The sequence below is a fragment of the Dasypus novemcinctus genome, chromosome 3 (genome assembly GCF_030445035.2).
Source record: "Dasypus novemcinctus isolate mDasNov1 chromosome 3, mDasNov1.1.hap2, whole genome shotgun sequence".
Lineage (NCBI taxonomy): Eukaryota > Metazoa > Chordata > Mammalia > Cingulata > Dasypodidae > Dasypus > Dasypus novemcinctus.
The window spans coordinates 154,092,109-154,380,466 of NC_080675.1; the positions used below are offsets into that span (position 1 = coordinate 154,092,109).

At 44.3% G+C, this 288,358-nt stretch overlaps 3 protein-coding genes across 7 annotated transcripts; all 3 read right to left on the minus strand.

Moving 5' to 3' along the window:
* Nucleotides 1-11,534: 11,534 nt before the first annotated feature.
* CTSH (cathepsin H) lies at nucleotides 11,535-31,025 on the minus strand. The gene is made up of 12 exons (XM_004480369.5): nucleotides 30,867-31,025; nucleotides 27,180-27,211; nucleotides 26,398-26,503; nucleotides 25,338-25,408; nucleotides 24,662-24,766; nucleotides 21,810-21,896; nucleotides 21,048-21,103; nucleotides 19,239-19,320; nucleotides 17,825-17,893; nucleotides 15,343-15,449; nucleotides 12,715-12,840; nucleotides 11,535-11,945 (listed from the first exon to the last, which is right to left on the minus strand). The coding sequence occupies exons 1-12, from the start codon at nucleotides 30,955-30,957 to the stop codon at nucleotides 11,870-11,872; spliced, it is 1,008 nt and encodes a 335-aa protein (XP_004480426.1). The 5' UTR covers nucleotides 30,958-31,025; the 3' UTR covers nucleotides 11,535-11,869.
* Nucleotides 31,026-56,692: 25,667 nt separating this feature from the next.
* On the minus strand, nucleotides 56,693-190,503 carry RASGRF1 (Ras protein specific guanine nucleotide releasing factor 1). Of its 5 annotated transcripts, none has more exons than XM_058294607.2 (27): nucleotides 189,387-190,503; nucleotides 167,931-168,037; nucleotides 159,983-160,130; nucleotides 153,016-153,108; nucleotides 150,083-150,336; nucleotides 137,923-138,002; nucleotides 126,905-127,098; nucleotides 126,126-126,235; nucleotides 123,707-123,825; nucleotides 121,543-121,703; nucleotides 118,213-118,276; nucleotides 116,077-116,213; nucleotides 113,731-113,813; nucleotides 96,041-96,289; nucleotides 93,436-93,809; nucleotides 91,132-91,257; nucleotides 87,543-87,713; nucleotides 86,518-86,624; nucleotides 85,894-86,006; nucleotides 83,793-83,853; nucleotides 80,834-80,937; nucleotides 79,197-79,281; nucleotides 74,305-74,502; nucleotides 69,771-69,850; nucleotides 63,846-63,963; nucleotides 62,714-62,782; nucleotides 56,693-58,014 (listed from the first exon to the last, which is right to left on the minus strand). In XM_058294607.2, the coding sequence occupies exons 1-27, from the start codon at nucleotides 189,660-189,662 to the stop codon at nucleotides 57,922-57,924; spliced, it is 3,774 nt and encodes a 1,257-aa protein (XP_058150590.1). In that variant the 5' UTR covers nucleotides 189,663-190,503; the 3' UTR covers nucleotides 56,693-57,921. The 5 variants fall into 5 exon arrangements, 3 of the variants coding, with proteins under 3 accessions (XP_058150590.1, XP_071070424.1, XP_058150592.1); XM_071214323.1 differs by having other exon boundaries at nucleotides 118,213-118,300; nucleotides 189,387-190,311; XR_011648468.1 differs by lacking the exon at nucleotides 69,771-69,850.
* Nucleotides 190,504-250,123: 59,620 nt separating this feature from the next.
* Nucleotides 250,124-252,042, minus strand: LOC101411487 (homeobox protein NANOGP8-like). The gene is made up of 2 exons (XM_004480368.4): nucleotides 252,032-252,042; nucleotides 250,124-251,146 (listed from the first exon to the last, which is right to left on the minus strand). Exons 1-2 carry the CDS (start codon nucleotides 252,040-252,042, stop codon nucleotides 250,207-250,209), a joined length of 951 nt encoding a protein of 316 aa, XP_004480425.3. The 3' UTR covers nucleotides 250,124-250,206.
* Between the last annotated feature and the right edge of the window lie 36,316 nt (nucleotides 252,043-288,358).

Genomic DNA, 288,358 nt, shown 5'->3' on the forward strand with positions numbered 1-288,358 from the left:
CAATACCACTGCTGGGTATATACCCAGCAGAACTGAAAACAAGGACACAAACTGATATATGCACACCAATGTTCATAGCAGCATTGGTCACTATTGCCAAAAGTTGGAATCAACCCAAATGCCCATCAACAGATGAGTGGATCAATAAAATGTGGTATATACATACAATGGAATACTACTCGGCTTTAAGAACAAATACACTACAAACACACGTGATAACATGTATGAATCTTGAGAACCTTATGTTGAGTGAAGCAACCCAGGCATTTAAGGACAAATACTACATGACCTCAATGATATGAAATAAGCAAGCTGCCTCAGAGAGCTAGTGACTGGAAGATAGGCTTACAGGAAATCGGGGGGTAGAGGAAGGATGTAAGCTGATATCTACATGGGTGAAATCTATGATAAGCTGGCAGTAAGTATGTGCACAAGGAAGAGATAAAATGGGGGCATAGGGTTACCTTTGGGTGGGGCTTTGCGGGTTTGAGGGGGGCTAGGGATGGGCGGATGGGTAATATTGCCCAAGAAATTGGGGGGAGGGAGGGGCAACATACGAACTTAGGAGATTGTCAGGTGTTGGTTGAGAGTAAAATGCTGAGAAAACCTTTTCAAAATATAATTAGGAAAGTTACCTGTTTAAGATACTCAAAGGGGATAATCTGATGCAGGACAGACTCCTAGGGAATATCTGAATGCTCATTTTGCCAGAGAGTGTTATACCATTGGGTCGAGACCCATATAATGAGAGTGAAGGTAGACCCACATCCTGGGGAGGACTAATGTCATCAAATGGAGGGAACTGTATCTCTCAAGAGAAATGGTGGCTCCCAGGGCATTAGGGCAGTTGAGCAAGTCAAGCCCTCAACACTGTTGCAAGTATCTCAGAACATGGCTCCTCAAGAAATGAAGATTGACTGTCACTGTGGAGCCCAAGGGGAGGGGGAAATAGATTTTGAATAGATGGAACCAAAGTAAATGTGAGGGCAAAAGAAGTGTTTCACAAGAATACACAAGGATGGATATAAAACATGTAATATTACACCAAAAACATATAAGGGACGACAGACTAATAATGTAAACCATAATGTAAAACATAGGATAACTAAAAAATTTAGAAAACTGTATAGCCTAAAGTATAAACCACAATGTAAACACAAATGTTACCTTGTTTGAAAGCTATTGTCTCAATATCTGTACATCAGTTTCAGTAAATATGATATGAATAAGTTAAAAGATTATCGCTGTGGAAGGGAAAAGGTTTTATAATGGATATATGGGAGTACTGTATATTGTATATATGAATTACTGTGATCTAAGGCTCTTGTGAAGAGAAGCTCAATAATTAGGAAAAAAGAAAAGAAAAAGATAGGATGTAGAATTTTTCCAAATCAATATGTATTCTATATCTAACCTTTAAACTCATCACTATATTCCATTTTACTAGTAAGGGAACCTGACATTATATTGGGCTTCACTTTTCAGGAAGTTTTGGATCACAGAGTGGTTTGACAATGGCAGCGGAGGAATACTGGTATGGGATGTTATTGACAGGCGATATATGGTTGACAGGAAGTTATACAGGGCATGTGTCCAGGGTGCATGGAAATGTTTGGATATAGTCATAGTGGAAACAATTAAAAACAACAGCTGGGGGGGTACTGGGTTCCTGGCCGGGGGGGGGAGGCCTCTGTCGTGGTCCCTAGGGGAGCAGCGGCAGTCCCCCAGGTGCAACAGTAAGGACCAGGAAGGAATGAGGGTCCAACAGTGAGCCCCTGATACTAATGACTATGGTTGTGAGCCTATACACCTGAAATAAGAACAAGGCCTAGAGCAGCACTGTGCCTAAGAGTTCCCTCCTGACAGCCTCCATGTTACTCAAATGCGGCCAGTCTCAAAGCCAAACTCAGCATGTAAATGCAATGCCTTCCCCCTAGCGTGGGACATGACACCCGGGGATGAGCCTCCCTGGCACCAAGGGATCACTACCAAGTACCAGCTGATGACGTAACTAGAAAATGATCTTGAATTAAAGGTTCAACACGGACCAGCAGAATATCCCTGTCTACATATTATAACAGGAGTTAAAAATGCTGTTTGACCTAAAGTAAGGGGGAAATGGAAAGGACAAATGAGTTCATATGGCTATGAGTCTCTAAAAGAGTCTGGAGGTTGTCAGAAGGAATGCCCTTATGCACACTTGAGCAGAGTCTCAGAGACAGATAAAGTAGATACAACCCCAGGTATTGGTCCTTTTGAGGGCTAAAGAGACCCACAGGTTCTATGATCATGGCAGATGGGGTTCACTGCCATGTCAGTTGGCCCTTCTTTGGAGGTGGTGTTTCTGCATGATGGAGCTGGACTCAGATGGGATCTCTTTTCACAAGCCTTTCATGCTACTTTACTGGAATTGTAGTTGGTGCTGGGGTTTAAGATATATCTAGGGGATTTGAATCTCTGGACTGACAATATGATAGCCAGGCCCTGAGCCTCAACAGACTTCAGCTCCTACACTCTGATTTATTGGACTTACCCCACTCAGCTAACATGGAGTTGAAGAATGTCAACCACCACACCATGGAGCCCAGAGTGCCTACAACTGAAAGCAGGAGGAGTGTATCCAGTATCCATGTGGAATCTAAGCCCCCTCTTGACATAGATGTGGAATGGACACAACCAAGCCAAGGTCCACAGGAAGGAGGAATACAGTAAGGATTAGAGTGGACTTAATGATATTCTATTCATGAACTTTAATAATCGAGAAAATGTGGCATTGGTGTGGAAAAAGTGGCCATGGTGGCTGCTGGGTGTGGGGAATGGGAGGAAGAGATGAGATGTGGAGGCATATTCGGGACTTGGAGTTGTCCTGGGTGGTGTTCCAGGAAGAATTGCCAGATATTGCATGTCCTCCCATGGCCCACTGGATGGAATGTGGGAGAGTGTGGGCTATGGTGTGGACCACAGGCCATGGGGTGCAGCGATGCCCAGAGATGTACTCACCAGATGCAATGGATGTGTCATGATGATGGGGGAGAGTGTTATTGTGGGGGTAGTGGTGGGATGGGGGTGGTGGGGGTGAATGGGGACCTCATATTTTTTTAATGTAATATTTTTTAAAAAATGAATAAATTGAGTGGAATTTGGAAAAAAAAAAAAAGAAAGTTAAAATAATAGTATCCTTAAAATATAAACTTAACTGAGTGCGATGACTGTGCCACAATGGTGAGGAAGTTGTTGGTTTGGGAGGAGTGGGGTGAGGGGGCGGGGGGTATATGAGAACCTCATATTTTTTAATATAACATTTTTTGTGATGTATGTATCTTCAAAAATTGTAATATACTAAAATGATGGTGTGGGGAGGTGGGGAGTGGGGTAAATGGGAACCTCTTATGTTTTTTATGTTTTATAATGTAACATTCTTTGTGATCTATTAACTTTAATAAAAAAAAGTGTTAAAAAAAAAAAAAACCTGACATAGGGGGCCTGGAAATAAACAAGCCCTATGTCAGGAGAAAGAGGATTACAGGAGCACTTAAGATGAAGCCTCAAGGTGCTGGGCCCATGGAACCTCAAGAGGAAACTCTAGAATATGAGCAAGAGTGACAGAAATCATCAGTTGTCACCTGTGACTAGGGTTGATGGGTGACTGTAAAGAAATTCCCCAGACATCATACCCTAAAATGTGACTGTAATGGATGTTGCAGGACTCTACATATTTACCAAGCTTATCAAATCAAAACTTTAGAATATGTGACTTTAATTGTATGCAATAAATACCTTTCAATGATATATAAAAAAAAAAATTAAAGGCATCCAAACAGGAAATGAGGAAATATAATTCTCACTATTCATGAATGAAAAGATCATATATTTAGAAAATTCTGAAATATTTACAACAAAGCTACTTGAGCTAATAAATGAGTTCAGCCAACTGGCAAGATATAAGATCAACAGGCATAAATCAGTAATGTGTCTGTACACTAGTATTGAACAATCTGAGGTGGAAATTAGGAAAAAAAATTCCATTCACAATGGCAACAAAAAGATTCAAATACCTAGGAATCAATTTAACCAAAGAAGAACAGAACCTATATGCAGAAAACTACAAAACTACACTAAAAGAAATCAAAGAAGGTAATCAAATTCCATGTTCATGGATTGGAAGACTAAATATTATGAAGATGTCAATCCTCCCAAACTGATGTATAGATTCAACACAATACCAATAAAAACTCCAATGGCCTATTCTACAGAATAGAAAAGGCAATTTCAAATTTGTTTGGAAGAGAAAGTGCGCCCGAATGGTCAAAAGCATTATAAAAAAGAAGAGTGATGTGGGAGGACTTTCATTGCCTGACCCTGAAACATATTACAAAGCTACAGTGGTCAAAACAGGATGGTATTGACATAAAACACAACACATTGATCAGTGGAATAGAATTGAGACTCCAGAAATAAACTCTCACCTCTACAGCCAACTGGTTTTTGACAAACCTGCCAAGTCCACATTACTGGGACAAACAGTCTCTTCAACAAATGGTGCTGGGAGAAGTGGGTATTCATAACCAAAAGAATGAAAGATTACCTCCATCTCACTCCCTATACAAGAATCAACTCAAAATGGATCAAAGACCTAAGTAAAACCAGGACCATAAAACTACTAGAAGAAAATGCAGGGAAACATCTTCAATATCTTATAGTAGGTGGTAGTTTCTTGGATCTTATGCCCAAAGCACAAGCGAAAACAACAACAAAAAAGATAAATGGGACTGCCTCAAAATTAAACACTTTTCAACCTCAAAGGACTTTGTCAAAAGATTGAAAAGGGGAAGTCATGTGGCTCAAGTGATTGGGCTTCTGTCTACCATATGGGAAAACCTGGGTTTGATCCCTGGGGACTCCTGGTTTTAAAAAAAAGCATGCCTGTGCAGCAAGCCAAGTACCCACGTGGCAAGCCAGTGCCTGCGTGGGTGAGTCAGCAGCAAGATGAAGACCCAACAGGGGAGAGATGAAGGGGAGAGTCAAGAAAGGCGCAAGAGAAACCAGGAACAGAGGCGGCACAAGTGACAGGGAACCTCTCTTCAAATCGGAGCTTCCCAGGATCGAATTCTGGTGAATCCTAGAGGAGAGAAAAGATAAGAGAAGACAGGAGGAGAAGTGGATGCAGAGGATCACACAGCAAATGGACACAGACAGCAAAACCAAACCAAACAAAACAAACCAGCAGGGCCAGGGGGAGGGGGAAAGGAAAAAGTGAAAAAAAAAAAAAAAATAGATTGAAAAGGCAACTGACTTAATGGGAGAAAAAATTTAGAAATCACATCTCTGATAAGAGTTTAATATCCATGATACAGAAAGAGATGCTACAACTCAACAATAAAAAGACAAATAGCCCAATTAAAAACACAAAAAAATGTCCAACATCAGTATCAGTTAGGGAAATGCAAATCAAATTTATAATGAGGTATCATTTCACATTTATTAGAATGGCCACTATTAAAGAGAGAAAACTGTAAGTGTTGGAGAGAATGGGATGCTTATTCACTGCTGGTGGAAATGTAGAATGGTATAGCCATTGTGAAGGACTGTTTGGCAGTTCCTAAATTCAGTTCCTGAACTTAGATTTGCCACATGACCCAGCAATACCACTACTGGGTATATACCCAGAACTGACAGCAGTGACATGAACAGACATTTGGACTGATGTTCAAAGCGGCAATATTCACAGTTGCCAAAAGATCGAAACAAGGTGTCCATCAACCGATGGATGGGTAAACAATCTGTGATATATACACATGATGAAATCTTATGCAGTCGTAAGAAGAAATGAAGTCATGAAGCATATGACAATATGGATGAACCTGGAGGACATTATGTTGAGTGAAGTAAGCCAGACACAAAAAGCCAAATACTGTATGCGCTATTATGAACTAAATACATTGTGTGAATTCATGGCATTAATAACTAGAATATAGGTTGACAGAAAATAGAATGAGTTCAGAGAATGGAAAACTGAGGGTTAACCTGTCTAGAATTGGTAAAAAGAGGTTGTTCATCTTTGGAAATGAATAGAAAAGGTGAAAGTGCAACATAGTGTTTGTAACTAGCAGTGCTATTATATGGATATGACAGTGGTTGAAAAGGAAAGTTTAAGGTCATGTACATTACTAGAAGGAAAACTAAAAAATGTAACATTGGACAGTACAGCATAGTAAAACCTCATGTGAAATATGATAATGCATAATATTGCATATATAAGACCGCTTTTCTTTGAAACTGAACAAATATATGTTGATACTACATTAATATCATGCCAAAAAAAAAAACCCAGATACTATGCTAAATGAAAGAAACCAGACACAAAGTACTACATAGTGTATAATTCCATTTATATAAAATGTAAATATAAATCAATTTATATAGATGGACTTAGATTAAAGGTTATGTAGGACTGGGGAAGGACAGAGGGATTGAGAGGTGACAGCTAAGGGATGTGAAGTTTTTCTTTTTGGAGTAATGAAATTGTTCTAAAATTTTTTTGTGGTGATGAATGCACCACACTCTGATCAAACTAAAAGCCACTGATTGTACACTTTGGATAGATTGTATGGCATGTGAATAAATCTCAATAAAACTGCTTTACAACAAGAAATTATGCTTTCATTTCACAATTTTTATAGAAATCTCAAATAGGCAATGCATTTCATATAATTACTATGTCTATTAAGATGGATGCTTTTTCAATGATAGGAGTAGAAGAAACTACAGAGACAGGCAGTCTGGGGTAAAAGCTTGCCAGCTTCAAACATCTGGGAGAAGGAAGTTTGTCCTTTGGGAAAGAGAGGGGACAACCAAACTCCTGTAAACAGGGCAACTCCAAACAACTAATAAGCAAAAGCCCAGGACAAGACAGAGGCCCAGACAGGGAAAACCCTGCACACTGCATTCACCCTGGGCTGAAGCCTAGAACCTCTGTCTTGTCAACAGCTGGGTACAAATCAAGAAACAGATCTCTCAGGGAATAAATCCCAAAGCTAATATTTTAAAATATTAAAATGTGCCACGTAAAACAATAGATTATAAAACAAATCAAAACAAAAAACCAGGAAATGAGGGCCCATCCAAAGGAAGAGGGTAAAAATCCAGAAAACACCAATGAAGAACAGAATATGGAAATACTGAAAGAAGCCTTTAAAAATATGATCTTAAAAATGCTCAAGAAGGGGGGGGGTGAAGGACTTGGCCCAGTGGTTAGGGTGTCCGTCTACCACATGGGAGGTCTGCAGTTCAAACCCTGGGCCTCCTTGACCCATGTGCAGCTGGCCCATGCGCAGTGCTGATGTGCGCAAGTAGTGCTGTGCCACGCAGGGGTGTCCCCCGTGTAGGGGAGCCCCACGTGCAAGGAGTGCGCCCTGTAAGGAGAGCCGCCCAGCGTGAAAGAGAGTGCAGCCTGCCCAGGAATGGTGCCGCCCACACAGAGAGCTGACACAACAAGATGACGCAACAAAAAGAAACAGATTCCTGTGCCGCTGATAACAACAGAAGCGGACAAAGAAGATGCAGCAAACAGACACAGAGAACAGACAATGGGGACAGGTGCTGGGATGGGGGAAAGGGGAGAGCAATGAATAAAAATAAATAAATCTTAAAAAAAAAAAAGCTCAAGAAGATGAAGGAAAAATAGAGAAAGAACTATAGGCTAATAAGGTTGTCAAGCCCACCCAGCTTGGATAGAACAATCTATTCAACAAATGGTGCTGGGAGAACTGTATAGCCATATCCAAAAGAAAGAAAGAGGACCCCTATCTCATATATTATATAAAAATTAACTAAAATGGATAAAGGACTTAAATATAAAAGCTACAACCATAAAAGTCCTAGAAGAAAATGTAGGGAAAGATCTTCAAGATCTTATGTTAGGTGGAAGTTTCTTAAACTTTATACCCAAAGCACAAGCAATGAAAGAAAATAGATAATTGGGAATTCCTCAAAATTAAACACTTTTGTTCTTCAAAAGAACTTATCAAGAAAGTAAAAAGGGAGCCTACTCAATGGGAGAAAATATTTGGAAACCACATATCCAATGAGGGTTTGATATCCATGTGATATAAAGAGATCATATAACTCGATGATAAAAAGGCAAGCACCTCAACTAAAAAATGGGCAAAAGACTTGAATAGACATTTTTCCAAAGAGCAAATGACCAAAAAACACCTGAAAAAATGTTCAACATCACTAGTTACTAGGGAAATGCAGATCAAAACTACAATGAGGGAAGTGGATTTGGCTCAACTGATAGAGTGATCACCTACCATATGGGAGGTCTGGGTTCAAACCCAGGGCCTCCTGACGCGTGTGGAGCTGGCCCATGCACCGTGCTAATGCACACAAGGAGTGCCGTGCCACGCAGGGGTGTCCCCCACATAGGGAAGCCCCACACAGAAGGAGTGCACCCCCAAAAGGAGAGCCACCCCATGCAAAATAGCGCAGCCTGCCCAGGAGTGGCGCCGTACACACAGAGAGCTGACGCAGAAAGATGACGCAACAAAAAAAATTAGTTTCCCGGTGCCACATGACAAGATTGCAAGGGGACACAGAAGAACACACAATGAATGGACACCGAGAGCAGACATGGGGATGGTAAGGCAGGGAAGGGGAGAGAAATAAAAAAAAAACCCTACAATGAGATATCATTATGTACCATATAGAATGGCCATTATTAAAAAACAGAAAACTACAGGTGCTGGAGAGGATGTGAAGAAATAATACTCCTTCACTGTTGGTGGGAATATAGAATGGTGCAGCCTCTGTGGAAGACAGATTGGCAGTACCTCAGGAAGCTGAATACAGATCCAGCAATCCTGTCAGTAGGAATATATTCAGAACAACTTCAAGCAAGGATGTGAACTCTGACATTTGCACCCCGATGTTCATATTATCATTCACAGTTGCTAAAATATGGAACCAGTGCAAGTGTTCAACAAACAATGAACGGATAAACAAAATGTGGTATATATATATAATGGAATACTATTCTGCTGCAAGAAGAAATGAAATCGGGATGCATATGACAACATGGATGAACCTTGAGGATATTATGTTGAGTGAAAAAAGCCAGACATAAAAGGACAAATATTGTATGGTCTCACTAATATGAACTAAATATGAAGAGTAAGCGCATGGAGGTAAACACTAGAGTACGGGTTACTAGGACATAGACCGTGGGTTGAGGATGGGAGCTGATGCTTAATGTACGTAGGATTTTTAATAGGGTTTATTATAAAAGTATGGAAATGAATAGAGTTGATGTAACACATTATAGTGAGTATAACTAACACTGCTGATTTATAAATGTGAAAAAAAAGATGGTTGCTTTTTGTCTTACCAGTTATTGCAGTGATGTCTTATGTTACAACTTTTCTAAATAAATCATCATGGAAATAATTTTTAAAAATTCAAATATTCTCAAATCTTTAGCTCTCCAGTAGGCCCAAATGATTGACATGAAATTTTTTTTTTTTTAAGAATTCTGAATTGTAGAACAGAGAGCAGAGCTGCAACTCATTCTACAGACACTGCCCCCAGACTTCAGAAGCCTCAGAAAGCAACAGCCTTCTAAATGGAGATCAAAAGTTCTCAAAATGGCACTCCTGGGTCCCATCAGCGCTGAAGTTCTCCTGCACCACAGCTCAACTGCTTGCTAGGTGGGTCTAGGATGGTAACTTTTGGAAATGACCAAAGACTTCGCCAAATGTCTTTTGAGCTTGTGACCTGACCATACCTAAATGGCTTGATTCTTGCTTTTTTCCTTATTTTCTGTGTCTGTAGAGTAGGATAGAAGTGTGTGTCCTTAAGGTACAGGGGCATCAGGTGACACTATGTCTGCACACCCGATCTAAGTATACCGTTAATGCTCAGAAGTCTGGCCAGGGCCCAGTATTGTCACAGCTGTAAATGGTAGATGAATTTTTACCTACAGTAATGGCAGCCACCCCTTCAAAAAGGTTACAAGCATCCATCCTGTCATATTTTTCATGGGAAAAGAAAAGATTTGGATGTAGTCAAGGAAAAGAAAAGAAAATGGGAAGAGCTGTTGTGACCAGAGAGGACAGAACTGGGAGAGGTGCTCTTTGGCCAGTTGGGATAAATAACACAACTGATCAGGGGAGAGCAGCTTCGTTTGGGGCCTGTGCCTGCTCATACTACTTGCTTGGGCTCCTTGTCCCCCTGCTTTCCTGGGGCGTGCCTGGACACAGCATGGCCAGGGCCCAGGGCAGGGGCAGATGGCTCTGGACCCCAACCCCAGCTTTTTACCAAGTTCAGCAGAAGGAGAGAGGTAGGCTAGGGCTGACAATGGACAAGTGCTTCAGGAATGCATTTGTCTTTTCATTTATCTTTTCCAAATTCTACAGTTGATCCTGTAAAAAGACTGCTGTTTGCCCCAAACTAAATGCTTTGAGAAACAGAATTAAACGCTGTTTCTGCTCTCTTAGAGGGCTGGATTCACCAAGTCTTTCTCCTCACCGCAACCCAATGACAGTTGTTCCAGTGCTCCAGGAATCTGAGGCTGACTCAATTCTTAAGGTTTCTGGGGAAGTATTCTACCCAAGCCCTTTAAGAACCAAGTTCTTGTTAAAAGACCCGAGAGGGTCTGGCTGGTAATCTCAAAGAAAGTTCTGCCCATCGGGTTTGGGGCTGTCGCACGGCAGTGGCCCAGTCTCTCCAGCTGCCCAGTACTGCCAAGTGGGGAGCAGCTTCCCGCCTGTTCCTCTGCCCCAGGTCCAAGGAGCAGCCCGGCATCTCCGGAGTGACGACAGGTTGCTCCACCTCTTTTCCTCAGAACCCGGTCTTTTTCCTTGGTGGTGAGGTGGGGCCCAACCTCCTCTAAAGTGACTTCGTTTCGCACATTTTTAACTGACCTCAGCGGTGTCGGCGAGGTATAGAGAGGAAGGGATTGAGATGCCAAGGGAGTAGGGCCACGAGGACACGCATGCCCTCCAGCATGGCCTTTGACCCAGATGCCCGGGCGGTGCCTCTCACTCGTTGGTGCCCTTTGCTGCCGTCTCTGTGTTTGAATAAAGTCTGAAATGCTGTGACTTTTTTTTTGTCAATAAAGACAATGAAACAAACAAACAAAAAAAAAGTTCTCAAAATGGAAGAAATGGTATGGAAATGACAAGAGCATCAGGTGTGTTCAAAGAATGGGGCAGGCTGAGAAAAGGGTTGGGAAGAGGCAGTGGGGAAACAGCCCCAGGATAGGGCTGGAGATTGAGAGGGAGAAGGAAGCTGGGACTGGGGGACAGCCCCACCCGTCTCCTCTTCTCCCACCTCCTCACTCGGGTTTGGGACAATCAGGATGTCAGATTAAACCTGCCCCTCCTCCTGGGTACCCTACCCGGCAGGCAGTGATCCCAGCACCCACCCCATCATCCCAGCCAGATGCCTGGGCAGCCCTCGATGCCTCCCGCCCCCGCCAGGCTGCCCAGGTCTGAATTATGGCCGGTCCCCAGCACCAGCACAGGCCTGGCCCAGGGAAGAGCTCACAGCATGTTTATTGAAGAACATAGAAAAGACAGCCTCACCCAGGTACCCTCTCAAATGTGAAAAGCGGCCCCTCGGGAAAGAGAATAGTCTCTGTCCATGAGCTTGGGATCCAGTAAAAACCGCCTAAAGCACACGCTGGTAGGTCTTCTTCGTGCCAGAAGCGATGCGGGTGAGCTTGCTGTTTGGTGGCATTCTTCTTTGGGTTTGCAGGCATGGCACTGGGGCGAGGATGGGAGGCAGGGGGACCCTGCATGGATCATCCCACAACAGGGCAGGACTTTTAGTGAATGGCCCAGGCTGCCCTTCCTTCCCCTTGTGTCCAGGCTCACAGCAGAGGGATGGGGTAGGAGGCGCAGGCGGCCAGGCCGCACATGTTCTTCCCTCGCTCGATGAGGAAGTACCTGGGCAGAGAGAAGGAGAGGGGGCCTGGCTTTCTGCCACAGGCCTTTCTGGCATGTTCTGCTGCCCACAAGATCTGACTCCAGGATCGTGCCCTCCGAATTTATTCATAAAGCACTAGTGTTGGAAATTATTGACTGGACTTTGTGAATGATTTATCCTTTCCTCTCCTTGACTGCCAAATTAACTCTTATTCTATCCATACCCTACTTTCCTCTTGAATTCACTGAGGGCCCTCTTTTAGCCCTGGGTATGTCCTCCATAATCAATCACCTGAATCATTAATTGCTAATGGAGGTAACCATTAAAATCCTCCTGTCGGATGAGTCTGAGGAGATTCAAGGCCCAAAGTCACATCTGAATACGTACCCAGGTCTCCAGATTCCAGCCTCTTTCTCCTCTAAGGAGGGGCTGTCAGGGGTCAGGCATAAACTTGTCAGTTTGATTTATCAAAAACAGACCCTCCTGGAGGCTGGCTTAGTCCCAGCCAGTTTTTGTGCTGTGAGGTGCTTTTCCAGCAGTGGCTACACACCTTCCTGAGCCAAATGGTCTCTTGTTCCCAATCATTAAGACCTGGGGTTCGGGAGAGGGGAGGGGATACTGAGAGGTCCTGGGAGTGCAGAGGTTTCAGTCCCACACCCCCCTTCCCCAGTCTGGTCTGGCTCTGCTGACCAGCTTCTTGGAAGCCTCACCTTGGAGACAGAGGAGCCTTCCTCCAGGGCCTCCATTCCCGCACCCGCCCCAGGCACCTGGGACCTGGGAGCTGCTTACCCATTTATTCCCCAGTGGGGACCCCAAGAGTTTTTCACAATCCAATAGGGTATCCCATTTTTTTCTCCATACCCAACAGCCAGTACTGCATGGTTTACTTTATCTGGAGTTTTATGACAGGAAGTACTGGAAAGCAGAATAAAAACAGTTTAAAAATATAGGAAGGAAAAAAAGCAATGACTCATTCACATTTAGAAAGGGTTCTCTTGAGTGCTCACATTCAGAGCAAGGTTCCGTCAAGGACAGCCTGGGATTCAAGGCATTTAAGGCAGCGTTTAATCCTGGCATAAGAATTATTCTCTTCACCTTGTTCGGTTCTGGTTATTCGAAGGAGACAGTATCAGGGAGGTGCTGGCTCATCTTTAACACCTGACACTTCTTACTTCCTTCCATAACTAGAGAAAACTGCTACTTGCTGCATTGTCTGCAACAGCATCCACTTAGAATTTAACATAGCATGGCTTTGTTGCCATTGCATTTATTTTTAAGGTTACTGTGATGGTTTGAAGCTGTATGTACCCCAGAAACACATGTTCTTAAACCTAATCCATTCCTTTGTGTGTGAACCTGTTGTCAGTAGGACATTTGGATGAGGCTACTGCACTTAAGGCGTGATCCACCTCATTACTGGTCTTAATCCTATTTAATTCTATTACTGGAGTCCTTTATAAGCAGAATGAGAGAATGAGAGAGAGAGAGAGAGAGAGAGAGAGAGAGAGAGAGAGAGAGAGAGAATAAATTCCCATTATTTAATGCTTAGGAAACCTAAGACAGTTACCTTCTTTTCATGGTAAATATATAGGCTTTTCCTTTATCACAGTGAACTAGTTTCCATAGGGAAATTCTAGAGAATAAACTGCAGGGGTCATGTATAAATTCAGCCAATGTGTACTGAGCTATTAGTCTGTGTCAGGCCTGGGGCAAAGTGCCAAGGTATGAACAAACAAAACTGCTGTTCTCACAAAGCTTTGTTTGGCAGGGAGCGGACTGGCAAAGAGGGGACTCTTATATACCCAAGTGAGGGCTGGGTCAGTGGGGAAGATGATGCAAGACCACAAGGGGGAATCCAATCCAGTGGGAAGGGGTATTGGGTGGGGGTCAAGGTAGGCTTCCCTGAGAAGGCAGGATATAAGCATGAAACCACAAACCTTTCACATTGTGGCAGGGGTGGGGGCTGCAGGGTGGGGATGGGTAGGTTTTGAAAGGTGATTATCAGAAAAGACCAGATCATGAGGGTCCTCCCAGTCGTGCTTAGATGCTAGACTTTATCCTTAAGACAATGGGGAGACACAAATGTGGCAAGAGGAACGTTTCAGAAGGTTGACTCTGGGGGAGTAGATGTAACTCGAGTGGTTGAGCACCTGCTTCCCATGTACAAGGTCCAGGATTTGATCCCTGGTACCTCCTAAAAACAAATAAATGAACGAAAAAACCCCAATTCTCACTGGGGAGCAAATGTAGCTCAAGTGGGCGAGTACCTGCTTCCCATGTACTGGGGATTGAAGCCAGGACCTCCTAAAAACAAACGAAAAATCCAATCCTCATTAGGGATCAAATGTAGCTCAGTGGTTGAGTGCTTGCTTACCATGTATGAGGTATTGGGTTCACCAGATACTTCCAAAAAAAAAAAAAAAAGGCTGACTCGACTCTGGTTCCAAATGGAGGTAGATGGGTAGGGGTTGTGGACACAGATAAACCAGTTGGGGTGGCTGCAGGGGAGGGCAGGGGTGGCCTTGGGCAGAGACATGGGCAGAGATGGGAGAGCAAAGATGTGAGCTGTGTTGCAAGGGCAATGCCTACAAGATGTGTGGGTGAAAATGAGGGAGTGAAGGCTTCGGGAATGGCTCTGGTCTTTCGTTTGTGTGGCAGGGACCTGGAGAAGCAAGTCTGGGGTATAGGGAGGAGATATGCAGGATTTCAGGGTTCTATGGGCCTTCCAGGTTGAGATGTCAGGTGGCTCTTGTATGTTCAGAGCTGATACTCAGTAGGGACCAGGTTGGCGGATGGAGCTGGCCACGAAGTTTGAGAGAGACCAGGAAGAGTGCAGCAGTGGGGAGAGGAAAAAGGGCCGAGGACAAAGCCCTGGAGACACCCCACATTTCAGGGGTGCCTAGAAGACAAGTTGACCATGAAGAAGACTCTGGGGGAGAATGCAGGAAGGGGCTGGAGAGACAACACAGCTAGACTCACTCGCTCTACAACACAGATGAGCTAACAGAGGTGTGGGCAAGATAAACGACACAGGCAGTGTGCTAAGGAGCTTGTTTGTTTTTTTTTTAAGAACACTGTGATTCTGATTTTTGAGAACTGGTACTTTCTCTTTCCTGTTTCACATCTTTAAATTTTGGGGCCTGGGTTTCCTTAACTGGAGGTGACTTTTCTGTCTAGGAATGTGGAGCCCTGGGTTCAAATTTTGGTTCTATCGCAGTAGCCTTGGTCTGCCACATCTCTTCTGACCTTCTCTCCTCTGTAAGACAGTGACTGGTTCTTGACTTCTAGGGATGCACAAAAAGTGCCCAATACACATGGTAGGGGTCAAGAAATGGCACGATTGGGTGCCTGGGCAGATTCCCACATGCCCCTGTGTGGAGGCCCATCAGCCCTCCTGCCTCCGGGGTCCCAGCTCACCTGGAGTAGATGCCCTTGCTGTAGCTCAGAAAGTCATCAGTTACCTCAAAGGCAAAGCTCACAGGGTTGTACAGGGCCACGGCCTCCACCATAGCCTCCTCATCGTTCTGTGGACAGAGGGACTAATGCACACACACAGCCTCTGCCACATCATCAACCCACAAAACAGAAGCCCAAAGAGATGTCCAGAAGAGATGGGAGGGAAGAGGAGCCAGGTGGGGGCAGGCTGCCCCTCTGAAGCAGAACCTGGGAGGTGGGAGTGGCCAGGGGCGTGGAGGGCCCCACCCTCTTGTACAACAACGGCCAGGATGTCACTTGGCCCCCTTTTAAAAAATTCTCTTACAGTTCTCTTCTCCCAAACTCAGTCACTCCCCTGTGACCTCTCCCCTTTGCTGAGTTGGCTGTAGGTGGACATCTTCCTGCTCTGTTCCAGGAACTTCCTTTGGAAGAGGGCCCATGGCGCGGTGTGACCCACTCACTCAGTCACTCACAATCATTCACTGAGGGCCTCTCTGTGAGCCAGGTGCCCCGAGGGACTCAGAAATGAATGGGACCCACCCCCAGGACTCCCCAAAAAGCCAGTCTACAAAGCTTTTTTGGGAGAACATGGATAATAAGTACACGAATAAATAGGAAGCAGACTGTGGTGGAAACGAGGAGACTTAGCAAAGGGCTATATGCCTTTTGCATAGGGCCTGCCCCCTTCAGCTGGGGAAGGTATTAGGGAGGAAATCAAGTAGGCTTCCTGGAGGCTGCAGCTTAGGAACTGAGCAAAGACCAGGTGAGAGCAGGTTCTCTCCCTGGAACCCTGGCTTCACATTAGAACCACCTGGGGAGTGTTAAAAAAATCCCGATGCTTGGGTTGCACCCCAGGGGAATGACATCAGAATCTGTGCAGAGGGTCCTGGGCATCAGTATATTTTAAGGCTTCCCATTGGATGGGCCACCCAGCCCTCCCTGAGTCCTACCTCTCTGGAGGGGGTGCAGAGACCCAGCTGCAGAAAGCAAATAGCTGCCTTGTAAGAGGCTTCCTCCCCTGCCTGTTTGAAAGATGCTGTGAGCCCCAGTATGGTCAAAGATCTGAGATAAGGAAGGTGCAGAAGCCTGCCCACCCAGGGGTGGAGCACAGCTGTGGCACCAGCCCTGTTCCCAGAGCCAGTGGCCCTGTCAAAGAGGGCTGAATGCCAGTGCTGACGTGTTCTGCAGGGTACTCCAGGTGTTATCCCCAAGACTCCCCTGGAGGCCAGGCAAAAGGGACTTCTTCCAGCCTCTAATTTGCCTCAGTGGGATGCAACAGCCCAGGGCAGGTCAACCCTAGGTGGGCATGTCTCAGAGAAAACTGGTTATTTTCTGAAGATAAATTTGGGGCAGCCAGTAGCTCCCGTTATTGGGTGTAGGCTGTATTGTTGAGGCAATGAGCCCTGGTTCTGGAAGGACATGGTCTCAGTCCAAATCCAGGCTTCTACTTCCAGGCTTTAAGGCCTTGGGGCCTCTGGTTCCTCATCTATAAAATGAGGATAATAATGACACTTAACTCATGCGGTTATTTTGAGTCTAAAGGAGATAATGGATGTTAAATGGTTGACACCACCTGTAAGCACTCCATAAAATTAAACTACTATTGCAAAGAGTTTGGCACGTGCTTCAATTACACGGTAGCTGCTGTTATTATGCAGGCATGTCTGTGATTTGCACATACATTCTGCAACACACACATGTTCAACCTCATGCTCTCATCTGCACACATCTCACCATTCCCAGGGATATGCTTTTTTTTTTTTTCCTTTTACACACATCCTCCCACATTTGCACACACAGACTGGTTCCATGAGGACTGTTTTAAGTATTCCAGTTCTCCCTCCAAGGAACAGGGTAGGAGTGCCTTTCCCTGTTCACCTGAAGTTAGGTGTGATGGTGTAACTTGTTTTGGCATGGTTTATCATTCTCTCTCCCTCTGCCTGGATCCTGGGGTGAAGCCAACGACACAGATCACAGCCCTGCCTAAACCGATGGTCATGTTGCATAAGTGAGACAAACCTTGGCTGTTTTAAGCCATTCAGATTTTGGGGTTGTTTTTTACTGCAGGATAACCTGATACATATTCACACTCTTCCGCAATCTCTCCTACACATACAAATCCTTACACATAGATGCTCATGTTACACATGCTTGCACCCTGTCTTTTGAAGAAGGGGATTCTTGTTTGTATTTTACAGACAAGAAAACTGAAACTCAAAAATGAAGACTTGCATAGGACTGGTCAGAACCAGAGCATCTGACTACCGGTCCCATGCTCTTTCCTTCCCCCCTTCTACCATGGTGCCACCATGGTGACTGATATTCAGTGACAACACTTTTCTAAGCAAAGTGATGTGTTCTAAGAAAGGCTATCCTGCCTGGCCCAGTGGCCATCTGACAGCTGTGGTGACTGGGTTCCTTATTGGAACACATTCCTCATCTGAGAGAAGGATCCAGTACTCACAAGTGTGATGTTGGCTACATCCTTAACAAAAGCAATGGCCTCTTCTGACTGGAACTTGCAGGTTCCCTCCTGTTCAGGGTGGCAAAGAACAGGGAATACGGGTTAAGGATGCTTGGCCCCAAGCTGAGTCTCCCTTTTACTAAGCAAAAATCATGTCCGGCCTGTGCTGGTGACAAGTCCCTTAAGGCAGGAGTTAGAGACGTCCTTGTTTTCAAGGAGCTGGGTTTAGTGGCAGGAGACAGCCCCGCTGCTGGCTTTGACAGAGGTGAGCACAGCACCTGGTGGGAGCATGAGGGAGGCGCCCAACCAGCCTAAGGAGACCTGCTGAGAAATGGAAGCCAATCAAGAGCCTGCATGGCAAGGGAAAGGGAGGCACACTTTTAGTATTGGGCCCAAGGCTGACAAAAAGTGGGCACAGAGATGGGGTTCCATGGAGGGAAGCACCAGCCCTTCTGAGAGAGTGGCAGGGAGAAGGTCCGGGACAATGAGGCATGACTAGAGGAGAAGGACCTGGGTCTGGGAACCAGCAAGTAGTTTGGCTGGAGCAGAGTACAAGGTCTTGAGTGGGAAAGTAAAGACAGATAAGACTGGAAAGACTGGTTTGGGTGGGGCTGGGGAGGGCCTTGAGTCTGGGACTTTTATCTCGTAGGTCCCAGAGGAGCCTCTGAAGAGCTCTACAAGGCTGGGGTGTGGTCAGAGTTGGGTGGAGAGGCCACTTGAGCACAAAGGGCAGGACCGAGCAAAGGAGCAGCTGTAAGGTCTACTGGGTCAGCAGGCTGCGAGCTGACCAGAAGTGAGGATCTGGGTGGGGAGACAGGGGGACAGGGTGGCCACCAGGTTCTGAGGGAGGTTGGCGCTTCTTATCACCAATGGGGGGGATCTGGAGGAGCCGCATCTTTGGGGAAAAGACGAGCTGCTTGGCTGGGGACAGGCTGGATTGAGGTGGTGGAGGGGAGGCCCTTGGCATGTTTAGCCAGGCAGGAATGGGGCCACGAGAGGACCATCAGCATGAGAGGCTGAAAGCACACAGTACTACTGGCAGGTCCCTGTCAATTGAGGGTGAAGTCAGAGATGGTGTGCAGGTGCCCACCCACAGCGAGAAGAGGAGCCAGGAAGAAGCAGAGCAGGGAGGCGTGAGGCATGGAGAGGCTTTAGGGAGAAGTATGTCTCAGGAAGGAGTGAGAATAAAGAGAAGGGGGGCAATAAGGGGCCCTTGGATTTGAGCGGTGGTTCAGACAAGTAGAAGAAGTTAGAGAATGGTTCTGAAGAGTGTAGGCAGTTCTGAAGATTCTGGCAGGACGGGGCAGTCCAGTTCCCCAAGGAAAGTGAGTGGATGGCCGCTTTTGGAGGCTGGGGAGGAGTGGAGGGCAGAAGCTCTGCAGATCAAGTGGGGGCCAAAGCTGCCCAGAATTACCCAAGCCTTGTAGGGGTAGGTGTCTTCACCCATGATGCCATTGTTGTATCGGATGTACTCGAAGGCCTGGCTGGGGAGACCCCTGCAAGAAGCACACAGACATGAGCCCCCCTGGGACCGGCCCTGATGGAGGGAGCCAGCTCCACCATGGGCGGCGGCTGGAAGGATTGGTCAGGGAGTGCCCGAGAGGTGGAGGAGGTCCCTGTGGGTTTCTGAGGGGCGGGCAATGCTGCACCACTTGTCTGGCCTTGGGATAAAGCTCAATAAACTCAGGCAAGGCCCCCAGAGTCCAAGGATCAGCTACATGTGCTTCAGGGGACGGAGACCTCTGGAAGCCAGGGTCCCTGCTCTCAGGACTGGGAAGTGTCACAGCATGGTATCAGCCCAGCTCACCCTCACTGGCACTGCCATGCCCCCTGGGCACTCGGGCACTGCGCAAACACGGACTGCTTGCTTGTTATATCCACCCGTGTAGTAGGTCCTGTCATTTTTATTTTACTGAAAGAAAGACTAAGGCACAAATAGCGGGGACAACTTGTCTAGGCTCACAGAGCTTAAGTCAAGCCAGGATCTGGTTCCTGAGGTGGATTTTTTCTACATCATCTTGCCTCCCAGAGGCTACACCTCCTCAGCAACCCTGGCCCTGCTTTTTTTTCCCCCATAGCATCACCTGACCTATTACATACTTGTTTCTAATCTGTCTTACCTGGCTAGAATGTCAGACCCCTTTGTTTTGTTTATTCCTGCATCCCTAATGCCTAGATAAATAGCAAGCACTCAGAATTATCTGTTGAGTGAATGAAAAAATTAACTATTGTTCTGAACCAATGCAAATTGATTACTTTGAAAAATGGGGAGGGGGGCAGAGCCTCCTTGTCAGACTCCTATTGATGGTGTTTACAAGTTGCAAAGAGGAAAGAGACCAAAAATGAGGAAGAGATGACTCTGCAGAGGACGGTGGGTCAGCAGGCTGTGCCCTCACCCCTGAGCCCCAAACACTCTCTGCAGAGGCCCTTTCTGTCTTTATAGGACTCCCCACAGGGGAGACAGTGGAGGGACAGAGGAGCTGCGGCCTGGGTGAGGGAGGGGCTGGAGGCAGAGGAGAGTCAGGGATGGAATTTGCTCTAGGGATTACTAAGAGCCCAGCTTGACACATATTGTGTTAGGAAGGCAGGCCCACCCTTGGAAATGTCTCAGAGCCCTGCCGGTATGGAGAGAGGTGAGGGCTAGACATGGTAGACGCACGTGCCGATTCCTAACCACCTGCTTTAAGAATTGCGAAAGATGTGGCCCTCATGCATGAACACTTTTCCATCTCTGTGGAAAGCTCCCTCATAGGGCTTATCCAGCTGGGTGGCTTCAGAGAACATGTTAAAGGCCGATCAGCCATGTGTGTGCATCTTGGCTTTGGAGGATGATGTGTAATTGTTTCTCATTTGATGAATCCTTCTGGCCCCAGACCCAGAGACCTTGGCAGCCTGTGAAGCTGACTGTGCTGTGGAAGGAAAGAAGAGTGGCGCCTTGGAGAAAGGATGGAGTTTGGAGCCAGAGGCTGGGCTTGGATTCCAGCTCTGCCCTGGTCTTGCTGTGGGACCTTGGGCACCCTGGGTGACCTTCCTCCCTGTACAATGGGGAAGATTTTGCCACCCTCGAAGACAATGGATGGGGTGCCATCTGTAGCAGTGCCTGGCACAAACCAGATGCTTTGTAAGTGTTAAATTGCCTTCCTTTCTCAAGAAATCAAAGCTCCAACAGAAGTGATCTACTGGAAATGAGAAGGGGTTTTGGCCCCTCCTGCTGGAGACATACCCTCGGCAGCCGTGATTGTTAAAGTTCCCAGCGCAGTCCACCAGCTGCTGCTCCGCCTAGGAGAACCACACAAACCCAGTGAGCTGAGCCTCCCTTGCAACACACACCTTTGGCCAAATCCACAGTGCCTCAGGGCAGCCTTCTTGGTCTTGGAATGTCCCAAGTGCTGGCCCAGAAGCCGGCTGCACATCAGGAGGGCTCCATGACCACCGGGTGGCCACGCTGATAAGAGGGCGCCAGGGGGCACTGCCTGGTCTGAGCACCTGCCTTGCAGGCACGCACGGACAGTGTGGACTGGGGCTTGCTCATGGAGGGACAGGTCCACCTGATCCCCTGCGCCACATCTCCTCAGCCTGGGGCCCTAGGCTCTGAGAGGCGCTTCTTAGGGAGGCCCTCGCCCTCTCACTCTGGGGGACCAGGGGCATGGATTCCCCTTAAGAAAACAACGGAGGCAGCTTGGGAAGGTGTACAGCTCCCAAAGTGTGCCGGGGCAGGCTCTGCTTTTCTGATCCCCCTCCTTGGTGAGGGCCCCAGCATGAAACACTGAGAAACCCCCAGATTCACCCAGGAATGAGCTCTGGGGCTGTGCCCTCAATAAGCCATTTTCCTTTTTGGGAAAAGCATCAATGGGGATGCTCATTCCCAAAGTCCACAATGCGAAAGCAGCCCTAAGTGATGTGGCTCTGAAAGGCCTTCCCCACCATGCCTTGGGGCAAATCCACGGCTGCCGGGGGAGGGGCCGAAAGGGGGCCAACTTCTTACCAAGGGAAGAAGCTTCCCAGTTGCTATGGCAATCGCAGACTCCAGGGCCCCAGTGGTGGAGAAAGTCCAGCAACTGCCGCAGGAGCCCTAGAGAGGGCACGACGGTAGACGGGGGCAGGGTCAGTAATTAGGATGCCAAGAGACAGCCCTTCTTCCTGCCTTCCTCCATTGACCCCCACGGGAACCCAATGGCTTTTCAAAGCCTTATAGTTTACAAAGTCCTGCTCCTGTCTTGTCCACTCTGACCCTCACAGGTCCTGAGAGGCCGGCATCTTTCTCCCCAAGTTAAAGATGAGGTGGCCAAGACCTGCAGAAGAGCAGGAGCAGCAGGTAGCTCAAGGCAGGGCAGCCTCTGGAACCTGTGGATGCCCAGGCCCGGCCTCTCCTCTAGCAAGTTCCACCACCCTGCCAGGTCCAGGAGTCTCCTGGCCCCATTCTATAGTTTTTGATTCTCCCTGGATTTCTGAATCTTGCTGGCTCCGCTTCTCCTTACTGTTTTGCAGCTGAAAGACTCACCAAAATTCTGCTTCTAGAACCTTCTCTCTTGCCTCTCCATCATCACTCTCATTTCCACCCATGAATTTGTTAAGCAGCTCCTCAAACTCTAGCCCAAGCCCTGACTTCCATCCAGGCCTAGACATGGAACTGACTCCCAGACAGACCCCATGCGAGAACCCAAACACCCCAGGCGTTTGACAGTCATACCCCACATTCTCCTTGCTATCTTCTGCCACAATCATTGCTGCCACCTGGTCTCTTTTTCAGGCTAGCGGTAAGGGTTAGGAGTTGGGTGCCAGAACCTGGCGGCTTGGCTCAAATCAAGCTCTGCCACACACTAGCCATGTGACCCTGTCAAGTCGTTCTCCTTCTCTAAGTCTCAGTTTCATCATTTGTTTAACGGAAATGACAATAGTCCTGACCTTACAGGCTGTTAGGGGGGTTAGAGAAAATCATGCCTGACAGCAGTCTCAGTTTTCTGTTATTATTTTTCTCTCAGGTTCCAAACCTCAAAAATCACATCTTTGCCAATTTTCCTCCCTTGACTGGTTCAATCCTCCATATTCTACCTCTGAAATATCTTTTCTTTTTTTTAAAGATTTATTTATTTATTCTCCTCCCACTTGTTGTTTGTGCTCATGTCTGCTCTTTGTGTCTATTGTGTGCTTCTGTGTCTGCCTGTCTCTTTTTTAGGAGGCACTGGGAACTGAACCTGGGACATCCCATGTGGGAGGGAGGTGCTCAATCACTTGAGCCACATCTGCTCCCTGCTTGTTATGCCTCTCATTGTGTCTCCTTGTTGTGTCATCTCACTGTGTCAGCTTGCTACACCAGCCAGTTGTGTCGGCTTGCTGTCTTGCTCGTCTTCTTTAGGAGACAGTGGGAACTGAACCTGCGACCTCCTGTGTGGTAGACGGGTGCCCAACTGCTTGAGCCACATCTGCTTCCCTCTGAAATGACTCTATAACTCTCCTTCTGCCCTAGTTGAGCCCTCATCACTTGACTCTCTGGGAAGAGCCTTCTTATCTACCTCTCCCTCCTGTCTCTTCCTCTCAAACCTTTCCCTTAGTAGAAAAGGGAAGTACTAGGTCAGGTGGTCTCTCAGGCATCAAGGAGGTGGGCATGGCCATGGTGGTGTGACCACTCAAGCCTAAGGTGGCAGAGCAGGGCTGAGCCTTGAGCACTGGGCTTGGAGTAAGAACCTCATCACTTGCTTACCGTGGACTTTGGGCAAAGCCACCTTTCATCTTTCCTCCTCTGTCAAGTGAGGAACCCTCAGGGTACTGCTGAGTTCATGTTAGATACTGACATTGCTATTTGCACCCACAAAGTGGTGGCAGTGAGATCCCACTCCACCTAGGAGATGAACCATCTTCTTGCTCCTGCCCTTTGGCTCGCTCAGGATGGCCCGGGAGGAGCTAATGTGGGGACTCGAAAGATTCTTGGCATTTCTCCTCTTCCCATGTGCCCAAACAATAAGCAGGGCTTAGGCTTCCACACTTGTCTAAAATCTGCCTGAATCACACGGGCAAAGGCAGGGTTCTTTCTACCAGTCCTGTTCTGGGAGAAGAGATTCATTCTGGCTCCAGGGCTTAAAAGTCCAGAGTCCTTGGCAGCCTCCAGGGATCCAGTGAAACTGGGAGGAGTCAAAGCCGTGCCACATGACTTTTAGGAAAGTGAAAAAAAAAGTTTCTCATGGAGAATTTCCAGGAAGGAAACTTTTTCTTTTTCTTTACTTACTGAGACAATGGCATCCTTCTGAAAAAGGCCAATAGACACCCAGGGGAGGCAAAGTGGACAGCAGGGAGTGGGCTCCAGACCTTCCCAAACACGCCAGAACCCACCCCCACTCCAGAAAACAGCCCAGTCCTCAGCTCTGGAGGCAGGGGAGGTACTACTACTCTCCCTGCCAAGTGCACTGTGCCCTGCGGGAGGCGCGCTTCCCAACAGAGAGGAGAGAGCCGTCCACAGAGGAGACCCCGGACCCAGGGCACGTCTGAAATGCTGGGCTTCATCTGGTCTCTTGACCTCCTGCAACTCCCCAGGGGAAGGTGCCCTGGACGAGGAGGCACCTGACAGAAGGCATCCTTATGAATAACCTCTGCCAGGCCCATGGGATATAATGTTGGGGTGGCCCTACAGGCCAGAATAGAAGGAAGTTTTCATCTTCCAGGACAGCCCATAGAAGAAAGGAGCTCCCTGGCCTCTCAGAAGAAAAGGGCTGGGGAGATGACAGGGAAAAGAGAACTGGGGATTTGCTTGTGGTGGTTTTGTGGTTCTTTTGAGTTTATCTTCCTGATATATTGCCTGAGAACATGGTGATCAGTTAAGAACACATGGGATGCTGTGTGTACCTGATTTTTCACTGGTGTGATAAAATTTCCTTTTTTCCGCCAGTCCACAGAGGGTGGGTAGGGGCCGGTACCCCGAAGGTAGTTACTTCTGGTGGCTGAGCAATTCTGAAACAACCAAACACATTTTTTCAGGGGAAAAAAACCTTTTTGACAAAAACAACAACAACAGGTAATTAAAATGGAATCACTGAGAAAGAGATTATAACTGCCAGAACCATCCCTTCCCCATTTACTGTCCCAAATGCTGACTGACCTGCTCCCTTGAGAGCCCAGGCAGGGCAAGTTAGGGTAGTGTTGCCAGATTTAGTAAATAAAAAAACATTTTGCACAAAGTTGAGAATTTCAGACAATCAGCAAATAATTTTTTACTGTTAGCATATCCCATGCATTATTTGGGCTATACTCATGCTAAAATATTTCTTGGTGTTTATCTGAAATTCAGTTTTAAGTAGGCAACAGTATTTTACCTGGTAACCCTAAGTTAGTGGTCCACATTGCTGTGGCTATGGGCCTGGACTGGGGGACTCTGTTGGGATCCTACACTCCTGTGTCCCCCAAAGAATTTGAGGGACACCTCCAGCTGCTGCTGGGGATGGGACTGAAGCTGGCTGGAAGTAGAGCAGGCTACAAACTTATTACAAAAGTTTGAGTGAAAACTTTTGGTAACAACACTTACCTGAGGCTCAGACCAAAGATATTTTTGCTTAAATTCATCAAAGGTCATATCTGCAAATTGGTTCAATGCCACTGAAAAGAGAAGGGAAAGAAAAAAACTGCCACCAAAGGAGCTTAGCATGTCACTAATAAGCAGAAAAAAGAATGAAACCCCTTGTTCACCCTTGTCCTCTTCATTGCCACTGCAATTTGGCCTCTTTGAATTTTAAAATGGAATATACCAAGGTTCTACAATTTCAGAGTTGACTCATTTGGTGGCTGTCACCCCTGTCTGTGTATCAGAATTGCCTGGGGGATTTTGAAAGAGTATATGTGACTGGGCTGCATCTCAGAGATGCTGATGCAGCTGGTCAGGGATGGGGTTCAATGGATCCCAGGTAGAGAGCCACTCACCTGAGCCAAGTGCTTTCCCACCATACCCCAGTCTCCCTCACAATCCAAAGAAGGGAGCATTGTCATCGCCACTTTTACAACCAAGTCAAGCTTCTCTGAAGGATGACCACCTTGAGGTCACATGTAGTGTGGGGCAGAAAGGAGATTCAAACCCAGGTCTCCTTTCAGCTCACGCTTGTTGTTCTATTACCAACTTAGATGACACTGCAATCATGTCTCAGGACCATCAGCAAATATCTTGGATGTGTGTATTTTAATGAAACATACCGAGTGATGTCCCTAGAGGCTGCTCATCAATGTAGAGCCTGGTCTCTGAAGAGGCACTGCCCCCTGGGACAATACCAGGCAGGCCCAACCTTCGAACTAAGGCTAAACCTTCAGAGAATCGCTCATGGGCTTCTATACAGTCTTGTAAACTTCACAACCACCTAGAATGGCACGAGTGTTGTCCTAAATATACAACCACATGTTACAAAGAGATTAATAGCAGAACCAGGATACTAGGTCAGCCAAGTTCAGCTTCAGAGCCTGGGCTTCTGTTCCCTCCACCCAAGAGCCCTTGGTGGGCCTGCTAATCAGCGGGCATCACTAAAGTTTCTTTCCGGATCTGAGACCTTTCCTCCTTTCAAGGCCCAGAGCAGCCTGGAGGAACAGCATCACCATCATACTTTCAAAAGTGTGGTTCCCAGCATTGTGGGCATTTATCTTCCTCCAGTTGCTGGCAAACGTCTCCTGTCTCAGATGGTACTCAGCTGAGCGGTATTTCTTTTGGTGCTAAAACAAAACACATCAGCGGTAAGTCACAGGAAACAGGATGCAGCTCTTCTGAGGGAAGCTTTTTAAAAAAAAATGCTTTAAGAAGAGGGAGGTAGGTCTTTCTGCCAGGAGTGGAATCTGTGTTACCGACTAGGGCACTGTCCTGGGTCTCCGGTTGTAAAAGGCAGGAAGTTACAAAACAGGCAGGAAGTTACAAAATGAGCCCCTGCCTCCAGGGGCCTGTGGCCAGGAAGAAGACCATGCAGCTGCCTAAAAGCCAGCTGAGGGTCCCAGGGGCCAGCTGAAGGGACCTGCTGAGCACTAAGACCCTCCGACACTATAGCTGGTGCTGGGTCAAGGGTGAGGCAAAAACCACCCTTTTTCAAAAGCAAACACACTGGCATTCTTTGACTGATTTTGTGGCCAGCACACAGTGTGGTTTGAATACAAAATACGGAAATGAATTCCGAGGCTTGAAGGACCACCAGCCAACTTCCATATTTGACCCTGGGACCACTGTTTGGGAGAAGTTTACTTAACTGAATCTATCCCAGTTTGGCTGATTCCCAGTGTGGAAAGACCCAGGGGGTGAGCCAGAAAAATACTTCTTGACTTTCTCAAATCTGGTATGATTTGGTTTGGTAACAGGAAAGTTGTGAAATGAAAACTTCAAAAAGGAGAAGTTCACACTGACCTGAATCAACCATGACTTAAAGTGAAAATTCTCTGCAAAAGAAAAAAAAAAAGATTAGGCCTGTGTTCCTCCTGGTAATAATGAGTCTAGAATCAAGAAGGGCACGTCTGAACTGATTTGCATTTTAGGTAACCAGGCTAAACTTAGAACATCAAAAATGCTGTTATCTGAATGCAGGATGCAGAAAGGAACTTGTGCTTTTTCTCATACCCCAAATTAATTTTGAAAAATCATAAACCATTACTCTGTGGTGTTAAAAGTCAGGATAGTGGTTATCTTCAGATGGGGCACAAAGGGAGCTTCAGGGGTGCTGGGAATATTCTGTTTCTTCATCTAAGTGCTGGTTACATGCTTGTGTTTTGATTGTGAAAATCCATTGAAATACATAGGATTTGTGCATTTTTCTGTATGATGTTCCATATTAACAAGAGTTAATAATGATAATAATAATAAAATAACCATATACCCCAGGGTTCAGCAAACTTTTTCTTAACGAGACAGATAGTAAATATTTTAGGCTTTGCAGTCCATTTGGTTTGTCACAACTCAACTGTGCCAATATACAAAAGCAGCCCCAGACAACCTGAAAACAAATGGGTGTGATTGTGTTCCAAGAAAACTTTTTAATTAAAAACAGGTCAGTCAATGGTTTGCTGATCCTTTATATACCTTGTTATACAATTTTAAGTTAATAGTGACATTTAAAAATAAGACTGTCCCTCCATTCTTTTAAAGCTAGCCAAGGGACTCTAAATGCTGTCATGATGTAACACCCACCATCAGTAACATGCCCTTTCGGCATAGGATAGTCTACATAGTTTCTTTTTCTCCTTGAGCCCCTATCTCCATTCCTTCCTCACGAAATTTTATTCTAAGGGGGTAGATTTTTATACTTGATCACCCTAACACACTTTTCTATACAAAAAAGAAATATATAAGTTTAAAATATTTTTTTAAAGATTTATTCCCCCACTCCCACCCTCACTGCTTGTGCTCGCTGTCTGCTGTCTCCACTCGCTGTGTGTTCTTCTGTGTCTGCTTGTCTTCTCTTTAGGAGGTACTGGAAACTGATCCCAGGACCTTCTGACATGGGAGAAAGGCACTCAGTCACCTGAGCCACCTCAGCTCTCTGGTTTGTTGTGTCTCTCACTGTCTCTCCTGTCTGTTTTTTATTGCTTTATCTTGTTGTGTCAGCTGTCAGCACCAAGCAGGCCTGCTTGCTTCTCACTGGGAGGTCCCGGGAGTCGAATCCAGGACCCTCCATATGGTGGATGGGAGCCCAATTGCTTGAGCGACATGAGCGTCCCTAAATTATTTTTACTTCCTGTGATCCATAAGTCTCTGAACATTCCAAAAATTTATTCTAGACTGAGTAATTATTATAATTATTAGTAGCACATTGTTTCAGTTTCATGGCTGCTAAAACAAATACCAGACAATAGGTTGGTTTCAGAAAAGTATTGGCACAGCTTCAGAGGCAAGAAGGCTTGCTTCCTCTCAGGGATGGCATCTACTGGCTGCCGGCAATCTTGAAGGTTCTTTGGCTTTCCTGCCACATGGCAATGTACGCATAGGTGTCTTCTCCTTACTCTGCTGGGTGCCCTTGACTTTTAGCTTCTGGCTGCTCCCCGTGGCTTCTCTCTCTGTGGCCTTATAGAGAAGGCCAGAAATAGGATTAAGACCCATTCTGATTCAGCTGGGCAATCCCTTAACTGAAGCAACCTCATCAATTACCCATTGTAATAGATTAATGTAATTAATTACATTAATAGATTAATGTAATTAATCTATTACAGTGGGTCCATACCCACAGGACTAGATTAAGAACATGTTTTTCTCGGTATAAAACTCCAAGACGTCACATACATCAATTAATCAACACATTTAAAATTACACATATAATGAAAATTATTAAACATAAAAAGTAAAATTGTATTGAAAATATATCTCTTAATGTGGTAAATAGGATTTACCACCCCTCCCATGAGTTTATGTATTCATGGATAAATATTATCTATCGCTTGAATGAGACAGGATTCAACATTTATTCTGGTCCTATTTATTATTTATATAATGGGCTGAGAAATCCTCTTCAAATGGAAGGCAGTTTGTTTGGAGCAATGTCACCCAATTTCTTGCACTACTTCATATACGCCAAATCACATGGTGCTCAATCAATTATGCCATCAGCTGGTATCTCTGTGCGGTCCTCTTCTCAATTTCAGCTCTGTTGAAGAACTGAAAACACCAGACTTTAAGAAGGATTTGTTACCAATGGTCCTTTTGTTTGTGGTCCCAGATGTTTTTACACCAGGGGCAAAGTCTGTCCAGATTCAAGACAGGAGAGAAAAAAGGGCCTCTCCTGCGTTCAGGACAGGACAGCCTGCATTCAAAGAGGACATTTGGAAGTAAAGGGTCTGGAAACCGATTCTCTTAATCACCAGTATTGTCTGTTTTTGTATATGGCCCATGAGCTAAGAATCATTTTCTTACCTTTAAATGGCTGAAAAAGCCCAAAAGAGCATAATATTTTGTAGCATATGAAAATGATATGGATTTCAAATTTCAGTAAAGGTTTATTGGAACATAGCCATGCCATTCATTTCTGTGTTCTTAGGGCTGCTTTGGTGTTGCAATAGCAGAGATAAGTAATTGCCACAGAGACCCACATATGGCCCACAAAACCTAAAATATTTGCTATCTGGCCCTTTATAGAAAAAGTTCACCAACCCCTGCTCTGGAGTTAAGACAGCCTTTCAAGCTCCAGCTCTCCTGGATGCTGGCTGCAGGGCCAGAGTAAGGCAAAGCCCTCCCTTTGGACTGACCTGGCACTGAGAGTGCTCCTGGTGTACAGGCTTGGGGACTTTATTTTTCAAATGGGTAGGAAGGAATGAGGTAAGACAAGATCAGCCTCAGTGATTCTGCCCCTTCCCCAGGCTGGTACTCTTCTCTATCCCCTGGGTGCAAGGGGCAGGTGGGCTTTGTGAGTGCAGGGCTTGTGGGTGGTGGGCTGTGGCTGGGGAGAGCAACAGAGGGAGGCGGTAGGGGAGAGAAGGCGCAGGCCTTCAGCCTGGGCAGTAGAGGAGGGTGGGAGCAGCATAACGCAGGACCAGTCACAGCTGACCTGGCCTGGAAGGGGGAGTCCTGGGTTGACCTCACCCCTGGGTCCTTTAATGCCCGCGTTATCAGGGGTTACAACCGCTATTGGCCTTCCTGGCCAACACGGGGCGTCACTCCTCCACCAGCCTACAGATGGGCTCTCACGGAGCCTTGTGTGACTAGTCCCGGGGAAGCTGTTAGAAAAACCTGGAAAGTCCCTCTTTGCCTCTGGTGTGGGCAGATCAGGCCTCAAGATGCCCCAAGTTGGGGAGCGGAGGGCAGAAAGGAGTGTGGACTCCCTCTGGGGCCAGCTGGGGAAGTGGGCCCTTGGTACCCGGCCCACCTCCATTTCTGGTCCTGCAAGACCCCCACCCTCCAAACTCCGGTGTTGAGGAACCTCACTTCCCACCCCAAAGAGCGACTTGCGGAGCTCCGGAACCTGGGACCTGGGAACACCCCGCCCCGTTCCTCCCGAGCCCTGGGATCCCTCCTCTCCAAGTTCTTGAGGTCTCGGACCTGGGAGGCCCCGTTCCGTCTGCACCTTCCTAGGAGGCCAACCCGGGTGTCCAAATTACCCACTTCCCGTACCTAAGGAGTTCACGGACAGGGCTGCGGCGCCGCAGGCGGGGATTGCCAGGAGCCAAGCAGCTGCGCCGAGCAGCGGCAGGACGAGCCACATAGCGGCGGCGGCGGCGGCTCGGTGGATGCACTCGGTCGGAAGGCGGCGGCGGCAGCCAAAGCCGCGAGGCGGGAGGCGCGAGGGGCGGGGCGGGCGGCGGGGCGGGGCGTCCGCGGGGCGCCCAACAGTCCCGAGCTCCTGCGCGCGGGCCTGGGGCCCTGCGGCCCCGCGCGAGGAGACTTTGGTTCCGAGTTCGCCGGAGGTGGGGCGACGCCGACCCTCCTGGGTCTCGACCTCGCTCTTCTTCCCGCCCCTCCTCACCGACCCCCTCCCCCCCTGGCCACATCACTCCCCTTTAGCCTTCTCTGCAAGGAAGGGCTTGCTGGGGTCTGCGGGTCTCGCTCTGCCTGGACTGGCGGGGGTGGCGCGGGGGAGCTCGCGGCCTGACCCCTCATCGCGCCACCCGCACCACCCTCAGAACCCCCAGGTCCCTGCCTGGACCCACCCGCACAGCTGCCGTCTCGCTTCCTGTCCCCATTAACCGCGCTCCACTGGCTGTTTCTTTTGCGTGGGATGAATTTACAGCTGGAGGAACTAGACACGTGTATTTGAGGCGGTTTTTGTTTTTTATAACAGGCATTTTGGTCTTTCTGCTGGGAAAGTTACACTGGCAGGTCCAGGGCCATTTTCTTTTGCAAATCTGAGCAAAGGAGGAAGTCCATGTATAAGAGTGTGGGTGTGAGATAAACAGTAGAAAAATGGAGATACCTAACTGAGAAAAAAAATTCATTGAGATTGCATTGGGTGAGAAGGAGAGGGAGATTTCAGGCTATGTGTCAAGCACCCAGTGGAGCCAGGTTCTTCACCTCCATCACCTCTGCAAGGTGGCATGTTGACGACTGCCCATTTCACAGGTGAGGAGACTGAGGCTCCAAGGGTTGATGGTAACTTTCCCACTGTGTGGAGTCAGAACTGAGGTTTGACCTCCAGCGCTCATTTTGTTCTATTGCAGCCCAACCTGAGGCAGATTAGTATAGTGACAGAGGGAAGACCCAGCAGACCTGGCAGAAAATATGACCAAGAGGCACATGGCTGTGAAACCGCTGGAAACCCCCTGAGGGAAAGACCACAGCCAATCCTCCCCAGGTCAAGTGGACGCCGGATACTTTCAGAAGGCCTCACCATGGGCCCTCTGGGAACTAACACGTGGGGTAACCAATCAGAACAGCAACCAGCTGGCTTTCGTAATGTTGGCTCTCCCCAACATTATGAAAAGGGAGGAGGAAGGGTTTTAAAAAGCTTAACCTGGGGCCCCCACTTGCGCAGCTCACCCTGCAGCAGGCCTGAGGTCCATGCCTCTCCGACTGTGCACTTCTCTCATTTTCTGGTCTCTTAATAAACTGTTTACCCCCTTGCCTACCTTATGGTGTGTCCTTAAATTCTTTTGTGCATCATAAGCCAAGAACCTAGAAGCTTAGGACCAGAGTCTATTGCCAGCAAAAGTATTTTGGTGTGGTCAAAGCAAGCCCTGGGAGTTTTGCTTCAACTTCTGCAGTGGGAACTTAGCCCAGCTGAGTTGGCCTCACTCTTGCACCAGGCAGGAATTCAGAGTTATTTCCTCACCAAGTCTTTCTTCAGTCTCCTGTTGTCCACTCCTTTGGCAGTTAAGACCCTCTGTGATATATCCCTATCCTGCTAACAATTGTCCACCAACATTGCACTCCTTGCCAGCCTGCCAGCCTGCCCTTGCCTTCCACATAGCCCATCTCCATCCCTTTACTTCTGTGGTGTCCTCCTCAGTCATGCCTTCCCCAGTTGCATCCCAATTCTACCTCAAATTATCTCCTTCACAGAAATCCCCTCTTCCTGAACTCCTGAAGAGTGCTGTCATGCTTAAACCTTTGTTCCTTTGGAGGGTTTCCTGCAGAGCTGATTTTCAGCCAGTTTGTGTCCATTTGGCATTAGCTCTGTCTGAGCAGTCAGTGCCCATGCTGTATTGGTGGTTAGACATTTGAAATTTTAGTTATTTTTTTAATTAAAAAGTAGGTTATTTGGGGAGTGGATGTAGCTCAAGTGGTTGAGTGCCTGCTTCCCATGTATGAGGTTCCGGGTTCGATCCCAGTTACCTCCTAAAAACAAACAAATGAAAATACCAACTGTCATTGGGGAACGGATGTAGTTCAGTGGTTGAGCACCTGCTTCCCATGTATGAGGTCCTGGGTTTCTGGGTTCAGTCTCCTCCTATACCCTCTTAAAAAAAGGAATCAGGGCAAGGGGGGAGCCTGCACCGTTTTGTCACTTAGATGTCTGGTGCCTTTGCGGGGACTCCCTGGCCATCCACTCAGGGACCCCTGGAGGGGCCTGCATACCCACTGGCCCCACCCACCTGCCCACCTGCCTTGTCTCCTGTCCCCTTGGGCTCCTCACCTATCCCCTCTCAGCCCATCTCTCATACTTTTCCTTATCTGACACCCTTGCCCTCCTCTTCTCACAGCTGGAAATCTGGGGTTCTGTTTCTTCAAAGCCCAATTTCTCTTCCTCTGAGCTCACTTCCTCTGAGCAACTCTGCCTGAGTAGCCCCCTTTCCTGCAGCCCCGTTTTGAATGCAGGGCAACTCCCAAGCATCTTGCGTGGGTTAGGTGTGGTGCTTGGGAGAGGCAGAAGATGCCAGCTGAGTCAGCTTGTGGGCCCACATGGACTTGCGAGGGAGGGGAGCATCTCAGGTCTATGACATGAGACAGAGCCCACTGGGCTGAGATGGGCTCTGAGGAAGCCCTTCACAGGGAAAAATCAGGGAAGACTTTCTGGAGAAAAGGATATTTGAAGGAGGATGGCATTTGGAAAGGCAGAAAAGGGAGACTGAGGATGGGGCTCTAGGTGGAGAGAACAGCGTTATCAAAGGCAGGGAAGTAAGAAAGGGCAAGGAATTGCAGAAGACAGGAAGACCTAAACTCATACCTAGCTCTGACATTTAGCAAGTAAAACTGGGCTGGAGGCTTGCTGTCTTCAGTCTCATGTTCCTCACCTTTAAATGGGCATGATGGTGCCTGCCATGTTGGGATTTATATAGAGGCAGGCACAGGGGTGTTTGTATCAGTTTTCTATTGCTGCTGTAACAAATTATCACAAATTTAGTGGCTTAAAACAACACAAATTTATTATCACACAGTTCTGTAAGTCTGAAGTCCGGGTGGGTTTAGCTGATTCCTCAGCCCTGGTCTCACAAGGTTGAAATCAAAGTGTCAGTACACATGGATGGGATTCCTCTCTTGGTCTAAGGTGATGTCTCCAGATCTCAGCTTCCATGGCTTTCCTCTTAAAGCTGTTTCTCCTTCAATCTCTGCTTTCCATGTCCTTTTTATTCCAGTCTGACAGTGGTTTTGTTCATACAGCACTCTTGGAAAGTCTGTTGGTTTAGCATACAGGAAGCAGGAGACAGGAAGACTTTCCACACGTCCTTCCTAGATAACTGCATCTTCAATCTTTTTTTTAAAGATTTATTTTTTAATTTATTTCTCTCCCCTCTACCCCTCCACCAGTTGTCTGCTCTCTGTGTCCATTCGCTGTGTGTTCTTCTGTGACCGCTTCTATCCTTATCAGTGGCACAGGGAATCTATGTTTCTTTTTGTTGTATCTTCTTGCTGTGTCAGCTCTCCATGTGCACAGCGCCATTCTTGGGCAGGCTGCGCTTTCTTTCGTTCTGGGCAGCTCTCATTATGGGGTGCATTCCTTGCATGTGGGGCTCCCCCACGCGGGGGACACCCCTGAGTGGCAGGGCACTCCTTGTGTGCATCAGCACTGCGCATGGGCCAGCTCCACATGGGTCAAGGAGGCCCGGGGTTTGAACCGCAGACCTCCCGTGTGGTAGGTGGATGCCCTATCCATTGGGCCAAGTCTGCTTCCCTGCATCTTCAATCTTGATTTACCAGTTTCAAGTTTAGTTAAGTCCTCCAATAGGGCACTTTCATCTGGGAGCCTGATTTCCAGAGGCTTGGAATTTTCAGAATCAGTGTCTGTTTACTTTGTGCCCGACAGTTCCATCGTCAGCATCTCTCTCTCCTCTGGCATTTTGCTATAAGCTGCAAGCAGAAGCCAAGCCTCGTTCTTGGGTTTACTTTGGAAATTTCTTCAGCTAAATGGCCAGGCTCACCATTTTCAAATTCTGCCTTCCATAGAATTCTGCTTTCCATAAAACACCAATCTTGCTAAATTCTCTGCAACTTTGAAACACGGATTCCCTTTCCTCCGGTTTCCAATAATAGTTTCATCATTTACTTCTAAGGCATCATAAAAAGTCTCTTTAGCATCCTTATTTTTATCAACAATCTCTTCAAAGCATTCTAGGCCTTTTCCATCAAGCATCTCACAATTCCTCCAAAAAATACCCCTTACCCATTTATAAAACCATTCCAGCATTTCAGTAATTGCAAAAGCACTTCCCTACTCCTAGGTACCAAATTCTGTATTAGTCAGTCAAAGGGGTACTGATGCAAAATACCAGAAATTTGTTGGTTTTTATAAAGGGTGTTTATTTGGGGTAGGAGTTTACAGATACTAAAGCATAAGTTACTTAACTCACCGAAGTCTATTTGGAGCAAGATGGCTGCCAATGTCTGCGAGGGTTCCTATGTTCCTGGGGTTTGATTTTCTCTGGGCTCAAGGTTCCTTTCTTCCTGGGGCTGGTTTCTCTTTCCTCTCTGAGCTGACTTCCCGGGGCTCAAGCTTAAATCTTCAGCATCAAACGCCAACATCAAAACTCCAACATCAGAAAACCTCCAACTCTGTTCTTTGCCATGCCTTTTATCTGTGAGTCCCCACCCACCAAGGGGTGGGGACTGGGTGGGGACTCAATGCCCTAATCATAACTCAGTCATGCCCAGGTACAGATCAGATTACAAGCATAATCCAATATTTCTTTTTGGAATTCATCAATTATATCAAACTGCTACACTTACTGTCACCATTGTTATTCAATATTGTACTTGAAGTTCTAGCTAGAGCAATTAGGCAAGAAAAAAAATTAAAAGCATCCAAATACGAAAAGAGGAAGTCAAACTCACTCTTTGCAGATGGCATGATCCTGTATTTAGAAAATTCTGAAATATCCACAACAAAGCTACTTGAGCTAATAAAAGAGTTCAGCAAAGTGGCATGATAAAAGATCAACACATAAAAATCAGTAATGTTTTTGTACACTAGTACTGAACAGAGGAGGAAATCAGGGGGGAAATTCCATTTACAATAGTAACAGAAAGACTCGAATACCTAGGAATTAATTTAATCAAAGCAGTGTAGGACGTCTATGCAGAAAACTATAAAATAATGTTAAAAGAAATCAGTGAAGACCTAAACAAATGGAAAGACATTCTGTGTTCATGGATTGGAAGACTAAATATCATGAAGATGTTGATCCTACCCAAACTGATTTATAGATTCAATGTAATACCAATCAAAATTCCAACATCCAACTTTTACAGAATTAGAAAGGGCAATTACCAAATTCATTTGGAGGGGAAAGTACATTCAAATAGCCAAAAGCATTCTAAAAAAGAAGAGCAGCATAGGAGGAATTTCAGTCTGAACTTGAAACATATTACAAAGTTCAGTGGTCAAAACAGCATGGTACTGGCATAAAGATAGACACATCAATCAGTGGATTAGAATTGAGGATCCAGAAATAAACCCTCACCTATATGATCAACTGTTTTTTTTAAATTCGCCCCCCCCCTTTGTGGCTAGCTTGCTGTCTGCTGTCTGTGTCCATTTGCTGCTCATTCTCTGTGTCTGCTTGTCTCTCTTTGTTACATCATCTTGCTGTGCCAGTGCTCCATGGGTATGGGCCATCAGCTCTCCTTGGGTGTGGGCCAGCTTGCCTTCACAAGGAGGCCCCGGGAAGCAAATCCAGGGCCTCCCATATGGTAGACAGGAGCCCAATCGGTTGAACTACACCCGCTTCCCTGATCAACTGGTTTTTGACAAACCGACCAAGTCCATGTTAAAGGGACAAAACAGTCTCTTTAACAAATGGTGCTCGGAGAACTGGATATCTATAACCAAAGAAATGAAAGAGGACCCCCATCACACTCCTTTTACAAAATCAACTCAAAATGGATCAAAGACCTAAATATAAAAGCCAAGACCATAAAACTACTAGAAGAAAATATAAGGAAACATCTTCAAGACCTTGTAGTAGGTGGTGGTTTCCTAGATCTTACACCCAAAACACAGACAAGAAAAGAAAAAATAGATAAATAGGACCTCCTCAAAATTAAACACCTTTGTAGCTCACAGGACTTTGTCAAAAGGGTGAAAAGGCAGCTGACTCAATGGGAGAATATATTTGGAAATCACATGTCTGATACGGAATATAATGCAGGTGTAGGAAGAAATAAAATTGTAAAGCATAGGCAACATGGATGAACCTGGAGGACATTATGTTGAGTGAAGCAAGCTGACACAAAATGACAAATACTATATGATTATGTTACTATGAACCAAATATATTGTGTAACATATTGTATGATTAAAAAAATGTATATGTATCCAGGACATTTAATTGAGAAATGTATGTTTTTACTCAACTGTATTTTTAATTTTTAAATTATTGTTTATATTTTTAATTATTAAATGTACAAAATAAAGTTAGCAAACAAAAGAGGAATTGGAGGCATGAGAATGTACAACAGAGATGGTTTCTAGAAAGATTTCTCTTGGGAAGTAGTATCTGAGCTGAGATCTGAAAGACAGGTAATTATTGCCTCAGAGAACAAGAGGGCGTGGCAGGTGGAAAGACCCTGCGATGTGTGATGGTTAATTTTGTGTCAACTTAGCTAGGCTATGATGCCTAATTGTTTGGTCAAGTACCAGTGTAGATGTTGCTGTGCAGATATTTAGTAGATATGATTAGCATCTATAATCAGTTGATGCTAAGTGAAAGGAGATTACCCTTGATAATGTGGGTGGGCCTCATTCAATCACTTGAAGGCCTTCAGAGCAAAAAATGGTTTCTGGGGGAAGAAGAAATTCTGTCTCAAGACTGCAACATCAGCTCCTGCCATGTTTTCAGCCGGCTGGCCTGCCCTGTTGATTTCAGACTTGCCAGTATCCATAACTGTGTGAATCAATTCCTTAAAATAAATAAACTTCCTGCTGTTTCTGTTTCTTTGGAGAACCCTGTCTGACACAGATGGGAAGAAACTTGATGGGAAACATAGAAGGCCAGTGTGGCTGGAGCCCAGGAAGCAAGAAGAAGAGGAGGTAAGCAGAGGAGAGATGGTGTAGGGCTTTGGAGACCACATTGGGCATTTTGACCTTTATCCTGAGAGCAATGGGATGTTTTCAGAGAGTTTTAAGGAGAATAATATGATCAGACAGGGGTTTGAAAAAGATCATTTTGTAGCTAGAAAATGAACTAGAAGTGTGGATAAAGGCCCAAGAGGATGTAGGAGGCTAAGGTAGGGTAAGATGGCTCATTTACTCCTTGTGACAACATTGGGAGGTGGGTATCATTATTGTTTCCATTTTACAGATGGAAAAACTGAGGCATGAAGAGGTTAGGTGACTGGCCAAGGTTAGGCAGCCAGTAAGTAGTCCAGCTGGCTTTTGAACGGGGACCATCTGGCTCTAGTTCAAGCACTATTGACATTTGGGACTGAATAGTTCTTTGTTGGGGTGGGGGGCATCCTGTGCATTGTAGGATGTTTAACAGTTTCCCTTGTCTCTACCCATGAGATGCCAGTAACCTGAGGCAGGTCAGTATAGCAAAAGAGGGAATGCAGCTCAGACCTAGCCTGCAGACAACATGGCCATGAGACCCTGCCTGGAAACCTCCTGAGGGGAAGGCTGCTATTAAAGAATAAAAACCAGAAAGATCCTATGAGACCCTGGTCACAAAATCCCATTTGGAACTTTTTCCAGGGTCAAGGAGAAGCCCCAGATAACTTAAAACAAAAGGCTTTACCATCGGCCCCCTGAGAGCTAACAGGTGGGGCAACCAATAAGAACTGCAAACAGCTGAGGCCCCTCCCCAACATTATAAAGGAGGAGGAAGAAAGACTTTAAAAAGGCCTAACCTGGGGCCACACGTGCATCTCACCCAGCAGCATGCCCACAATCTGTCTCAGATTGTATACTGTTTTTTTTTTTTTCTTGTTTCTTAAACTCTTTATTCCCTTGCCTACCCTATGGCATGTTCTTAAATTCTTTTATGTGACATAAACCAAGAACCTAGAAGCCCCAAACCCAAAGCATTCCACTAGCAAATTTGGTGAGCCAGCCAGGAGACAGGAGGCAAGTAACATTCCCTAACACCCAATGAAGACTGGTGAGTCTAAACTTTTAATTAAAGCCTGTCTGTGGCCTCTTTTGTTATATTAGTGAGGTCCTGAGACTCTCACCCTAGGCTATACCAGGAGATTTGTTCCTTACTCAGCCCCTGGGAGGCTCTGAAGTTCCTCTTAATCCCTTACCTCTGGGGACCCTAAGGCTGTTTGCCTGTAAACCACAGATCAGTCTCTGCTTCTTAATTGCCTCTTTTTAAAAAAACTTTATTTTGTACATTTAATAATTGAAAATATAAACAATTAAAAACAAAAAAGAAAACACAGTTGAATAAAAACATGCATTTCTTAATTAAATGTACTGGGTACACACACACACACGCATATATATACTGAGTCTGACAATATGTTACACAGTATATTTGGTTTATACTAATGCGATCATACAGAATTTGTCCTTTTGGGTCTGGCTTGCTTCCCTCAATGTAATGTCTTCCAGGCTCATCCATGTTGTGATATGCTTTACAACTTCATTTCTTCTTACAGCTGCATAATATGCCATTGTGTAAATATACCAGTTTGTTTATCCATTCATCTTTTGATGGACACCTGGGTTATTTCCAACTTTTGGCAATTGTGAATAATGCCACTATGAACATCAGTGTGCAGATGTCTGTTTGTGTTATTGCTCTCAGTTCTTCTGGCTCTATACCCAGTAGTGGTATTGCAGTCACGTGGTAAGTCTATATTCAACATCTTTAAGAACTGCCAAACAGTCCTCCACAGTGACCATACCATTCTGCATTCCCACCAACAGGGAATAAGTGTTCCTATCTCTCCACAGGTCCTACACTTGTAGTTCTCTGTCTTTTTAATAGTGGCCATTCTGATAGGTGTGAAATGATACCTCATTGTAGTTTTGATTTACATTTCCCTAATCTTTAGTGATGTTGAATATTCATAGTTTTTTGTTTTTTGTTTTTTGCCATTTGTGTTTCTTCTTTGGACAAATGTCTATTCAAATCTTTTACCCATTTTTTACTTGGGTCATTTGTCTTTCTATTGTTGAGTTGTAACCTCTCTTTATATATCCTGGATATTAAACCCTTACTAAATATATGATTTCCAAATATTTTCTCCCATTAAGTTGGCTGTCTTTTCACCCTTTTGACAAAATCCTGTGAAGTACAAAAGTGTTTAATTTTGAGGAGGTCCCATTTATCTATTTTTTGTTGTCTGTGCTTTGGGTGTTAGGTCCAAGAAACCACCACCTACTACAAGGTCTTGAAGATGTTTCCCTACATTTACTTCTAGTAGTTTTATGGTCCTGGCTTTTATATTTAGGTCTTTGATCCATTTTGAGTTGATTCTTGTACAGGGAGTGAGATAGGGGTCCTCTTTCATTCTTTTGGTTATAGATACCCAGTTCTCCCAGCAACATTTGTTGAAGAGATGATTTTGTCCCATTAGCATTAACTTGATAGGTTTGTCAAAAAACCAGTTGACTGTATAGATGAGGGTTTAATTTTGGATTCTCAATTCTATTCCACTTATTTTTTTTTAATTTTTATTCCACTTATTAATATGTCTATCTTTAAGCCAGTACCATGTTGTTTTGACCACCATAGCTTTGTAAAATGTTTCAAGGTCAGGCAATAAAATTCCTCCCATGTCATTCTTTTGTTTTAGAATGTTTTTGGCTATTTGAGTGCACTTTCCCTTCCAAATTAATTTGGTAATTGCCAAAATCCCAATAAGCTGTTGAGATTCTGATTGGTGTAAAATTGCATCTATTAAATATTTATCAATTTGGATAAGATTGACATCTTCACAATATTTATTCTTCCAATCTATGGACATGGGATGTCTTTCCTTTTTTTTTTTTTAGATCTTTTAAAATTTCTTTTAGCATTGTTTTGTAGTTTTCTGCATATAGTGCTTGTACTTCTTTGGTTAAATTAATTCCTAGGTATTTGAGTCTTTTTGTTGTTATTGAAAATAGAATTTGCCCCCTGATTTCCTCCTCAGATTTTTCAGTACTAGTGTACAAAAACATTATTGAATTTTGTGTGTTGATCTTGTATCCTGCCACTTTGCTGAACTCATTTGTTAGCTCAAGTAGCCTTGTTGTGGATACTTTAGAATTTTCTAAGTACAGGATCATGTCATCCACAAACAGTGAGAGTTTTACATCCTCTTTGTCTATTGGGATGCCTTTAATTTTTTTTCTTGTCTAATTGCCCTAGCCAGAACTTCTAGTACAATACTGAACAACAGTTGTGACAGTAGGCACCTTTGTCTTGTTCCCAATCTTAGAGGGAAAGCTTTCAACCTTTCCTCATTGAGTATGATGTTGGAGGTGGGTTTTTCATATATGCCTTTTATCATATTGAGGAATTTTCCTTTTATTCCTATCTTTTGAAGTGTTTTTATCAAAAAAGGATGCTGAATTTTGTTGAATGCCTTTTCTGAGTCAATTGAGATTATCATGTGTTTTTTCCCCCTTCAATTTGTTAATGTAGTATATTACATTGATTGGTTTTCTTACATTGAACTAGCCTTGCATATCAGGAATAAATCCTACTTGGTTGTGATGTTTAAGTCTTTTGATATGCTGTTGGATTTGGTTTGCAAGTATATTCTTGAGAATTTTTGCACCTATGTCCATTAGAGAGATCGGTTGTAATTTTCTTTTCTTGTAATATCTTTATCTGGCTTTGGTATAAGGGTGATGTTGGCTTCATAAAATGTGTTGGATAGTTTTCCCTCCTGTTCAATTTTTTGGAAGAGTTTAAACAGGATTGGTGTTCATTCTTTTTGAAATGCTTGGTAGAATTCACCTGTGAAGCCGTATGGTCCTGGACTTTTCTTTGCTGGGAGATTTTTGATGATGGATTCAATCTCTTTAAATGTTATTGGTTTGTTAAATTCTTGTATTTCTTGTAGCATCATTGTAGGTTGGTTGTGCATTTCTAGGAATTTGTCCATTTCATCCAGGTTGTCTAGTTTGTTGGCATACAGTTTTTCATAATATTCTCTTATGATTCTTTTTATATCTGTGGGATCAGCTGTAACTATTTATTTGTATTTATTTGCATCTTCTCTCTTTGTTTCTTTGTTAATCTAATTAGGGGTTTGTCTATTTTATTGATCTTCTCAAAGAACCACCTTTTGGTTTTGTTGATTTTCTCTATGCCTTTTGTTCTCAATTTCATTTATTTCTGCTCTAATCTTTATTATTTCATTCTGCTTGCTTTGGGATTGGTTTGCTGTTCTTTTTCTAGTTTCTTTAGTTGACCAGTTAAATATTTGAGTTTAGAGATTTCTTCTTTTTTAATATAGACATTTAGGACTATAACTTTCTCTTTCAAGACTGCCTTCACTGTATCCCATAATTTTGATAAGTTGTCTTCTCATTCTCATTTGTCTCAATATACTTATTGATTTCACTTGCAATTTCTTCTTTGACCCAATGTTTATTTAGGAGTGAGTGGTTCTGTCTCCACACATTTACAAATTTACTTTTTCCTGTCTATTATTGATTTCCAGTCATTCCATTATGATCTGAGAAGGTGCTTTGTATAATTTCAGTCTTTTTATATTTATTGAGAGCTGCATTGTGCCCTAACATGTGGTCTATCCTGGAGAAAGACTCATGAGCACTTAGGAAGAATGTATAATCTACTGAATTTGGATGCAGTGCTCTATATATGTCTGTTAGGTTTAATTCTTTTATCATATTGTTTAAGTTCTCTGTTTCCTTGTTGATATTCTGTCTAGTTGTTCTATCTAATGATGTGAGTGGGGTGTTGAAGTCTCCAATGATTACTGTAGAGCTATCTATTTCTCCTTTCAGTTTTGTCAGAGATCGTCTCATGTATTTTAGGGCACCCTGGTTAGGTGCATAGATATTTATGATTGTCCTATCTCCCTGGTGAATAGCCCCTTTTATTAATATATAATGGCCTTCTGTATCTCTTAACTTTTTTGCGTTTAAAGTCTGTTTTGCCTGATATTAGTATAGCTACCCCTGCTCTTTTTTGTCTACTATTCATATGAAGTATTTTTTCCAGTGTTTCACTTTTAGCCATTTTGTGTCCCTGGGTCTAAGGTGAGTTTCTTGTAATCAGCATATGGATGACTCATGTTTTTTAAATCCATTTTGTCAGTTTGCGTCTTTTGATTGGGGAATTTAATCCATTCACATTCAATGATATTACTGTAAATGCATTATTTATTTCCACCATTTTATTCTTTGGTTTTCATAGGTTATATCAAAAATTTGTCTCTTTTTACTCTTTTGGTTATCCTTTCTGCTATTTCTTCTATACTCTTCTCCAAGCCTCTCTCCCTGTCTTTTTCATTCAGGTTCTAAGGCTTCCTTTAATATTTCCTGCAAAGGTGGATTCTTTTTTGCAAACTTTCTTAATTTCTGTTTGTTTTCAAATATTTTATATTCACCTTCATATTTGAAGGATACTTTTGCTGAATAAAGAATTCTTGGCTTGCAGTTTTTCCTCTGTCAGTGTCCTAATTGTATCATACCACTGTTTTCTCACCTTTATGTTATCTGAAGAGAACTCTGTGTGGTCACCCCTCGGACTGAAGTGTGGTCTGCTGGCCTGGCGAGGGGCGGCAGCCGTGGTAGGCCTATTCCAAACCGCTGCCCCCATAATAGGGTGGTTGGTCGGGCCCACCGCCACCCCTGAAGGAAGCTCGGCATGGGCGCAGAGTGCCCTCGGGTCTCCCCTTCTTGGCAGCCATGCTTCCGCGGCCGCCCCTCCTCCCGGATGGCGCCACACGATGCCTTGTGGGGCGGCACTCTTCTTCTTCTTTCTCCCTGCGCAGGCGCAGGGCGGAAAATTCCAGTCTGCCCTTTTCCCCTCCCCCGACAGCAGCAACAGCCAGGCGTGGGCAGAAAAATCCAGTCTGCCCTTTTCCCTTCCCCTGACAGTAGCAACAGCCAGGCGTGGGCGGGAAACTCAAGTCTGCCCTCCACCCCAGCAACAGCAGCCACCAATCCCTAAACCCTGCCCCTTCCCCCAGCAACAGCGACAGCCAATCCCTAACCACCACTCCTCCCCCGTCCAGCACCGCCCACTGACCTTTCGCCGGCAACCAATCAGAACAGGGTGTGGCTTCGGCCAATCAGCCTTCCCCAGCCCCTATAAAACTGTTGCCTCTCCCTCAATAAAGTGGACCTGTGTGTTTACCTCGTCTCCGCGGTAGTTCTTCTGCTGGAGCCCCCGACAAGGGCCTGGCCTCCCTTGTCCCCAGTTCGTCGCCTGCTTCTCCGGGCGACCCCTTCGTCGCCTGCTTCGCCGGGTGACCCCGTCAGCCGAACCGCGCAACCCCTTGTGAGACCGATCCCTCGTCTGCTGCCGGACCGACCCCTCGTCCCAAGTGGGACCGACCCCTCGTCCAGAGCTGGACCGACCCCTCGCCCGCAGCCAGACCCCACCTCTACCGACCGAGCAAACCATCGCACTCTGCACTAAGTCTTACTGGGCATCCCTTGTATGTGATGGTTTGCTTCTCCATTGCTGCTCTGAGAATTTTCTCTTCATCTTTGACATTTGACATTCTGAGTAGTATGTGTCTTAGAGTAGTTTTATCCAGATTTATTCTGATTGGGGTATGGTACCCTTCTTGGAATATAAGTTCATTTCTTTTGTAAGAGTAGGGAAATTTTCAGCTATTATTTCCTCAAATACTCTTTCTGCCCCTTTTCCCTTCTCTTCTCCTTCTGGAACTCCCATGACACATAAGTCATTGTGCTTCTTTGTTGTCATTCAACTCTCTGAGCCCCTGCTCAATTTTTTCCCCCCTATTCTTTCCTCCAGTTTTAGTTCTTCTGTCTTCTATATCACCTATTCTTTCTTCTCTCATTTTGAGTCAGCTGCCATATGCCTCTAATGTGTTGTTTATCTCACCTATTGTGTCTTTCATTCCCATTAGCTCGCTTTTTTTCTGTTCAGGATTTCAAATTCTTCTTTGTACTCACTCAGTGTCTTCTTGATGTCATTTAGCTCTTTAACCATATTGTTTTTCAACTCACTAATTTGATTTTGGAAATTTGTGTGCATCTCGCTGATTAGTTCTCTCAAATTCTGCATCTCTTCTGCAGCTTTGATATATTCCTTTTCTTGGGCCTTGTCTTCTATTTTCTTAGTATGGCTCATAAGTTTTTGCTGATATCTAGGCATCTGATTAAGATGTAGTTTACTCAGATGCTTAATTTCTTTCTCTTTTGTAGGGATTTAGTGGTAGGAGGCTATGTGTTAACACTGGCTCAACCTGGATTGTTAGAATTGTTCTACTGGTTGCTCAAAACTGGCCACTGGGAAGTGGACTTGGCCCAGTGGTTAGGGCGTCCGTCTACCACATGGGAGGTCCATGGTTCAAACCCTGGGCCTCCTTGACCCATGTGGAGCTGGCCCATGCACAGTGCTAATGTGCGCAAGGAGTGCCCTGCCACACAGGGGTGTCCCCTATGTAGGGGAGCCCCATGCGCAAGGAGTGCGCCCCGTAAGGAGAGCCACCCAGTGTGAAAGAAAGTGCAGCCTGCCCAGGAATGGTGCCGCACACATGGAGAGCTGAAACAGCAAGATGACGCAACAAAGAAACACAGATTCCTGTGTCACTGACAACAACAGAGGCGGACAAAAGAAGACTCAGCAAATAGACACAGAGAACAGACAACTGGGGCGGGGGTCGGGGGTGGGGATAGGGGTGGGGAACAAATAAATAAATAAATCTTAAAAACAAAAACCAAAAAACTGGGCACTGGATTCAGTAACTGGTTGTAGACTCACCTCCTAGGCCTTGGGGAGGGAGGCTATAGAGGCTGGAAAAAGCCTTTCCTACTTATTTTTAATTTTCTCACATGCACTTCCTTGGTCTGCCAGCAGATGGTGCTCTTTGGCAGCTCTCAGTTCAATGCCTGGTGGAAGGTATTTGTTGCAACACAGACCTGATCAACATGATAGAGCTTCCTGTCTGGAGGTTAGGAGACTTGTAATTAAAATGTTCTCTGAGACAGTTCTTTAGCCTTTTCTGGCATCTCCCTCCCTTTTTCTGACTGGGATATTTCCACTTGTAAGAAATGGAGATTAGTTTAGTTTTCACATAAAGGAAGAAAATATTAAGTAATGTAACCTTACAAACTAACACCTCAGCCTCCCGCTCCCTGGTTAAGCAGGAACACAGGAAACCAGCTTAAGCCAGTCCTATAGGTAGTAAAAAAGATGCACAAGAAAGAGGTAAATCAATATTAAATTCCATTCCTTATTTGGCAAAAGGAAGCAGGTAAAAATTAAAATTGTTGGAATGTGATGGGGGAAGTAGTTAATCAAAAACTTTTGTGCAGGAAAGTTAGATCTTCTTGGATAGGCTGTAACCTCTGAAGTATCCGATCTATGGCGAAACAGAGGAAGGGCTTGCATGCTAGGCTTAGAGGTATAAATTGTGCCATTTTTCTTTGTTCGGAGCACCAGCCATGTTTTCTGTTTGTGTGCCCCTTCTTGTAAGATTGAGAATAAATTCTTTTCTTCTCCACAATTGGGTGAGCCTTATTTTCTTCCAGAAGATTTCTTTCTTACACACTCCCCTCTGAGTCCTCAACAATTAGTCCCAGTTAGTAGAGAAGGAGATTGGAAGGGTCCTCTATCTTTAGCTTCTTGCAGCTCCAAGGCAAACAGTGGTGCAGCCCCGCCTGGCCTGGAAGGGCTCCTCCTGGGACACAGCAGACCAAATTTGTGAATCAAAAGCTGAATCAGCCTTAGGCTGAGTCCCTCTCTCTCCGGTTTCCTGGGGTGTCCTCAACAAACGGATCCAGCTGAAGATCCAGCTGAAGAGAAGGACATTGTGAGGATCGGATTTCTCTGGTCCTTAACTGACTTCCAGGGCAAATCACCCTGTGGTCCCACCCAGTCTAGAAAGGCTAGTGGGACACAGCAGACCAAATTTGCAGGTCAGACGCTGAGTCATCCTTAGGCTGTGTCCTTCTCTCTCCCTTTTCCTGGAGTGGTAGATCCCAGGCACCCTCTTTGTCTGAAGCAGCAGGCTCAGAGGCCTGAGAATTCTGTAGTGTCTTTAATGTGAGGGATGTTGCTGGTAGCAGCAGCCTCTGGTTTCAACTCACAGTTCTGTCCTTGTGATTTCCCTCCTTTGTCCCTCTCTTCTTTGGCCAGTGTCCAGCCTTCGCCTGGTGTCCTAAACCCTAGGAGATCTTTTTCTAGGCTGTTTCAGCCTGCCCTCTAGCTACTTTTTTGGAGGAGAAGAAAGTCCCATGTCTTTCTAGTCCACCAACTTTCCAGAAGTTAATTGCCTCTTAATGTCTGGCTTAACTGCGAAACTCAGTGTCTGGCAGGGGCCATAAAATGAGCCTTCTCTTATAGTGACTTTCTAAGACTTCTGAAAGAATAGACCAAAAGAAAGCTCCCCAGCCAGTCCCTTTCCAATGGGGAAAGACCAGCTTGGGAGCTTAGGTGTGGGAATTGGACCCAGATGTCTCCCAAGACCTCTAAGGCTCTGGGAACACCCAGAGACATAAGATGCCTGATCCCTGGAACATGGGGATGATGAGCAGAGCTTCCAAACTATAGGATGCTAGCTCAGTGAGCAATCTGTTCAACCAGGTCTAGCAGTGGGATGCCACCAAGACTGATGAAAGTGTTTAACCTCCCCTAGGATAATGGGCAGCTTCTAATTAGGACAGCCTATCTACTGATGGTCTTAAAAGGAAGAGGCTAATCTTTTCCTGCCATACTACATGGCTGCAGTACAGCCAGGAGTGGGCTCTGTATGGGACCCTGAATTCCAGTTGAACATGTGTAAGAGAGAAAGAGAGGAAAGGCACATCTGAGGGCCAGAGACCACATGGTCATATCTTCTTTTTCTTTTTTTTTTAAGATTATATTTTATTTGTTTCTCTCCCCTTCCCCCCTATCCCACACCAGTTGTCTATTCTCTGTGTCCATTTGCTGTATGTTCTTTGGTCTGCTTCTGCTGTTGTCAGCGGCATGGGAATCTGTGTCTCTTTTTGTTGCATCATCTTGCTGCGTCAGCTCTCCGTGTGTGCAGTGTCATTCTTGGGCAGGCTGCACTTTCCTTTGCGCTGGACGGTTCTCTTTATGGGGTGCACTCCTTGTGTGAGGGGCTCCCCTACACGGGGGCACCCCAGCGTGGCAGGGCACTCCTTGTGCGCATCAGCACTGCACATGGGCCAGCTGCACATGGTTCAAGGAGGCCCAGGTTTGAACCGTGGACCTCTCGTGTGGTAAACGGATGCCCTAACCATTGGACCAAGTCCGCTTCCCTCATGTCTTCTTAAAGGGATGAGGACATGTACTACCAAACCGGTCAACTTTAAATAAGGTTGGGAAAGTTACTCAGAGGCAAAACCTAGAAATCCAGCCTTATTTCAAAGAGAGCTGGTAGAGGCAATAAAAATACCCTCCTGTAGATCCTAACTGTAGAGAAGGACAGATCCTCCTGGGAGCTCCAATCTGCCTTAGTATTCATAGAAAGCTGCAGAATTTTCCCTGGGCCCCAACACTTTCATTTCCTCCCTTTTAGAAAGAACCTTCTCAGCTTTCAACAATCAAGACTGAGCTGCCAAGCAGAAGCAGGTGATGAGGGGGCAGGCATAGGGCTCAGAAACAGGCTCACCTTTTAACTGCTGCCATTGAAGTCATGTCACCTCAGGGCCATCTGAATCTAGCTCCAAGTCAGCAGGAACCTGGACCCAAGCTACCTCACCATGCTGATGGAGCTTTGCCCCAGGGGAGGCCAGAAGGGACCTGAAGCCATGCGTGAACCATCAACCAGGAAGAGCCTCTATTAACTGATTTTGACTAGGGTCTTGACTATGCTGCAGAAATGAATTTCAAGAGCACATCGGGTGAGTTAGGCCAGGAATTTATTCAGGTAGATAAGGATAAGAAATGGGAGAAAATAACAGACCAGGGGTCCCAGGTAGAGAGGAAGGGGTTGAAAAGTGATAAAGCAGGCTGATTTACAGACTACAATTCCCCATTATAGATTATAAATGCCCAAATTTTACTTTTGTGGCCACATGGCAGAGGAAAAATGGTGAGAGTGGAGTGCAGAGGGCAGGAACAGGGGCCCATAGTTGAGAGAGCTCATGAGAGAGAGCGAGCTTAGGTCCTGTGCCTGCCTTTTTGAACTGTTAATTATTCCACCCATTTGCTAATGGCAGGGGAAGAGTTCCAGCTGTTTACCATTTTGATTATTTCTCCCATCAATCCCCCATGGAGGCCCACTGATAAAGTCCTTGGGGAATATCCAGGGTTTCTTCTGGCTTCTGGAGAAAGTCTTCCTCTGAGTGGCAGAATCTTGGGGAGGATCTTCCAGCAGCCATCTTGGGAGTTATTGATGTCCATGTGGACACCCTGCCAGGTTCCAGATCTGTCTATTGATTCCCTATTTTACTAGCCTCTTCACCTTGGGTGACCCTTGATATGGTGGGTAAGGTTGTTAATTTCTTAATTAATGTGGGAGCTAATTACTCATTCTTAGCCTGCACTCTGGACCTTTCCAATCTTGGTTGTGCCTAATAAAGGGAGTGAATGGGGGCTCAAGATCTAGGCTGCTTACTGAACCTCTTCTCTACCTCCAGCCCATAATTTAAAAGGTTCCTGGCTATTCCTAGCTCCCTTCCTATTCCCTTGTAACACTCTAGTCCTTCCAGCGATAGGAAGGATTTACCCCTTGTGGCTTTACCTCTTGTGGGAGGTAACTAATGGGATACAGCCCCCAGAGCAGCCCCAATTTGTGTCTTATTGGGACAGGGCTTTTCTGGACCCCTTAGCTCTGGACTTAGCAGCTGCCCAGGGATTTTCCTGGAGGAATGAAGCTGGAGGGTCCCTAATGAGGTGTCTGTCATGAGCCTTGCATTAAGGTAATTCTAAAGCCAGCTCTTTCCCTGAACTAAGTGAGTGTGTAAAATTCTCTCTTCTGTTCTAATCTGTGCTTGCTTTAACTTTGTCAGTCTGCTCATGCCTAGGAACTCATAAATCAGATTTGGGGTTTGCCTATTACAAATTGGGTTACAGTGAAATGTAACCTAAAATGAGTCTTTAATTGGATTTGGTGTATAAAAGAAATCACATGGAATTAGTTCAACTGCTGGAAAAGCAGAAAAACTTAGCAAAGTTGTTACTAATAACATTGTTTTAGTTGCTTAGTTAATACATGAAATTGTCCAAATTGTTTTTAAGTGGAAACTTATTAGAAACTGTAAGTAAGAATTAAGATCATTATATAGATGCCTTTATATTATAAAACAGCTAAAGCTGAAATTGCTACAACTATTTAGCCTAGACCTACCACTGTGATGGTAATCTTGGACAAATTTGCCTTTGTTTATGGTTGCTTCAGGTTTAGCCTCACCCTTGTTTAGGCTTGCTATAGTAATGGTAATTATAAAACTGAATTTACCTTTGTTTGTGGTTACTTCAGGTCTATCCTATGGTAATTCTAAACTGAGTTTGCCTTTGCTTACGGTTATTTCAGGATTGTCCTTACCCTTGGGCGTACTTGGTCACTATTGTGATGGTGACTATTCTCTACTGTTTGTAACTTGGCAACTTCTGCCCTCTAAGGATCAAGGAAAAGCAAATTTGAGACACCCCCGTCTCCCATCTTTCCACTGGGGTTAACAGTCCTACTTTCTCTCAGGATTATCCAGGTGTGGACTAGCTTGCTGCTTGGTGGCATTCTTGACCCTTGGGTTGGATGTCTATTCTTCCAGTCCAGCAGTTGCTGGGGTCTTGTTATCTCTGAGAACTGGGGGCTGGGGGGCCCCCACCTCACGTGTTGAGGTTTCTAAAAGCAGCAGGTCATGAGAAAAACCAGGTTTCCCTGAGACTTCACTGATCTCAATGTATACAGGAATTAGTATTGCTATTCCAGGTCTGTCAAAGACAAAATGGGAAAAAAGCAAAGCTCTGAATAAAGGAAAATGTTGTAAATTGTATTTTAAAGCATTGGGAACAATTTGCTTATAAGCCAATAATTGAAGGAATGAAACTCTTGTGCAAAGCTATATGGTCACAGGGCAGATTAATTAAAAGTAGTCTTCAAAGAGCTCTTTTGACTATAATGCTATTTTACAGTTAAACTTATTTTGTAAGAGAATGAAAATTATAAGTATCGGTGAGTTGTATTTGTGTCTTTCTATTTATATCTGTCTATTTGTTTAGTGTATATCCTCATACATTGGGATGGCAATATCAAATTAACAAATGAAGTCTTAAAATATCTCTATTCAAATTGTTAAAAATTAAACATGTGCTTATATATATATGAATAAATATTCCTGGAGCCCAAATTAGGCCAAGTAGGATGGAAAGGGCATATAGAAATCTGAATATAAAAACTATTGGGAAAAGGAAAAAGATTTTCCTAAGCTCTTTGACCTACCCAGCCCCCAGGGCCTTCTCTTTGCAAGAGCTATGAGAGAAAGGCGGTGTGGTAGATTAAAACTCTATCTTCGGGAAGCGGACTTGGCCCAGTGGTTAGGGTGTCGGTCTACCACATGGGAGGTCCAGGTGTCGGTCTACCACATGGGAGGTCCACGGTTCAAACCCTGGGCCTCCTTGACCCACGTGGAGCTGGCCCATGCACATTGCTGATGTGCGCAAGGAGTGCCCTGCCATGCAGGGGTGTCCCCCGCGTAGGGAAGCCCCATGCACAAGGAGCGCACCCCGTAAGGAGAGCCGCCCAGTGCGAAAGAAAGTGCAGCCTGCCTAAGAATGGCACTGCCCACATGGAGAGCTGATACAACAAGATGACACAACAAAAAGAAACACAGATTCCCATGCTGCTGACAACAACAGAAGTGGACAAAGAAGAAGACACAGCAAATAGACACAGAACAGGGTAGGGGAGGGAAGGGGAGATAGATAAATAAATAAATAAATAAATAAACTAAAAAAAAAGATACTATTAAAAAAACAACTCTATCTTCTAGGCAGAGGATTTAAGAATCATAATTGTCTTGTAATCACCCAATTTAAACCTAACAGCCTTAAAATAAGGGTGGTTAATAATCTTATTACCAATTAGTAAAGAAAAAGTAAAGAAAAAGCCCTTGGAAGCTATGGAAAGATCTTTTCTAAATTACAATAAAAACAAATTGAACAATTATGATATATTCTAGAACCTTGTAGTCAGTATGCTTTTAAAGCTACCCACAGTTTTAGAATTTTATAAAGAAAAGGTTTTAGCCTCCTGTGAAGGAAGGAAAAAGAACATTCCTTATGTAAACTATAATTCTTTCAATTTTACTTAGCTTAGATGTAATATCCCTAATTTTACAAAATGCTAATGAAAGAAATTAGCATTATATATATTAAAACTTTAAGATGATGACAGTTGTATGTTCATGTTTAATGAAATTAAGTTAAAGAAGGAAACACAGATCTGTCCTAAGTGAAATAACTAGTTTTCACAGAACAGAATGAGGAATGTTAGACTTTTAAATGGATAAAGGTAAATGTCATTGATTGCTAATTGTAATTTAATAAACTTATTTAAATGTAAAGTAACTAGTCTATGTGGTTATGGTTAATTATAAGGAATTTGCAAAAGTATCGTCTAAATTGAAGCATTTAAATGGCTAATGCCAGGAAGCTGTTATTAATTAGAAACCTAAATTGATTGATAATAACAAAAATGTAGCGTCATAACAGAAAAAGATGCCAGAGGCCACCTCTATCTGCATAATAAGGTGGTAGTAAAGGAAAGATAACTTTGATTCCATTGGGAATCTTAGGATTTCATAAAATAATAGAGAAAGTAGTTTTTCCCGTACTGCTAAAGTAAAATACCTGTCAATTAACATCATTGTGGTGAAGGTGTAGAAGTAAAAAGCAAAGTAGTAAAATAGTTAAGTTCATTTGATATGTTGTAAATTGCATTGGGAGTGTTTAGAAAGTGTAGAAAAATTAAGCGATAGATTTCAATATTGTCAAACTCTTTTGTGCATTCAAACCAGGCCGAAATCCACTGTATGGTGCCTCTCCATTTGAGTTATTGGCTTAGCTTGGTCACTGATTCCTGAAACAAAAGAATTTACCACATCTGGACATGTTCCTGAAGTGGATGGAGAGTATGTTGCAGTTTCAAATTCCTGCAGCAGCAGGCAATGGCTTGATGTGGCCAGATGTACAATGGACATTGCCTCCAGACTGGTCTGTTTCATAGTGCGGAAGGGCTCAATGCACCAGGCCAGTAAAATACAGGAGCCTACCTTCCTAGCTCCTCTCTAGGATCAATGGTGCTTCATCATGCTGGCTGTGTGAAGGTCATACCAAGTAGAACAATTATTACCAGAGTAATGTGAGTAGAATGTAAACCAACACTGTTGGCATTATGGCTTTCTCCCAAGAAGAGATAACATGTATGGTATTGCAAATCTGGAGCTTAGATTTATTAACTTGTGCATTGATTAGTATTAAGTACTGTACCTATATGTCTCATGAATATGATAATATCTTTTCTATTCTAGATCATATGCAGAAGGATATTGAACATATTAAAAGTCTTGGTAAACTTAATTTATTTTCTGAGTAGTTATTCTACTTATCTTATAGGCATTCTGAACATGGCTATAAGATAAAGGAATGGCTCTCTTAAGTACTATCTTTATTTTTTTGCCGTATGTTTGTCTTGTTGTTGCCTAGACTGTCTTTGTCAGTTTATGCCTAGGGTAGTGCCTCTCCTCACACCTCTGTCCTAGGCATAACCACCACCATGGGAACTGGGGTTGGCAATTTATACCAAACCCAGCAGGTCTACCACACTCTCTCCCTAGAGTTAACCAACAAAATAAAAGAACTCAAGGAAGAATGCTGTTTCCCATCAGCTTTGGGAGGATGCAGCCTCTGAAGGCACCTGGCCTTTCTCACACTCATGGTCCAGTATGTCATGGCTGGCCCCCTTTTTGGGCTCATTTACCACCATATTCCTTATCCTTTTAATAGGATCATGTATCTTCAAAATTCTAACTAGTTTATTTCTTCCAGAATCAATGCCTTCCAGAACAAGGTATTAGTCATGTAGGGATTTCATCCTGTTCCAACCATGGTGCTGGACCCATCTTCCCTCAACCTCAATAGAATAGACACCTTGTCAGGCAGGGCCTATTCCCCCTAACCAGCAGGAAGCAGTTACAGAAAAATGACTACTGCCTTTCAGCTCCCCCTTAAGAATAGGGGTATAAACTCTCTGAGGGGGAGTTGAGGCAGGTTAGTATAGTGAAAGAAGGAAGGTGGTTCAGATCTGGCAGAGAACATGGTTGGCAGACAACACAGCTGTAAGACCCCACCCAGAAACTTCCTGAGGGGAAAGCTGCTACTAAAGAACAAAGTCTGAAAGATCTCACAAGGCCCTGGCCATGAGATCCCATTTAGAACTCTTTCCAGGGTCAAGGGGAAGCCCTGGATACTTTAAAATAAAAGCCTCAACATTGGCCCCCTGAGAGCTAACGGGTGGGGCAACTAATCAGAAGAGCAAACAGCTGAGGCCCCTCCTCAACTTTAGTAAAATGGAGGAGGAAAGCACAAGTCTCACCCTGCAGCATGCCTGCAATCTATGTCTCAGATTGTGTACTGTTTTTCTTTTCTTATTTCTTAATATAACTCTTTACTCCCTTGCCTACCCTATAGTCTGTCCTTAAATTCTTTTACGTGATATAAGCCAAGAACCTAGAAGCCAAGAACCCAGAGCATTCCACTTAACAGTACTCCCCACTCCCCAACTGTGACAACCAAAAATGTCTCGAGGCATGGAGAAATTTCCCCTGGGGACAAAACCATCTCCCATTGAGAACTACTGCTGTAGAGCTTTAATCTGCTACACCAACTGCCTTCCTCTTTTGAATAGATGGAGAAATACATTGAATTCAATCTCTGGGGCAGTCATCTTCTTGGGGTCTGGTCAGGGCAAGGAAGGGGCTAGAGGTCTCCTTCCTGAAAGGCTGGCAGCTGTCTGGGGTTGGGAAGGTCCAGGGCACCAGGGGGTGCCTTTAGCTCTCTTTCTCCAGATCCAAAGAGGATGGAGAGCAAGGCAGGGAACAGCCAGCTCAGCAAATGCCTTGACCTCTGGGCCTTGCCCAGGGGAGTGGCTGACCACTGGCCTGAGGAACCCCAGTGTGATTGCTGATGCTAGGAATAACCATTGAAATGCCTTTGCTTGACAAAGCATCTTACCCCATATTACCTCATTGCACCTCAAAACACCTCCCCACCTTACCATTAACTGACTATTTTGCGCTAAGTACTTTATATGTATTACTACTCTGTGAAGAGGTACTATTTTCATCCCCATTATTCAGATGAGGAAACTGAAGCTCAGCAAGGTTAAGTGACCTGGCTAGGCTCACTTGGTCGGTAAGTGGTGAAGCTGGTAATCGAAACCAGCCCCTCGCACTGCAGAACGCTCCCTCTCTCATTTCCTCTTTTGGGATACAGCGTGGCACAGCACGAGGTTGGAGCTGGGAGAAAAATGCCTGGAGGAAACTTTAAAGTTGTTAAAGTGGCCATGTGGCTGCAGGTCCTAGAGAAGCTGAGCAAGGGGTGACTCCTTAGAGTGGACCTTATATGCTCTGACCCTCCCCACAGGAGGCATCTGCTGTGGACTGGGGGTTGGGATTCCTACTCAAGGGCCCTGGTGGCCACCCAGGCTGCCTTCTCTGGGAGGCAGCACTCAGACCCTTCCTCGTAGTGAGCTTCTGTTCACCCTTTTCTGCCATCCTTGGAGGCTTTGGGTGGTGGCCATCTCTGTAGCCACACAACATCTCCTCAGTCTCAACTGGCTCTGCTCCCTGGGATGCCCTCTCAGGAAACCTTTTTCCCTGGAGTTCTATGGCTTGATTTCTTCCACCCTACCTCCAATCCTTTCCACCAAAACGCACACCCAGCATTCCCTGGACACCCATGTCCTTTCATGTCTCTGGACATTTGCATGCCCTTCCCCATGACTGTGGAGCTTTTCTCAGTTCCCCTCTGTCACCCCACCACACTGGCCTTTCTGTACTACCCTGTGACAGCATGTTTTACATGATCGTGGTCTGTCTCCCTAGTAACTTAAAGAGGACTGCAAATTCTTTGTCCTATTCTCATTCTTGAGGGAGCCTCATTCTCTCCCTCTCATGAGGCTTGTTCAGCTGCTGGCCGACCAGCCAAGTGAGAGCGCCATCTTGGATACCTGAGAAACCCCAAACAAGAACACCCACTGGGCCCAGTATCTATCTGTGGAAGATACTAAACACTGTTGTTTCAAGCTACTAAATTCTGGAGCACTTTGTTTCCGATGCAACAAATCCCTGGAACAGACCCCCTCACCAGTCTGTGATTCCCCAAAAAAGCAGGGATTATGTCCTTGTCACCTCTGGATTGCTGATCCCAGCCCAGGGTGTGGTAAGGAGCAAGTTAAGTGCTCTGCAAATACTCCTTGAATGAATGAATGAAACACACCAAAATGCCCTGTTCACCCTGAGATAGAATAGATTTATTAGCAAGAGGTAATCAGGAAACATATATTTTTACAAAAATGGAAACCTTTTTTTTTTCCAAACAAGCTGTAAGTTGAAATATTTTAGGACTTGAAATAGAATTCTCATACCACTAGGTATTGCTTACAGCAAAAGTTGTCTGTTTGTTTTAAGTGGAGCATGCCTGCCACTTTAGAGTTAACCTGTATTTTCTATACTGTACAATGTAAAAAATACATGTTAATATTCACAGAATAAGCACTACAGTACTATATTCCTGCTAGAAGGCATTTAGACAGGACTACAGTATATGCAATAAAAACACTTGGTTATTGATTTCCTAATTCTACAGTGTGGTACTATTTATCACAAGGTATACAGACTTAGAGCATCTCAACATAAGCTTGTAGTGACCATTAGGTGGTTAAGAGTGTAAGTTACATTTTTGTGTTCCCAACTTCCAGTGAATGCTGGGCAGCAGTTGGCAAAAGTCGATGCGACTGTGTATTGTGACTCCATTTTCCTCTGGAAGTTCCAGAGCCTCGTCTGATTTTACTGAGATGGCTATTCATGCTATCTGATGTTATTCCTAAAGCAGGGAGTGACATGGTACCTGGATGAAACCACAGCGTTGTTGTTGAATGGCATGGTTCTTGGCAGAGAGGACTCCCTTCCGTCCAGTTTACTGGGAGATGGAGAGTTTTGAGACCTGCGATTTTGGCTGAAAAGCTGCTTTGGAAATAGGCATCACCATCAGCGGAAAGATTTGTCAATGACTGGACTTCAGGGTATGGTTTCCCTCTCCTGCCTCCCCCCCCCCCACCCCCACCCAGTTCTAACAACTACATGGAACATGCTGGGAGGATGCCTGGGTGGCCGACTCAACCCAGGGGCCTGGGCTGGGGAAGGATGGGGGCAGGACTGGTGCCTAAGATTCATGTATGCACAGGGGCTGTTTTCCCTTCTGAGAAGACTGAGGGGTCTGGGAAGGACAGACTAAGAGTACAGTTGTTTAAAAAAAACAGGCACTGCAGGAGACAGGGTAGGTGAAGTCTTAGTGCAGAAATTCATATTCCAGTTCTACAGGAATCTAAGAACAAGAATAGATTTGTATTCTTGAAGAAGCACATACTGAAGAAGGAAATCCAGAGAAACCAAACAAATAATATACAATATCATACAGCATGTGTACAGGGGAGCGGCTGCGTCCGGGCTGGTGCAGCTTCAGGTGGGAAGTTTTGGTTCTATTCGGAGAGAAGACTCGTAGAGGCTTTCTTCGTCCATTACAAAGGATTGATCCAGTAAATATTGCGTTACCTGAAAAACAGGAAAAAGAGAAAAAAGAATGGCAGGGTTATGGGACCTCCATATTACAACAACTGTCTCATGGGAATCAGATATCCTTACTTGGGGGTCAGGTCAGTACATAAGGCAAAATCTCTTGAGTTAAGCGGTTGTTTTGTCTTATTATTATTACATCATCTTAACATTTATCTTAATATTAATATTGAAACCACATATAGTAAAAATTACCCTAGACTGCTATTTCTTTGGCTGTGTACTAGATGAAGTGTTTTGGGCCCATATTTCATTAAAAAATGTGTCTAAAAATGTCAGTTGTCAAATTGAGGTTGTGGTGTTCTTTCGGTGTTCACAGTTCTTTCGGTGTTTCTGTATGTTTGAAAAGTTTCATAATAAAATGTTGGGAAAGTATATTTAAACCTTAGGATTATGTAGTACTGTGAGATGTTTACCCCAAGAGAGGCAAATGGGAAATGAGGCTGTTGGACGGAAGGGCCTTCTTATTCCCCCACCCCCTGGCTTACTCGGAGTGGAAAGTCAGGAAGATTCACCTGTGGGACGAAATTATTCTCTTTCTTCCTGCTTCCCTATCCCCTCCTGCTCCCAAGTGGGCTTTGCTGAATTCCTGTGCCTTAACATGTAAGAGGGAGCAGAACTGGCATCTCACAAGCAGATCTCAGCTCCAAAGAGAGGCTTGCCAAGGCTCATTTATTTGTCAGTTGTACTGAGAGTGCATTTTTCCCATAGAAAGCCAGAGCAGAAAGGAAACATTTCTTATTACATGTTTGGGACTTTTCTGATAGTTACTTGAGAAAAATCAAGGTTTTGTGGCATGTGGTCTTGGCTAATTGACTCTCTTTGCTTCTGTGATGGACGGAACCTGCTGTCAAGAATGCTGATTAATAATTGCAGATAAAATGATTATCATATCAGATTAACGGCCCATATCTAGCATCTCTGGGAAGATATCACAGCCTAGTTTAACCCACACGCACTGATAAAGATATCACGATTTTACCTATCATATGAAGTAAACCAGTCTTTTATACCTAGCTAGTAACTTCATGTGAACAGCCTTTCCTAGAGCACAAAACTCTCTACCCAGCCACTCCCCTGGGAATTAGCATAGTGTCACAGTCTCCTTGTTAGTTGCCTCCATAATGAGCATGATGGAGATCAATTGCCTTGAGAAATTTTACTTCAGTGGGAGATGGTTGCAAATATCACCACTACAAAGCTGGTAATGAAAGATTCCAAAGAGCAGTCCTAAATATTTGTATTGCATCAGAGTTTGAAGGAAAGGAAGTAGGTCACTCCTGAGACTTTCCAAGGAGGGACGTGAGCTAGAGAAGCCCATTTGGTCTCTATGGCAAGTCTCCCCAAAAACAAAGCATTCTTCCCAAAACAACAAATACAGTCCCCAAAGTACTGTTGAGTCCTTTTTTTTTTTTTAAAGGAGGTATTGGGGATTGAATCTGGTATTAAAGAGAGGGGGAAATGGTCCTTAATTCATGAATATATGGAAGTGAGCCTATGGATTTATTTTCAGGTGAGAGTGGATATTTGTGGTTGTTTGGAACTCTATGTACCCCAGAAAATCATGATTGTAAATTTAATCCATTCTGCTGGGTGTAAGACTGGAGTCTTTTATAAACAGAATGAATACAGAAAAAAAGAGAAAGCCATGGAAGCAAGAAGCTGAAACCAATCAAACCCGGAAGAGAATGTAAAGACCAGCAGACACTGCCATGTGCCTTGCCCTGTGGTAAGGACCCATGGATCGCGGGTAGCTGGTCTTCTGGAAGAAAGCATTGCCTTGATGATGTTTTGATTTGGACATTTTTCTCAGCCACAAAACTGTAAGCTAATAAACACCATTATTAAAAATCCCCCCTAAATTTTTTACTCATATATTATTTTTAACTACATTTTTAGGTAGTTAAAAAAGTCAAATAGTAGTAGAAGTTTCAAGACAAACAGCAGTCCCTTGTCTCATCCCTCCACAACCTGCAACCTCACCCCCTAGAGACAACCACTGCTGGTTCTTTGAGAGCCTCCCTGTCCAGTACAGAAGCCACCAACCATACTTGAAGTGTGACTAGTCTGAATGGAGCTGTGCAGTGAGTGTAAAATATCCACTGGAGTTTTGAATTTTTAGTATGGCAAAAAAAAAAAAAAAATCTCAAAAGTTTTTACATTAGTTATTTTGAAATGAAAATATTTTGGATATACTGTGTTAAATAAGATATATTAGTACAGTTAATTTCATCTATTTCTTTTTTTTTTTAATGTGGCCACTAAAAATTTAAACTTACATATGTGGCTTGCATATATTTCTAGTGGATAACCCTATTTTAGAGATTTCTTCTGGTAATTATCTCTGTTTTTCTATATTAAGTCTGTTTTTCCACCAACTTTTTATTTAAGAGAAAATATAAAACTTAACAAAAACAACATAAATGCTTGTGTGTGTGTGTGTGTGTGTCTGAACCATTTGAAAGTAAATGGTATTGCACTTGCCCTTATGTTCAGTATGCATCTCCTAAAATTAAGGACATTCTTCTGTATAACCACAACCTCATTGTATCCAAGACATTTAACATTAGTGCAATAATACTATCTGATAGACACATCATATTCAAATTTCTTTTAACAGTCCCCCAAATAACCTCAATAGCTTTTTTTTTTCCTTTCAACTCTAGGATCTAACCCACATATATACATTGCATTTAAGTCATGTCCTCTAGTCTCCTTTAACCTAGAATAGTACACTTTGCATTTTTTTGTCTTGCATGACATTGATATTTTTCAAGAGTATAGCTAGTGGTGTGCTAGAATTGACTCATACCAGCTTGTGAGAGCCAGTTGTTAGTATCTCTTCCCTACTCTGGTTGGTAGTTTGAAATCAGCCCTGCGAGGAGAATTCAAACCATGGAATTTACCGTAAGCTACATATCAGCACACCCTACCCCAAACACACATACACCTTCCCCCAGAGCCAGTTTAACATTCACCAGCACCCTGCTGAGTATCGTATCTTGTTAGGCCCCTTATCGATCACCCAAAATCCCAGGACTCCCTGACCCTGCAACCCCTTAAGGCACTATGGGCCTTGAGCTCTCCCCAACCTCCTATCACCATCTCCTGATTTATTTCCCTTCATGGTTATAATCACCATCTATCAAAGCATATGTTTTACTTATCTGTTCATCTATCTCCCTCTGGAATGCAAACTTTCGAGGACTAGAAGCAGTTTATCTGTTCTGTTCACTGCTGTGCTCCAGCATCTAACATAGCATCTGGAACATTACAGGTGCTCAAAAAATATTTGTTGAAAGAGAGAATGAATGAAGACCAATGCAAAAGTGGCACAATTGGTTAACCCACAGCTTTTTCTTCTCTAATCTGGCTATCAGCTATAAAACAGATGAGTTCATAGAACATGGCAGAAAACAGGTAGATTCCTAAAGGACAAATCTCTCATAAAGGGAAGGGAAAAACAGTGAAAATTTGATTTGCTAGACTGCTTGGGGGTGTATTTAGAGCTGGATATTTTGGTGAACTGCACACTAGAAGGTTAAGATTTTGAATGGCAAGCAGATAGACCTCTGGGCAGAGAAGAAAGGTCATAGGATTGGGAGCAGAAAGGCCTGGATGAGCAAATTTCAGTTATTTTATCTGTAAAATGAGACTAACAGCACTGGGTTCACATAATGAAACGAGACACAGCACAACAAACTTTTAAAAAGGCAAATCCAATGATGTAATCTCCCTTTGGGGCTTCCTACAGTCAAAGTACCAGATCTTTCTAGGAGTCCACTAGTCCTGTCTGGTCCAGGCCTCTCTGAGGCTACTTGGGGATCTCTGTACTTCTTGGATGGGCCCTTTCCACCTATGCAAGGCTGTCTCTTGTGCCCCAAACCCGGATAACTCCTCCAGAAGTCAAAGACTTCTTTCTCCAGCTTAAGCTTCTCTGGACCCTAGATCAGAGCAGGCTGTGGGATTCATGCTTGCAAAGCACTCTCTATTTACTTCCCAGGTATAGATGGTGTTTCTTTGGGGACTTGTTTGTAGCGGCAAGAGGCTGAACTTAAATGTTAGTAAAGAGGATTGGTTAAATAAATGGCTTTCTCTGTACCCATAAGAAAGAATGAGGAAGCTTCTTTCGTTGCAGTAGGGAATGTTCTGCATATATGTTGTTTTGGAAAAACAGAAGGATGCTGGGCAGTGTATAGTACACTCTGCTATAGTATAAAAAGTTTGCTTGTGCTTGCATATACTCAAGAAATTGATGACATTGTTGCCTCTGGGATGGGAGCCAGGTAGATGGTGGACTTTTTGCAGTGCATCCTTTCTATCTGTGGATTTTGTACCCTTTGAATGCATTACCTTTCAAAAACCATGTTAAAACCCCTCTTCCCTAAGAGTTCTCCCTTGCTTTGGGGGAGATCTGACACAATTTTATACTCAACCCTATGGCAGGTAAAATCAGATAGGAGTGGTTTAGCACTAGCCAAGGGTGAAGGAGGGAGACCTCACCTCTAATCCTGGGACAGGGATTAGGGAGGGCTTCCTTAAAGAGGGGGCATCTGAGCTGGGACCAAGAGAATTCAGAAAGGAAAAGTGCTTGGGTGTGGAGGGGAAGAGGAAGGAAGGCGGGGCAGACAGAGCAGTTGTGAAGTCGCAAAAGTGACCCAAAATGCTGCCAGTTTACCTTTGCTTGATGCTCTATTTTGTAGGCAGTTTGTTGAAACTGGCGAATCTCTCGGATAATATGGGATATCTGTGGGAAGGAAAGAGAATTTTAGAGGACAATTTACTCTCTTAGTGCCACCCCCTACTCTGCAGAACAGAAAGTGCATCAACAAGTGCCCCAAGATGGTCTCTTAATTTGTATTTGTTGTCTCCTGGAGAATCCCATTGGGACATCATGGTTTTCTTTAAACCAGCAATCTGCTTCCAAGGGTGATACTTGTCAAGACCCTCTGGGTTAATTATGCTATGTGACTGAGAGAAAAAAATCTCCTTTAATCAGTAGCATAAGGCATCTAACATCACTTAAAAAAACCCCGCTGCCTCCAGCAAAAGCTGGTCACTTTTCTAAACACTTATTAAGTGCAAGACCTGATGCTAAGGTGCTTCCACTAGGAGAGTGCTTCACTTACATTTGACAGGGAAACCTTTTTATCAAAGATTTTATTTTGTGGAAGCTCAACCTGCAAAACAGACACAAGTGCAGTCTCTCTGCTTGAAGTGAGAGGGAGAGAAAGGGATAGCTAGAAAACCCACTCCCTGCTCAGAGGAGTCTCTTTGCCTCCACTCCAGGTCCCAGATTTTTTAAAAGAATATTTAGAAACTATTTGCTTAGGAGGTGCTGCATATGAGCTGGTGATTTTACTTTGGCCACATAAAGCAAGTGTTTATATGAACAAGAGCTGATGGGGAGGAAAGGGCTAAGTTCTCCCCTAGCCTGGTGGCAGCCCTAGTCCAAACCTGGAGGCCAGAGCAAATCAAAGGTTTTAGAGTCAGATGGACAGAGTTCAACACCTGGCTCTGCCCTTTACTTGTGGGGTGACTTTGGGCAGGTTCCTTGACCTCTCCAAGCCTTCCTGTACTCACCTGTAAGGTGAGTACCCCCCTCTCATGTACACATGGCTCAGGGCCTGCCATGTGCTCACTGATGATAGTGATGGCTCATTCTTATTGGAGAAGCTGATTCAGGCTCTCAAATGGGTGCCCCACTCCAGTTGGCTTGGCCTGGCAGGCAGAGCTTGGGTGGGCCCAAAGCTTGAATCTGGGTTTTGATGCCCCCCACCCACATCACCACCCTGCTGTCAGAAACGCACCATTCTCATCTTGGAGAAGTTGACCAGTCCATCCTCTGTGTAATTGGGCGTTCCCTCTTCGATGAAGGCCAGGTCAGTGAGGTACATCCCCAGGTAAGGGACACAGGGTGGGTCACAACTTTAAAGCAAATGGCATCAACACATTTTTTTTTCTCACATAGAAAAACAAGATTCTACTAAGAACAGGACACCCCACTTTGCACTTTTTGCAAAGGGCTTTTGATTCACCAGGAAGAATAGTAAAGTTCTGGGTCTAGGGTCAGTCCTCTGAGGTGGGGGAGTGACATGGTGCTAACTGGGGCCTCACATGGGTGAGGGGTTCTTGGTCAAGTGTCCCTTCCCTCTCTGAGCCAAGAGGCCCTCTTCTACCCCACTGTCCTCCATCCCAGATGGGCCCTTTGGTACTGATCAAGACACGTGCTGCTGCCAGTCTCTTCCCAGCTCATCTTTCCTTTCTCCACTAAAACTCCCATCCAAACCCGACCTCAGAACCACCTACCTGAGGGTTTATCATATTTCCCCCATCCCTGCCAGTTGTCAGCAGCCATCCTCTCCAGCTCCCTTGCCTCTTCCTGCTCCCAGAGACCCTTCCCCTGCTTCCTTCAGTTGGTCTGTTATAAAGTCTCCCTGTGCTTCCCTTCCTGCCTGGTGTCTCCCACCCACCCAGCCTGGGGCCTGGGGCTCCAGAGCAGGAACTCTTGCCCTCTGGGATCACTTTCCTGGAATTGGCTCCTGGGAGGGGGCTTGGATGGAGGCTTCCATAATCGGTGGCTCTTGGGATGGGACCAACCTCTCTGACTAATGGCTTGGAAGCAGGGACTCCTGTTACTGCTCTGTCATGGGTTGGCTGTGCTTGCTCTGGTGCCCCTGGGAGTAGTACGGGGTAAAGAGGTGATTCTGTGGTGGAGCCCAGTGACCCTGTGTTCTGGCCCATCTAGTCCTTCAGGGTCAGGGGGACTCCTTGCATAGTGTTCTGCAGCCTCCTCTCAGCTGAGCACACAGAAGCAGGGTGGAATTGCTGCTTGCGATGCAGGTGGCCCTCATTTCCGCCCATTCCACCTTTGTCTCCTGGTATAACCACTTGGCAATCCTGCCACTACAGAGGAGAGGCAGAGAGGGGTGGGAGAGCAAGGACAGAAACCCAGCTTGCTTGCTCTGTGACCCTGGGCCAGTTCTTCCCTCTCTGTTCTCAAGCTTCCCCTTGCACTAAGACAATTTTAGGTGGTCTGAGGATTGATTTGAGATGATGTACAGACACTATTAAATTACATTGATTTATATGGTGAGAAACATAGTATATTTTCATTTTTTTCCCCTGGTGCTCAATAAGAGAGCCTCAGTTGGTGGTAATATGTGCTTTGACACTTTCTAACACTCACCAAATCTCCTCTGATGTTTTCTTTTCTTTTTAAATAAATAGCAACAGGTCTCAGGATCAGAGTGATGGCAAACATTAGTATTTGGCCAAAATTTAATAACACTGTTTTGTTTTCACTGAATTTATTTTTTTATGATAACCTTGTATTTTTGGCAAATAGGCTGATTTTCCATTTACTGTCATGATATAAAGCTTTCCTTTTGATTTAAATTTATTTTGGGGCAAAGTGAGTTGTTACGGGAGACTATTAAATGAACACAAATACAGCTAGCCCCTGGGTATGCAAAGTCATGAAGAAAGTGGACACCTGTAATTTGGGAAACAGTGGACAAGTGTTTTTCAAACTGTCAGTCTTGAACATTGGGTGTTGGAATCAATTTATTGGGTTTTGTCCAGATTTTAGAAAAACAGGGAAAAAAAAGAAAAGAAATGGATTAGGACAGAAAATACCTGGAATCATTGCACAGAATAAAGGAACAGATTGTTCTATGAACTTTTGTTCCCATTATATATATGTGTATGTTTGTAGTCTGGGTTTTGATGACAAATATATTTCTTACTGTGGGTTGTGATTAAAAAAAAAAAGATTGATTCATACTGGATGCAGGTGGACTTTCCTGGGTCCTTCTGCTCTAACAGTCCGAGATTGTTACACACCCAGTTTTTTATTTTCTCCCCATCATACTTCAGGTCTGAAGCACAAAGCTTGTGGGTCTGATGGAGAGTTAGTCAAAGATCTGGGAGTCTGCTGACTGGTAGGTTCTGAGTGTCACTCCCCACCTTCTCCCTGCTTCCTCGGCTCGGGGTGAGACCAGGTAACTCCAGTGCTTAAGAACCCTCTCTTAGACAGAAGGGAGGGGGCGAGGCCTGACGGCTGCAAACTGCCTGAACATGACTGTACGACCCAGCGTGTTTTGAAGGTTTTACAGGGTGGTCACCCTGACCCATGAAAACCTGAAAGTTGGGCTCAGGATGGGGGTTCTCTGATGATCAAGGTGGATCTCCCTGAGTATCGAGGTTCACCATCCCACCTAGTGGCAAGCCCCAGCCCCCCCCCCCCCCCCCCCCCGCTCACTGCCTTCCTGTGAGGGGCTGTGAAGAAGGGGCACTAGAGAGCTCAGGCCAAGTGGGGAAGTGTCAGGGCCAACAGAGTGGTCAGGACAGGGGACACATGGGGGAGTGGGCTGGCGGAGGGCACTGGAGGACCCTGCTGCCGGGGGCTGAACCACACTGAGCAGCTGAATGCAAAGGGAAATGTGCTGGGGGCTCCGTGCAGGCGTTTGGCTCCCTTGGAACTTCCCACTTAGTCATTCTGGCCTCTCCCAGGGGGACCTGATCTTGCCCTTGCAAGGGCTTTGCCAACAAAGTGCTGCTTTCAGCAGAGCCCTTGACCTGCCTGTGCCTGCTGTTTCAGGGAACAGAGCAAAAGGTGCCCCACCGCCAATTCTGATTTTGTGGGCAGTGGCTAGATGTGACACGTCATTGACTGGCCACACCTAGTCCATGTTCCTCTATACCAAGAAGTTCTATAAGAGGACTTATCTAAGTGGAATCATAGAGATCAAGTGGAACCAGCCGCTGAAAGCAAGACATGCTTCAGGAAACAGGCTGGTGACGAGCATCTGCACTCACTTCCTTCCTCCCTTCTCTGCACTGCCCCACCTGTGGACAGGCCGCTCTCTCTTATGAGTCTCTGCTGGCTCTGGCCAGGGATCTCCTCGCAGAGGGGGTGCCTGGGGCTGGGCTGTGTGGGTTGAACTCCCTGGGGTCATAGTCCAGGGTTCTGGCAGGTGGTACAGGGTGATTAGTACTCAGAAAAAAACACCACAGTGCGGGGAGCAGAGTCCAGTCCTGTTTTCTGCCAGCTGGGTGCTAAGAGCAGCAGGCCAGGCATTTGCTGCATGGTCACAGGCAGGAAAGGACAACTGAAATTGACATTCTGCCCTCTTGGAGCCCCTGCGACTCTGGCACGCCAGAACTTCCTGTGGACTTGTCATATGCAGACAGATGGATCTTTATCCCCCTTGGACCTTGTATGGAAACAGCATGGAGGTCAGCTGGTTACCTAGCTCCCCACAGCTAGTCCGATCCTTGATTTAGGGGAAAAAGGAGGGAAACATTTTATTGCAGCAGTCTGTAATCCATTAGAGCATTTTGCTCCTCTAAATCAAGGACTTCCTATTCAAATTAAAGACCAAGGGTGCAGACATGCAAATGTGTGCTGGGTTGAGATTAGACAGGGCAGGCAAAACTGGAACCAACCCACAAAGAGTTCATGCCCAGATTTGACTGAAATTAAGTTCTCAGCCAAAGTGTGCTACAGGGAAGATGAGAGGAGGGGCATGAGAAGAGGAGAAGGTCATTCCCAGGGTCCCAGGGGAGGGCGCTGGAGGGGCACATACAGCACGGGCTGTAGGGGAGCCAGAGGATAGTTAAGAGAGTGGCTGGGGAAAAGGGATGTAGGATTAGGGGTGAAGTCTTAGCTGGTAAAGGCAGTAAGGCCATTCTTGAGCCTGGGTGCTCAAAATCTAATATTTAAGCGTAAAAGATTTAATATTTTAATGATAGGCTGAAAAAGTTGCCTGGACACCTGAATGGGGTGAGTGCCCACATGCTGAGGCCCATCCCCCACCTCCTTGTTGGCAGACTGCCATCTTGCTCCCCTGCCCATTCTCCCCTATTATTCATGGCAGCATCGCTCCTTGTGAAAATCTTAGAGCCTTAGGAGAAAAGGTACAAACTTTTGCCCCATGCCTCCTCATTCCAGTCTGCATGGTTTGGCCCAAGTCCCCATAAGGCAACAACCTGATTTGCATAAAGGTCTTGACTCCCTGTGCTACAGGGATCAGCGGGGTCTGGGAGAGGTGCTTACACAGCCCAAAGGAAACTTGAAAGAGGAAAGACAGTCAGGATGGGGACTCTGAGACAGAACGGGGTCCCTGGGGCAGTAAGGCGATGGTGGAGCGCAGTGGCTGAAGAAGCCATGAGCAGTAGGTGCGCAGAGCGGTGCCCAGGGGCAGGCAGACAGTTGGTGAATGCACGATGGGGAGCTCCCCACAAGCAGTCCACCAGGACTCCAGGGAGCCTGGGCACAAGAGAGATGCTGGACAGCACAGATGGGTAGGACATCTGTCTGAGGACACAAATAAAGTGGACATGGTCAAGGCAATGGCACATGGAGCTGGCAAAGGACAGACCAAGGACAGCAGGAAGAAAATGAGAACAGGCAGACAAGGCTGGCAGGTTGGGAGTGGGGCACAGTGCAACAAAGCCACTGTCAAGGGCAGGAGGTTCTGACTGGTCCCACTCCCCAGGTTGGTGGGTGTGAACTCCTGTGGAACCCGTATTGACAGTGGGATCCTTCACGGAAGTCTACTGCCTGCACTTGACAGGGACTGGGACTCCCAGGGTTTCTCCAAGGTCAAGTGAGAAGCCAGTCAGGCCAGGAGAGAAAGGGCAGGGTCAGCGCCACGGGCATGTGTTCAGGTGTCCATGGGGCACACAACAGGGCCACTCAATGAGAGCAGGGCAGAAACCTAATGCAGAAGCCTAAGTGAGCATCTCATGGGAGTGATAACAGCAAATCTCACATTTCATGTGAGTGTGTGGCCACGGTGAGTACAAATGGGCTGAGCCATTGTTCCCTGGAAGAGTTCTCCTGGAACCTCATGGGGTCGGGGAGTGGGAGCCCAAGACAAAGCAAGGAGCCTTGGAGGCCAACTGGGGCCAAGTTACTGTGGCCATATGTCCTCAGCTCAGCCACTAGCTCCTTGGCTTCCTCCTTTGGGAAACAGGATGGTTGAATCTGCCTTAGAGCAATAGTTTTCAATGGGATGATTTTGCCCCACCCAGGGGACATTTAAAAATTGTCTAGAGACACTTTTGCTTGTCATGGGGGGTTGGGGGGACTGAGGGAGGGGAGAAATACTTTTAAATATCCTATAATGCACAGGACAGCCACCCCCAGTAAAGAATTATCTGCATCAAACTGACAATAGGGCTGAGGTTGAGAAACTGGCCCTTATGGGGCATATTTATGGGGTTAAATGCACTTAAGGCTAGGAAAGCTATTGGTGAACTATAAGGTGCTATATTGGTAAAACTGTATGTCTTTAATTTCCAAGATGCCATTGTCTGTAAAATGTACTCTTAATTGATAGTTACTCTCATGTAAAAAAGAAAACAAAATCACATTAAGTGAATGCATTGACTTTAAAACAGATCCTGATGTCAGAAATTTGAAATAAAAAAAGAGTGCATTTTAGAATTAAGGAACCTGAGACAACCATTATTCTATTACTGTGCTTGTTGGGTTCCAATGTGTGTGTCCTGTGCCTCGTCAGAGAAAGGCCACCAAAACTGTGGAACTTTTTTAGCAGACAATGGAGGACAAAGCTGACCCACCCTTGGGGTTCAGGATGTCTAGGGGTCTTGTGGATAGACAGACAGACAGACAGAACTGTTTCAGCCAGGTGTGCCATGTGAATGCCTTTGCAATGTGGCTCTATACTTTAAAAAATAACAGCGACAAAACGACACACACTTACTTTTTCAGAGCTTCTCTCAGATTCTTAAATCTGCCCTCTGATGACACAAGTTTTTGGAGCTTATCAATCAAAGCTTTGGTCTAGAAGGAATTAGAAGCATTTACTAACAGACAGCACTCATGGAGGCCCGCGGCTCTGGCCCACACTCCAGCATGCTGCCCTGGCTCTGGTGAAGGGCGTGGATCGTGGGGAGGTGGAATTCAGAGACTTCCTGGATCTGAGAACCTTGCCCCAAACTCCACTGGAGTCTGACACAGATCCTTGTTTGGCGTGCACATGCTCACACAAGCACCTCCTGGAAACACACCAGTGGGGTGCAGGGGACCTGAGCGTTGAGTCTGGCTTTTTGAAAAGTGGTGGGATCCTGAGACCCAGCTTGTCTAGGACATGTTGGGTGACTCTGAGGAGCCTGCAGTTGGCAGGGAATGCTGGGTTTTCATGATCATGATCCTCCTCAGGACACCTACCCAAGGGATATGACACCTTCTCATACCTTCACTCTTACACACCAGGAGAACCACCCAAATATGTGAATCATGAACAAAAGTGGGAAATCCCCGATTGTCAAACAAGCAAAGACCTTGATGGAGAAGAGCAATCTCACGACAAAGGGGTCTGTCTGCTGAATGCCCAGGCCAGGCCCAGCCCACACACGGGGCTGAGGCAAAGTTTCAGGGTCGAAAATCTGTCTATAGACCCGAAGTGTGCCTATGGGAGCACTGGGATGAGTCTGGTTTCACTCTCTGGACCCCAAGGTGGCCTGAGGGAACTCCTATGAATCTGAGATCCTCAGTTCCCTCATTTATAAAATACTGAGATGAATTAGTGACCTCCTTTCCAGGTTTGTTATTCAAAATTCAGAGTGTGGCCGAGAAACTATGCTGGAGAACGGCAGTGCACCTTGTGTCCAGGGGGCTGGCCAGCCCGGAAGGAAGTGCCTTGGGATGCTGGCCACAGGAAGCCAAGCACACAGCTGTTCTTTGGGTCAGATTTTCATCTGAGAAGTCGGCCCACAAAAAGTGACAATCTACCTCTTTATTCTGATTAAAGAAGAGATCAACGTCTATTTTTCAAGGGGAAAGAATGGCAGAATGTACTATTCAGTCCATTATCAGAGAGGAGAAGGAAGTTTGTCATTGGTTTGGACTTAACCTGCTGAAAGCAAAAAAAAAAAAAAAAAAAAAAGATTTTGGAACTGGTAAAGGAGACACAAGCCTGGACAGCACAAACCTTGCTGAGTCAAGGGCAGATGATTCTGTTTTCATTTGAGATACCTGCTTTCACACAACTGGGAAAACCTAGATGCCCAGGTCAACATTCACCCCAGGGTCTCAACTTCTGTCCTCCACTTTCTCTCTTTCTAGAGCTGCTCAAAAAGAGGGGTGGCAAGTCTGTGCTGCACCTGTCTTTCCTCTTCTTTTCCACCTACCTGCAGAGGAATGACCTGTTATGGCTTGAGGCCAGGTGTGGAGATAAATGTTTGGAGACCTAGGGCCTGACTGGGATCTGTCACCTACCCTCGTGTACTCACATGCACATCACTGTCCTTCATTTTGCTGGTCTAAGCTTCTACCTGGGGAAATGGGAGGGAAGGTCCATGTGTTCCCTATGGGCAGTACAGGTTCAGATACTCTGGAATTGTGGGTGACACAGAGGCTAGATTGAGAGGACCTAGTGGCCAGATAACTCTGGGTGAAGTGTCACTGCTTGGAGGTTGTGAAAATGTAGAGGGGATATTCCAAAATGTGGGTTTTTCTGCATACACCTGGGACCAATTTGTGACTCTCAACTGGGCACACCTTGGTTCCTTCCACAGGTCTGTGCCTACTTGCCTTGTGTGTCTGCACCTCTTTGGATTGTCACAGTCTGGTCTGGAAAGGCACAGAATTTTCCCAGCTGCTGCTTAAAAATGTGTTGTACTAGGGAAGGATAGAAGGATTGAGAGGTGACTGCTAAGGGGTATAGAGTTTCTCTCATTGGAGTAATGAAATTGTTCTAAATTTTTTTTGTGGTGATGAATGCACAACCCTGCAATTATACTAAAAGCTATTGATTGTACACTTTGGTTGGATGGTGTGGTATGTGAATATATCTCAATAAAACTGCTTTAAAAAAGTGTTTTGCATTTTGATTCAGTTCCAGCATTTTCTGGCAAGACTAAGAACTACTACCCATTGATGTTCACTGGGGATACCAGGCTCCTGGGATAAGGGGCTTTTCCCTGGAGTATGGACATCAGTGGGCAGAAATGTGGGGACTCTTGGAATATGTCATTGAAGCCAGGGTCCAAGCAAGGAGACTGACTTGGAGGTAGGGTCAGAAAGATGATTATAAGGCCTCCCAAATACCATTCTTTCCTGTTTACCAACAGAAGACTTCAGGATGGCCAAGGCTGCTCCTTTCCAACTTCACAAGGAAGATGAAGGGCATGAAGCCAAAAATATTAACCGAAGAGAGGCTTCTGTTCCTACTAAAACACAACTGTCCCCATGAGCAGTAACACAAAACACTATTAGTCATCTATACCATCCTATGGAGGAGCATCACCAGATCCTTTTCTGAGGGAAAATTTTGTTAGCAGAAGGTGGAGAGGGGTTGGCGGGAGAAGAAAAGGGAAATGGAGAATCGAAGTCCTAAATTAAGCCTGACTACTTAACTAGGTAAACTAGGACATGATACTTTTCTGCATTAATATGCTCAGGCCAGCATATTGAAAACAATGCTAAAACTAGCTGCTAAGGCTGCATTTCAGACCCTCTAAAAAATGTGTCCATTTTGGTGGGTCACAAATGTCCATGGAATACCTGCAGAGAGAGGGAGTGAACAGTCCGTGGCTGGTGCTGAACAGGCTATAGCCATGGCCTCCAGAAGCCCTTGGAGCCAGGCATTGTGTAGATGTATGGCTATAGCTCAAGATGAAGGTCTGGGAGGAGCCAGCAGAGTCTAGCTGCCTTAGTGGGTGGAGATCTGGGTGTGCTGTCAGAGGCATCTTTGATTGTTTCATGTGGCTTCTGCATGACATCATAGAATGCAGGCCAGCTTAGAAGGTTGAAGCCACATGCCCTAGTCTCTAACTGCCTTTGATTCTATTCTCCAAAAAGAACAGAACTTCAGGATGGTATGAAGAAGGCAATGTTAGAGAATGAGACCAAGAAATTCACTGAGCATGGGTACCAGAAAGCCCCCAGGAGATGGGAAAGAAGAGCCCAGCCGGGAGGGCCCCTGGAAAAGATGACACCACCCCACTAGTACAGGGCAGGAACAGCAAGATATTGGCCAGGAATGGGCGTCTCAGACCCTGAGCCCTGCCCGAACCTTGACTGCCCAGATTTGCTGGGATGAGTTCAAGGCTCTGCAGTAGCTCTGACTTCAGAAGTCCACAAGAAAGTGTGCCACATGTAGCTAGATGTGCCTGCAGCCCTGAACTCCTGTGTTCGCAGTCTCTTTTCTTTCCAAGAGCCCACTGACAAGAGTGGCCTCTTCTACTTGTCCTTGCCCTGATCTTGGATCTTTGTGTGCAAAGAAGCAAGAGGCCCAGCTTCACTGGGATGCAAGACCAGAGAAATCAAGGAGGCATCCTTGCAGCACTCTGCAGTCCTATTGTAATCATGGGCTGGAGTGACCGAGAGGCGATAGAAGGGCAGGGGAGATGCCCCATGGCTGTCTTGAGTTTGGCTGCTGGTCGAAGTAGGAAGGATTTATGGACCTCCGCCTGTTTGGTGGATAGGATCATGACCTGCCATTGATATGAGGGGGCTAGTAAGGAGTAGTAATAAAGAGAACAATAAGAAGGACATGTATGCAAATCCAGAGTGGTTCAAATGAGACAGGCCCCTTAGAGGTCCTGGACCCCACCCAGTCCACCTGGATTATCTGTCTTTAGAGGCCTACCCAGTCCACTGGTGGTGCTCATCGAGCCTCCTGCCCCCATGCAACCTGAGGCTGTGGCATCCATCGATTGCACCAAGGAAGTGACCCAAGTGCCCTATCGTGCCCTCTTTCTAAGAATGCTGCCCTCTTCTGACCCCAGGGAAGAATTCATTTTTATGGTTTTCTAGAACCATTTTCAGAATGAATATAGTTAAGATCACCAACTATCCAGTGGGTAGCAGGGACCGGCTAGCTCTCTGGTGGTCAGAAGGGCTGGTGAAATTAGAATCCTGAAAAGGGATTTACAGGATCATCTGATCACTATCTCAGCAACTGTGCAGATCTGGGCTGGGATCCGCATGAAGGCATTTCTCTTTTACCCCAATTCAAGGAGAAAAGTGTTGAGACCAATAATTACTGTCTTACATGTCTCACTTATTCAAGGGCAAATTTATTTTTCAAGTAGGAATTAAGTCCCATAGATCCTGGTGCCAGGTCAGTGGACCTGATATCTGGTCCCTGGTGACAAAAGAGAAGAGATTCTTTGCACTAGGGAGTTTTTGTCCTCAGCCCTGTCCTTTGCCCACTAATGGTTGCCCAGTGGCCCTGGCCCAGCCCCAGCCCAGCCTCCAGGAAGGCAGTGGTGTCTGCCTCCTGCTCCCACCTGCTTAGAGACTTTGAGCCATGTCTTTTTGAGCCGGAAGATTGCACTCCGGTTCATGGACGAGGTGATCTCCAGCACAGCATTGTAGTTGTGTAAGCAGCGGCATATGTCAGCCACAGCCACCCACTTCTCGATGGCGCTCACCCTTGCACTGATGTCTTCATTGCGGATGATTTCTGAAGCGATCAAGTTACTGATCTTTAAGCCAGTGCAGTAAGACAGGAAAAAAGGAAGAGGAATAAGTATTATAAAGATGGTAAATCACCATTATTTGCAGGTATGATTGCACGTTTGAAAAATCCCAAAAGAATGAATTGGCAAACTACTAGAACAAATAAGAACTCATTAGGATGGCTGGATAAAGAATATACAAAAAATGAAAAGGTTTTCACTATATTAGCAGTAACCAATAAGCAAATACAGTGAAAAAAAAAGATTACCTTAAAAATAACAAAGGAACTTTGTACATTACCTGTGAATTTAAGTTGATGAGAGCTATGTGGGGTGCTACATAGAAAATAAAGTTTCCAGAGCATATAAAACCTTGGAAAATGGAGAAAGAGATCAAATTCCCCAAATGGAATTTAAATATGACTCTTATTTTCTCAAAACTAATACATGAGTTTAACACAACCTGATAAAACATACAATGGAAGTTTTCTTAAGAACTTGACAAAAGGACTCTAAATTTCTATCTGGAAGAATAAATAGTCTAAAAGAGCCAGTCTCTGAAGGAATCTCCTGCCATACAACTAGACCTTGGATAGGATGCACACTTTGAGGCTTCATTCATCTTACATATAAGATAGAAGAGTTCTCCAAGAAGTTCATTCCTCCCTTCTCCCCAATATACACAAATAAAATATAGGTTGGATCTGGAGCAGCCAGGAGGGTGGGAAGCTGGGTCAGATCCAACCTACATTTAATTAGGGAATTAGAGTTGCTGGGAGCCAGGGCAGCAGGTAGAGTGGGACCTCCCTCTACATTACTTTGCAACTTCCTGTGAATCTATAATTATTTCAAACTAGAAAGTAAAAAAAAAAAAAAAATATATATATATATGTATACACACACACAGAGACACACACACATTGATATAAAAAAAATGAGGGTGGTAAAGCAACATTTACAGACAACATTTCCACTGAAAGACCTTTTCAAAAAGAATTTCTAAATGTTGCATATCGAGAAGAATGGATTGGAAAACTACTTGAGAATGGTTTAAGACTCAGAAAAGAATAAAACAAAACAGTACACATATTATATTTCTTAAATAATTTAAAGTAGTATTTAAAATTTTTCCCATAAAGAAAACACCAAACTCAAATGGGTTTATTTATGAGTTTTACTAATTTTTTAAGGAACAGGTCAGTGCAAGTCTTATATGAACTTCCAGAGAATAGAGAAAAAAGGAATACGTGCAGTTGTGGCTTGAATTGTGTTCCTCAGAAAAAAACATAGTCTTAATCTTAATCCATTCTGGTGGGTGTGACCCCTTGTAAATAGTACCTTTGGAGGACGTTGTTTTGATTAGGGTGCGATCAGTGGAAACACGATAGGTCTTAATCAGGACTAATGGAGTCCTTTATAAGCAAAGAAATTCAGTGAGAGAGAGAGAGAGAAAGCTACACGGAGGAGCAGAAGCTGGAAGCTGGAACCCGGAAGAGAAAGGTCATTACTATGAAACGGGAAAGCCAAGAAACCTCAAGGACTGTCAGCTGCCTCCCAGCTGACCCTGGGAGGAAGCAAGCCTTCCAGCCTCGTGAGACAACAATGCCCCTTGTTTACACCTACTTGAAGTATCATGTTTGCTTTAGCAGCTGGGAAACTAAGACACCTGCCAAGTTATTCTAAGAGGCTGATATTACCTTGATACCACAGCCAGATAAGGACAATACAAGGAGGGAAAACTATACACTTGTTTCATACTTCATGACCATATTGGGTTTGTTCTTGGAATGCATGGATTGTTGAATATTAGAAAAATCTATAACTGTTATTCAACACATCAACAGATTAAAAATGATAAACCATATGATCATCTCAATAGATACAGAAAAAAACCCCCACATTTGATGGAATTCAATACTAATTCATGGTAAACAAACAAACAGGAATAGAAAGAACTTTCCTTAACTTGATAAAGAAATAAACATCATCCTAATTGAAGAAATGTGAGAAACATTCCTTTCAAAATTAGGACCAAGACTCACTATAAGCAATTCCATTCTACACTCTACTGGAGAGGTTCCAGACTAGGGTGTGGCAAACGAGGCACCCAGGGTGCAAGTGCAGACACCTGTGACTATGTGGCTCTTTCAGTGTTGTGCCCTGGGCCCCTCACTCACCTCTCTTTAGTTTTAACTCCAGTTTGGGAGATCCTAGCTAATTCCATTCAATAAAACAAGGAAATGAAGGTAAAAGGATGGAAAAGAGGCAAAAGACTAGTGCGAGGGAGAGATTAAGAAACTGAGTTTCAGGCCACCATGATAATCACTGTGATGGGGGCACATATATTGTGTATCTGAAAAAAAAAAAGGTAGATTTTAACATAAGAGACCAAATCCCAAGCAGTTACAAGGGGCAGCCTGTGGAAGCAGACTATGTACATTGAAAGCAGGCTCTCCTGCTACAAAAATTTAACCTCCCTGGGCCTCAGTTATTCCATCCATAAATAAAAGGCTACAAAATCTACAGTGCCTGGCATGTGGTAAACATTCAATAAATGCTGACTTCATATTCTAGTCTTACTTACTTGAGTCCTGGGTACATGTAGGACAGGGAATTGAGAGGGACAGTGTTTTGCTGCCTAGTACTCATTTTCAAGTTGTGTGTAAGGTGTGTTGAGATCCAGTCTTCAGGCATCTTTCCCCGGGGCCTTGCCTGGTCTCTGTCACTCATTCTCTCCTGATAGACACGTGGGTTTCCTTTTTGCTGCTCTGGTCACTGTAGGAACTCCTGGGTGCCCAGGGCTGGGAGGCCCCAAAGATCTGCTCCCCTGACTGGATTATCCGGGCTTTCTGTTTCCTCTGGGCTGGGGTGTGTTTGCCAGGGGACTATCCCTGTCCCCTGCTGTAGGTGATTGATGTGTCCCTGACCAGGGGATCAGGGTAAGTGGAATCATGTGCTCCCACCTCCAGCCATCAAAGGTACTTTCCTTGTGTTGATGATTAAACTCAGAGGAATGAAAATGTCAAGTGCAAATTCCCTCAGGGTGGTCATGGGCTGGGAGTGAATGGTCTCTGTGGTTCCCAGGGTCAAAGCCTGGGCAGAGGTGGAGAAGCTGCCAGGAGAGAGATTTTTTACCCCCCAGTCAGGGCTGTGCAGCAATGGAAGGCCATGAGCTCCCATATACTCCCATACACTACCTCAGACATCTGTCCTCCTAGTCCTCCTCCTTCATATATGAAAGGAGAAGAGTCCCATGTTTTAGGGTTGGTGTGAAGCTGTCACAAGTTTATTGTGCACATAAAGCACAGTTCTAGGCTCGGGATAGGAACTCAGTTAAAGAAGTTTGTGAATTTTCCTTGCAGATGTCAGTCATGCCTTAGAAGTGGGGCTGGGCCTGTGGGCCCCAGCTCTCGGCTGCTGTCATGCTTTCCTGAGAAGGGATCCTGGGAGCTAGGGGTAGCGGTGGTCATGTGATGCCTTCCCCCCGCCCCCACCTTAGTGTCCTAATCAACCATTCCAGGCCCTTCCTGCTATATATGCTGGGCTGCTTTGCTGCTCCAGTTTTTGGTCCCATTTCAATAGTTCTTCTAGGAAAGCTGGGGGAGGGAGGTCTAGGAGGAGGGTGATGGAGAAGCCAGATGCTGGGCCTTCCTGATCCGAACCAGGGTCACTCATGAGCCCTTGGCCTAAACACAGCTCTGGTCACTACCCAGCTCTGGGGTCTCCAATCTCTTTACTGTCATCCAGTGGGGTCATCTAATCCAAAACCAAATGTAAGAAGGATTGGTGATTAGAACATTGCTTCTAGTTCAAATTTCAGTAGATTCAGAGGTTTCTGGGTAATGTACATAAAGCACTTGTCATTTTCCAGCCAAATATTGCTTTTCTTCTATCAAGATGAGGTTTTTTTTTAAAAAAAAGCATAGCAAGGAGGTCCTCATTCCTTTCTTTACAAGTTCTCTTCATTAAAGTCTCACCAAAAAGCTGCTTGAGGGAAGTGGACTTGGCCCAATGAATAGGGCATCCATCTACCACATGGGAGGTCGGCAGTTCAAAACCCCAGGCCTCCTTGACCCGTGTGGAGCTGGCCCATGTGCATTGCTGGTGCATGCAGGGAGTGCCATGCTACGCAGGGGTGCCCCCCGTGTAGGGGAGCCCCATGTGCAGAGAGTGCGCCCCGTGGGGAGAGCCGCCCAGGGCGAAAGAAAGTTCAGCCTGCCCAGGAATGGTGCCGCACGCAGAGAGAGCTGATGCAGTAAAATGATGCAACAAAAAGAGACACAGATTCCCATGCCACTGACAACAACAGAAGCGGACAAAGAAGAAGATGCAGCAAATAGACACAAAGAACAGACAACTGGGGTGGGGGTGGGGTGGGGAAGGGGAGAGAAATAAAAAAATAAATCTTAAAAAAAAAAGCTGCTTAAGGAGTAATCACAGGTCCTGAATGAGGCTCATTAAGAGCCAGTGCTGAGCTGAGTGTCTCCACACTATTGTCCAGGTTCATCTTCACATGGCCCTTTGGTGGCCAGCTCTGTTTAACAGGAGAAGAAACTGAGACTTAGGTGATGCCCTGCACATGGCCACAAGGCCCATGGTAGTGGGGCTGGAGAGTACTGCTTCATGGCATCCTGTTTCCAGCCAGGACTGTGGCCTGCTATCTACCCAGCCTCCTGCTGAAGAAAAACTCAAGAGAAAGGTGCTACCCACCCCATACTCACATCATTGAAATGCTTCGTGGTTTTCATGATATAAGGGGTCCTTTCATTCTTTTCCAGTTTCATCCAGCCTTGTCCGAAGAACTCTCTGTGGGAAGTAGGGGGAAAACCTAGATTGGATGAGGTTTGGTTTGCCATGATGATTTCTTTGCTTATAGACTGAGGTTGCCATTTCTGGGGGAGTAGCTTTCTGCAGAGCCTGGTAGGGAGAGGCAGGGACCCTGGGTTCAAGACTAGCTCTGCATGTACCAGCTGTGTGGCTTCAGGCAAGCCTCTAATATCTCAGGGCCTCAGTTTTCTCACCTGTAAAATGGGAATAACAATAACACTTTCCTTATAGGATGAAATGAGATAAGGGATGGGAAGACTCATCATATATGTGAAGTGTGGTGGGCACATCAGGTCTTGTTTTCTGACAGTGAGAACCCACATTTTAGAATCACTTTGCAGGAGCTGATCTGTAGACTTTAGTTTCTAGGAGGCCACAAAAAAGGATCAGATAAAATGATTGATAAAAGAGCCTGCAGGCCAAGCCAGCAGTGGGTTCTGATAACAGCAGCCTTCTGGAAAGCTGGTCTGTGGAAGCTCCCAGTAGAAGCTCCTCCTTTATCAGTGACCTGGAAAATGACCTGGGCAGCATCCTGTGGGCATGAAGGGCCAAGGGGAGGTGATCTGTTTGAAAAAATATACTTCACTGCCTAGAGGGAGCATATCAAGAAAAATGGCTGGTTTTACATTCAGGATATAATGCAGGTTTTCCAAAAGCTGGTACTCTCGCTTTAGGAGAGACAGCATCCAAACTGGTCAGGAGACGGGAGAGGGCCAGGGGAGCTCTCCCTTCTGGAAAGCAGGGCTCAGAGGCCCTAAAGTCATCTACAGACTCAGTTCTGGTGATTTCACTCCTGGGAATCCACTCTAAGGAAGTTTTCAGAAATTCAGAGAAATATTTAGTTACAAGGATGTTTAGCTCAGTTTTGAAAATGAAAGTGAAAATGGAAAACAGTCTAATGCAATATTGGAGACTATTGGGTAATTACTGAAAATGATGTTTACAAATGCCATTTGAGTATACTGTTAGATGAAAAATGAGGGATATGAAATTACTTAAATAGTATAATTACAATGATGCAAAAACAACCTATTAGAAAAAAGTGGGAAAGGAGACATACCAGGGTAATTGACTAGAGGCCAGAGTAGATGACACCAGTTCTTAAGCCTTCCTTAAAGTCCTAACCTGTCCCCAAAGTCTGCTTCTGTGGGTACCCAGATAATGTGCATGCATGTACACACTCCCACACACTCCCACACACTCCCACATACTCCCACTCCCACATGCACACATTTGTTCACATGTACATTCGTGCCATGCATGAACACATAGTCCTTTCCTAGACCTCCAGAATAGGAGCTCAGAGTTGGATGTGTTGTGTGAGCAGCTGACAGGTAAGGAGAGAACTTCAGGGACAGGAAAGGATACAGGGGAGCCTCCCTTATCCCTGCTGACACGTGCACATTTTTGTTTCCAAACTGTGAGGAATCCAGGCAGCTTTGGAAACCTATGGCTTCCCTTCAGGGGTGCTTTCTAAGATGGTGCTTGGAGGAGGAGGTGGAAGGAGGGCACGGATGCAGGAACCACTTACTCGTAGGGAATCTTCTTGAAGACAAGGTGGTCCAGCAGGGTCAGCTGCTCCGCAATCTCTAGGGCCGAGTGGTTTTCAAAGGGCTCAGCCTTCATGCCTTTAGCCTGCGGGCAGCAAAGCCCCGAGCTTGGCCCATGAGAAGCACCCATTGGCTCTTTGGCTGCTTCTCTGTGGGAATCTCAGACAAGACTCCCATGTGGAGTGTGGAGTGATGGGGGTCAGCACCCCCCCCCTCCCCAGAGAACCAGGATGAGGAAGATGGAGGAAAGGGGATGAAGGGAGCGCAGAGCTCCATCTGTTGAGGCCTGTGTATGTGCAGGTCTGTGTGGTAGCTTGTGGGGATGTCCTGTTTCATCCTCACAAGCCTGCAAGGGGACTGTCTTTACCCTAGTGCAAGTCTTCTGGAGACTAAAGACTTGCCCGAGTCACTCTGCCGCAAGCAGGTTGACCAGGATTTGAACCCGGGTCATCTTACTCCCGGGCTGTGCCTTCTCACTCCCTTCAGGTTCTGTCTCGCTCCACCCTGACCTGATAAAATTTTCTTTTAAAATTCACTGGCAGATGTGGACTCACCCAGAGACACCTTTCTGACCTTAGTCCCAGGTTTACTGTGTCCCTGCTCCAAGGGGTCACCATGGGCACCACCTTTGAGGGTATCCACCTCCTGGATCCCCTGGCCAGGGGAAATCCTCAGGACAGTGGTGGCCACAGCAGAGACAGATAAGGGGTGGCCCCAGGAGGCCGGTGTTCCCAGGCACCAAAGGTTGGGGCCAGAAGGAGCTGGAGGGACAATGGTGGCTGGTCCTGGGAGGAGTGGGGATCCCCCTCTCCCTGGAGCCATGCAGGAAGAGAGTGACCAGCCCGCCAGGCAGCACAGGCTGAGAGATCACTGTGGGCCACTTGGGACTTCTGTTCTTTTCTGTTCAGTCTGTCCTGCCCAAAAATCCCAGCAGGCCAGGCTGAGTGCCTGAAAGCAGCCCCTCTGCCCAGCTCCTGCAGGCGAACAAGCCTTCCTTCTCGAGGAAGTGTTTCCCTGCCTCCCATTTTCTCAGCAAATGTTATTTGAGGTCTACACCTGCCAGGCCTTGTGCTGAGTGCAAAGGAGAAAATACAGTCCCCAGCTTTAGGGGGCTGCAGGTTAAGGGCTCCCATCATGTGAACAGAGGAGGGACAGAGAGGGCAGGAAAAGAGAGGAAGGCGCTCCTTCAGCCTCTGTGTGGTGGGGTGCCATAGGGGTGTCAGTGAATCTCTCCTGGCAGCATTACCCTGGCAGGGATCAGTGTGTGCAGATGCCCAGATGCAGGAGGGAGCATGGGGGAAAAGGGAACGGGATAGACACTGCCTTTACTTTCAGGAGTGCAGAGAAGACGTGGGGATGAGGGTGGCAGGGGCCTCCTGTGGGGCTGAGCTGCAGGGCAAGGACCCTGGGGAGGGGCCGACTGTGTGCTCACAGCGAGGGAACCCCTGGGCTATGAAGCAGGTGAAGGCAGGAGGGCAGCCCCATTCACTCCTGAGGGACCTGCCCTGGGGCCTGAGGAGAGGTCTGGGGTGGACCCAGGGCACTGAGCAGCCGAAAGGTCTGCACCAGCCTCCTGGCCAAGAGAAGGCAGGGGCAGGCAGGGGCACTGGGGAAGGAGGGGCAGGCAGGGGCCCTGGCAAGATTGCCATTCTCCATGCTTTTGGTGGGGCCGTGGGGAAGAGGAACTCGCTTGCAAAAGACCTCATGGCAAGAGGCCATGACGGGCCTCCCCATCCTGAATCTGCCCCCCATGGGCTCTCAGTGGACTCTGGACTATGTTCTGAAAAAGCTTCTGACTGTTTACACAGGAACAAGGGGCCCTTGTGCCTTAAGGGGTAAACATTCCAGTCAGGCTCTATTGGGAAACAGGAGCAGAGTGCAGGTCCTTTCCTCTAGGGAGGAGCACAGCGAGAGCATTCTGGCCGCCCCCCCCCCAGAATAAGGAAACACCAGAAGTCTGGAAGAGAGGTGTCCAGGGTTGGGGTACCCGGTGAACTTCCCTGTCGAGGGCATGGGTGGGCTCTCTGGACCCAGGCCTGCAGGGCAGTTCTCAGGAGCTGGAGTGTGGGCAGGGGTCTCCTGGGCAGCCTCACCCATTCTCCAGCACCAGGAGAGCCAGCTTGAGAAGTGGGGAGGGGAAAATGGGCGGGGGGTGAGCAGTGGGCCCAGAGCCCAGAGTCCTAAATCCTCACACTGACTTCTGTTAACGGCCTAGAGATCAAGTCTCCATTTTGGGAAGTGAGCCTGCATGGGGCTGAAGGGCCTGTGCAGTTGTGACCTCTGGGGAGGCCAAAGTGAGCCTGCCTTGATAAACTTTGGCCACCATGATGGCAGGGGCTGAGGGCTCTTGGTGGCTTGTGGTGGCATTCTGGGACTCATGTCACCAACCTGGAAGAAACTGTGGGTCCTAGCCAGGCCTTGGAAGCACACAAGACCATTATTCTCCAGACTGCCTGGATGGCCCCCACTAGCTCCTATTCTTTGTGGTAAGCAAAGTTCTCTCCCTGGCATGTCGTGTGGAATGAGTTCTTGCTTTGAGTCAGCCAGACTTGAATGTGAACGCCAGCTCTGACCCTTACCATGATCTTGGGTAGGCTTAACCTCCCTGTGCCTCAGTTTCTTCATCTGTGAGATAAACTCATGGCCTTGCTGATAAGAGCATCTTGAGTCTTTTAGAGTCATGTACACAGCCAGGCACAAAGGGGACACTCTACTGACCAAAATTCTTACTTCTTACCCTCCCCTCTGCCTTCTAGAGATAGTGTGAAAACAGAGCAAGAGCAGAAGGGGAGAGGGGTGATGGAAGTCAAAGGAAAGTGGTGGTGGTGATTGTAATTGGTCAGGGTCATGGGCATGGGGACCTTGGGAGGAGGTTAGGGCCAGGACAGGGCTGGGGAAAGACAGCCTTGGCCAGGGAGTGAGAGGGCAGGTCTGGCTCACCATCTGTGCGACCTCCTCCAGTGTGATCTGGTTGTCACCTGGATCCTCTTGGGTCAGAGTCCTAGGGGACCAGACAGCCTAGTGAGCCCCAGCAGTGCATGCCCTACTTCCCCCATTGCATGCTCCCTCTCTGCCCCAGCCAGAAGGATTTGCAATTTCCCACCTGTACCTTTGCTCATGCATTCCCTCTGTCGGGACCCCTTTCCCTCATTCTCCTTTGCTGAATTCTTCCTGAGGGTTTGTCCTTCAGGATCCAGCTTCCTGACCCTCCTGGCTGGGTGAGGTCTCCTCCTGGGCTTCTTGCTTTCTTGGCTCTGTCCCAGTACTCTGGATGGCTGCGGTATGCCTGGTCCCACTAGGCGGCCAGGGCTGAGTCTGATTTGTCCCCATAACTGATCCCCAGAACCAAGCTAGGCATACAGTAGGTACTCCTTTGTGCATGTAGAATGATGGAATGATCAAGGGGAAAGGAGCTACAGGCCTGGAGGACCCTTGCAGGCAGGAGGTGCTGGGAGCCTTCCAAGGGTATACATTAGGTCTGGCTTTGAGTAGAATGTAGGGAAAGAGGAGTATGAGGTCAGCAGCTTGGTGGCCAAAGGTGCTGAAGGGGTGGTGGGGGAAGTAAGGAAGGAGGCAGAAAGCAGAGCAGAGTGGGTACCAGGCAGCGGTGGGAAGTAAGTTCACCCTCAAAGTTAGGCTGAAGTGTCGGGACATGCTGTGCTGGAAACCAGGAGCTCCAGTTAGCAGAGGCTGGGGAACAGCTTGTTGGAGGCTGGGGTTGGGGCACAGAGAGCTGGGCCTGCTGAGGGAGGCAGTCAGGAGGCTGTGGGGATGGGCTGACATCAGCCCTGGTGGATGGCTTTATCATGTTATCACATCTATTTTACAGCCAAGAAAATGAACACCCAGAGAAATGTCTCACCCAATGACCCACAGGTGGAACATGCTGGTCTATAATTCAAACCAGGTCTGCCCACCTCCAAAGTCTGCTCTTTCCACTCTGTGTCAAGGCAGCATCCAGAGCAAGCTCCCTAATGGTGGGTGACTTTGATCCATGGGCTCGGGGCTCAGCCCATTCCTACAGGCCTCCCAGAAAGGATGACTGGGAACCCTCCAATGACCTGGGGGCTGACTGTGCCTTCATGTGTGACTTGGTGGGAGGGAGGTTGGGAGGTGTGTAGGGGGTGCATATGGTGATGGGGACCCTGTGGTATGGGGCCTGGGGAGTGGAGAGCAGGGGGAAGAAGCCTGGCAGTGGTGGGAAGCAGGAAGTCTTGAGCAGAACTTGGCTGAAAGTCTGGAGCCAAGACTGTGCCTGGAGGCAGAGAGGGGTAGCTGGAGCCGGGTCAGAAGTGAGGTAGAGAGGCCTTCCCAGAGCCTCGCACCTGGCAGAGCTGGGAGAGGACAGCCTGATTCAGCAGGACAGGGGCATGGGCGCACCTGACACCCACTGGGTGGCCTGCTGAAGCAGCCGCTGGCCAAACATGCCTCAGCCCCGCCTCCCCACAGCCCACCAAGGGGTGCTGTTCAGCCCTATCTTACAGGGAGAAAAATGAGGCTCAAAGAAGGGGCTGGCCCAAGGGTTTCGGGCCAAACCATTTAACTGGATGTAATTCATCAGACATTCCCTGAGCCCCTTCTCACAGCTCTGGCCAGTGCTGTCCCGTAGGACTCTGCCATGAGGGGAATGTTCTATAATGAACTATCCAGGACAGCACCCATCAGCCATGTGTGGTTATAGCAACGTGGCAGTTGTGACTCAGCCACTGAATATTAAATTTTATTTAATTTTAATTAGCATGGCTAGTGCCAACTGTACTGGACATTACAGGCTAGCCTGGTGTAGCCACTGGAAACATGGAGTTCTTGCCTCAAGCAGATGAAGGTCTGTTGGGAGATGAGGGGAGGGGAGGGAAAGGCACATGGGTACCCATTCCAGAGTCTGCCTGTTAAGGGGGAAGCATGGCCCCAGGAAGCCCAAGGTTCCTGGGCTGCCCCTGGCACACCTTCTGCTCTGCTTGGTCCATGGCACCTCCTGCCCTCGGGCCAGCCCGTGTGGAGGCAGAGCGCTGGCCCCATCCCAGCAGGCTGTGGGCACTACCTGATGATGTTGGCAGCGGCCTTCCGCTCCTGGGTCAGGAGCTCTGGGTCATGCATGACCTCCTCGAGGAAGCTGATCACCTTGCATTTGAGCTCATCATTGGTCTCAAAGTCCTGCCAAGAAGATGGGATGGTGGTGGCTCTGGCTACTGTGTCAAGATGCCCTGTGGTGTCCCAGCCCAGGCCAGAGGAAGGGGCTGCAGTTTCTATTTGTGCCCCTGGCAGTCTGCCCTGTCTCCTTTTTCTCTGTCACTGGCTGCGTGGCTGGGCACAGGTAGAGCTTAGGGATTCTTTGGCAAAAGGTACCAGGGCAAGACCAGGGACCATTTCTCCATTGCTGCACCCCCCTAGGCCAGGACCTCAGCAGGTACAGACCTACTTCACACACTTGTTGCAGACAGAGATGCATAGAAAGAGGGCCCTTGAGTCCCTGACTATTCTTGTAGCTTCCTTGGGGATCTGAGCAGGCCGTCCTGACAACATAAGGGTGACATAGCTTCCCCTTCCTCCTGCTGCTCATGGCCATTGGCTCGCTCTGCCAGTAGCTGCCTTCCAAGGGCACCTGTTTCTGGGACAGTGCCTATGGGTCCCTGGCACCCCACCAGGGGAATGCCCCCCCACCCACCTGTGAGTGCTTGGAGACCCAGTGGCGGAGCACGTTCAGGACACGATTGGTGGCTGCTCTGCGGATCACAAACTCCTTGTCGCCATTCCTCTGGTCAGGGGGGAAGCCTGGCAGTGTGCATGGCAGAGGAAGAGAGGGTAAGAGAAGATAGGAAATGGAGCTGGGCTCTAGTCTGGATTCAAATTCAGACTAGGCTGAGGCTGCTCCTCATGGCGTCTGGGTGGAAGGGCTATGGGCAGGGGGAGGGTAATGAAATATTGAACAACTAGCTCAGGTTCTGACCATGAGACAGGTACCATGCCTTCTCTAGTGGATGCAGTCCCTGGACACCCAGACCCTATGGGCCTCCCCATGCTTCCAGGGGCTACTGTGAGAGGAAAGCAACCATCCTAGTCAGGGCCCCTTACTCCAGCCTCTGCTGAAGGACCAATACAGTGGGAGGTACTAGTCCTTCCTGGGAGGGTTGGGTGACAGGTTTCCAAGAGCAATGGGCTTTAGAGTATGAGTAGAAGTAGCAAAGTGGATAGGTGGGAAGGGAGGGGCCTTCGGGGAGGACCAGAGAAGAAAAAATATCTGCTTTGGGGATTATGGCAATTAAAGTGCAAGCTGGAGTGGAGGGTGTGTTCGGGTGGGGCATGCTGGGGTGACTGGGGATATGCTCTCTTTCCCTAGGCATGCCAGGCTGAGTGGTTTGGATTTATCCCATTGCCAATAGGAACTGGGAAGTGAGGGTGCAGGGATAGGTTGTGTCCTAGACATGCAGTGACCCTGGCTCAGGTGGGGGGTTCAGGCCCAGGGAGATGGGGGCTGTGACCTCTATAAGTGGGAAGGAGTTGCGAAAAGTCAAAAGAATGATGGAAGCTTGGCTTAGTGAGAGCAGTTAGTCCAAGCAGGAAGCTCTCTGTGGGTGGGTACTGGCCATGACTGCTAACACCTCCAGGCAGCACCCTGCCTGGGCACTGGCTTCACAGAGTGGTGCTGACCTTGGGGAGGCCTGAGAATGGAGACCCACCTCCTCAACATACCTGCACTTGCTAAGGACATCCTCCGGTACTTCTCCTTGTTTGGGGTGCCCTCGTTGGCTCCTGCAGTTGCTATGGCAAAGGCGGAGGCGGCCGAAAGGGCACTGCGATTATTATCCAGTTCTCGACAGGAGGTCATGACAACTCCATTATTGTAGGAAAAGAGTGGGAATTCTGTACAGGGGACAGATCCAACTCTTACCTTTCCTGGTCTCAGCCCCTGACTGTTAGAAAACCAGGGTTCTGAGGCTAGAGCAGCCTCGAGAATGGGCAGGCTCTGTCTTCACTGCACCCGGGGCTTGTCAGTAGGTGGTGGTGGCTAAAGTCTCTCTGAAGAGTCAGGTGAGGGAATTACCTGGGTCTGTCTGCCGCTGCCCCATGAGGTGCTGGAGGTCCTACTAATCTCTTCTTTGGGCCACACTTGCTGCTGCTGCTGAAGGCCCTCTGACCACCCTCCCCATCTCCCTGCTGCTCCCAATCCCTTTCCCTTTTGGGCCCAGCTGGGTACAGGCCTACTTGAAGATAGCACCATGAGTATTCTTACCCTTTCCAGTCTATTTGGGTTTAGCACATTATTTGTCCAATGCCTGACATCAATAATTCATACTGATGGGCTCATCAGCATGGTATGATGGAAAAAGCACTGGACTTGGAGTAGATTTCACCTGGATTGAAAGGCTATGCCCCAATCCTCCATACTTACTAGCTATGTGATCTTGGGTGAGTTACCTAAACCCTCTGAGCCTCAGTAATTTCTCTGGATAATGGGGATAATAATACCTACTTCAAAAGTTTGATGTAAAGATAACAGATGAAAGTACTTTATATTAGATGAAAAGTTATATAAATGTCATGGAATGTTACTACTATTAATAATAAGAAGACCAAAAACTTTAAAAAATGGTCCTGAATTTACTCAAAGAGGTAAAGGAAACATGGAATGAAAGGGAATAAGGAAACTGGTAGATGAACACAAAGAGAATATCAATAGAGAAAAATTAAGAAAAGGAACCAAACAGAGCTAAAGGCCATAAAAAAAGAAATGAAAATTTTCCTACAGGGGTTCATCAGCAGATTGGAGCTGACAGAAGGAAAAATCAGTGAAGCTGAAGACAACTGAAATCCTACAGCTGAGGAGTGGAAGGAAAAAAGCAGGAAGAAAAGTGAACAGAGCCCAAAGAAACAGTAGGACACCATCGAGCATGTTAATATATGTACTGTGGTAGTCTCAGAAGGAGAAGAGAGAATATTCAAAGAAACAATGGCTGACAACTTCCCAAATTTAACGAAAGACATGCATACATAATACAAGATGCTCAATAAACTCCAAAATGATAAATCCAAGTAGACGATGCCATGGCATATTATAATCAAACTGCTGATGTCAAAGACAAAGATATAATTCTGAAAGCTGAAAGAGAGAATCAGTATGTCAAGTACAAGGGAGCATCAATAAGACTAAGTGCTGATTTCTCAACAGAAACCATGGAGACAAGAAGACAATGAGAAGACATAATTAAAGTACTGAAACCAAAAAACTGTCAACCAAGAATTCTATATCTGGCAAAACTGTCTTTCAAAAATGACAGAGAGATTAAGACATTCGCTGATAAACAAGAGCTGGGGGAGTTCACCACCACTAGGTTGGCCATACAAGAGATGATGAAAGGAGTTCTGCAGGTTGAAAGGAAAGGACAATAGAGAGTACATCGAAACTGTGTAAAGAAATAAAGATCTCCAGTGAGGGTAAGGACAAGGGTAAATAGAAATGCCAGTACTATCGTATTTTTGGTTAGTAACTCCCCATTTTTACTTCTTAAAGGTCTAAAGGGCAAATGCATAAAATGTAATGATACATCAGTAGTTCTGGACTCAATATATAAACAAGTAATTTGTGATAAGAACTCATAAAGTTGGGGGATTGGGGGGCACAGGATCATAGTTGTTTATGCAATTGAAGTTAAGTTGGTATCAAAGCAAATGAGATTCTTGTAGATTTAAGATGTTAAATTTAAGCCCCATATTAACTACAAAGAAAGAATTGGGGAATCTGCAAGCTCATAGAGACAGAAAGTAAAGTATAGGCTGCCAGTGGCAGGGACCAGGGGAAATAGGTATGGGATTTCTGTTTGGGGAAAGTTTTTGCAATGGAAGGTGGTGAGGGTACTGCAATATAATGAACATGATTAGTACTCCTGAATGGTATGCTTGGGAGTGGTTGTATAATTGTTTCTACAATTAAAAAAAAAAAGAAAGAGCAATGTAAGAGAATGACAAGGGCAATACATGATCCTGGATGGGATCTAACAAGGGAGGAGTAAAAGCAATGAAGGACATTATTGGGATATAGGAAGAAATGGAATATAGATACAAACTTTATATCAATGTTAAATTTCTTGAACTTGATAACTGCACTTAAGGTAGATAGAGAAGTGAATATTCCTCTTCTTAGGAAAAGTACATGGCCATAATAAGGGGTCAAGGAATATGATGTGTATAACCTATACTCAAGTGTTGAGAAAATGGATTGATAAATAGACAGACAGTTAGAAAGATGGATACATAGACAGATGCCTGAATAGATGGATGAATAGATAGAATGATATGGCAACTGGGTATCTGGGGTGATAGGGATAGGGGTATGTTGGAGTTCTCTATGGGGTATGTATTATTTTTGCAACTGTTCTATAAACTGGAAAGTGTTTCAAAATAAAAAGTTAAAAATTGAAAAAAAAAAGATGCAAAATAAATTGATGCCCTTACTGGAAATTAAAAACAACAACACTTATTTCTGAAATTTGGATTTTTGGGATCTGTTTTCGTGTGTCTGAGAAGGTGAAGTATGGCTGCTGCAGTGTGTCTAGACAGTTTCTCCCTAAAACTAGGTGACAGTTTCTGAAGCTTTTTTCTGAAGACCTGGATAGCTCAGGAGTTTGGGATTCAGGCTGTACCTTGGATGTGGAAGCAGAGCTCTTGGAAGGCAGCTGTGAGGCAGGAGGTATCTCCCTGGGAGGTGAGGCCCTTCCTGGCTCTCTGCACCTTTGGGGGTCTCACAGACCCCCTGTGTGTGGTGACATGATTTATGGGAACTGGCTCCTCAATCACCCCTTCAGGATTGTAAGGCTAAGATGTAGAGGGGAAGGGGAAAAAGCAGCATCACAGCCTCTTGGAATGTTCCCTTATTTGAAGTGACCACTTGACAAGGCTGTCAAGATGATTAAAAGACCCAGAGCAGAGCCGTAGGGGCAACAGGAACTCCGGAGGTCCCTTCTGAACCTGGAGCTCCCATGAATGGATCCTCAGATGGCCTTCCTGCCCACCTGCTTTGGGTGGGTTAGATGCAGCCTTGTCTGAGGGCAGAGGAATGACTGCATTGAGCTGAGGAGCAGGGTTGGCCAGCTAACGATTTAGCACCCATCTCTCCCCTGGGGGGTGATGAAATATTCCCCCAGCGCCAGGAGGGTCGCTCATAAAACAGAAGGGATGCTGTCTACTCATCTTTACTCTACTTGACCTGCTGCTGCCCTCTCCCAACTGTGACCTTACCCATCCTCTGAGAATCTATTTGCAGTTCCCTGTTGGTGAATCGTACCTGAAGAATTTTTGCTTTTGACTGATTTTGGTGTTGTTGGAGATTTAGTTGGTGATGTCTCATTGTCACCATCATCACTCTGGTTTTGATCAACATCTGATTCTTCTCTCACAGAGACTTCAGAGGCTGGGAGAAAAGAAGGAAATGATTTCACTTTTCTCAATTATTTATCAATTTTTAAATTCATATTTTTAATTTATTGAGGCAAAACACTAAGTATGGGATATGCTAGTTGAACAAAGTTTAATAGCTTTATTTGCCACAGGACTTATCAGAACCTCTTCCAGGCTAAGGTGCATGGTGAATCCCCAAGAAGGGCTTTTGCTCTACCAGCTTCTCAAACCTTAATGTGCACAACTGGGGATCTTGGGGTCTGAGAGTCTGCATTTCTAACAAGCTCCCAGGTGATGCCCTTGCAGCTGGTCCCTGCACACTTTGAGTAGCAAGCTTGCTTTTGTGTGTGTGTGTGAAACATCTCAGTTTGGGTAACCATCTGTTCTGGTTTACCCACGACAATCCTGCTTTACACCTGTTGCCTGTGCTACTGATCACTCTCAAAAGTGTCTGGGTTTGGACAGAAAATTATAGAGCTTCCCTAATCCTGGGAGACTCATGGTCTACACACTTTGTCCAGATCTGGGTCGGTGAGATCTTGGTCAAAAACTCTTTAACTTCTCTGGGCTTAAGTTTCCTCAATTATAAAATGAATAGAGTTATGTCAAGTGAAACAAGCCAGATAGAAAAAGACAAATACTGTATGATTGTGTTACTATGAACCAAATATACTGTGTATCATATTGTATGATTATAAAAATGTATATATGTCAAGTGTATTTGAGACATGTTTTATTTAACTGTGTTTTCTTTTTCTTTTTAAATTGTTTGTATTTTCAATTACTAAATGTACAAAATAAAGTTAAAAAAAAAAAAAAGAGTAGAGTTACACTTGATCCATTTGAGAATCCAAACAAAGCCACAGATCTCTTTAAAAAGAATGCCTTCTCCCCCATACAATTTGTCACACAACTAAACAGGGTTCACAAGCCCTTGATCACTGGTGAAGAAGCCTGGTACCAGGTGATTTCTCAGGACCGTCCTGCAATACATTTTATAACGTGACAGGCTTGAACACATTGAAAGGGAGTCTCTGTGTGTTTATGTCAGATGAAATTATGTCTCCTCCCTTCTCTGGGATCTCTGCATCTGCAGGATGGCATTTGGGGCTCTATGTCAGGCTGTTACTTTGGTTACCGACTTTCAGCTGTGCATGTCACCCATTTATTATTTGGGTCACAGTAAATGTCACTTGGTGATGGAGCCTCTTAGGGGCTTCACCCTCCCCAACTGTGCCCTCTGCTGGGAGTGCCTTCTACCTTCTCTCTTTTCAACTCAGAGGAGAGAAATCCTGACCATCTTGAAAGGTCTCCTCCTCAAAGCCTGGTTCTCTGATCAGCCCAGGATTGTGTGTATGTGTGTGTGCTCTCATGGTGCTAACCAAGACAGAATGTTGGTGGTACCCAGGATATGCCCTGACCTGATGTGAGAACCAGACAAACCACCCAAGCAAATGCCTTTCTAGAATGGGCAGGAGAGGCTCTGGGAGTAGGGAGGTCCCAACCTGTCCCAGCATCATTACCACCTGCTCCCTACATACCCAACATTTCAGGTAAGATGAGTTTTAAGGTGTTCCCTGAACACACAATGATTTTTCTTGCTCCTTAGTCTTGATGTTCCAATTCCTTTCTCTAGAGTGTTCTCCCTTCCTCTTGGTGGAAATCCAGATCCAATGTATCCTTCAGGAAGCCTTCCTAACTCTCCTGATGTGTCCCTTCTTCACCCTCTACACCTCTCCAGCATTGCTGTAACACAGCATATAGCAGTCATCCAAGTTCCAGTGTCTGGTCCGGTCCCTCAGCTAGACTGTGAATCCTGGAGTAAAGGACCTAGGTTTTTGGTTACATCTTTTCCTCCAGGTTTCTAAATGGGGCCTGACCCAGAGTTGGTATGCAGGACCTGTCCACTGCATAGATGGATGAATACAGAGAGGAAGATGAAGCTATCATTAGAGCAGCAGGAGCTGACTCTCAATTCAAGTGTGGAGTTGCCCTGGAATTCCTGCCTGCCTCAGCCTGGCAGCCTGGGTTCCCACTATGGCTCCCCAGCTGCTTCTCTGCACTGCCAGCTTGTCTGACTGGGACCTAGAGCCCTTTCCCCTTCTGCCCCATGAGAGCAGAGAAGAGCAGCCCCAAAGGCTAGCCAGGCTGGGCCAACCTCAGTGGGCCCATGAGCCAGGAGGTCACTCACTCTGCTTGCTGAGTGCCGAGGGCTCTTCAGGCTTCTCAGTGGTTGTATCGCCTTCATCTGGAATCTTGTTGGCAAAACTGCTGGATACGTAAAGCTTGCTGGTGTCCAGCGTGGCCTTGCTGAAGGGCGACATGGCTGAGTACATGCTGGTGTAGCCATTGGAACTGCAGCTGAGTGCGGCCAGGTCCAGGGCTTTGCCGCCCGTGATGATGGGGATGTTGAGGGAGAGCTTCCGCCGGCGGCTGGGTGATGACGTCTTGGTGATGGACAGGGGTGGCGGTGAGGAGAACTTGCGGGTGGCACGCGGGGACTTGGGGGGATCACCATACAGAAGCTTGTTGTTCTGGCCGCTGGCAAACAAGAGCTCCAGTGACCTGGGGGGAGGCAGGGGGCAAAAAGAAATGGTCAGGGTTGGTCTGACTGTCTCAGGTGCCCTTCTGTTTTGGGGGGTGGGGGGAAGCCATCGACCCCTCATTCTCATGATCCCTGAAAGCTGGGCTGACCTGGAGCACATGGTTTTGAACAGGTGAGTAGCCCCAAGGGACCATGATGAAACACCTGTGACCAAAATGTTCATGAACACTAATGTCCTGCTCTTGATGGTCTGGGTAGGGGAGGTGGGGCTTTCGTGATGGGGGTGGGTGTAGCTGATGCTCCCTCTTCTGCCTGTTTGGTTAGCAGCAGCGTCTGACTTGGGGGGCGCTAAGGGACCTCCTGACCCCCAAGCTTCTGTCAAACCTCCTACCATCCCACTCAAGGGCCTGAAGTCTCTTCTACATGCTCTGACCTCATCCTTACAGAGATCCCAAGGGATTAGGAAACTGAGTCTCAGAGACAGGAGATGACATTTAATCCCAGCATCCTTCCCATCGCTGCAGTGCTTGATTGGCCTTAGTTGTAAAATGTGGCTGAAGGGAGCAAAAAGGGAGGTCTCCCAGCAATCCTGGCCACACTGCTGCCATCCCCACAATAGGGCCCAAACAATAGTCTGCATTCATGGAACTGGTCTGCTCTGTGTTTCCTGTTGGATAGACCTTATCTTTTCTAATCCTCGCCATTGTCCTGGGATGTAGGTTTTATTATCCTCATTTCACAGACAGGAAACTGAAGCTCTGAAAGGTTAAGTGACTCAGGCAAGGCTCTTTCCACTGTACCACCTTGCCTGCTGGTACAGGAAGGGCCACCTACCAGGTCCCTGGGAATAATCTCATTTATTCATCAGAGTAACTCTATGCTGTGTGGGATAATTTCTCCTGCTTTCTCATGGCAGTGGGAAGAAGTTCAGTGTAAAGGCAAGTCTGGACCTGCCCTGGTGAACCCTGGCTGAGCTCAGGATGGTCAGTGGACACTGGTGGGGCAGAGAGAGGGAACAGGGGAGGAAGAGGGTAGGCATTCTGGAAAGTTGGCTTGCTGTGTGGGACAGGGTGTGGATGAGGGAGGGGATGGTTAGAGCCTCAGGCCTCCCAGCTCTTTAGTCCAGAGCTTGCATTTGAGATTGGCATGGGTCTCCCAGCAGGACTGGGGGTGGGGGGGGGGTCAGTGTGATTCAGGATCTGAGCTCCTGACAGCTCTAGAGCAGAGGCTCTGGCCTCATGTCTTACCTGGGGGAGTATTTAGAGGGGGACTCTGGAGCTCTGAGGGTTGGGGTGGGCCAGGCAGGGGGCCTCTCAGAAAAGGAAGGCATATGCTGGCCCCTCTCTTTCACTGCCTGGGTTGCTCCAGGAGCAGTGAGGTCCCTCAGGCACCTGGGGCAGGTCCCTGAACCTGACCTACCCTGGTGGCTTTGGGCAAGCGCTTCATCTCTCTGGGCCCCACTTTCCCCTGTTAAATGAATAATAAAAACTTCCTTATGCCTTGCTTGATTTGACACTGACTCCCCAGTGCCTCACTTGGGGCCTGGCCCTATTTGGTGAGGGGGGATGCAATTTTGGTTAAACTAAAATTGTCAGACAGGAGTGGTCACTGGGTGGGCTCACTGAGACCAGGGTCCTGGGTTCAAGTCCCCACTCAGCCTCAGCCTTGCCAGCTGCCTTGGACCCCAGTTTGAGCAGGGCTTATGAAGACTGAAAGATGGCACTGATGTCAAGGCTAAGGTGGTTCACCCCCTCCCTCTTCGTGGTACCACTCCAAATCCATTAGAAAGGGCTCCCCCTATCTTTTCAGAGCAGAGGTGTAGTTTAACCTGAGCCAGGATAAAGTTTTTTCTTCTTTCTTGCTTTAAATGCGGAATGCAGTAATGAGGGGGAGCATCATCCTTTGGAAAGGGGTGGGGCCCTGGGCTTCAAGGAGGGGAGGGACTGGAGAGAAGGAGGGGCCCTAAGAGGGGAGGGCAGAGAGGAGGGAGCACTGTGTATGCCTCCTAGTCCAGGAGCAGGGCAGGGGTGGGAAGTGGGGCCAGTCTGAGCTGTAGCATCAGACAGACCACCCCTCTCTTGCCTCTTTGCAGAGGGCCAGCTTGGCTCCTGGGCAGGGAGTCCCACATCACCCCAGCTCATGTTACAGCCTCTCCTCCAGGGACCAAAGCTCAGTTTCCCTCCCAGGCCTGGGAGATCTGTGATTCCAGGGAAAGGAGGAAACCTGTGGGCCCTGGCCACTGGCTGCCCACCTGGCTGGGATGGCACTGATAGGCTTCTTGTAGATGGTGATGAGCTTGTCCAGAACCACCACAGCGGTGGTGAAGACACGGTAGGAGTGCAGGAAGGTGTTGAGGAAGTCAATGCTCAGGAACCTCAGGTCTGTTAGCCTTTCCAGCAACCGCTCCACACTGGCGTACCGGATCTGCAGCACTTTGCAGGAGTTCATGGTTTTGCTGAAGCGAATGTCAACATCATCACAGTATAAGGAGGTGTCGGACCTGAGGAGGGAGGAAGGATGAAGAGATGACTTGGCTCTGCAGTTGTCTGTGCCCACAACTCTCTCTTCCACTAGGGGGAGCTACCTAGGTGTGGGGCCACGGCCCACCCCTCAGGGTCTCCCCATGCACCAACAGCCAAGGATGGTGTGCTGAAGGACTAGTTTTTCAAAAGAATGAGGGAAGTTTTAGAAGGATGACATTGAAGAAGAGCTTATGGTGTCTTTCCCCCAACAATATCCTAAAAACCATTATAAAACCTCTGAAATAGTGGATAAAATGTTAAACTTTTTTTTCAAATGTATTTTGAGCTCACAAGGTATAAAGGAAATTTGTTCACACAAAAACTTTTACACAGGCGGCAGACTTGGCCCAGTGGATAGGGCATCCGTCTACCACATGGAAGGTCTGCGGTTCAAACTCTGGGCCTCCTTGACCCGTGTGGAGCTGGCCCACACACAGTGCTGATGCGCGCAAGGAGGGCTGTGCCACGCAGGGGTCCCCCGCATAGGGGAGCCCCACGTGCAAGGAGTGTGCCCCGTAAGGAGAGCCGCCCAGTGCGAAAGAAAGTGCAGCCTGCTCAGGAATGGTGCCGCCCACATGGAGAGCTGACACAGCAAGATGATGCAACAAAAAGAAACACAGATTCCCATGCTGCTGACAACAGAAGCAGACAAAGAGGAAGACACAGCAAATAGACAGAGAACAGACAACTGGCGGGGGGTGGGGGGAGGGGAGATAAGTAAGTAAATAAATAAATAAATCTTTAAAAAAAAAACCCAAAACATATCCTTTTAAAAAAAAAAACTTTTACACAAATGTTCATAGCAGCTTTATTCACAATAGCCAAAAAAGTAGATACAACCCAAATGTCCATTAACTGATGAATGGATAAACAAAATGTGGTATATTCATTAAATGGAATATTATTCAACCATATAAAAGGCTGAAGTACTGATTCATACTACAACATGGATATACCTTGAGAACACTATGCTAACTGAAAGAAGCCAAACACAAAAGACCACATATTGTATGATTACATTCATATGAAATGCCCAGAATAGGCAATCCATAGACAAAGAAAGTAGATTATTGAGGATGGGAGCAGCAGAGATTTGTGATTGCTAATAGTTATGGGGTTTCTTCTGGGGGCGAGGGAAATGTTTTAGAATTAGATAGTAGTGATGGTTATACAACATAATAAATATTCTAAAAATCACTGAATTGTATACTTTAAAATCAATTTTGTTGTGTTACTATTTCATTAAGAAAATAAGTAGGAATAAAAAAAGATGGAAGGAAAAATCCCACAGGCCAAAAATGAAGAGAAGTCTGCAAACAAGTTGACACTTTAGCTGTCTTTAGAGCATATGCTACTCTTGGACACCAACTTGGGCTTAATGATATAGGTTATAAAATGATATTGATGTGGGCTAGGGGTGGGAGGCTCTCTGTCTCTTCAGAGATAACCTTAACCTAAGCTGTCTGTCCTAACTTCTGGGTGTGGGATGGTGAGAGGTGCAGCCCTGCCCTTGGTATCCACAGCAACGACTCCAGTCCCAGGAAACAGTTTAACAATGCAAAGTCTATAAACTTTAAATATTCAGGGAAAATGCAAACCAAATGTGTTAAAAGTTTATCTAGAATATATGAAGTCCATGCTAAAAGCTTACCTAGGATGTGGAAGATATATGCTAAATCAAGCCTATTGAGAACTGAAACAAAAGGACCATTTGGCCTTTCCTCTCTGTATAAAAGGGACTCAAAAATCTTGTTCGGGGCTTGGGTTTGAAACAGAAAGCTCCCAAGTCTGGACAGCCATTAATAAACCATTTTTCCTTCTCAAAATCATTCCTGAGTCCTGGCCTTCCTATACGCAAATAATTGAACCTCTCTCAAATTCTACAACAGATTAAGAAAATATAAGTTACAGGAAAATGAATGGGTTTTCTGGTGAAGTTTGGTCTGGGTGTAAAGTTAAACAGTGAAAAGGTTTAGCCAGAGTCTTTTGTTTTGGTGCTGAATTGCAGATGAATTCCCTTTGTAAACAGCCAGGGTAAAGAGAAAATCCTGTTAAATTTTAGTATTGAAAGTTCTCTCTTTCTAAGGTTTTTAATGGTTGCAGGGGCAGCAGTGCCTGGAAAATAGAAATTGTAAGTCAGATTAATAGGCTTTGTGCTTCTGTCTCTGTCCAGTGCTGATGTTAAATTGTGCAATTATGTAAAGTGGTGAACTTGGTTAAGCTGGAACCCTCCCTTGCCATTAGGAAAGGAGTAAAATGATTGTAGCTTATGAGGCAAAACCAGGGAGTCTGAATGTTTGCGCATGCTCTTCTGTCTTGTCTCTGGGTCTGTCCCATTTGCTGGGACTCGGTGGAATGTCCGTGCAGCGCACCCAAGTTTATTGAAATAGGCCCCAGCAGGATGGCTGATGAAACCAGGAACTTAAATCATAGCTCTGCAAGAGCAGGGGGGTCCCCCAGGAAGCGCTGAGACTGGAAGGTTCTTTTTCAAGCCATTTTAGCAGCCTGGAACTTACCACTGCTATCTTCCCCTCCTCCTCCCTTTAGGAAGTTGCATAACAAAAGCTGAGAGCTGAGAAAAGGGGGGAGTGGCTTGCCCCTTTCCAGTGAGTTCCGCCTTCTATTTGTAAACCACATTCCTATCTAATCGCACCCAACTGTCTGGAAGTGGGGAGGTGATGGAGATGAAGAGAAGGATCAGGATAAATGCAGTAAAAATTCCCTCCCAAAGGCATCAAGGGTCAAAAATAAATTTGCATAATTAACTTCTGCCCAGGTTATGCTTTTCTGAATCTCTCTCTTCACAAATCTATGTAAAATGCTTTGAAATGGTTTAAAGCTGTAAAACTGGTAAAGTACCTTTATCTCAAGGAAGGAGACTATTGCTTGAAACAATAAACCTCTAATCACTTGATAGCCCTTTTAATGGATTAACCAAAAAACAAAACAAAACAAAAACTGTCAGCAGTAAGGGTCTTAAAAACTGCAGAAGAAAAAAAAAGAAAACCCAATTCAGCTTGGCAATGTCAGGCTAAATTTAATCAGCCCATCTCCCAATGCCCAGAGATACTAAAGATGATGTGGGCTATGGGTGGGAGCCTCTTTGTCTCTTTGGAGATAACCTTTAACTTAAGCTGTCCGTCCTGAATTGTGGGTGTGGGATGGTGAGAGGCTACAGCCCTGCCCTTGGTAACTATGGCAACAACTCCAGTCCCGTGAAACAGTTTATCAATGCAAACTCTATAAACTTTAAATATTCAGGGAAAATGCAAACCAAATGTGCTAAAGCTTATCTAGAATTGCTGTAGAATTTGAGAGAGGTTTAATTATTTGTGTATAGAACTGTTTCACACCTACAAGTCAAACAGCTTAAGTTATTTTTAAAAAAACAAAAAGCCTTCCACCCATAGCCCACATCAGAATGTATGAAGTCCATGCTAAAAACTTACCTAGAACGTGGAAGATATATACGCTAATTCAAACCTATTGAGCACTGAAACAAAGAATGATTTAGCCCTTCCTCTGTATAAAAGGAACTCAAAATTCTTGTTTGGGGGTAGGTTTTGAAACAGAAAGCTCCCGAGTCCGGCTGCCGGGCCGTAAATAAACCATTTTTCCTTCTCAAAATCATTCCTGAGTCCTGGCCTTTCTATACGCAAATAATTGAACCTCTCTCAAATTCTACAACAAAGATATAGAAGTCTTCTGTTTTAATCTGTGCTTTGAGTTCAACTTTAAAATCTGTGTTTGGCTTTTGTCAGTTTACTTGTACCTAAAAAATCATGGTAAATAACTTAAAAATGAGTCTTTAAATACCAATGCTGTCTTGCTGGTGAATTGAATGCATAGCTTGCAGATAAATTTTTTCAGTTACTAGAAATACAGAGAAGTTTCACAGGATTGTTACTAATAAGGTTCTTGTAACTTCATTAATAAGAGTATCCAATTCATCTTGAAGTAAAAATATACTAAAAACTGTAACTAAGAATTAAAATCATTGTGTAAGTACCTTTATGTATACATAAATTTATAACTAAAGCTATTACAATAGAGTAAATGTGGCCTGGATTTTGGCTATTGTAAGGGTGATATTGAATTAATTTGCCTCTATTTATGGCTACTTTGGGTTTATCTAGTGCTTACTGTGTAGTTATTACTTAAACTTATTCTATGTTATTTTATAACTAATTTCACCCCTGGTCTTCAACTATTGTAATAGTAATTATAAACTGCATTTGCATTTGCCTTTACTTACAGTTCCTGCAGGTCTGGCTCACCCCTTAACAATTCAACTTGATAATTAAACTTTAAAAACTTATAGCTAAATTTTTTTAAAAAGGGGATTTATGCATATCACCTTTGTGCTATTCTAAATATTTTTGGTCTTCTCCTTTCCTCTTTACCCTTTTGAAGGAAAAGCTGCCTTTTTCCTTGACCTTTCCAAATGATATAAATTAATTCTAATTGGCCATTTCCACCAGGAATCAGAAATAACTGTTGCCAGGTTTTCCAAAAGTAAGCAATACTCTTCCCAATGTGCCAGGCCTTACTAAGCAACCACCATTGTTTAGACGGTCTCAGAGAAAAAAAAAATGAGTAAAAGCTACCTGGTTTCTTTCCAGTCTAAACAGAAGCCCAAATGCTTGCCAGGTTCCCTCCAAACAGCAATATAGCCAGGAAAGACAGTGAAGGAACAATATTTTGAATTAACCAGCAAAGAAAAAGGTTTTAAATAACTAAATGGTGTTTCTGTATCAAACTATTCATGTCTGCCTATTTGCTCAAATTACTAAAGTTAAATATGCAGTTATATAAGTAATATTGTTTTAGATATGAGAGAAGTTCAATTATTTGCGTATAGAAAGGCCAGGACTTAGGAATGATTTTGAGAAGGAAAATGGTTTATTGACAGCCGGCCAGACTTGGGAGCTTTCTGTTGCAAACCCGAGCCCCGAACAAGATTTTCAAGTTCCTTTTATACAGGGTGGGGAGTCAAATGGTGCTTTTATCAGAGAAGACTACTTTCTTTGTTAGTTAAGTCTTTGCCTGAGTACCAGGTAGGTTTTGAATTAACATATCGCCCACAGGTGAGCCTGAATTAGCATCTTGCCCACTTTCTGTCTGGATGCAACCTTGAATACACATTCAGTCTTACGTCCTTTCTGAACATTCAAAGCCCATATCACTTAATTGGATTTCTAGAGACTAGGCACACTTGGATACAGAATTAGATGATTTTGAATTTATGCACAGGCTACATTATATTTCCCATTCGAGGCCAAGTCCAAGTTCCCTTAAGTTTTGGCACTGCCACCATTAGAGTTTCCCTGGACTGACTGGTATGTATATAGAGTTTGCATTGCTAAATTGCCTCCTGGGACTGGAGTCGTTGCCATGGTCACCAAGAGCAGGACTGCAACCTCTTACCGTTTTACACCCACAAGTCAGAACAGACAGTTTAGGTTAAGGTTATCTCTGAACAGACAAAGAGCCTCCCACCCATAGCCCACATCAATATATATATTCCTAAAACCCAAATTAAACTAAATGGCATAAAAGTGATTAAAAAATCTAAATACAGAACTGTTAAAAAGCTAGGAACTCCTTATTAAATTATAATTAAAACATGTTAAATAATTGCTTTATATTCCAGAGCCTAAAAGTCAGTATGCTTTTAAAATTATTCACAGTTTTAAAATTAACAAAAACAAAAGTTTTAAGCCCCTGTAAAAAAGTGAAACAACATTCTTTGTTTACTCAATAACAATTTCAACTTGTTTAGCTTAAGTATTATCTCTTGGGTTTATAGAATACCATGTTAATAAGTTAACATATGTGTTAAATCTTTCAAATAATAAAAACTGTAAGCATGTGTTTAATGAAATTAAATTAAATATAGAACTACTCTCTCTTAAATGTGTAAAATACATCCATTAGTCACTAATTATAATCTAAAATAAATTTGCCATTCTATAATTGTGGTCAGTTGTAAAAGGTTTGTAAAAGCATTTTCCAAACTGAAGCATTACGTAAATAGTTCTAGTTCTAAAAAGCAATTATTAACTAAAAAGCTGAATTATTACTAATAACAAGAAGTAACTTCATTGTAATAAAACCTGTCTAAAAGTCATTGCAAGGTGTATATTTAAGTGATGGTAATAAAAAATTACCTTAATTCCATTGGGAATCTTCCATTTTATTTGCAATGAAAAATAATTTTTCCTCTATCACTAAAATAAAATACCTGCTAATGTCTTCACAATAAAATTATAAAGGTAAGCAAAGTACTAAGAAGTTAAGTTCATTTAATATGTAACACACTGCATTAAAAATGTTTAAAAGGTATATATAAAAATCAAAAGATAAACTTTACCATTGTCAAACTCTCTTGTGCATTCAAACCAGGCCTTGAATACATTGCAGGTTGCCTCTCCATATGAATCATTGGCTAGTTTGGTTTCACTGACCTTTAAAACAAAGATCTATGACCTTTCTGGTCGTGCTCCTGAAGTGGATGGAAACTACTTTGCAGTTTCGGGCTCCTGCCGCAGCCAATAATGGCTAAGGACAGCCAAAGGTACAATGAATATTGTCTTCAAACTAGCACTGTTTCATAGTGCCAGAGAGCGCTATGCACCAAGCTGGTGAAATCTACTCCCTAGTTTCTCTCTAGGATCAACGGTACTGCAGCTTCTATGAAGAACATATGAAGTGGAGCAATAAATACCAGAATATTATAAGTAGAACTTAAACACAATTGGCATTATGGCCTGCTTCCATGGAGAGATAACATGTAAAGTATTACAAACCTGAAACTTAAAACAATTAATTGCAACTCAGAATCCTAATGCATTAAATAATACATTAATTAATATTAAATGCTGTACCTTTATCCTGTTCTAAATATATGCCTGATAATTATGTTATCTTTTCTATTCTAAATCATGTACAAAATTCCATTAGACATGTTCAATTCCTGGTAAAGTTCATTTTCTAAATAGTTAATAAACATGCATATAAAATAAAATATCCATCTTAGCTAAAAACAACGGGGCCACGAGTGGCTTACAGGTAACTGGTTAATTAATACCAGGCTCAGCCACCCTACTACTCTACTGTACTCTACTGTGTAGCAAAACAAGGCTTGCTTACTAGCAGTAGGCCCCCTATTAAACAGTCAAAAATACCAGAAGTCATCCAATTAAAACCAAAATATAAAACAATTTATTCTGTAGTTCTGATCACTCCCATAGCTAAAAGAATTTCCAACTTGGTGCACTAATCCTGAGTAAAACCAACTGCCCAAGAAGGTGCCAGTTCACCAGGAACACCTAAAGAAGCACATGAGTGCCAATTATTAAACAGCCTGAAATGTGTCTTCAAAACAAAGCTAAGTACCTAATACTGTTATCAATTACAATATTTCTCTGAACGTAAAATAACTATATATATATATATCTACTGTTCCCCACCAACTTTTTAAAAAAGTACCATCTTTGCAGGCACCTATCTCTATAATCCAGTGTCCTCTTTTAACAAACAGGTATTCCAAAATTCTAATTAAATTTGTTTCTTTCAGAATGGACATCTTATTAGCCATATGCAAACTTCATCCAACTTCATACAGAATGCCAGATCCATCTTCCTCCAGTCAAAATAAACAACAAAGTTTTTACACATTGTTAGGTAAGGGCTACAACCCATGGCCAGCAGGAAGTAGTAACAGAAAAGAGATCATCTCACTTCAGCACCCCTTTAAGATTAAAGGTGTAAACTCTCTACTAATCTTATCTACTAATAAAATTAATAGATGGATCTGGAGCCTGGCAAGAAATCCACGTAAGCACCAGTAACCCTCAGAATGGCTGCTGGGCTGGGGGGCCACCCCCAGGATTATGTTGTCCAGGATGAGAAATTCTTTTGGAAACAGGATAAACCCTAGATGTTACCGAGGATCTTTGTCTTTAGGCCCTCACTCAGAAATTAATAAGTGGGATAATCAATCAAAAAAGCAAAGAGCCACCCACCTCATAACTCCAATGATAACTATGCCAAAGCTTAGAAAGTTAAGCTGACATAAAGGGGGGGAATGATACAGGCTATGGGTGGGGACTGTTCATCTCTTTGTAGATAACCTGAGCTGTGTGAGAGCTGGAGCCCTGCCCTTGGTAACTATGGCAACTACTCCAGTCCTGGAAGAACAATTAAGCAATGTAAACTCTATGAACTTTAAATATTCAGGAAGGATGCAAACCAAATGTGCTAAAAGTTTACATGGAATGTATGAAGTTCATGCTAAAAGCTTACTTAGAATGTATAAAATTCATGCTAAAAGCTTACCTAGAAAGTAGGGGATATGTGTTAATTCAAACTTATTGAGCACTGAAACAAAGGACCATTTAACTCTTCCTCTGTATAAAAAGAACTCAAAAATCTTATCCGGGTCTCGGATTTTGGAAGAAAAGCTCCCCAAGCCCGGCTGGTCATTAAATAAATTCCTTTTCCTTCCCAAAATTATTACTGAGTCCTGACCTTTTCATATGCATATAATTGAACCTCTCTCGACGTCTATAGCATTCATAGTGACAGGAGACAAGGCCTGGGCCTACAGGAAACAGGGAGTAGGAAAGCAACCCCTCTGGAAAGCTGGGACTCTTGAAGTGTTACACCCCCAGTGAAAGATGGCCTGGAAAAATACCTACCCAACTGGAAAAGGAGATTATATGCTTTTCTGCTTTATCCTGGGCTCTGGAGAAAGGCAGGATGGAGCAGTAATCTCTTTTGAGAAAATATTATTTCCCTTATAATCATTTGGAATACAAATAGGCTCTACCTTTGTGGTTTGGGAATCCCAAATGAAGAGTATAAAAAATGGTTGCAGGATGTAATACTCCTGGGGCAACCATGGAAACAAACGTAAAACCTTTTTGGAAGAGTCCCCCTCAACCAGGCACTATACGTTTATTCATAGATAAATTTATTCATAGCTAAATATTACATTTACTCATAGATAAATCCCTACTGAATATGAGCGCACAATCCAAAATTAAGAGTTACATGAGGAATCAAGCCATCATGAGTGAGAGTCAGCAGATAATTGAATTAGAAAACCAATAGCTGAATTAGAGCCTCAAGAGTCTAATTTTTTGTCTAAGTCTGAAAACTCAACTACTTTTTGTTACTAGCCAACCTGCAATTGTTTTTAAAATCTGACCTAGGGAGTACTCAGTGCAGTTAGTCATAGCCCTGTGGACAAGTTTCCTCCTCAAGTTCTGAAAAGCTACTTAGAAAGAAGGTGACTTTGTGATGGCTATTTATTATGCTTGCCAAGGCGGGGCAGACTTCTCACTAGTTTATTCTCTCCAACCTTCTCAGTCTTTGTAGGAGCAGGTCATTCCCTGACCTTATGTTGGCTGCCTATTAAAGCATTAGGTTTAGTCTTTGGTTAACAGTGGATCAACTAGACTTCAGGTATTTGGCTAAAAGCATACCCCTGAGGGTTGGGCATGCTGGGGGTGGGTCTATCCAAATTCTTCACTCTTGGACAATGTGAATGATCCATGGGGTGGGACTCTAATCCAATCAGTCCTTTCCTGCGACTTCCCAAATTGGATCCTGTAGCAGCAAGTCCCACTTTTCTCAGGTTGCTAAGATGTTAGGACAGGTGTCTAATGCAGTCAACCCAAGGACCTGAGGGCTGAACTGGGCCTGAACTTCTCTGGGTCTGTGTTTTTTCAACTGTGTATGAGATGCAGCCAGTGGCCATTACTGGGCATGGTGGGAACCAGCAGCCCTGAATTTCTGGTAAGGTATCCCACAGCACTCCCTGGTGGGTGAACTGCAGCAGATATGTTTTCCCTGTCTCATACCAGACCTGCCATGACTCTTGAGCAATTGTTACTTTTCATTTTCTGGACATTGTGAATCTCTGTAGTCATACCTTCCATTTTTTCTGTCTTCTAAAAAGCTCGAAATCATACCTAGAACACATAAAAAGTGCCCTTAACCTCTCCTAGGCTTCCTTTTATTTTTCCTTCCTTATTTTTTGTATGCTTTATTCTTTAACACACTGATGATTAGATTTGTTTTTATATATATTTATTTGGCTGCCTTAAATATCTTTTGTGCTCTGGTGGGATATGATTAGAAGAATGTGTAAAATGAACAAATAAATATATGGTACTACTGAAAGGATAAGCCTGGATAGCTTATCATAATGAGTTTATAGAGAAAGAAATAGCTAAAGAAATTTATGAATTTAGCCCACAAAGGTTGTTATGACAAGAATAGGTTTAGTAACAGTGGTATAATGGAAAGGATACAAGACTTGGAATCAGAATATATGGGTTCAAATACCAGCTCTAACCCTAATTTTCTTTAGACAAGGTGCTTACTCTCCAGGCCCCAGTTTCCTCATCTGTAAAATGGGAATAATAAGACCTAGACCAGGGTCTGGTGTGCAGCAGATAGTGAATGTTGACTGTGAAGTCACTTACTCTCCTACCTAGATGCCTCCCATCTAAGAGTATAGGCAGTACTTCTCTCATTCATGCAGTTCTTCTTTGAGGAATTTCTTTGGAATGTCTCTGGGATTTGAAATATTAATAAAGAAACAACCTTTATAAATGGGCAGGGCAGTGAGGCTTTCTTTTCAGGATGGAAAAAATATAGAGAAAGCACAGGGCCTATAAAGATACTGCAGCTTCAAAAGAGCCCATCCTGAAGAAACAGAGAAAATGTTTCCTTTCAAATTAGTTTTTCTGCAAGACCCTGAACATTTTAGAAAACTTATGTTTTATGCTTTCATCAAGATTCTGGGTGGCGGACTTGGCCCCAGTGGTTAGGGCGTCCGTCTACCACATGGGAGGTCCGTGGTTCAAACCCCGGGCCTCTTTGACCCGTGTGCAGCTGGCCCACGTGCAATGCTGATACGCATAAGGAGTGCCGTGACACGCAGGAGTGTCCCCCATCGTAGGGGAGCCCCACGTGCAAGGAGTGCGCCCCGTAAGGAGAGCTGCCCAGTGTGAAAGTGCAGCCTGCCCAGGAATGGTGCCGCACACACGGAGAGCTGACACAAGATGACGCAACAAAAAGAACGATTCCCATGCCACTGACAACAACAGAAGCAGACAAAGAAGATGCAGCAAATAGACACAGAGAACAGACAACCAGGGTGGGGAGGGAAGGGGAGAGAAATAAATAAATTAAATAAATCTTAAAAAAAAAAAGATTCTGGAAAACATATTGCATTTATAGACTCACAAGAAGCAAATATGAAGAGGGAATATTCTGAGATCAGGAAAGATTTCCTGAAAATGAGATAAGATTGCTGAATCTAAGGGGGGAATGAATGCATGAATCAGCAGATCAATATCAAATGGGTGACATTCAAAAAATTTGAAAAATTTTCCCAGAACTCAGAAAAGGATAAAGAGGGTAAAATGATGAGAAAAATTGTAAACAGCATGGAGTACACAGATAAGGGTTCCAGCTAGTTTAAACTCAAAGGGAAGAAGATAAGCCATGAAGGAGAAGCAATAAGCAAATAATGGGTAGAAGAAAGTTTCCTGCAGATGGAAAGGGTTCATAAGACAATATTAATAAGAGACATCCACTTTCTTGGCCTTAGAACTATAAGCTTAAAAGCTAATAAATTCCCACTGTAAAAGTGAACCCATTTCTGGTGTACTGCCTTGGCAGCCTTTAGCAAAGTGAAACAGAAATTGGTACCAGGAGAGTGGGCTGCTACTATGCAAATACTGAAAATGTTAAAAGGGCTTTTAAAATGGATAAAGGGAAAAAAGATAAAATGGATAAGGGGAAAATTCTGGAAGAATTAGGAGATCTTTGATAGAAAAGGCCTAGATTGCTTTGAAGAGACTGTTGATAGAAATATGGATGCTAAACATACTTCCTGATGATGTCTTAGACAGAAGTGATAAATGTCTCATTACAAACTGGAAGGAAGGTGATCCTTGTTTTAAAGTGGCAGAGAACTTGGCAAAATTAACTCCTGATATCAGATGAAAGGCAGAGCGTGAAGTGATGAGCTCGGGTATTTAGCTGAGGAGATTTCCAAATTATATGTGGAAAGTGTGGCCTGGCTTCTCCCTGAAGCTTATGGTAAAATGTGAGAGGAAAGGGATAAGTTGAGAACTGAACTCCTGGGCACAAAGAAACCAGAAACTGATGGTCTGGGAAATTCCAGAAAGTGAGTTCCCAGAGAATAGCGCCCAGGTGAGGACTTAACTGAACATGGAACCAGTCAGTCATTTCAGTATAAGTCAGGATTGAAAATGCAGTTATTCAGGAAGTCTTGTCTGACAGCTTGGACCCATTTCCTACATGTGAAATCAGTAAGTTTTTTGTAAGATCTGTGAGACAGTTTGAATTTTGTGAAACCCAAAAAGCAAAAGATGATGTTTTAAACTCATCCATTCCTGTGGGTATGCGACCCATTTGACCGGATTATGTCAATGGGGTGTGATTCATGTCGAGTCTTCACCCCCTTGCTGGGTCTGATATAAACAGAAACAAAGAAACAGAAGAAACGAGATCCGGCATATATTTGATTCTGCAATGTGAGAGAGAGAACTGCAGGAAAACAGAAGCCCCCTGAGAAGCTCAAAGAGGCTGGGCTCACTGAGCAGCTCAAGAGGAGATGGTGAGCCTGGAGGGGAATGCTGAGACCTCCGCAGAGATCGGCAGCCATCTTGCTTTGCCACGCACCTGGAAAAGAGAATCAACCATAGCTAACTTTGGTGAAAAGCTCCTCTTACAATGCCCTGGCTTGGACTTTTTATGGCCTTGGAACAGTAAGCTTTTACCCCAAATAAATCGCCTTTATAAAAGCCAACACATTTCTGGTACTTTGCAAGGGCAGTACTTGGGCAAACTAAAACAATTGGTATGAACAGAACCACTGACAGCCTGATTTAAAAGGGACAGATTGAAGGAAAAATGACTTCAGAAGCAGAACTGCAGAGGCTGAGGTCTGGACTGAAGACATCTTCTTGGGCCAAGAGTGTGAACCCACCCAGGTGTGCAGAACTGGTGAGAATACCTTTGTTCTTGAAGAGGGTGGGTCTTCTGCTCGGTTGCTCAGGGAGAGTGTTGATACCCCAGGATTCAGAGAGGGTGGAGAATGAGTTTGGCAGCCACCTCAGGCTTCAGAGAACTCATTCCTTGGGAAATGGGGAGAGTTTGGCTGTTATAACCCCATGGTTTTAAGAGAGTGGGGACAGTTTGAAGCTGGGTGGAACCCGGAAGATCATGGGTTCTTAGTGTTAATTCAATCCTGTGCATGTAAATCTATTGTTTACATAGGGACTTTTGATTAAATCACTTCAGCTAAGAACATTTGATTAGATTGCTTGACTCAGGGTATGTCAATCCTCTTACTAGAGTCCTTTATAAATAGGAGAAACATGCAGAGACAGAGAGGAAAACTGCTAGCTGAGAGAAAAGGCCCCAGGAGCCAGAAGCTGAAATCAATGGAACACAGAAACTGAGAGGAGGCCACTGAAGCCAGAAGATGAAAGCAACAGAGCCTGGAGGAGAGGGCAGAGACTGACAGACACTGCCACTGTACCTTGCCATGTGCCTATTCACCCACAGCTGCAGTTTGAGAAGAAAGCACATCCTGATGAAGCCTTAATTTGGACATTTTTCTCAACCTTGAAACTGTAAGCTTTTAAATGAATAAATCCCTGTTATAAAAGCCAACCCATTTGTGGTATATTGCCTTGGCAGCCTTTAGTAAACTAAAATAATGAGGAATATGATTATTCAATGAGGTCTTAAATAAGTCACCCTTTTGTGGCACCCATTCTGGTCTCATTTCCTCTGCTGAAAAAAAAAAGGCAGGTAAAACCCATATCTCTTCTTTGAGCAAATTGGTGAGCTAGAGGTTTGGCCAGGCATACTCACCCCAACCTCTCTGACAGAACAAGTGTGTGCCCCTGGCCCCAGTTCCTTCCGTCTGTTGGACCCACTTCATCTAACTTCAACTCTGGTGCTTGTAACCATCAGCAGGGAAGGCTGATGTGAAGGAGAGACAGGGAATATAAACACTGTGTAACCATGATTCCAGTAATGTGGTCCTTCCATATCATGCAGTTTTTCCTAAATTAACTCACTATCCTATCTCTTTCCCAGGCTTCTTGTTATGTGTATTAAGTTGATTCAGTAGACTGTATGATTAAGCATCCTAATTTGGTCTGTGAACTTTTCTGCTCCAAGACCTCTGGGATAGCTTGTCAGGTAGTATACCTGGAGATCACAATTGCATCAAGACTATTTCTTCCATGATACCTCACTTTCCCAACCCTGCTGTCCCATGGAACTCTTGATTATTCTCCAAACACACTTCATACTTTCATGCTTCTGAGTCTTTGTTTATGCTGTTTCCTTTTCCCAGAATGCCCTTTCTGATTCATCATTTAGCAAACTCTAACTCATTTTTTGGTGCTGGCTCTGGTGTCCCCTTCTCTGGGAAGCCTTCCCTAGTTTTGAGGTGTGAGGTGGAATAATCTTGCCTTCTGATCAATCCCAGCACTGAAGAAAACTCTTTTATAGCACTCATTACATTATTTTATTACGATCTTTCTATGTGTCTCTTTCTCTTGCTAAATGGTCAGCTCTCCAAGGACATGGCACCACATCTGATCTGTTCATCTCTGCCCCCCTTTTCCCTCCCCACTGGAGCCTTGCTACTCAGCGACCATCTCAATAGGGAGGCCAGCTAGTTGGAAGCAGATCAGATGGGTCCCCAGAGTTGTAGTGTTGATCATTTAAAATTTTGTATATTCATCGTTTAAAATTTTGCTGTTTTTCTTTCATATATGACTCTACTTAAGTTTCATCTTCCCAGCCTTACTGTCTTAATATATATTCTTTCCAGAAAATGAGTAGGTATACACTATACATTTAACAGTAATTTTGTATGTGATGTTTGTTTGATCACTGAAACAATTCTAGGAGGTAGATTCTTACAAATGTGAAGCCCAAGCTCAAAAGGTTAAGTGACTTGTCCACAATCATACCCAGACCATCCCTCCTGGAGCTCTGCCATCTTGGCTGTTAAACAATGTAGATGTGGAGGGAATAATATCTCAAAAACTCACCAGGGGCTTTAAACGACACACTAAATACAAAACTGCCTAGGCTAAAGTTCTTGGAAAACAGTAGTTTCATCAAATGTTTGCTTTATCAGCCGGGAGCTGATGGTAGTGGTAGGGAACTTTCCCACGTGTGGTGGCTAAATAAACTGATGCCTGCAGTTCCCCATAGCTTGTGCCTGAAGTAGCAAAGGGGCTGTGGTTCCTGTGGGCTCTGGGTACCAGCAATGTGCCCAGGTGGGGCTGCACCTGGTGGGGATTAGCAGGCAGGGAATTCAGAGAGCCAGGGGGTTCCAGAGTGGGGCAGGAAGGAGGGTGGGGGGCAAGAGTTTAGGGGTACAGATCCCTGGAGGAGAACCATGTCTGGCAATCACAGAGGCTCCGAGGACTGTGCTCAGGATGGGCCCCCTCACCTCCAGAGTTACTCAAACAGAACCAAGGGACCTAGACTCTGTATTTTTGACTTTTCTCTGTTTTTGAAGTGTTCTATGTCCTCATTTTGTAATTAGGAAAAGAAAATAGTCACTTAATGAAAGAAAGTATACAAAAAGTTTTATTCCCAATGTTATGTATTTTTAACAGCTTAATGCAAAAAGTCACGTGTTCAAACAAATAATAAAAATGAAGTCAAAACAAGTATCCAGACAGATACTAACAACTCAACAAACATCCCCACAAAATAAAAACCCAAAAGACAAAACCTGACATCTTTTTTAGCACAGTGGCCTGGCTTTCACTGTGTGCTATTACCAAGAAAGTGAAAAGACAAGTTACAAAATGGGAGAAAATATTTGCAAATCACGTGTCTGATAAGGATTTACTACAACTCAAAAACAAAATGGCAAACAATCCAATTAAAAAATGGGCAAAGCCCTAATGTTAACTATGGACTACGGTTAATAGAACAATTACAATCATATTATTTAATCAACTGTAACAAAGTTACCACACTAATGCAAAGTGTAATAGGGAAAACTGTGTGAGGGAGGGTATATGGAACTCTGTATTTTCTGCATGATTTTTCTGTAAACTTTCTTTTCCAATTAAAAAATTACAAAATAAAATATTGTTTATTGGGTTTCACTCTGGTTGTTTGAAAAAATATTTTTAAAAAAAGGCAAAGGGGAGCAGATGTAGCTGAAGCAGTTGAGTACCTGCCTCCTACACGGGAGGTCCTGGGTTCAGTTCCTGGTAAAAAAGACAAACAAACAACCGAGCAGACATCAAGCAAAAACAATGAGCAAACAATGAGCAGATGACGAGCAAAAATAAATGAGCAGGGAGTAGATGTGGCTCAAGCAGTTAAGCACCTGCCTCCCACATGGGAGTTCCTGGGTTTGGTTCTTGGTGCCTCCTAAAGAAAAAAGAAAAGACTACAAGCAAAACCAACAAACAGACAACGAGCACAAACAACGAGCAAACAGACAAAGGAGTCATCTTGGGGTGGGGGGTGCGGATAGACAAAGGACTTGGAAATATATTTCTCCAAATAAAATATACAAATGGCCCATAAGCACTTGAAAAGATAGTCACTAGGAAAATGTAAATCAAAATAATGTAATTCACATCCACTAGAATGGCTATAGTAAAAATGATAATGTTGGTGAGGATATAGAGAAATGGGAACCCTTGTACATTGTTGATGGGAATGAAAAATGGTGCAATTGCTGTGGAAAATAGTAACAGTTCCCCAAAAAGTTAAGAATGGAATTATCATATGACCCAGCAATCCCACTTCTAGGTATTTACCCAAAAGAACTGGAAATGGGGACTTCGGTAGCTATTGAATACAACAATGTTCATAGCAGCATTATTCACAATAGACAAAAGGTGGAAACAACCCAATGTCCATCAATAGAGGAGTGAATAAACAAAATGTGATGTATCTACACAATGGAACATTATTCGGCTATAAGAAGGAATCCATGCTACAACATGGGTGAAACTTGAAGACATCACATTGAGTAAAATAAACCAACACAAAAGGACATATATTATATATATATAATCTAGATATTGTATGAAATATCTAGAATAAGCAAATTTGAAGAAAGTGGAACAGAAGGGCCAGGGGGAGGGGAAAAGGGGAGTTTTAGCTTAGTGGGTACAAAGTTTCTGTTTGGGGTGATGGAAAAGTTCTGGTAATGGATGGTGGTGATGGTAGCACAACACTGTGAATGTGATTAATGCCACTGAGGTATATACTTAAAAATGGCTAAAATGGGAAATTTTGTATTATATGTTACCACAATAAAATAATAAAAACGATCCCCTCCCCCCCCCCCCCAAAAGTCACTTACTTGATCATCTGCGGCACAGTGACCTTTGAATTTTCTTCGAATGCATTCATCATGAGCCCATTGCACCGGATGTTATCCACACACTGGAAGCAGAGAGAGGACCCCAGCATGAAAGCCTCAGTCTTCATCCTGGGACTGGTGCCCACATGAGCTCTGCTATGTGGAGCCCAGCCTCCCCCAACACAGGGGCCTCAAGCCCTGCCACAGGCATTGGGCAGCAGCAACGTAGATCATTCCTTGGACTTTGGTCTGAGGTCAAATCCCAGCTGAGTGACTTCAGGGGATTTACTTGACTTCCTTGGGCCTTAGTTTCCCTATCTGCAATATGGGGTAATGGCTCATGGAGTTGTTTGCAAAATGGATACGTCCAAGCCTCAAGGTTGCGATCTGATCTACAGGGAGTGAAGAGGCTCTGGGTCTTTCCTTCTGCCCTACTGTGAGCAGTGTTATCCTGCTCTGTCCTCGGCCCACCAGAACGCCAATGCTTTGATACTGTGGACAGTCTTAAGCAATAAAGAGCCACATGTGTAGGAGTGCCCCGGGGAGAGGGTATTGCAAGGCCGCTGGCAGTAGGGGAGCAGATGATCGACATTTTATTCATCCTTCAAAAAAATTCAAAATCCCAATTTTGCTTTGAATGAAAAGTACCCACCCAAACAAAATGATAAGATACGTTCCTGGGGTGGGGGACGCTGCCAGCCCCCTCCCCCCCCTCCTCCTATCTTCCCCTATCTTCTCATTTCTGCCAGATTTCTTCCTGGCAGGGCAGGATGGGATGGGTGGGTGGAGTGCCACGGCACAACACAGGATCTTCAGGTTTTTAGGGGGTGGGAATTGGGAAGGGGTTGAAAGGCTGGCACAGGGGTTGTGGATGCCCCTAGACCAAGGCTCCCAGTGAAGGCCAGGCTCCAAAAGAAGGTGCCTCGAAGGCAACTTGCTGAGCAAAATTGCTGCCAACTTGCATTTCCCAGGCCCCATCCTCCAACCCACATTGCTTAGACTCTGCAGCTCGGGTTCTATCCGAGCTTTGTGGAGGCAGCACCAGGCCTGGGGATTGAGTCCAGTGCTGTTAGTGAGGGGGAGTGACACCCAAGGCATCCACAATACCAGTCTGGCGCAGCCTTGGCCTGATGACCACTTTCCAGGCCTGCGACCAGAAGCCTTCGGCAGCAGGAGCTCAAACTGGGAACAGGAAGGAGCCAAGTGCATGCCTGGGGTTTCCTGTTTTCTCCAGGGGAAGGTGGGCTCTTTGAAGACATGTGGGTAAGACTTAGAAAGAGCAGGCACATACTCCTCGCTGTCCCCACCTGGCCTAACTCCTCTGGGACTGTGAGATGGGCAGGCAGGCCAGAAGGGAGGCAGGGAGCAGTCATCCAGGAACCCAGGAAGTGGGGCATAAAACAAGAGGGCAGGGAACGATGGAGGGGGCCATCCTAAAGACACTGTCCTTCCCATTTTCTATGGACACAGACCCCCAGACCACCTGAGCTGTATGAGGAAACCTCAGCCTAGCTCTCCCCTTTCTCCTGCTGTCAGCTGATCTAATATACTCATCCCACAGCAGAGAGGAGGACTCCAGGGAGATGACACAGGAGTGGGTTCTTGTGCTGGGACGGGCTGCTCTGATTCATACCAGGTCCTCCCTGGGCAGAGGAAGAGGCCACCCTGGGCAGAATTCTGGTGCTGCTGACAGCTTTTTTTTTGGGGAGTAAAATCTCTACCCATCCCCTTGCACTTCATGAGCCCAAAGTCCATCTGGGTCTGCTCATGAGTACCTGGGGAATCTGTGCTTCTTAGCTAATGCTCCAAATACGGTGATGGACCTAACACTGCTCCTTTTCCCTCAGGAGTTGGCAAATCACAGGGGCTAAATCATCCCTCTCCGTAGTTAACTCTAGGCTTGCTTCCAGGAGCCTACCCTGACTCACTGGCTTTGCAGAGCCAGTTTTTTTTTCTCCCTTTCTCCAAACTGTACTATAGTTAACATCCACAGTAGAGGTTCTCGAACTTTCTTGTGCACTCTAATGACCTAGGGCATTGAAAATGCAGATTGCCATCCTTGTACCAGAGATGCAGATCTAAGTAGGTCTGGGGTGAAGCCCAGGAATTTGGATTTTTAAAATCACCTTTCTGAGTGATTCAAATGCAAGGAATTCTTAGACCCCACTTTGGGAGTGGCCCAAGGCTCTGCAAATAGAATGGTAACTGACCTCAGCCTTGGGGTTGGTACCTGGAGGATACCTGCATCTTTCCCATTGGAACAGAGGTAATGAAGTTACCTTCATCCCCAAACCAGGTGAGGCATGAAGGGGCCACTTGCTTTCAGAAACAGGTGATGCTGCTCACCTGGCTGATGTCACTGGTCCATGCCGCCTTCTCCTGTCTGGATGAGGCCACAAGGATGACGGTGAAGGGTGGGGAATCCTTTGGCTCCACCCCGATCTTAAAATCCAAGTGGTCTATGTCTTGGTTGGATCCTTTGGCTTCCAGTTGTAAAACATGAAGTTATCAGAATGAGCATGGGGGCCCTTTTGAGTTGAAAACATTTGAACGATACCCTACCAAACCTACTGGGGAAAGCTCTGCATTGGTGGGACACAAGGCCACCTGCTATTTTTGAATCATTTTTTTTCCCTCCTCTAAGGTGGAGAATTCCCATTTCAAGAAGGAAACACTAAGACGTGGAGTGCAGAAGTAGCTTACAATCACACAGGGACAGTTCTGGTTTCAGAGAGCCAGAAGAGACTTTAGGAATCATGGAGTCTGCTCTCTGCCCTCATTTCACCAATGGGGAGACCTGAGCGAATACTTACTCAAGTCTACCCACAGGGCAGCAGCTAAGCCAGGACTGGAATTAGGTCTCATAGCCTGGAGCCTTCTGGAGCCAGATTAAGAACTTTGAGATCTTTAAATTTTATGGAGTAGGCTAGGCATTTAGCTCAGTTTGGAAAGTAAATTCTAAGTATTTTTATTATTGCTCTTAACCTGAAAAGTTCCTTGAATTCTTGTAAGTTGTTTATCTGGGAAGACTAATACCATGTTTTAGGGCTTCCTTTCAATGCACTCACATTAGTTAGGGTAGAAGGTTCTGGAATGTCTGCTAGGGGATCAGAGATAAACAGCATCCACCAGCTCCTGGCAGAGCAGCTGCCATGGGGGAGACTTAGGGGACTGGGCTCCAGTCTGCTCTGCTGCTGGCTGGGTGTGTGCCTTAGAGCCCTCTGCCTCCAGGCTCCAGAGGCCCTCCTGTACAGGGAGAGTGGGGCGTGGTGTCTCTGAGGTTCCTGTCCTCTCAGGCTTTTAGGATTCATTGCTGGGCAAAGAGGAGCCCTTTCCATTTGGTGGCTCAGGGATGGGATTCCCATGGACTTCTCTGAGAAGTGGGGTGTCTGTGTGTGGGTATGTTTCCTATGGAGAAGATTTGGAGAAGCTTGCACTGGGGCCCAGGAGGAAAAAGAGCTTTGGAATATATTTATTCTTCCTTTGGGGAGCCCCTTGGCATCACCCTCAGTAGAGGAGGCCTGAGAAGAGCAGAGCCCAGCTGTAGCTCTGCATGTGCATGTGTGTGTGTGCAAAGTGCCAAGGGTGTGGGCAGACCTGTGCCCATCTCCTCCCCCCAGCAAGCCCCAGGCCGTGCTGAGAACGGGAGGCTGAGGTAGTGTAGACATTGCCCTTTCCAGAGGACCCCCCAGTCTGAGGAGGTCAAGGATGGTGAGTCCTGCTTGTGTACCCACCCCCCAGCACAGTAGATCCAGACTGACATCTTGGAGTGTTGGCTGGGAGCTGGCGAATAAGGTAGATGAGAATAGACTTTGGTCCAATCAAGAGTCTGTAGACTCCACCCTCTAACCTGGAAAAATGACCTCACCCTGCAACCCTGACACCTGGGAAGAGAAATCACACAGAACTCAACACTGGGGCTTTCCAAACAACCAGGCTCTACCACACCCCCACCTCCCCATCCAAACCCTTCTGGTTTGTCAAGGCCCTGCTCAAATGCTCTTTCTCCGAGGTCTTCCCTCTGCTCTCTCAGGATCCCCAGCCCTGAATTCCCTCCATTGCTGACACATGTCCCAGCACCTCCCATCCTTTTCCAATGGAGGTCCTCTGGCCTCCACCACACGGACCAGTGCAGGGTACAGCCCTGAGTCATGCCCAATGAGCTCCTGTGTATGTAATGTGTGGATAACACACCAAGATGCTGTGCCCCCTGAACCCACTGGCACCAACTTGAACAGAGGCCCAATGAGCTTGAAGGACCCAAGTAGGCTGATCACTGCCATTGCCTGCTGGGCCAAGGGGCCCTTTCTCTGAAGACACCAATGCCAGCCTTTCTGTAGTCAGAAGAGGGGCTGCCATGCTTCAGCATCCTCCCTCCCTCCCAACTGACAACACCTGGGCCCATCCTTCTGGTAGGTGTGAGTGCGTGTGTGTGTGTTTCTGTGTGTGCACACACATGCATGAATGCAACTTCACACTCACCTTCCTCCTCTGCACTTTCTGGGTCTTCCAATAAGGTGCAGTCAATAAGGGATATGACTCCATTCTGAAAAAGAGCAGCGGCGACCACCTTGAATCAAGGGGGCAGATATGTGGTTTTAGGAACCCAAGAATGTCAGGCTAGAAGGCCTGTAGAGCATCTACATGTATGCATGTATGTATGTATATATCTCATGCCAAGTGTGTATGTGAATTTAGTTGAAGGACTTTATCTTCATATAAGAAGCCCAAGCATAAAATGGGAGTATCTCAGAGAGATCGTCCCCAAAGGAGGGTTGAGGTTGGGCCGTGGACAGAGGAGCCAACGTGGCCTGCCTGGCTTCTTCTTGCCCCCACAGAAGCATGGAGGCATCACCTTGGAGACTCAAATTTTCAGAAGTTTGAAACCCCCTATTCTCATGTTACAAATAGAGAAAACAAGGCCATTTATGGACCCATCACAGGGTTTACAGATGAAGAAATGAAGTCAGAGAGATTAAATGAATGCCCAAGGTTACTTGGCAGGCTTAGAGAGGGGGACCCTGATCCCAGACCAAGATTAATTACTTGTTTTCAATCATTGGGGATACCTGGAAAAATGCCTCCCATCCTTGAGTGTGTTAGCATCTCTTGGGTGAGAACCCTTCAGGTTGTAATGAGAAAGAATATACACAACTGTAGTTACAAAATCTTGATATTCCTCCCCTCAAAAGGTGGAGCCTGATTTTCCTACTCCTGAGTGTGGGCTGGATTTAGTGATTCCCTTTTTGTTTTAAATCCCCCTCCCCCTCACCTTGCAGCTTTTTGCTTGCTATCTGCTCTCTGTGTCCATTTGCTGGGCACTCTTCTGTGTTTTTTTGCTTGTCTCCCTTTTTGTTGCGTCACCTTGCCAAGTCGGCTCTCTGCAGCGCTTGTGGGTTGGGCGGCACTCTGGCCTCCCATATGGTAGATGGGAACTCAACTGATTGAGCCTAGTGACTCACTTTTAATTAAGAGAATAAAGCAGAAGTGATAGAGATGACTTTGGAGACGAGGTCATAAAAGGCGCCATGGCTTCCTTCTTGTTCTCTTGCTTTCTCTTGGATTGTTTGCTCTGGGAGAAGCCAAATGCCATGTTGTCAGGAGAGGTCAAACAAAGAGGACTGAGGCCTCGAGCCAATAACTGCATGAGTGTGAGTGTGTCATCTTAGAAAAGGGTCATCCAGCCTTACTCAGCCTTCAGATGACTGCAGCCCCAGCGGATATCTTAATTGCAAACCCACAAGAGATCCTGAGTCAGGATCACCCAGGTAAGTCATTCCTTAATTCCTGACCCATAGAAACTGTGAGATAGTAAATGTATCTTGTTCTAAACCACTGTATCTGGGGGTAGTTTGTTACACAGCAGTAGACAGCTAATATAACAAATCATGATAACAATAGAGACCTAGCAATATGGCTTATCTATAAATGAAAGTCCTTGGAGGGCAGGCTACCACTTGGGAGGCAGAGGGGGATTGGAGAGAGCATCAGAGTAGGCCCCCAAATCCTGGGTCTGCTTCTCACTCTGCTTTTTGTGGTTGGGCCTGACAATCTTTAAAGCCCCATCTAGTTCTGACATTCTTACTTTAAGTCCTTAAAAAACTCTTTTGTTTTAAATCTTGCAGATTTGTACATGTCCCCTTCAGAAAGGACTTAATGCATTCTATTCCTATTTGTTGTATTTAAAGAAAAGTGATTTGAATTTTAACTTCTGGCTATTGGCAGCTAGAAAACTTAGTGAGTTAAGAACAGTACTAGAATTTGAGTGAGACTCTGATCCCATGTTTTCACCAGTGTGCTGAGATTTTTAAAACAACAACAAAAACCCAACCCAACCAACCAAACAACCAAAAAATCCAAAATTCATGCACAATAACAAACATAAAAACATGTGTTTTCAGACTTTCAGAGCAGGAAGTTGCCTTAAGGTCTCCAGTACTATCTGCCCCTGCTGACCCCCATCTGTAGGTGGTACCATTCCTCCAGCCCTGGATAGACATCTTCTCAGTAGAAGCTCCAGAGCTAATAAATAATGAAAGCTTTCCTTGATACATGATTTGGTTGACACTGGAGTATTCAATATTAGTAAATTAATTTCCCCTCATGCAGCCAAGCAACTAATTTGTCGACATAAGCATACAGCCGTTGTTTGATCTACTCCCTCTGCAGGCGGTTACCGGCCAGGCATCCCGGGTCTGGAAGGGCTGTTTCTCTGATGCTCTGGCTTAATTAAGGCACCTTCTGGCCTTTCCCAGACCTCAGTGTGTTCAGATGTGAAATCCACTGAAGCTAGCTTCCATAGGCATGGGCATCATGCTGGGGAGACTGTAGCTTCTCAGAAGCAAGTACTCCATAATTTAAGAGCAAATTTACACCCACCACTAGCTTACTGTGTCCTTACAGAGGTTCTGTGAGGATAGTTCTCCCATTTTACAGATGAGGAACTGAGGTACAGAGAGGGACAGGGTATTGTCTAGAGTCACACATGTGTAAATGACAGCATAGAACCAGACCCCAAGCCCAGAGCAATGGGATGAGGAATGGGAGATCCTGTTTGGGGTGTAGGCTTTCCAGTGAGGTGGTGCTTGGGCAGCCCTTGAGGAACATGAGGGAGGTCTGCCAGGGAGGAAAGAAAGCCATGCTGCTGAGCAGGCAGCATGAGCAGAGAGGCCTTAGGATCTGCAAGGAAGCAGAAGGGGTTTGAGATGCTTACTCCCTCCACCCTTTGGGGTGGATGGGCAGATAAGTTGAGTGTGTGGGGTCTCTTGCAGGGCTCTGAGGCCTTGTGGGCAGTCCCTGTGTGTGAGCAACTCAGAGGCCTCCCAGACAGCCTGGCCCAGGGCAGTGCTCCTGTCCTGGCTGACTGAGTGCCTGAAAAGGGTACCAGACAGGCTCTGTCTGAGCACCTTTTGGTTGGAGATAAGAGAGGCTCAGGTTCTCTTTCAGTCCTCAGCCAGGGCCCTCCTCTGCCCTGCCCTTCCCACCTGACCCTGACACATGAACACATATATACACACATCATGGGCCTTTTAAAGCTTCTCCAGGTGCCCAGCTGTGGGGGGAGGCTTTGGGGGCCTTGATATTCACCTTCCTATCTCCCACGATTCCTCCTGTGGAAAATCAGGAGATGGCCTGTTCATTCCAACCAGCCGGTTAAACGAGGGCATGTGTGTTATCTCAGTGTGTGTGTGTGGGTATGCTTCATCTGCTGTCTGGGCCCCTGTCAGGGCCAGCCATAATCCTGTGGTTGGCACAGTGTCTGCCGTGCCTTTGGTCCCCCAACCCCATCAGCTCCTCTCCTGTGGCCCTTACCTTGGTCAGGTGAAGTTTTCCGCCGGAGCCTCTGGTACATATAATTAGATGCTTGGAAAACAGGAAGCATTGTCGCTCACCCTCTTTCTTTAGGGACAGAGACCCTAGGCGCCCTCTGGTGATCTTGCCCTTTTCAGACATGGGCACTTGGATGAGGGAGCCTGTGGATGGAGGAGGAAGTCCCTGAGCCCCTCTCCAGGGATGATCCTCTGCCCTGATTCCGTTTCAAAGCTGATGTGGGGTTGAGATGCCAGCAGCAGTGGCAGCAGAGCAAGGCACTCCTAGTTCCTAGTAGCCAACACCCTCCTTCCAGCTCCTCCTGAGTGATCAGAGAAGTTCCATGCAGGACCCCTTGACCTCCCAGTCAGGGGCCAGGACCCAGTCAAGCAAAAGAGCCCTAAAGGGCCTGGTCTGTGTGGTGAAAATGAGGGTTGAGTCATGCTCTGAGGATGGCAGGTGCTGGCTACAGGCCCAGAAGGATCAGCAAGATATAATGCACATGTGTTGCCACATGCAGCCACTGACAACATCACCAATCAATCCTGGCACTATTTTGCAGAGTGCAGAGAGAGCCTCAGAGTCAGCTGGCACAATAGGTGTCATTTGCTATTTGTGCTCTGGTCTCCCCATCCCTAATACATGTCCAGCAGGACTCATTTCCCCACTTCAAACCCTTCAACAGCTTTTCACTGTCCCTAGGACTCAGGCATTCAAGGAACCTCCCACCTCTTCTTGCCACTGCCACCCTCCTCTGAGTCAAGCCTATTTCTAGGGCAACTGCCCCCTGGCTCCCTGAATGCTGCTTCTTGGCCTGGAAAGCCCTTTCTTCACTCCATCTACCTGGTTAAATCCTACTCATCTTCAGGGCTCAGCTCCAGTGCCACCTCTTTGGAAAGCTTTCCCAATTCTCCCGCTCCAGGCCACCACACCACTCTTGCCTATCTCTGTCACCTGCCCTTGTTCCCTTCATGACAATCTCTTCCACCGCACACTTTGTGCCTGGAGGGAAGGGCTGGGGCTGGTTCTCTGCCATGATGGGGCAGCACCAGTGCTTGTTGCATGACTGAACAAGCTTGATGGTCCTCATCTCCAGGGCCAGTGCAGCCCCTTGACATGTTGGGAATGCTTTGGTTCAGGGTGATGGAGCAAATTCCTGGTCTGTAGGGACAGTTTCCACCTCAGGAGGGGTGATTCTATAGGCCACTTCCAAGCCAACCCTGTTTGGGTATTTTTTTTCCATAGGAGCCTAAACATGCCATGTGGGGACCCATCTATGACAGGCAGGCTCTGGGCTCAGCAGGTAACAGGGCAGGTCTTGGAGAAGGGCACGAGGGTGGTACACAGGGCTTGGAAGAGAACTCCAAGGAGGATTGCCAGGGCAACAGGGGACAGAAGCAGCATCACAGGCCAGTGGGAGGCATTGGGAAGTTTCCATCGACTCTGAGAATCCTGGGTTGGATAGAAGGAACTTTGGGTGTCCATTCTGAGGCTGGCAGTCACTCCTGGGACATTTGAGCAGAAGCTGAGTGTCCCATGGAACAAGATATTTGAATGAGGTGAACTTTAATTACATCCTAGGACTCAAGTCCCAGAATTAGATCCAGTAAACCATAGAGAGCCTTTCCTTGCCTCTCATCACAGGCACTGTGCCTCTCAGACATGCTCCCAAAGTAAGTGGAGGCTGAGGTGTGGGGAAAACCTCACACTCGTGAGAACAGTTGTGAACATGGCCCTCCCCCAAGAGGCAAAGGAAGAGGAATAAAGGACAGAAGGGCCAACCTTACACTGACCTACTGTCGGGCACTGAAAATGCTGTGAGTCACTGTTAGCTAGCCTCATCTTCCATTCCATAATTTCTCCCCAGAAAGGACATGCTCGTGTTTACTATGACATACAATAGACAAATCAGGCCATCTGGGTAGAATTATGTTTACATCTAGAGAGGAGAAAACTGTGAAAACCAATAATATCAGCATCTTTAGGTAGAGATACCGACATCTATATATAGCTATCACGTTCCAACGGCAGCCCCCAAATACTTTGCAGTCACGCTGGCAGGTTTTGGCACGCGGCAGCCAAGCCAACTGGCAGTATCCCGGAGCGCCGCCCCCTCCCTGTGCTGGGACCCACCTGGTGGGGATGGGGGGAGATGCAGAGGCCATACCTTGTCTCACAAAAGTCTGGCTGGTGTCCAGAAGGATCTCACAGCCTTCGATGATCATACGTTCAATGGCCAGGTTTTTCCGGATATTCTCTGTCTCACTTACTTCGTCGTGCATTATCCTGCAGGAACAGGAAAGAACACAGTCAGAGATGGGCTGCCCAGACTTCTCAGGGAAGAGGGATTGCCGGGTTTCTGGCAGACCTGAGTGGAAAGTCGGGCTCCCTGGATCCCTGAGTGGAGCTGTCTTTGTGAAAGGGAAGGGAACATGCATTGTGATTGCCCGCCGTGTGCTGGGTACTTCTCAGGTGTGTTGTTTTATTCTTGCAACAGCTGAAGACACAGGGCTTCTTATATCAGAGCAAAGGAAGTGAAGGTTAGCAGGTAAGAAGCAGATGTGTCTGAATTTAAAGTTTGAACAATGAAGAACAGAGATAGTAGGACTGGCCCCAGCACTGGGTGGGAGAGAGGAGTACAGGAGACATCTTTTGTTTATTACCCTGCCCTCCATCCCACCACTGGCCTATTTCCATACTTAGAAGACAGCAAACCCATCCCTGCCTCAGGACCTTTGCACTGGTTGTTTCTTCTGCCTGGAATGCTCTTTCTGCAGATCTTTATTTGTTTTTTTCTTTATTGTCATTTGGGCCCTGGAATGGCTTATTTTTGGAGCATGTGGCAATCCAGCTGCCTCTGGAGAAGACTGACCTCAGTTTATTTCTGTAGCCTCTGGCTCATTTGGGAGGGAAGCAGGACACAGCCCTACCCCTTGCTCTGAGAATACTAACAATACCCTTTCTTATCTCAAAGGTGGCACCATTTAACTGCTTTTTAAAAACAGTGCTGGTCAGAGAGGGTAGATATAATTTGCCAGTTTTGGAAAGAGCCTTAATGGGTTTCCAGAAGTCTTAGGATGATAGTGATTTTTTTAGGGGGACTCTCTGGAAAAAGTACCTCACTTACTCCAAGCAAATCACAAAACCTCCTATTTGCCTGCTGATGCCTGAAATTCCACAATTAAGACCACCAAGAGGGCTGGTTGTATGTATAGTTTAAGAAGTTCTTTCAGGGGAGCAGGTGTAACTCAGTGGTTGAGTTCACCCCCAGGTATCTCTTAAAAGAAACAGCTATCTCAACAATATTGCTCAATTTAACCCCCAACAATGATGTTAGAGCTGGGTCTGCGATTCATTGAATCAGTGTGATGTTGAGCAAGTTACTTAACCTCTCTGATCTTCACTTCCATCACCTGTAAAATATTGGGGTGAGGATGGAACAATGTATCTCAGGTGCCTGGCCCAGGACTGTTGCTTGAATAAACAGTAGCAATCATAGTTGCTGTTATCATCAGTTGAAAAATATTATTTTTTCTGATTTAGGACATGTGTTCAAGGCTTACGCTCACAAAACTGGCACTTTAATAAATCAGACTGGGGCATCTAGATGGGGTGTCTTCTGGAGGAGCCCCAGTTTCCCCCTTTCCCTCCCTCTCCTCAGAAACCCAGGTCTCTGCCCTCTTCTGGAAAAAAACGCCCGAGAGCAGGCACATTTGGGGTCTATGAATTCATTCATTCGAGATGTCTTCAAAAATTTTGGAAGTAGCCAAAGGTAAACAGAACCACTTCTCTTGATCAGGGTGGGGATTTTGCTGGAGGAGGTGGTATTTGGTGAAATACAAGGGGGTGAATCCAGAATAGTGAAACCAATTTTCCTGTCAGCAGTGTGTAGCCTGCAGCTGCTCAGGATGTGCTCCAACCTCACATTGGGGCTGTGTGGGGGACCGACACCACACACCTGGCGGGTCTCTGGGAAGGCAGCACTGTCTCCAGGGCTTGAGGCTCCTGGACTAACTGGATGTGATGGATTGGGTTACCAGTGACCCCAGGATATGGGGATTCAGGACAGAAAGGCTCCAGGCAGAGTACATCTGAGCTTGGGGGCGTGGGGGTAGGGGGAGAGCGCTGTTATCTGATAGCTTTCTGACAGTTCTGGGGAGTTTTCCTTAGCTCCCCAGGGGTGGGTGTGGGAGGATGACGGCGTTATTGTAAGGGAGGTGAGAAAACCCTCTTCTGTATTGCTAGGGCTGGTTCAGGGCCAGGTACAGGTGGTCAGATGGAACAAAAGAGAAGCCGGCTGTACCCAGGATTCCCAGGGAAAGGTGACTGGGCCCTAAACTGAACACCTTGGCATCCACCTGCCACCAGCAGCCCGGCCTGGCATCAGGATAGGGCATCCAGCACTGATGAGGAGCCCCATTACCTCATGGGAAACTCTCACCACTGTCACTCTGTCTCAAGATGGGGCAGGCTGTGCCTCGCTCAGAATCCCAACCTAAACCTGAGCTTCTATATCATGGCTCAACACTCTATTGGTGAGGGCATCTCCAGTCCTGCCCCGATCACTTGTCTGGGGTGAGGCTCACCTGGACAGCTCCTCCAGTTTGGACTTGGCGTAGTCCAGGCTATTTCGCTCCACGTGCTCATGAGGTGTGTGTGCCAGGAGCTCGTGCAGCGTCAGGATGTACCTGGGGATCTGCAGGGGGCAGGGAGAGGTCAAGAGGTAGGGTCAGAGAGAAAGAGACAGGGAGGGATGGGGACAAAACAGAAAAGAGTCAGGGACAGAGGGTCAGAGAGAGAGACAGGGAGGGACAGAGAAAGACAGAAGCAGGGAGACAGGGAAGTAGGGAGGGACAAGGAGAGACAGAGACCAGAGATGGGGAGAGAGAGCAAGAGCAATGTAGCAAAAAAAAAAAAAAAGAGACACAGCAGTCCGTAGGGGGCAGAAAAAGAGAAAGAGAGAGCGAGGTGGAGAACTGTTGTTTCAGCCCAGAAGACTCCATGGGCAGGACTGAGAGGAAATGGGTTGCCATTTCAATCGCTGAATCTCTGTAATTCAGAGGCTTTTCTAGGGTCTCATAGGGCCTGGGGCAGTGAGGGTGGGGGTAGCTTAGGTAATGGTAGGGAAAGGGTCTCCAGGAGCTGGCACCTCACCTTCCCATGCTGACTGTTCTGTGAACTTGGACAGGCTGGCGGTCACTTGTCCTGCAGCAGCCAGGTGCAGGGGCTGGCCTCCCTCCACTCACCAAGCTGCTCAGAGCAGGGGCTTGTAGCAGGGACTGTGCTCTCCCACCCGAGGCCCTCCCTGCATGGCCCCCCACAAGCCTCCCAGTTGTGCGTCCCAGCTGGTGGACCAGGCAGCCACCTGGAACATGGGGTAGGTGAGGAAGGTCTCCAGCGTCCTCTCCTCACAGTCGGGCTTGGCCTCGTAGTGCTTCAGCAGCTTGTCGAAGTCGCGGTTCTGCTTGCAGTGAGCCAGGATCTGGAGGCTGTACTGGTGGTTGCGCACAAACTCCTGGTAGATGTTGAGCATGGGCAACAGGATGTCAAACAGGTCAGCTGGAAGGAGAGTGGGGGTAAGCAACGGGCCACGGGCACCCTTGGGGGAGACAGACACCCCTCAAGCCTCTGCTCACTGGCCAACTCAATGAGGCTGGGGCCCCTGAGAACTGTCATCATTTGGGCCATAGAGGTGAGCCCTGTTACTTTGACCACATTAGAATCACACATTTTTAGAGACAGGAGACTCTGTCTAGTCTGACAGCTCCTTATTTGAACACCAGAGAGAGGAGATGTAGTGGATGCTGGGGTGTGCCACCTGGGCTCTCCTGCAGGACAATGGCACTCATTTGTTCCCTCAGCTGCTGGGAGTGCTGGTGGTTGGTAGCTCTTAGCTGAGCCCCCCTCTAAGAATTACCATTTGTTGGAGCAAGCTGCTTTGCCCAAGTTACACCCCACCCAAAAATTCATCCATGTGGAGGTATAAAGGTCAGCCCCCCTGCCTCAATTCATGAAATCTCCCTGTGGGGTCGGTTGAGGTCTCTGGGGCAACTGCATCACAGCGCAATGTCTCCCTCTCCCATTTGGCTTCCCCCACACCCTGGCACACCTCCATTCAGAGTCTCCCACCAGCGATGGAAAATGACCCATTGAGCTCACAAGGTGAGTCTGCAGCTTACCTGGAGCCGCATCTGCTGACTTTCCCATTCCTGGGGTTTCCCCACCTGCAACCCCTCCCCCATCCCAATGCTTCTTCATCTGTCTGTCCAAGTCTGACCAGATCGTCCCAGCTCTCTGTTCTTTGATTCAGTTGGGCAGATCCCTACAAGGATTACAAGTGTTGGAGAGGAGGTGGAGGAATGGGAACCCTCATCCACTGCTGGTGGGAATGTAGAATGGCCCAGCCAACTGTGGAGGACAGTTTGGCGGTTCCTCAAAAAACTAACTATGTATCTGTCATATGATCCAGCAATTCCACTGCTGGGTATATACTCAGAAGAACTGAAAGCAAGAACACAAACAGATACATGCCCAACAATGTTCATAGCAGCATTATTCACTATTGCCAAAAGGTGGAATCAAATGAAATGCCCATGAACAGATGAATGGAAAAATAAAATGTGGTATATATATACAATGGAATATTGCTCAGCATTAAGAATGAATACCATACTAACACATGGGATAACACGGATGAATCTTGAGGACCTTATGTTGAGTGAAGTAAGCCAGGCATTGAAGGACAGATATTACATGACATCACTGATGTGAAGTAAGCAAATCAAGCAGACTCAGAGAACTGGAGTCTGGAAGATAGGTTACAGGAAATAGAAAGGGAGAAGTTTGTGAGCTAATGCCCATATGGATGAAATCCATGAAAAGGTGAAAGTGAGTTGTTGTGCAGTGAAGGGATATGACGGGTGTAGTGATACTATTGAGTTGGGTGGTACAAGTTTGACAGGGGGAATAGGGTGGGGAGGGTGGGTTGAACTGTCCATGGAATTGGGGGGAGGATTGGGGGAGGGAGAGGTGAACACTGGGGATTGGTGGGTATGTGGTTGCAACTACAACGTTGGGAAGGCTCTTTTGGCAATATGACAAGGAAGGGTTACTGGTTTAGGGTGTGGGATGGGGGTGGTGGTATTTGGGACAGGGCGCACCTGGGGCAGTCTTCTAGAGAATATGCAAGTAATCATTTTGTCATAGTATGTTGTATCAGTGGGTGCAGACACACATAATGAATAGGCTTACAGGAAATCAGAGGGTAGAGGAAGGACGTAAGCTGACATTTTCATGGGTGAAACCTATGATAAGCTGGAGGTAAGTATGTGTACAAGGAAGGGATAAAATGGGGGCACAGGATTACCTTTGGGTGGGGCTTTGCGGGCTTGAGGGGGATAAGGGATGGGAGGATGGGTAATATTGCCCAAGAAATTGGCGGGAGGGTGGGGCAACATACGAACATAGGAGATTGTCAGGTGTTCGTTGAGAGTGTGATGCTGAGAAAACCTTTTCAAAAATATCTTAAGGAAAGTTACCTGTTTAAGATACTTAAAGGGGATAATCTGATGCAGGACATCCTAGGGAATATGTGAATGCTTATTTTGCCAGAGTGGGTTATATCATTGCATAGAGACCCATATAATGAGAGTGAAGGTATACCCACATCCTGGGGAGAATGGATGCCATCAAATAGAGGGAACTGTATCTCTCAAGATAAATCGTGGCTCCCAGGGCATTAGGGCAGTTGAGCATGTCAAGCCCTCGATACTGTTGCAAGTATCTCTGAACATGGCTCCTCAAGAAATGAAGATTGACTGTCACTGTGGGCCCTAAGGGGAGGGGGATAGAGGTATTGAATAGATGGAACCAATGTAACTGTGTGGGCAATAGAAGTGTTTCACAAGAGTACGCAAGGATGGATATAAGATATGTAAAATTACACCAAAAATATATAGGGGCTGATAGGCTAAAATGTAAATCATGATGTAAAACATAAGATAACTAAAAATTTAGAAAATTGTATAGTCTAAAATATAAACCACAATGTAAACACAAATGTTACCTTGTTTGAAAGCTATTGTCTCAATATCTGTACATCAGTTTCAGTAAATATGGTATGAATATGTTAAAAGATTATTGCTGTGGAAGGGAAAAGGTTTTATATTGGATATGTGGGAATACTGTATATTGTATATATGAATTACTGGGATCTAAAACTCTTGTGAAGATAAGCTTAATAATTAGAAAAAAGAAAAGAAAAAGATAGGATGTAGAATTTTTCCAAATTAATATGTATTCTACATCTAACCTTTAAACTCATAGCTATATTCCATTTTACTATTAAGGGAATGTGGAAATATATTGGGCTTCACCTTTCAGGAGGTTTTGGATCACAGAGAGGTTCAACGATGGCAGTGGAGGAATACTGGTGTGGGATGTTATTGACAGGGACACATGGTTGTCAGAGAGTTCTACAAGGCATATATCCAGGGTACATAAAAATGTTTGGATATTTTCATAGTGGAAACAATTAAAAACAACAACTGAGGGAGTGCTGAGATCCTAGCCAGGGGAGCTCTATCACAGTCCCTAAAGGAACAGCAACAATCCCCCAAGTGCAACAGCAAAGACCAGAAAAGAATGAAGGTCCAACAATAAGCCCCTGATACGAGTGACTATGCTTGTGAGCCTGTGCACCTGAAATAAGAACAAGGCCTAGAGCAGCAGTGTGCCTAAGAGTTACCTTCTGAGAGCCTCCGTGTTGCTCAAATGTGGCCAGTCTCGAAGCCAAACTCAGCATGTAAATGCATTGCCTTCCCCCCAGCATGGGACATGACTCCCTGGGATGAGCTTCCCTGGCACTGAGGGATCACTATCAAGTACCAGCTGATGATGTAACTAGAAAATGACCTTGAATAAAAGGTTCAACTCAGACCAGCAGAATATCTCTGTCTGCATATAATAACAGGAGTTAAAAATGCTTTTTGACCTAAATCAAGAGGGAAATGGAAAGGACAAATGAGTTTATATGGCTATGAGTCTCTGAAAAAGAGCCAGGAGGTTATCAGAGGGGTTGCCCTTATGCACACCTGAGCAGAGTCCCAGAGACAGATAAAGTAGATACAACCCCAGGTATTGGTTCTTCTGAGGACTAAAGAGACCCACAGGTTTTATGGTCATGGCAGATGGAGTTCAGTGCCATGTCAGTGGGCCCTTCTTTGGAGTTGGTGTTTCTCTGTGATGGAGCTGGACTCAGATGTGATCTCTTTTCACAAGCCTTTCCTGTTTCTTTACCAGAATTGTAATTGGTGCTGGAGTTTAATATATACCCAGGGGATCTGAATCTCTGGACTGACCATATGATAGCCAGGCCCTGAGCCTCAACAGACTTCAGCTCCTACACTCTGGTTTATTGGACTTACCCCACTCAGCTAACATGGAGTTGAAGAAGGCCAATCACCACACCATGGTGCCAAGAGAGCCTACAATTGAAAGCAGGAGGATTGCATCCAGCATCCATGTGGAATCTAAGCCCCCTCTAGATATAGATGTGGAGTGGACACAACCATTCCAAGGTCCACAGGATGGAGAAATAGAATATGGATTAGAGTGGACTTACTGATACTCTATTCATGAACTATTGTGATTAGTAATCGAAGAAAATGTGCCATTGGTGTGGAGAAAGTGGCCATGGTGACTGCTGGGTGTGGGGAATGGGAGGAAGAGATGAGATGTGGAGGCATTTTCGGGACTTGGAGTGGTCCTGGGTGGTGCTTCAGGGACAATAACTGGACATTGTAGGTCTTCCCATGGCCCACTGGATGGAACATGGGAGAGTGTGGGCTATGATATGGACCATTGACCATGAGGTGCAGTGATGCTCAGAGATGTATTCACCAAATGCAATGCATGTCTCATGATGATGGAGGAGAATGTTGCTATGGGGGGAGTAGTGGGGTGAGGGGGGTGGGGGGTATATGGGGACCTCATATTTTTTAATGTAATATTAAAAAAATGAATAAAGAAAAAAAAATAAAGAAAAAAAATAATGGGAAGGAGTTGGACTTCTACCCTGGGGAGGTCTGATATGCTCTCAAGCAAAGGGGTGGGTGCCTTTTGAGAGCAGGGCGGTTCCTAATAGGGAAGGATGGACCAGTGTGTCAAGCCTCAGTGTTGTTGCACATAACTATGAATCTTATCCTTCAAGGAGTGAAGCCTGGTGGTTGCTGTGGGCCCTGAGGGAAGGGGAAGGGAGGAATAGATTAGATGGAAGAGGGGGGTATTTAGGGGGCAATGGAAGTTTTATGCATGATCTTGCAGTGATGGATACAGGTCATGTTGAATTTCATAAAAAATTTATAAAAGTGTATGGTCTAGAGTATAGACCATAGTGTAAATCATTGACCATGGTCAGTGGATATGTTTCAATATTTGTACATCAGTTGTAACAAATGTACCATCCACATATAAAAAGGTTATTGATATGGGAAGGGGAAAAGAAGGAGGATGCTGGGTACATGGGAGTTCCCTGTGTTCTGTATGTGACTTTACTGTGATCTAAAACTCTTTTGAAGACAAAATGAAAAAAAGTAAGACACTGGGGAAGAAATGGAAGAAAATGTCACTGTACATACAGGACAACAGATACTACAGTGATGAAAGGCAAAACGTCAAAAAATGTAAAAAAAATATTTTTCATTTTTTAAAATATTCCAGTTTTTAAAAGTTTTAGTTTTTCTAAATTATGTATTTTATTTCATATGTTTAAACTTATCATTATTATTTCATCATCCTATTAATTGTATTTGGTGATATACTTGGCTTCATTTTTGAAGAAGTTTTGGATCACAGAAGGGTTACAACCATGGCAGGGGAGGATCATTTGTGTGGGGTGTCAGTGATGGGATATAAGGGAGGAAGTTCACCTGGGCATACATATAAGGTATATATAAATGTGTTCAAATGTTCCTGGGGCATTGTCACAGTGGGTGGAGAGTTCACGCAATAACCGAAAGAGTTATTGTGGGGAGCTCTCCCACATTCTCTAGTGGAACAGCAACAATCCTCCAAGTGCAGGGGCAACGACTAGTGAAGAAGTATGGTCCATTGATGGGCCCTTGATATTGACAACTATGCTTATGAGCCTTGGCTCTTGAAATTGCAACTTAGCCTAGTGTTGTAGGGTGCCTAAGAGTTACCTTCTCAGAGCCTCCATGTTGATCAAATGTGGCCTCTCTCTAAGCCAAACTTAGTATATAAATGCATTACCTTCCCCGCAGTGTGGGACATGACTCTGGGGGATGAGCCTCCCTGGCACTAACGGATTACTACCAAGCACCAGCTAGCAAAGCAACCGGAAAAAGACCTTGAATTAAGGGAGAAAAAGGTGAAGACAAGTGAGTTTATCTGGCTTAGAGATTTCAAAGTGAGTTGGGAGTTCATCCCAGAGGTTAACGCTTATGCACATCTCAGCAGGATCTCACAGATAGCCAAAGTAGATACTACCCCCAAATAGTGGGATCCTGAAAGCTCTGGAGACACCCAGGTCCTAGGGTCATGGCAGATATCTCCAGAGTTTGGTACCTTGCCAGTGAGCCCTACTTTGGAGTTTGTGCTCCTGAGTGTGACAGAGTTGAACTCAGTTGTTACTTCTCTACACATGCCTCTTCTGTCCTTTCTATTTGAACCTATAATTGGTGCTGGAGTTGGAAGGTATTCACCCAAGAGACTTAAACCTTTGGGCTGTCCATGTGTCAGCTGGGCCCTAAGCCTCAGCAGAATTGCAACACTACTCTCCAGTTCATTGGACTCACCCATGACAACTAACAAGAAGGTTAGGATGGACAACCACGATACCAAGGAAGAGAGAGTCTATAACTGCAAGCAAGAGATTCCCATCCATCAGTTGTATGGGATCGAGGCCCCTTCTCTATTAGAGGTGGAGTGGGCATCACTATCCCAGAATCCTCAGGAATGGGGAATAAAATATGGACTAGAGTAGACTTACTGATATTCTACTAGAGACTTACTGTGATTCTAGCAATGGAAGAAATTATATCATTGATGTGGAGACAGTCGCCACTGGAGGTGCTGAAGGCAGGAAGAGGGAAAAAGAGGTATAATACGGGGGCATTTACGGGACTTGGAATTGTCCTGAATGACACTGCAACAACAGATACAGGCCATTATATATCCTGCCATAACTTACAGAATTGAGTGGGAGAGAATGTAAGCTACAACATAAACTATAATCCATGCTTAGTGGCAATGCTCTAAATGTGTTCATCAATTGCAATGACTGTACTACACTAATGAAAGAAGTTGTCAATGTGGGGAAGGATGGGAGGTGTGGGGAGTGGGGCATATGGGATCCTTTATATTTTTTTGTGTAATCTAAGTATCTTAAAATAGATATATATATTTTAAAAATCAAAACAAAAAACTCAAAACTTCCCCCAAAACAAAGCAAAAAAACCCAAATAAAATACAAAAATAAAAATAAAATAACAAAAAATTTAAAAAAAGATAAAAATAAAAAATAAAGTACATTAAATTCTTTTTCAATGTTTCTTTCATCATGGTAAGATCTGTTATCTTTTATATACAGTGACAATTTCTTTCTTATGTTCCCCCAGTTGTCTTATTTTTTTCTCCCTTTATCTTCACAGAAGCTTAAGGTTACGGAAAGACACATAGAAAATAAAGGGGATTCCAATATACCCAACCCCTTCTCCCTTGTTAATAACATTTTACATGCAGATGATACATTTGTTACACTTGATGTACAAATATTGAAGCACTGCTACTATCCGTGGTCAATGGTTTATATTATGGTTTACATTTTGCATCATTTACTTTTTTTTTTGATACAGCCTTCTCTAGGCAGAGATGCCAATGCTGTTTTATTTATTTATTTATTTATTTCTTAGCAAATTTTTTGCCTTTTTTAAAAAAGATACATAGATCACAGAAAATGGTACATTAAAAAATATGTTTCCCATATACCCCACTCCCCACCCCCCCGCCTATACTTTTATAGGTTTTGACAAAATTAAAAACGGTCTGTATCCATCACTGCATGATCATTGATCATGCAGAACAATTCCAATGTCCTATGTTCCATCTATTCTATTCTTCTCTCCCTCTCCACTCAGAACCTATGGTAACCACGAAGTTTCAATCTTTGAACAATAATGTTCATAGTTACATGCAATAATATTGAGGGCTTGATATATTGGTCTGTTTTCTTTTATTAGGTACTGCCTACGTTCTTGAGAGATTCTTGCTCTTCTAATTGAGAACATAGCAGGATTCCCCAGGATGGGAATTTAATATTTTCTTGTTTATTTTGTGGGTCTCCATCCACTGATATAACACACTATGAGAAGATGAACACTTTTATATTCCACAGACGCATGCCCCAGGTGTGCTCTACACTGCATATCCCCCCACCCCAATGCCCTGCACCAGTAGGCCTCCCCTGCCATATTTGCTGGAAGAGTATTCCCACAATTGTAGTTTTAACCACAGACCTACAAATCCCCAGAGTTCACCTGCTCCTTCCTCCAGCCCTCCCCCTAGTTCCATGGATAGTCCAACTCAACCCCCACCCCCCAACTACTCCCCCTCACATTCCAGCAGCATTGAACCTAATCACTTCACTGTACCACTATTGCAGAAGGGTCACAGCTGTGGCAGGAGAGAATCACTGGTGTGGGGTGTCAGTGATGGGAGGATGTGTGGGGAGGGATGCACCTGAGGCATGCCTCTATGACATATGAATATGTCAAGTGGTTATGGGGTGTTGTCTTTGTAGGTGGAAACCCACACAATAACAAAAGATTATTAAATTCTCATCCTGAGAAGTACTGCTACATTCTCCAATAAAGCAGTAAAAATTCCCCAAGTACATTGGCAGTGCCTAGTGCAGGAGGATAGACCACTATGCTAGGCCCTTGATATTAATCGTTGTACTTACGAACCTTTTCTTGAGAAATTGAAACTTAGCCTAGTATTGTATATTGCTTAAGAGTTACCTCCTGAATACATCCTTGTTGCTCTAAGCCAAACTCAGCATGTAAATACAGGACCCTCCCCCCATGTGGGGCATGACTCCCAGGTATGAGCCCCCTGGCATCCAGGGATTATAATCAAGTATCAACTAGTGATGCATTTGGAAAAAGACCTTGACCAAAAGGGGGACATATTAAACACAATTGAGTTTTTATGGTTAAGAGATTTCAAAGTGAATCAGAAGTTCATTCCAGAGGTTACGCTTATTCACATCTCAGCAGGATCTCATTGACTGCCACAGTAAACGCTGTTTCAAACAGTGGGGTTCCTGAGGGCTCTAGAGACATCTAGACACTATAGGCAGGGCAGACAATCTCAGGAATCTGGCAGCCTGTCAGTGAGTCTTACTTTGAAATATATTCCAAAGTTCTGCCCCTTTTATTTGAACCTATAATTAGCATACTCATTAAATATATGTCCCAGAGACTTAAATCTGTGTTCTGTTCATATGTCGGTTGAACTCTGAATCTCAGCAAGAGTTGCAACAACTACTCTTCAGTTTGTTGGACTCACCCAGGACAACTAACAAAAGGATGATGATGGACAACACCATCCCCAAAAAACAGAGAGTATCTACAACTGCAAGCAAGACCAGTTCCATCCACCTGCCTTATGGGATTTAAGTCCCCTCTCAATTAGAAACAGAATGGGTATCACCATTCCAAAATCCTCAAGATTGAGGAATGAACAAACATAATGGGAGAATGCAACTACAGACTTAAGTAGACTTATGATTTATTCTAGTAATACAGAAGAACTTGTATCATTAATATAAAGGCAGTGGCCACCAGAGGTTCTGAAGGGAGGGAGAGGAAAAATAGGTATAACATGGGGTACTGTGGGGACATTGGAATTGTCCTGTTCAACATTGCAATGATGGATACAGGCCATTATACATTTTGTCAAAACCTATAAAATTGTGTGGTGCAGAGTGTGAACTCTAATGTGAACTATAGACCACAGTTAGCAGCAATGCTTTAATATGTGTTCATCAATTGTAGCAAATGTACCACACTAATGAAAGATGCTGTTAATGGGGAAAGTGTGGGAGGGGGAGGGGGATGGAGTATTTGGGAATCCCCTATATTTTTGATATAACATTTATGTAATCTACAGCTTCTTTTAGAATAAAAAATTAACTGAAATAAATGAAATAAATAAATATATATATTTTAAAAAGGGCATTCGACTACCGGGTGGATGATGTCTTCAACAATGATCCTGCAGAAAATTCCCCTTCTTTCTAGGGCCTCCCCTTATTGTGACCTTGGAGAAAAGCAGGGGCTGTTGTCTTGAGATAAACGAAAATCTCCCCCTTCCACGTGGGAAGCCTCCTTGGCCTAGAGGACAGAGGAGCTCTGGAGAGACCCGTATCTAGGGTCTGGCTCTGTGGTCTCAGCCACCCCTCAGCTCCCCAAGCTTGTCTCCTCATCTCCATGGTAGGAGTGACACCAACATTACTTTGCCCATCAAACGAAGGAAAAACAGGTATCACCCAGTGCCGTGGAGTGAGGTGTTGGCGGAGCTGTTCGTGGCAGTGGAGGGTGGTGCTGCCCTCTGGGAGAGCAATTTGAAACAGGAGCCTTTCACATTAATAAAGCCCTTTTGCTTTATTAATTCTACTTTGGGAAGCCATCTCTAATAAGGAAAACATTTTGTGTGCAGAAATGATTATTCAGAATCACTGAAAGTTGGACACAACCTCAAGAGCTGGATGGGAGCTGGCTAAATTAATGGTGGTACATTTTCTGGGTACTGGAGAATTCTATATATGTATAGTGATCAAAAATGATGCTTTCAGCATGAGAAAGCACTTATGCTACAATGTTAAGTGAAAAAGAAGCAGTAGGATTAAAATTCTATATTCAGTATGTTTGCAATTATGTAAAATGGAAACAAAAAAAAAAAACCTACTGAAAATCCATACATAGAAGAAAAACTGGAGGAAAACAGACCAAAGTGTTTATAGTGGTTATCTTTGGGAAGGAGAACTATGGTTGATATTTTAAAACCTTCTATTTTTCAGGATTTTCAAATGTTCTTAAATGAATACGCATACATTCTTTTTAAAAGGGAAACGCAGATAAGAAATTTTTAAAAAATCACTTATTCTAGAAATAGATTTTCTCCCCAACTTTTTTTCTTTTCCTGTCTGTTTTAAGGGATTCTGTGGACTTTTGAGGGGGCCACTCTATTATGCTCTGGAAGGACAAAACTGCTGCCAGACTTGAGGGTGACAGAGGCCCCTGGAGAGGGACTGCTCCTGAGGCAGGAGCGCTGGGGCCCCTGTGTAGATTAGCTACTCACCCAGGACCAGTGTGGGCCAGCTGGAGATGCGGGCTTTCAGGCCTTGGTAAAAGATCTGATGCAAGAACATGATGGTTTCACTGAAAGAGAAAGCACAGGGTAAGCTCTGGCCAGGGGAGATCCTAGCCTCCAGGGATACCAGGGGTGGGAGTTTGGTGGGCCCTTCTCCCAAACCCAGTAGTGCTGGGGGCCCTGCGGCACAGGGCAGGGGCCCCCACCACCTGTGCAGCAGACCCTTTCTCAAGTGGGGCATTATGTGAGAACCTGGTCAGCAGGACCAGCTACATAATGTGTGGAGCCCACCCCAAAAATGGAAATGTGGGGTCCCTTGTTAAAAAATTAAGAGCTTTGAACCAAGCATGGGCTCTACTAAGAGTGGGGCCCTGTGTGGCTGCGCATGTCACTCGCCCATGAAGGCAGCCCCAATGATGGGTGACAGGGGTGGGGAAAGCTCTTCTGTCTAATGGTCTCTAATGTCCCCTGATCCCTTGAGCCCACACCTGCTGGGGGTGCCCTGAGGTATCCTTGAGGAACCCAGGACTCTAAAGAGCACAGACTAAAAGTCACTGATGATGTGAAAAGAGCCAGGGTTTGGGACCCACATGGAGTGGGGTTCGAATTGCCTTCTGCCCCTTCCCAGCTGTGTGTCCTTGAATGAGATGCTCAGGTCCTTCAGTGTAAAATATGAAGGTGAAATGAGGTAACCTCAGCAATTAAAATGTCCACCTGAGTGCCTGGTGTTCTAGTAGGTATTCAGCAAATGCTAATTTCCCCCAACATCTCCATGACTGTCCCATTTTCTGGGAATATGAGTCCAAGAAGTAAAAAGACCCAAAGTCTCTACTTTGTTACCACCCAATGTGCCTGGGGGACATGCATTCTCATTGGCAGCTTAGTGCCAGGCTGTGTAAATGGCCTCTGAGCACTTCCCAGGCAGCTCTCCTAGGACTCCTTTTTCTCCCACTGAGCTCCAAGCAGCCTTAGAGCAGCCTGTGTCCCTCCTCTCCCAAGACAAGCTGGGAGGGCACCGAGGTACAACAGCAAAGCCAGCTCCTTACTTCCTGCAGCCCCAAGCACTTCTCTTCTCTGCTCCTCACTCTCAGCTCCTACTTCCCTGGAGACCTGGAGGTTTCCCCAAGCTGTCTGGGAACTTGCTTTTGAACCAGACACGGTAAGCTGAAAGGATTTTGTAGTGAATTCCATTTGTGGATAGGAAAACTGAGCCAAGAGGGAGGAGTGAGCCTCCCGGAGTTAGGGGCAGTCCCACACCTCTGAGCCTCTTTCTCCCTAGAATATTCTGTCTTTCTTTGCCTCATCAGATGGCCCCTCTTTGGTTACATCTTCTGTGGACCTCTCTCTGTTCCCTCTCTCCTCGTGCTTTCACAGTGCTTTGTTAGCCTGTTCCAGGCCCCTGCTGTTTTTCACCTTGGGGAGCTGTTCCCACTCCCAAAAGTCTGTGCGCTTTCTGAGGCAACCCCCATCCCTTTTCCATACCCCCATCTGGGTCTCACTGTCTTCCACAACAAGAGCAGGGGATGAGAGGCATTGGCAAGCACATGTCCCTGAGCTGCTGTAGTCTGAGAGGTCATGGGGTGAAGGCATGGTGTCACTGTACAGAGAGGGTCCTGCGAGGCAATGGGCTCTGTGACCCCAAGGGGGTAGAAATACCCTGTGCACCAGCACTCTGCAGTAAGGTGATGGTGAGAGAGAGAAAATAGGCAGGGTGGGGAGAAAGAGGGCAATAGATAGAAGGCGTGGGGGGGGGGGGGGCTGCAGAGTAAGGGGGTGAGGGAGGTGAGAGGGAGAGAAAGGGGCTGCCTCCAGGCCAACCAGAGTAGCAAAACTAGCAATTCCATTATATTCCACAGACTGTACATACTGGATGGAAGATAAACTCCATAAAGATTGAAACTAGTAGGAACTTTCATCTGTCATCACACTAAAGTCCTAAGAGAATGGGCCCCTCTGGTTTTGGCTGCACATTCATCTGTAGACTAGTGGCCTCACCTGATGGCTGAAGTTGCTTTTCAGTTAGCAAGTCCCTTATACAATGATCCTTGAAACCCTGTTTCTCTCTGGTCATGGCCTTTTGAACTAGTTCCTTGAATAACATTTACCAGTTTTAAGAATTTTGGTGTCCCTCATGTAAAGATTCTTTAAAAAGTTTAACTACAAGAGACCAGAGGTGCATGAAAGTACACAGGGGGAAACAGTCTGACCCAGGGAGGGTGGGATGGCACTTGAAGACTTTCAAGGCATTCTTGAGGGAGCTGTTCTCATCCCTCTTAGAGCCAGACCCTGTACACTGCCATAGCAAATGTCAGGGGATCTATTCCCAGGTGGCTTCAGCAAATAACTGTTAAGGATGAACCCTTGAGGAAAGTAAACTTTTTAAATTCCAGTACTGCACAGACTTTCAGTAGCATATCAGGAACACCATAAGCTTGAACTATAAATATGTAGCTGACGAAACCTCCGTTGTTTTTTTTTTTTAAGATTTATTTGTTCCCCCCTTGCAGTTTGTTTTTTTTGCTGTCTGTTCTCTGTGTCCATTTGCTGCATGTTTTTTCTATGTCTTCTTGTCTCCCTTTATAGCGTCATCTTGCTGTGTTAGCTCTCCATGGTGCACCGGCCAGCTTGCCTTCACAAGGAGGCCCTGGGACGTGAACCCAGGGCCTCCCATGTGGTAGATGGGAGCCCAACTGATTGAGCCACAGCTGCTTCCCCGAAACCTCTGTTTTTAAAGAGTAAACTTTGAGGATTTTACCTGTAATCTTATTTCACAGAACTTACCATTGCTACTCACCTCATAAGAAAAACAGTATCTCATTTTGATTTGATTTAATTTAAAAAATCATAGTTAGTGGGTCAGTTGAACATTTTTCTTTTGGGAATTCCCTATTCCTGTTTCCTATTTTCTCTCTTACTAATTTTAAATAACTTTCAATAGTAGTCTGATATATACACTGCAGACATTTTTGCTTAGCTATTTGCCTATTGATTTTGATTTGGGTGTTTTTTGTTACTCCTTTTTTTGCACTGTGGGGCCTAGCAATCATTTTCTTTCTGCTCTCTGCCTTGGGCAGTGTGCATATAATTCATGTATTTTATTATTTCATTTTCATATGAAAATATTTAATACAATTAGAGTTTACTTTGGCATAAGATGCGAATAAAGGATATAAATGTAATCTTTCCCTCACTTTGGTTAACCACTTGTCCAATTCAATTTACTGACTATACCACTTATTTCCCACTGATTGAGAGGCTTTTTTTCTTTTTTTTAAAGAGTTATTTATATTTATTTATTCCTCCCCACTCACTCATTATTTGTACTTGTTTCTGTTCATCTTGTTTCCTTAGGAGGCATGGGGAACTGAACCTGGGACCGCTGGTGTGGGAGGGAGGCACTTAATCACTTGAGCCACCTCTGCTCCCTCTGCTTCTTATATTTACTAAATTTTCATACCTCCTTAAATCTATTTCTGGATTTTTTGTTCCAATGATCTTTTGGTCTGTTCTGGCACCAGTCTCATGTTGTTTTCATTTTTTAATAATATACTTCTTAACCTTTATACTATATTTCTATACTATATATATATTTAAAGAGAGAAAGTTTCATTCTTCCCCCCTCCCAGAACAAATTGTCTATTTGTATGTATTTATTCCTTGGGTCAAACTTTAAACTCACCTTGCTAGGTTACGTTTAAATTGGAATTATATTAAATTTATGGAATATTTCAGGTGAAAATGACATCTTTGCAATGTAGAATCTTTCCCCCAGGATGGCTCTCTACTTCCTTATGTCTGCATTTATTCCCTCATCACATATGCCCTGTGTTCATTTCTAGGTATTCCATGTTTCTGTTGCTCTTGTCAGTGAGATCCAATCCTCATATTAGTTTTCAAAATGGTTATTGTAGATATAGAGGAAAACTGCTGGTTTGGATGATTCATTTCTTAACAACCTGAACTCTTAACAGTTTTAGTCATTTTCTTGTTGATTCTGACTCTGTGGAGTTGCTCCTCCTTTATTGGCTCCTCATCTCATTAAACGGCAGCCAGCTGCTCAGGCAGAACCTCCCCCTCCCTCAACCTGGACATTTGCTCCATCAGACGTGCTGCTGATTCTGCGCTCTTCTTTCTATTGCCCCTGTGTCATGTCTGTCTGGGCTATTGTCAATGGACCCCCCTAGTCCTTGCTTCCACTCTCACTCATAGTCTACCCATTCCCCAGAAGGTCACTAGACTCAACCTTTCAAAATTGAAGTTGATCATGTGGAGTGGGATATGAACCTGCTCCTTAACTTGGCCTTTGAGGCCCAGTAGAAACTGTCCCTGTCCCTCATTTCCCACACCCCTGAACCCTCCCCCTCCCCCTGCACTGCTCTGGTCTTCTTTTTGCTTCTTCAACTCCCTAAGCTCTTCCCTGCCTCGGGACCTTTGCACAGTATGTTCCCTTTGCTGAGAACACCCTTACTCCCACTCTTTGCTGGCATAGATCCCCTGTTAATTAATGAAATGTGGTATGTGTGCACTTGTGCAAATGCACTATTTTTTATCAAGTTTGGCAAAAAGAATTTGGAAGTTTTTCATGTTTTTTCTATGCTCTGTTTAAATATGAATGATGGATTCTCTTAAAATGCTGTGTATGTGACTCTCTAAGGGGGAATGTACCATGCATGCAGCTTTCCTAAATCTACGTGACACTTTGAGGGAGGAATACTACTAACCTATTGTAGAATGAGCATTTTGTTCATTCATAGTTGCTGAGCTCCTACTAGGCGTCAGGCACTTGGTCAGACATTGGTATCTCTATGTCTAACCCCAGAAGTAATAAATAGAAAAGAAATAATCCCCACCAGAGCTCTGGATATTCAGTTCTAGGGGCATCATTCACATTCTAGTCTAAGTCAAGGGTCAGCCAACTAAGGCCCATGGGCCAAATCTGGTCCAACCCCTACTTCTGTATGGCAAGTGAACTTAAAACAGTTTTAAAATGGTTGAAAGAAGAATATTTTCTGACATATGAAAATTACATGAAATTTAAATTTTGGTTGTTTACAATACGGTTTTATTGGCACACAACCACAACCATTCATTTATGTGTTCTCTATGACTGCTTTCCTGCTACACCAGCAGAATTGAGTAGTTGTGACAGACTGTATGGCCCAAAAAGCTTAAAATATTTACTATCTGGTCCTTTACAGGAGTTTGCAGATCCCTGCCTTATATGAATGGTGCCCTCTGAATTTTGCAGTCCACACCTGGTGCAACTGGATTCTATGGCCCTGTCCTTACCCATGGTGAACTTACAGTCTGCTGGGGAATCTAGAAACAAAATAAAGCATTGTTTAAGTGTGATAATGCTACAAAAGGGGCAGCACAGGGGCCCTGGGAACACACAACCAGGGGCATAATGTAAAGGAATGGGAGGGAGGTCAGGTGCATGACATCCCAGGGAAGGTAGTTGAAAAAGTAAGAGGTAGCTGTGAAGCTGCCCGAAGGAGAGGAAGAGAGGGTTTTTCCATGGAGAGGGAGTGGTATATGTGCAGGACATACTTGGGAAGTGCTCATCTTGCCCTGTTCCCTTCCTGAGCCAAGAAAAGGTCAGGCCTTGCCCAACACCAGTCTAAAGCAATAGAAGGCATGGCCAGAGCAGGATGGAAACGAGGTGTCTTCACTCCTGTCAACCTGCCCCCAGCCCTCGGGTGGTTGCGCTTTGCGGTTAGTCGTATGGGTTCAAGGACATGCCCATTCTCACTCCCTGGCCCGTGGCAGACATGACCAATTGTTTGTGGCACTCTCCCCCATGGAGCCTGGTTTGGCCTCATTGTCCTCAATCCAGGGATCTGGGTAGCCACTGCCAATAAATCAGAGCAGCACAGAGATCCAAAGCATCTATCCTCCAGGGCTGGTTGCCTCTCATTAGGGCAACTGCCTGTGGCTCCTAGCACACAGCCTTGGACATGATTTTTATTAAAGGTAAATAGCCACGGTCTATACGCTCATTGTCTCAGCCAAACAAAGCCTGCTGCAGATGTTTAGCTCAAAGATCTTTTTTTCTCTATTTGAAAAACACACAATTAAAACACTCTCCCCAGCTCTGCAACTCCTCAATGAACCTGCCAACCTGGAGGGAGGCCTCTTCTCTTCCCAAGGACCTCTTTTAATGAGAGCTAGTAAATTAAACCACCAAATTCACATTAGGTTTCTAATGTAGCTATACATTTCAGCCTAAAAGGAAATCCACTGGTAAATATTGAACTGCTTTCTAATAAGCAGGCTGGTGGCTGCTGCCCTTGGCTTATGCTACAGACTCTGTGCTGTGGCCCAAGGCAGGGAGATCGATCCTGCTCCCACAGCACTTATGGTAAGTGGGAAGGCTGGGCTCACACACGAAGGAAAGTTTTCTACCATGTAAGAATGAGCATGTGCATTCTGAGACCCATGCTATAATGAGCCACACTCAGGGAATGGGGAAAGGGAGTAGAGGGGATTCCAGCTCATTATTCAGTAAAGCGGCAGGAGAAAGCACAGGCTTTAATACAAAACAGATCTGGCTTAATACCCTAGCCCATCCCTGACTAGCTGGGTGGCCCTCAGCCCTTCTGATCACTTCTCTGAGCCCTGGCTCTGGCTGCATGGGGGCGTTTCCCAGGATGGGAAATCCGGCAGGCCCAGAGCTTACAGAGAAACTGGAACAGACCAGGTACAAGGAAGCGTCACCATCATGTGGTAAGTGGAGCCCGAAGCATTCAATTCTGCAAAATGCTGGATGGGCTGATTTTAAGGTGAATGAAAAAATAATTTCAACATTCTGAATGTTCACAAAAAGCATAATGGTTAAGATAGTGAAGTTTATGCTGTACCCCGATGACCATGTAAGAGATGAGAAGGAGCATGGGGCAGGTATTTGCTAATCCCTTTCTACTTCTAACCTGGGCCCCAGGGAAAGGAAAGAACTTTGGTCTGCTCCTCTTGGAGCAGAGGAGAAAAGCTTCAGATTTCCATGTACGGTATTCATAAGATGATTTGGTTTTTCTTACTTAATCAAGTAAGAAAATACATAAATGACATTGATTTTTTTCAATGTTGAACCAGTCTTGCCTTCCTGGGATGAAACCTGCTTGGACATGATGTATTATCCTTTTTATATGTTGCTGGATTCCATTTGATAATATTTTGCCACTATGCTCATGAGAGATATTGACCTGCCACTTTCTTTTCTTATAATGTCTTTTTCTGGTCTTGGTATTAGAATAATGCTAGCTTTATAAAATGAACCAGGAAGTGTTCCTTCTACATTAGATTTGAATTCTTGCAGGGTGCATTACTGCAAGGTTTTAATATTATAATACTGCCTGACTCTTACAGAGCACTTGGTATGTGCAGGCACTGTGCTAAAATGACTCACCCAGATGTGCTCATTTGATCCTCCAACACCTGTAAGAGGCAGGTACTATCCCTGGGGTAATCATTTCCAATGACTGCTAAGGACCACATTCTGGAGGCCTTCAGAATCAGTCAGGGTGCCACTATTTGAACTGGGATCAATGAAGCTGCTAAGATGGGCAAAAGTCGATCTTAGGCACATCATAGAGAAGGGGAAACAGGCCTTGCCAGGGCCTGGCAGGGCATCAACAGAGAGATGTGCCTGCAGTCCAACAACCCTGTTCTAAGTCTGCCTGTCCCTAAATTCAAGCAGGCCTGAGGCTTTCACTGAGAGGAGTCCTGCATTCAAAGCAAGAGAGTAGCATGCTTGGGATGAAGGAATGGCTGCTTGGGGAGATGGAGAGTTATAAGCTGAGTGCACCAGGCCAGAGGTGTCTGTTCCAGACATGGGCAGGCACTTTCTGGGAGATGAAGAGTGCATGGTGCTATTGACTCAGGGCTGGAAGAGAGCTAAAAGGGCACCTAATTAAATGCCTTCTTTGATGTTTCTACCAAGAGTTACCCCTTTGGGTTCTTCCTGTGATGGGGAGCTCATTACTTCCAGCTCTTTTGTCCCTGGTTCTATGAATTTTTAGTTGACCAATGCCCTTCAAGGCACTAGGGAAGTGTGCTCAGACACATACTGCCTCTGGCCATCTAGGGCAGTATGCTTGCTATGGTCCTGGAGTCGCTTCCTGTTCATCAGCTCCCTCATGGGCCTGCCTGTCTCTGCTTCCGCCTTCTAAGCCCCTTTCACATGGCAGAGGGGCAGAGCCTCCTGAGACAGACTTGACCATGACATTCTCTGCCCGAGATGTCTGATGGCTCCTCCCTGCCTCCACGATTAAGTGCCAGTTCCTTAGCTGGAGGTCTCAGCTCTTGTTGCCCTCCTGAGGGCTTTCCCTTCCCCACCTCTGAGCCTTTGCACATGCTGCTTGCTGTCTGGGAAGCTGTTTCCTCCTCCTCCTCCTGCAAACTCTCTCTTGTCCTTTAAGACCAAGCTCAGATACCACCTTCTCCAGAAGTGTCCTTTGTGGCTCTTGTCACATTTTATGCTAAATATCTGGTGGATCATCTCTCCTCATTGTAGGGCTGGTAATGTCTTGTCTTCACGTCCACAGACCAGACTGCAGCCAGGCACAGCGTCACTTTTCTGTGTTTGTTGAATAAATGGAGTGCTCCTGCCTCAGGTGGGGTCACTGGTTACCAACTCTTTGATCCCATCCATAACATTGCTGGGTCCCCACCCATGGGGCTGGCTTGTGTTGACAACAGGAAGGGGAAAAACAGACCTGGGTAAATCTCTCCATTCACACTGCTGAAGGATTCATGGGTCTATTTAGAAGTCCATCTCCACATTTCTCTCCTTGATGTGGGCTATGGGTGGAAGGCTCTTTGTCTCTTCAGAGATAACTAAGTTGTTTGACTTGTGGGTGTGAAACGGTAAGAGGCTGCAGTCCTGCTCTTAGGGACCAGCAGGCTCCAGTCCCAGGAAATGTTTAACAAAGCAAGGGCTATAAACTTTAAGTATTTAGGGGAAATGCAAAAACCAAGGCTTATCTAAAATGTCTGGAGTCCTTGCTAAAAGCTTACCTAAGATGTGAAAGAGATATATGCTAATTGAAGCCTATTGAGAACTGAAACAAAGGGACCATTTGGCCTTTCCTCTCTGTATAAAAGACGTTTGAAAATCTTGTTCGGGGCTCGGGATTCAAACTGAAAGCTCCCGAGTCCGGCCGGCCGTCAATAAACCATTTTTTCCTTCTCAAAATCATTCCTGAGTCCTGGCCTCTCTATACTCAATTAATTGAACTTCTCTTAAATTCCACAACATCCTGGCCTCCCGGATGCGAGATGGCTCCCTTGTCTGTTTGCACTTTGTTTTTTGCTCATTCTGCTCATTTCTTCTTTAGGAGGCACCAGGAACTGAACTCAGGACCTCTCATGTGGGAGGCAGGTGCCCAACTGCTTGAGCCACATCCAGTGCCTGCTTTTTTTCTGTCTGCTCAGTTGTTTGCTCATGGTCTTGCTCATTGTCCACTCATTGTTTTTGCTCCATGTCTGCTCATTGTTTGTTTTCTTCAGGAGGCACTGGGAACTGAACCCCAACTGCCTGACCCACATCCACTCCCCTCCTCAATTCTTTTTAAAATATTTTTACTCCCCACCAAGATGGCTCCATCATCTGTTTGCTTGTTGTTTTTCACTTCTTGTTTTTGCTTGTTATTTGTGCTTGTTGTCTGCTTGTTGATTTTTTTTTTCTCATTGTCTACTCATTGTTTTTTCTTTAGAAGGCACTAGGAACTGAACCCAGGACCTCTCATGTGGGGAGGTAAGCACTCAACTGCTTAAGCACATCCACTCCCTGCTCATTTGTTTTTGCTTATTGTCTGTTTTTGTTCATTGTTTGTTTGTCTTCTTTAGGAGGCACCAAGAACTGAATCCAGGACCTTCCATGTAGGAGGCAGGCACTCAATCGCTTGAGCCACATTTGCTCCCTCATTTCTTTTTAATGTTAGTGTTGAAAATTATTATCTTTACTTTCTAGTAAAGGCATCCAACCTGATTCATTCATTTCTTAAAAGATAAAAATATCAAATCATATTGTGATTTTTCCAAACGACTTTTGAACAAGTGCTGGGAGCTAGAATGAATACTATTCACCAAAAGAATTCCATGAAAGGACAGTATGGTAGAATGAAATTATGGGAAGATAAGTTTGCAATAATGGCCTAAAGTACAAAAACCTTAAACAATAACAATGCTTCCTAAAGTATCCTGAAGTAAGGAGCCCTGGCTGAGCCTCCAATACGAGTAGTCACCTGTGCATTTCAAAAGCATTTCTAAAGCTGTGTATTTCAACCCCAAGCAAAAGCAGCAGCTATGAACTTGTTAGAAATGCATATCCTCGGGCCCTGTCCCAGACCTACAGATTGAGCACCCTGGGGTCCCATCTGAGAACCTCTGCTCCAAAGTAAGGCCAGAATCTGCAAACCCAGCCCAGCTGCCTAGGGCTGTTTACTCAGAAAGGAATAGGTTTTTCACTCTTTTGGGACCTAAAAGGCCTGGGTCTTTTGGGACTTAAAAGGCCTGGGTCTAAAAGGCCCAGTTGTTTCTGGGGTCAATGTTATCTGATTTCGGAAAAAGAGAATATTCATTTTTTAAATTTTAGCAAATGAATAAAAACATTTATTTGAAGTTTAAACATTGGGTTAAACATGTATATTAAAGGCAATATTAAAAAGCAATAGCATCAAACCCCGTGATTCAGGGCTTCTAGAAGATCTTGTAAGGCCAAAACTGTTTCCCTGACCCCACCTGTTTTTTTTTCTTTCTTGGCGCTCCTCACCACTTCCCTCTGTCTGTGCCCCATCACTACCCCTTCCCTCTGTCTGCCTGCCCCCTACCTCACCTTCTCTGTCTGTCGGTCTATCTACCCCCACCCTCCCATGCCTCATCCACATCTATGGTGTCAGCCCTGTCCCATCCAATGGCTTTCAAGTTTTCCAGCCTGATCTCTCACCTGGGCATCAGATCTCCATCTGATCCCCATCCTCTGCCTCTCCCAGCTCCTTAGGGTGTCTCACAGGCACCTTGAACTCACCACACCACATTGGCAAGGAAAGGGGGAAAAGGAGTCCTAGGTAGGGTGACCCACGGTCATGGACACCCATGCAGGGTGCCTGGGCGAAGAAGGGTCAGGTCTGCTGAAATGAATGAAATGACCAAATGATGGATATTTTAAAAGAAATGCATTTGAATGAATGTTTAGGGGTGCTCCGAGATTTACTCTGATTCCTAGATGAGAATCGTTTGTAAAGAGCACTGTTTATATGTTTTCATTTTTGTGCCTTTTTTTTTTTTAAAGGAGGTTCTGAGGATTGAACCTGGACCTTGTATATGGCAAGCAGGTGCTCAACCATGGAGCTATACCCACTTCCCATTTTTGTGGCTTTTATCTAATTTACTCAATTCTATTACCCACTAAAAATTTCCTTTAAACCATTCCTAAGCAAATCCTTAAAAAGGAGATTGACTGCAGATGAGTAGCCATGATCTCAGATTCTTGAAACATCACAAATCCCATCTTACTGCCCTGAGTCACCAGATTGGAAAATTGATGGCATTTTACAGAGCACGTGGAGAGCATGGTCCAGAGCAGAACCCTCAGGTGTCTAAGGGTTCCAAGTCTGAACCTGGCCTCCAGGTCCTAAGGTGGAAGAACAGAACACATTTTAACATTCTGCAGATTTATTTACAACTTTAAAACATTCACAACAGGATTTCTCAACCTTGGCACTATCAGCATTCTGGATAGTTGTTGTAGGGGTCTGTTCTGTGCAATGTAGGACGTTTAGCAGCATCCCTGGCCTCTACCCACTAGATGCCAGTAGCACCCCCACCCCCAGCTGTGACAACCAAAAACGTCTCCAGACATTGCCAAATGCTCCCTGGGGGTGTGATGGCAAAGTAGCCCTAGTTAGGAGCCACGAGTTTGCACATGAAGTATGTGGCCTCCATTTGCACGCTTGTCCCAGGCCCTATAACGGTTGGGTCAGGCATGCCTAGCCTGTGACCTTGGGCAACCTCCTTCATTTCTGGGCCTCAGTTTCCTTATGAGCCCTTCAGAGGAATTAGATGAGGGCTTGTGCCAAAGCGCAGCGGTTCTTCCCTTTGCCGCGCTTGGCAAGTGCCCTAAGGTAGAGCTAAACGCTAGGGTGCTCACCTGTTCAGGAAGATGCTGCTGACATCGTCGTGCGTGATGGGAGGCTTCTTGGAGCTGGCCGCCATCCGTAGCGGGCGCAGGAAGTTGTTGACGAGGATGTGCAGCTGTTGCACGTACTCGGCCTCGGCCTCCAGCATGCTGAACACCACCTGGTTCCTCTTGCGCATGCTGTCTGCGTGGGGCGACCGGATGTAGTCCTGGATTATAGTCTTCCACTTCCGCCGGCACAGCCAGCCCCGCAGGAAGCTCTGTACCTGGGCGCCAGTCCAGCGGGAGAGTCTCCTGTTAGACTCTGGGCTTGGATCATCCTTCTGGGCTGTGAACTTCCCAAGGGCAGGGACCCAGGCTCTGCCATCCCCCATGCTGGGCAAGCGGAGGACAGCTCAGATATGGACCAGGCTGGCTCTGCTACCTGCCTGCTGCTGGACAAGTTACTTGGTCCCTTTGGGTCTATTTCCCCCTCCGTAAAATGGGTCTAATGAGATGATGTGGTCCGTGGACTTGTCCCATCAACATCTCCTGAGAGGTGTGTTAGAGATGCAGATTCTCAGGACCTGCACCAGACTTATGGGATCAGACTCTGTATTTTAGCCAGATCTCTTGTTGCTTACAGGGGTTCTTAACATTTCTTGTTCCATGGACCCCTTTGCCAGTCAGGTGAAAACCATGGACCTCTTACTAAATCCACATTATACGGTGTACTAGTTAATAAATATATCACACCTGCACCAACATGTCCCTACAAGGATAATGGTTTTTTTGTTTTTTTTTAAAATTTAAATTCAAGCTCATGGACCCCTTGTTAAGAACTCCTGCTTTAGAAGCATTGGCTGAAGGGTTTAAAATGTGGCTCCAAGGCTCCACAATAGGAGGTGGCTTGAGGTTAGGGAGTTGCCAGGCTGTACTGGGCACAGCTCATACCTTATCTGGTCTAAATGACTGCCCTGAAAGCCCAGAAGTTTCAATTAAAGCTTGTCTGGATAGAAGGCAATTATGAAATTGAACAGAACATGGCAAATTAGTTAATCTCATGCTTGGGCTTCATCAACTGCTTCTGAGCACCAGAGCCTCTCTTCCCGCTTCAGTGGGGAAATGAACACAAACACTTAACTCAGTTGTCTTGGAGTCAGGCTGCTTGAAGTGACCTTGTTTTGGCAGGGCCTTGGGGAAGGGCCTTGATTCTCTATCTCTCTCTCTCTCTCTCTCTCTCTCTCTCCCCTTCTCTCTCTCACATACACAGTCAAGGGACACCTAGTTCCCCCCTATCTGACCTCGGAGCTGTGTGGAAGCATGCAGTCCACCCAGGGAGGCCCCAGGGCGACGGGAGCAAGGCTAATAGGAGATGGGATGGGTGGCTGGGGGTCATGCCACGAGGATTGCCTGCTGTGGGACCAGGCCGAGGGATGATCAAAACCTTGTCCATTGAAAGAGGCATTGGCCACTCATGGCAGGTGCAGACCAGCTGACAGGTGGAGAGGAGGGACCTGACCTCAGACCAACAGTTATCTTTGAAGGTAGGAAGGGCTTTTTCAAAGACAGAAGACCTTCCTCTGAGGCTTCAAGAGGATGAAATAAGTGATGGCACATGGATTTCAATGGGTCTTTAACAAAATGTTCCAACCAGATTAGCTGCTAAAGATGGAAAGGTGAGCATCCAGCGGGCCGAAGCAGAGAAGGAAACCCAGGGCATCCCTGCCTGGGTGGGACTTAGTTTAGACATGGTTGACAAATTCAAATACAGGCCCAATAGATGCATGAAGCTGAATGGGTGGTGGCAAAATGAAGGGAGCAGCAGCTCCTTGACTGTGGTTGACTTTTGCCATGGGTAGGTGGTGGCCTGGAGTTGCTGGACCTTCTGTTTTTCCAAGTGGTGGGTAGCCCAGTCATTGAGGATGTGAACTTGAGTGAAGCAGCCAGGGTTTGAATGTGACTGCAAATATGTAGCTGTGTGACCTTGGACAGGTCACTTTGCCTCTTTGTGCTTCAGCTTCCCTATATGTAAAATAGTGATCATCATAAAACCTCAGAGTGTTTTTAAATGAGAATCAAATGAATCCACCTGAAGCTCCTAGAATAGTCTGGCACACAGAAAATGCTTGATGAATGTTATCTCCTATTTCTAAGAAACCCCAAATCCAGATGTTTATATGAAATACTTAGCTTTTAAAGCACTGGCAACAAATTAAAAAGAGAGAAGCACTGTGGGCTAACACTCCCAAACACATTGGAAGGCTGAATTTGACTCATGAGACACCATTTTGCAGGGTCTGGCATTGTGGTCCTTTTGTTCTCATGGAACGGGATTCTCTGGTTTCACTTATTTTTCTTGGGGTGAGTCAGATTCCTGTCCCAAGTCTGGCAAAGCTGCAAACACAAACCATGCTCTTTCTCTTTGCTAGTCCCACTATGGGGTGGTCACTGGCCACTGGGCAGATCCTTTGGTACCTTTTGAGATGTTTTGGTCTCTGTAATGGGGCACAACCACTAAGGCTGACTATGGAGAGTTTATAAAGACTGAGATCCCATGCTGACGTCTGCTGGGGACCCAAGGGAGCAGCTATGAGAGGTGGTGATTGCATGACATTGGAGGGGGGATGCAAGTGAGGGATGGTGGAGAGGTGGTCCTGGGAGTCTTGGTGAGGCTGCACCATGCTGAGAGGAGAACAGCTGTTCTAGCTCCATCTACTACTTTTACTGGAGCCCCAGCTTTTAATCTATAAAATGGTACTGATTCACCCCACCTCACAGGACAAGCAGAAGAAATGCTGTGCAGGGACAGGGGTTTGTTGCTTCTGTCTTTGGAGCAGAGGTTAGTGGGTGGCACCCCTGTGGGCAATGGGAGTAAGTGGCTGCCAGCCTTGAGTTATGCCGGGGTGCTCTCTGGATAGGAGAGGGCTGGGCTGTGTCTGCCAGCCCAGGGGGATGGTACAGACCTTCTTAATCTTCTTGATGTCACTGTCTTCATCATTGGAGGTGACAGTCTGGGTGGACTGGATGCGCTCATTGTCCTTGAGGAGGGATGCGATCTGGAACAGAGACACATGTCAGCTGCTGGTTGAGACCCTGCCCTTGGGCTACCAGCAGGCACACCCCTGGGGAGCCAGCCCCTCTTCTTCCCCAAGCCAGCGATCCCGCAGTCCATGTCTTCTGCTCTGTCTCACTGAACCTGACACATTCCAGACCTCTGTGACACAGTGAGCAATGGGCTGGGACCAGTTCACCTGGATTCTGGGCCTGATGGACTGCCGACTCCCAGAATGATCTTGGTCAAGGCCTTTCCTCTCTCTGGGCTGTAGGCACTGCATTTGTAATCTGAGCACTTTGACCCAAATCTGTGATGATCCTCCCTTCTGCCGTCTCTTTTCCCTTCAATCATTGGTCCCTTTACTTTTTACAAAAAAAAACAAAACAAAACCCAAAAAACAAACAAAAAAACCCCAACCATACCTGGAACCCCAACATATAAATCAGGTAAAGGCACATGGCTCGGAGTTATGTCTGGTCCCCACCCTCACTGGGTACCCACACATGAACTATGAACTAGTTCCCTGAACTAGAGGGCTCTTTGGAGTATAACCTGAAAACTGCAGACCCAGAAAAACTGAGATAACACTTAAAATTAACATTTGAGAGGGACTAAAAATCCCTACTTGCCTAATTTGGGAATCAGAGAGGTTGGCAGAGCTACAAGAACAAAATAAAGGGATGATACCCTGGAGAGGGGGCACCTCCGGCTGCACTATGGCTGGGGCCCTTGGGACTCCTCAGGTAGATGGGCTGGGGAGGTGCCCTCCTGGGCAGGCTCCTTCCACCCATCCCCCATTCTGCAAGTCTTCGTTGGGCCCAGTTTTAGTTTGCTGAAGGCTGCCAACACAAAAATACCAGAAATGCATTGGTTTTTATAATGGGACTTGATTAGGTAAAAGCTTACGGTTCCAAGGCTGTGAAAATGTCCAAATCAAGGCATCATCAGAGATACTGTCTCATCAAAGGTCAGCTGCTGGTAGATCCTGGACTTCTGCCATGTGGCAAGGCAAAATGGTGGCTGGGCCCTTCCTTCTCTTCCAGGTTACTTCCTCCCTGAGCTTAGCTGTGGGTGATCAGGCATATGGCTTGCCTTATGTGGGCTATGCCTGTATCTCTAGCTTTGGGCTGCTGCATTGACTCTAACCTCCAACCTCTCTCTCAGCTTCTCAGGGTTTTTCTGTCTTTCTGCAGAGCTGTAGGCAATCCTGGAGTTCTCTCTTACATGGCTGGGTAGAATGGCAGCTCTCTTTCTCTGTGTCATTCTGCTCTCAGTTCTCCATTTTAAATAAGACTCTTAGCACGGAGGCCAAGACCCACCCTAGGTTATGCCTCACTGAAGTAGTCCAATCTACAGAGGCCCTAAAGTGATCTAATCAAAAGGTTCCTTAACTGATTCTAAACAAAAGGTACCACATAAAATAGGTACATGCACAAGAATGGGTTAGCTTGGGAACATAATTTTCTGGGGTCCACAAAAGACTCAAATCAGACCAGATTCCTTCACAAGGGCTCCCAACAAGTAGCATGGACTTTCCCATTAAAGTGCTAGAATTGCCCATTTACTTTCCCATTTTTGTTGTGAACCCTTTGGGTTTCACTGATGTGTCCTTGTGCCTCACACAGAGCCTGTCACTCCACACATACTTGGTGGATACATGAATAAGTGCATTTAAAAAAACCACAACAGCAGCAGCCCAAGGATCCTCAATCAAAGGAAAACACTGCAATAACCGAGCCCAATGCATCTAAAGATAGGAGCTTGGGAGATTCTACAAACACAGCCTCAAAGCCAGTGTAGTGCGCCTCTCCTCTCCAGGACACACTGGCTTTGTCCCCTCAAGGCCACTTGAACTGAAGAATGAATGGGCTCTCACAATGGAGTGAATTGAGCACTTTGAAAGCAAAATGGAACAGTTACCCGCTCTCCACTCCCTGGATGCTAAAATTACCCTGGTCTAGGCTTGAAGAGTGGCTGAAAATATCTCACTGAGAAATATTCAGTGTGGAGAAGGGATTTTCTTTTTTTCTCTCTCTCTCTTTTCCTTTTTTTTTTTTTTTTTTTTTTTTGACCCTCTGAGAACATTTGCACACTGAAATGAAGACTGAATCTTTGATCTGTAATCTAAAGGGGGGCGCACTCACTCTCAAATGGAGAGTGCAGTGACGGGGTGCCAGTCAACGCCTCTGCCTTTGGCCTGAAGGCTGATTATCACCTCCATGCCAGTTTGCTATTTTTTTTGTGTGTGTGCCAGGTTTGGGATTTGCACATCACACCCTTTTTCTCTTTAGGATAGCAGGGTTTGTGTAGGGGGAGATGGAGGTAGGGAAGGAGTCTGTATTTAAAACTGATGGCACTCTTCTCAGGGAGAGGCATTCCAGGACATGGACTCAGCAGGGACCAGGGAAAAAAATAGATGCAATTAGGTCAGCTGCTTTGCTACATGCACAGGCAGCACCGGCAGCCTTGTAGTCTTTATTTAAAGATCAATCTAGGTGGGGGCAAAGCGCCGGGGAGTTATGCGCTGGGGGTTCCTACTGAGGTCTTGGTCAGTGTAGCCTGCCCAGGGGGCTGAAGGCCCATCCTGCTAGGAGCCAGTAGCAGGATGGCTGTAGGAGCTCCTGCTCATTGGGTTCCTGGGGGCAGCCTTTCCCTAAGTTTGGAATGTCCCCTCTCGGAATGAATTAACTTTGGATCCCAGTGTGGTGGGTGGACGCCTAGGCTCTGCTCAGTTGATCCTTGTCAACGATGGTCATGGGGAGTTGGTCCTTTGCTTCATATCCCAGCCCAAGGGCTGAAGTCCAGATGGGTTTTCGACTCCAAGTCTGGTGGCTCCATGCCCAGCGTCTCAGCTGGTCCCTGCCCACCTGCCACCCCAGATTGGCTTTCCTTCCTTATCAGAGGCAAGCTCCACTTTGTGCCACCCCCTTTGGGCACACACAGTGGCTCCTGTCCCAGCCTGCCTCTCTCTCCAGAGATACTTTCTTTAATCCAGAATGTGTTTACTTGGTGCAGTAGTTGATGGTGGAATTAACCCAGGGTTTTTTCTTTTTGTTAGCAGCCAAGGCTTTGCTAAAGATCTGTGCATTTCTTGCTTTTCAAACAGCTGCCACACAACTCAGCTCTTTCTCCTTTCTTCGTGGTTCCCTCCCTGTGGAACCAAGCAGAGGAGCACCCATCCATGTGTCCCTTTGTACCAACCCCATTAGTGTGCCCTAATGGTGCCTCTGTGCTGGGCATCATCCTGGGCACTGGTAAGACAGAGCTGGAGATGGATAAGTTACATTCATGTCCTGAGGAACTTCCAGCCTAAGAAGAGGGCAGGCATCCACAAACCTGGCCAGATATGCAAGGCAAGTACAGAACAGAGGTGTTCACCCACTGCCCATGGACATGGCAAGGGCTTCCCAGAAAAGGTTTTGAAGGACAAATAGGAGTCCAATGGGTGGTCTATGGATAGGAGGGACTTTGAGTGGAGGGGATGATATGAACAAAGGCACAGTGGTGTGAAACTGTGTTGTGTGATAAGGAAGCAGGTGCACGGGGTATGGGGGTGGTAGGAGGAGAGACTGGAAGCAGGGGCCAAGGCACAGAGGGGGAGCCCTCGTAAGAGATGTAGGGAAGGTGCTCCGTGGGGAACTGACAGGGTCACCATCTCCTAACTGTCCCCAAGCAGTCCCCTGGCTTTCTATTTTCTTGTTTACAAAACAGGTTTCATGGTTAAATGTCTATTTTAAACCCTGAACTAAGATCTCTGCAGTGTCTTCAAGAGTCAATCTTCCAGGAGTCTGCGTGCTTCCAAACCCATAAAATGTTATGACTATCTCTAAACTGCTATCCTGCCCTTTAAGGCCTGCCTTAGTTCTCCAAATATATTTCCAATCATAAATGGGAGAAAAATAGCTCTTAAACAAATGGAATGGTGCCAAACTGAGCATTCTAAGGAAGGGAAGGATTCTTCTCAGAGGCAGATGTTCCTTTTGTTCAAGATGGTTCTGTGATGGATTTTTTGGTTATGAAAGGTGAGACCTGATAGGATTGTTAGATGGGAACAAAAAGACTATGGCAGAGGTGAATTTCTTTGCATAATAAAATGATAGGCATTTTAGCATTATTTCCTATTGCCGATATAGATGGGGGAGGATTACAGGGCTTGGAGGATGGAAAGGGAGGAGAGCAGCGCCGTCTTCATGGGGTGCAAATGGTGCAGCTGCACAGAGCCCCACGTGCAGAAGGGCCCAACACTGGTTCAATGCTCTGCTCTTGCCATCTTGAAACTCTTAAGGGCTCCACATTTTCATTTTGCTCTGGGACCCACAAATTATATAGCTGGCCCTGAAAAGAGACGTAGACAGTGGTGTACTAGTAAAGGCTTAATGACCAACACTCTGAAAAAAAAACAAGAAAAAAAACAAGAAAAAAAACAAAAGACTACCCTGATGTGTAGCATTTGCTGATTTCCATGGTGTAAACACTCCTACCTTGGCCTGTTTCAAGTGACCAAAGATTTAATAACTGGCTTGCAAAATTCTTGAAAATTTGACATTTGACTCTTGCAAGCTGGTATGAACTGGCTCTAGCACCTCTTTAAATGCAGGGCTTGGTAGAGAAAGAGATTATGAACAACAACAAGTGACATGTGGGAGTGTGAGGTGAGGAGGCAGTGAGAAATCCTCATTGCAGGAATGGCCAAGTGACTTGAGGGCAGGGATGTCTTCCATTCATTTTTAAGCTGTTTTCTCTTCTGTGATAAAACATCCCTCCATGACAACCAACCTTTAGGAAAGTCAGTTACATGAAACAGCCTGTGGCATGGGCTTGGGGAAGGAGGGAGGAGCTGCATTTTGATACACACCAGGGCTTTCGCTGACATTCTGGTTCTTCTTGGACACGACGGGATTGTATTTCTCAGACCTCCTGAAGTTGGGCCTTGTTAATAACTTGCTTTATCCAATGAGAAGTGAACAGGCATATCATGTGCCATTTGCACATTCCTTTCCCCTGTCATGCAACTGGTGAATTTCTGATGGTGGAAGCTCCCTGGAATCTGTGTGAGGATGTTGTGGAGCGCAGCCCTCAGCAGAATTCACGATGGAAACAGTATGAGTGACAAATCAACCACTGTTGTTGTCAGTCACCAAGATTTTGCAGCATACTCTAGTCCATCCTGACAGATACATGTAGTAACCACTGAAGGGATAAAGAACAGTACAGACTGAGACAAGGACAGGCTGCAGTGGGAAGTGGTTTGTCAAATTAGAAGAGTAGAATGTAAAAGAAAGAGGTGACCAGAAGAATGTAAGCCCTCTTGTAAATCTTCAGGAATATGTGGGAAGGGGGCTTGAGGGATTTTATTTGGATAGCAGAGGAATGTGGATCACGAGGGCTTGGGACCATCCAGGTGACAATGTCATTCCCTTAACATGCACCCTCTAACTAATTGAGCCAGTCCTCTGGGTGGGTGGGTGGAGAAGGAGCAAGCTGTAGGGTAGGCACAGGCCAAGGGTTTGGAGTCAGGAGATCTGAGTTGGAGCCTGGTGTCCATCACACATGAGCTGAGCAACCCTGGATAAGTCACTTCTTCTCTTGGACCCCAGGATCTTCAGAGCCCTCCCCATTCTGGTGTTCTAAGATTCTCTTTGTCGTTGGGGCCTCTGAAAATTTGCCTGACTCCTTGGTGTTTCTTGTGTACCCAATGGCCTACTTTCTAGGAAATGAGCTCTTTCCACCTTCCTGGAACTCATTTGGAGCAAACAGGTACCCTTTGACCTGCAGGGTATGTGTGTGTGTGATACAGAGAAAGAGGGGAGGGCGCAGGGAGAGACAGTACAGTCAGAAACTTTAGCAAGCTGGTCTGTCTTTAAAAAAATCTTTTGCCTTGGAGGGTAATACACCCAGTGGAAGCATCAGAATCTGTGACAGGTTCTCGGCTGCCTGCTCCCCCTGCCCTGAGCTTCCCCCAGTCTCCCCCACCCTGCCGCCCCCATGCCCTTCACTGCTCTTTGTCCGAAGTGACAACCTGGTTGAGTCAGCGGAGGGACACCATGTTCCACTGTCACTCTCTGCCCTCGGCAGGGGCCTCAGGACAGGGGCCAAGAGGGTTAGGTTGGGTGTGCACCCTATGGGCTCAGGACAGGGTGAGGTGGGGGCTACAAATGATGGAGCCAGCCCTGACCCCAGGAATCTGTGTCTTCACTTGCCCCTCCTCAGTTTAGAGTCCCTGGTACTTGCATGGTGTGGCCAGGTGGCTCTGAGCAGGGTGGTGAGGTTAGGGTGAGGGTGTTGAGAGGTGTGGGTGGTGGGGGGTGGGTACAGCTGGCAGGGGCATTAAAGGGACAGACCAGGGCTTCTTAGGCTTTCATGTAAATGGAATCTCCTGGGATGTTGTTAAACTGCAGATTCCAATTCAAAAGGTCTGGAGTGGGGCCCAAAATGCTGTACCTCTAACCAGCTCCTGAAACCACACTCCATGGACAGCACTTTGCGTAGTGAAGCTCTAGAAGGCTTAAACTAGCAGCAGCAGGACCTCCAGACAGCTGCCTGGAACATCCCGGCAGGAATTTTCCTCATGGCAGGCAGAGGGAAAGGGTGCCTTGGAGCTGAGCTGGGAGCCTACAGTGTAATGGCCCACCCCAGGAACACATAGTCTATGTGATTGTGGGCCTCATCAGATGAGTAAAAAGCCTCATTTTACAGATGAAAGAGAAAATAGGCACAGAGAGGTTGCTGGGACTTGCTCCAGGTCACAGTTGCTAAGTGGTAGGGAAGGCCCCATTTTAGGTTCGAAGGCCCATGTGCAGGACCCTGGGGTTTGAGGTATTAGGTCTGGGCCTAGACCCTCCCTGAAGCCCCTTCCCGCCCCCAGCCGAAGTCACCTCTGCTTTCAGTCGCTCAATCTCGATCTCCCCATCCTCGATCTGCTGCCGCAGCTGCTTGGCCACAGTTTTCTCTGTCTCCACTATCTGCAGCAGGTGCAGGTACTTCTGCATCAGTGCTTCGTGCTCTGTGGCCAGGGTCCTGTAACTGTGGACAGACAGATGGACACTTTGGGTAAGACTCTGCCTCTTGTTTCTTGGAGACCCAACCAGAGCACCAACCAGAAGTGGGGCTCACCCATCTATCTGCAATTACCAGCCCATGTGATGCATGGGCTGTGAGGAAGGGCTGCCATGGCCGCTACTGATTGCTCTGGCCTATTCCCCAGACTCCTGCCTTATGCTTTGACCTCCGGCCTCCCCTCCCCACCCCCATATCTCACATACACACACTCTGGGCCTTTGTGCAAGCGGATCTTCTGGAACATGCCTCCCCCCTCCATCTTTCCCTGGACTAGCTCCATTCTCTTTTTTCCCTGCCTGTCACCCCCCACCCCCGACTATGGTGCCCCCCTCAGCACCTGGGTTTCTCTTACCAGTTGCCGGTCATCTCCCCACTAGCCTCTGCATTCTGCGCAGGTGGAGCCACTGTGATGCTTATTCCTGTGTCTCCAGGGCCTGCAACAGGGCCTGGCCCTAGAAAGTGCTGCACGCATGGATAACTGGGTGGACACGTGGCAGGCCCTTTGGCCTCCACAAAGTCAGGCATGTACATTTTAGTCTGGGGGCCACTTGCACAACCTGCGCAGTACAGCAGGGTTCCAAATGGGGCATCATTTGTTGTTAATGCTGTAGAACTGAGGAGAGCGCAGGCAGCGAGGACCTATAATCAGGGAAGACTTCTTGGAGGACAAGGTGCCTGTTTGGAACCCAGTCCTCTGACTCCAAATCGGTGCTCCAGGTAAATGCTCATAAAAGAGAAGTCTTGGGTGGAAGGTTTGTGTTGGGGTGGGTAATGGGAAATAGGCTGAATGGTTAGGCGGGGCCACACTAGAGAGGGCTCCCAAGGGTAGGCAGAAGGTGGAAGAAATAGTCCCAGGATTGGGGTTAAATAACATCATGCAAATTTGCAGAGCATCAGCATGGAGGGGACTTTGACCAAGACTAAGGAGGTTGAATGGCTTGCCCAGTCCCCTCTATTGTAGGCTGGGCCTCTCTCTGATGCCCCACACCATGAGCATTTGAACACGTCAGAGATGTGGAGAAATTCAATGTCAGTAAAGGGACCCCCTCTCTGCCACAGTGGGCAGAGAGAATCTGAGAAGGGGACCCCAGCATCCCAGGGGAGGTGCCCAGCCTGGGTGGGAGTAGGGTCAGGGGGTAGAAAGGCAGCCCCCGATTTGGAGGGAATGTTCAGAGTTCTCTGGGCCCATCTGGGGTGGGGACTCTGTTTGGCCCGCACACCTGCCCCATCCCTTTCCACTGCAGCCCCGGACCAACCCATGAGCATGCGCTTCACCCTTCCCCTGCCACCTCACATCCTCAGCTGCTTCCCCGCTCTCCTGCCCAGCAATGCCCCACCTCTGGGCCAGTCCTACATCTCAGCAGCTGTGGGGGTTCCACCTACTCTCCAACCTTGGCTGGGCCTTGAAACGTTCTGAATGTCCACTCCAAACCTTCACCCTCTCTCCAGCCACATGCCTCACTCCCCTCTACCTCCTCTGCAGGTGGTTCTGTTTCTCCACCAGAGGCCCCCCGGGTGGTGCTGCCCCTCCCTGGCCAGCACTGCCCACACTGACTGCGCACACCGTGTCCCGCGGTCCTGGCTAAGTCCGTGCCCTGGTCTGGTTTGCCTGGACCACCCCAGCTCCCACATCCACTAGCTGAGGGGTTGTGGACAGGTCGCTTTGCCTCTCTGAACCTCAGTTGTTTCGTCCATAAAATGGGGACAATAATAGGACTGACCTCGCCGAGTGCTGTGAGGATCAAATTGGTCCACATACGTGAAACACAAGGCCCACATGGTGTGTGTGCTTCGTGATGGTTTGCTGGAACTATGGCTTCTCTTCTCCTTCAGTGGGCACAGGCCTGGCTGCCCCCAGCCCCTGTCTGAGCCCATGGTCCCAACACTGGCCCTGGGGTCTCAGGGTTTCTGTCCTTCAGGTACTGCCTCTTTCCTCTGTATTAGCAACTGCCCCACTCCATCGGCTTCTCCCCAGCACATAAAAAGGCTTAAGTCAATTCCCTCTTAAAATGAAACAGCATCTCTCGGTCCCATCTCTCCCTCTAGCTCCTACCCGCTCTTTTCCACCTTTGTAGTGAGGTTTGCTGAAAGAACAATCTCATTGTCTCCATCTTCTCGCTTCCCCTTTGCTCTTCAGCCCTGAGCTATCTGGCCTCTGCCCCCAGCACCCACAGGAACCGGGTCCCTCTCTGGAGTCACCAACAATCTCCCACTTGCCAAATCTGCATTCTTGTCCCCCATTAAATATAACTAACAGGCTATATGAGAAAAGTCTTTGGTTTTCAACACTATTTGATTGAAATGAGGATTTTGTGCTTCTCTTACAAAAATGAATTTTAACTAGGATATCAGGTTTTAAAGTTTTTCCGGCTTCCCAAGAGACTTGCAAAGGAAATTGAGTTGAGAGGATGAAGAAGGCTCTTTCCACACCTCTCCCCACTCCAGGCGTGTGAAAATGCAGCTTCTTCATTTGTCTATTCTTACTAATGGCAGTTGTCCTAATGCCATGCTTCAAAAAGCCACAGATGTGTTGGAAGCCACAGTGTCTCCTCTGCAGGATGACCTGGTCTGTTTGCTTTCCTTCCTTCCTGCTTCCCGTCCTCCCTTCCATCCAAGAAAGTCTTCTGGAGCACCTCCTTGGGCAGGGACTGTATTTATAGACTCACAGATTCTCAGAGCTAGCATCACGTAAGGCCAACCTTCTTATTTTATAAATGAAGACACTGAGGCCCAAGGAGGGGAAGGAACTTGCCCCAAACCACAGTAAATAAGCCTCAAAGCAGGAGGGAGCTAAAGTTTGGCAATAACCTCCTGACAATGCATTTCTATACTCGCTCTTCCACATGGTCAACTGGCATATAGTTATCTTCACTGAAATGTAGACTGAAAAATACATGCCATATTACATTTTATACATTATTGTATATACACCCATAATACTAGAATTCTATACATACAGTGTGAGAGAACATTGTCTCTGCATGCTATTAATACATTGTAGTGTTTATTTTTGTACATAAAAGGAACGTATTATGTATATATAAATAAAAACTAAATTAAGCATATGTGAAAATACTTACTACTCAATATGGCTGTGGAAGAGAGCCAATCTCTCTCTACACACACACGCACACACACACATGCACATGTGCACAATGTATGAAGTTTGAGGTTAAATAAAGCTCTTGGCACAGTTAAGAACCATTTATTGTTTCCCCTTTTAGTCTCATAGCCAGCTTCTCAGATAAGACTGAGGGTGCTGTCCAACAAGCTGAGGCTGAGCCAGGTTGGCTACTGGGAACTATTCTTAGGAAATCCATTCATTTCCCATACCAGTCACCATCACCATGCTCCTGACACACACTGAATGGGGGGCAATCATCTGAGTAGGTTGACCCAAACACCAGGGCTTCATAAGAGAGGACAGTCAGAACATCCCACTGGCTTCCTAAAGGATGATGGGTGGAGAGACTTTTGTTCCAAGGCAGGTGGTGTCTATTTGTCTGACTGCTCCTCTTCAGCAGTGGGCGGCTTCTGGTCTGGGTTGAATCTGTATCACCAGAAGTCACAGAGCCTTGAGCTTAGAGCCAGGATCTGGGGCAGCCCAATCCCTGTTCAGGCACCTATTCCCCATGTGATATGGGGTCTCAGTGTCCACGTTTGTCCCATGGAACTGAAGGGACCCACTCAGTTACTGTAAAGAGCAAATGACACACAGTGTGAAAAAACTTCAGACTCTAAAGGACTGCACAGTTGCCCTTTGTTAACTGGATGACAGCAATGAGTTTGGGTTTAGGATTGTGGCGATGGAGGTGCCCTCAGGTGCCTCTGTCAGGCAGTTGGAACCTCAGAAAGGATTGGCAGAATTTATGTAAATCAGATTATTATTATTTTATTGGCTCCATCAGAGTTAGTATTCAATTAGTGAAGTGCTTAAAAAATTATTGTTCTCTCTTGGTGGTAAGCAGAGTTCTAAGATGGTCCTTCTGCTCTGTGTCTATGTCCTGCCTAATCCTTGGGTGGATTTCACTCCTCTGATGAGGTTATGTTATATGACACAGTCGATGTTAAGAGAGCAAGATTATCTGTGTGGGCCTGACCTAATCACATGAGTTTTTTTTTTTAAGGAGTTTTTTTAAGGACCCAGGACCTTGAACATGGGAAGCAGGAACTCATTTGCTGAACTATAGGTACTCCTGATATGAACCTTGTAAAATGGAGCATCTTCTCCAGCTGGTCACAAAAGGCCAAGGCAGAAATCTGAGGCAAAAAAGAGTTGTGATACACTGATGCTGGCTTGAAGATGGAGGGACCACATGGCAAGGAATGAGGGTGGTAGCCAGCAAGGAAACAGGGACTTCAGTCCTTCAACCATAAGGAACTGAATCTTACCAACAACAAGAATGAGCTTGGAAACAGAAAGTTCCCCAGAGCCTCTGTATAAGAGCCCGGCCTGGCTGACACCTTGATTTCAGCTGTGTGCTACTCTGAGCAGAGGACTCTGTCTTGTCAGACTGGGCTTCTACAACTTTGTGACAATTTGTTATGCAGCAATAGAAAACTAACACATTCTGTCTAAAATAAAAATATATATTTATCATTCATTAATCAAAAAATTGTGGTACATATATACAACCTAAAACTCCCCTTTTTAACCACTTTCTGGTTTACAATCCAGTAATGTTAATTACATTCACAGTGTTGTGCTATCATTACCACCATCCATTACCAAAATGGTTCCATCACACTAAACAGAAACTCTGTATCATGAACATTTTTAAAATTTGAGGTAAAATGCAGTAGAAAGCTGAGGTCTTAAGTGTACAGCTGGATCAATTTTGACAAATGTATATATCCTAATCAAAATACAGAATATTCCCATCACCCCAGGAAGTTCCTTAATGCTCCTTCCCACTTCCCAGCCAATCCTCATCTTAGAAGCAATCACTGTTCTGATTTCTATCACAATAGGTTAGTTTAGCCTGTTTTAGAATTTCATGTAATTGGAATCATACAGCTTGTAGTATTTTGTGTCTTACTCCTCTCATTCAGCATACTGATGCTGAGATTCTCAGCATACTGATGCTGAGATTCACCCATCTTACTGTATGTAGCTGTAGATGGTTCCTTAGTCTTGCCGGGTAGTATTCTATTACATGGACATACTAGAGCTGTTTATACTTCTGCCTGTTGATGTGCATCTCAGCTACTTCTAGTTTTTCATTATTGTGCACTAAGCTGATGTGAACATTTGCATGCAAGGCTTTTTGTGGAGAGATTTAAATTTCTCTTGGATAACTACCAAGAATTAGAATTGCTGGGTCATAAAGTAAGATGTATGTTTAACTTTTTAAGAAACTATTTTCCAAAGTGGTTGTACCATTTTACACTCCCACCAGCAATGTATGAGAATTTTCATATCCTCTCCAACACTTGATATTGTCAGTTTTTAAAAATCATTTAAGCTATTCTAGTGTATATGTAATGTACATTATGCGTAGAAAAATTTGTATTAATTGATTTTCTAAATTAATCTTATCCTGATTATCAGAATGTATAACAAATTAGAATGCTATAATGCTTTGCAGATTACAAAGCCTTCACATAAATAATTTCATCCGGTCCTTACTCAATCCTGTTATCAGCACTACTTTACTGCTGGGGAGACTGAATTTGGGTTCTGGCCCACTTGATTTTGACCTTCATAGAAGCCACAATTTCCATTCTAAGTTATAGCTCTGATCACATTACTTTCCTCACATAAAACCTTTGCTGGCCCCTCAGAAAGGCTCAACATTTCAGTACAGTATTTAAGACCAAGTATGGTCTGGTTCTAGCCTACCCTCCAACTTATCTACTTCCAGGCACCCAAAATTTGTTTTTTCATTATTCTTGAAATTTTCTTTCCTCTATCAGTGCCTCTTTTCAGGCTTTTTTTTGGGGGGGAGGGGTGTGTGTGTAAAATGCTCTTATCTTAACCCATTAAATCTATACCCCGCCCTTCCTACTCAGGTCAATGTCACCCCATTTCCAGCTTTCCCATGTGTCACTGTTTCCCTGCAAATGGAAGCACTCCCCCCCCCGCAGGTGTCTGTTCTCTGTGTCTATTTGCCACGTCGTCTTTTTTGTCTGCTTCTGTTGTTGTCCGCGGCACAGGAATCTGTGTTTCTTTTTGTTGCATCATCTTGTTGTGTCAGCTCTCCATGTGGGTGGCGCCATTCTTAGGCAGGCTGCATTTTCTTTCACGCTGGGTGGCTCTCCTTATGGGGCGCACTCCTTGCACGTGGGGCTCCCCTCCGCGGGGGGCACCCCTTAGTGGCATGGCACTCCTCGTGCACATCAGCACTGTGCATGGGCCAGCTCCACATGGGTCAAGGAGGCCCGGGGTTTGAACCACGGACCTCCCATGTGGTAGACAGATGCCCTTAACCACTGGGCCAAGTCCGCTTCCCATGCAATGTCTCTTTATGGTGCTTTGTACCTTCAGCCTTCATGCACCAGAGCTACTTGTGCACATGCCTTATGTGTCCCTGATAACACTATGATATCCCTGGAGGAATACATGTGCTACATCCATTTCTGTCTCACCAACACCACACACAGGGCCTGACTCTATTGCCTCATGTGTGAGAACATAGTCTCCATAGCTAGATTGGACACTTCTTGAGGACAGGAATGGAGATGGCCTGACCTAAGGGCAAAGGCCAATGTTATGGCCATAATAAAGGTTTCTGATCAGTTAGTTTGATCTAAGGCTCAAGGGAGGGCCCTGGGATCCGATCCATCCATCCATTCATCCATCTATCCATCCATCACCATTCATCATTCATTCTTCATCCATACATAAATTCCACATTTATATATCTTCCATCCTTCCATTCATCCTTGCATTCTTTCAACCCACATTTGCTGACAACTTTGTCCATGCCTTTATAAAGCAAAGAATTACACCTGGCCCCTGCCCTCAGGAGCTCCCATTTTAGTGGGGGACAAACACACCATGATCCACTGAGCCAGAGAGGTCTCACTGCTCAGGAAGCTGAGTGTGGGTGCCCTGCTCCCAGACAGTACTCAGCTCTGCAAGGGGAATACTAGCTCTGGGGCCATACCTCAGGTTACAAGTCCATAGTTTCTCCAGGACCCAAAGAGGGGTCAGTACAGCTTGGAGTCCCATTTCTCAGCAGTATATATGCTCCTTTTGCTTTCCTCACCACTTGGCCCAGTGAGTTTCCCTCCAGAGAGAGGCACATACTGCTTGGCATATGGGAAGGGGCTGACCTAGAATCCTGTGCATCAGTGTTCAGAGGGGCTTAAAGAATCTCAGCTAACATGAGAAAATTGGATGGGCTATATGGGTTCATGACCACATGGCAAATGGGTGGCTAATAGGCTATATCTGGGTTAGAACCCTGGAGGCCTTAGACTTTGGTAGCCATAAAACTAATCAAACCAAATCCTACTCATTTCCTCTTGTATAAAAAGAGGATTAATCTGGATGGAACAGTGGTGGTAGGCTGCAATGCTGCATCTCACAACCTCTCATCACTGGGGCATCCCAGGGAGGTGCTGTCCCAGGGCCCCAAGGGGGAACTCTGTCAAGGGGGACTTCTTAAAGCTTTCTTTCTCCCTTCCTCTCCCTTTCCAAAGCCCCGCCCCTGCCCTGCCTTCCTGAGGCTTGCGTTTGCTCAACTGGGTCCTTGGGTTGGACCTCCTCCGTCTGGTCTGTGGCTGGGGAGTCCTTCCTTCCCTGGGGTAGGGACATACCTGGCATGTGCAATGGCTGCCACCCACTCGTCACAATCCTTTGCATCCTCTGTCCGCAGCTCCAAGGCTTTCTGGTTCTCATGGCTGAAGTTAACCGTGAAATAATGCTGCACCAAGAAGAAGACATCTCCAATTACCAGGGTGTCCATGGAACCAGCATCATCTCTGCTATCAATCTAGCTGTTTTGCAAAGCTCTCGTTGCCACATCAGCTAGTCACAGAATCATTATTTGTGATCGTCGGGATGCCAGTCTATTTAGCAGTTTCAATCTCTTGATTAAGACAGGCTTTGTACACTGTAATGGAACCTATCCTTAGGATATTGTAAGAAAGAAGCAAAACCCACAAAGCCCTATTTGCCAACAAATTGCAATAAAAACAGCTTTAAACCATCAGGTGTGCTGGAGGGAAGGCAGGGAAAAACACACCAAGAGAACATCCCCGTTGGGAACTGGGTACCAGTTCAACCCAGCATCCATTTAATTCATTCTACAAAAATTTACTAAACACTCTTCAAGGTCCTGTGGTTAGAGCAATGAAGGAACAGACCCTGGGCTTTTGAGGTCCCACTGTATACCACCTTGTGTTAGATGCAGGTGACTTAGAGTTGGGTTACCTGTGGTGCCTGCCCCCCAAGTTCCCAGGAAAGTGGAGGAGTCAGACAACTGACACATATCGGTAATGCTGTTATATGAATTAAATACACTTAAAGCCCTTAGAACAATACCTGGCACCTAGTAAGCATTGCGTAAGTGTTTGCTATAATTAATGCAGTGTGATCATTACTATAATAAGTAAGAAAAAAGGGCTGTGGGGGTATTGAGAAAGCTGCTGTTTTAGCCCAGGGAAATCAGGGAGGGCTTCCCAGAGGATGGAGCACTGTCCTGGGCTCTTTCTCAGGTGGATGGAAGTGTGTGTGTGTGTGTGTGTGTGTGTGTGTGTGTGTATGGTAGCACAGGGTCTAGAGCACATGGCATGTTTCAGGGGTGGGAAGTGGTGGCACAGAAGGAATAAGGATTGTCAGTGGGAGGGGTTGTGATGATGGTCAGAGATGAGACTGGGCAGGTAGTCTGCGGCTGGGTGATGGAGCTGGGTGGAGGGATGGGGTGGGACAAAAGTGGAATGGGTGGTTTGGACAACCCCCAAGTTTCTGGCTGGAGCAACTGGGTGGGCATGGGGACAGGGACTGGGGTGGGCCATCGGCAGGATAAAGGGCAGGTTTTATGAGATTAGGCCTGTGGGGAGGATAGCCATACAACCTGTGAGTGCCTGCGAGCCTGGTCTGTGCACACTGCCAGTTTCACCACTCTCAGGGTGTCTGGCCTGCAGATTAGGGCTGGAGGTGTCAGCTCAGAGTGGAGAGGGTCGCTGGGAGAGGGATCACTCAGAGAGAAGGTAGACAAGCAAAGTGCTGGGGTCCCGACCTGCAGGGGCCTCCTGGGTTGGGTCCTTAAGAAACTAGGAGGAAAGAGGCAGGGGTGGGGTGCAGAGAGGGGTCCTCAGGCCTGTCCATTCAGAAGATGCACTGGTGGCCAGCCTCGGGGTAGTTAGCACTATGCCCGGGGAGTACCAGCCCTCTGTCCCTGGGTGCCCAGTCGGCAGGGAGCAGCAGCACAAGGTGCAGCATGTAAACTATTTTTAGTTTCTACTGACATTTACTGTATTTCTGCTAATTGTCAGTTGAGGTGGCAGTCGGTGTGTGTGTGTATGGTGTGTGTGTGTGTATGGTGTGTGTGGGGCGGGGGAGAGAGAGAAGGAGAGAGAGAGAGAGTTGTTGAAGAGTCAATGTCTCCTGCCTGTTTCCTAGGAAACAGATAACTGGGGCTATAGAATGAAATGTCAGCTGCAGCCTCAAATAACTGAATTCAGACAGCTTCAGCGGGGACCCCTTCCCCTTCGAGAAGGAAGCAGGTTAAAACAGAGCTGCTGGTGGCTACCTAGTACTGCTCCCCATCTTTTGAGAGATGATGAACACACAAACACCTGTCTCCTATGATCTAATTTATTCCCACATGAACCAAGTGGAATAAGTATTATGGTCTGTGGCTCAGAGAAGCTGAGCCTCTTGCCCAAGGTCACACAGCTGGCAAACAGAGGATAACAAGCCAGCACTGGGCACTTACCCTATAATCAGGGCCTGGGCTTGGCACTGGGATGTGAAAATTAAAAAGGCAAGGTCTGTACCACCAGGAACCTGCAGTCCGGGGGGACTCAGAGAGTGTAGAAAAAAGACACTCTTGGCTATACACAGGGCCTTTGTGGGGCACAGCACAGCAGAGTTGCTGGGTTCCCTTAATGCCCCAAGGGGGACGTCCTAGGGCTGGATAGGCCTCTTTGAGGGACCAGGCCAAGTTCCAAGGACAGGGGTAGTCTGCTTTCCTACTGGGCTGCCAGAGACCCTGAGCTGCTCACTCAGGGAAGGGGCCAGGGCTGGGAGAGGCCCTTGAGGCTTAGGGAGTCAGGCTTAGATTTGGAATAATCCAGTTTTGTGGCTGGAACTCCAAAGCCTGGCCTCTCTCAGAGCTGCAGGGAGTGATGGAATTGGCCAAGGCCCCTCACTCCTAAATGAGAAGCAGATGGATGCTGGCTGACCTCTGCAGGTCCCTGAAGTCTTGTCCCTGCCTGGAAATCTAATGGTGAGGGCAGAAGTCAGGAGATTCCCCAGGGCTGAACCCAGCCACAAGAGACCTCTGACTCCAGACTGGTGGGGACCCTCAGCTCTCTGTTGGCTCCTATCCCTTCCCCTCCACTGCCAGTTGCCAGTCCATCCATGTGTCCATCCATCTGACCTCTGCATGGACTTGCTCCCATCCCCATTGCCACTCTTCTAGATGAGGTCCCAAAACCTTTCTCTTGGGCGTGCCATGGACTCCTAACCAATGTCCTGCTTTGGTGGTCTTGGAGATAGCACCTGGATCCAGCATGATGGATGGGTTGGGAGTTGAGGTGAAACATCTGGCTCGTGAAGGGGGAGTTGTGGGGGCACTTGGGGTACAAGGTGGTGAGTTCAGGGGATGCCCAGAGTATCCACAGGGCAGGGGCCAAAGGCTTGAAGGCCTGGCGGGGTACTAGAAAGGCAGCATTCCAGCACCACCGTACCCCAGGCATGGTGAGGTTCTTAGCCAACATTACCCCCGTGAAAATACACCACTCCAGGAGTGACCTGTATTATATCCATTTAGTGAAGGAAGTGGAGGCAAGACATGGGCCACCCAGGAAGTCACTGAAGCCAGTGCTCAGGGCTGTGGCTTGAACTGGAATATGAGTCTTGAATGGTTCAGGAGCAATGTGTTCCTTCAGGGATTGTAAATCTTCCCCCCTGACATCTGGTTTACACAGCATGCTGCCCAACTGACTAATAGAAAGTATTCACTAAGAGAAAGTAAACTTCTACCCAGCAATTCTGAGTCATCACAAATCCTGACTTGGGGCTGCTGAATGAATGGAAATTTGCTATGTGTGGGAATAGGGCACCGGAGATGAGGGAAAGGGGAGATGGACAGAAAGACAGACATATATAGAGAGATATAAATGATATAGACAGGGTGGGGGGGGGGGAGGGAGGGAGGGTGAGTTCTGGGTCTTCCCTGCCATTCTGCATGGGTTTGGGTGACTCTTGGTCCACCCAGGTTCAGGCAGCTGTGCAGCCTTCGTGTGGCCAGAGGCCCCAGGAAATGCACCGTCCATAAAATAGGGGCAAGAAGAGCCCCTTATTTTCAGGATTGCCCTGGGGAAGGAGTTTATTTGGATCTCAGGCTTGGTTTGGCTCAGGTTTGGGTGTGGGGTATCTGTGGGCACACTTTTCTTCCCTTCACTGGTCCGCACAGCACAGTGGGCTTCTCCTTCCTTGGAGTCCCGCTGCCCTGCTCACGGGCTATGGAATGCTCAAGCCCAGGGCCTGGGTCTGCTTCCTTAGGGGACTCCAGAGCCCAATGCCTGGGATCTGGTAAGTGGTAATAAGTGGCGAAAGAATGAAAGGAGGATTGGGCACATGACTGCCACACCCTCTTCCTGGTGAGCATCTTGACGAGGTGCCTGGGAACCTGAGGCCCTTGTCCCTCTTACTCTTGTTAATATGAATAATAATATTGCCAGCAGTCCTCCTGGTGCTGCATGCCGGCCATGCTGCCCAGTGTGGCTGCAGCTCTCAGAGGCAGAAGCCCATGTGGGGAGGGCAAAATCCAGAGTTCGTTGCCTTTCTTTGGTTAGCAGGACCTGTGACCCGTGTTTTTTTTTTTTTTTTTTTCAGTCCCAGGGCAGGTTCACTCCAAGAAAACAGATCCCAGGGGGTGGGCAGTGGTGGGTGATACACTTTTCTCCGTGTCAACCTGTTTCAACCTTCATCTTGTTTCCAGCCAGGACTGAGGGATTGGGTGAACTTCTCCAGGGAAGCAGGTTTTTTTTTTGCAGCAGAAAGATCAAGGAAAAGGGTATTTTTTTTTTTTTTTTTTGGTGATGGTGTGAAAATAGCAAAGGTATGAATCCCCAGAGGTTATAAAAAGTGAGGAGGGGGAACGAATGTGGCTCAAATGGTTGAGCACCTGCCTCCCACACGGGAAGGCCTGGGTTTAGTCCCTGGTGCCTCCTGAAAAAATAAAAACAAACAACAAGAAAAACAAATGAAAAAACCAACTCAGGAAAGCTAATGTGGCTCACTGGTAGAGCCGGCTTCTCACATATGAGATCCCAGGTTCAATCCCTGGCCCCTGTAGCTCAGAGGAAAAAAAAGTAAGGAAAGGCAAGGTTCGGGGCAGGGAGGAATGGGACAGAGAAAGGACTTCTTATTGCTTGTAACTGGATCTTTGGAAGTTCCTGGGCTGAGAAAGCCTTGGCCTTTCCCTGCCTCCTTCCCCAACTCCAAAAAATTTTTACTATGAACCATTTCAAATGTTTTAAAGTAAAACCCTATATACTACACCTAGATTCTACCACTAACATTTTGTGGTTCTTGCAGGAAGCCTTGGCCTTTTATGAGGGGCTCTCCAGCAAGATTAATCCCAATGGGAGATTAACACCACATGGATTTGCACTCTGCAGACAAATCGCAGCCCACCTCCCCCTGTCACATTAGTGTCCCAGGTATGTGCTTCTGCTTGGGAAGTGCTTGGGTGGTCAAGTTCTGTGGAGTTCTGGTTTTCCTTATATTGCTTAAGTTCTGGGTCTGTGGTTTTTGTGTCTTAGTGATCTTCTGGGCCTTGGAGATGGAGAGCACATGGAAGTCAGGATCAGAAATGGAATAATCCAGTTTTGTGGACCACTTTGGGCCAAGGAGCCCATACTCCACCCACCTTGTACCTGCCTGGGATAGAGCATAATAAGGAGAAAAAGGAAGCTGAGGTGCTTTAGTTCAGCCTTAATTTCTATATGATGTTAAGAAAGAGACTTCATTTGGGGTAACTTTATTTCCTTTTTGGGAAAAAGAAATGGCTTTAATAATTGGGGGTGGGAAAAGGAGGGTGGTGGTACATAGTCTTAATTTTTTGGATGACAACATATGGAAGGCATTGTTGGCACTGTGTTTTTGGGAAATGCTATTTTTGGTAGGACTTACTAGCTGTGTAACCTTGGGCAGGTTGCTTCATTGCTCTAACTTCAGTTTCTTCACCCATAAAATATAGGCAAGAAGAGTCCCTTATTTTCAGGATAGCCCTGAGGGTCAAATGACAAGGTTGGGACACATGTCCTCTGACCCCAATGCTTACTCTCCTTGTCTCGTTCTGGTATGTTTTGGGATGGGCTTTCTTTTTCCTTTTTTTGTCTTCATTTTTTCAAATGTTACATTAAAAAAATACGAGGTTCTCATATACCCCCCACCCCTCTCACCCCACTCCTCCCCCCATAACAACAATCTCCTCCATCATCATGAGACATTCATTGCATTTGGTGAATACATCTTAGAGCACTGCTGCACCTCATGGTCAATGGTCCACATCACAGTCCACACTCTACCATGTTCCACCCAGTGGGCCATGGGAGGACATGCAATGTCCGGTAACTATCCCTACAGCACTACCCAGGACAACTCCAAGTCCCAAAAATGCCTCCATATCTCATCTCTTCCTCCCATTCCCTACCCCCAGCAGCTACCATGGCCACTTTCTCCACACCAATGGGGACAGGCTTTCTTGATGTTGGCGCAGTAAGATCTGTGATTGGGGCAGGGGCTCAGGGAGGAGGAGGAAGTATGAGCCACTGGGCCTGTTTTGCTCCAGGCTGCAGGCTCCAAAGCCTCGGTGGGCCAGCCTGGGGACTCCTCAGCCTGGGGACTCCTCCAGGGATCTGAGGGTCAATACTGAATCCTATCTGAGCCCTAACTAGAGTTGCTGGCACAGATCTGGCATTTCCCCCCTCCTCACCGCCCCGCCCCCCGCAGACAACTAGGATCCTGCAAAGGCGAATTAAGATGCCTAATAAACTATGGCTCTCTTTTGAACTGGACTGGAGCCAGGTTGCACTAGGGCTGTCACCTGTTGTAAGAGGGCCAATTTCTAGACTACCTGAACAGAGATGATGGTCATTAGCTAGGCTGAGGGTTAACACTGGGAAATATGGGGGAGTGGCAATTAGTTGGCAGCATCAGAGGAAGTTTTAAGGAGACCACCAGGAGTGGGGGTCACCAGCGGGCATAAAAGGCCATGAGCAAGCAGGAAATTCGCATTGTGGGTGAGGTCAGTGCTGGCAGTGGTTGGGCGCAGTAGGGAGCAGGGGCGTCCCACTCATGGTGGAACACCAGAGTGGATAACACAGAGTGTGGCTGCAGGAGTCTCGGGCTGGGGTGGAGGACAGGACTGCCTGACCCTGGAAATAGTCTTCCCAGTTATCTTTGCTGTGAATGCCACCTGTGCCATGGTTCTTGTCTTTCCCAGGAATGCCCCATCTTCCCCCAAATCCTTAAAAGCAGTGGTTCTCAATGAGTGGTTGCTGGAGCAGCAGCATCAGTATCACCTGGGATCTCATTATAAATGCAAATGCTTGGGTCACTTCCAAACCCCTGAAACAGAAATTTGGGGGCAGGGCTCAGCCAAACCCTCCAGATGATTCTAATGCTTGCTAAAATGTGAGAGGCACTTAAGGAGTGCCCTGCCATGCCGGGGTATCCCTTGTGTAGGGGAGCACCACACGCAAGGAGAGCTGCCCGGTGCAGAAAAAGTTCAGCCTGCCCAGGTGTGGTGCTGCACACACCAAGAGTTGATGCAGCAAGATGACACAACAAAAAGAGACACAGATTCCTGGTGCCACTGACAAGAATAAAAGCGGACACAGAAGAACACACAGTGAATGCACACAGAGAGCATACAACTGGGGGCAGGGAGGGAAGCGGAGAGAAATAAATAAATAAATAAATAAATAAATAAATAAATAAATAAATAAAATCTTTTAAAAAAACACAAAACAAACCCATTGCTTGAGAAGACCATGCCTGGGGCCAGGTCTGAATCCACCGTCTTGCTGGAGCCCCATCTGTTTTCCAGGACCAGGCTCAGGCCCACAGCTCTGCTTTGTGGAGCTGTACCAGACATAGCTAGATATAGTGGGGAGGTTCTCCTGGTAGGGTATTCAAGTTAGCCACATCCAAATCACCTGGGGCCCTTGCTAAAAGTGCAGATCTTCAGGTCGCAGTCAGGCTTTCTGAATCCAAGTCTCTAAGGCTGGGATTCTAGCTCTCTAGGTGATTGTTTACATACGAAATTTGAGGAAAATTGATGTGGAGCCTTATCAGTGGTCTAGAGAGAGCAACTGATCCATACCTTGGCTCAGCTAGGACAGCAAGAACATGGTGCCAACTCTAAGAGGATACTCGCTAGGTTTTAGGGGCAGTACTAGGAAGTGACCTGGGCTGTGTGGACAGACCCCCACTCTTATCACAGAGCAATTCAGAGCCATACCTGGGCCTCATCATGCAGCCAGGGGTCCAAAGAACCACCCCTGGGGTGAAACAGTAGTTATAGGAGTAGGTCAGTGCCTCATGCAGGGACTCCCCAGAAATGCAACAGAGGCAGAAGCCACTAATGTACTGCACCTGCTTTTGTTAGAGAAGAGGCTAGATTTGGTGAACTATTCCTGGAGCCCCACCAGGACTGCAGGGGTCCCCCACAGAGATCCAGCATTAACCCGGTGCTTTCTGAGACTTGAAGTAAGAGATGGATAACCTGACTGAGGTTCTACCAGGAGCCCTGAGATGAATCCAGAAACAGAGCATCAAAGCCAGACCTTGGCAACAACCCCAGAATTACTCCAGGGGCCCTACCAGGTTCAAGGGCAGCACTTGGACTACCTAGGGATTCACCTACGTTGCTCAGTGTTTCTAGACTAGCAGTTCTTAACTATGGCTGCACATTGGATTCTACTATAATGACCCTGGGGAGTAGCCTGTGCCTCCCTAGATGATTCTAATGGGCAGCCTGGGTTAAGAACCCCTCACTGGCCTAGAGCTTTCTTTACCTGGGGTCGCAGCAGGTCAAAGATGATTGATCCAGAAACTACTCCTGAGATCTACAAGAATTATAGTGGGGGATTCAGAAATTATGTTTGAGGTGGGACCTAGAAACACATTTGGATCCTTATTGGTTGGAGGAAAAGTTCTAGAATCACATCACTTGTGACCTTACCTTGGCTGGAGGTAATGCTCAGAACAACTGAGGTTTTGCCAGGGTTGAGGTCATGGCTCCAGTTCCTATCTTGCCCCAAGGTCCATGCCCTCCCGCCTGTCTGGCCTGGCCACAAAATGGCTCCTGCTGCTCAGATGTCAGTTTGGGGCTGGATCTGTTTGCCCTCCTGCCTCAGGATAAGCCTTTGTTTCTGAAGTCCCCAGTGCCTGCATCATAGCAAACATCACTATGTTGGACAGATTAGGTTTACTTGAGCCTCTGGATGTGGGGAAGGTGGACTGAGAGCCCTGTCTGCTTAGCCTGCCTTCATCCACCTGACTGGCAAGCCAGGGCACTTCCAGAGGGCAAGTAGGTTGACCAGCTGTCTTGTTTTGCCTGAGACAGAGGGGTTTCCCAGAAGCAGAGTCTCTTCAGTGCTAAAACCAAGACAGTTTAGGGCCACCCTACAGTTGGAAGGAGCAGGTGGAGTCTTAAGAACTGAGGGGTTTGGGGCAGTTGCTTCATTTTCCACTAGCCCCAGGTTCCTCACTGTCAAATAGACATAACAATACTTGCCTTGGTAAACTATAAACAAGTGTTATTAATAATGAAAAATAAAGTTCTTGGCACCTTTTGCTTCCTGATTGATTTCTTATTCATTAATTCAACAAATATTCAGTAAATCCTCAGTGTAACCAGACCCTGCTCACCTTTTGGCTGTCCATGACAAGCCTCAAAACCAGCCACACCGAGTCTTTTCAGAAAGTCATAGACATTCCTCAGATTTCAGGTATTAGCTGAAATCCTTCTTTCCTGGCCCTTCTAGGCTGTTAGGTGTGCTCTACATGTTCCCACAGCCCCCGTCCTTCATCAAAGCCATTATCAAATTGTATTGTAATGTCTTTTTAATTGTCTTTCCTACTACAACAGAGATTCTCAATCCAGGCTGCACATTAGATATTATCTGGGAACTTACAAAAATACTGAAGCTTGAGTTTTTCCTTAGATCCGTTAAAGCAGAATCTGGAGTGTGGAAGGGGTAGGTTTTGGGCATTGGTATTTTTGGAAGCTCCCCAGCTGGTTGTAATGTTTACCCCGTGCTAAGAGCCCCTGGGAGAGGACCCTGCTCTGCTGCACTGGAAACACAGGCACTTCCATCCCTGCCAATGATCCATGCCTCCAGGGTCCTGGACAAGCCACTGGAGCAGCAGAGATCACGTACCCTAGGAGGCGCCCTTCCAGGGGATCCTGGGAATTGGGAATCATGACACAAGAGACCAGATTAACTAGCTGTGTGTGCTGAACAAGTAAAGAGACAAAAAAGGAAGCAGAAGAGTCTCAGAAAGAAGCAGAGATGGGACACCATGTAGCTAGAGAGAGGAGGGAGGGCAAGGGAGGGGCTGAGAGATGGCTCTTGGTCCAGACCTTGGAGACCCAGACATAAGTCTTCTGGAATTTTATTAATTGCCCCTGTAATTATTCCAAGATGGTCCTCATTTCTGCTTAAGCCACTTTGTTCCTTCCAAATAAGTGATTCCTGACCAAGAAATATACCTGGAGCCTGGCACTGTGCCTGGCCTGGGTGCAGAGTGGCCCTCATTTGCTGAATGCATATTGCCACTGCAAGGAGCCGAGCTCATTAATCAATTCCTAGCAAAAGCCACTAAGCAAGTGACATTGGATTTTTTCCTCAGGTTTGGGCAATGGAGTTGGCTGGAGGGAGATGGAGGAACTGGCTTTCCATACAGGTGGGGACAGAGGCAAACTTCATGAAAAAGGTTTAAGACTTGAAGAGTGATGCAGGACGGGCTCCTGGGGAATGCCTAAATGCTCATTCTGCCAGAGTGGGTGACACCATGGGGTAAAATCCCAAGTAGTGAGAGTGGGGGTGGACCCACATCCTGGGGAGGACTAATGCCACCAAATAGAGGGAACTGTATCCCTCGAGAGAAAGGGTGGCTCCCAGGGCATTGGGGCAGTTGAGCAAGTTAGGCCCTGAACACTATTCCATCTATTTCTGGAAGTGGCTCCTCAGGAAACGAAAGTTGGCTGTCACTGTGGGCACCAAGGTGGAAGGGAAAATGGACGTTAAATGTGTGGAACCAAAGTAAAAGGGGGGCAAGAGAGGAGTTTTTTGAGAGTACACAAGGATGGATATAAAACATGTAATATTACACCATAACATATAGGAGATGACAGACTGATAATGTAAACCATAATGTAAAACATAGGATAACTAAAAATGTAAAGAACTGTGTATCCTAAAGTATGCACCATAATGTAAGCACAGATATTACCTTGTTAGAAAGCTAATATCTCAGACTCTGTACATCACCTTAAGTAAATATGATGTGAAAAGGGTGTAAGAGTATCGCTGTGGAAGGAAAAAGGTTTTGTGGTGGATGTATGGGAGTGCTGTATATTATATATATGCATTGCTGTGGTCTAGGACTCCTGTGAAGAAATGCTGAATAATTAGGGGGGAAAAAAAAAAAAAAAGGATAGGATATGGAAGTTTTTCAAGTCAACATTCTTTATCTAAGTTCTTTATCTAACTTTATCCAAGTTCTTTATCCATCCTTTAAACCCATCGCTATATACCATTCCCTAGTAAGGGACCATGACATTATATTGGGCTTCAAATTTCGGGGAGTTCTGGACCACAGAGTGTTTCAACAATGGCAATGGAGGGATACTGGTATGGGATACCAATGACAGGTGATATATGGCTGACAGGGAGCTGTACAGAACATATGTCCAGGGGGCATGGTAATGATTGGATATACTCATAATGGCAACAATTAAAAACCACAGCAGGGGGGGTACTGGGTTCCTGGCCAGTGGTGCTCTGCCGTGGTCCCTAGGGGAGCAGCGGCAGTCTCCCAGGTACAGCGGCGGGGACCTGGAGGGAGTGAGGGTTCAACAGTGAGCCCCTGATGCTAATGACTATGCTTGTGAGCTGATAAACCTAAAATAAGAACAAGGCCTAGAGCAACATTGTGCCTGGGAATTTCCTCCTGTCAGCCTTCATGTTACTCAAATGTGGCCAGTCTCGAAGCCAAACTCAGCATGTAAATGCAATGCCTTCCCTCCAGCGTGGGACATGACACCCGGGGACGAGCCTCCCTGGCAACGAGGGACCACTATCAAATACCAACTGATGATGCAACTGGAAAAGGACCTTATACGGAAGGTTCAATGCGGATCAGCAGAATATCCATGTCTACATAAAATACCATGACTTTAAAATGCTGTTTGACCTAAAGTAAGGGGGAAATGGAAAGGAGAAATTAGTTTATATGGCTACGAGTTTCTAAAAAAGAGTCTGGAGGCTGGCAGAAGGATTGCCCTCATGCACAACTGAGCAGAGTCAGAGAGACAGATAAAGCAGATACAACCCCCAGATATTGGTTCCTTTGAAGGCTAAAGAGACCCATGAGAGTTATGGCCATGGCCGATGGGGTTAACTACCAGGGCAGATGGCCCCTCTTTGGAAATGGTGTTTATGTGTGATGAATCTGGACTCAGATGGGATCTCCCTTCATAAGACTTTCATGCTAATGTGCTGGAGGTGCAGTTAACGTTGGGATTTAAGATATATTTAGGGGATTTGAATCTCTGGACTGACAATGTGATAGCCAGGTCCTGAACCTCAACAGACTCCAGCACCTACAATCTGATTTATTGGACTTACCGCACTCAGCTAAGATGGAGTTGAAGAAGGACAATCACCACACCATGGAGCCTAGAGTGATTACAACTGAAAATGGGAGGATTGCATCCAGCATCCATGTGGAATTTGAGCCTCCTCTTGACATAGAGGTGCAATGGACACAACCAATCCAATGTCCACATAGAAGAGGTGGTATTGGATTGAGAAAAGTGGACATGGTGGACGATGGGTATGGGGAAAGGCAGGAAGAGATGAGAGGTGGAGGTGTCTTTGGGACATGGAGCTGCCCTGGATGGTGCTTCAGAGGCAATCACCGGACATTGTAAATCCTCACAGGGCCCACTGGATGGAATGGGGGAGAGTATGGGCCATGATGTGGACCATTGACTATGAGGTGCAGAGGTGCCCAAAGATGTACTTACCAAATCCAATGGATGTGTCATGATGATGGGAACGAGTGTTGTTGGGGGGGGAGAGGGGGGGTGGGGGAGCGGGGTTGAATGGGACCTCACATATATATTTTTGATGTAATATTATTACAAAGTCAATAAAAAATAAATAAATAAATACTAATGGAAAAAAAAAAAAAAAAGACTTGAAGAGCAGGAGGCCCATTCAAATAGGAGAGGCACTTAGAGGTCCTCTTCTGGAACTTATTTCATCATAGAATCCTTATGTGTTCAGTTTTGGAAGCTCTATCAGTCCCAGAGCTTTGAGGAGTCCACTTTAAGACTGTGGGCTCCATACAAGCTTCAAACTGCTACAATTTCCCACTGCTTTTGGGAAGGCCCAAGCTCTATACATGACATGCAAGCTTCAGCCTCCTTGCCTCCTTTGCTCCCTTGCAACCTATATACCCCTGTTAAAACATCCCTTCCTCTGTGGAGCCTTCCCCAATTCCCCCAGGCTAGGGAGGGAGTTCCTGTGGCCTTTCCTTTGCAGCAGCCCTGGTCACATTCGCTCATCCATTCACCAGCAGTCTCTTCACCAGACTGTAAGCATCTCCAGGGCAGGCTGGCCCTTGCCTTTTTGCCCTGTGTCCTAGTGCCCCACGGGGGACCGGTTCCTGGGAAGCACTGGTAAATCTCTGTTCAGTGAACGCTGTCGATGGATTGTCAGCATTCTCGGAATGCTACTTCAGCCGTCAAAATCATCTTCCTCATTGATTCAGGGAGATCACAGTGGCTAAAAGGGCTTCTTGTGCTACCTGGTCAAGGACGACAGAGTCCCTGAGCTTATCAAATGAGGGAGGCCTGGCCAGGACCCTGCCCTGCTAAGTGAGCACAGGCTGCTTGGTGAGCTCTGCCTCCTGGCACTAAATCCAGCATTCAGACTCCTTTGACTTGCTCCTCAGCTGCCATATGTGAGAGACATGATCAAATTCACATGTCGGAAAGATTGTTCTGGCTCTAGTGAGGTGAATGGATTTGGGGGGACACAGTGAACATGGGGAGACAGTGGATGTCATTAGTGCTGTTCTCCCCATGTTCGCAGCCGCTGCCCTTCAGGCACATGTATGTCTGGGCTTCCCACCTCCTCTGAAATGAAGCCATGGAACTTGCCTTGTCCAGGGACCTGTGCTTAAGAGTGGATTACCTCTGGGTAGAAACTTGAAGAGCCTGGGGGAGGTTTGCCCCATTCCTTGCCTTTGCTGGGGTAAGCGGGAAGCAGGCATCAGGATGAAGCCTCTATTGGATGGGGTTCCTGAGTGACTCTGCTGAACAATCCCTCCTGCTGCCCTATGTGGGATATAAAGTAAGAGATAAACCTCTGTTGTGCTAATTGAGATTTTGGAGGTTGTTTGTTACTGCAGCATAGCCCAGCCTGTCCTGACCTACACACTAGTTAGGAGGCTGCTGCCTAAGCTCAGATGAGAGATGATGGCAGTCTAGACTAGAATGGTGAGGAAGAGATGGAAAGAAAGAGAGGGCTCTGAGATATTTAGGAGGTGAACTTGAATTTGACTGGGCTCAGTGATGGTTTGGCTTCCAGGGATGAAGGGTGGGGGGTTTTTCCTCTTTTAGGGGCAATACTTGCTCAGACTTTTTTTCATGAATCCACAGGTTCTTTGATTTAAGATTTATCATCTTGTCTTTATATCCAGGGTCAGGGAATAAGTGGTTCAAACCTGCCAGAGACCCTGGTGACCTGGTTCAGTGCTCCTTTAGGAAGAGCCTAGTCACGAAGGTGAAAGCTGAAGCCACTACAATTTATTGGCAACACCTACTAGGCTGTGCTGGGGCATTATGGACCTATCCCAGCGTAACCTCAGGACAGTGTCATGACGCAGGCTCCATCTCTGAGTTTGAGCTCAGAGAGCTCAAATACCTTCCCAAGAAAGGAGGGGGAGAGCTAGGATTCAAAGCCAGATCTGAGTGGCTCAAAACCCTTAGTTTTTGCCTAATGCTATTTCATTCCCAGAGGCAGAGTAACTCTATCACTTAATGAGGTGGGAGGCTGGAAACAGAGGCTGCATGTTGGAGGGGCTGTACACTCCTCTCTGAGTGGGGGGCAAGGAGGTGGGGCTGTCCAAGCCTCCCAGCTGCTTCCTGCACGACAGACGCCCTCACAGAAGCATTTGGGCGTTGGCAGCTTTCTGGGCCCCTCTCAAGTCCGCATAAACATCAGGGGGCTGCATCCTGTTCTTGGCTGTGTGCATGCAGGCAATGGCTGAAATGCCAGCTTCAGCACCAGCTCCAGACTCCCACGGATTCCAGGGAAACCGGACCATGGGGCGTGGATGCCTGCCTTGGTGGATTTTTTTCCTTGATGTTCATAGGATTCAGAGTTGGAAGGTTCCCATCCAAGCAGAAATAAAAGCTGCCTTCACAAAATTCAGCTGAGTGATGGTGGCATGTTTTCACTTGCTCTTTCCCCCATCTATTTTGGCAGAGAATGGTATGATCAAGCAGTCCCGTTACCTTGTATGCTGGTGGTTGAAGAGCTCAGGCTTTGGAGTCAGACCTGGGCTCACATGCCAGCTTTGCCATGTCCTGTCTTTGCAACCTTGACCAAATTACTTAATGTCTCTGAGCCTCAGTTTTGTTATCCCTAAAATGGGGGTGATAGTGATCACTTCATAAGGGTGCTGGGATGATTATGGGAGGGCTGTATGTCACATATGACCACAGTGCCCAGCACACAGTATGTGCACAGCAAATGGTATTTATTGCTATCCAGGGTTTTGGGGCTAGTGTTTTGAAGCACCCTACTGCAAAATTATGTACATTTAAATAGCATTCATAGGATGCCAAAACTGAAGGGCATTTGGCAATAACTTCTAGAGAGTGCTAAACTTTTGAAAGTGTCAATAAAGATGAAATCTTATGTGGAACCCTAATATACCAAACAGTTAAAAGTGGAACTGCTCTGATTGATAGGGGGCATGGCCTCAGGGCCCTATCCTTCAGCCTCCCCAATCCTGATGGTGGCAGAACCCCCAGGGCTCTGCAGAACAAGGTAGGAAAACTGTAGATTAGGGGAGTGCAATGACCACGAAGAAGAGAAGCTTCAAAGCCTGCTTTTGCTGAGCAGCCTTGGCAAAACCTCTGGGCTTCCCTTCCTCCACCTGTGGGAGAGGAGTGGCAGTACTTGCTTGGCAGGGTTCTGTGAAACTGAACTGAGATAATGAGCATGGACACATCCTGTGGGAAGCTGGAGTTCTCCGTATCAGGGAGGGACCTTCTCAGTGGTGGCTGCACTTGGAGAAGAGAAAGCAATGCTGACAAACCAAGTCAGGTTGTCAAAGTGTCTAAAGCAGGCCTATCCCAGAAGGACCAGAGTAAGGCTCTGCCCAGTGGGCACTGTCTTCAGCTAGCCCTCTCGGTTCCTGCAGTGCCTCTAGTAGCCACGTCTCTTCACTCCAAGGGCTCCAGCCAACAGGATGGCCACCTGCCGAGCCTCTGAAGATACCCATTCAATCAGTCCACTCCTGCAGCACATACATCTAACTTTCCTGGTAGGGCTTCATTTGTGTCCATAATGAATATCTTCCCCATACTTTAGAAGAGGCTTTTCTGCCCGCAGGCATCTCAAACTTGACCTCCCTCAGATGGGATTCAGCATCTTCCACTGCCCCCAAGCCTGCTCTTCCTCCTCTTCTAGCTCAGCTGGCAGCATTGCATCTGCCCCATGGCCTAAGGCAGAAGCGTGGGCATTAGATTTAATCCTTTCCTCTCCTCTGTCACCTCCAGTTGGATGGCTGGTCCTGCCAATTTGCCACCTGAGTATCTTAGGTTAAAGTCTTTATCATAAAGACCCAGTTTCTTCATCCTTTCAGGATCTCATCCTTCACCTCTTACTAGGACTATTAATTACAACAGTCTCCTGTCTCCTGCCACAGCTTGCCACATTTTAGTGGGGAAGACAATCGTTCACAAGCTGCCAGCCAAATATTAATACATAAAATAATCACAGACTGTGATGAGTGCTATGAAGAAAAGAGTGCTGAAAATGAAAATGCTATCAGGGAAGAGGGGAGACTCGCCTTAGGCAAGATGACTTCTCAGCTAAGACCTGCAGGAGGAAAAGAAGCTTATGTTTAAAGGGCAGGGTGGATGGGAGACCATTCCAGGCAGAAGGAACAGCTTCTGTAAAGGCCCTGAGATAGGAAGGAGAAGGCTCATGTAGGAATGGAAAGATGCAGCCTGAGCAGGGAGGGGAAGGAGGAGAATGGGGTAGCTGGCACAGAGCTGAAGAGGCACATAGAGGCTGGATCCTGCTGGGTCCTCCAGGGCATGGTTGGGAGTTTGACTTTTTTTCTAAAGGCCACAGGAGCCATTGGTGCTTTTGCGGCAGAGTGTCATATGAGCTGATCAGCTTTTTAAATGGTCATGCTGGCTGCTTGCTGCATGGAGGGGGACCTGGAGTGGGGTGGGGTGGTATAATGATGAGGCTGTTCAATAAACCAAACCTGACACCCTGACAAGGTGGGCTCCTGAACCACATCAGGGGCAGGGGAAGAGTCTGAGGCTCTTTAGGAAGAGAATTCCCAGCACTTGGTGACTACTACAGGAATGAATCTAGAGCAGAGAGAGAACTCCCCATTCAAATGTGAGTGCTTTGAGGACAGGGTTAAGTTGTATTCTTCCCTGTATCCACAGAACCTAGCATAGGACTGGCACAGAGAACCATTTACTGCATGAATAAATGATAGTGAAATTTTGGTTAAGGCTTGGAATGTGTGATCTGTGCTGAACCCTTACCCTGCTGGCATCAGGAAAAGGGTCAAGAACCTAACCTTCCTCCTCCTCCCATTCAAGGAATAATTACCGAGTCTCTCAAACCTCATTTCAGCTTTAGGAACATTTGGGGATGGGTAGGGAGGTATGTACACATTTAATCCAGGATCTCATGTCTGCTGGGGTTGGGCCAAGCTCTGGGACCCCAGGAAGCCTTGCTGGCCTTTCCATAGGTGCAAGGATTACACAAGTCAGAGCTGTTGGTGCCACACTCACGCCAGCATCTGTGTCCGTGTCTGAGCTGTGTTGCTTTTAGCCCAACTTGTTCTCCTACAGTTTAGGAGTATGTTTTTCTGATTGGCTGGGAGGCTGAACATGCTACAGCTGACATATCAGGAGGCTGTGCTTTGCAGCAGAAAGACTATAGCTGCAGAGAGAGAAAGCCAAGGAATCAGTCTCATTTCTGCCACTACTTTTCTGGGTGACAACAGAGGAGATTGTTTTTCATCTGTGGAGTTGGCAGCCTCAGGGCCATGGTTGATATAAATCCACTAGGCCAACTTGTAATGTGTTTGTAAATGAGGACCAGGAGTGGGGTTTGGTCTTATCTCTAGGGAAAGGTCCCAAGGAGTAGGCAGACACTGGTCTCCAGCTTCCAGAACCTCTGCTCACATCAATGGGAGGGTCTAGCTAGAAGAGATTTGTCTGCACCCCTCTGTAGTCCTTTCTCTGTCCTAAGTGAACCAGGAAGAGCCTAGTGTCCATTTTTGACTATCTGGGGTGGGGGTGGATTATGCTGGGAATTTCTGGCCAGATTGGGGTTGTTGAGATAAAGGGGGGAAAAGCCAGTGTGGGATGACTCCATGCTAAAGCAGGGTATAAAACACCAAGGGACAATCTCTAGGGAAACTGGACCCAAGTTTGAAGTCCAAGACACCCAGGCCTTTGATGAGTAGGTTGTAGGACTTGAGGATGTCAGAAGTGAGAGGCAGGGCTCAGGCCAGGGAGGTGCCATGCAGCCATCAGTGGGCTTGGGATGGGGGCATGGTTGTGCCAGTTGGACTTAATGAGGCCTGGGAACCCAGGGAGGGTTCTAGGATGTTGGCACAGCATCAGAAAAAGACAGACCTATCTAAAGGCAGCCAGCTGAGACTGTACCATGTGGGGAGGGTTCTGCTGCTCAGTTCCTAGTCCCCCGGAGCACCCTGCTAGCTCTCTAGTGGAGCATCTTCATAGTACTCTGTGATCATCTTTAACTGCCTTTGTCTTCTGGGGGGCCTCAGGGACTGTGACAATGCATCTTCTTCAGGCTGGGATCTAGCCCAGGACCTAGTGCCCCATCAGTACTTAGGACATGAAATGTAAAATCAACACACGCTTCACCAATGAGTTCAGCTCAGTAAGCATTTCCTGTATACCTACCATGAGCTCGTTCCCTGACTGTCCTTGCCATAAGGGTTCCCAGCCAAGACTTGTTTCTGTTCCTTTAGAAACCATTCCTGGGTTTTCAGGGAGGAAGGAGACTGTATTCCTTCTACAACCAAAGGCCAAAGGAGGAGGATCTGCTTTTCCACACGAGCCAAACTCTCATTCTAGAGTAAAAGGTAACATCTATATATACATTTGAGATGAAGTGAGTCTTTAACAAAAATGCACCTGAGCTGGCCAGACTAGACTGTCAACCCTGTTCTGTTCTCCCAGGCCAGGATGGCTACTTTTGCAAACACGTTTGAGGATCTTTAACAAATAAGGCTCTGGATAAACAGATCTGAATATGGGTTAATATGGTTTTGCACTCCTTCCTCTCCCATGAGCCACTGCTAGCATGACTCAATGCCTGAGCAAATAGTTAAATGATTTTAAATCAATATAGGATCTAATTTTCAGGAATTCTTAGACATTGGATGGATTCTAGGACTGATTCTACCACTGACTTACTCTGTGATTTGTATAACTCCTTTCTCCTCTCTGGTCTTCAATTTTCTCATCTGTAAAATGGGAAGGATGGGCTGGACAATCTCCGAAGTTCTTTTCAGCTTTGACATTCTGGGACCTAAATATTAGGTCTTTATTCCCTGCCCTGGTGAGTATAATTCAGATTCAACTAAGACTTTTCTAGATTCAACTAAAATGTATTGTGAGCATACTTTCATATACATTATTTAATTTAGTGTTCTCAAAATCCTAGAAAAGTAGATGTTATTATCTCCATTTTGTAGATCACAAAACAGAGGTTCAGTGAAGTTTAGTGTGTTAACTGAGATTGCACAGCCAGGAAGTGGCAGAGTTGAGATTCAGGGCTGTTTGACTTCAGTTCTGACTGACTTCACACCCAGGGTGCTGAGAACCAACCCTGTGAGCCCAGTGCCAACTTGGCTTGCTTAACCCTCTCTCTGCCCCCCTCCCCTTTCCTGCCTTGGGGCTTCTGGTGCAGGGAGCTGAAGGATGGGGTGGGGAAGGGGGTTGGGGATGCTCTGGGTGGAGGTCACTGGTAGATCAGGGTGGACCTTGGCTAGTGGAAGCTGGTAATGTTCTAGAAGACTGGATGGGGCAATTTATCAGGGGCTGAGAGCAGTGTCTTGGGCTGGTCGGGCTCTGGCTTTCTTAGGTGAGTCCTATAGGCTCCATGTGTGCTCCCAGTTTAAGGAGCTGCCTGCCCTTTTCTGTGCTTTGCCACCTGGGAGCTCCTGCCAGCATGTGGCAGACACCCACCCTTGAAAATTCCTGTCCATATTTCCAAGCTGCCAGAAAGCATCTCCCAACACCCTCTGGCTGAGGGCAGGAAAGGAAGAGGAGTGTTGGAGAGACTGAGCTTGGATCTTGATCTCTAGCCTGACAAACAGGAGAGTGACTTCAAGTCATGATTTTATTTCAGCCAATTTGATCCCCACCAGCCTGCCCGCAGCAGTGGCTCTTGAGATCTCAGTTGCCATCTCAGAGCCTTGGGGGTGGCCTTAACTCCTGGTATGATACCCGGCTCTTGAATCTCTCTTTCTGGGCCTTCATGTCCTCATCTAGGCAATAACCAGCTGATTGGGTCCCACATTTCTTATTTCTCTCCCAAAGGTGACATTTTTAGAATCCACTATCCTTTACTTTACCTTCACGAGGCAGGAAGGTGGACCAGACCCTTTTGGAGAGCCAGTCAATCTTAAAGATCGCTCTCTGGTAGTCCGGGTATTCCCAATCGGCGGCTGCTGGTGCCCACTTTCCCATTTCACACCAAAGGTGTACCCTCACCCCGGCCTCCTGGCAGGTCCAGGCCCAGCCCCTTAGTCTTGCAGCTCTAGAAACGCTAGGGCAGCGCTACAGCCGCGACTGCGGCGGTGGCAGCAGCAACCGCGGCGGCAGCGGCGCAGAGGGGTGGGGGAAGAGAGAAGCGCCTACTTGTCCCGCTACCTCCGCAGCAGCCCTGGCGCGTCAAAAGAGTCTTCGGAATACTTCAGATTGTCACTCAGGTCCGGGGTCTGCTGGGACCCCGCTACCGCTCGACTGAGCTAGAGCAGGCTCCTTTCCACCCCCAGCTGCTGCGAGGCAGGGGACTGCGGCGATCGGACGCCTCAATCTCATCCCTCCCAATCCCTAAGTGCCGGCAATTACACCTCCCCCATCTGGGACAGACATTCGGGACTATCCAGGGCTGCGGGGAAGGGAGGAAAGGAGATTGAAAGCACAATTTTTGGCTGGACCTGGGTCCATCAGATTCATCGTCACTAGTCCCTCACACCCCATTTCTCTCGGCATCTCTGGGTCTCGGCCCCTCTGCTCCCGCCTCCCACGGGGCTCTGATACCCCGACGACAGGCAACCGCAGCCTGTACCTACTCCACGCCGGCAGTCCCTGCTCGGTCTGCTCGCTCCGGGGTCACCCGCCTGGCTTGGGCCATCCCTCTCCTCTGCTGAGGGCACGGAGGGTAAAGGGTCTAAAGTTCGGGCGCCATCCGCCAGCCGAAGGCCCTGAGTCCCTAGGGCCTCAGTCGGGGCGCCGGAAGGTCGACGTGAGAAGCTCGCCTCACCTGTTTCTCCAGCGGCTCCTTGGCCGAGAGCGCCGGCTTCGGGGAGGGCGCACGGTCGCAGACGCAGCCCTCCAGCAGGTAGAGTCCGGAGGGCCGCGAGCTCGAGTCGCTCTCGAAGTAGAAGAGCAGGTTCTGCAGCAGTGCGAACCACTTGGTTTGCCATTTTGTGTTGTCCGAACTCCTCTTGCTCAGGTAGCCTTTGCGCGTGCCGTCCTTGCGCGCCAGCAGTCCCAGGGACGCAACGTGGCCATCGTTCAGCCGGATCCCCTTCTGCATGGTGCTCGGAGGCCAGCGAGACCACACGCGCTTACATCTTTCCCGCGCGGCACCCCGCAGCCCCCAGTCAGTGCGCGCAGCGCGCTGCCTCTCTCCGGCGCTGGCTCGCTCTCGCTCTCCCCTCCCCCGCCAAATATCTACACTTCGGGATCTGGCACCAAGCCTCGGCTTTCTATATCCAGGTGTGCCATTCGTCGGCGGAACCTCTCCTCTCCGCAGAATCCCAGGACCCAAGAGGTGCAGCCCGACCTTCCCCCGGCGCGGGGCAAACTGAGGGACCAGAGAGCTGCGCGCTGACTGGCGGGGGGGGGGGGTGGGGGGGGTGGGGGACGGGGACGGACAGAGTCACGTGACGCGGATCCCTCGAAGAGCCGGTTTCAGCAACGCGGTTAGAGACTCAAGCATGCAACCCCGCGGAGGTGCAGAGCAGCGCGCAGGCTGCATTTTGGCGTCCCCTCCCCCTCCCCAGGCACACAGACACACACACTCGCGCGCGCACGTACACACACACACACAAATCCTGCCCTCTCTCCTCTAGTCTCTTTTTCGTGCGTTAAAAAGCAAATCAGATCGATTTTCGTTTAACCCAATGGAATCCCGAAGAGTCGCCATCCCGGGAATTTGTGTCTGCGCCCCACCGCCGCGCACTGTGAACCCGGGGTTAAGTCCAGGTTGTCATTTCCTCCTTCAACGGCTTTTTCCCCATAGTACTTAATTTTTCTAATTTGAGATGGATGGAGGAAGGTGGATTGCAAAACAGATTTAAAAGAGGTAATCTTTGCATAACCGACTGGATCATGTTCTTTTCAGCGTCCGGCTGCACTCCCGGTGGCTTCCCCAGCTACCTGAGGACAAAACAGGGGCTGAAATGGGGCGGAGAAAGGTGAGGTCTTATTTTATTTTGTTTTGAGCGTTGCTATAATTGCAGGCGCCAGCCCCTGCGCTCTGGGGTCTGGCTGGCGAGCCACAGCTGGAGGTTTCTGCAAATACCCACCAAAGCCTGAAGGCGGGCTTCAAACGCAGGCGCCGGGGACCATGGGAGCCTTCAAATAGCTGCGCTGGCGCAATGATACCTTAATGATAGATTTTCCGTTCTTATTTTTAGCTTCCAGTCGCCTACACAGTTACCCGGCATTTATCCGAAAACGTCACAGCGCCCGCATGCTGTACGGGGAGGGCGCGCGGGCAGCCAGGCGAGCCGTGGAACTAGAGCGAGAGCGCGCACCACTTATGCTGCAGAGGACAGCGGCCTTGCTCCGACCCGGAGCGGCAGGGATGGGCGGCCGCGCAGCCCTGGGGAGGAAGGGCACCATATTTCAGCGCAGAAATTGCAGGCGCCCCTCGGTCGACACACACGCACACGCGCCTTGAGCTAACGCCAAGGGAAGAGGCCTGGGAATCAGGAAGCCCTGGAGGGGGCAAGGAGAATTCACGGAGAGACATCTCTCCGCTGTGGAGCAGTGGAGCAGTGGAGCTGTCGCTGTCCTTGGCACAGTGGCTCAGGACTGCATGTGGGCTGACCGTGGCAACCTCATTCTCCGTGTTAGTGCCTTCCTTCTAAGGAGAGGACTCTAAGGCAGGGGTTCTTAATCTTTTTTGTTCCACGACCCTTTTGCCAGTCAGGTGAAAATCACGGACCACTTACTAAGTCCACACCATACTATACTGTGTAGTATTTAATAATTGTATCACATCCGCACCAACATGTCCCCAGAAGAATGTTTTTTTTTTAGTTTAAATTCAAGCTCACGGACCCCTTTTTAAGGACTCTGTGCTGCTGATTGTACTTTCCAAGTAATGAAAAGAAAGAGGGAAGACGGCTAAGCCTCTTCATTTCAGCTTGACTTTTCCTGGCAGGACCTTCCGCTGTGACCATCATTACTTCTCTTTTGCCCTCTTTATGGAAGCAGAGTTTACAAGATGGAAGTTCTTAAGCCAGCCACTCCTCAGGAAATCTTCAGGGAAGGGGGTCTGTGCCTTAGACCAATTAAGTCATTTAATACACACACACATAAACACACAATCTTCATACAACCCGAGGGTATGGCTTTCGTTTTGATGGGCTGCATTGTACAGATGGAGAAACAGGCATGGAGGGGTTGAGTGACTTGCTCAGAGGCACCCAATAGGAAGCGACAGAGGTGGGATTTGAACCCCTGCCATCTGGGTTGCCCATTCTCTCTGCTCCTCAGCCTCAAACTGTAAGCCTTTTCTTAGACACATATGGATTGGTTGTGCCATAAGTGAGGGCAGGGATGTTGGTGAGGTGGGGTCGTGGTGGTGAATTGTCTTGATGAGAGCCATGACCTGGAGCCAGGAGATGTGGATTCAGATCCCTTTTCCACCTGTGTGTGACTTTAAGCAACTCACAGATTCATATCAGCTCCTCAGTGAAAAGCAGATAATCACAAAAATACTCATTTCATAGGCCTGTTAAGAAGGTTTAATGAGATAGTACATTTGAAGACATCCAACCCATGGTAAATGTTTGGTGAGTATTGATTGGATGGTATTGTTATAGACTGAAAGGAGAGCCACCTGGACATATGAGCACTTGAATAAACCGCCCCAGCATTCTGGCCACAGTAGGGCTGCATTCCTCTTTGCATTTGGGGACCTGAGTCGTAACTCCCATCTGTTCTCCCTACCCCCACCCCTCCATGCCTCTTGAAATCAGTCCTGTCTGAAGCATCCCTCCTCTCTGGATCAGGGCTGCCAGGTAAACACAGGACACCCGGTTAAATCTGAATTTCAAATAAGCAAATCATTTTTTAGTAAAAGCATGTCCCATGCAATATACATTTTTATTTGTTAAATCTAACAATCCTACTCCAGACAGATTAAGTATGTAGAGCTAAGTAAGTAGTCCTGGGTCACAGGGAGGTTGGTGAATAGAAACTTTAGTGTCTTTACCCTCAAAGGGGGTCGGATGGTCAGGTAAAGGAGTTCTCAGGTGTGCCAGAGCCAGGACTGGGCCGGCATGGATTCTGCTGCAGTAGAGACACCTAGAGTGCATGGGTCCTGAACCTGGGCTGTACATTGGAATAGTGGGGAGGTTGGGGGGAGCATATTTAGCAAGTGCTGTCATAGGTGATTTTAATCTGCAGCAAAGCTGGAGAGCTACTGACATATGGCAGAACCACTGACACCATGGTGTGGTTGTTGGGGATACAGTGGTAAACAAAAACAATCTCTGCCTCGTGGAGCTTAGGCTAGCTCAAGGGTTCTTCCTCCATCAGACTTTTAGTGTATCAGGAGGAAAACCATCTTCCCCTAAGCCTGGGAAGGATTCTGATTTGAGGGGTAAATCAGACAAGGAACTGAACCCATTCCAGCATGTCTCAACCCCATTATACTCTAAAACCAGGCTGGTCAAATTCAGAATCTCAGTGGGTGTCTCAATGGGTATCTCAATGGGTATCTCTGATATCTCTTCAAGTGGTTCCAATGTCTGGCCAGGTTTGAGAACTATTGGTCTAAAATCTGGTCCAAAGAAATCCCCTCTTGATCTCCTTTTAGCATTGAGGAGACTGAGTGGTCCCACTGCCCAGTCTTGGAACTATAGAAATTCTTGGCAGGCAGGCCATGCTGGAGGGCTTGTCTTGGCTCAGATCTCCTTGTTAGAGAGACATAGTGGCAGCAGTATCCTGATAATGCCCATCTGAGCTGCATGCATATTGATTTCTCTCCAGCCTCCGTGGGCAGAAACCTGAGCACAGCTTGCATTTGCCTCCTGTGGCACTCAGAAGGCACTCGGGAGCTGACTAAGGAGTCCTTGTTTACCAGGCTGGCACTGACTTGGGCTAAAGTAGGGGGTCCTGTAGAGGGTGTAGGCATGCTTTGCCAGAGCTGGCAGAGGTGGGCACATCTGGCTTATGTGTGCCCTACCACCAGGTCTGAGGCCAGCCCTTTCCAAAATGTAGAAACGATGCCAGCTGCAACATTACAGGTGCACTGGGACTTTGCCTTATTTTGTCCCATTCTCCAGATAAGGGCAAGGGTAGCACTGTGCCTAGTGTCTTATAGGGAGGAACTGAGTTGGGGTGTTCTGACAGCTCATTCAGAACTCATCCCAGAGGGCCTCTCTGGGTTTCCCACCTTCCAGCTCTCTGGACTGAGGTCTCTGTAGATAAGGAAATGAGAAGAATTAAAGAATATTTTGGTAGGGCTGATCTCTGCATTTGGAAATGACTAGTGAAAGGCATGGACACTGCCCAGTCCAAAATCCTGCTAAGTCTTCATAGGGTGATTTCTATTGGCTTTGGGCTGGAGCTCAACTTGGGTATTTGTTGAGATGGGTGTTTTGTGGATTGGACTGGCCTTGAGGTCCTGGCTAGTGAGAACGTCTGTAAAGTGTGTGGTTTTTATGTTTTTTTGTTTTTTTTTCAGGATTTAAAAAAATTGACATATATCATTCATACATGAAAACACATAAACAATAAGTGTATAGTAAAGATTGTGAACTTACAAAATAAACATGCATAACATCACACAGGGGTCTCATACATCACCCCTCCACCAACTCTTTGCAGTGTGAAACATTTTTTACAAACTGTGCAAGAGCATTGTCAAAATATTACTACCAACTATGTTCCTTATCTTACATTTGATGTATTTTTCCCCCCACCCATAGTATTTTTTAAAAATGTATTTTTGTTACAGATATTGTGAACTTGCAAAACAATCACATAGATGTGTAGATTTCCCATACAATTCCACACCCTGGTGGAGCATTTGTTACAGATTATGAGATAATATCATCAGACTATTACCACCAATCATGGTCCATACCATACATTTGGCACACTTTTTCTATACACCTCAAATCAACACAGTACAGCTTAGCATTAATGCAAGAATATTATAGTATTGCTGTTAACCACAGTCTATAGGTCTCACCAATTGTAGTTTTCCCATGCTTCTCCATATTCCCATCACCATGCAATAGTGATATACATCTGCTCTAGCTAACAAAAGGATTCTCTTGCATTTGTACCCTTAACCACAATTCTTAACTGCCTCTGGGTTCACTGTATTATTCAGTCCCTAGATTATTCTTTAGCTTTCTTTCTATTGATATTTACTTCCCCAGACTACCTTTTTCAGTCACAATCCCATTTATAAACCAGTTGCTACTCACTATAATGTGTTACTATCAGTTCTTCCATCTCTACACTTTTACAGTCAAGTTAGTTAAAACTTCTATGTACATTAAGCATCCATAGTTCTTCTCAATCCTCCTCTTATTTCCTTATAACCTATACTCTAGGTTTTAATTCCATGTGTTTATTATTTGTATTTAGTTCATATTAATGAGACCATGCAATATTTGTCCTTTTGTGTCTGGCTTACTTTGCTTAGTACAATGTCTTCAAGACTCATCCATGTTATCACATACGTCCCAATTTCATTTCTTCTTATTGCAGCATAGTATTCCATTGTATGTATATACCACATTTTGTTTATCCATTCATTGGTGGATGGGCACTTGGGCAGTTTCCATCTTTTGGAAATTGTGAACAATGCTGCTATAAACATTGGTGTGCAGATGTCTGTTCATGTCATAATTTTTAGTTCCTCTGGATATATTCTTAATAGAGGAATTGCTGGGTCATATGGCAATTCTATATTTAGCTTCCTGAGGCACTACCAATCTGTCTTCCACAGAGGCTGCACCATTTTACACTCCCACCAACAGTGAAGGAGTGTTCCTATTTCTCCATATCCCCTCCAGCCCTTGTTGTTGTCTGCTTTTAAAATAATGGCATGTTAAATGATATCTCATTGTTGTTTTAATTTGCATTTCCCTAATAGCTAGTGATATGGAACATTTTTTCATGTGCTTTTTGACCATTTGTATTTCCTCTTTGGAGAAATGTCTATTTAAATCTTTTCCCCATTTTTAAATTGGATTGCTTGCTCTTTTATTATTGAGTTGTATGATCTCTTTATATAGAATGGAAATCAAACCCTTATCAGATAAGTGGTTTCCAAATATTTTCTCCCGACGACTGGGCTGACTTTTCACTTTCCTGATGAAGTCCTTTGAATCACAAAAATGTTTAAGTTTGAGGAGGTCCCATTTATCCATGTTTTCTTTTGTTGCTTGTGCTTTTGGTGTAAGGTTTAAGAATCCACCACCTACCACCAGGTCTTGAAGATGTTTCCCTACATTTTCTTCTAGGAGCTTTATTGTACTTCCTTTTATATTTAGGTCTTTAATCCATTTTGAGTTAATTTTTGTATAAGGTGTGAGGTAGGGATCTTCTTTCTTTCTTTTGGCTATGGGTATCCAGTTCCCTCAACACCATTTGTTGAATAAGCTGTTCTGCCACAACTGGGAGGGCTTAACAAACAGGATTGTCAAAAATCACTTGGCTGTAGATTTAAGGGTCTGTTTCTGAACCATCAATTTGGTTCCAATTTGGTCTATGTGTCTGTCTTTATGGCAATACCATGCTGTTTTTACCACGGTAGCTAGGTAATAAGATGTAAAGTCTGGAAGTGAGAGTCCTCCAACTTCACTTTTCCTTTTTAAGATGTTTCTGGCTATTTGGGGCCTCTTACCCTTCCAGATAAATTTGATAACTGTGTTTTCCATTTCCTTAAAAAATGCTGGTGGAATTTTTTATTGGGATTGCATTGAATCTGTATATCAATTTGGGTAGAATTGACTTCTGAATGATAGTCTTCCAATCCATGAGCATGGAATGTTCTTCCAATTATTCAGGTCTTTTTTTATTTCTTTTAGCAATGCATTGTAGTTTTCTGAATATAAGTGCTTTGTGTCCTTGGTTAAGTTTATTCCTAAATATTTGATTCTTTTAGTTGCTATTGTAAATGGAATTTTTTTCCTGGCTTCCTCCTCAGATTGTGCATTATTAGTGTATAGAAACACAACTGATTTTTGCATATGATCTTGTATCTTGACACTCTACTGAAATAATTTATTAGCTCTAGCAGCTTTGTTGTAGATTTTCCAGGATTTTCTAGATATACAATCATATCATCTGTGAATAGTGAAAGTTTTAATTCTTCCTTTCCAATTTGGATGCCTTTTATTTCTTTTTCTTGCCTGATTGCTCTAGCTAGAACTTCTAGCACTATATTAAACAACAGTGGTGACAGTGGGCATCCTTGTCTTGTCCCTGATCTCAACAGGAAAGCTTTTAGGTTTTCACCATTGAGTACAATATTAGCTGTGGGTTTTTCATATATGGCCTTTATCATGTTGAGAAAATTTCCTTCAATTCCTATTTTTTGTAGTATTTTTATCAAGAAAGGATGCTGTATTTTGTCAAATGCCTTTTTTGCATCAATTGATAACAGCATGTGATTTTTCTTCTTTGATTTATTAATGTGGTGTATTATGCTGATTAATATTCTTGTGTTCAACCAACCTTGCATGCCTGGTATAAAACCTGCTTGATCATGATGGATAATCCTTTTAATGTGTTGTTGGATTCCATTAGCAAGTATTTTATTGAGGATTTTTGCATCTGTATTCATTAGAGAAATGGGTCTGTAATTTTCTTTTTTTGTAACATCTTTAGCTGGCTTTGGTATTAGGGTGATATTGGCTTCATAGAATGTGTTTGGTAGTGTTCCTTCTTGTTGAATTTTTTGGGAGAGCTTGAGTAAGATTGGTATTAAATCTTCTTTGAATGCTTGATAGAACTCACCTGTGAAACCGTCTGGTCCTGGGCTTTTCATTTTGGGGAGCTGTTTGATGACTGTTTCAATCTCTTTACATGTGATTGGTTTGTTGAGGTCTTCTATTACTTCTAGTGTCAGTGTAGGTTGTTTGTACATTCCTAGGAATTTTTCCATTTCAGCTACATTGTCTATTTTTTTAGCATAAAGTTGTTCATAGTATCCTTTTATGATCTCCCATACTTCTTTGGGGTCAGGAGTAAGGTTCTCTTTTTCAATTTTTATTTCATTTATTTGCATCTTCTCTCCTTTTTTCTTAGTCAGTCTAGCTAAGGGTTTGTCAAGTTTGTTAATCTTATCAAAGAACCAACTTTTGGTTTTGTTAATTTTCTCTATTGGTTTTTTTTTTTTTGTTCTCAATTTCATTTATTTATGCTCTGATCTTTGTTATTTCATTCCTTCTACTTGCTTTAGGATTAGTTTGCTGTTCTTTTTCTAGTTCCTCCCACTGTGTAGTCAGGTCATTGATTTTAGCTCTTTCTTCTTTTTTAATGTAAGCATTGAGGGCTATAAATTTCCCTCTCAAAACTGCCTTTGCAGCATCCCATAGGTTCTATATGTTGTATTCTCCTTGTCATTTGTCTCAAGATATCTACTGATTTCTCTTGAAATTTCTTCTTTGACCCACTGATTATTTAAGAGTGTGTGGTTTAATCTCTCTGTATATGTGAATTTTCCTTTTATTTGCTACTTGTTGATTTCCAGCTTTACTCCATTAGGATCACACAAAGTGCTTTGTATAATTCCAATTTTGTTGAATTTATTGAGATCTGCTTTGTGTCCCAACATATGGTCTATCCTGGAGAAAGATCCATGAGCACTTGAAAATAATGTATATTCTGCTGTTTCAGGGTGCAATGTTCTGTATATGTCTATTAGGTTTAGTCCATTCTTCATATTATTCAAGCTGTTTCTTTATTGTTCTTCTGCCCAGATGTTATATCCAATGCTGAGAGTGGTGTATTGAAGTCTTCAACTATTATTGTAGAGATGTCTATTTCTCCCTTCAGTTTTGCCAGTGTTTGCCTCATGTATCTTGGGGCATCCTGGTTAGGTGCACATATATTTATGATTGTTATTTCTTCCTGGTGAATCATCCCTTTTATTAATATGTAATGTCCTTCCTTGTCTCTAATAACAGTTTTGCTTTTAAAGTCTGTATCATCTGATATAAGTATAGCTACCCCAGCTTTTTTTTGGTTACTGCATGTGTGGAATATCTTTTTCCAACTTTTAACTTTATTTATTGGTATCTTTGGGTCTAAGGTGAGTCTCTTGCAGACAACATATAGATGGCTTATATTTTCTTATCCATTATCCCAGTCTGTGTCTTTTGATTTGGGAGTTTAACCCATTAACATTCAATGTTATTACTGTAAAGGCAGTTCTTATTTCATCCATTTTGATCTCTGTGTTTTGTCTCTCATTTTATACTTGACACTTTTAGTTACTATTACCGATACAGTTGTCATTTCTAGACTCTCTTCCAGGCCCCTCTCTCCTGTCATTCCAGGCTGTAACACTCCCTTTAGTATTTCTTGCAAAGCTGGTTTTTTGGTTATAAGCTCTCTCAGTTTCTGTTTATCTGCAAATATTCTAATCTCATCCTCATTTTCAAAAGATGATCTTGCTGGGTATAAAATTCTTGCCTGGCAGTTTTCCTCCTGCAGTATCTTAAATATATCATACACTGCCTTCTTGCCTCCATGGTTTCTAATGAGAAATTGGCACTTAATCTTATTGGGTATCCCTTATATGTTATACATTGCTTTTCTCTTGCTGCTCTCAGAATTCTCTCTTTGTCTCTGGCATTTGACATTCTGATTAGTATGTGTCTTGGAGTTGGTTTATTTGGATTTATTTGGATGGGAGTACATTTTGCTTCTTGGAAATGGATATCTTTGTCCTTCAATAGGGTTGGGAAATTTTCCACCATTATTTCATCAAATATTCTTTCTGCCACTTTTCCCTTCTCTTCTCCTTCTGGGACACCCATGACACATATGTTTGCATGTCTCTTGCTGTCATTTAGCTCCCTGAGACCCTGTTCAATTTTTTCCATTCTTTTCTTCATCTGTTCTTTATTTTGTTCACTTTTGGAGGCCATGTCTTGAAGCTTGGTCCTGCTTCCTCAAATCTGCTGTTATATGCTTCCAGTGTATTTTTAATTTCATTTATTGCACCTTTTATTCCCCTAAGGTCTGCTATTTTTCCATGTATGCTTTCAAATTCTTCTTTGTGCTCATCCAATGTCTTCTTAATACCCTTAATCTCTTTAGCCATCTCATTGGATTTATTAAGGAGATTTGTTTGAACATCTAAGATTAGTTGTCTCAACTCCTTTATGTCATCTGCAGGTTTACCTTGCTCCTTTAACTGGGTCATCTCTTTCTTGGTATGGATAGTAATTTTTTGTTGGTGTTTCCGCATCTGGCTTGCCAGCTGTATTTATTCTGGGTGCAGTTTCTCCCTTTAGTTTAGGGATTTCTTATCTTTTCTCCCTTGCTGGTTGTGTAGTAGGAGCCAAGGATGTAGTTGGTGCTATAAGCTATGGAGGCTAAAGCTGCCCATGCTGACCCAGGAATTGATGAAGTTTCTCCCACCTTTCTCCTTGGTCAGGTAGGGACAGAGCTGTAGCCATGTATAATGATCCCAGTTGGGCACAAGACTGTCTGTAGTCACCTGAAAATACTGATGAAGCTTCACACCCCTTCCTCCCCTACCTTAGGCAGGGATGAAGCTATAGTTTTGATCAGCAATCTATGCTGTTTGGGTCCAAAATGACCACAGTTGCTCAGGTAAACTGATGTAGCACCAGGCCCTTTCCCTACCAGGAGTGGGAATGAACCCTCTGGAGAGTCCAACAGTCTAATCTCTGTGAGCCAAAAATGCCTGCAGTTGCTCTGAGAGGCTTAGGGAGTACTGTCCCTTCTGCCCTTTCAAGGGTGGGAACAGAACCACAAAGCTCAACAGTTCAGTCCTGTAGGCTGAAAGTACCCACCATTGCCCAGAGAGGCTGAGGAAGCACCAGCTCCCTCCTATCCTATTGGGTGGTGGGGGTGGTTCTATGGGCACTCAACAGTTCAGTCCCTTTAGGCCAGGAATACCTGCCATTGCCTGGAGAGGTTGAGGAAACACCAGCCCCCTTCTATCCTCTTAAGGCATGGGGTTGGATCCATAGGCACCTGACAGTTCAGTCCCTGTTGGCTGAAAGTACCTACCACTGTACAGAGAGGCTGTGGAGACACCAAAACCCTCCATCCTACTGGGGGTGGGGATGGATTCATAGGCATCCAATAGTCCAGTCCATGCAGGCTGAAGGTCTGCTGTTGCCCAAAAAGCCTGTGGAAAGGCCAGCCCCCTATTTTCCTATTGGGGGCTGAGAGTGTGTCTACAAGTACCCACTAGACCAGACTGTGTGGGCCAAAAGCACCTGCAATTACCCAAAGAGGCTTGGCAAACACAGTCCACCTCATCCTATTGGCGATGGAGGTGGAGCTACAGGTGCCCCAACAGTCAGACTAGTGCAGCCCTAAACTGTTGCCCTGAGAGGTTGAGGCAACACCAGCACCCCTCCTATTCTGTGGGGGGACAGAGGTGGAGATGGGCTCGAAGGCACTAAAGAAATCTGTGTGGGCTGAAAACTCCTGCCATTGCCCAGAGAGGCCAAGGATACCCAGCGCCTCTCCTATTCTCTTGGGGTGTGGGGATGCAGCCCCAGGTGTCCTACTATTCAGCCTCTGCTAGCGGAGAGCACTTGAACTTCCCTGGAGAGCCTGGTACAGGTCCCACCAGCTACCTCTCTGCTGGAGGTGGGGCTGGAGCCTAGGCTAGGGCTGCAGTCCGATTTTGGTGGAAAGAAGCCCATTCCTAACTTCACCAGATTTTAATCAGTCAGGCTCCCCCTCATGATGGGAGAGGAGTCAAGATAGCAGCTGCTGGACTCTTTCCCACTTGGACACACTCAGACCTTAGCTGGCTCTATGATTATACTTTAGCCAGCAGAGTCCACTAATCAGTAGCTGAGGTCAGTGGACATCTGTCTCTTCCTACACCGTTTATGGGAAATGGAGCTTTTAACTCCAGTCACGGAATAGCTCCTGAGGAGACTTGTGCCCCTAGAGTAGGATGGGAACCAGCCTTTGTGGCGTGGCTTGCAGCTTCCAAGAGAGGTGGTGCAGGTCCCCCAGCTTCCACCCTGCCAGAGGTGGGACTGGGGTTTAGGCTAGACCTGCATTCCAACCTGGGTAGGAAGAAGCCAGTCCTTACAAGCACTGATTTTCAGTCAGCACCACTTCCCCCTCGTGCTTGGGGCAGAGTTAAAATGGCAGCCACAGGCGTCCCTCTGACCGGAACAGGCTCAAAGTTTAGCTGTTCCTAGGATTCTACTTCAGCCCACTGAATCCACTAATCAGTAGCTGAAGTTGGTGCCACACCGTGTTTTCCTCCCATTTTTATTAGGGAAGATAGAACTTCAACTCCAACCATGGAAGAGCTCCCAAGGCAGCTTGTACACCTTGGGCACTGACATCCGTGGCGTGGAGGGCTCCACTCATGATTCCTCTGTGTAGGTGGGTAGTCTCCTCCTTCCACACTGTCATGGATGTTGCAGGATCCTCCTCTGGTCTCCTGGGTCCTCCGAAAGATGCTTTAGGTAGCTCTGAGTGACCACCAACCACCCTGTTTCAGGAGCTGACTCCAGGAGCGCCTTACTCTGGTGCCATCTTGGCTCCACCCCCATATGTTTTTTGTGTGTGTGTTGGTTGTGTGTGTGTGGTTCTCGGTGGTGTGGTGTGTTCCTTTGGGCTATATATGTGATATGTGGGTGGGGGTGGGTGAAGCACTTAGAGAACCTATGTTCTTTTGGGAATATATTCCAAAAAAAATTGTAGAATCTATATCACTTAAAAATGAGGAATTAAGTAGGTAGAGCCAGAAGCCTTTTCAGAAATGGAGACTGTCCACGGGGGCTCGCTACTCCAACTTTGGGCTCACTTGGTCACATTTGCCCACATACCCAAACACAGTCACCAGGGGTCCCACACCTGAGTTTCCAATGAAAATAACCATATTATTCCTCTGAGTGTATAATGCTTGCTCTTTGTAAAAAAATTATGATGATTTAGAAAATAAAGGGATAATTTCTCTCTCATTTTTTTTTGCTACATAAAATTTGCTATATAAGTGTATTTAGCAGAATGCACATCTATCATGCATACTATTTTATAATCTTTCTTCATTTGGGACCATCTTTTCACAGTACCACAAATTTAATTAACTGATTCTTTAGGGTGGCATTTAGGTTGTTTTCAATTAATAGTCTTGGAAATAATGCTGCAATTAATATCATTATCCCCCTTGGGCTAAAATTTCTGAAAGCGGTATTTCCTGATTAAAGGATGCACATTTTAAACTCTGGTCCATACTAGTTGGCCTCCAGAGAATTTAACTGCTATTGACAATGGATGAGATGGTCCATTGACAGGGTTACTTGTCAATCCTGGTAATTGCCAATCTTTGAAATATTTGACCATTTGACAGAACAAAAATGAGATCCCTTTCTTTTATTGGTGTTCCTTTTTTAAAATTACTTGTGAGGTTAGACATTTTTGAATGCTTATAGTTATTTGCATTCCTCCTTTTGTGAATTTTTGTTTTTTATCCAATGCTTTGTTGTTGGAGCTGTGTTTCTATTTTCCTGGTACATTTGTCACAGTGTTTTGTGTATTAGGGATATTAACCAATGACTGTCATACATGTTTCAAATAATTTTCAGAGTGTGTTTCTCCTTTCATCTTATATATCTATATCTATATGTCTTTATATGGGTTATAAGAAAATTTAAATGTAGACAAATGTACATATATTTATTGTTCTGATTTAGGCCCCTTTTTGTGCCTGCTCCTTCAAGACTGAAAACATTTGCCCCTGTTGTCTATATTTTTATAGTTTTATTTATTTTTTTCATTCATGATTTTAATTCATTTGGAGTTTACTTTTGAGAGAGGAACAAGGTTGGGATCTGGCTTTATTTTAAAATTTCCTCCAAATGGCTAAGTCCCAAACAATTCCTCTGATTTTCTCCATCTGTGTTACTTCCCCCTTATAGGAGCTGATTTTGTGTTTTTGTATTATCTGACTTTTTTTTTTTTTAGCAAGGGCTTTATCATTGTTATTAAGTTTTTCAATTTATTTGCTAATTCTATTCTTTTTCTAGCTCATTAATAATTTCTGTATCTTTCTTAAATGATTTCTCCTGCTTTATTTCTGTTTTCTTTTTTCCAACTTTTGAATCTTCATTAATTTACTTTCATTATTTCTTATTCAGTAATGATAGTGTTTAAGACTATGATTTTTCCTTTAAGTACAAGCTTTTCCAAATCAAATAGGATTGCTATATAAATTTCTGATTCCCACTGTTTTCAAATATTCTGATATTAATTTATTGTTTAGGTGAATATTTATCAAAGTGTAACAGAGTAGTTTCTTTTCTTTTCTTTTTTTTTCTGAGGTACTGGGCCTGGGGATTGAACCTGGGACCCTGTATGTGGGAAGCCAGCACGCAAACCCTGAGCCATATGGGCTCCTCTGAGTGCTTTTTGTTTTTTTTCCCATTTGTTTGCTATTTAATTCTCTTTGTTTTCAGGAGGCACAGGGTACCAATTCCAGACCTCCCATGTGGGAAGAGATGCTCAACTTCTTGAGCCACATCTCCCCACAGAATAGTTTCTGAATTTCCAAGTAGATTTTCTTCTTGATTTTGCTTATTTCTAGTTTCATTGCATTGTGCAGAGAGAATGTGGTCTGTATTATTTCCACATTTTGAGATTTATTGCCTTTCTTGTTGTAGCCTGTAAATGATCCATTTTGTGATTATTCCATGGACAATGGGAGAGAAGACACATACTGTTTACATATAGTATAGAGGTTGGCATATATCTACTAGCTCAGTCTAAATAATTATATTATTCAGGAACAAATCTCTAATACTGCTTTTTTTAAAAAAAAATACTGCTTTTTATTCAGTATAGCTGGTAGCTCTGTACAGGAACTAAAGATGTTTGTATAGCCATTTACACCAGGGCTGGAGGATGCTGATAATCTGTCTAACTCTGTCCAGGGTCCCTGTGGCTCAGAGACTCACTAAATTCCAGAGCTCAGTAGTAGACCAGGAAACAAATATAAAGGACATCAGAGTAGCCAAAGAACACCACAGTGGCCATGTGCTCCAAAGCTCCAATTTTATCTAGAATCAAGTCGCTAAGTCCGGATTCATCAACTCTGCAATTACACTGTACACTGCCTTCTAGTGGATTCACCTCTAGTGAATCCTCCCATGGAGGATTAGCAGCAAAAAATTAACAGATGAGTAAGTCAAGCATATGGTTGGCAATAAGTTAAGGAAACCAGATAGAAATCCTTGATGAACACAAAGGGTAGGGTATAGGGCAATTAACAGTGTTCAAAGTAATGAGCTTGTGCTGGATTTTTCCCATTTGCTGCTCTAGGATTGCTTTCTACTATTCTCCACTCTGCTTTGTGCCCTGGGATGCTGGTGTCAGCCTCTGGTCTCAACTGCAATAGGTACTTCTGGTTGGGTTTGGTCCAAGAGAAGTGCTTTCCCTGAGGGAGAGATGAGAGTGAGGTTGGTATTGCACCCCTTCTGTCAGGGGCTGCACAGTTTTGCCTCTGGGTTCCAGTAACTACTCCTTCAGGCCTAGGAGTGGTACTAACTGCAAAGCAATGGTTTATCTACTACCAGCCCACACCTTTTTAAGTATTCCTTTTATTGCACTCTCACTTCAAATTACCCAATTTGAATGCACCATCTGTTTCCTGCTGGACCCTAATTGATTCAGAGCTGACAGGAAATTTAGGAATAAGTCAGTCCAACCTCTTTAGTTTTTGATTGGAAAAATGACATGCTCAAAGTCACACAGAAACTAGAATCTAGGTCTCTGGGGTCTTAATTTGGCATTATTTCTTTTTCAGTATTCTCTCTTTGGATCACATTATGTAGAGGGCTAGGGTTGATTTATAAGCATGGAAGAATATAAAAAATAAGTCAAAGATTTACCACCCCCTTCATTGGAATCAGGCCCAGCTAATTTGATCTTTTGAATCATTTTAGGGGGTGGGAGGAGAGGTAGGCATATGTGCTCTGCTTCTCATTTTGATTTAATAGTCTTCTTTTTTTATTATTGGTATTTTCTACTTTTGTAATAAGTTTCTGCAGTAAAGACATAAGACAGGGATATGCATAGGACTTTTGAGAAATGCTTTCAGTCAAAAACTTCTGGTGCTTAAAAGAATAGGCAGATCTTCAGCTGTTTAGAGAGTTCATCTATCCATATAGGTGCAGTTCTGAAGAGTTCTGGGGTATTCTGGAGAAGAGATTTTACTGAGATAATGGATGAGGAATAGTTGTTCCCAGGCCCTACACTAATTCTTTGGGGGTAGGTTTGCTGCAGAGTCCAAAATAGGAGAGGTTTTTAAGAATCAGAATTCAGAGGCATTTGAAAATCAAGTTATTATCATTTGGCTGATCTCAGTATTTTAAAATAAAAAGAGGAAAATCAATTTGGAGTTTTCTTGTTACAATTGAGGTGCCAAAAGTGAATTCTCTTAATAAATAACTTTTCATGATGTCCCATCCTTCTAACCTTTATATTTGCTCAACTACTTAGCACATGAGAAAGAAAGAGGGGACTTTTCTCATAGCCTGAATGCACTGGAAATTAATTCCCAGGATCAAATTAAGGGTCTTAGCTAGCAGAGGCTGAACTCTTTTTTTTTTTAAAGTTACATTAAAAAATATGAGGTCCCCATATACCCCCTGCCACCCTCACCCCACTCTTCAACAAACGAATTCAAAAGTCTGTGGTTCAAATGCAGTGGAAGTTGATTTCCCTCTCATCTAACAGTTTAGAGTAGTCAGATGTCCCTCCTGCATATGATTCAGGGACCCAGACCTCTTTCATCTTGTGGTTCTGCTGCAGGGTTGAGAGAGGTTGCATATCCAGATTCTAGCCATGGAGGGGAGAAAGAGTTTAGAGAAGGCACACCTTTTCTATGAAAGATTCTACCTCAGAAGTGGACATATCACCTCTGCTCATGTTCTTTGGTGGGCATTGGTCATTGACTACTCATAATTGCAAGGGAGACTGGGAAATGTAGACTAGCTATATGTCTGAGAATATGGGGATAACAAGCTCAGGGCCCCTCAACCTGTACGTGGCAAGACTGAACCTGCGTGATTCCATATCCCATGCACTTGCCACTATTCCACACTACCTTCCAAGAACCCAGATAACCAAGAGTGAGAAGGCTCCCACCTTCCATCTGCAGAGTGTTTTATAATTAACGTGCCTTCCAAGTCATCATCTCAGTTGAGTCTCGTGATTGTTAACTTATCTTCTTTCCTTGGCCTGTTTTAGCCTCTTCCCCTTTGATCCTGCTGGGAATTAGTGGCCATGTCCTTCTTTTTTTTTTTTAAAGATTATTTTATATTTGTTTCTCTCCCCCCTCCCCAGTTGTTTGTTCTCTGTGTCCATTTGCTGTGTATTCTTCTTTTGTCTGCTTCTGTTGTTGTCAGCGGCATGGGAATCTGTGTCTCTTTAGGTTGCATCATCTTGCTGCATCAGCTCTCCATGTATGTGGGGTCATTCTTGGGCAGGCTAACTTTCTTTTACGCTGGGCAGCTCTCCTTATGGGGTGCACTCCTTGCGCGTGGGGCTCCCCTATGTTGGGACACCCTGCGTGGCAGGGCACTCCTTGTGCACATCAGCACTGCGCATGGGCCAGCTCCACACGGGTCAAGGAGGCCCAGGGTTTGAACCGTGGACCTCCCATGTGGTAGACGGGAGCCCTATCCACTGGGCCAACTCCGTTTCCTGCCATGCCCTTCTGAGCTCTGATATACAACAGCTCTTTGAAGTAGGCATTAATAGTATAATCATTATCATCGCCCTTATTTTTATAGGTGAGGAAAAAAGCTCAAAGGGGTTAAGTGGTTTTTCCAAGGTTGCACAGCCCTTCCCTGGCACAGCTAAGTCTTGAAATTGAATCGTCTACTTTTGGAATCATTCAAAGAAGCACAGGAAGTTAGGTTTGAAAGGAACTTTGTAAATCATCAGCACAACCACCCATACTCCTCTTCTTTCAGCCCCATTTGTCATTAAGTAGGAAGAGAGTTTAATTAGCCAGAGGTGCAGAAGGACTGGAGGACCAATTTCTTTAGCCCCTTTCCATGATATTTTGCTGCCCTCAAAGCTATTGGAGGGTCTCATGCAAGTTTCCCCATGAAAAGCTCAGAATGCCCAATATGTCAGGAGAACCCAGTGTGTGCCAAAGGCATTGCCTTGTTTCTGATGCCAGGAACAGGCAGCTTTCCTTTTACCTGAAGAGAGCCGTGGCTCACATCCTACCCAAGAATCAGACAGAAATTAACCCTTGTGTTGGAGAGGAATTTTACATACACTGAAGAAAAGGAAGAATGTCCCAAATCATCCCATGTATATAAAGGATAACTAGTTACAGACTTTGAGGTCATTAGGCAGATCTGGGGACAAGATCTGAGCATGCAGTTTTGATTACATCTAACTTCAGATCAACTTTAATCTACAAAGTGCAGGGCAATGTATTTAGTCCTGGCTGGGAGTCAGAAGACCTGGATTCTGCTCCCAATGTGACCACTGATTTTGTTAGGAGTCTTTGTGCAAGTTGCTCTCCTTCTTTATGTCTCAGTAAAATGTTTACCACCTCCTCAGACACATCAAATGGTCATCAAGCTCCAGATAACCAATCTTAAGAGTTTTTATTTTTCTTTTCCTTTCCATCCCTAGTGCCAGATTCTCAACCCCAGTCAGGCTCTTCACTTTTCTCCTTCCCTACAGTCTTCTTGGCTTCTCTCTAGACCTGAGCACAAGTCCATGCTTAAAGTCCCTCAGTGGCTCCCAGTTACTCTTACAATAAAATTAAAACTCACCTGCATGCCATTCAAAACCCTGTATCATCTGACTTCACAACTTCCTTACACCTATCCACTGCTGTGTTCATGCTTAACTGCCTGAGATTCCCTGATCCTCCCATGCTGTTTCATACCTCAAGTGTTTGTACACACTGTTCCCTTTGCCTGCAGTGACCTTCCCTCTTAGCAGTCATGTAAAGTCTTAAATCTGCAGCTCACTTAATCTCTTTTTGACTCAACTTTCTCATATACAATTACTACCTTTTCTTTATGATGACAAAGACCCAGTTTAAAAGGTTGACACTTAAGCTGGTTACTCTTTTGATCCATCAAGTTTTAAAGCTTCAAGAGCAAATTCTTTCCAGTTCTGATGTTCTAGAAAAGCATCGGGTTCTGCTTCGGTGAAGCCAAGGGGTCATGTGGTATGGGCGTGTATGGCTTGAAATGGTACCAAGAATTCTACACTCTCTGATGCTGCTTTGTGTCCTCTCCATGGACTGACACCTTTTCTGACCTTGGTTTTGGGGCTGATGTGGTAGGCAGGGAGGCAGCTGGATATTTACCAGCTTGTTGATGGATTAAGGATCACCAGAAGCTTTTGCCCTCTTTGCAGATAGGGACAGTGGAGCTCATCATCCCATTTAGTCTGTCTTGGGCCTTGCATCCTGGAGGCAGACTGGATATGGTGTTGCTCATGGCTTCAAAAGCCTAAGATGTCAAGATTCTAGTTTGGGGGCTCCATCTTGGGGAAGGTCAGGGGCCAGTGGAATGGATATTTTTTTGGCCATGTACCATCCACTTCTTCTGCTGGTAACCCTGGTTTCCCTTGGGGCTACCCTTTCTCACTTCCTAGTCCATATAGTTCAGATAAAAAATGACTCCCCTCCCAGTTCTTGGTCTGAACAATTGGAGTCTCAATGAATGGATGAGGGATGGTCATGCGATCCTAGCCAGGCCAATCAGAGGCAGAGACACTCAATTTTAGGGCCATTTTGAAACTATCAGGGAATATGAATTATTCTTTCTGCTGAGGATGTGGAAAGCACATGATGTGAGCCTAGAATTAGTGGCAGCTAATCTTGCTACCATCAAAGAAATTAAAGCCAACAGGAGGAAAGCAGAGATGACAGATGGAAGGAAGGAGACGGGGTTTTGATGATGATATTTAACTGCATGGCTCTAGTTATGCCTAAGTTCAACTTTTCAGTTTAATTAGGAAGTAAGTTCACCTTTTTTCCAAGCCACTTGGATTTTCTGTCACTTTTGGAGGCCTCCATAAGAGCCCTGGTTTATATACTTGGAAGGGAAATAGCTGAATGGCTTTGCCTTCTGGATTTGCTATGTGCACCTCATACTGGAGCCGTCAAGTGTTGAAGTTGCAGGTTCCCTTGGAGATCCTGTCTCCCTGACAATCCTATTTGACAGATAAAGAAATTCGGGCTCAGAAAAGTGAAGTGACTGATTGGAGTGGCCTCTGTGCCACTCTGTGGCAGGTCATGTCCAAACACAAGCAACTTCAGGTGGTCCACGGAATGTTTGTGTCAGGTGCTGTTTGTCATCATGCTGCATCCTTTCTCCACATGGGTGGGTGTGACAACTTGTGGGAAGAGGTGACTTGATCCCTGGGGAAGGATTTAAGAGGCTGGAACTGACCTTTGATGACAAATATGACAGATCCATAGGAGGTGTGCAGGAACCTGACTGCAGAATCCAGAGTTGTGTCAAAACAGTCTGAGTTATGGGTGCAGATATATTTTTTCCAGGTCACTGGTTGCCATCTGCTATCTGGCAGGGAAGAAGTTTGAATTTTCATTATCTGTGGTGAGTTGATAGTTGGGAGACCTAGACCTCGCAACCTTTAACCAGTTACTTAACCAGCCACAGGTTCATGTGGGAAATAATATAGCTTTTCCTCAAGCAGTTCAAATGCTTCAAATCCTGTTGATGTTTCCTGGTAAAAATTCTGGTTTGTGATCTGTTCAGTAAAATCATGGGCTTCCTCTTTTGGGGGACTGGATCTCAGCATTTCTCAGTGCTGAGTAGGAAAGGATGGGTAGGGAGGAGACTTGTATTCCCTCTAGGAATCCCACTTTCCTATAAGCTTTATGGATCACTAGGACTCAACTCCTAAATGACACTGGGTTCTTGTTATGTTGAGGATGTAAAGTGTCTTCCCACCACCAGGATCTTTCCTCCAGTCACAGAGTCTAGCCCTCCCTCCTCTTTCTACCCACATCCAGGGCCATGTAAGTGGGTCAAAGGACACTCAAATTTTAAAATTGAGCGCTCTAGGTCTCTTTATTAGTCATTCGACATCAGTTTGCCAAATAATAATGACAAATCTTCATTCAAATGAGTGAAGCAGTCCAACATTCAGGCCATAAACATCTATGTGCAAGAAATATATTTTGCTATAATTAAGTTTCATTTTTTATTTTGAGCCCCATTCTGATGGGAGGCAGAGCATAAATCCAGTAGGTTTCATTCCCTTTTCTTCAGGTTATCAATTAATTCAGGGCTTTGATTCCCTTTACTTTAGGATTGTGTCTAAATTCTGGGTGGTAATGGTGGATTGTAGAAGACCAAGCACCCAAGAGTGAGGGGCTATTGATATATGGTTATTGACACGAACTATTTGAATATACATTGAGATGCTCTTTGTCTTCTTTGGACCTTGGTCACTGATCCACATGGTCACTGCTGCCTCTTCCTTCTCCTTGACTGGACAGCTTTTCAGGTATCACTTTCTCTCAGATGCTTCTGTATCTTCTTGAGACAAGAAATGTTTGACTCCCTTATCCCCTCCCTGACTCAACTCAGTGAGGAGTACAGAACTCCAAAGGGTCTTTGGATCATTGCCTAGACACTCTATGAAGCCAGTTCTCCTCTACCTCCCAAGTACCATGCTGGGTGGGGAGAAATTCTGAAAGGCATGCCATCTCCTCAAACTACACTTGGGTCTCCTGTTGTATGATCCCTCAAGTAGATATAGAAGTTGTTCCATTTCCTCCTCCTATAGGGCTAAATCCAGAAGAAGTGGACAGAAGGTCTCTTCTTAGAGATCCACTCTACTTCTAACCCTTCTGATTGATGTCTGGCTTCTTCCCAGGATTATATGCTAGAAAAAATATTCAGAAATATATATATATCAGTTTAATTAATCGTGGTGAGGACACTTGTTTTTGCATTGTTTCTGATCTTAGGAGGAAAGCATTTGGTCTTTCCCCATTAAGTAAGATGTTAGCTGTAGGTCTTTTTTAGATATTTTTGCTGTTGTTGTTGTTGTTCCTTATTTATTTATTTTCCTCCATTAGATTTAAATTAAAAATTTTTATATTTTGTTATACAAATCAATTTTATTAATACATATCAACGAAGCATAAATTCATCCAAAGTGTACAATCAATGGCATTTAGTACAATCACACAGCTGTGCATCCATCACCCCAGTCACCACCAGAACACCTTCACCATTCCAGCAACAATAATAATACTACTAAAAAACCAAAATGAAAACAAAACAAAACTCATAATCTCTCAACCTCTCTATGCTTCACCCACCCCCACACATAGCTGCCACTCTGCTTCCCTCTCTCTAGTTTACTTGCATTCATACCTGGTGAAAACAGTTCTTATATATACAATATCACCCATATTCATATTTTACATGAGGTTTCACTATGCTGTACAGCCCCATGTTACATTTTTAAGCTTTCCTTCTAGTAATATACATGTCCTTAGACTTTCCCCTTTAACCATTGTCATACCCATATAATAGCTCTGCTAATCACAAACACCATGTTGTGTTCTCACCATTTCCATTCATTTCCAAAGATTTACAGACAACATTTTAACCAATTCTGCACAGATTAACCATTAGCTTTCCATTCTCTACCCTCATTCTATTTTCTGGTGACCTGTATTCTAATTATTAATTCCATGAGTTTACATAATATATTTAGTTCATAATAGCACAATCAAAACAGTATTTAACGGGAAGCGGACTTGGCCCAGTGGATAGGGCATCAGTCTACCACATGGGAGGTCCACGGTTCAAACCCCAGGCCTCCTTGATCCATGTGGAGCTGGCCCATGCGCAGTACTGATGTATACAATGAGTACCCTGCCATGCTGGGCTGTCCCCCGCATAGGGGAGCCCCATGCGCAAGGAGTGTGCCCCATAAGGAGAGCTGCCCAGTGTGAAAGAAAGTGCAGCCTACCCAGGAATGGTGCCACACACACAGAGAGTTGATGCAGCAAGATGATGCAACAAAAGGAAACACAGATTCCCATGCCGCTGACAACAATAGAAGTGGACAAAAGAAGAACACGCAGCAAAATGGACAAAGAGAACAGACAACTGGGGTGGGGGGAAGGGAAGAGAAATAAAAAACACAAAAAACATATTTTAAAAAACACCAATATTTATCCTTTTGTGTCTGGCTTGCTTTAATCAACATAATGTCCTCCAGTTTCATCCATGTTGTCAAATGCTTCACGACTTCATTTCTTCTTATTGCTGCTTAACATTACAATGTGTGTATACACCACAATTTGTTTATCCATTCATCAGTTGATGATACCTGGGTTGTTTCCAACTTTTGACAATCGCAAATGTCACTATGAACATCAGCGTGTAGGTGCCTATTTGTATTACTGTTATCAGTTCTTTAGATATATCCCTAGTAATGGTTTTGCTGGGTCTCACAACAAGTCTATATTCAACTTCCTTAGGAACTGCCAAATAGCCCTCCACAGTGGCTGTACCATTCTACATTCCCACCAACAGTGAATAAGCATTCCTATTTCTCCACATTCTCTCCAACATTTACAGTTTTCCAACTTTTAAAAATAGTGGTCAGTCTAATAGGTGAGAAATGACATCTCATTTTAATTTTGATTTGCATTTCCCTAATCACTAGGGATGTTGAACAGTTTTTCATGTGTTTCTTTACCATTTGTATTTCTTTTTTGGACATTGTCTTTTCAAGTCTTTTGTCCATTTTTTAATCAGGTAGATTGTCTTTTTACTGTTGAGTTGTATGATCTTTTATATATCGTGGATATTAAGGCCTTATCAGATGTGGTTGCCAAATGTTTTCTCCCAAGAGTCAGCTGCCTTTTCAACCTTTGAGGTATGAAAGTGTTAAATTTTGAGGAGATCCCATTTATTTATTTTTTCTTTTGTTGTTCATACTTTGAGTGTAAGGTTTAAGAAACTACCACCTACTACAAGATCTTGAAAATGTTTTCCTACATTTTTTTCTAGGAGTTTTATGGTCATCACTTTTCTATTTAGGCCCTTAATCCTTTTTGAGTTATTTTTTGTAGAAGTTGTGAGATAGGGATCCTCTTTCTTTCTTTTGGATGTGTCTATCCAGTTCTCCCAGCACCATTTGTTGAAGAGACGGTTCTGGCCTAGCTGGGGAGGGCTTGATAGCCTTGTCAAAAATCACTTACCTGTGGATGCGAGGATCTACTTCTGAGCTCTTGATTCAGTTCCGTCGGTTAATCTGTCTGTCCCTATGTCATTACCATGCTGTTTTACCACTGTAGCTAAGTAATATGCTTTGAAGACAAGAAGTGAGAGTCCTCCAACTTTGTTCTTTTTTTAAAAGACATTTTTGTCTATTTGGGGCTCCTTACCCTTCCAAATAAATTTGATAATTGGCATTTCCATTTCTGCAAAAAAGGCTTATGGGATTTTTATTGGGATTGTATTGAATCTGTAAAATGGTTTGGGTAGAATTGACATCTTAATGATATTTAGTCTTCCAATACAGAAACACAGAATGTCTTTCTATTTATTTGTCTTCGTTGACTTCTTTTAGCAATGTTTTATAGTTTTCTGAATACAGGTCCTTTATGTCCTTGGTTAAGTTTATTCCTAAATATTTGATTTTTTAAGTCACTATTATAAATGGAATTATTTTTCTGATTTCCTCCTCAGATTGCACATCAATAGTGTATAGAAACACTATTCATTTTTACATATTAATCTAGGATCCTGCCACTTTGCTGAACTCATCTACTAAGTCTTGTAGCTTTGTTGTGGATTTTTCAGGCTCATATCATCAGTGAATAATGAACGTTTTACTTCTTCCTTTCCTATTTGGGTGCCTTTTATTTCTTTATCTAGCCGAATTGCTCTAACTAGAACTTCTAACACAATGTTGAATAACCGTGTTGACAGTGGGCATCCTTGTCTTGTCCTGATCTCAGCAGGAAAGTTTTCAGTCTTTCACCATTGAGTAAAATGCTAGTTGTAAGTTTTTCATATATGCACTTTACCATATTGAGAAAGCTTCCATCTATTCCTATCTTTTGGAATATTTTTATTAAGAAAGAGTGCAGGGGAAATGGATGTGGCTTAACCAATTGGGCTCCCACCTACCTTACAGGAGGTCCAGGGTCCAATGCCCAGAGCCTCCTGGTGAGGGTAACTTGGACCATGCAGTGAGCTGACCCATGTGGAGTGCCGGCCCACACGGAAAAGCCACACTGCGCAGGAGTGCTGGTCAGCATGGAGAACTGGCACAGCAAAATGATGCAACAAGAGACACAGAGGAGAGAAAATAATAAGATGTAGCAGAACAGGAGCTAAGGTGGCACAAGAGAGTAATCCCTCTCTCCCACTCTGGAAGGTCCCAGGATCAGTTCCTGGAGCCACCTAATGAGAATACAAGGAGACACAGAAGAACACACAGTGAATGGACACACAGAGCAGTCAACAGGGAGAATGGGGGAAACAGGGTGGGTGGGAGAGATAAATAAAATAAAATAAATCTTTAAAAAAAAGGAAGAGTACAGTATTTTGTCAAGTGCCTCTTCTGCATCAATCGAGAGGATCATATGATTTTCCTTCTTCAATTTGTCAATGTGGTTTATTAGACTAATTGATTTTCTTATGTTGAACCACTCTTACATACCTGGGATAAAACCAACCTGATCATGTTGTATAATTCTTTTAATATGCTTTTGGATGCAGTTTACAAGTATTTTGTTGAGGATTTTTGAATCTATATTCATTAGAGATATTGGTCTGTAATTTTCTTTTTTCATAGTATCTTTGTCTGGTTTTAGTATTAGGGTGATGCTGGCTTCATAGAATGAGTTTGGTAGCATTCTTTCCTGTTCAATTTTTTGGAAAAGCTTGAGTAAGATTAGTATTAGATTGTCTTGGAATGATTGGTAGAATTCACCTGTGAATCCATCTGATCCTGGACTTTTCATCTTTGGGGTGGTTTCACTCTCTTCACTTGTGATTGAAGTCTTCTATTTCTTCTAGGGGCAGTATAGGTGGTTTGTGTGTTTCTAGGACTTTGTCCATCTTATCTACATTGTCTAGTGTTTTGCACTAGAACATACAGTTGTTCATAGTATCCTCTTATGATCTCTCATTTCTGTAAGGTCAATGGTAATGTTCCCTCTCTAATTTCTGATATTATTTATCTGTGTCTTTTCTCTTTTTTTCTTTGTCAGTCTAGCTAAGGGTTAGTTGATTCTGTTGACCTTCTCAAAGAACCATCTTTTGGTTTTGTTGATTCTATTTTTTTTCTCTTGATTTCATTTATTTCTGCTTTGATCTTTACTATTTCTTTCCTTAGGCTTGGTTTGGGATTAGTTTGCTGTTCTTTTTCTAGTTCCTCCAAGTGTGCAATTAGACCTTCAATTTTAGCTATTTCTCCTTTTTTTAATGTAAGCATTGAGGATTATAAATTTCCCTCTCAGCACTGATTTTATGGTGACCCATAGACTTTGACATATTGTGTTCTCATTTTCATTTGTCTCAAGATATTTGCTGAATTCTCTTGCAATTTCTTCTTTGACCCACTGATTGTTTAAGAGCGTGTTGTTGGAGTGGATGTGGCTCAAGCAGTTGAGTACTCTCCTCCCACAAGGGAGGTTGTAGGTTCAGTTCCTGGTGCCTCCTAAAGAAGACAAACAAATAATGAGCAGACAATGAGCAGACGCTGAGCAAAAACAACAAGAAAAAAAATTAATGAGCAGACAATGAGCAAAAACAACATGCAAAACAATGAGCAAACAATGTGCAGACAACAAGCAAAAACAAATGAGCAGGGAGTGGATGTGGCTTAAGCAATTGAGCACCCACCTCCCACATGGGAGGTCCTGGGTTCAGTTCCTGATGCCTCCTAAAGAAAAAACAAGCAGACAAAAAGCAAAAAACAATGAGCAAAAACTATAAGGAAACAGATGAGGGAGCCATCTCAGTGGGAAAAAAAGTGTTTAATCTTCATGTATTTATGAATTTTCTCTTTTTTCATCCATTATGATTTCCAGGTTCATTCTGTTATGATCAATTATGTATAATTTCAATCTTTTAAGATTGATTGAGGCTTGTCTTGTGATCCAACATATGGTCTATGTTTTGGGGAGAAATGCTCTATAGATGTCTGTTAGGTTTAGTTTATTTGTCATATTATTTGGGCTGTCTGTATCTTTATCCTCTATCTGGATGTTCTATCCAATACTGAGAGTGGTGTATTGATGTCTCCAACTATTATTGTAGAGACATCTATTTCTCCCTTCAGCTTTGCCAGTGTGTGCTTCATTTATCTTAGGGCACTCAGGTTAGATGCATAAATATTTCATATAGTTATTTATTCTTGATGAATTGTCCCTTAGATTAATATATAATGACCTTCTTCATCTCTTACAACAGTTTTGCATTTAAAATCTATTTTGTCTGATGTTATTATTGCTATCCTGCTCTCTTTTGGCTACTGTTTGCGTGGAATACCTTCTTTCAAGCTTTCACTTTTAACCTGGTTGTGTCCTTACATCTGAGGTGAGTCTCATAGACAATATATAGATGGCTCATATATATATATATATATATATATATATATCCATTCTATCAGTCTATGTCTTTTGATTAGGGAGTTCAAGGCATTAACATTCAGTGTTATTACTGTAAAGGTGTTACTTACTTTATCCATTTTGTCCTTTGGCTTTCTGTTGTCACATAGTACTATTTTTACTGTTCCTCATAATCTTCAGTTCTACATTCTTCTCACCTTTGTTTTATTCCTTTCAGGCTGCAGCACTCCCTTTAGTATCTCTTGTAATTCTAGTCTTTTGGTAACATATTCTCTCAGTTTTTGTTTGTCTGTGAAGACTAAGCTCATGCTCATTTTTGAAGGACAGTTTTGTTGGGTACAGAATTCTTGGCTGGCAATTTTTCTCTGTCAGTACCTTAAGTACATCATACCACTTTCTTCTCTCCTCCATGGTTTCTGATGAGAGATCAGCACTTAATATTATTGAGGTTCCCTTGTATATGATGCTTTACTTTTCTCTTGCTCCTTTCAGAATCCTCTGTCTCTGATATTTGTTATTCTGAATAGTTGGTGTCTTATGGTAGGCCTATTCAGATTATTTCTGTTTGGATTATGTTGTCCTTCTTGGATATTGATATTTATGTCTTTCGTAAGGCTTGGGAAGCTTTCAGTCATTATTTCCTTAAATATTCTTTCTGCCCCTTTTCTGTTCTTTTCTCCTTCTGGGATACCAATAATGTGTATGTTTATGCATTTTGTGTTGTCATTCAATTCCCTGAGACTCTGTTCTTCTGTCTTTTCTAGTTCAGATGTTCTGTCGTTGAAACCACCAATTCTGTCTTCTAGCAATTCAAATCTGCTCTTATGTGCCTCTAATGTATTTTTGTTATTTATTTTTTGTTTTGTTTTTCTAATGTATTTTGATCTCATCCATCATGTCTTTCATTCCCATAAAGTCTGTTACTTTTCTTTGTGGGATTTCAAATTGTTCTTTATGCTCCCCCAGTGTCTTCTTAATATCTGTAATCTATTTAGTCATGTTTTCTTTGAATTCTTTGAATTGATTTAGGAGAGTTGTGTGATTATCATTGATTAATTATCTTAAATCCTAGATCTGTTGAGGATATTTGGTTTGTTCCTTTGGCTGAGCCATCTCTTCCTGTTTTCTAGTGTGGCTTATAATTTTTTGCTAATGTCTAGGCATCTAATATGTTGATGCCTTTACTCTGATGCCCAATTTCTGTCTCTTGCCTATTTTTCCCCCACAGCTCTTCTTTGATATTTGATTCAACTTATTCTAAGTCTTTAAAAGTGACCAGTGTAAGTTATCAAAATTGTGCCAGGGACTCACTAATGGGGTGCAGATTTTCTCCCAGGAGTTAGGATACAGAGATAACCAAAGTGGTTTTTGTCCATGCACTTTCCAGACTGGCCAGAAGATGGTGTTCATCAGTGCACATTTCCATGGAGTTGTTTCAGTCTCTGTTTTCCCTGTGTTTTGGCCTGATTAGAGCTGAGATTATTCCAAGTGGGCTCTCCTGGCTTAATTCACTTAAGAAATGCCCCCTGACTCCCCCTTCCTTTTCCCTTGTAACAACAGACAGGGAGGAAGATGTTTGCTCCCCTCTTAGTCAGCTGCAGTGGGCCAAGGGTTTTGTGGGAAAAATAGTTTACATTGTATTTGAACATTGTATGACCTGTTCCTTATTGTAGATGTTGCAGTTCTGATAGCAAACAGCTGCTCAGTAGTTTCCAATAAATACAATGCAGAAACAGGTGGAGGCTCTCAGGTCCAGAAGCTGTAAGTCCCCTGGTCCCATCTTTATCTCCTCTCTTGTGTCTTTCTCTCTGTCCTTTTATTTAGTAAAGTTCTGCATTGCCTTCCCTTTGAGCCAACATATCATTGAGTTGATTGCAGCAGAGTTTTATCCCAGTTTAATACCTTGAGTGTGGGGGAGGGGAGCCCTTCCTGATTGCCATGTGGGTTTGGTAACTCAAGCTTGGTTTTTTGTATTCTTCACCTCTCTGTCCCTCACCCTCTTGGGAGTTGTGTAGTGCTGTCCTGGTCTGCTGACACCCAAAGCAGGTCCTTCAGACAGCTCTTGGCTCTTTCTCTGTTATTTTTGTGAGAGAGTTGAGCCCTGTCTGCCTAGTCTGATGTCATCTTCCCACAATGCCCCAGATGTTTTTTATTAAGTTGAGGAGTTTCACTTTTAATCTTAGTTTTCAGACCGATTTTGTCATGAATTGATAAAATGTTGAATATTTTCAAATGCCTTTCCTGCATCAGCTGATATTATCAAGCAACTTTTCTTTAGCCTAAGATGTTGGATTATTAATGTGTGGGGGGGTTGTTAATACAGTTGACTGATTTTTGAATATTAAACCAGCCTTGCATTCTTGGAAGAAACCACTTTTAGAAACCACTGGGATGTAATTCTTTTTATATATTGCTGAATTCTATTTGCTAATGTTTTGCTAAGGAGTTTTTCATCTGTATTCATGAAGGATATTTGCCAGTAGTTTTCTTTTTTGAATTGCATTTGTATGCTTTTGATATCAAGATAATATTGTTCTCATACAATGATTTGGGAAGTGTTCCCTCTCCTCTTATTTTCTGGAACAGACTGTGCAATATTGGTGTTGATTCTTCTTTAAACAATTAAACATAGTACTGGAAGTCCTTGCTAATATAATATGACAAGAAAAGGAACAAGGATGATCAGAAAGAAAGAAATAAAACTGTTTCTATTTGCAGATGACACGATGACCTGCATAGAAAATCCCAAGGAATATACAAAACATTCTAGCACTAATAAGTGAATTCAGCAAGACTGCAAGATTCAAGATCAATATACAAAATTCAGTTTCATTTCTATGTACTAGCATTGTACACATGGAAACTGAAATTAAAAATACCATTTATATTTCCTCAAAAAATGACTTAAGTATAACTCAAACAAAATATATAGAAGACTTAAATACTTAAATCTATAAAAGCTGAGCAAATAAATCAATGAAGATCTAAGTAAGTGGAAAAACATACCATGTTCATGGATTAGACATTTCAACATATAAAGGTATCTCCCCAGATTGATATATAGGTTTAAAGCCATTCAAAATACCAGGAAAATATTTTTTTTGTGTGTACCAAGGGCCAGAGATTCAACCCAGGACCTCATATGTAGGAAGCTGGTGCTCAATCATTGAGCCACATCAGCTTTCCTAAGTCTGTTTTTTCATTTGTTTTTCTTGTGGTTTTTTTTTTTTTTTTTTTTTTGGTATTTTTGAGGAGGCACTGGGAATCAAACCTGGGACCTCCCATGTGAGAGGTGGGTGCTCAACTGCTTGAGCCACATGACTCCCCCAAGAAAGATTTTTTGTGGTATAAACAAGATTCTATAACTTCTACAGAAAGGCAAAGGAGCTGGAATGGCTTAAATAATTTAAACAAAAAAAGAATAAAATGAGAGTAATCAGTTTACCTATTTCAAGACATAATATTAGCACAGGTTATTGGCAGAGATGCAAAAGTATGTGGTGGAGGGGTAGATACATAGATCAACAGAGCAAAAGAAGGAACCCAGGAATAGATGCACAAATAGAATCATCTGATTTCTGACAAGGGTACAAAAGCATTTCCAAGGAAGAGAGATAGTCTTTTCAACAAATGGTTCTGGAGCAACTGAATATCCATAGGTAAAAATAGGAACCTTAACCTAAACCTCATACTGTGTACAAAAAATCATCTCAAAATAGAACATAGATTTAAATGCAATTCATGTAACTACTAAATTTTTAGAAGCAAACAGGAAAAAATCTTCAGGACCGAGGACTTGGTGAAGAGGTCTTAGATATGATACCAAAAGGATGATCTCTTAAAGGAAATAATTCAATAAATTTGACCTCATCAAAGTTAAAAATGATCCTGTTAAGAGGATGAAAAGACAAACTAAAGATTGGTGAAAAACATTTGCAAACCACATATCTGACAAAGGATTTGTATCTATAAGGTACAAGAACTCTAAAAACTCAACAGTAAAACAATAATCTGTTTAAGTTTGCCAGGCTGCCAAAAGCAGAGAACATAAATTGGGTTGGCTTTCAATAGTGGAAATTTATTAGCTTATAAGCTTACAGTTTTGAGGCTGAGAAAAATGTCCAAATCAAGGCATCATCAGGCAATGCTTTCTTCCTGAAGACCAGTTACTGGCTATCCTGGACTCCTTTGTTACATGGCAGCATCTGCTGGTCTCCCTCCTCTTCTGGGTTTCATTGCTTTCAGCTTCTTGTTTCTGTGGCTTTCTCTCTTTGTCTGAATTCCATCTCTTATCAAAGTCTTTGGTAAGAGGATTAAGACCCATTCTGAGTGAGGTGGGTCACATCTTAACTTCAGCTCCTACTCACCAAACTTACAATGGGCCCACACCCACAGGGACAGATTATCTTTAAGAACATATTTTTCTGGGTACATACAGCTTCAAGCCACCACACCATCCAATTTGAAAATAGATATCACTAGACACTTATTAGAACAGTCAAAAAAAAAAGCATGATAATACCAAATGCTGGTAAGGATATGGAGAAACTTGATCTCTCACACATTGCTGGAGGGAATGTAAACTTGTACAGTAACTTGGGAAAAAAATGTTTGGCTGCTTCTTACAAAGCTAAACATGCTTTGCCATATAGCTCAACAATCACACTCCTAGGCATTTATCCAAGAGAAATGAAAACTTACATTCACGTGAAAATTTATACACAAATGTTCAGAGTAGTTGTGTTTATAATAGCCAAAACTGAAAAACAACCAAAATGTCCTTCATTAGGTAAGTAGCTAAACAAACTGTGCAACATCGTATTACTCATCAACGTAAAGTAATATGCAACAACCTGGATGAACTTCTAGGGCATTATGTTTAGTGAAAAAAGGCAATCTCAAAGGTCACATCCTGTAGGACTCCACTTACATAACACTCTCAAAATGACAAAATTATTCAGACTAAGAACAGATTGGTGGTTGCCAGAGTTTTAGGGATAGGGAAGAATGTGGTTGTGTTTTAATGGGAGATAGACTAATTCTGTACCTGGATTGCAGTGATGAAATAGTTCTGTATCTTGATTGTGGAGGTGGCTCCCCCAAATCTCCATATATGATAAAGTAGAATAAAACTACACTCACATTTGTACCAATGTCAATTTCCAGGTTTTGATAGTTACATAGGATGTAACCTTTGGGAACACTGGGTGAAGGGTATGTGGAACTCTGTGCTGTTTGCATCTTCCTGTGAATCTATAATTATTTCAAAATAAAAAGTGAAAAAATATATATACTAGAAAAAGCTGGTCTCTGACTTATCATAAATGTTTTCTAAATCAAGCCTGCAGGGCCTTGGTTTTTTAAGAACTGACTAAGCAAAATTTTATTTTATATGTTCAAATTTATAACATTTTTAAAGCCAATCAGAGAGATTCCTCTGTTGTCTAGTCTGTTAAAATTTGTTGTTTAACACATTTAGAAGTTCATGTTATTAAAAAATTTTATTGTGGTAAATTATATAAAACATAAAATTCACTGTTTTAACCATTTTTAATTGCACAGTTCAGGGTTGTTAATTACATTTATAACGTTGTGCTACCTTTAACACTGTCCATCACCAAATCAGGCTATTTTTTAATTATAGGGTTTTCAAAGCTATTATTGATATTTAGTGATGTACTGTGCATATACATTTTTAAAAAGTTAATAGTATCCTACCTTTCCCCATATGCCTAGTTCCATTCCCCAGAGGCAACTACTTTCAACTTCCCTGACTTCTTTCCTTTGTGTTTACCATGTCTCTAAATAATATGTTTATATGGTTATTGTATTATTTAGCAATTATGGATATTATTTGTTCTTGTTTTGTTATGGTAGATGTGGACTTAACTGTACCACAACCCTCCCACTTCTAACTCCCACCCAACATAGTTCTATCACAATCTTTGGCCAGTTCAGTTGTTGGTGTTTGCATCATTATAAGTATACAAATATTGTTCACTGCTGAGCAGAGCGTCTACTATTACCATGGTCATGTTCTTGTTTAACCCTTTGTTTTCCCTGGAATTAATACTTGCTTTGTTTTTTATTTGTTCATTTTTCTCTGTACCTGTGACTGCAAATTTCCTCATATGTTCTATCTCCTTGTTGCTCTTTTGGCCACCTATACACGTCTTTTTGGACTTCCCTTCACTGCTCTGTGGGGTTAGATCCCCTGTTTTCTGCATTCTGTGTCTTTCTCTTTATTTTTATATTAGCTACATAAAGAAAGGATATGTGGGAACCATAATATTTGGTTACATCTACAATGTTGTACTACCTGCAACACTGTCCATCACCAAATTTTGGATGTATGAAAGTGTCTTTAATCTGTTATCACTCTTGTTTGATAATCTGGTAGGGAATAGAATTTTAGGTTGAAAATAATTTTCTCAAAAAATGTTGAAGACTATGTGCTACTATTTTCTAGCAACTTGCTTTTGAGAACTCAAGGACCATCATGAGTCTTCCTTTGTCGTCTGATTTTCTGCACTTTGGAATCTTCATTTTTTGCTGGTATTCTGAAATTTCACAGTGATGTATAGCCCAGGCTTTTGAAACTTAAAATGTATTTCTCAAACTAACATCTTTGTTATGAGTTCCAAAATTCTATTTTGCAACTCAGAAGCAAAGAATGGACTCTTGTTCTGTTTTTCTTCTGTACATTCCTTCTCTGAGGTTATAAATACCATTGACTGAATGAGTGAACATCTAGGAGATAAGTGAAAGTAACAATGGAGGGAGGGATGTGACCTTGAGTTTCAGGACTCCATTACACACCATTGCAAACTGCCAGGGATAAGTTCTTGGGTGAGAGTAGGGGAGGAGATCTTACAGAGAATTAAAATCCAAAGACACCTAGCCAAGCCTTGGGGGAGTAACCAAGCAATTTCAAAAGTTGTGTACATTCTTGCCTTAACTGCCTTTGCTCAAACTGTTCCCTGGCCTGTAATTATATTTGGCTGCCTATAATAGAGAATTCAGTCCATTGGGTTTATTTTTTCAGGTAAAGGATGTCTGGAAATAAGCGGTCCAGGGCAATTGTGGTGGCTCCATGGACCAGTATATTACCTTTCTGCTCTGCCATCATTAGCTTGTGGCTTTCATCCTCAAGGTCACAACATCACTACTGCATTCTAATCGTTGAATTCAAGTTCCAAGCAAGAAGTAAGAATAGGAAGAAGTAAAGGACATTCTCTAGCTGTCTGATTCCGTTTAAGGAGCTTTCTTGACAGTCTACCTAGCAACCTTCACTTATATGTTTTTGGCCATTGTGCAAAAAAGGCTGGGAGATACATGCTTTTAGCTGGAAATATTGCTGTCAAAAGTGGGGTTCTACTACAAGAAGATGGGAAAAATGGATACTTGTGAGAGGACCAGTGGTCTCTGTGCCCATGTGTTCCCCCCACTCCCTCTCTAGCTACTGAGACCTTGTTCCTTTCTGAATACACAGGTGAAGTGCACCTCAATTTTCCTGATGCCGCAGGTAGAACTACAACTGCCAAACCCACAATACTTTTAGAGACCGCTGCCTCTCTGTTTTTACGTCATTTTTATTCCCGCCTGGAAAACACCCACTTCCCTATACCTGCGCATACCTCTTTACCTCCCCATGTATTCAAATTCAGCCTCGCAGGTCTAGAAACTTTGTCCAGGATTTCTTCCCCTGTCCCAGTCAAAAGTAACTCTTCTCCCTCCCTTGGAGTTCCATAGTTCTTTGTGCAGTTAGAGTAGGATAGGAGATTAGGGTGACCTACTGTTTGACTTGCACAAGATTGAAGGGTTATAGGACAATGGACTTCCAGTTTTAAAATCAGTCCCAGAGAAACTAACCTATTTGCTCAGAATTGAGGGATTTCTCAAGATGCTGGACTTTCAGGATTACAAGTAGGAAAGTTCTGGGCTAATGGGGATGAATTGGGCATCCTATATAAGAGAGAACACTGAACTTGGCAGACAGAAGGCAGAAAGGAGAGTGCTGGCTCTCTTGAGAGGAGAAAAGGCAGATTCCTTCCTTCCTTTCTTTTTTTAAAAAAAGTCAACTGATTGTTTATTGTAATGATTTATACAAAATATCTTCATAGCAACATCTTGGCCACTGTTTGACCAAAGAACTGGGCACCATAAGCTAGCCAACCTGACATGTAAAATTAATCATCACCATATGCTTAATTATAATATGGTTATATACAGTACATACAAGTATAAAATGATTAAATTTTACTTGATATTCTTAAATATCTGCTTCATTTCCTTAGGACTTCCTTGTCTCAATTGTTGCAAATGCTTCTTTCCTGGTTGCTCAGAACCACAATCAAACTCCCAGTCATTTCACATTGATCTTCAAAGTAAATGCCAGATCGAAATATCAATTTTCACACTCTTTTCTGTGTTCCCCATTTCTCACATGCTACACTGCAATAGTTTCTAAAAGTTGTGTCTTTTCTGTCCTTGCCTAACTTTAGATAATTTTCAAAAGAGCAACCAGAGGAATTCATTTCATATAAACATTTTTCACAGCTGTGCCAAAACCCTCAACTCTTTTCATTCTCACTCATCCTGACAGACTGTGGCCTCTGAATCCTGTGTCCATGTTCCTGTTATCTTTTGGGCCTCATCTCCACAACTCTCCCGTGTAGCCTCCACTCTAGTCTCAGGACATTATTTTGTCCCCCACCCACACCCCGGGCATTGTTATGCTTCTGCTCCCTCACTGTCAGGAAAGTGGGAGATTCCTTTCATTTCGCTTTCTGAAACATTCTTTTTCACATGAGTCTGCAGTTTCATAAATCACAACTAATTTGCCCACTGGGCAATCCTGCCACAATGTAATTCCTCCTTGTAGTGCATGGTACTGTCCGTTTATCTCAGTCGAGTAGATGGATAGATGGGCAGATGGAAGCTAGACCTTCACCACTCCCTGGTCAACTGGGCAGTGCTCTCAATGCCCCCCCATCACCCCTCCCCCCACCCCATGCACACACCCTCCCATTGCCAAGCCTTGCTGCAGCTTTGCCTTAACCTCTTGGCTTTGGGAGCTTTTTATGTAACTGAGCACTAAATGTTCCGTCTGGGAGGCTGGCTCCAAAAAATTTTGCATTTTCAGATATTTATGCCTTAAACTGAAGACCAAATACTGTGATTCCCTGTCTCCTGTCTCCTCACGGCATCATTAGTGGTTTTCAAGAGCTGCATTCTGTAAGTGAATCTGCCAGCTTGTCACTGGTGAGTTCTAAGCTACCAGTGACACTTGAAGAAACACCCAGAATAACTCCAACCAGCTAGCAATGCATACCAGGGAAACAGAAACCCAGACACATGAATTTATGGAGAACAGTGGGAATCTCATCTATAAAATCCCAGTAATAGCCTGTATCTTTCTCCAAGGAGCTAAGCAAACCACCACCTTCTCAGTACTCCTGCAAGGAGGATAACAAACAGAAGTTAGTGTTTCCATGCTACAGATGGGTACACTGAGATGCAAGAAAATTATTTAACTATTTAGTTATATACAGGTAAGTAAGAGTCATGTAAATATGTGACTATACAGAAAGGGAAGTAGTGAAGCTGGGGAGAGAGACTCATTCATTTATTCATGCGTTTATTCAACAGGCCTTGATGGTCCCCTATGTGCCCGGTTCTTTGCCAGGGAGGGAATAGGTACAAAGATACATGAAACAGGACTCCCACTCAGAAAGAGCCCTCAGTCTGGTGGAATAATCAGGCATTTAGGTCAATAATTTCTGTTTTACATGTGCAGGGCCATGGTGTGCAACTGGTCAGGTGCTTTGCTGCACAAAGCCTGTACCCTGGTCCTTGAGTTGCTGCATCTGCTTGCAGGAAGGGGACCTTTTTCTGGTGGAAGGCTATATGGGTAAGCCCTGGTGGCCCTCGGGCCTCAACTCCAGCACAAACGGAGAGCTTCCTAATCGTAGCAGCCCCCTGATCTGGGTTGCAGACAGAGTCCCTGTGCCTCTTCCCCTCTCTGGGCTTCCATCTCCTATTGGCAGTGTGGGGTAAGCAAGATGCATGGAAGGGTCCTTCCAGCATCTTCACCTAGGTAAGTGTGATTCTTGCAGAAGGGGGCCAGGCACACATAGAGAGAAATGTGTGTAAAGACATGATAATCTAAAGGGGGAACTTTAGGCAAGTCAAGTCTGGGATGTTCAGTCAGGACAGAAGGTCTCCTGAGAGCCCCAGTGCCCAAAGGTAGGGTATGTCCTGCCCCAGGGCCAGAGACTATTCTGCGGGCGGGTCAATTGGAAGTGCAAGCAACCTGGAAGGGTGAGGAGTGGCGATTGGCATTTAGAGATCAGCAGGGGGCCAAGGGCAGATTCTGGCTGTGAGTTTCAGTCTTTTCGATTTTTCACCAGGACAAGGGCTAGATTAAGCAGCAGGCATCAAAGCAAGGCTGGGCAAGCATGGGGCATAGGGGGTGGGACCCAGGGCCCGGGGTGCACTCTGACATGGCCTTTGCTGGGTCTATTTAACAATGATGGGCCTCCAAGGGGTTGGTTGACCATTAGCCCAGTCTGCCAGGACCTTAGACCCCGGCTTAGAAGCCTATAGGTGGGAACCACAGTGAGCCTGCCAGGAGGAGCCAAGGATAGCAGAGACTAAGAACTAGAAGTGGGGATGGAAATTGTCCACAACCGAGGAGGGGTCAAGCGTGGTGCTGTGTGCAGATCTTTGGATGGTACAGCCAGACATTTGAGATTAGTCCCAGTCCCAGCACTCTCGGGGTATGGGTGTGGGTGTGGGGGAATTACTTTGGATAGGCTCTTGGAAGTCTCAGTTTCCTCACCCATAAAATAGGTGATGATAATCTCTGCTTAGCGAGGTTGGAGATGGAATCTGAGCACAGGGCCTGGATCTTAGTAGGTTTTAATAAAGGACAGCTTTCATGAATTTGAGCAAAACATGCCAGAGTGCAGCACAGGCATGAACAGGGAGCAGGTTTCTGGCAAGGTGAAAGGGGATATTCCACCTGCCCCTGGATTTGTTAAAATGCCTACTTCTGCTGCACATCTGGGTCATCACCATCTTTGTCTTCTAAAGACAGTGGCAAGCTGTATCTATTGTACCTGGTGATGGGATTTCTATTTTGGTTGTCAACAGTGTCAAATAGATATTTACAACATGCTGTCAAGTTGGAACTGGACAGAGGACAGGAGCTCCGAGCCTAGGCAGGCAGCTTGTACCTTTGTGAGGGGAATATCACAAAATGGGATGATCAGGCAGACGAGCTCTTAGAGTTTCAGAAAGAGAGTGCCATTAGTGACAAAAGAGGAACATGCAGCTGCCACAGTGGTAGGAGCTGGTGGGAGGAATTAACTACAGTCCCTACACTGCACCATTTAAGGTGCATCTTTCATTTGATTCTCCTAACAATGCATGGGGGAGATGTTATCCCCATTTCTATAGATAAAGAGACTGAGTTTTAGAGAGGAGAAGTGATTAGATGGGGGTAATACAATGAGGAAGGGGTGACAGCAGGACCAGAACCCAGGTAACTGATGCCTCTGGCAGAGTTATGCCGCCACCCTTGAAGCTTGGGGTTTGTGTCTTATGGAAAGTAAGCTGCAGAGATCAAAGCTAATGATGCAAGCCAGAGAGGCTTTCCCCCTCTCTTTTTGTTTCTATTCATTGTATTTTCTATTTATTGATCCGGGGTGGGAATATTAAACCAGGGCATGTTAGTTCCTATTGAAAACTCTGCACAGCTTTCTCTGTCCACCCTCCCAGCCTGGTTGGGTGGTTCATTATATTCTCACAGCTCAACCCTTTGGAAAACAAGCCTGGGAGGGGACAAAGGGGGTTGGGAAAAAGCAACATTTTTCAGATGTTTAGTGCATGCCAGCCACTGGACCAGGTGCTGGGTTGTATAAATGTGAATATGACTAGTCCTTCCCTCGCAGTCTGATGAAGACAACTGACAGGCAGAAAAAATGAGAGCAAATTCTTACAAGAAAATGAGTGTGAAGATGCAGGAGCAGAGAGGGAAGCACATGATTGTGCTTCAGGAGTCATGAATGGCTTCTCAGAAGACATACTCTATGATTTGGGGCTTCAGAGGCTTCCTAGGCCAGGGAAAGGCATTCTAGGTGGGGGAACAGCAGCTGCGAAGGCACAGAACTCTGAGACTGCATGGTTAGGTGGAAGAACAGAGTCCATCAAGGATCCACCAGCCAACCCATATCCACCTGAGGAGGCCAGGGGTCACCTCTTCCTTGAAGCCTTTCCTTGCTCCCTCAGGCCCCTTCCCCTAAGCCTCCTTTGTGCACTCATCTCATGTAGTGCTTGGCACCTTGTATTGCTGTCATTTACTGGCACCTTGTATTGCTGTCATCCTGTTCTCTTACTACAGCCTGACTTCCCTGAGTGCTGGGACACCTTTGCCTCACCTTTGCCTCCTTCCTTCTCACATAACCTGGCACATGTCAGGGGTTTGAGAAAGGTTTGTGAAGTGACAGAATGAATGGTGTGTCTGAAGCATTGGAAGTGTGGTGAAGTGGGTTTGGACGTGAGGCTGGAGAGAAATGCTGGGTCTCATATACCATGCAAGTAGGCCTGGGGTACAGACATTCAGAGTCACTGCCAGTTTTGGATGGAGATCACATCATGGTCAAGGTCACAGTCTGAGAATGGTCACACCTATTCTGGTGGGTACCAGAGTATTTAATCTGGCAGGCAGATCCTAGATGGCACAGTATCCACCAGGGGTATTTCTGACCCTCTGGATGCACACAGTATTTGAGTGCACTGAGCAGAGTTCCAGGGAGGAGCCCCAGGGGGTAGGAGAAGCCCCGGCTTCTGGGCTGGGGTATCTTGACTACAGATAACAAACGATGATGCCTTGTGGTATGTCACTTGATAAGAAGTCCAGAGTGCAGTGAGCTTTGGGGTTCACAGGGTCCAATAACAGAATATGATTAATGTTCCTCCCATCTCTCCATTTTGTGACTTCAAGGTCAGCTCCATCCCAATATTGGTGACCCTCATAGTTGCAAGATGGTGGCAACGGTTCCATGAATCACACCCAGACGGATTAGCATGGAGATGGCAGAAACAAACCATTCATTTTGGTGTCTCCTTTCTACAATCAAGGAAACCTTTTCCAGAAGTCCCTGAGCAGTCCAACCCTCACATCTCATTGACCAGAACTGTATTACATTCTAACCTCTACACCAATCGCTGTCAAGAGACTGAGAACCCCATGACTGGTTTAGGAAAATCAGGATCCACCCTCTGGAGCTGGGGGTGGGGCTAGATCCCCCAGAAGTGGGTGGTGTGGAAGAGGGGAGGTTCTGAATCACAGAGCAAAGACCCAAATTCCAGACCCTGTAAAGGGGTATGGGGCCTGTGAGGATGAGCAGCAACCCCTAGGGGGAGAGGAACCGTTCCTGTAAAACCGGAGAAGGAAGGAAAGGAGTGAGATTGTTGGCCATGGGATAGGATTTCCAGGGGCACAGTGTGAAGGGCTGGGGAGGTGAGTGAGTGAAATGATGGAGGCTGGAAGGAGGGCATTAGAGTAAGGGTGCAGGCTGGGATGATTCCAAAGTGCACATGAAGAAAAGCTTCCCTGCCAAGCTTGGTGTTATATTGGATGCTGGCAGTCAAGTCTGGGATGCAATGGGGCCCTTGATGACTTAGTAGCCTGCATGGGTATTGTGGAGGCAGATGAGGCTGAGGCCTGATCTGTAGGAGGGAGACTATGAGAGCGATGGAGACTGCACAGTCTGTTTCAAACACTCAGCCCACACACCACACATTGGCAGACCCATAGGCACACACAGCCTTGCCATTTACAATTGTAAATTCAGATGGCACAACACTGCTCTTTGTCTAAATAAGAAAGGAGAAGCCCTGGTGTTTATCCAAAGAAGTACAGGGAGCTGTCTGTTTCAAACTGCCCCTTGACATCTTCACCTTTTGCCCACTATCCTCAGCCAGGATGCTCCCTTTCTCTCCACATGGGTTGTCCAGAAGGACAGATGGACTTCTTTCCAATGTGGATGGCTTCCAAGATAGCACAAGATAGCAAGAGAGTGGAAGCTGATAAGCTTCTTAAAGTCTGGGCTCAGAAGAACTGGAATATTATTTTTATTCTCCTGATGAAAGCAAGTTCCAAGGGCAGCCCAGAGTCAAGAAGGGAAACAGACTCCATCTTTTGATGGGAGGAGTGGCATGTTCATGCAGGGATGAGAAGAATTGTTGGGGGCCATCTTTGGAAATAAAAACTCTACAGAATTGGTGAGCAGCAGAGCCTGCATCTGTCTAATGCCAAATCCACAGCACTTTCTTCTACACCACTGCATCACTGATCAGAGCAAGGACTTTTCAAGCTGGCAACGACTCTTGAGAATATCTAAAGGTCCAAATATCTCAATGTCTTAACCTGGTTTCCTCACCAGCAGGTCTTCAGGCCTTTTTTGAGTGCATGTGGCTTATTGGGAAGGTGATCCCAGGAAGCCCTGGTAGGATTGCAGAGGTGTGAAAGGGAAATGACTGAAGCCATTAGACAGTACATCAATGAGCAAGTTATGCTGTTGGCAACTGGAGTTCAATCTTGATTGGGACTGCTGGGAGTCCATGTGGAACTCACCTGAGGGGCTAGGAAGCTGGGATGTTTACCCTCTTAATTCCCACTTGGGAGTATAGATACCATCCCAGACTCTGGGAACTCCTGCTTGATCTGCCATTCATTTTCAGGTTTGTTCAGGACACCTTCATTTACTGGTCTCCCAAATCTGCAGGTTTCTAAATGCCATGGTCTCTGGGCTGGAGAGGCCCTACTGCTGAATGTCATGGACCTCACATGCAATAACCTGGCTGGACTCTTTAGTTACTGAAAGAGCTTCAGACATTTCCAGGGCATCACATGGATCCCTCTGCCTGGAGCCCTGGACTATCCCTGCCACTTCCAACCCAGCAGTGCCTTATTACTGCAGGAACTGCAATTAGAAGTTGTGATACACTGTTACTTTTTTTTTTTAACCATGGTAGAATTCTTTTTTTTTTTTTACCCCATTTTTTATTATCTTTTTAAAAAAGATACATAGATCACACAAAATGTTACATTAAAAAATATGAGGTTCCTATATACCCCTACACCACCCCCCACTCCTCCTACATCAACAACCTCTTTCATCAGTGTTGGCACATTCATTGCATTTGATGAATACATTTTGGAACACTGCTTCACAGCATGGATTATAGTTTACATTGTAGTTTACACTCTTCCCCAGTTCATTCAGTGGGTTATGGCAGAATATATAATGTCCTGCATCTGTCCCAGCAATATCATTCAGGACAACTCAAAGTCCCTAAAATGCCCCATATCACCTTTTCTTCCCTTTCCCTGCCCTCAGCAACTCCCATAGCCACTGTCTCCACATCAATGATACAGTTTCATCCATTGCTAGAGTCACAATAATTCTATAGTAGAACACCAGTAAGTCCAATCTAATCCATATTTTATTCCTCAATCCTGAGGGCCCTGGGATGGTGATGTCCATTCCATCTCTGAATCAAAAGGGTGCTTAGATCCCACATGGCTGGGATTCTCCTGCTTGCATGTAGACTCTCTCAATTCCCTGGTGTGGTGGTTGACCATTTTCATCTCCCTGTTAGCTGACCTGGGTAAGTCCAATGAACTGGAGAGCAGGTGTTGCAACTCTGCTGAGGCTCAGGGCTCAGTTGGCACATGGATAATTCAGAGATTCAAATCTCCTAAGGATACAACACTCACAGCACCAACCACTGGTTCAGTAAAAGTGACAGAAGAGGCATGTTTAGAGAGGTCACAGCTGAGTCCAACTCCATCACACTCAGGAGCATAACTCCAGAGCCATCTGTCATGACTGTAGGACCTGGGTGTCTCCGTAGCCCTCAGGAGCACCACTACCTGAGGTTGTATCTACTTTGGCTGTCTCTGAGATCCTGCTGAGATGTGGGTAAGTGTGACTCCTCTGATGACCTCCCAACTCATTTTGAAGTCTCTTAGCCATATAAACTCCTTTGTCTTTACCATTTCCCCCTTTTATTCAAGGTTTTTTCCTAGTAGCATCACCAGGTACTGCTTGGAAATCCCTCAGCTCCAGGGAGGCTCAGACCCAGGAGTCATGTCCCATGCTGAGTTTGGCTTAGAGAGTGGCCACATTTGAGCAACATGGAGGCTCTCAGGAGGTAATTCTTAGGCACCCTGCAGCTCTAAGCCTCGTTGAAATTTCAAGCACACAGGTTCATAAGCATAGTCATCAGTATCAAGGGCCCATCATTGGACCATCCTTCTTCACTGGTCTTTGCCCTTGCACTTGGGGGATTGTTGCTGCTCCATTGGGAAGTGCACCAGAGTTCCCTGGAATACTCAGCACTCCCTCAGTTGTCATGTGAAACTCTACCCACTACATCAATACCCAATGAACATCCAAACATATCTATATACCTTATATGCATGCCCTGGAGAACTCCCTCCTACCCATGCATCCCCCATCAATGACACCCCACATCAGTGCTCTTTCCTGCCATAGTTAAACCCCTCTGTGATACAAAACTTTTACAAAAATTAAGTCTAATATATTGCCAAATTCAATTAATAGGAAAATGAAATAGTAATGATAGGTTTAAAGATTAGAAATAGAATACATAATAATTTAGAAAAACTAAAATTAAGTAAAAAGCACTGTTACTTTGAAGACTGCCAAAGAACCATGCCTAATGTAGTATTCACATCCTTGCATAGTCCCTTCTCACCTTGGCTCTGAGCTTGGCCATGTGACTTGCTTTAGCCAAGTTTAGCAAACATAATACAAGGAGAGGCTTGAAAAGTTGGGGCTTTTCCTCTTGCAACCCAACCACTATCCTGTAAGGAAGTCCAGGCATTCCTGCTGAAAAGAGAGACCATAGGGAGAAACTCTGGAAGATGAAAGAACACATGAAGAGAGAGAGAAACAATGTGGAGCACTGAGCAATGGGACATGTGAGTGAATCCTTGTGTCTTCCAACCCAGCACAGTGAACAGCTGAATGCAGTGGGGGCAGTGAGCAGAAGAACCCCTCGGGTAGGCCCTGTGAGAATTCCTGACCCTTGAGCAAATAAAATGGGTTGTTTTAAGTCACTAAGTTTTTTTTTTTGACAAAAGTACTCATAGTAACTTTATTAATATTAGCCCCAAACTAGAAATAGTCTAGGTGTCCATCAGTAGGAGAATACATAAACAAATTGTGATATATTCACACAACACAATATTCTCAGCAATAAAAGGGAACAAAATTGATACACAACAATATGGGTGAATTTCAAAAACATTATATAGAGTAAAAGATTTCTACTTGTGAATTGATATGATATGATTTTACTACTTTTCTCCATGGTTTCAAATATTGCAGCTGTGTTACCTGTCATGCCATTTCCTTTGACAGAGACTGAGATAAATGTAAGGATCAAAGAGAATGATTTGATATCTATTATCTTATTTATCTTTGAAATGGTTCTAATGAACTATTAGTTGGACAGGCATTATTATGCCACTTTACAGACAGAGAAAACAGAAGGACAGAGAAATGAAGGGACTTATTTAAGGTGACAGGGACAGTAATAGTAACTATAATAATAAAATATTGAGAACTAATTATGTCAATTTTACAATCATTCTCTTATTTAAGCCACTAAGTTTTGGGTAGTTACACAGCAATAGATAACTGAAATAGTACACCTGGCCTAGTAGATAATGAGCATCTTTGGAGCTACTGCTCTGTAAGTTTACTGACACCTCATCTCCTTCCTCTGTAAGTTGAGGGGTGCTTATCCAAAGACACCCAACACCAAGTTCAAGAAAGTTGAGATTTAGAGTGATGAGTTCCACCTACCTGGTTCTGGGCTCGATAACGGTGGCAGAGAGGTAGGTGTAACTGTCCCCTGGAGGAGCATTCTCTTGCTGGAAGTCTCTGTAGGTTTTCTAGCAGTTTATTTGTGGGTACTGCCCAGCAGAGATAACCATCAGTGCCACTGAAAGCCTAGGCAAGGAGGGTGGTGAGTTCCCTGACTTGCTGTAGGAACCTCTCACCCACAAGCCAGAATGTGATGCCCAACTCTGTGGGCACAGCCTAGGAAGCCCACAGGAGTCCTAGGCCAGCTCAGGATCCCACTGTCTGCCCCATTCTCTCTGAGCTGGAAGACCTCATCAGGAGGTTCATTTTGACCCAGGTGCTGTTAACGAGCTAGACTAGGCTGCTGAGAATCAGCTCAGAAAAGATACAGATGCATCTGAAATCCCAGAGTCACAAAACAGCAGAAAAAGAAAACACTATTAAAGACTAATCATCCTTTAGGATTTTTTCAGTGAGTTCCTCTGCTATTTGTGTGCAAAAATCATTATCAAATGAAAATGTCATCTCTGAGCAATGGATTTTGTATCCAGTGGTGAAAGCATACAGAAACGGCAGGTAAAAAATTAATTTCCATACAAATAAGCAAAGTCTCTAATTAAAATCTCTCCCCATCCAAATTAAGATCACCAAGTAAATAAATCCCCTAAGCTTATGTATGTACTCAGTTCAAATTTTATTAATAAAACCTAATTTGTTTTCCCAATTTTATGGACTAAATTCCCCAGTTATGTTATTTATTCTTACCACCTTTACTTCTTGAATCACAAAATAAATGTCAATTTCAAAAGTTAGTTGGTGAATATTCATCTCTCTCCCAAGAATATTGTGGGTGGGAGGCTTTTTCCTGATTTAGAAGAGGGGGAAAAAAATCACAGTTTAAATATGAAGTACACATAAAAGAAATTGAAAAAGTTATAAAACAGACTTTTTTCCTTTTATTCCTTTTTATCCTCCTCCTTCACTCTAATTCATTAGCCTCCTCTCCATAGAGACCATTCTAATATATTTAATGTGTGTTGTTTTGTTTGTATGTCTTCTTGTAATGTGCACTGTTGTTTTGTGGGTATCATTAATTGCTGCTCTTGGTATATATTATAAATCCCATTGTTTCTTACTTTTTTCTCTTGGCATTGTGTTTCTAAGCTCCAGCTATGCTGCTGTATGGACAGCTGATCTGCTGATAGTTTTAACTAGAGAGCACTCCATAGTGTCTGTCCTTGGTATTTCACCAATTAATTTTACCAGAGACAGACTCCCAGATGGCCTCCAACTCCTGATCCCTTTAAACACCTCTGTGATGGCCATCTCCTTCATGTTCCTTTAAAGACCTAATAAAAACAAGTGTTCCTACATTTTATTTACAAGCCACAGTGCCTATTTACATGCCTTTATGTGCTACAAAGAAATCCATAATACACGGATTTATAATGCTGAGTTTAGAGTTCTTAAATCAGTTTTTTCATAAAGAAAATGTTCAAAAACTTTAAACAGTTAACATTGTAAAATTAAAAAACAGAGAAATCGTTTTAGAAACAGATAAGCTCCTCAAGCAGTACATACCCTGTGAGGAGAAAAACACGTTAAAAAATCAAATCCATTGTACTCATTCAAAAGAAACTCACACTCACAGTAAAATCCCCCAAGGTCTGTACAATCTGAGTTCATTTTTCCAGTTGAACAATATTATGATTTGTTTGAGGAGACCACGATATTACTGAACAAATGGATCCTACAGGTCCTCATTTGCCAGCACATGGCCCCTGTTTTTGCACAATCTGCTTCTGCAACACCAACATTCTTAGTTCTCTTTTCAGTTTTAACTCCTCCTTGAAAGGGGAAAAGTTTAAGACATCTATAGATAGAGGGTGACTTTCAACCTGCCCTCTTTCCCTGTGGGAAGTTATAACTCTTGCACTGTGCATATCTCTTACCTGTCAAAATGTCCAACCGGTTCAAAAGATGGATTTTCAAAGTGCTTTATCTTTCTTTTCTCGGGCCCTGGTATTTTTGGATCCTATTCCAGTTTGGATCCGACAATTCTCCCTTTAGTAGCAGCTCCCAACCCCAGCTAGGGACCTGTCTGCTTGTGAGCCTGTGGCCATTCCCTGGTCCCTTCAGCAAAGGGGAGATCTTTTCCCTCGAGTCTAGTGGGTCTCTGTTTTCAATGACCTAGTTCCTGCTCTCGCAAAGCATTCAAATGGAGCATCTGACTTTCATGTTTTGAATCTTTCTCTCAGAACAAATGCTTCTCCAGCTTCTGACATGTGGCCTTCCTGAATCCAACAGTTACACACTTAGGCAAAAACAGTTTTTTCTAGAAGTTCCTGAGCGCTGCATAATTGCTTGAAGAGTGAACAATTCACCCTCCTGGTCCTTAAAGTGCTTGTGAAGATTCCCAGCCCTAATCAGAAGGCAGTTTGCCTGAGGGCTGGCTAACTGCCCCTCCCTGCACAGCAGGTCCTTTATTTGGGATTTAGGCACATCATGATGGTTTGGATCACAATTTACTTGGGTCTTAACTCTCATATCCTTCCCACTAATCCTAGAACCTTGAAATCTCTACTTCTTTCCTCCATCTCTGATGCTTCAGAATTGTTCCCCTTAATTCCTATTGAAGCCTCCTTTTTTTATTGTTTGGTCAAAAAAGATGTGCAAGAATAGCCAGGAAATTTTAGGGATGGTTAATAAAGTAGGGAAACTTTCCCAACCAGATGCTGATGTGTATTAAGCCATGATAACTGAAGAAATTTAGTACTGGAGGCACATGAATTGATGGAGGGATAGAAGATAAAATCTCAACAAAGAACAAAAACCCAAAAGAACTTAGAATATGGAAAAGACAATATCTCAAATCAGTGGTTAAAGATTGGGTGATATGGTATACAGTGCTGGGAGTACTGGTTAATCATTCTGAGGGGAAAAGGTTAGATTCCTACCTCACACTAGATAGGTTAAACATTTAAATGCTAAAAAAAAAAAGAGCGAGCGAGCGAGAGAGAAAGAAGCCATCAGTAGACTAGAAAATATTGATGGATATTTATTTAATCACAAGATGGAAAGGACTCTTTAAACACAGCAACAAAGACAAAAACCAAGAAGGAAAATAGTGACAGATTTCACTAAGAATGAAAATCAGACAACTTGATACATCTAGATCCTACTCTAAACAAAGCTTAAAGGAACCGGGAAAATTTTAGTAGTGTATATGGCAAATTATTAATACACTGAGAATCTTCATAGATCAGTAAGAATAAAGGTCAGACTAATGTTGAGTCCTTAATAAGGCACCTTTGCTTGAGGAAATCTGCTGACCACCTGGTAACAGGTGATTACATCAGACCCTTTCCTCTCCTAAAGGGGCAGCAAGTTGTTCTTTTCTGATTTTTACCTACTCCAGATATGGGTTTGCTTTCCCTACCCAGTGTCTCTGCCAGCACCACCATCTGTGACTTGACAGAATTGGCACGGAATTCTGAATAACATGGCCTCAGAGAGAAGAACCCATTTTATGTAAAAAGGAGGTCTGACAGTGGCACACAACACTGGGTTCTACTGATCTTCCCATGTAGCTCATTACTCAGAAGGAGCCAGCCTAAAATTATAGTGAAATGACCTCTTTAAGAATTAGAGACTGTGCCAGCTCTGGGATAATACCCTGTTGACAGGCTTGGTGTGCCAAATGTCAGGATGTAATGTTACAGTAATGCCAGTAGCTTCAAACACAGGTCTGGGAAACAGGGCAAAGGGGCAGTAGGATTGGTTCCTTTTACCATCACTCCCAGGAACACACTTAAATCCATGTTCCCTTTCCTTGTTAACTCAGGTTCTGTTCGATTAGAGGCCCCATTTGCTTCCTACGTGAGGAACACTTCCATTGGGGAACACAGTAAAAGTTTGACTGTACTTGAAGTTTTCACTATCAGATGGTCACTTTGGCTCCTCATACCCATGGATCAGTAGGCAAATGAAGTTATTACATTGTCATAGGATGAGCAGGGCCTGAAACCAGGATTTGAATGAAGTAGTTTATTTGGGAGATGATTCCAAGAAATACCAGCAAGAGAGTGGGGAAGTAAGACAGGGAGAGGAAGGAAGTCAACATAGGGTGTTGGTGAGCAGGTTGTTGCTACTGAGAATCTCTGGGAGACATGTGGAACGTGGGTTGTCTTGACAGAGGGACAAGGAAGATGGGGTATTTTACACTAACTCCAAGTAGTTTCCAGGGGCTTAAACTTCATGGCACCTCTATCCTATGCTGAATGGGAGGTGAATGTGTTCTTAAGGCCAGAGAAAGCCCCCAGGCAGGGATCAATGGTGTTTGCAGTAAGAAGTACTTAAATGCACAAAAATGGTGACTTAAATGATGACTACTTAAGAAGTACTGGAATGTACAAAAATGGTAAGTGATGTGGGGCTACATGTTAGCTTGATTTTCAGTACAGTCTGCTCTTCAACTTTTTGGGGGTAGAGTCTCTCCAAATGCTTCATAGAAGCCTTCTGGCTTTTACACTATACCCTGAGTTAAGGTTAGATGACCTAAAACTGTTATTGTCTTTCTTCATATCTTCTATAATAGCTGCCAATCATTGCCATAATCCTTATAATTACTATCATTGCCATATTTTTCAAGTGCCAAAGATATTGCTTAAGCCAGTGCAAACTCTTCCACCTCTGCCCCATCCCATCTACCACAGATGAGAGATTTGTGATGATGTACAGCATGGCAGAGGTTATAGCCACCCTACCTACCACCAAAATTAGGATTCTTGTTGCCATTTGGCTAGTGGGAGATCCAATTTCAGAATCCCAACCCAAGTGTCTGCTTCTTAGGACCACTTCCAGAACCAAATGTCTTAGTTTAGGTTCTCCCTGAAGCAAATGCTGAGACTAGAATTTGACTGTGTTTATTTGCATAGATAGTTTATTTGGGAGTGATTCCAGGAAACACTAGTAAGGAAGTGAGAAAGTGGGACAGACAAGAGAAGGAAGTTCATACAGTATATGCTAATGACCAGGTGACTATTGTGGCCTACTGGGGATCCCTCAGGCTGGCGACCTCTGGAAGATGATGTGGGACATGCCTCAGAGCTGTTCCAGTCCCACCAGAGGGGTGAGAGAACTGGGGTATTTATTTACTAGCTCCTATTCCTTATTAGTTGTGATATCCCAGGGGCTTCCACTGCTCTTCACCCACAGCCAGAGAAAGCTCTTGGCATGGTGTCTTCAGGGCTTGAAGTAAAAAGCTTCACATATACAGAGAACAATGACTGCCAAGGGGTTATGAATGGCCTCTGACAGTGCCTCTCCAATTTGGGGAATTGTGTAAATTACCCTAATTATCAAAATATGCTGTTGCCTCAACACAATGGGGCAGAGAGGAGTATGCTGGAGCTCAGAGGATGCACTGGTGTATCCATGCCTGGTGAAAATGGTGAATGGGCAGTTTTAGCAACCATGGCCCCACAAAGGCAAGGTAGCTAGAGTTGCAAATCCTTCAGTGGTGAAGACCTAGGTGATCTCACCAAGAAAACCTTAGCTGAGCACGATGGCTGAGGGTGAAGGGCATCTAGAGTCTGTGGTAGAGAAAGATTATTAAGTATGGATTTAAGACCAGCTGTATTATATCATGTTGGAGAAATTGTGGCTGACCACCACCTTGTAGGGGACTCTGTGAGGATTTGAAATTGATTGAGGACATGCATGAATCTCAGTGGTGTAAGGAGTAGACTATATAAAACACCAATTGTGTGTCACTTTATATCCTCTCCACATTACCTCTTGCTCTACCCTCCCTGTGGTGGCCGGTTTCACACAGGCTTTTACCAGCTTTATGCAGTTGCAACCTGATCGCTCCTTTCCTCAGCCCTGGGCAACGTACCTCTCAGTTCTTACCCCAGGCATGGAAACCCCTGGGAACCTGCTTGAAAGTCATATATGTACTGTTCAAGGTGAGTTCACTCCCATGACCAGTGGTGACAGAAGCCAATGAACAAATGCTTTCTGTTTCATCTCTGGGAAAGTTGGTGCTGGGATGTCAGGAGGCAAGTCCAATGTAAGTTCACTCCTATGACCAGTGGAGACAGACGCTAATGCTTCGTCTTTCCCTAGGGAAGATGGTTCTGGGATGCATTTCATTCGGCTCCTCAGTAGGAGTCACTTAGAGGCGTAGGATTGAGCAAAGTTTGATAACACATTCTTTTTTTTTTTTTGTTTAACCCCATATAACCGCCACCCCCTTCTCCTCCCCCCAAAACAACAATCTCCTCCATCATCATGAGACATTCATTGCATTTGGTGAATACATCTCTGAGCACCACTGCACCTCATGGTCAATGGTCCACATCATAGCCCACACTCTCCCACATTCCACCCAGTGGACCATGGGAGGACATACAATGTCTGGTAACTACCCCTGCAGCACCACCCAGGACAACTCCAAGTCCTGAAAACGCCCCCACATCTCATCTCTTCCTCCCATTCCCTACCCCTAGCAGCCACCATGGCCAGTTTCTCCACACCAATGCCACATTTTCTTCTATTACTAATCACAATAGTTCATGAATAGAATATCATTAAGTCCACTCTAATTCATACTCTATTCCTCCATCCTGTGGACCTTGGAATGGTTGTGTCCACTCCACATCTATATCAAGAGGGGGCTTAGATTCCACATGGATGCTAGATGCAATCCTCCTGCTTTCAGTTGTAGGCACTCTTGGCTCCCTGGAGAGGTGGCTGACCTTCTTCAACTCCATGTTAACTGCGTGGGGTAAGTCCAATAAGCCAGAGTGTAGGAGCTGAAGTCTGTTGAGGCTCAGGGCCTGGCTATCACATGGTCAGTCCAGAGATTCAGGTCCCCTGGGTATATATATATATATATTTTTTTTTTTTTTTTTTTTTTTTAAAGATTTATTTATTTATTTAATTTCCCCCCCTCCCCTGGTTGTCTGTTCTTGGTGTCTATTTGCTGCGTCTTGTTTCTTTGTCCGCTTCTGTTGTCGTCAGCGGTACGGGAAGTGTGGGCGGCGCCATTCCTGGGCAGGCTGCACTTTCTTTTCACGCTGGGCGGCTTTCCTCACGGGCGCACTCCTTGCGTGTGGGGCTCCCCCACGCGGGGGGACACCCCTGCGTGGCACGGCACTCCTTGCGTGCATCAGCACTGCGCATGGCCAGCTCCACACGGGTCAAGGAGGCCCGGGGTTTGAACCGCGGACCTCCCATATGGTAGACGGACGCCCTAACCACTGGGCCAAAGTCCGTTTCCCCCCTGGGTATATATTAAACCCCAGCACCAACTACAATTCCAGTAAAAGTAACAGGAGAGGCATGTGAAAAAAGATCACATCTGAGTCCAGCTCCATCACACAGAAACACAAACTCCAAAGTAGGGCCAACTGACATGGCACTGAACTCCATCTGCCATGACCATAGAACCTGTGGGTCTCTGTAGCTCTCAGAAGAACCAATACCCAGGGTTGTGTCTACTTTATCTGTCTCTGGGACTCTGCTGAGGTATGCATAAGGGCAACCCCTCTGATAACTTCCCAGTTTTTTGGAGACTCATAGTCATATAAATTCATTTATACTTTCCATTTCACCCTTTGATTCAGGTCAAAAAGCATGTTTAACTCCTGGTATTATATGCAGATTGAGATGTTCTGCTGGTCTGAGTTGACCCTTTTATTCAAGGTCATTTTCTAGTTACAACATCAGCTGGTACTTGGTAGTAATCCCTCAGTGCCAGGAGGCTCTTCCCCAGGAGTCATGTCCCATGCTGGGGGGAAGACAATGCATTTACATGCTGAGTTTGGCTTCGAAACTGGCCACATTTGAGCAACATGGAGGCTCTCAGGAGGTAACTCTTAGGCACCCTATAGCTCTAGGCCTTGTTCTTATTTCAGGTGCACAGGCTCACAAGCATAGTCATTAGTGTCAAGGGCTTATTGTTGGACCTTCATTCTTTTTTGGTCTTTGCCATTGCCTTTGGGGGATTGTTGCTGTTCCTGTAGGGACTGTGATAGAGCTCCCCTGGCTAGGAACTCAGCACTCCCTCAGTTGTTGTTTTTAATTGTATCCACTATGAAAATATCCAAACATTTTTATGAACCCTGGATATATGCCCTGGAGAACTCCCTGACAACCATGTGTCCCCTGTCAATGACATCCCACACCAGTATTCCTCCCCTGACATTGTTAAACCTCTATGTGATCCAAACTTCTTGAAAAGTGAAGCCCAATATATTGCCAGGTTCCGTTAATAGTAAAATGGAATAGAGTGATGAGTTTAAAGGTTAGATATAGAATACATATTAATTTAGAAAAATTAAAGTAAAAATAAATTGGGGTATCAAAAAATTTAAAAATGCAAAAGCTTTGTTTTGATGTTTTGCCTTCCATCACTGCAATAAGTGTTGCCCTGTATGCAAATTGGCAAGGCAACTACTTCCGTCTTTTCCTCAGTGTCTATGTCCTATCTTTTTCTTTTCTTTTTTCTAATTATTAAGCTTATCTTCACAAAAGTTTTAGAGCACAATAATTCATATATACAATATACAGTACTCTCACATATGCAACATAAAACCTTTTCCCTTCCACAGCAATAATCTTTTTACATATTCATATCATATTTACTGAAACTGATGTACAGATATTGAGACAATAGCTTTCAAACAAGGTAACATTTGTGTTTACATTGTGGTTTATATTTTAGACTACACAGTTTTCTAAATTTTTAGTTACCTTATGTTTTACATCATGATTTACATTTTAGCCTATCAGCCCCTATATATTTTTGGTGTAATTTAACATGTCTTATATCCATCCTTAAGTACTCTTGTGGAACACTTCTATTCCCCACAGTTACATTGGTTCCATCTATTCAATACCTCTTTCCCCCTCCCCTTAGGGCCCACAGTGACAGTCAATCTTCACTGCTTGAAGGGCCATGTTCAGAGATACTTGCAACACTGTTGAGGGCTTCACATGCTCAACTGCCCTAATGCCCTGGGAGCCACTATTTCTCTTGAGAGATACAATTCCCTTTATTTGAGGGCATCAGTCCTCCCTAGGAGGTGGGTATACCTTCACTCTCATTATATGGGTCTCTAGCCAATGATATAACCCACTATGGCAAAATGAGCATTCACATATTCCCTAGGAACCTGTCCTGCATCAGATTATCCCCTTTAAGCATCTTAAACACCTTATTATATTTTTGAAAAAGTTTTCTCAGAATTATACTCTCAACCAAATACCTGACAATCTCCTATGTTCATATGCTGCCCCATCCTCCCCCCAATTTCTTGGGCAATATTACCCATCCTCCCATCCCTAGCCCCCTCAAGCCTGCAAAGCCTCACCCAAAGGTAACCCTATGCCCCCATTTTATCCCTTCCTTGTACAAATACTTACCTCCAGCTTATCATAGATTTCACCCATGTAGGTGTCAGCTTACATCCTTCCTCTACCCCCCCCCCCCCAATTTCCTGTAAGTCTATCATCCAGTCTCTAGCTCTCTGAGGCAGCTTGGTTTACTTATTTCGTATCATTGAGGTCATGTAGTATTTGTCCTTCAATGCCTGGGTTCCTTCACTCAACATAAGGTTCTCAAGATTCATACATGTTATCATGTGTGTTTGTAGTGTATTCATTCTTAAAGCTGAGTGGTATTCTATTGTATGTATATACCACATTTTATTTATCCATTCATCTGTTGATGGGCATTTGGGTTGATTCCAACTTTTGGCAATAGTGAACAATGCTGCTATGAACATTGGTGTGCATATATTGGTTTGTGTCCTTGTTTTCAGTTCTACTGGTTATATATCCAGCAGTGGAATTGCTGGGTCATATGGCAAATCTATGGCTAGTTTTTTGAGAAACTGCCAAACTGTCCTCCAGAATGGCTGGATCCTTCTGCATTCCCACCACCAGTGGATGAGTGTTTCCATTCCTCCACATCCTCTCCAGCATTTGTAGTCTTCTGTTTTTTTCATAGCTGCCAATCTTATGGGAGTAAGATGGTATCTCATTGTTGTTTTGATTTGCACTTCCCTAATAGCTAGAGATTGGGAGCATTTTTTCATGTGCTTTTTAGCCATTTGTATTTCTTCTTTGGAGAAGTGTCTGTTTAAATCTTTTCCCCATTTTTAAAAATGTGTTGTTTGTCTTTTTATTTTTGAGATATAGGAGTTCTTTATATATGCAGGTTATAAGTCTCCTATCAGATATATGGTTACCAAATATTTTCTCCCATTGTGTAGCTCTCTTTTCATTTTCTTGACAAACCCTTTGAGGTGCAGAAGGCTTTAATTTTGAGGAAGTCCCATTTATCTATTTGTTCTTTTGCTGCTTGTGCTTTTGGTCTGAAGTTCATGAAGCCATGTCCTATTACAAGGTCTTGTATATGCTTCCCTACACTGCTTTCCAAAGTCTTTATGGTCTTGGCTCTTATATTTAGGTGTTTGATCCATCTTGAGTTGACTTTTGTATAAGGTGTGAGATGGTAATCCTCTTTCATTCTTTTACATATGGATATCCAATTCTCCAGGCACCATTTGTTGAATAGGGCATTCTCTCCCAGTTGAGAGGGTTTGGTGGCTTTATCAAATATTATATGACTATATATGTGAGGATCTATATCAGAACTCTCAAGCAGTTCCATTGGTCTGTGTGTCTCTCCTTTTGCCAATACCATGCTGTTTTCATTACTGTAGCTTTGTAGTATGTTTTGAAGTCAGGTAGTGTGATTCCTCCAATTTCATTTTTCTTTTTCAATATGTCTTTGGCTATTTGGGGCCTTTTTCCTTTCCAAATAAACTTCATAGCTAGTTTTTCTAGTTCCTTAGAGAATGCTGTGTTGATTTTTATTGGGATTGCATTGAATGTGTAGATCAGTTTTGGTAAGATAGACATCTTAATAATATTTAGTCTTCCTATCCATGAACATGGAATATTCTTCCATTTATTTAGGTCTTCTTTGATTTCCTTGAACAGTGTTATGTAGTTCTCTGTGTATAAGTTTTTTACATCTTAGTTAAATTTATTCCTAGGTATTTGATTTCTTTATTGACTATTGTAAATGGTGTTTGTTTCTTGATTTCCTCCTGAGCTTGCTCATTATTGGTGTACAGAAATGCTACTGATTTTTGTGCATTGATCTTATAACCTTCAACTTTACTAAACTCATTTATGAGTTCTAGAAGCTTTGTTGTAGACCTCTCAGGGTTTTCTTTGTATAGGATCATGTCATCTGCAAATAGTGAAATTTTGACTTCTTCCTTTCCAATTTGCATGCCTTTTACATCTGGTTCTTGCCTCAGTGCTCAAGCAAGTACTTCTAAGACAATGTTAAATACAAGAGGTGATGGTGGGCATCCTTGTTTTGTTCCTGATCTTAGAGGGAAGGATTTTAGGATGTCACCATTGTAAACGATGTTGGCTGTGGGTTTTTCATATATACTCTTTATCATGTTCAGAAAATTTCCTTGTATTCCGATCTTTTGCAGTGTTTTTATCAAGAAAGGGTGCTGTATTTTGTCAAATGCTTTGTTGAGATCATCAGTTTCTTCTTTCATCAATATGGGCTGCTTATGTGTTTCTAGGAATTTGTCCATTTCCTCTGAATTATCATTTTTGTTGGAATATAGTTTTTCAAAGTATCCTCTTATGATAGTCTTTATTTCTGTGGGGTCAGTGGTGACATCTCCTTTCTCATTTTTTATTTTGTGTATTTGCATCTTCTCTCTCTTTTTCTTTGTTAGTCTAGCTAAGGGTTTGTCAATTTTATTGATCTTCTCAAAGAACCAGCTCTTAATTTTATTTATCTTTTGAAGTGCTTTCTTATTTTCTATTTCATTTAGTTCTGCTCTTATCTTTGTTCTTTCTTTCTTTCTTTCTTTCTTCTTCCTGTGGGGTTACTTTGTTGTTTTTTTACTAATTCCTCCAGATGTTCAGTTAGTTCTTTAATTTTTGCTCTTTCTTCTTTTTTGATGTATGAATTTATGACTATAAATTTCCCTCTCAGTACTGCTTTTGCTGCATCCCATAAGTTTTGGTATGTTATCATTTTCATTAGTTTCAAGATAGTTATTAATTTCTTTTGAGATTTCCTCTTTGACCCACTGTTTTTCTAAGAGTGTGCTGATTAATTTCCATATTTTGGTGTGAAATCTGGCCCTCTGGCCCTTGCAGATTTCCAGCTTCACTCCACCATGGTCGGAGATATTATTTTGTATGATTTCGATCTTTCTGAATTCATTGAGCCTTTCTTTGTGGCCTAACATATGGTCTATCTTGGAGAATGATCCATGTGCACTTGAGAAAAATGTATATCCTGCAGTATTCAGGTGTAATGATCTGTTTATGTCTATTAGATCCAGGTCCTTTAATATAGTATTCAAAGTTTTTGTTTCTTTATTGATTCTCTTTTGAGATGTTCTGTCCAAAGTTGATAGTGGTGTATTAAAGTCTCCCACTATAATTGTAGAGGCATCTATTCTTTCACTTAGTTTTTCCAGTGTTTGCCTCACATATTTGGAGGTGCCCTTGTTAGGAGCATAAATATTTATGATTGTTTGTTCTTCTTGAAAGATTATCCCTTTCACTAATATGCAGTATCCTTTTTTTATAGAAAATTTTTAAGAAGATTTATTTGTTTTATTTATTCCCCCCCACCACCACCCCGGTTGTCTGTTCTCTGTGTCTATTTGGTCCATCTCCTTTGTCTGCTTCTGTTGTTGTCAGTGGCACAGGAATCTGTGTTTCTTTTTGTTGCATCATCTTGTTGTGTCAGTTCTCCATGTGTGCAGTGTCATTCCTGGGCAGGCTGAACTTTCTTTCGTGCTGGGCGACTCTCCTTATGGGGCGTGCTCCTTGCGTTTTGGGCTCCCCTACATGGGGGACACTCCAGCATGGCATGTCACTCCTTGTGTGCATCAGCACTGCGCATGGGCCAGTTCCACATGGGTCAAGGAGGCCTAGGGTTTGAACAGTGGACATCCCTGTGGTAGACGGATGCCCTAACCACTGGGCCAAGTCCCCTGCCTGTAGTATCCTTCTTTGTCTCTCACAATTGTTTCACATTTAAGATCTATTTTTTCTGATATTAATATAGCTACTCCTGCCCTTTTTTGGATATTGTTTGCCTATAGGATTGTTTTCCAGCCATTCACTTTCAACCTCCATGAATCCCTGGGTCTAAGATGTGTTTCTTGTAGACAGCATATAGATGGGTCATATTTCCTTATCCAATCTCCCAGTCTGAATCTTTTGACAGGTGAGTTTAATCCATTGACATTCAGTGTTATTACTTTCAAGGAATTCTTTATGTTAGCCATATTTTGTTTGGACTTGTGCTTGCCATATTTTGTTTGTTTGTTTTTCCTTCTCTTTTTGTCTTTTTTCTTGTGATTACACTCTCCTCCAACTCTGCCTCTCCTGTTTTTTCTTTCTTTCTGCAGAACTCCCTTTAGTATTTCTTGAAGGGCAGGGTTCTTGTTGGCATATTCTTTTAATTTCTGTTTATCTGTGAATATTTTGAACTCTCCATCATTTTTGAATGCTAGTTTAGCTGGGTAGAGTATTCTTGGTTGGAAATTTTTTTCTTTTAGTACCTTGACTTTATCATACCAGTGCCTTCTTGCCTCCATGGTTTCAGATGAGAAATCAGCACTTAATCTTATGGAGCCTCCCTTGTATGTGATGGTTCTCTTTTCTCTTGCTGCTTTTAGAATTTTCTCTTTGTCTTGAGCATTGGATAATTTGACAAGTATATGCCTTGGGGTGGGCCTGTTGGGATTTATTGTGTTTGGGGTGTGTTGTGCTTCCTGGACATGTACATCAATCTCTCTCAGTAGATTTGGGAGGTTTTTAGCCATTATTTCCTGCAACAGCCCTTCTGTCTGCTTTCCCTTCTCTTCTCCTTCTGGGATGCCTATAATACGTATGTTTGTGCATTTTGCATTGTCATTCAGGTCCCTAAGTCCTAGCTGGATTTTTTCTATCTTTTTATCAATCAGTTCTACTATCTGTTTGATTTCAGATGTAATGTCTTCCACGTCACTAATTCTCTCCTCTGCCTCTTCTAATCTGCTGCTATTTGCTGCAAATGTATTTTTGATTTCTTGAACTGTGGTGTTCATCACCATCATATTTGTTATCTTTTTGCACATGTCTGCAATTTCCTCTCCAAGTGTTTTCTTCATATTTTTAATCTCTTATTTTACTTCATTAAGTTGGTTTCTAATATATGTTTTGAGATCTTTAATTACTTGTCTGATGTTCTGCTCCCCTTCCTGGTTTTAATTTGTTCTTTGGGTTCAGCCATGTTTTCCTGATTTTTGGTTTGGTTTGTAGTTCTTTGTTGCTCTCTGGTCATCATTTTATCTTGATGAGTTTAATCGGTTCCTTAGCTTCTTTGTCCAGTCTTTGGGATTAATTAGTTGTTGTTTGTGCGTAAATGTTATGTCTTCTCTTTGTCACTTTGTTCTTCTTACTCTATTTTCTTTCTTTTTTTTTTTGTAAAACTTTTTTTTAATTTATCTATAAATTTATAAGCCAGCCAGCTAAACTACTATAATATTACCATGATACAGCAAAAACAAAACATCTATCTACATATATTAATGTAATTAACAAATTAGAGGCAATAAAACACAGAGCAGAAGGGGTAGGGAAAATAAATGAAGGAGGTCATCATGATAGCTTAATCCTTCATCTCAACAATTCAGACTTTTAGTTAAGCAAAGCCTCCCAGTCCTATGAAATGAATACTCTATCACACTTTATACTTTTACTTCCTACACTTGAGGTTAGATCCTAAAAATATGCAAGTATTGTATCAAGTTCTCTATAGTCATAGACATCTTATATTTACCTTGGCTGCTTTGGACAACATAAATCTGGCCTGTTTTGAGTTTTTGTAACCTCTGATTAGACTCATAACACACCCCACTCCCACCCCCCAGTTACACAGTGAAAACCAGGATAAAGTCAGATACACAGCACTCAAGAAAATTCTGCAAGGAAGGATGTAGTGCAGGCTCTGCCCAGATAGAGACTGGATTATATACCCATCTTTACCCACACTTTCACATATCTTCAGGCTGTCCATTCATGCAGTAATAACTTGGGAATAAATCCATGGTTTGTGCGGTACTATAATACTTAACAGCTTGCTGTATTACATTATGGCTTTCCCCAATACTTCCCAAGATGGCCTCCAAATCACTGGCATAATTTTGCTGGAATTGGATCTGGGACTGCAGGGATTCCTCTCCACTGTTCTGGAACTGGTTGTTCCAGGCTTGGGTGCACCAGGTCTGGGTGTTCCAGGAATGGCTGCTCCAAGTCGGGTTGTTCCAGGCCTGGTTGTTCCAGGCCTGGTTGCTCCACATTGGAAGGTTAGCAGAAGTGTTCACCAAGCACCCCTGGGGATAGGGAGAGTAGAGTCCCAGGTATTCTGTAGGTGCTAAGCCCTTCTGGGTCATACTGTTGCTACTCTTTGACCAGCTAACATTTTTCTGCCACCTCTTACATTTCATTCTCTGGTTCTGGAACCAGGTCTTCACCTGTTTGTAGCTGAGGTTCAGAACGTGGGAAAGTTCTTGCATCTGCTGGAGACTGAGGTATTTCTGTCTTTGAAATCGGTCATTGAGGATACACAGCTGGGCCTGAGAGAACACGGTCCTACTCTTTTGTTTCTTGACTGGAACCTCATCTTCCTTCTCTGCTGTACTGTTCTCTCCAGCAGCAGGTAGTTTCATTTTGGGACTGGTGGAAGAATCAGGGCTATCCTGAATAAGCAGGTCCATGGGAGAAGGAAGAGGAGAGACTGCTGTCTCTGACTGGGGAAACTCAGCAGATGATATTTGCAAGGATGCATAATTTTCTTCAGCCTTATAAATCTCAGGCATTGGTGAAGACTCCCTGGAATCAGATTTGGGGCAAGACAGACTTTGGGGAGAAGCTAGATCCACACTCGTGTTTACTGAGTAGGAGGAGGAGGGAAAAAAATCAAAGATGGAAGACCTACAGGTAAAACAGCAACGATAGCCAACCAGCCCAACACAGCAAGAGACGAAGAGCACCTTACTCTATTTTCTTGTTGCTGGCTAAGTTCACTTTGAAGAAAAATATTAGGGCCAGGGAAAGCAAAATGAGTAAGAAAAGAAAATGTATAAAGTAGTATTGGTAATAAATGTTAAAAGAGCAACAATGTGAGATCTGGGAGAATGGATATTAGACTCATGTAAGTTGTGTAGAGTTATAGCAGTAAGTAGAGTACCCATAATGAGACAGTCAACTGAATATGGGGAGGAATATAATATGAATTAAAAAGCCAGTGTTTTCATGAGAGAGGGAAAGAGAAAAGAAAGACAATAATATCAAGAGTGGATAAAAGACAGAAAACAGAACAAAGTATTAGAAATTAAAAGTCAGTCAATTTGGGGGCCAAAGAAAGGGAGGTGGAATGTAAGAGAAACAGAAGATGATGGAGGATAGCAAGATGTGGGGAAAAAGGGATAGTGTAGGTGGCCAAAATCAATACACAAAGAAAAGAGGAAATGGAGAGTGAGGAAACACAGCAAGTGTGAAGCACTCCCTGCAGCACCTATTATATAAAGAAAATAAAATAACGTAAGAAGAAAAAGAGAGAAAAGAAAAAAAAAAGAGAAGAGAAAAAGGGGGTGGGCAAAGAAAAGGGGGGGAGGGGAACAAGCAAAAAGTAGAAAAAGAGAAAAAAAAACTAAATAAATGAAAAAGGACCTCTTGCAAGAATCTCCTCTGTCACCGTCCCACTAAATCGACATCCAGACACCTTCTGCCCTGCAAGCACCCAAAACAGCCCAGTTCAGCAGGACTCCAACCCTATTCAGCCGCTTCTTTGCAGGAGAGATTATGAGGTGCACTCACTCAGAAGACATCTTGCCTATCCACTATCAATAACACATTCTTGGATCAGTTTTTCCTTCTTTCCTGCTTTACTCTTCTTGTCCATCCCTCCTGCTTCTTGGGATTATATACCCAAATAGACTAATTTCATGCAAGCTTTAGGGGGAATCCAGGCTAAACTACTTAAGTTCCCATGCAAATATGGAATTAAGCTCACCTTATAAATCACTGCTGTATCACTTCCTTTTGTTGCATTTGATTCAAATTGCTGAAACATTACAATATCAAAACTCAATACTTTCCCAGGTAATGTCTGCTCTGAAGCACTATCACTGTTTATTCTTAACTTCATTTGCAGGTGAGTTTTCTCAATGTTATTACCAACATTATTACTGTGGTGGTCCTCTCGCTAGGGCAAATAATACTAGTTTGTTGTTGGGAAACAATTCTCCATGAGACTTTCACATTTCTGCATGTGTTGCAAGAAGAGGCACTGACTGCCTTTGTTCTGGACTAACTTTTCAAGGATGTTTGTGTAGCAAACAGCCTTGGAAGATAGGGATAATATCTCTTTCCAGAGCAAAGGCCAGGCATTGTAAAAGATCTGCATTCCCTAAGTTTGGTGTCCTATCCTGAAATGCAACCAATGAGTGTAGAGGGGTCACCTGCCCTCTTTATGTCACCCTGTGCTAATTAGGGCTTAAGGAATCAGCACAAAAAAGGGAAAAAGAGATGGTACTTTGGCTTGTGTTATTACCCTGAGTCACAATGCCTTTTTTTCTCTGAAACAAGAGTCTCTTGTCTTCTGTTAGCATCCATGTAACTGTGGCAGGCTAACTTGCAGGGTGAAATCTTAATAGACTCTTCACATTCTTGATATTCATGTGCAGTTTTAGTGTTTACTAAGACCCTAAATCCATTTAGTTAAAATCCCACTGTGTTGTTGCAGAATTCATTCATCAATCACTTAAAGAATTTTTATTGAGAACCTTCTGTGAGCCCAGAACTCTTCTAGGGCCTAGAAATTGAGCAGTAAATAAAATGGACAAAAACACCACTTCCTGGAATTCTCATGAAGTATTCATTTGTGCATCCTGTTACCTCTCCTTGTTTTGTCTCACCTAAAGTCACTGATAACACCTATTTTATTCCCTCCTTTAACCTTGAGATCAACCACTCTTTCTTCATGTGGAGCAGATTTCTTCTCTGAATTTCCTCTTAGATAAATACCACCAACTTCTCCCACTTTGAGACTGAGAGCCTAGCTTCTGGTTTCTGCTTCTGCAACCAACCCTAAGATCTTGGATTCACCACCTTCACATCCATAAACCTTCATGTCCTCATCTGTGAAATGGGTACAATGATGAGTATCTTGTTGGGTTCTGGGAGGATTTCATGCACAGAAAATCACTATGTCTAAGCAGCACACAGTGACCATTCACTTCCTCTCCTTAAACCCAAACCCTAGCCCGGTCCTCAGGAAGGAATGGTTGGAAAGGAGGAACTAAAGTGCTTCTAATTTTTTGGTTTTCTCCAATTTCTGACTCATGACTGCTCAGACCTCATGTTGTGTCTGTGCCCTACTTTCACCCTCTGATTTCTATAGTCCTCTCAGCTGTTTTCTGCCTGTAATGTGGTGCAAAACTCCACACAAAGAACATGGCTTCTTGCATCTAGTGGCAGCTTCATTGCCAGCTAGATTAGAATAACACTAACTTTTGGTACCATAGCAACTGCTGTTGGTTTCGCAAGCACTGACTTTTGAAGCTGCTTAAAAATGTGCAAAACATTTTGCATAAAGTGGTTTTACATTACCAAGAGTATGCCTTTCATTCTCAAGACTCTTCCTTAAGAAATTTTACCTTTTTTTCCCCTTAGAAACATTTCAAAATTTGTTTTTTAAAATAGTTGTTTTAAAACTAAGTTTGACCATAAATTTCCTCATTTTCACTCAGAACCAAATATTTTAAAGTGGCATGCATATAAGATATAACAATGAGGTTTTGTTCAAAGCAGCTGCAGGAATGTGTACTGGGGAATTATAGAAGCAGAGGGAAACTGGGTTCAACTCTCTCTTTGTTTACTGTGCACCAAATTAGAAGGGGTTTTTGTTCAGAATCAGCCTGCACCCAGATGTGGACCTCAGACATCAGTCTTGGGGGATGCTGAACTTCTTTACTAAATAATGTTGTGGGTCTTTCTTTTTACTTTTTCTAAAAAAAAAAAATCACCAGATCTTTTCAGGCTTAACCTAGACCCAAGACTCCAATTCTGTGACACACCACACAGGTTAGGGAGCTTGTCTGGGTCTGTTACCCCTCGAGAGGGTGTGATCCACACTGCAGCCTATGTGAATACACCCCTAGGGTTGTGCAGTGACAGCCTGTACCTCTGAATATCGCAGCCCAAGGTCTGTGTCCCTTAAAGAGCTTATTTCAGAAAACCGGTGTTCAATTTACTTCTAACCACTTACTGCTACTGCCTAAGAAAAATCAAGGATAAATCTAGACAAAAAAGTGTGGAATATCCTGAGAATTGTTTCTGCTTCTTCATGTCTGTTGCAGATACAGAGCTAACCATAAGGGTGGGAGGTAGGTGCGCTATGTGAGTTTTGTTTTTTACTGACTGGGTGACCACGACTAAATTTTTTCATTTCATTTCATTTCATTTCATTTCATTTCATTTCATTTCATTTCATTTCATTTCATCTCAATTTCATCTCAATTTCATTTCATATTTTATTTTTATTTTTTAATTTTTAATTAATTTTTTTATTTTTAAAGAGGCAATAGATTACATAAATGATACATAAAAAATCTAAGGGATTCCCATAAGCTCCCCTCTCTCCCCTTCCCACATTTTCCCACAGTAACAACATCTTTCATTAGTGTGGTACATTTGTTACATATTGAAGCATTGCTACTAACCATGGACTATAATTTACATTATAGTTTATACTCTGTCCCAGACTATAGTTTATATTATTGTTTATACTTTGTCCTGCACAATTTTGTAAGTTATGGCAAAATATACAATGGCCTGTATCCATCACTGCAATATCATGCAGGACAAATCCAATGTCCTGAAAATGCTTCCATATTTCACCTATTTTTTCCTCTCCCATCCCTCAGAACCTCTGGTGGCCACTGCCTTTACCTCAATGATAAGAGTTCTTCATTGCTAGAATAATAATAAGTCTATAGTAGAATAATAGTAAGTCTACTTTAGTCCTTTGTTCATTTCCCAAGCTTGAGGATTTTGGGATGGTGATGACCACTCAGTTTCTATTTGAGAGGGGACTTAGATTCCCATGGGGCAGATAGATGGAGCTGTTTTGCTTGCAGTTGCACACACTCTCTGTTCCTTGGGATGGTCATTGTCCATCATCATGTCCTTGTTAGTTGTCCTGGGTATGTCAAATGAACTGGAGAGTAGGTTGTTAGAAAGAAATCTTCTTCTGGAAGAAAATAAGGTTCACCCGATTGTGGAGAAGTAAAGAATTTATTCTCAATCTTGCAAGAAGGGGCACACAACCAGAAAACATGGCTTGTGCGCTGAACAAAGAAAAATGACACAATTTTTACCCCTAAGCCTAGCACGCAAGCTCTTCCTCTGTTTCTCCATAGATTGGATACTTGAGAAGTTCCAGCCTATCTGAGAAGATCTAACTTTCCTGCGCAAAAGTTTGTGATTCACCGCTTCCCTCATCACATTCCAACCATTTTAGTTTTTACCTGCTCTCCTTTGCCAAATAAGGAATGGAATTTAGTGCTGAATTGGTATTGACTTAGCTCTTTCTTGGGCATCTTTTTTACTGCCTATAGGACTGGCTCAAGCTGGTTTCCTTTGTTGCTGTTTAACCCGGGAGTGGGAGACTGAGGCAATAGGCTGCCAGGTTACATTAATCAATATTTTCTTCCTTTATGTGAAAACTAAACTAATCTTCATTTCTTACAAGATGTTGCAACTCTGCTGAAATTCAGGCTCAACTGGTACATGGAGTGACCAAAAATTTAAGTCTCTGGGACACATATTTATCAAGTCTAGTGCTAATTATAGGTTCAAATGAAAGGGGCAGAAGAGCTATGTGTAGGGAAACTAAATGAGTCTAACTCAAATTTAAAACAATTTGAAATAATAAAAAAAATTATTTTAGACATTGTTTCTTTCATCACTGTAAGATCTGTTGTCTTTGTATGTACAGTGACATTTTCTTCCATATATTCCCCTAGTGTCTTATTTTTTTTTCATTTTATCTTCAAAGAAACTTTAGGATACAGAAAGTCACTTAGAGAACTGGTGATTTCTATATACCCAACACCCTCCCCCTTTCCCCCTCTCCCTTATTAGTAACATTTTACATGCGGATAGTACAGTTCTGACAATTGATGTACAAATATTGAAGCATTGCTACAAACCATGGTCAATGATTTACACACTCAGTTATTTTAAACTTTCTGTATCCTCCTCTCTTCAACTGCAAAATGGTGACAACCTGCATATCACAAGGTTGGCTGAAAGCACATGTCTGTGTCTGGAAGATGTGATCTTGGCATGACTGCCTCCTTGTCATTCAAATATCATTTTCTGAGAGAGGTCTTCCCTGACCATGCAAAATAAAGAAGCCCCAGCCACTTGCTATCCCACTGCCCTATTTTACTTCTTTGCATAGCATTTATTACCAGCTGGCATTTTTCTTTCCTTCTCTCCTTCCTTCCTTTCTTCCTTTCCCCCTCTCTTCCTCTCTCCATCCTTCCTTTTTTCCTTTTTTTCTTTCTCAACATCCCCTTATTAAAATACAAGATACCCAAGAGCAGCCACCTCATCTGCTTGGTCACTTCCAGCATGGAACAGTACTTGACACATAGTAGGCCTTCAACAAGTAGGCTAATACATTTTTTGCCTTCTTCCTTTGGCTGGTATCTAGCATTAGCTTTTCAAAGCTTTGAAAGAGATTACTACATTTCCCATTGTGGCAGTTTGAGATTATTTATGAATCCCAAAATGAGAAAGATTATTTGTAAACTAATCTATTCCTCTGGGTGTGATACCCATTGATTGCATTAAGTTCAGTGAGGGGCCTCTGATTGTTTACTTGATCAAATCAATTTAGGGCTTCTGATTGGGCTACATCAGTAAGGTGTGACTCAGGTTGAGTACCCACTCCCTTGGTGTGCCAATATAAATGGACACTCACTCAAGAAGACACCTGGGAAGAGAGAGAGCGCTGTCATTTTTAATCCTGGGGCCCCAGGGAGAGATGAGCCATTTGCCTGATAGTTTGTAGCTGACCTTGTAAAGTGACCAGAGCTGCTGAGCTGCTGAGAAGGCTGGGAAAGAAATGAGTGAGCCCTATGCCAGAGACTGATTAGGAAGCCCTGAAAGACAAGCCTTATGCCCAGATTGGGAAGAAGCTGGGCCCCTGGACCCTCAAGAGGAAGAGGAAGCCCAGGAAGGAGAGACCAGGCAGAGATCAGTGACCATCTTGCTTCACATGGCAACTGACTTTGGTGAGAAAGCAACCTTGAGCTGTACTTTTCAGGGCCTTGTAACTGTAAACCTCTACCCCAAATAAATGGCTCTTTATAAAAGCCAACAGATTTCTGGTACTTTGCATCAGCATCCTTTTGGCAGACTAATACACCCACCCTACCAGGCATGGCTTTGGCCTGGCTTCCAGCCCCCTCAGATTTTTCAGATGGAGCCTTTTTGCACTGAGATGTCAGTCTGTTCTGGCTTTTATAAACACAGAACAGAATAATCTTAAATCTTTGACAAAATAATCGGATATAGTAGAGCATCACATTTCAGGTTTCCCAAGTTTTCCACTTTTCAAATGTCTCCTGGGGATGGGGACAGCTTTCCTCAATCTTTGGGAAACATGGCAATATGAGTCACTAGAAGGATTTCCTAAGCGGCTGAGAAGTCCCCAGGGAACCTGGAACTCAAGCCAATGAGGCCTTACCCAAGGGGTATATGAAAATTGAGCAACAGAGAAGGGGCTGCAAGGAGAAACTGGAAACAGGGATCCAAATCCATTCTGTGGGAAGCAAGATGGTCACTGATCTCTCCCTGGTCTCTCCTACCTGGGCTTCCATTCTGCTGGAATTTGAAATTTTACTGAACGTGAGAGTAAGGATCAATTTGATTATAAAAAGCAACCCAGATAGAACCTAGGCATTTGCGATGTCCTCAGTGCAAAACTCAGAGCAGCAGAAATATGATGCTCCTGTGCAGATGTCAGAGACTGATCCAGACACAGCATTACAGGATTGCTCAAAGTCCGGGGAGAGGGGGACTGAGGTGTTTGGAACATAAAGATCACATTTCACATGCATTCCTAGCAGAAGATCACAGTAGGATACAAAAGAACTTCAAAAAGCTATAAAACAGCATTTTTAAAAATTCATATTTCCTGAACTAGCCCCTTTTGTGAGAACTGACTTTTCTTTCAAAGCCATACTTACTTGATGTTGGCAATTATGATGAAGACTTTGCAATGTTAAATGGTGCCACCTGATGGATTGTGAACACGGAAGTGCCACAATTGGCAATCCCTGGGAGGTTATTACTATTAATATTTTCATATCCTCTTTCCCATCACTCTCTCTGCTCTCTTGCTGTCAAAGCTTTTTGTTGAGATGATTATTTATTTTTTTAACAATCTCTGAGCATCTAAGAAAGCATAAAGCAAATGCCAGTGGGTGCTCTTGGCCAGCTTATAGCTTGGAGAAGAAAGAAGGACTGAGGAGGAGGAGGAAAAGGATAAAAAGAGGAAAATAATGCAAAGAGGGAGTCCAATAGAGTTTCGTTTTGTTTTTGTCTTTTGATAAAAGTCATTATACTGCTAACAGAAGTTAGTTTAAGTAGAGACTGCTTTTCTGTGGAGCTGAGAGGGGTTCTGCGTGGAGAAGAGATGGGCATCTGTTAGAGCGCCACCTCCTAGTATAGTTTCTGTTTAGAGCTGGAGCTGCAACCATCACGTTCCTCTGGAGCTGAGGAAGAAGGGAGGAGGAGTAGGGTAGAGGGGGGCTAGGCTTCAGTACACCGACATCATTATTTACAGTAATTGATCCTTTATTTCCTGGCTTCCCAGGAAGCATACAATCAGTCAGAAGTCTGTCCTTTAGGGGAAAAAGAAACACACTGGAAGGCTTCTCTCTAAAGAAATCAAGTGGCCTGGAGTCAAGAGCTTTCCATTCTGGTATTTAGGGGTCTTCTTGTAGCTTGTCAGCTGGCTCCTGGCTCATCACCTTGAGCTGACAAGACTACCTGTATGCACAGAGCATTCACTCAACTTTCTTATTATTTCATTCTTGTGTATGAAAAGAAACCAAGGCTCACTGAATGTTTAAAGAAATTCTCCAACATAAAAAGAGAGACTAAATAAATAGAAAAAAATGACCCTGAGAAAGTAGATTAATTCTGCGGAACAAAAGATAAATTAAAAAATCTTAGTATCCACAGACATTCTAGAAGATATTATATTCATTAACTAGGAAGAGGATATTGTGAAAAAGTAATGATTAGAGAAAAAGAAAGCACTTAGAAATTAAAAATGACACTGCCAAAAGAAATTTCAAAAGAGTTGGAAGATAAATTTGAAGAAGTGCTTTAGAAAGTAGAATAAGAAGACAAATAGATGGCAAAGATGAGGGAAAGGATAAAAGTCACAGATAATCAATTGCAGAGGTTTAATATCTGAATAATCGGAATTCGAGAAAGTTAGGACAGGGAAAACTGAGGAAAGGAAATAAGAAAAAATATATAGGACCACTTTTCTGAGCTGAGGGGCACAAATCTTCTGATTAAGAGGGTGCAGTAGGAAAAAAAAAAAAAAGAGAGTGCATCAAGTACAGGGAACAAGAAATGAAGAAAACACCACCTCAACATACTGCTGTGAAATGTCAGACAACCAAGAAGAGCTCAGAAGATCACAGAAATAAAACTGGTCATCTCAAAAGAACAAAATTAGATTAGCAATGGCTCTCTCATCTGTAGCACTGGATGCTGGATGACAATGGAGCAATGCCTTCCAAGTTCTGAGAGAAAATTATAATTATTTTCAAAACTAAAACTTATTGATTAAACATAACAAACCCATTCCATGTTAACATAATTAATGTGCTAATGAAAATAATATTTTTGTAGATCTTTTTAGTATCTGGTTTAGTTGAAGACAGCTGTACTCTCATATCTCATCCTGTTTTCAATGTATTGTTATTTGTTGCTTTGGTTGAGGGAAAAATAATTTTTAGTCTAAAATTCTATACCCAGCCAAACTGAAATTGGAAGATAGGATTAAGACATTTTCAGACATGTAGAGACTCTGAAATGTTACTTCCTACATTCACTTTTTTTTGAAAAGCCATTTGAGAATACAGTATAGCAAAGGAATGGAGTAAACCAAGGAAAATAAAGACCTGGGATTCAGGAAACTGAGGAATCAACCCCAAAAATCAGTGAAAAGAAAGCTAGCAGGGTTCTTTGGGCAGGCTGAGTACTCCAAGAAAGAAGTCCTTGGGGGAAAAAGGAGACTTGATAGGATAGGTAATAGTATGGAAAGCTAGAAAAAAATTAGAAATACAAGAATAGAAAATTGAGCATAATTATAAACTTCTGGAAAAAGAAATAGCTGTGCAATGAAAGGTGAGCAGTAATCTCATACACTTGACTTTGCAGTGAACAATAATCACAATAATGCAAACACTGCTTATTGAATTTCAGCATTTAGATTCATCCTATAGACAAAGAAAATGCAACTTATGTTTTGTTATAGTGTTGTGGCAGAGAGGTTCAATTATTTGCGTATAGAAAGGCCAGGACTCAGGAATGATTTTGAGAAGGAAAAATGGTTTATTGATGGCTGGCCCGACTCAGGAGCTTTCTGTTTCAAACCCGAGCCCCAACAAGAATTTTGAGTTCCTTTAATACAGAGGAAGGGCTAAATCGTTCTTTGTTTCAGTGCTCAATAGGCTTGAATTAGCATATATCTTCCACATCCTAGGTAAGATTTTAGCATGGACTTCATATAGTCTTTTAGCACATTTGGTTGGCATTTTAGCACATTCGGTTGGCATTTTCCCTGAATATTTAAAGTTTATAGAGTTTGCATTGATAAATTGTTTCCTGGGACTGGAGTCATTGTGGTGGTCACCAAGGGCAGGGCTGTAGCCTCTCACCCCACACCCACAAGTCAGGACAGACAGCTTAGGTTAAGGTTATCTCCGAAGAGACAAAGAGCCTCCCACCCATAGCCTACATCAATAGAACAGAATGCAAATGTTATCAGTGTTGAAAATGCAAAGATAAAAGTATGGTTGGTAGAAACAGAAGAGGGGGAAATAATGAAAGTGAAGCTGGGGTTATTGAGCTTCTCATTTCAAAAAGGGGAAAGTATTTTATGGATCAGGAAATACAGTGTTAGTTCATTGTTCACATTAACAAAGGTAATCAAAAGAGGAGTTCTAGCTAGTGCTGTAACTATATTGGGATATTGGGAAGGAGTGGAGGGAGGTGATAAGTTTTAGGCAGTTTTTGCTCATTTGATAAAGTGTAAAAAAATTGATAAATTAAGAAATAGTAGTGGAAGTCTATTGTGTTATGGAAGTAAATGCCAGATCAGCTAAAATATGGAAGTGCGAAGGGGCAATTAGGAGATTTTTGTTTTTAACTGTGTGCTTTACAAATAAAAGAAAAATAAATAGATTTTGTGTTGTACAGGTCACCAGTATACATTTTGAAATCCTTACCTTGTGTCTGTGACACTGAGGTAGGGGTAGGTAGGGATCAGAATCTGGCCTGTTCTCTTTCAACCTACGTATCAAATTCAGATCAGAATGTTCTAGAAGAGCCTTCAGGCATCATGGAATGCAAATGAAGACCCACTCTTTTTCAAATAATATCACAGTTTCATATTGAAGCCTAGTTTTGTAGGAGGATTGACAAATGTTCTCTGTTATCAACCATAACTTAATAAACTTTCAGTAGATGGTGGCGTATTCAGGGGTGGATTGGGGTGGAGACACTGTTTCCTCTTATAGGAGTCTCAGTGGTGACTCTGCCTGCCAAGGAGAGACTCCTAGAAAAGTCTTGATCTGTTACTTGCCATCATCTTGGTGAATGCATTGGTAGATCAATCCAGATGCTAATCAGAAATTAGTTTATTAAAACAGTCACAGGAATCAGAGCTGAGATTTAACTTCAGATCCTGATATTCAGAGGCAGGGATGGTGGGGCAGGGAAGGCACAAAAAAAGCAGCCTTAAGACACTTCATTTGACCAGAAGAGGCAGATGCTACGTTAGGTGATTGATACCATTGAGAATAACAAACCTGTGCACCGTATGTATATAGGGGACCCAGTTAGCAGGAAAGGCTAAGAAAATTCTCACAATTCTCTGCCTAGAAGAGATGTCTCATTATTCCCTTGTAGAGAATCCTGCTGTGCCAAAAGTATTCATTATGCTGTGCATTAAAAAATGGCGTTTGGGAAATCATAGATACCTGGTAAATGACCATTGCCCAGACCTCACCCACCCCCATCTCCTTCTCTAGGGAGGTCACAAACACACGTTGTGGCCATCCTCTGAAAGGGTGGACTTCTGTTACTCCCACCTCCTTTTCTATGTGTGCTTTGCACTGCCTGGGAGAAATATTAAGTCTAATCAAAGACCTTAGACCTGCAAACCAGGAACAAGCAGACCCAGATGCTTATCAGTACAGGAATTCTCAGAGCAGACCACCTCCCCCAAGGTAGATAAAAATGACACTCGAACAATATAGATTTGTCTCTCTTCTCCAACATGAAGTGGGGCATGCAGAGCTGCCATCTATTGACCCAACCAAGATCAGTTTTCAGCCACCCCAGAAGCCCAGCCATGATAGGACTTCTTCCCCTGCTTTTTTTGGACTCTTTGTGCTGTTAGTGACAATGAGACACTCTTTATACTGTGCATGTAATAAAGGGAACATTGGCTGAAAGTTTCTATTATGCTCTGAACCTATATTTCCATGACACACTGTTGTAGCAACTTGCTCCACAAATGGTTTCTTCTGGGTCAACTTAATAAAAGTTTAGGGAAGAAGGTGCAGAGACATTTCTTGGTCCCAACTGCACTTAGTCATAAAATAGTTTGTAGGGTTCTGGAGATTGATGTCTATAACTCCTAAAGATATTTATTTGTGGCAATTGTCCAATTCAAATTTTTGGATGTGGGTTTTTTTGACTGAAAAATCCAGTTTGGTTGTAGTGGGCACTGGCCAAATTTTTTTGATCTTTGAATTTTTGGAGCTGTATTGATACATATAAGGAATTTCCAGTCTTATGAGTCCCATAGTCTTCCTAAGGGAGAGCCTTGAAAACTCACTTCCAAGCTTGCTTTGTACATAAGACACAGGCACATGACCTCATCTCTGTTAATCAGACTCACCTACTTAAGACTTCATTTAGAAAGAGAGCAACATGAGGAAAAAGTTCTATGTGAAATCTGTTTTGCTAATGCAGGTGGTACTGAGGCATTGGGCTTTCAGGGATGGCAGTGGTTGCAAGGTAGAGTAGTGCCAGTGGGGCAGTCATGGTGGCAGCAGCAAAGGCAGTTTCATCAACAGGAATCGTAGAATAAAGCCTCAGCTCTCCCAACAGTTCAGAGAGTAATGCAATATTCTTTAATTAACTCCTTTTCTGTTTAATAAGCTGAACTCATTCTCTGTGTCTTATAGCCAGGAACCCTGATTATACAGTGATCTGTGCTGATTAAATGAACCAGATAACTTTCAGTATATCTCATATACAAATGAGAGTATATCCAAGAGGTATGGTTAATTCATGTACTTATGAACTTACTTATGGATTCTATATAGACACCCATATATGAATAAGAGTGGACGTGTGGAGAGTGGGGGTAGCTTAGTGGTTGAGCACTTTCTTTGCATGTATGAGGTCCTGGGTTCAATTTCTGCTATCTCCTAAGAAAAGAGAGAGAGAGGGGAGTGAATTGGTCTGTCTCTATACATATGAATCAAGTTTCAACTCTAGTTTCAGAGACAGAGCCCCAAAGTTTGATACTTGGACATTGCATTTGGTTTCAAAGAGGGTATTAGCTAACTCTGACTCTGATTATGATGGCAGAAATGATTGACAATATAATTATGATTGTGCCTATCAGTCTTCTTGTATTGTATTATACAAAAAGTAGACCTTTATTCTTCATTGAACTTCTGTAGAGTGGGTGGGTTTTCTGCCTGCATATGATTGTGAAGGAATTAAGGTATATCTTAGGAAGTGCTCATTGCGCTATTTTTGAGTGTACTTAAAACTTCAAGGTTTTTAAAAAAATTTTCAGAAGAAATTCAGATTCAATATGAGAATGCACCAAAAGTCTATTTTTCAAAAGTCAATTCAGTTCAGATTTTTCTGGAAGATATATTTTTAAGTGACAGAAATGGCAATAGAGGAGTTCAGATCCAAAGATCATAGCTTGGCAGATTTTCTACTATGGAAATTCCAGCCCAAAGACATCAGAAACAATGCTCTGGCAGAAGACCAGAATTTAAAGGAATTGTGTGGCATAATACCCTCAATCTGGCATGTGGGTTTGGTGGTGGCACAAATCCAAAGGCAACCCCAGGATCCCCTAGTTATGTTAAAGAAAATAGGCATCTAAGGCCATAGAGCCTTCAGAAGAGAAATCCTTCCCTAAACCCCATTGAGACTTGGTCATGGAGAACAAATGACAAGGGAGATTTCCCAGTGTGCAAAATTTAGGGTAGCCATAACCAGAGAGAATGATCAAGAAGTTCACTCCATGGCCAGATAATGGAGTCCTTGTCATCTTTGTCTAGCAGAAAATGGCTGATGCTATTGGTTGGTGAGCATGCTTATTGCTTTCTCTTTTTTCCAAACAGGTACCTGTGTGTGTAATTATCCCTCCAACATTGTATTTTGGGAATTTTGGGGAGTGGTTAAATGCATGATTTAGTCATAGATTGCCTTACCATTAGGAGTCAAATCCAAACCTGATGGAGAAAACTGTACAATATCCAGAGATATTGGACATGAAGCTAGATACAGTACTTGGATATGAATTTTGGATTGTTTCCCTTTGGGAGATATTTGTGTATTTTTGATGTATATCACATAGTTGTACTGTGTTAGGTGGGCATTAAAAATTAAATGTATAGGAAGAAGTGCTTGTGTATGCATGCATGTTTGTGCAAATGTTGGGCATTCAACGTGGTGGAAAATGGTAGACTCTGTTAAATATAGTTTTTTTTTCTTTATTTTCTTTTAAATGTTACATGAAAAAAATATGAGGTACTCATATAACCCCCCACCCCACCCACACCACCCCTCCCACATCAACAAACTCTTCCATCATTGTGGCACATCCACTGCACCTGGTGAATATATTCTGGAGAACTGCTGCAGCACATGGACAGTGGTCCACATTGTGCTCCCCCAGTCCATGCAGTGGGCCACGACAGGACACACAACATCCAGCATCCATCCCTGCAACACCATCTATGACAACTCCAAATCCTGAAAATGCCCCCACACCATATCTCTTCCTCCCTCTCCCGATCATCAGTAGCCACCGTGGCTGTCCTCTCCGTATCATTACTACAATTTCTTCCCTTACTAATCACAATAGTTCCCCAGCAGAACACCAGTAAGTCCACTCTAATCTATACTCTATTCCTCCATCTCGTGGACCTGGGATGGCTCTGTCCAGCCCCCCTCTACATCAAAAGGGGGTTTAGATTCCACATGGATGCAATTCTCTTGCTTGCAGCTGTAGGCACTCTTGGCTCCATGGTGTGGTGGTTGACCCTCTTCACCTCCCTGTCAGCTGGCCAGGATAAGTCCAAGAAACCAGAGGGTAGGAGATGCAAGTCTGCTGAGGCTCAGGGCCTGGCCGTCACATGGACAGTTCAGAGATTCAGGTCTCCCGAGTATACACCAACCCAAACTCCAACCACAGGTCCAGTAAAAGTGACAGAAGAGGCATGTGTACTCCATCACACTCAGGAACACAAACTCCAAAGTAGGGCCAATTGACATGGCCCTGAACCCCAGAGCCATTTGCCTTGACCATAGAATCTGTGAGTCACTGCAGCCCTCAGGAGAACCAGCACCTGGGTTTGCATCTACCTTGGCTGTCTCTGGTACCCTGCTGAGGCATGCATAAGCATCACTCCTTGATGACCTCCTGACTCTTTTTTGGAGACTCTTAGCCATATAAACTCACTTGTCCTTTCATTTCCCGCTTTTTATCCAAAGTCAAAATGCAGTTTTTAGCACCTGATATTACATGTAGGCTGAGATATTCTGCCAGTCTGAGTTGAGCTCTTTGTTCATGGTCTTTTTGTAGTTGCATCAACAGCTGGTGCTTGGTAGTAATCCCTCAGTGCCAGGGAGGCTCATCCCTGGAAGTCACGTCCCATGCTGGGGGGAAGGCAATGCATCTACATGCTGAGTTTGGCTTAGAGAGTGGCCACATTTGAGCAACGTGGAGGCTCTCAGGAGGTAACTCTTAGGAACCCCGCAGCTATAGGCCTTATTCATATTTCAGGCACACAGGCTCATAATCGGAGTCATCAGTATCAAGGGCTTATTGTTGGACCATCCATCTTTATTGGTCTTTGCCATTGCACTTGGGGGATTGTTGTTGTTCCATTAGGGAATGTGATAGAGCTCCCCTGGTCAGGAATTCGGCACTCTCTCATCCGTCACTTCCAACTGAAACCACTATGAAAATATCCAAACCTTTCTATGTACCCTGTATACATGCCTTCCAACCGTGTGCCCTCCACCAATGACACCCCATACAAGTACTTCTCCCCTGCCATAGTTGACCTCTCTGTAGTCCAAAACTTCTTCAAAAAGGAAGCCCAATATATTGCCAGGTTCCATTAATAGAAAAATGAAATATAGTGATGGGTTTAAAGGTTAGATATAGAATACATAGAAATTTAGAAAAATTAAATAAAGGAAAAATAAATTGGGGTATCAAAGAAATGAAAAACTGAAAAAGCTTTGTTTTTGACATTTTGCTTTTCATCACTGCTACAGGTGTTGCCCTGTATGTACAGTGGCAGGACAATTTCTTCCCTTTCTTCCTCAGTACCTCCTTTCTTTCTTTTTCCTGATTATTAAGTTTCTCTTAACATAAGTTTTAGGTCACACTAACTCACATATACAATATATGGTACTCCCACAAATCCAACATCAAACCCTTTGTCCTTTCCCTAACAGTGATCTTTTTACATGTTCATATTATATTTGCTGCAGCTAATGTATAGATATTGAAATGAGAGCTTTCAAACATGGTTCCATTTAGGTTTATATTTTAGACTATACAATTTTCTAAATTTTTAATTATTTTATGTCTTACATTTGCTTTACATTTTAGCCTATAGACTTTTATACATCTTTGGTGTAATTTAACATGACCTATATCCATCATGGCATGATCTTGTGGAATACTTCCTTTGCCCCACAGTTACCCTGATTCCATGTATTCAACACCTCTTCCCTCCTCCCCTCCAGGGCTCACCATGACAATCAATCTTCATTAATTGAGGGACCATATTCAGAGATACTTGCAAAAATGTTGAGGGCTTCACATACTTGACAGCTCTAACCCATTGGGAGCCACTGATTCTCTCAAGAGAAACAATTCCCTCTGTTTGAGAACGTCAGTCCTCCCCAGGATGTGGGTATACCTTCACTCTCATTGTATGGGACTCCCTCCAATGATATAATCCACTATGACAAAATGAGCACTCACACATTCCCCACAAGCTTGCCCTGTGTCAGATGCCCCCCCCCCTTAAGCATCCCAAACAGGCAACCTTCCACATTACATTCTCTAAAGAGTTTTCTCTGCACCACAATTTCAACCACATACCTGACAATCTCCCATGAACAAATGTTCCCCTCACCCTCTCCCCAATTTCTTGGGCAATCAGACCCATCCTCCCATCCCTAGCGCCTCTAAAGCCCATGCAGCCCTACCCTAAGTTATCCCTATAACCCCATTTTATCCCTTCCCTGTACAAATACTTACCTCCAGCTTATCATAGATTTCACCCAAGTAACTGTCAGCTCACAACCTTCCTCTACCGTCCAACTACCTTAAAGTTTATCATCCAGTCTCTAGCTCTCTGAGACAGCTTGGTTTACTTATTTCATATCATTGAGATCATGTAGTATTTGTCCTTCAATGCCTGGGTTGCTTCACTCAACATAAGATTCTCAAGATTCATCCATGTTATCACATATGTTTGTACTGTATTTGTTCTTATAGCTGAGTAGTATTCCATTGTATGTATATACCACATTTTATTTATCCATTCATCTGTTGATGGGCATTCCAACTTTTGGCAATAGGGAATAGTGCTACTATGAACACTGGTGTGCATATATCAGTTTGTGTCCTTGTTTTCAGATCTTCTGGGTATATACCCAGCAGTGGAATTGCTGGGTCATATGGCAAATCTATGGCTAGTTTTTTGAGAAGCTGCCAAACTGTCCTCCAGAATGGCTGGATCCTTCTGCATTCCCACCAGCAGTGGATGAGTGTTTCCATTCCTCCACATCCTCTCCAACAATTGTAACCTTCTGATTTTTTGATAGCTGTCAGTCTTATGGGAATAAGATGGTATCTCATTGTTGTTTTGATTTGCACTTCCCTAATAGCTAGGTATTTTGAGCATTTTTTCATGTGTTGCTTAGCCATTTGTATGTCATCTTTGGAGAAGTGTCTTTTCAAATCTTTTTCCCATTTTTTAAATGGGCTGTTTGTCTTTTTATTTTCAAGATACAGGAGTTCTTTATATATGCAGGTTATAAGTCTCCTATCAGATATATGATTACTAAATATTTTCTCCCATTGTGTAGGCTCTTTTCACTTTCCTGACAAACTCCTTTGAGGTGCAGAAGGCTTTAATTTTGAGGAAGTCCCATTTATCTATTTGTTCTTTTGCTGCTCATGTTTTTGGTGTGAAGTTCATGAAGCTGTTTCCTATTCAAGGTCCTCTAGATGCTTCCTTATTTTGTTTTCCAAGGTCTTTATGGTCATGGCTCTTATTTAGGTCTTTGACCCATCTTGAGTTGATTTTTGTATAAGGTGTAAGTTGGTAATCCTCTTTCATTCTTTAACATATGGATATCCAGTTCTCCAGGCACCATTTGTTGAAGAGGCCATTCTCTCCCAGTTGAGAGGGTTTGGTGGCCTTGTCAAATACCATATGGCTGTATATATGAGGATCTTTATCAGAACTCTCAATTCGGCTCCATTGGTCAGTGTGTCTATCCTTGTACCAATACCATGTTGTTTTCATGACTGTAGCTTTATAGTATGTTTTGAAGTCAGGTAATGTGATTCCTCCAATTTCGTTTTTCTTTTTCAATATGTCTTTGGCTATTTGGGGCCTCTTTCCTTTCCAAATAAATTTCATAGCTAGTTTTTCTAGTTCCTTAAAGAATGCTGTGTTGATTTTTATTGAGATTGCATTGAATGTGTAGATCAGTTTTAGTAGGATAGGCATCTTAATAATATTTAGTCTTCTTATCCATGAACAGGGAATATTCTTCCATTTATTTAGGTCTTCTTTGATTTCCTTGAACAGTGTTGTGAGTTCTCTGTGTATAAGTCTTTTACCTCTTTAGTTAAATTTTATTACTAAATATTTGATTTTTTAAATTTACTATTGTAAATGGTATTTGTTTCTTGATTTCCTCCTGATCTTGCTCATTATTGGTGTACAGAAATGCTACTGATTTTTGTGCATTGATCTAATAACCTGTGACTTTAATAAACTCATTTATGAGTTCTAGAAGCTTTGTTGTAGACCTCTCAGGGTTTTCTATGTATAGGATCATGTCATCTGCAAATAGTGAAATTTTGACTTCTTCCTTTCCAATTTGGATGCCTTTTATATCTGGTTCTTGCCTCAGAGCTCGAGGAAGTACTTCTAAGACTATGTTAAATAGGAGGGGTGATAGTGGGCATCCTTGTCTTGTTCCTGACCTTAGAGGGAAAGATTTTAGGATTGCACCATTGTAAATGATGTTAGTTGTGGGTTTTTCATATATACTCTTTATCGTGTTCAGAGAGTTTCCTTCTATTCTGATCTTTTGCAGTGTTTTTATCAAGAAAGGGTGCTGCATTTTGTCAAATGCTTTTTCTGCATCTATAGATATGATCATGTGATTTTTCCCCTTCAGTCTGTTTATGTGGTGTCTTACATTAATTGATTTTCTTATGTTGAACCATCCTTGCATACCAGGAATGAACCTCACTTGGTCATGGTGTATAATTTGTTTAATGTGTTGTTGAATACGATTAGCAAGTATTTTCTTGAGGATTTTCATGTCAAAGTTCATTAGAGTTTGGCCTGTAATTTTCCTTTCTTGTGGTGCCTTTGTTTGCTACTAGAGTGATGTTGGCATCATAGGATGTTAGGCAATGTTCCTTCTGTTTCAATTTTTTGGAAGATTTTAAGCAAGATTGGTGTTAGTTCTTTCCCAAATGTTTTGTAGAATTCACCTGTGAAGCATGGCCTAGGGCTCTTTTTAGTTGGGAGGTTTTTAATGACTTATTATCTCTCTTGTGATTGGTTTTTTGAGACCGTCAACCTCTTCTTTTGTCAATGTAGGCTGCTTATGTGTTTCTAGGAATTTGTCCATTTCCTCTAAATTGTTGTTTTTGTTGGAATATAGTTTTTCAAAGTATCCTCTTATGAAAGCCTTTATTTCTGTGGGATCAGTGGTGATATCTCCTTTCCCATTCCTTATTTTGTGTATTTGCATCTTCTATCTTTTTTCTTTGTTAATCTAGCTAAGGGTTTGTCAATTTTATTGATTTTCTCAAAGAACTAGCTCTTGGTTTTGTTTACTTTTTTCAAGTGCTTTCTTATTTTCTATTTCATTTAGTTCTTCTCTGATCTTTGTTATTTCTTTCTTTCTTCTTCCTCTGGGGTTAGTTTGTTGTTTTTTAACTGATTCCTGCAAGTGTGCATTTAGTTTTTCAACTTTAGCTCTTTCTTCTTTTTTGATGTATGAATTTATGGCTATAAATGTCCCTCTCAGTACTGCTTTTGCTGCATCCCATAATTTTGGATATGTGTTATCATTTTCATTAGTTTCAAGGTATTTATTAATTTCTTTTGTGATTTCCTCCTTGACCCACTGTTTTTCTAAGAGTGTGTTGTTTAACTTCCAAATCTTGGTGCCAAATCTGGGTCTCTGGCCCTTGCAGATTTCCAGGCTCATTCCGCTGTGGCAGAGAAATTATTTTGTATGATTTCTATCTTTCTTAATTCATTGAGACTTTTTCTGTGGCCTAGTATGTGGTCTATCTTGGAGAATGATCCGTGTGCACTTGAGAAGAATATATATCCTGCTGTATTTGGGTGTAATGTTCTGTATATGTCGATTAGGTCCAGCTTCTCTAATATATTGTTCAAAGTCTTTGTTTCTTTATTGATTCTCTTTTGAAATGTTCTGTCCAAAGTTGACAGTGGTGTATTAAAGTCCCCTGCTATAATTGTAGAGGCATCTATTCCTTCACTTAATTTTTCCAGTGTTTGCGTCACGTATTTGGAGGCACCCTTATTAGGAGCATAAATGTTTATGATTGTTCTTTCTTCTTGAAAGATTATCCCTTTCACTAATATGTAATGTCCGTCTTTGTCTCTCACAAATTGTTTTGCATTTAAAGTCTATTTTGTCTGATATTAATATAGTTACTCCTGCCCTTTTTTGGTTATTATTTGCTTGTAAGATTGTTTTCCTGCCCTTCACTTTCAACCTCCTTGAATCCCTGGGTTTAAGATGTGTTTCTTGCAGACAGCATACAGATGGGTCATATTTCCTTATCCAGTCTTCCAGTCTGAGTCTCTTGACAGGTGAATTTAATCCATTGACATTCAGCGTTATTACTTTTAAGGAATTACTTATATTAGCCATATTTTCTTTGGATTTGCGTTTGTCATATTCTGTTTGATTTTCTTTTTTTGTTTTTGTCTTTTTAGTTGCTCTTACACTCTCCTCCAACTTTGTCTCTCTTGTTTTTTTTTTTTTTTTCCTTTCTTCCTACAGAACTCCCTTCAGTATTTCTTGAAGGGCAGGATTCTTGTTGGCCTATTCTCTTAGGTTCTGTTCATCTCTTAGTTTCTGTGATATTTTGAACTGTCCATCATTTTTGAATGTTAAGTTTCCTGGATAGAGTATTTTCATTTAGAGATTTTTTCTTTTAGACCTTTACTATGTTATACCACTCTCTTCTTGCCCCCATGGTTTCAGATGAGAAATCACTTAATCTTATGGAGCCTCCTTTTATGTGATGGTTCTCTTTTCTTTTGCCTTTTTTAGTATTTTCTCTTGGTCTTGAGCATTGGATAACTTAAAAAGTATATTTCTTGTGGTAGGCCTGTTGGGATTTATGCTGTTTGGGGTACATTATGCTTCCTGGACATGTACATCCATCTCCCTCAATAGGTTTGGGACGTTTTCAGTCATTATTTCCTCCAACACCCCTTCTGTCCCCTTTCCCTTCTCTTCTCCTTCTGGGATGCCTATAATACTTTTGTTTGTGCATTTTGCATTGTCATTCAGGTCCCTAAGCCCCTGCTAGATTTTTTCTATCTTTTTATCGAACAGTTCTACTATCTGTTTGATTTCAGATGTACTGTCTTCCATATCACTTAATCTCTCATCTGCCTTTTTGAGTCTGCTATTATTTGCTGAGAGTGTATTTTTGATTTCTTGAATTGTGCTGTTTATCACCATCACATCCGGTATATTTTTGTGTATGATTGCAATTTCTTCTGTAGTCTCCCCAATTGTTTTCTTCATAATCTTAATCTCTTCCTTCTCCTCATCAAATTTGTCCCCAATATATGTTTTTTTTTTGTTTTTTATTTTTTAAAAAGATTTATTTTTTATTTATTCACCCCCCCCCCCAGTTGCCTGCTTTCTGTGTCCATTTGCTGTCTGTTCTTCTGTGACTGCTTCTATCCTTATCCGTGGCACCTGGAATCTGTGTTTCTTTTTGCTGCATCATCTTGTTGTGTCAGCTCTTCATGTGTGCGGCGCCATTCCTGGGCAGGCTGCACTTTCTTTCATGCTGGGCGGTTCTCCTTACGGGGCACATTCCTTGTGCATGGGGCTCCCCTATGCGGGGGACACCCCTGGGTGGCACGGCACTCCTTGCATACATCAGCACTGAGCATGGGCCTGCTCCACATGGGTCAAGGAGACCCGGGGTTTGAACCACAGACCTCCCATGTGGTAGGCAAATGCCCTATCCATTGGGCCAAGTCCACTTCCCCTTAATATATGTTTTGAGATCTTTAATTACTTGTTCAATTACTTGTCCTCTTCCTGGTTTTTAGTTTGTTTATTGGATTGGGGCATGTTTTCCTGATTATTGGTTTGGTTTGTAGTTTTTTGTTGCTGTCTGGTCATCATTTTATCTTGATAGGTTTAGTCAGTTGCTTAGCTTGTTTTTCTAGTTTGGAGTTTAATTAGTTGTTGTTTTTGCATGCATGTTAATTCTTCTCTTTGTCACTTTGTTCTTCTTATTTTATTTCCTTGTTGTTGGTTACGTTCACTTGAAGGAAAATATTAGGGTCAGAGAAAGCAAAAGGAGTAAGAAAAGAAAATGAATAATAGTAGTATTGATAGTAAATATTAACAAAGGAACCATGTGAGATATAGGAGAATGGATATTAGACTCATGTAATGTATGTAGAATTATAATAGTAATAAAAGTAGAGTACATAAAAATCTGAATATGGGGAAGAATACAGTGTGAATTAAAAGGCCTGTGTGTTCAGAAGAGAGGGACAGAGAAAAGAGAGGACAATAATAGAAAGAGTGAATATAAGGCAGAAAACAGAACAAAGGTATTAGTAATAAAAAGTCAAAAAATATAGAGGGGCAAAGAGAGGTATAATGTAAGAGAAATAATCAATGATGGAAGATAGAAAGATGTAGAGGAAAGGGAATAGTGTTGGTGGCCAAAATCAATACACTCAGAAAAGAGTAAATGGAGGATAAGGAAATATAGCAAATGTGAAGCTCTCCCTGCAGCACCTAATGTAAGAAGATTAAGAAAGCAGAGAAAGAAAGAAAGAGGGAAAAAAATGGACAAAAGGGAGTGGGGAAGTAAGCAGGAAAAAGGAAAAGAGAAAGAAAAAAGAAAGAAAAAAGGGCCTTGGGGGGATAAAGAGGAAGGAAAAACAAGGAAAAACCAACCAAATACTAGGGAAAGTTTCGAGCAAGGAATCCTGTTTGTAGTTAAATTGTAAAACACTTAGGAATCTGACGTTCCCCCTTTTTTCCTTTCCTCACTTCCCTGTCTCCCAGGCAGCAGGAAAACTGCCTGAGAGGTCTGGTAGGAGATTCAAGTGGGTTCTTGTTGAATGAGCTCTGCACAGAAAACAAAGACTCTTAATTTCCAGAGAGAGAGCACCCACACCTCACCAGGAACCCCAAGTATGCTACTGGAGGCTTGGAAAGCACCTTCTACAGTCCCTCTCCTTTAGGTATGCTATGAGAGGTCTAGTTGATTTTCTGACTCCACCTTCTCCCAGGCCAAGTTTCCCATCCCAGGGTATTTAGGTGAATCCGGCTTTCTCAGCAGATTCGCCACTCCTCTCTTCCCAGACTCTCCCCAAGCCAGCCGGTTTGCTCCTCCAAGCTTAAAAAAAGAAAAAAAGGGGGCGGGGGAAACACCAGAAAATTGAACTCACACTAGCCTGGCCCCCCTACTTCACCCCCCACCGAATCCCTCCCACCCAAGGAATCAGTCCAAAACCGGAGGGCTAGGGCAATTCCAGACCTCCGGGAACGCTGAACTTGGGAAAGGGAAGTCCGGGACTCTGCAGACCCAGAGCACATAGGTCCATGGAACACGGGCTACGGGGACTCAGGGGACACGGACCTGGGGACCACGCACTGGGGACCACAGGGCCTAGGAATGCCACTGCACAACTGACAGTTCTCAGGAAACACCGTGGCCACCAGCCCCAGGGGGAAGGGTCCCGCCAGTCCACAGCTTCCAATCTCTGTACTTGTAAGCCGCAATTCTACCTTTAGTAAGCACCACCTCTGCCACTCTCCAAACTGATGTCCACACACCTTCTGCCCTGCAAACCCCCAAGACAGCCCACTCCGGCAAGACTCCAACCCCACTCGGCGGCCTCTTCGCATAAGAGACCGTAAGGTGCACTCACTCAGATGCCATCTCCCTCCACCTCTAAATATAGTTTTTGAGTAATCAGCACATTTTTCCATATTCTTCTTCTGGTAAAAATTATCTATGTTTTCTTTTTATTTTTTTTAAAGATTTCTTTTATTTATTTATTTCTCTCCCATTCTCCCCCCTCCTCCACCCCCCCCCCCCCCACACGTTGTCTGCTCTCTGTGTCCATTTGCTGTCTGTTCTTCTGTGACTGCTTCTATCCATATCAGTGGCACCGGGAATCTGTGTTTCTTTTTGTTGCATCATCTTGTTGTGTCAGCTCTCCGTGTGGGTGGCGCTATTCTTGGGCAGGTTGCACTTTCTTTTGCGCTGGGTGGTTCTCCTTACTTGGTGCACTCCTTGCACATGGGGTTCCCCTACGCGGGGGACACCCCTGCGTGGCAGGGCACTCCTTGCGCGCATCAGCACTGCGCATGGGCCAGCTCCACACTGGTCAAGGAGGCCCGGGGTTTGAACCATGGGCCTCCCATGTGGTAGGCAGACACCCTATCCATTGGGCCAACTCCGCTTCCCATGTTTTCTTTGGAAAACTATTCTGCCTCAAACTATGCCATTTTGATGAGGTTAGAAATCATGGTTCCCAATTTTACTTTGACCACAGAAGTGGAACACACAACTCTGACCTGGAAATTCAAGAGTACCCATGTTGTGCTTCACAGTGATTGCTTAAAGACCCAATTTGGGCTGATAAGTGTCTCATCTGAGATTTTTCAGCTAATGGAGCAGACTCTACTACTCTCTACTACTGGCAATGCTAGGCTTGGGTAATATGCCGTCTGGCCAGTAGCCAGATAGCCTGAACCATGGAGAGCACTGGCCAAAATAACAACTAGTATTTGTTGGACACTTATTCTGGATCGGGAATTATTTCAAGTGCTGTGTATGCGTTTTCTCATTTATTTTAGGCAGAGCTTATGAGATAGGTTCCCTGCTCTACAAATGAGAAAACTGAGGCACAGAGGCGTAAAGTAATATAAACTGCTTACATAAATGGCAGAACAATGATTCACATAAAAGAAATCTGGCTTTAGATCTCAAAGTTTTAAATGCTATGCTATATTACTAGGTTGAGCAGAGAAAAGTCAGATAGAAAGAAGCAGAGGTTATAGAGGAAGTGGGAGAAAGAACCCCTTCCTCATCTGAGCAAGCCAAGAGAACAAAACAAAGAAAGAGAGGGAAATAAAGCACTAAATCCAGCTATGCTGAAGCCAGCTATACTCCAGGGCTTTGCAGGTACTGGAAACAAGGATTTTCCTTTAAGGCTGAAATGAGTTTGAGTTGGGGTTTTGTCACTTGTAACTGTACTGTTTGAATCAGTACAACTATGTATTTGGTTCTTTTGCATGGCTGTCTGATAGGTCTTTCTGCAGTGAGGGAAATATTCTACATCTCTGATGTTTACTAGCCACAAGTGGCTAGTGGAACCCTTGAAATTTGGCTAGTGCAACTGAGGAACTGAATTTTTAATTTTAACTAATTTTAATTAGCTAAAATTTACATTTAAATAGTCACATGTGACTGGTAGATGTTGCATTGGATAGCACAGATCTAGTGGATACAGTGAAAGCTGTTCTAAGAGCTGTACATTACTAAACATGAAGGGACAAATATTAAATAATATATCCTTCAATCCAAGAAATTCGAAAAATAATTAGAAGTAAACATAAGGAAAGTAAATAGAAGTGCTTATAAAAGTGAAAACAAATTAGAAACAAGAATACTAGAACTAAATCCATTAGATAGGTAATTTAAAATAAAAATATACACACAAGGATATAGGGAGAAAGTACAAATACGCAAAATTAGAAATGAGAACAGAACAATAATCATAGATACAGAGGAAACTAAATGAGCTTTAAGAAGGTGTTTTACTTATCTCTATATAAATAAATCTGTAAACACTGCATTACTTTCTAGGAAAATATAAATTTCTGAAATTGACTGTAGAATACATAGAAAATCTAAACCAATCTGAAGATTGTCGTGGAATAAAATGAGAAAACTGCCAAAAAAGCTACCATCTCCCGAGTCTGCCCAAAAGCTATAGGCTAGATAGTTTAAATTGTTGACAGTCTTTTATTTCAAATATATTTAATTATTTCCCCCATAGATGAACACTTATGACTTTACAAGTCTTTTCCTATTTCAAACAAAAATTGAATTTTATCAACCTTGAAGGAAAAGAGAATTCCAAATCTCCTTAAATTTTACTGGGAGACTAAGAAAGAAACATTACAGATTTTCCTTTAAGCCAATGTAATATGGATTTCAAATCTGATATAGCATAAAAAAAGAAAATTGTGATGAATTTCTTAAGTAAGAAATCAAGAAAAGTGATGAATTTCACTTTGAAGACCAAAACAAAATTCTAATAAAATTGTAGCAAATGGAAACCAGTATCACATTAAAAGAAGGATATGTCCATAACCAAGTGGGGCTCATTCAAGGAATTAAAATATGGTTCAATTTTAGCAGATGTTTTATGAAAGTTCATTCATTATCATTCTTGATAAAAATGTTTAATAAAATAGGAATTGAGAAAACTTAACAAAACAGAAAATGATTTACTTAAACAAAAATATATCTTGAATCAAAAGTTAGCATTAATCTTAATGATGAAAACCCATTAACACTATTATTTAGGAATAAGAGAAAGATGCTCATGGTCACCATTGTTGTCTGATCTTTTTTTCTAGAGTATTAAACAATAAGAGAAAGAAATAAGGGCATAAAAATTGTGAAGGAAGTGACAAAATTATTATTTCCAAAATCTTTGAAAGCCTAACTTGAAAACATAAGGAATTAACTGAGAAAAAACTATTAGAACTGTAAGAGAATTCACTGAGGCTGCTGGTTCCCAAATCAAAAAACAAAAATTGATAACTTTCCTAAATAAAATAACATTTAATTTAGATTGACAAGGTTAAAAATGGATAGTATAAAGAATTTAAAGTATGACATTTTCCCATACTTTAAATGTTGATGGGTATGTAAAATTAGTTCAACTTCTTGATGGGTATGTAAAATTGGGCAACTAAACATTATCAATATAAAGAATACATACACTCTTTGATTCAGCTATTCCATATCTAGGAATGTATCTAAAAATAACTTTCAGATTACAGATATCCAGCAGCAAAAACACACAAATAAAGGGTGTTGGCTACAGCATGATGTGAATTAGTGAAACATTTTTAAAGTTGGAAATGTCCAGCAATAGGGGAATGATAAAATAGCTTTGAAGCAGAATTCTATGCAGCTGTTTAAAGGAATGAATTAGGAGGATATGGAACAATCTCCAATATGTATATGAAGAGAAAAAATACACAAGACTGAGTAATTTTCGTAGTATGCTCCTGTTTGTGCTAAGGAAAAAGAGAGATATTAACAATTTCTGGAAGAGTAAAGTAAAATAAAAACTTGTTAACAGGAGACTGGAAGCCCAGAGAAGAAGGAAACCTTGCATTTTCATAATGTTGCAATGTTTTACCATGGCACATATTACTTTTCAATTGAAATGACTAGTTTAAATGTGATTGAAACCAATATTCATGCATCTGTCCAAATGCATGTTTATTCATGCATATATTGAGCTCCTGCACCCTCTGTGCCAGGAACGGTGCTAGACCATGAGGATTCAGCAAGAATAAGCGCCACATGCTCTGGTGCCTTCCTTCATGAAGGTTTAACAGTCAGGGTTTTGGTATTCAAAGTGTGGTTCAGGGATCAACAGCAGTGGCATCACCTGGGAGCGTGTTAGAAACTCAGCTCTCCAGACCCTATCTCCACCCTGCCAGTTGAGTCAAACTTCACATTTGTACAAAGTCCCTAGAGGATTCATATGCACGCTATGGTTTGAAAGTGCTGCTCTCGGTATCATCCTCAAATAACTGCACTCTTAGACCGGAAGAGAGAGGGCTCACAGTTAGCTGGGAACGTGCTGAGTATATTCATAGGGGTGTGGGGGGAAAGAGGTTAAATAGTCGCAGTCCAAATTGTACTATAATTTTACAGTAATTTTTGTCCTGCTTTTTCTTTCAGGAGTTAATAACTAAATAGCTTCGCTGTGCTGTTGCTATAGCAACAGGGCAGTCGCATGAACGTTTCCCATTGCAGCAGCCTTCCCACTTGTCTCCTGTCTCCAACCAAGCTTGTTTTCTGTTAATCAAAGTTGAAATCAAACACGTGGCAGCTGGGACACTAACAGTCCCTGGATGATGCAGCAGGCACAATAACTGCCTTACTCCTTTGCATTAATTTAGGAATATTTAAGATTATACCCAACTGATTCCTGAATTCAGAACACCGTCACCCCTTTACACACAGAGGAGGAAAAAACCTTTGATGATTGTGTTTTTTTCTGTTTTTAATGTCTATATTTCTATTTACTCTATACATATTGTAAAAAATCAGAAAATCTGACAAGTTAAAAAAATACACAATATTTCCACGTTTATACATTAATGCCACTTTTTGTGATGCATATTATTCCTTTGCTGGGTAAAATAAGGTGGTGCTTGTGAAGTACCTGGTGCTGAGCCTGGCACACAGTAGGTATATAAATTATGGGTGTTCTTTTCCTTCCCTCCCCCAGGTGTAAGGCGTGTTTTGGACATATTCATTTCTATTTAGTGTGGGTATCCAGCCTAGGCATACACATCTAATATGAATTCATTTCTAGTCTTACAGCATTTCGGAAGTGCTTTTATAAGCGTTTCTAGTGTAGACACAAATGTACAATTGTACTTGTGCAAAGACAGGGACTAGAAATACAAGCACCAGACGCCACATAAAGGGCAGCACAGTTCCTTTAGATTGGATTCGACCTTGATTCTTCATAGGTCTTCCATGTCACTGCCTCCTTTTCCTGGTTAGTTTGGAAACAAAAATCCAAAGAATCTGGGGCCATGAGATCACGTGAGCCAGCTTACTCATTTTGTAATCTGGTTACTGTGGCCCAAATAAATTACATGAGATTGTACAATAAATTGATGGCAAAGGGGGATTAGATTCCCTGGTTGTTGTCCACCACATTAAAAAAAATGTTTATAGGGTTATATCATGTTGCTGTATACACACCTTATGTGTACAGCTCAACTAATCTTCATATATGTATACAGCCATGTAACCACCACCTTCACCAAACACAGAACATGTCCAGCACCTAGAAGACTCCCCTCAGGCCCCCTCATAATCAACAGCTCCACCAAAGGTAACTGCTGTCACCCTACATTAGTTTTGCCTGCAACACTTGGCTCTGAAGATAAGGGCAGCTATTGCCACCACCATCGAACACAGGTACAATGTGTGACCTTTGTTACATAACAACAATAACATCTAATATGTATTAACTGCCTCCTCTATGCCAGGCATTGTGCATTTATCATTTAATGTTCATAACTCTAGGAGGCAAACTGTTACCATCTGGTACTCTATCAATCTACATCTATCTATCTATCTGTCTTCCATCCATCTACCTATGTATTCCATTTTCCCACCCATCTACCCACTAACCCACCTATCCATCCATCTATCGTAAATTAAGAGACTGACCTTAACAGTTGCTGGTTAAGTTGTCTCTGTAAGACTGTTTCTTTGCATCTCTTGCCGGAGCTTGAAGTCCACAGAGCAGGCAGTTGGGAAGGGAAGATGGATGAAAAGTAAAGGAGAGCAAGAACCAGCTGGAATCTATAAGCGCCAACTGAAACAAGGTGACCAACTGCACTGTTTTTCCCAAAACTGAGGGGGGTTCCTGGGATGGAACTGGGAAAATCCCAGGCAAACTGGGGGGAGGTAGTAACCCTAGCTGGAAACCACAAGGACAGACTGAAACCTGTGTCACACTTGATGCCTCTGGTCTTGCTGGTTTGTCCTGCAGGAGAAATTGGTACCCTTTGTTATGGCTCTAAACACACATACATCTGGCCCAGAAATTGGAGACGCTGAAGGAAGGCCTAGTTATGATGGACAGTTGCAGGCCATACACCAAAGTGTCCTCAGGCAAGTGATGATGAGTGTAAACTACAGAATGGCTGCCATTTCACATTCATGTACCCAAGTTCTTACGAGAATGTCTCTGGTGGCCTACTCTAACTGAAATATAAGGAAGAGAATGCTGGGAAATGTAGTTCAGCTCAGCAAAGCTGACATGTAGCAAAGTCATCCTTCTTTTGCAGAGGAGAAACTTAGCTTCAGAAAGGACAGGTCCACATGGCTAGGCAGGGTCACTCTCACAGTCTGACTCTAGAGCCTTGACCTAGCCCAGCCTTAATCTAACAGGCTGTGGGAAACCAGTGATAGCAACAGCTGGATTGTTTCAGATCCCAGATAGGGGGTCAGGGTTTAGGGGAAGTCTCTAGGCACAGAGGATTGTGGAATAGAGTGGTTAAAAGTAGGGCTGTGGTATGGCATTGATTCAGCTGTAGAATGTTAAACAAGTTAGTTAACTTCTGTAGGCCTCAGGTCTCCAATCTGTAAAATGGGTTTATGATAGTGCCTACCTCACAAGGTCTCTGTGGGGATTAATGGATGATCCAAGTCTCAGGGAACCCATTAACGATCTGTGATTCAAGAGTTATGCAGATAGCTAGTACTCATCCTCTCGAAGGGCAGCTTTCAGAATTGGTTGATGGAGAAGGATTTGTTATCATTTCTTATTGGGATCCTCTCCTCAGCCCATGAGTACCTGCATGGTATGGGGTAGAGGTCCAAGTTTCCCCAGATAGGGCCAATCTGGACCAGGATCAGTTCAGGCCATGGGGTGGGGCATTAGCAAAGCTATGGAGCCAAAGATGGTGGTGGTGGGGTGAAGGGGGGGCACTTGTCTAACTTTGGAAACTAAGAGCTCCATGCAAGGTTTCATACCCTCAACATCCCCAATCACATTGCTTGTCTGTCCCCCAGTGGAACAGCAGACTTCTCAGAGTATGGTCATTAAGGCACCTTTCTGCCAGCCCCATGGCTCTGGGTGAATCAGTGGGATTCCTGGGCATCAGGACAACCTGGGCAGAGTGGGAGAAATGGAGCAGCAACCACACAGCCCACCTTGCTGCAGGCAGTGGGGGCAAATGCACCAATTTCCTGAGATTTGGTGTTAAATTTAGAGCCCAATTTCTTAGTAAGCTCAGTCTTTGTTTAGTCAGAGGCAAAATCCAGGACTGCTGCAACTCACCTATCTGTCACTGCCTGGCTGGCAAGTGCCACCCACCCATGGAGGCAGCACAGGGGCTGACAAAGGTCTATGACCCTTGTCCCTTGTCTCTGTCCCCAGGTGAAAGTTTCACAGCCATGTTCTTGGCAGTGGGACCAGAGAACCTCTCAAAGCGCTGCAGCCTTGGATTGGGGGCAGCGTTAATTCCCATCTTTTCATCTAGAAGTTTCTGCTGCCTTCTGAGTTAACTGGGAAGACTGAAGTTACCATTTGGGCTGTCGGTCCCCAGTGTACTTGTTTCCTGGCTCAATGGATCAGTGGACGAAGGACTGGCTCGATGGGAGTCAGGCTTGGGGATTTATTGAACACCTTCTGTGTGTCAGGCACTGCGCGAGGACTGAGCATGCAAGCGCTAGCAATCCAGAGCAGTGTTTTAAACTGGGAGTTGTCTCCCATTAGTGGATCATGGCCAATATTAAAAAAAAGAAATAAAGTAGAAAAGGTCAGCATTCTTTGAAAGGAGAAAGGGTAAATACTGTTTTCTGAAATTTTTATATGTGTAGGTGAGTACTAGATTGTAATATAAAATGCATCTCTTACTATGGGCTGAAGTCCAGAAGACTGAGTGTGAGAGGAACCACTCCAGCTCAAGATGATGGTTGCTGTGGAAAGAGAAATGAGGACTAGATCTGAGCCCTGGATCCATCATCAGCCATATGATCCTGGTCTAGGCAGCATCTCTAAGCCTCTATTTCCTTTTTTTTTTTTTAAAAATGGGGATGATGATGTTCTTTTTTTTTCTTTCTGTCTTTATTTTTTTAATGTTACATTAAAAAATATGAGGTCCCTATATACCCCTCACCCCCCTCACCCCACTCCTGATGATGTTCTTTAGGAAGAGTTTTAATAAAGGTTATTAAATGGCCTAGCACCATTTTAGGTGCTTGGTAAATGGTAGAAGCAATTTACATAGGTGTATCAGTCAGCCAAAAGGGTGCTGATGCAAAATACCAGAAATTGGTTGGTTTTTATAAAGGTATTTATTTGGGGTAGGAGCTTACTGTTACCAGGCCATAAAGCATAAGTTACTTTCCTCGCCAAAGTCTATTTGGGGCAAGATGGCTGCCAAAGTCTCTGAGGGTTCAGGCTTCCTGGGTTCCTATGTTCCTGAGGCTTGATTTACTCTGGCTTCAAGTTTCCTTCCTTCCTCGGGCTGGCTTCTCTTTCCTCTGCATGCTGACTCCCCAGGGCTCCAGTTTAAGTCTTTAGCATCAAACTCCAAAATCAAAACTCCAACATTAAAAGCCTCAACTCTGTTCTTTGCCATGGCTTTTATCTGTGAGTCCCCACCCACAAAGCAGGGGTGGGGGTGGGGGGGACTCAACAGTCTAATCATAACTCAGATTACAGATCATATTACAAGCATAATCCAATATATATTTTTGGAATTCATCAATTATATCAAACTGCTTAAACTAGGTATCAAGGCTGAGAGGAGAGTGGGCTAATCTAGACTTCACAAAAGAGCTGACAACTGGAAAAGAGCATGTGAAGGAAAGAGGAGGGAAAAGGGCAGTCTGGAAGGAGGAACTAGCATCTCTCATGGTGGGTGGCATGGACACACAGGGTCTTTTCAGGGAGCAACAAGCCATTGTTGGACTGGCTGGAGTATAAAGTGATGGGGAGACAGCATGGCAGAGATGGCCTTGGTGGTGACCCTGGAGCTCTTTGAAAGTGAAGGTCTCAGAATGTCACCTTGAGGAGTTTGGGTATCACCCTGGGGACACAAGGACCCATTAGAGGAGGGATGTGATCAAATCTGCCTTGAGGTTTAGCTGTTCATTCTATGACACTGTTCCCCAAATCTCTTCTCTGGGACATTCCTCCCGGTATCGAGACATAATGACAATTCCCCTCATTGGCTGGGCAGTTAAATTCAGCCCTTTGGTATGGAGGCCTGGCCTTGCTTGGAATGGGTTGCTCCTGTCCAGTCATGAGCTCATCATCACTAGAGATGTATGAGCAGAAGTTGGAAGTTGGCATAGCCCGAGGGAGGAGTGCAATGCAGAGGGAGTGTTTATGCACAGAAAGGCATGTTTGGATCAAATAAGCTCAGAGGACCCATCGATCCCAGATTTGATGCTGCTACCTTTGTGTGGCAGGAGAGGGGAGTCATAAGAGTGTCCCATAAATAGTTCTTCTTCCCCTCCCATGAGGAGGGATGAGGAGAGGAGGCCTGGGTCTCTGGGGTCAGCTGCTACAGAGAGCCTTGGACATGGCAGAGTGGTGCAGTGAGCTTTGAATCTCAGGGCATTCCCAGGTTCCTCTGCTGAGCTGGTGGAAGTAAGGCTGTGGAGGGTCTTCCAGCTGGATGAGAGACTCAACCAGAGGAGTCAGATACCCCCTGAGGGAGCCATTGCTGCAGTTAGATGCTGACCACAGAACCTGAAGTTACTTAGCAGAAAGCATTCACATACAACGAAAGGTTGGGGTGCTCCAGTTCCCTAAGCTAGGGCTTGAATCCTGCATCTTCATTCATGAACTGGGTGGCCTTGGGCAGATTTTGAAATGCTCTGGGTTTGAAGTTAAAATCTGTCAAATGGGGATCCAAAATACCCATCTTGTAGGTTTACCATGGGCAGGGATAGCCCAGGCACATGGTGGCTATGATGGCGATGACACTGGTGACACATTAAAGTATATGTTACTACTCTACTTCTAGTGCAGAAGTCCTGGAGCTACTCAATGAATATCCAGACCAAAGTTTTTATTACACAGGAGTCTGGGGTAGATCTGACCCATCAGCCATTGGGTATCTCAGGAGGAAGCAGGAGGATGATATGGTGGATCCAACTAGACTGGCCTTGCCTTGGAGGACCCTAGGACACCAGGCAAAAGAAATTCCAGTTTCTTGATGTGGGGAAAACTTCTGACCCAGGGTGGTAAGTGATCCCAGCAGCAAGAAGGCTGCCGGGAACAAGGATGATGCTTTGCAGACGAGCTGGGTAAACCAAATTTGGGGTCTCTACAGATCCCACCCCTCCTCAATCACCAGCATGTCCCAGATGCCTGCCAGCTCCATGGTGAGCATTTCCCATTACTATAAGAACCAACTCAGAACTAGGAGTAAGTCTGGATAGCTCAGCAGCCCGTGAGCCAATCAATGGCTCTATTGCTCCATGTCTCTGTCTGGCTTTGATAATAGCCAACCCAAAACACATTAGGGTTTGCTTTTATCCAGGTATTGGTGCTTGAGTTGGGCTTTTTTACAAGACCTCCCCACAAGATTTCCTAGGGGAGTAGGGAACGGATTGACTCAGTTCAGGACACAGCCCCTAGAGCCTTGAGCAGGGAGACAGGAGGGGAGTGAGATAAGTCTGGCAACACAAATAATCTACCTTATAATGTTTCCTACTACTACTCTAATGTCAAATTTCCCTTGGTATATAGGAATTGTTCAATAAATATCTGTTAAGGAAAATACACAAACTGGAAATAATGCTGTTTAAATAGGCTCCGCCAAGATCTTGTTTGTGATGGACAGACTCTAAGCTATCCCCCCATATTCCCACCTCTTGGTGTTCATGACTTTGTGTAATAACCATTCCTTCAGGGTGAATAGAATCAGTGACTTGTTTCCAACCAATGGAATATAGTAAAGGTGATAGGGTGTCATGCCCATGATTATGTTTTGTTATATAAGACATTCTTGGAAGACTGGAGAGAGAGAGACTCACCTTTCAGGCTTAATGAAGTGAGCAGCCATGTTGAAGAAGTTCACGTGTTAAGGAACTGCAGGCAGCCTTGAAGACTTGAGACCAGCCTCCAGCCAACAGCCAGCAAAAACCCAGGGTCCTTGATCATGCAGGCACAAGGAAATGGATTCTGCCAACAACCTGAGTGAGCTTTGAGTCAGACTCTTCCCCAATTGAGCATCCAGATGAGAATGCAGCCCAAATGAAACCTTAATTGCAGCCTTGTGAGATCCTGAACAGAAGATCCAGCTAGGCTGTTAGTGATAATTTGCAGCATAGACAACTAATATAATATCCATGTCCAACACTTTAAACCAACACATATTAATGAAAGTTTTTGTCCTCTCAGTGAACTTTGTTATTTCAGTTTTGTTTCATATCTAATTTATTAATAGATAAGAAATTCATATGGTACTGAATTTTAAAACTGCAGAGGGATATGTGTTAGTCAGCCAGAGGGACGCTGATTAAAAGTACCAGAACTCTGTTGGCTCATATTAAGGTATTTATTTGGGGGTAGAAACTTGCAGTCATAAGGCCCTAAAGAGTCCAACTAAAGGTCCTGTAAGAGGTACTTGCTCACCCAAAGTCATTGGCCATGTGTTTGAAGTAAGATAGAGGGCAATGTCTGTAAGGGTTCAGCCTTCCTTATTCCTCTTATGGCTCCTGGTCCCAGCTTCTTCTGATCTCAGCTATAGGGTGGCATAAGGTTCATCTCTCTCCCTGGGGCTCATTTCTTTCTGAGCTCAGCTGCTCTGTTCTCTTCACAAGGTCAGCTGTAGACTATCAGGCTTATCTCTCTTCCCAGGACCTCAGGATCCTCTGTGTATCTTCTCTGTGTCTGCTTCTCTGTGTCTCTAATTCCCTGTGAGAGTCTGTTTTATCAGCCCACCAAGCAGGGTGGGACTCAACTCTGAGTTGCACCCTAATAATGTGGTTGACTCAAGCCCTAATCTTTTTCTAAAGAAGATTTATTTATTTATCCCACTCCACCCCCCATTGTTTTGTGTCTCTGTGTCCATTTGCTGTGTGTTCTTCTGTGTCTGCTTGTTTTCTTCTCTAGGCGCACCGGGAACTGATTCTGCGACCTCCTGGAGTGGGGGAGAGGAGCTCAATCTCTTGCACCACCTCAGCTCCCTGGTCTGTTGCATCTTACTTTCTCTCCTCTGTGACTCTTTCTGTTGTATCATCTTACTGCACCAGCTCTCTGCATGGGCCATCATGCTGTGCAGGCCAGCTCTCCACTCGGGTGAACTCTCAGTGTGGGTCAGCTTGCCTTCACCAGGAGGCCCAGGAATCAAACCCTGGAATCTCCCATATGGTAGACAGGAGCCTAATTGCTTGAGCCACATCTGCTTCCCCAAAGCCCTAATCTTAACATAATGTAATCAGCTGCCTCAGCTGAGTCTAACACAATCAAAGGGTTATCACGCTCAGAGGAACAGACCAGTTTACAAACATAATCTATATCTTTTTTTTGGTAATTCATAAATAATATCAAACTGCCACAGGGTATATAATGAAAAGTCTTCTTTTGCTTCCCTGTTCCTAAGTACTCAATTTCTCTCCCCAGGAGCAATATGTGTTACCAGTTTATTTATCCTTCAAGGGAAACTGCACATTTATGTGCAAATATGACTACATATATATTTTTATTTTGCATTAATGGCACTATACTATATATATATATATATATACTATTCTGCACCTTGCTTTTCCAGATAATACATCCTGGAAATTAGTCTGTATCAGTATCATCAAAACTCTTTCTTTTTTAGACAGATGTATTATAATTTAATAACCAGTCTCTAATTGTTGAACTTTTAGATAGCCTTCAATCTTTTGTTCTTACAAACATTATTGTAAAATGACATCGTGCATGTCATTTGTCAATTGTGTGAGTATCTCTACAGGAGAAATGCCAGAAAGTAGAATTTAAGGGTGAAAGGGCATGTGTCCATATAATTTTGACAGATATCACCTGCCTTAGAATTCTTTTTTTTTTTTTAAGATTTATTTATTTATCCCCCCCCCCCAGTTGTCTGTTCTCTTGTGTCTATTTGCTGCGTGTTCTTCTTTGTTTGCTTCTGTTGTTGTCAGCCGCATGGGAATCTGCGTTTCTTTTTGTTGTGTCATCTTGTTGTGTCAGCTCTCCATGTGTGTGATGC

Excerpts from the sequence above, each read along its gene's own strand:
- RASGRF1 (XM_071214323.1), bottom strand. The coding sequence starts at position 189,662 with ATGCAGAAGGGGATCCGGCTGAACGATGGCCACGTTGCGTCCCTGGGA. Across the intron at positions 121,704-123,706 it reads CCAGACTTTTGTGAGACAAG|GCTCCCTCATCCAAGTGCCC; the intron begins GTATGGCCTCTG and ends CTCCATCCACAG. Across the intron at positions 93,810-96,040 it reads ATCAGTGCCATCCCAGCCAG|GTCACTGGAGCTCTTGTTTG; the intron begins GTGGGCAGCCAG and ends GCCTCCCCCCAG.
- CTSH (XM_004480369.5), bottom strand. The coding sequence starts at position 30,957 with ATGTGGCTCGTCCTGCCGCTGCTCGGCGCAGCTGCTTGGCTCCTGGCA. Across the intron at positions 19,321-21,047 it reads AACAATCACGGCTGCCGAGG|GGGTCTCCCCAGCCAGGCCT; the intron begins GTATGTCTCCAG and ends TGCTTCTTGCAG. Across the intron at positions 15,450-17,824 it reads ATGTAGCCAACATCACACTT|AACGATGAGGAGGCTATGGT; the intron begins GTGAGTACTGGA and ends CTCTGTCCACAG.